At 46.2% G+C, this 288358-nt stretch overlaps 8 protein-coding genes across 18 annotated transcripts in view; 7 read left to right on the forward strand and 1 right to left on the reverse strand.

Moving 5' to 3' along the window:
* The first annotated feature begins 15041 nt into the window (after positions 1-15041).
* LOC125725519 (disks large-associated protein 4-like) lies at positions 15042-141254 on the forward strand. 5 transcript variants are annotated; one of them, XR_007387519.1, is made up of 14 exons: positions 15042-15354; positions 96385-96452; positions 113362-114558; positions 115159-115382; positions 117211-117300; positions 117798-117951; positions 119637-119880; positions 136032-136405; positions 136490-136578; positions 137273-137721; positions 138029-138120; positions 138532-138684; positions 139472-139750; positions 140363-141254. XR_007387519.1 is itself a non-coding variant. In XM_049002484.1 (13 exons), exons 3-13 carry the CDS (start codon positions 113413-113415, stop codon positions 139688-139690), a joined length of 3234 nt encoding a protein of 1077 aa, XP_048858441.1. In that variant the 5' UTR covers positions 15042-15354; positions 96385-96452; positions 113362-113412; the 3' UTR covers positions 139691-141254. The 5 variants fall into 5 exon arrangements, 4 of the variants coding, with proteins under 4 accessions (XP_048858441.1, XP_048858443.1, XP_048858444.1 ...); XM_049002484.1 differs by having other exon boundaries at positions 139472-141254; XM_049002486.1 differs by having other exon boundaries at positions 117214-117300; positions 139472-141254.
* Positions 141255-144725: 3471 nt separating this feature from the next.
* LOC125725520 (homeobox protein TGIF2-like) lies at positions 144726-154813 on the forward strand. Of its 4 annotated transcripts, none has more exons than XM_049002488.1 (3): positions 144726-145878; positions 151403-151656; positions 152616-154813. In XM_049002488.1, exons 1-3 carry the CDS (start codon positions 145767-145769, stop codon positions 153354-153356), a joined length of 1107 nt encoding a protein of 368 aa, XP_048858445.1. In that variant the 5' UTR covers positions 144726-145766; the 3' UTR covers positions 153357-154813. The 4 variants fall into 4 exon arrangements, with proteins under 4 accessions (XP_048858445.1, XP_048858447.1, XP_048858446.1 ...); XM_049002490.1 differs by lacking the exon at positions 144726-145878 and adding an exon at positions 149955-150210; XM_049002489.1 differs by lacking the exon at positions 144726-145878 and adding an exon at positions 150235-150434.
* Positions 154814-155889: 1076 nt separating this feature from the next.
* Positions 155890-160132, reverse strand: myl9b (myosin, light chain 9b, regulatory). Its single transcript, XM_049002483.1, has 4 exons — positions 159978-160132; positions 157752-157953; positions 156969-157130; positions 155890-156583 (listed from the first exon to the last, which is right to left on the reverse strand). Exons 2-4 carry the CDS (start codon positions 157933-157935, stop codon positions 156408-156410), a joined length of 522 nt encoding a protein of 173 aa, XP_048858440.1. The 5' UTR covers positions 157936-157953; positions 159978-160132; the 3' UTR covers positions 155890-156407.
* Positions 159005-175165, forward strand: LOC125725516 (phosphatidate phosphatase LPIN2-like). Of its 2 annotated transcripts, none has more exons than XM_049002480.1 (20): positions 159005-159129; positions 165407-165607; positions 165705-165800; positions 166144-166370; positions 166552-166656; positions 166856-166964; positions 167554-168130; positions 168798-168891; positions 169000-169184; positions 169284-169377; positions 169568-169637; positions 169747-169836; positions 170248-170321; positions 170568-170697; positions 171429-171577; positions 172081-172167; positions 172901-173053; positions 173147-173261; positions 173340-173443; positions 173524-175165. In XM_049002480.1, exons 2-20 carry the CDS (start codon positions 165416-165418, stop codon positions 173666-173668), a joined length of 2796 nt encoding a protein of 931 aa, XP_048858437.1. In that variant the 5' UTR covers positions 159005-159129; positions 165407-165415; the 3' UTR covers positions 173669-175165. The 2 variants fall into 2 exon arrangements, with proteins under 2 accessions (XP_048858437.1, XP_048858436.1); XM_049002479.1 differs by lacking the exon at positions 159005-159129 and adding an exon at positions 161153-161295.
* A 1085-nt stretch (positions 175166-176250) lies between these two features.
* On the forward strand, positions 176251-177886 carry LOC125725517 (uncharacterized). Its single transcript, XM_049002482.1, has 2 exons — positions 176251-176587; positions 176988-177886. The coding sequence occupies exons 1-2, from the start codon at positions 176279-176281 to the stop codon at positions 177540-177542; spliced, it is 864 nt and encodes a 287-aa protein (XP_048858439.1). The 5' UTR covers positions 176251-176278; the 3' UTR covers positions 177543-177886.
* A 2029-nt stretch (positions 177887-179915) lies between these two features.
* On the forward strand, positions 179916-186647 carry LOC125725529 (transmembrane protein adipocyte-associated 1 homolog). Of its 2 annotated transcripts, XM_049002503.1 has the most exons (11): positions 179916-180119; positions 180745-180960; positions 181503-181635; positions 182051-182137; positions 183215-183287; positions 183593-183672; positions 184132-184242; positions 184371-184431; positions 184661-184763; positions 184975-185055; positions 185297-186647. In XM_049002503.1, exons 2-11 carry the CDS (start codon positions 180788-180790, stop codon positions 185529-185531), a joined length of 1137 nt encoding a protein of 378 aa, XP_048858460.1. In that variant the 5' UTR covers positions 179916-180119; positions 180745-180787; the 3' UTR covers positions 185532-186647. The 2 variants fall into 2 exon arrangements, with proteins under 2 accessions (XP_048858460.1, XP_048858459.1); XM_049002502.1 differs by having other exon boundaries at positions 179916-180960.
* A 1769-nt stretch (positions 186648-188416) lies between these two features.
* On the forward strand, positions 188417-241623 carry LOC125725528 (MICOS complex subunit mic25a-like). 2 transcript variants are annotated; one of them, XM_049002499.1, is made up of 9 exons: positions 188417-188634; positions 189641-189719; positions 189930-189981; positions 190846-190990; positions 207715-207735; positions 208242-208325; positions 214600-214670; positions 226142-226277; positions 241246-241623. In XM_049002499.1, exons 1-9 carry the CDS (start codon positions 188551-188553, stop codon positions 241267-241269), a joined length of 696 nt encoding a protein of 231 aa, XP_048858456.1. In that variant the 5' UTR covers positions 188417-188550; the 3' UTR covers positions 241270-241623. The 2 variants fall into 2 exon arrangements, with proteins under 2 accessions (XP_048858456.1, XP_048858458.1); XM_049002501.1 differs by lacking the exon at positions 207715-207735 and having other exon boundaries at positions 188419-188634.
* A 45372-nt stretch (positions 241624-286995) lies between these two features.
* LOC125725484 (plexin-A1-like) overlaps positions 286996-288358 on the forward strand; it is a 137402-nt gene continuing 136039 nt past the window's right edge. The window contains 1 exon segment of the mRNA XM_049002420.1: positions 286996-287180. The gene's annotated coding sequence lies outside the window, so the exon portion shown is untranslated.

Raw genomic sequence — 288358 nt, forward strand, 5'->3', positions numbered from 1 at the left:
GCAGTTTTGCGAATGGGAAATGATGCAATCAAAGGCAATTAAAGCTTTTTGGGGGTAAATGGAAGGAAATTAACAGAAAATGGCCTTAGCTTGCACTGTAAGTTGTTGACTATTTTCCAAAAATGAGAAGTGGTGCTTTGAACTTTTCAGTGCAAACTTTGTCCTTTGTGCTTAGTAAGCGGTCCTGAAAATTCGGGTTCCATATGCATGCAGATTTCCACACATACCGTACCTGTCAAAAATTTGAGTACACCTGCTTGACGCTATATTATCTCTGCTTTACATCGTATTCACTTCGCTCTTATCAAGAGTGGAAATCTGTCTAGTGAGTCAAAATTCTAAATATTTAGGTCCGTCTGCTGTATGCTTCTGAGACAGTGAGGGTGAATGCATCAGTTTTGCGTGTATGGTTCCTACGGTCAAGCATGATGGAAGAAATGTCTTCGCCTGGGGTGACTTTGCTCATGCCACAATTGGTTTACAGTTGGTTTACAAAAGCTGTGGCAACCAACATGACTCTCATAGCATACTTGAAAAGCATGCTATTCCATCAGGATTATGTCTGATTGGACAGTCATTCAGCAAGATAATGATCCACAACAAAATTGCGCAAAAGCTATCTGGGTAAGAAGGAAGATTTAAACCAATTAAACGACCGGCCCGGCTTCCAGACATCAGTCCCATAGAACTTGTACCCATGGGAATAAAGAGTGAACAGAAAGCAGCCCATGAACACCGTGGATATTTTTGTAAATGTTGTACAGTAGAAGACATGTTGCGTGATAACCAAACCAAAAGTTTTCTGTTTGTGAAGTTTGTGACTATTTCGAGGAATTTAATTTGTATAGAGACAGTTTTCAATTTTCTTGTACATTGCTGTGGTGAACTTTACGCATTGTTTTGTATATTATAATGCTCTTTTTACATTCAAGCCTTGTGCTCCAGTAGAGGAGAGATGTGTAAGCACTTGGAGAGGTTGAACAGAAGTCACACAGCAGTGCTGTGGATAAGCTGGAAAGGTCAGTGATGGCAGGTTCAGTTTGGATGGAAGGTGACCTGGACCAGCAATTAAGGTTACAGTCCTGTCAGGTGGTGTTGGACACAGATGAAATAGTTTGTGTAGTGCAAATATGCAGAACTGATGGAAGAAAGTATGACTGTCATTGATGGCACTAATGTTATTTAGTGTGACGGTGAGCTTCTGAAGTAATGAGCCAACTGGGGCATGGAAGAAATTTCATTCATTCCACAGGGCAGTTGGTGGTCTATCACCCAGTCAGAGATGTAGGCGTGAAATGCAGGAATCCAGGACGATATTTGAGAGGAAAATTAGAGATGCATGTTATCAGCATCACAGGATGCAGGGAGTCAGGGGTGTAGTACAGGGAAGAGAGGGGCGAGGCCATCACTGATCTCTGTGGGACTGCAATAGAAAGGATCTGAGGCTCGGAGAGAGTCTTGTCAGGCTAGAGGGGCAACACTCGCACCACAATAGTACAATTGCTTTGATTCTTAGCTTCACTGGGGACATGAGGAGGACCTCACAGCGTGTAACGTTGAAAGTTATGGAAGGGTCCAGTAGGATAAGAACCATGCAGAGGCAGGCCGTTCTGTCTGAATGGATCTCCTCAGGAACAGCATGTAAGGAGTGTTCAGCTGAGTGTCCTCGTCCTTGAGCTGGATGAGTTTTGGTACTTTGCTCTAGGAAAGAATCTCAGATGGTTGAACACAGTGCAGTCTCTCTTAAAAGGCAACAGAATGCATCTATTTTTGTCAGCTTTGTTGCTGAGGAGCTGTCAATCCAAGCCGGCGTATAAATAAAAATGTATAAGTAGAGCATGTATAGATATAAATTACTCTGAGCATCAGCCTGTGTGGTCTTTAGAAATCGAAATGAATGAGGCGCCGTCTGCTTTGTTCAGCTCTGACATCTGCAGCACTTTGATTGATGCTTGGAGCGGTGGCGGGCCCCTGGGACGCATGCTCTTCATTAGCAGCCAAGTTCATTAGCAGGGCCTGCGCGCACGTGCTCCTGCGCATGCGCAGACACGACGCAGCCCGGGACGGGAGGCCACTCTGTGAGGATGAGCTTGGTGGAGGGTTTGGGGTCTGCCCTTCACTGTCCACAGGGGAGGGGAGCAGTAGGGTTTTTGGCAAGCAGAGCCCCACCATTCCCAGGTTCTGTATTTTCCCCCGTCTTCTGGATCGACATACTCTGACCCACTGTTCCTTATCATTTTCTGCCCATCCTCATTTATAAAGGTTTGATTTGTCACAATCGAGAGACTTTTATGATGTCACAGTAGAGGCACCAATCACTGGCGCACAGTGCACAGTCTACACAGGTCATTCCACACACAGTGTGACCTCCATAGACGCCCCTATGATTCCTAACAGCAGTCATACAGGATCAAAAAGATCAACCCATGTGTCTGAGATTTTTCTGTAATTCGGCAACGATCACATTTTGTCCAATACTTTTTTTTTTGTCATTCTGGATACACAACAAATTCAATATGAATTGATTGACTCAGAATCCATACAGGTTTAAACACAAATTATACAAGTGATGTTGCTCACCAGGTTAATGTCAACCCAACACGCATCCACGGCTCCATATTATCAGCTTAAGTAGCGGCTCAGGATAACACAGTCGCCGTGGGTCATCATTCCGGGTGTTGCACCCTCCCGCGGCCAATCAAGGGAGCAGACGGCGCTCTCAGAGATTAGAGGGGAAAAAAACGGACTGTCGAGCCAATGAACTGACGTCAGAGGGCAAAATCCCCCGTTGCTGGTACCCTGGGAGGAGGGGGGGGGGGGGCAGTGAGAGCAGAACATGCTACTAACATTGGTTGAAAACAAATGGGGTGGCAGTGTGTGGCTCTGTGGGTTGGGGCTCATGATCAGTGGTTCACATTTTTTCCTTGACATAGTGATGTCACCATTTTGGCCCTTAGTGTCCCTGGAGCAATTGGGATTATCTCATCTATCTGATCATCTGTACATCGCTTTGGACAAAACCATTGGCTAAATGTATGGAAGTAGCCATAGTCTCCTCTTCTCCCTTGCTCACAGTCAGTTGGGTTTTGGCTTGCTGCACTCCGCAGCCCCCTTGTCAGTGAAGTATGAATGATCTAATAACGCATCCCGAAGGCTCAGGCATTTAAAAACAAAAAAGACTCCATTTGAAACCGAGGAAAATACAGTTTAAGTACTGAAAAAGGTCGTGAGAACCTGCTGGGTTCATCCCTGGCCTGTCTCGCCGTTCCTATCCAAGCCGCTGGCTTCGGGAAGCGAAAGGGCAGGAACTTGGACTGATGAGGCGTCGCTGCTACAGTGACTGACTCAGTTAGGCGATTATGCTTTCTGCCATCCTCTTGAACACCGGCGCAGTGAAACCCTCGCAGCTGCCAGACCGCTTTCCTCCCAGGTCGGCCAGCAGAGCAGTGACAGTCATGTCCCAGGTCCTCGACACTCAGTTGATTATTTGCTCGTGTGGCTGACATGCTGCCCAGAGCGGATTACACTTCGACCCCTTTACTGGGTCAGGCTTTTATTCCCTGAGCAACATGGGATGAGTGTCTTGCCCAGACAGGGGTGTTAGAGGGGCATGGATACCCTGACAGATTCAGGGGGCCCAGCACTTGACAAGGGACCTTGTGAAAATATACAATTATATGTAATATTGGGACCCAAGGTGACATTTTGTAAGGGGGATCAAATTTTCTAAGTACGCCACTATGCCCACAGAGCTGTGACTGAAGGTCTTGGAGAGACTTGAACCAGCAACCTACAGGTTATGAGGGCACCTTAACCGGCATGTTTCCCCCTTCACATGAGGGTACTGACAGATAAACATATATTATTACATTATATTGTTGGCTGGTCTGACTGTTTTTCTAGGTGTCTTTCTGCATAGCGTCCCTTCTGGGCCTTAGCTTCAAGCTCAGTATGTTTTCACCGAGGCTGATGTTAGCATCGATCTCTCGCGCTCAACTTTTCAGGGCTGATTTATTTTGGGGTAACGTCGCCCATAAATGCAGTAATCTCATTATCTTCTGCAAACAAATTGTGGGGCTGGGTGAGGTCACCATGGAGGATCGTACAATGGGGAACAAAATCATAACCAAGCACCAGTGCCTTGCAGAGACTTTATGTGGGGCAGGTGCTCAAAGCCTTTGACACATACATTAAAGGGGCACTCTGTACCTTTAAATAGAGGCGCTTTAAATAGTTTGGGCAAAGGGGGCGGGTGCCTGGGCTCCCCACCCCCCAGCGCCCGCACGTGCCAAGTACCAAATGTGTAAGCAAAAGCAGATTACTATAATGTGTATCTAGTGTGCAATAGAGTAAGACAGACAGATTCTGCATATATATATATATAATGAGAGAGTGTTGAACCCAGATTAGACTGCCTTTAGACGATGGTGCCATTTTTTTATTTATAGAGTAATAGCCTCATCATTTTGTGAGATGGAGGAAGGCGTGGGTGTTCTGGGGGTGGGGAAAAGCCGGGGGGTACGGCTCTTTGCTCACGTACGGGCAGTTACTGTGTATTAGCTGTGTTAAGCAGTCTTTTATTTCCCCAGTATGTCTCTGGTCTGTTTAGTCCCTTTGTGAGACTGAAATGGCTACATGCGCTTCCGCTCAGCCAGTCTGTTGCATCACAAAAGTTCTAGTAATCCCTCCTCCCCCATCATCCTGTGTTATGTGGATCTATTTACCGTCCTGGAGGAAGCAGATCTAAGTGGTTTGCCCGGTGTCCTTCAATAACGTGCCATGGATCCCCATGTTTGAAGGCTTCAGCATCAAGAGTTGACTGTAACAAATCATTAGATCGCCATCCTGGGCTGGTCTTGCGCTTTGGATACCTTCTAAGGTTCTTTGAGCTGCTTTCCGGCTGAGCGGCAAATGCTCTGGGCACATTCTCTATAAAAAAAATAAAAAAAATTCCTGGGGATGAAGTGAGTCTAGTTGTTTTTATGTACAAAATCTGACAGATGTAGTAGAAACACAGACAGAAAGACATCAGTGGGAGTTTAATATTAAACTGTTGTAAGATGGACAACAAATCAATTCCTGAAAGCGTGAAAAATGAAATAATGTGTCAGTAATTAGGACAAATGTGAAATGCTTTGTTTACTTTCTTTAAATGTACATAAAATTTAATGCATTAATCAAACCTTCTGGAGGAATTTGCTCTGAGCTGAAGGAATTAAATGTGCTGAACCTTTTTATATGGTACCAGTACATCATTTTATGCTATTTGCAATAGATATGAAAATGAAAGGAAATCGCTACTGAACGTACTTGTGTAGATGGTTATTCCTGTTAATATACTTTTAATTGCCTGTGAAATGTTACTTCAAGTAGTGTTACATCTGGCCCAGATGAGTAGACACCCTCACTTAGCTTCCCCATCTGGAACAGTGCTATATATGTTATTTTTCCATTTAGCAGATGACCAAATTAATGTTAAGTTATAAAAGCAGGGTCAGATCGTGTCCCTGCAGAAATTGGGGTTAAGGGCATTGCTCAAAGTCCCATTTCTGACATCGTTGTACCAGCCACAGTTACTAATCCAACAACCTTCTGGTCATAGGCACAGAATCCTAACCCACAGAGCCACACATCACCCAGAGTTGTCTCTGGATTCCTCCAGAGTCCACCCCAAAGAGAGTCCACCCCACTCCAGAGTCCACCCCAAAGAGAGTCTTCTCCAGATTACTGCAAGGTAGCGAGAGAGACTTCACCAGTCACTGTTTACTGAACACCTAACACCCACCTGCGTAAAAGCTTGTTAATGTGCTTCATAATTTACAGTGGCGCTGTCATGCTGTTATTAAGAAATGTGTTATTTGGATCAGATGTTTAGCATGCCTCTCTTTCCTACGCAAAGCTCAGCAGGAACACTGGCTTCTGCATTTGCAGTGCAATTACGTTTCACTTAATAAAACTTCATTATGTGCATGAGGCTCTGTTATAATATTCATACCCTCTATAAATTTCATAGGGAAACTAAACTGGCATGCAGGCCATGATGTAATGTTGACATTCATATTTATGCATGTGCCAGACTTGTAGGGATTTAGCAGGGGTGACAACACCGCCACCTCTCTACCACCTCTCTGCAATCTCCATCATTGCAGTGTCACCCCTTCTGAAGCTGGCCTTACTGTCTGTAAAATGTGTGAGGCTATGCAGCTAAGTCAGTCTCATTTTGTACGTTTTATTATGGACAATGAACTCCTTGGTTCACTGGCACATCTCTCTGGACAAAAGCCTCCACCAAATAAATAGATAATTATGAACTGTAAAGAGAGATGAAAAGATGGGGAAAATATGTGTGTTCAGTCTTAAGATCACTTAAGCGATTCTGGACTAGCCTCTTGTGTATAAATTTTTCATTAAGTAATTGTGCTTGTGTGAGAGAAGACCAATCAGAAGCCCCCTTGCTCTTTAACGAAATGCCTTGTGCGGGAGAAGACCAATCAGAAGGCCCCTTGCTCTTTAACGAAATGCCTTGTGTGGGAGAAGACCAATCAGAAATCCCCTTGCTCTTTAACGAAATGCCTTGTGTGGGAGTAGACCAATCAGAAGGCCTCTTGCTTCTTAATGAAATGCCCCTTAATGGTGTCCAGTCTCCCCTTGTTCAAATCATTATACCAAATAGCAGTTCCTTGTTTTTTCAATTACACGAGGTACTGATGATGCTACCCACATCCGAGAAATTAGTTCAAATAAACCTTGTTTTAGAAGTTTACTTTAGAAAGCCAAACTTACTTACAAGAAGGAAAATTCTTCACCTTAAAAAGTTAAAATGTTCATTATTAAAAAAAAACACCTTCCTTGCATTAATTTTTTTTTTTTTTTGATCATCCTGGATAAATTTGAACAAGGCATTGAAAAAAAGTTAATTAATTTAAAAACAAGCCTGCCTGCGCTGTTTCACAGTGATGCACTCTCTCCCAGCAGCTGAAATCAGGCTGAAATACAAATGACTGCATAAAGAGCTTTTATGCTGCTGGAAAATAGTGGAATAATGGTGTAAAATCCCAATTAAGCCACATTTAACACACCAGGAGAAACAGCTGATTGTATTTCAGGCACTGGTGACTCTCAGTGGGTCCAATTTATGTCAAATGCAGTCGAATCTCTGATTTTAGGGGCTTCATGACACCTTTTGAGTTGGACTCTGCATCTGACACTGAAAGAGGAAATGCATGTCAAGTAGGATAGGAGTTTTCGCAGTAGGGTGACCTTATTTGTTCTCTGGAAATGGACTTCATGTGGACATCTCTTCATTATTACACCATAATGTACAAATAATTAATGTCTTCTCGGCATCCTGTCCTTGAGAAGCGATGCAATCAGCAGCGCGTGGGGCTGCACTGGAGACGCTAGCAGAAAGCGCAGCCCAACGGACTGAAAGCAATCTCATTCGGGAAACTATACCGTCAGCAAATGTGCTGTAATACAGCTTTGTTAGAAAAACGTGAAACAGGCAAAAAGTGATGTAGCATTAACCTTCAAAATGTTGTCTTACCTTATCAGTGAGTTGCTACAGTAATGCTAACATATAGCACTGTGACTTGACACCTCTAGGGTTGTGGGTTCAATCCCTCGGTCTGTGAGCAGGAACTTTGCATGTCCTCTTAACCCAGGTGTATTGATGTCTCTGAATTACCCTGCAGTGTATATGTGTTTGGGTCCTGGTACCCAGTCCTTGGTGTCCCCTTCCTCGGGCCATATGCTTCGTGCAATAGGCTCCAGGTTCATCTTAGCATAGCCTGTTTTGAAATACGGATGAATGGAACTTCTAAGTCATGCTATATGTTTCCTTCCAAAATGCAAATATTGCACATGCATGTGAAATACTGAGTTGCCAGTAAACATTTTTGCATAACCAAAATCCACTGTAGTACTTGAAGCCGATTGGAATCTTTCCGTTGCCGTTATCAAGATATGTGCGTTCCGTATAAATAAGGGACATTTCCTCATTTTAAAAAGTGTCCGTCTGTCTCTTCTCTTCCTTCTAATTGAATGAAACAATAATCATGACGCACTGAGGTGCAGTAATTGGCCACCCAAAAGCGGAGCTCGGCTGCCGTTTGCTGTGCTGCTAAGTGGCACCGAGCTGCCATTTGACCGCAGTAAAACAGCAGCACTGTGAGAAAACGGAAAAGGTCAACGACAGTCACATGTTCCCGGGTAATGAAGTGGGTTGGTGTCCATGCTCCTCTTTTAGCCATAATTGGTCGGCAATTATTTGGAGAATCGATATTGGCGAACTCAGGATGTGCCTGAGTGGCAGACAGCCAATCAGGAGGCCGGTTTTATCTTCTTTTTTAAATAATGTGTCATTCTCAGAATAGTAATAGTACAGGACAAATTCTGACATATGTCTTCAAGGTGCAACATGTCAGCCATGCAAAAGAAGAAAATAAAAAATGCAGTTTTGCAAGGAGGAATGCATGATCTAACACACAATGAACATGACATCCGATTGTCACGTGAAATCACTGTCTCATATTTTTGGCAGGGCCACTGAACAGGCACTCACGATCCTTTCATTATCAGCCAGATGGTCGTCATTCGGACCTGAACCACGTAAAGTATGACATTACAATTAGTTAATGGCCTCAGGGAAAAAGCAGAGGGGTTTATCTGTTCAAAAAATCAAAAGAATCCTGCAGTAATCTGCTTTAAAACCGTAGCTAATCCTGCACTGGCCTGACTTTGGGTAGCAGTGGTGGAATTTTTATAAATGACAAATTCTTTTAAAAGTGTCCAATCATCTGGCTTCCGAGCCAGGAGACAGTTCATTGGGTCCCTACATAACACCTGGCCCCCTGAATCCTCATGGTCACAAATCACCTCATCCCACCTTGCTGAGTGCTTTACCTCACCCTTTATTATCATTTCAGGTTTATCATGCCTGATTTTACTGATTTGGCTGCGTGGGAAGTCCCCCGCCCTCATTTTAACACGCCCTGCCAGGGATGCAGCTGCTAACAGAGACGGTTGAAATGTAACGAGCCTGAAACCCGATGGAGATACTGAAGCAAATACCTACTGTAGTTCTGGCAGACGTGAGTTTAGCAGTAAGCGTGAAAAAGTGGGCCATCACTCCCAGTAGAAAAAGACATCCAGATTATAAACACGGACAGTACAGGTATTGCTGCGCAGAGGAGAGTCCCAGGCTTGCAGTCCAGTTTCATGTTCAGAGGGCATGAGGGGCTCGGAGAGGCTGATGGGAGGGGGGGGGTGGCCATGCTGAGAGGTTTCCCCCATGAGATGCACAAGGTCACAGAGGTGGATCTGGAATTCTAGAACACCTCACCTGGACAGTGATGCCGACAGCCCCTCTAAACTGCAGTCCTGCAGAAAACACTGACATTAAACATAAGCTGGACTATTCCAAAGTATCTTAAGACTATTGCAGGTCCAGGGTTACCACTCCAGGCTTTACGGAGAGACCTGGTAAAGGGCTTTTTGGAGGCCGATTTGTACACATAACACACAACGTTGAGTGGGCTGTCTTTAGTGGCTCAGGCTGCTAAACCTCTTTGCCGGCCATCCGAAGGTTGCTGGTTTAGCCTTGTGGGTCCTTGAGCGAGGCTCTTAACCCCCGGCATCCTGGATGCCACAACAGGTGGCTGCCCTTTGCGGCCAGCTTGCTCTCAATTCGGGGGACATGTAAAAGGAATTGCCCCATGTGGATCAAGAATAATAATAATTATTAGTTGCAGTGCTACCATGAGCTGCTTCATCCATGGAATGGTTGTCGGGCCCTGCTGTCCCCCCTGCATGTTCACACACTTTTTCAATCTCCAACTCTCTACTTCAACTTCCCATGCTAACACTCTCGGTGTCATATCAACTCTCTGAGTGTCAGTGAAGAATGACAAACTTCTTCTGTTTGTCCTGCTTTTTAATTCCATTCCCTGATCCCACTCCAAATATGGCCGTTCTTTGTCTAGGCTTATCATCCCTGAGAATCACAGATTACTCAGATTTATAGTTTAATTATCAGGCGTTTGATTGGCCCTTGTAAAACGGCTTTAGGCTTTGGTCTCTCAGTTCATTGATCCCTATTGAGTTTTCCTTTCATCCTGAATACTCTCCCCTTTGTTTATGTGCGTAATGAAAAAAGGTAAAGGGTAATAGGAAATAAACTCTAAAATATTAGATTTAAAAGAAATGGAAAGGACAGACAATATCTGAAAATTGCCGTATTATGCAACAGCAATAAAGATTGATAGTTTTCTTACCTTCTTTTGTGATTTGCCTGTTATTAACCATAGTGCTTCTTCTGGCATGACGCGTACATTTCTGAATAATATAAATATGTCAGAAACCGGAGAGAAATGTCTGTCCGCTTCTTGACATTGGTAATTGAACATTGCTTGCATTTTCACCCCGCATCACGCCGTTCCAGTCATCAGCTCCAGCTGTGGAAATCCGAAACACAAGTGTTTCACAGAAAAAAAGGACCATAGTCATCGTGGGTCCCACGAGGAAGATGGGGGCAGGTTTGCTTTTTAAATGACCTTAGGCTGCACAACGTTGTCAGAGATCCCAGCCGTATATCGACCCTGTAAAACCGCGGCCTGTAAATGAATGACTTTTATCCAAATAGACTTTCATTATTACCCATTTATGAAGCTGGATCGGTCCATATTAAATACTTTAGGCTTTTGTGCCCCTCCTACAGTGTCTGGGATATAAATCCGTGACCTTCACACCATGCTACCTAGGGCCCACAAACTCCACAATGCTTACTAAAATAGGTCCTTTATATGAAGAAAAATGGGATGTTGATTGGCTGGAAGGGGTCCTGAGGAGACGGTATCAGGCAGCACGGTGGGCAGCCCGTGCACAAATGTCATCACAGCGGTGGATCCAGTGAATTCAATGACATAACAAACAAAATGTCTTCTTACTTAATTTGATTTAAGGTAAGCAGAAGTTGTGTTGGACATTAAATACTCTCTAGACGTTTCCAGATGAGTTACACACTGCGGTTAAACATAAAAGAATCCGCAGGAATTCAGTAAGCGCTTTGGGGGCGTTTCTTTGGCTGTGAAGTCTGTCGCCTTTACTTCTGTAAGAAGTTGTTCCAGTCCTGCAGGCCTTAGATGATGACATGCTCAGACAAGGACGTGAGAAGGTAGCACTGGTGGCCAGGTGGCCCCGTTCATGGGCTTTGCTCTCATGCGCTGTCAGTTTCTTCGCTGCAGTTTGTAAAGTTAACTAAAAGGGAAGTACTGGGAGAGCTATGTGTCTCAGACAGTCGGAGATGCTCCTGTCCTGTCCTCCAAGTAAGTGTTTTAGGTTTCTCTCCGTAAGCAGCTAGTCTACAGGAGACGGCTGTGTGATGGATGATGGGTGACGGAGTGTGTCTCTGCTTCAGCACCGGACAGCTCCCTCCAGGTCTTCCAGCACCAGGTCATTGTTGCTCTTTAGCACGAGTGTCATGAGATTTCTGACAGGCTTTAACAGGCTTTACTGTATTATTAGGGATATTACTGGTAGCAAATATTTTTTTCAACTAAAATTTCTTCAAGGCTTGCAAGATTAATTGCACTTCAGTGTTAATCGCTGTCAGTGTCATTTTGACTGTAGTGCCGTTAAACTACATTTTCTTTTATAAATTCACTGCTTGGCCAGACCCTGTCTCTATCTCTTGCAGGTCACCTCAGGCTAAGCTTGATATACTGTCTTGTGACCTCCATCGATTACTGATTTCAGGAGTCTTCATTTATTAAAAATATCGATTACCTTTGCTCTAGTGTCTAGTCTTCATTTATCTCTTAATACAACTTGTCTCAAAATTTGTCTTGTTTTTTTTTTTGTCGTTATCGTCGCTGTGCCTGTAGCGAATGAGACGGCATCAAGCGAGGCAGCTCTGAAAAGTGCATTAAACTGACTTTTTAATGGCGTTTTCAAAAGAGATGCTTTCTGCGTCACTCATATGAAAACTGACTGACACTTTACCAAATGTGGAGTTGGGTTCCAAGCAGCACTCACGATGGGGCTGTCATGTAAGCACAGAATAATTTAACCCCCCATGCTAAGACAGGAGCAGATTTTGTTTTGCTGTAGCAAGACTCTGACCAGCAGCAGGACAAACAGCTCACACAGCATGTCCGTTAGTATTATTATTATTAATCAGAGGTGGAAAGTTCAGGTCCAGAGAGTACAAATCCAGACCAAGGTTTGGTTACTACCAACCAGCTGAGTATAAAGATTCACAGTAACAAGGTCTGAACTGTCTGGTCGAAACAAAACTTTGGTCTGGATTTGTTCTTTCTCGACCTGAACCTGAATGAGTGTGTGCGTGTGTGTGTGTGTGTGTGTGTGTGTGTGTGTGTGTGTGCACCTTGATGTGTCATGGTGGCTGAATGGGTAGCATGGCAGCCTGATAATTCCAAGGCTAAGAGTTCAAATATTGCCTGAATATTGCTTGTGTGAAGTTTGCACAATTTCCCAATGTTTGCTCTTATATTCCAAACCAATTGCCTCCCCCATTCTTCAAACAGACTACGGATTATTACCTGATTTTCTCAATACTCCAGTGTGATGTATAAATCCCCAGACCTTTTCGTCTTACTATCTCAGGCTGTGATTCATACACATGTCTTTGTCCGTTGTCCAGTGATCAGAATAGATCACTATCATTTCTTCCTTGCTTGATGTGCCATGAATGGTAGTTAACTTGCTCACATACGGCAAGAATCCACAGGGTCACAAATTCAGCATTGTCCTCCTTAATTTCCAGCAAATTCTTCAGGTAAACTTCCCAAACACATTTAGTGGTATCAGTCCATTTCTGGTTTTTATCTCATTTGCACTTCAACCAGATGAACTACTGGTTTCCATCTACAGAAAACAATGCAAACTACACATGCAGGGCAGGAATGGAATTCAAACCAACAGCCCTCAACATACAAAGTACGAATGCTACCCACTAAGCCACAGTATTAAACCACCTACAGGTCATCTGAAAGCTGCTTGTCTTGTTGTCCTTTTCTATGCCTCGCACAGGTCATGAGAAGGGCATTACTTTCCCCCAGCTGTGCAATCACTGGAACATAAATGCACACAGGAACATTATGTTTATTTAATTAGCCGATGCTTTTATCCAAAGCGACGTACAATGGAGAATTAGAGAGCAGTGACACCCAGTGTCCCGGAGCAACTCGGGCTGTGGACCCCGCCTAAGGGGCTAGCGGTGACAACGCTCTGCCAGTTATGGGATTTGAACCGCTGCCCTTCTGATCAGAGGCAAAAGAGTCCAAACCCTCAGAGCCACATCCACAGAGCACCAATGCATGTGAGCCGCTCATCCAGCGTTGCACAGCGGCATCATTAATTTCATGTTAATCAAATAAGCCTTCCCACAACATACAGCAGGGGGTTCTGGGAAGAGGTCTGCGCCTCCTTAGACATCCATCGCTGATGCCCATGTGAAGCTGAGCAGAGAGCTGTTCTTGCCCTGATTCCGAGATCCGATTCCACTTCAGTCAGGCTGCAGGCAAGAACCAGTTCTAAAGGATCAGTTCTTGTGCAGGCAAGAACTCTATCTGCTAAAGACACTCCAAATAAGAATGTAGAAACACAAGAAAGTTACACACGAGGGGGTCATCCGGCCCGGCAAGCTCGCTTGGAAGTTGGAAATTAAACTAATAATTTAAAGTTGGCAGGATCTTGTCAAGTTCAGATTTGAAGGAATCTAGGGTCTTAGCTTGCACTTCGAAACACAGGATGAAGTACAGCAAGTCATCCGTAACTGAAAAAAATAATTAAAATAAGACTCAGTAACTTGAAAAATAAAAATATCCTACCAGTAAAAATAAGATGCTTTTTTATTTTTTTTTCAGAAACAAACAAAAGGACACGTCAATGAATGCAATGATAAGCAGATTTATGTGATGCGCTAATGTGCTCTGTAATAATGGTAAACAAAGGATCATCATGTCTGAAAACGTCACGCTATTATTGTGAAACCAAGTCTTTTCCACACGTGTGTCCTTGGAGGAACTGAAAAATCAAAGAAGCAATCTGTGACCTCCAAGATGGAGAGTCACTGGGTCATGAAAATGACCCCCCCCCCCCCCCCCCCCCCCCATAGACACTCACACACACACAGAAAAAGTACACGATGTCTTGTAGTAAAAATGTATCACATAGATATTTCGGATAATCCGCATATAGAGACAATAGCTGCCCTACTCTCAAGTGACTTTACATAATTTATGCATGAGAACATCAAAGATTTGAATCTTGCTAAGTTTGGAGGAAGAAGCTTAACATAATAAAGCATGTCCAATAACGGTTTGCACCAAAATAAAAACTGCGTAAAGTTTAAAACAAAATTCGCATATCAGTTTTTTGGGTAATGGGTTCTTAAACGTGTAGAGTTATACTTTTAACTCATTTTAATTCATTTAACTTGTGCAATGTTGCTTCGGTCGTTGACTGTAATCTATATGCCACTGCATTTTAAACAAAGTTTTGAACAATCATAAGACAGTTCTGAATGAAAAAGAGGATTTAAATTTCACAAACAAGGCATAAAATGGAAGGGGTTCAAGGAATGCAAGCTGCTGGTAATTTTCTCATTTGCAACCCCTGAAACAAACAAACATTTTCGCATAATAAACCGAGGCAGAGACGGTTCAATGCAGCTGAACCCCTGCCCATGTATTAATATTAAAACTACCGTAAGCACTTGGATAATCTTATTTAATGCACCAATTTATATAGCATATAACGGCTGAAACATTTTAACAAGTATTTAACTATTTTAATTACATTTCTACACTTTAATGACAAAGGCTATACGCTTAAAATTAATAATTAAGTACCTCCTAAGAGGTTTTGAGTATCTCGCAATTAGCCGTGTGTCATTAATATAACGAATGCCATGTCTTTTTCACTCTCCCTCCCGTTCTCCTTCACGGTTTCTCTCTCCCTCTCTCCCCCAATCACTCTCTCCCCCTATCAAGCGGCCGCTCGGCGCTGCCGCATCACTGGGCGCCTCGCAGACTTCGCTGTCCTGACTGCAAACGGGAATGAAGCGCTCGGCGATGGGGCTCCGTACGGGAAGGGGCGCTCGTATCCCCTATTTTGGTCTCTGACAGAAAAGAAAGAAAGAAATAAAAGAAAGAAAAGAGCAACATCGAGTCACTGTTAGTTTCATCCGAAACGATGGGCTTTTGACACTTATTGCCGACATCTGAAAACATATATATTTATATTGCCGGGACACCGTCGCCAATGAGGGCAGGATAGTAGGAAGAGCAGTTGTGATCCCAAGCAGCCATCAAAATACCTAAGGAACAAAAGGTAGGCTGTGTGTTTCCTGTTGCTTGAGATTTCATATTTGCGCGCTTTTCTGTGCAGAACAGCCTGTTTTAATGAGACTGGGATATTCTGCTCGAATTTCTGGGCGAATGAACTGCAAGCGTATCCGCGTTTGGTGCGACTCCGCCGGGGCTTTTCGGTCCGCAGCAGCCGCGAGTGTGATAACGCTGGTAGCGCTGGAGCGTCACTGGGACCGAATGCAGTTAAGGAAGCGCTTTGCTCCTTTCCGCGTCCCCGTCTCCTTCTGTGCTTCTTATAGTTTATGTGGTTGGCATTCACAAAGCGCACTGTGAAATAAGCCTTTTTGCGTTTCAGGATGCATCCTTTAGGCATTAGGAATTGGGACAAGTGGGATGTTTACGCTGAACACTGTGGTATTTAAATATTTACTCATTGCATTCATATACAAGGAAAAACACCCCGTCTACTGTATCTCTGATGTATCCGTGTGTGAAGAGAGAAGTGAAGCGACGGTCCTTGTGCCGTTCAGCGAAGACCATTAACGTCAAATTTCTGTTTTCTGTGGGGCAAGAGCGCAGAAAACAAGAAGTATATATGCATGTACTGGAACCTCATTTACGACTCATTACGCCCGGATTAGCCCAAAGGTCCCTTCCCGTGCTTCCACTTACATCATCCTGGTATAAGGTAATACTGAAGGGTAAAGGCGACTTTCAGATTATAATCCATTTGTAAAACAAAAAAATCAGGACTCGGCAGAGAGGAAAGTTATTTACCGCAGGGACAGAGTGTGAGCCAAGATGTTCGCTCAGCCCGTTAACTTTTGCCTCGTTTTCGGTCCATTTTTTAGGTATTATTGGGGGAAATCCATCTTCCTGCCTGAACTAGACGTATCCGAAACTGAAGTAAATGGTTTTTGATGATTTGCCGGCGAAACATCTTTTACACGTTTCAGGCTCGCTATCCCTCAAGGAGACGCATTTGTAATGAATTAATCCCGTTTAGAAGAGGTTTCCTACACTGAAAATATCAAAGTCCAAATAGCCGTTGTAAACCACTGTTTTTTGACCGGTTTGTTGTGTAGGACAGTAGGTTCCGTGCAAATAATCGTGTGTGGTTTAATAATAAACAGTGTTTATTATTATTATTATTATTATTATTATTATTATTGTATTATTTTAGCAGGTAAAAGCTTGTGGCTCACCGATAGAAATGGGAGCAGTGTTCACTGGGGACCACGACACTGTGTTCTGGAGATCATTTAAAATAGACCACAGAACTCATTTTCCCTGGTCCGCTGAAGGGCTTGCAGCCCCTGTCCCAGAAAGTTTGCGTGCTGGCTAGGATTGTGAGTTCAAGCTACCGCCCTTAAATCTGCCATCAGAGAGAGCTTCAGCAATTAAAATCCTCTTTCAGCCCTGGGAGGTCTGATGATTCATTCTCAGTCTGAAACAGATTTGAGGATCACAAAACTGATGAGTGTTGTGACACTTTGGAACTTCCTGACAAGCAAGTAGAGAAGGAAAGAGAGAGAGGGAGATGGATAGAGGGTGTGAGAGAGAAAGGGAGAGAAAGTCCTACTAAATAGAGTGCTAAATAGAGACTGCTAATCAGTAATAAATCAATAGTCTTTTACAGGAATGTTTATACTAATTAAACTCAGTTATCGGCTATCCTGTTACATTTGTGCTTTTCAAAAGCTTACGATCATCCTTTTTCCGTGCACCCCCCCCCCCACTATGATTGCGCCTGAAAGTACTAGGTCACACTATGTCCCAGCCCCCCATGTCTGCATGACGTCAAATTAGCAGTGGTTTCAGTGTCTCCCTGTAGACACGCAGCTTTTTAAAATGACCTCAATACAATATTGCCTAAATGTTGCAGTGGCCCCGATGTTCCCTTCCAGCAAGAAGCCTCTGCAGATTAAATAAAGTGCAAATGCGCAATAGCCCGCAGAATGAATGCGAAGCTGCTCTGAAATGACATCGCATTTTTTTTGTTGGCGGCAGTAGCACATAACGGCTGCGTTTGTGATTAGGCTTTTGCATTACTGCCTGGCGATCCCATCTTTTATGTGTTACTATCCCCATGTCTGCTTGTATTATTCCACCCAAAAGGCCCAAAAGTGGGTTCCTTGATCTTTTTGCCGTTTGTGGCATGGGCAGAAAGCTGAAGATGCAGAGGACGTACGTTATACAATATGTATGCCAAACATTGTATTAAATATCTGCCGTTTTTGAGCTGTATATCTGAGCGGTGAGATCATCGCGATGGCATTGTTTCACCTCGTCATGCCAGCCCATCCGTGGGGGTGGCACCTGTCCACACCTGCGGGCGTTTCTTTCTGCCCCCTCTGTCCGGAGTGGCCTGATTCCGCAAATACTCTCTCTCTCTCTCTCTCTCTCTCTCTCTCTCTCTCTCTCTCTCTCTCTCTCTCTCTCTCTCTCTCTCTCTCTCTCTCTCTCTCTCTCCAGAAAACTGGTCAGCTTTGTGCTTTGATCCAAAAGTGCAATTAAAAAAAGCACTGTCCGCCATCCAGAAATAGTGCTGTGGGTTTAACATTTATTGTCCTGAGTGGTGGAAGTGAACATCACATTTGTACTGATGTTCTGGAATTCTTTATTGATACAAATGTGTTTACATACAGGATTATGACTGGGAAATCACCCACAGGTTTCCTTTAAAAAAATATGATCGTTCGTAGTACAGTATACCTCATTCTAAGTAAATAAGTTTTTTTCTATAGAGAAAAATGTATGCCAGTCATTAATATAAGCATTGTGTAATTTCTTCTCATAACACTGGATACATATACAAAATTAAAGTACTAGTTAAAAAACATAGTGACTGCAAATACATTAAACTAGAAAGCAGATAAGGAAAACAGTAGTTCCTCTAAGGTTCCTTTCTATTATAGAAAATAAAATGATGTAATATTAATATCAGCCCATTGCTTCCGGGATAGGCTCCGGACCCCCCGCGACCCAGTAGGATAAGTGGTTTGGAAAATGGATGGATAATATCGGCCTGGTGGTTATGGTTTTAGAACTAGTCTTATCGTCCTGTTTTTTCTTCCATTAATTTTAATAGGAAAGTATAAATGTTTGCAGATTTATTGTAAGTGTCCAATGAATTCTGAGCCAGCAGATGGTTTAGCGGCTAAAGGAAAAGATTTATGGCGATGCAGTCAGACAAAGCCATCAGGTGTTCATCTCCTGGGGGAAAGTTGTTTGAGAAACGTTTAGTAGCTGGATGAGATTAATACAATGGAAAACTGCCCAAACCGATCACACGCACTGTAAGTCAGTTCTTTGTAAGTAACGTAATGTTTGTGAGGATCTCATAGATATATTTTGTATCGTGCCATTAATTTAAGTGCCTTGTGGCTTTTAACTCTGTAAAAGACAGGAAATAAAAGCACTAAAAATAACTGTGAGAGCTTTGTCATCCAGAAGATGCAAGTGCTTTTAAATCGTTCGCCTCAGAAAGAGCATCACTGGAAGGGTTTTCTGTTTACAGCAGAGTGCTGCAATGAATAAGCAAAAATGCCACGATTACCCCGGTCCTCCATCCAAAAAAGCAGGATGTGCAGCACAGATAGTCCATATGGAGTTTCAGTAAGAGAACATTTAGCAAGTTCCAAAAACTGAGCCAGGATGGACTCAAATGTAACGAAAACAAAATAAACTTCATTCAGCTTTTTAAAACCTCTCCTAAAACTTGCGTTTAAACTTTTCCAAGTTGCGTTTAAAGTTTTCCAATTATATTTCAATTTGATTGTATAAGGAACGTATTTTATGTAAGTTCTGTACCACAATCCCATGTTTACATACTTTCTGTATTGCAAAAATTTTTTAAAACTCTTTTCCCATCAGGTGTCACAAAAATGTTATGTTTTTAGTATAACAGGATCTCTATTCTTGAATGAATATTTACACAATGTGTGACAAAAATGCTTGTTGACAAATCCAACACAACCGTTCCTTACAGGGCCTGGAGTCCAACAGAACTTTCATTACTTATCCTACTGTAGCTACACGCCTGTATTTAGCTTGTTATATTGTCTGAGGTAACAAGTTATCTAAGTGCATATTGAATGAAATAAAATTTGCTCGGCAGTGAAAATTTGCAGTGTGTTGGAGCAAAGTAGAGGGTGTTTGGAAGCAATGGCCCAGTTCTCGCGGCTTTACATGTTCCTTGACTCGCCTTCCCGTTTCATCCCATGGTTGTCAAAGTTGGCCCATTCCATCCATGTCCCGTAGGACTGTTCGCAGTCGGGCAAAACCAGATTTTTTTCCATAGCGCAAATTGTCCCCTATGGTTTCCTGTCTGATTATACCAGATGATTCCACTGAGGTCTTGGTGCACAGCCCCAATTTTGGATTCGCAGAGCATCATAAAGCAGAGAAAAATACTGATGATGCAAGAGACAAATGACTTGTGTTTTGGGGATGTGTGTAGAAGAAACTGTATCCATTGCAGAGGTGGAAAGTTCAGGTTAAGAAAGTACAAATCCAGACCAAGGTTGTTGTTTCAACCAACCAGTTGAGTATAAAGAGTCGCAGTTACAGAGACTCAACTGGTTGGTTGAAACAAAACCTTGGTCTGGATTTGTACTTTCTGGACAATTGGCATCGATTGGCAAGTGTTTTTGCATGAGATGTACAAGGAAAACAAACTGTATAATGTAGATGGTGCCAGGCGTGGTGCCGTGTTAACTGGGACTGTGTTTATCACCACTGCAGAACATGGCAGCTACACTGTCAACCAGCACATCTCCAACATTTGAAATACACCTGGGTGCCCCCTTGTCATACAAAACATCACATGACACAAACAAGACATCACCGCAGTAGGGGCGCGTTAACAAATGCGGCTTCTCTGTCGCATGCATAGACGCTATAAATCGAACGATCTAATTGCCGTTTGAAGGAATCAGATGTATCAGTGGTATCGCTACATCAAAATGGGCTATTCTGAAGGCCAAGCTCTCAGTCGTTATAAGTGAGCATAGTCAACCGTGCATACACCGGGGAATAATTACACACTCGTATAAAGCCAGTGGTTAACAGACACCATGCACTTTTGCCATCTTCCATTATTACTCTATAATAACATTTCATACAGATCCAACCCTATTGTAAATACATTCAGTATGAGAAATGTTAAACACAGATCGATGTAATGCTAATGTCGACTTCAAGTCAAATAACTTTTGCCGTTGTAGCATAGTAGTGTACAAGTAGACAAACGCAAGATCACTTGACATTATACAGGTAATGGCTGCCATATTTAGCAGTTAATAGGAATAATATTTTTTATGCAACGTAACCATGGATTTTTGTGTGCAAGCGATGTTGTCTGCCATGGCTTCCTGAGAAGTATTTAGCATGGTGGATCACTCAGAGCTGCACTTAGAGGCCTAAGCATTTCTGTCCGTTCTGGGCACGACCCAAGCAAGGAGTCCTGGACGCTGAAACAGGTTTCCCATCCAAGATGAGAGCAAACCTCTGCCTAAAATCTCTTTCCCTTGCAAGGTGCTCTGTTTATTCACTTGTTGCCATGGTGAGTCAATCAGGGTAATAACGAAGTTTTGATGTAAATTTGGGAGTTGTTCTTTTAGAGTTACCGTGGCGACACCTAGTCCGAGTGTCCTAAGGGGTGACTGGGATTTGGTGAACTGTGTAGGTGTCGGGGCAGGGGGCAGGGGGCAGGGGGATGTCACACCTGAAATGTAATCCATCGCTCTTCCTGCCTTCGGAAATATACATTCTTTGTAGGATCCATACCTTGGATGCACCAGGAAGCCAAAAAAACACAAATCCGGATATAACTCGTTATGAAATGGAAATTAGCACTAATGGGTGATGGTTCAGAATATAGCGAGCATGAAGAACAACAGAATGATCCAATTCCGGACTAATTTACTATTTATGGCCTTAATGAGGCTTGCGAGGCTGAGTGCTGTCACTCTCTCCCGACGCGAAGCAGCGAAGTCACCAAGGAAGAGCAGCTTGTAACCGGCCCAAACCGGAGGCTGTAGAGTAACCCAGTAAGATGAGGCATGATGACAGGGAGGTGCAAATTCCATGGTTGTGAAGGACAGGATTTATCTGGGTTACAAGGGGGCTACAGAAGCAAAAGAAACAGAAGAGAAGGAGGAACAAATCATGTACATAGGATTGTCCCTCCCTAGCCTGCCATGTACCGCGGTTCCCCGCATGGTTGTATCTCCATGGGTGTTGAAGGCCAATTTCTCCATAACTAGGCAGGAGGCATTTTGAGCCAAGACATACACCTCAGGTGGATCTCTGCTCATGAGATCTCTCATCACGTGTCAGTAGAGGACCCAGGGATAAACTCCTCCTTCATTCTTCCCTGGAGGGGTCAGCTCGCTTCTCCGCGATCAGCGAACACCAGAAATGGGGCGGGAGCGATCCATCCAGAGCAGAGCGCGGAACGGTCATGTCGTGGCCCACGTGAGAGTGGCGCTAAGCTTTGGGGGCAGGGTACGGGCCTGTTGGGAGGGGAGGGGGTGACCATCGCCTGCCTGCTGGCCGCCTGGACCAAGCAGACATCTGCCGCGGCCATCTGAGGCTGCCGGCCGTGTCTGCAGCCTGGCCAGGCTGGATGCCCCCCCCCCCCCCCCCCGTTCCCAGGCCCCCACCTCCGGGCCACCAGAATTCACCATTTCCTGTCCCAACTATTGCCTCATCAACACACTGCCATTACCCACCATCTCTGGATAAACTAAGAGGCGTTTAATTGCTATTATAACAAGGGGAAGAATGCTGATGTTCTCTCATGAGTGTCTGAAATCTGAGCCAGTCACCCAGAGACTGCGTTTATGTCCATTTTACATGCTTCTCCGTGGTCAGGTCTGTCTCTCTCTGTCTGTGATTCCTGTCCTGGATGCCTTCTCCTCATGAATGCCATGATTACCTCATCCTCCATCAAAAAAAGGAAGTACCCATGACATAAACAGTGCATAAAATCATTCATTTGATGTTTCAGTAAGAGGACATATAGCAAGTTCCAAAACGTGAGCCAAGAACGACTCAATTACAAAACGTCACTTAACTTTTTTGTTGCCTCTGCTAAGAAATACTTCTTGAGTTACATTTCAGTGGATTGTATGAGGAAAGTATGTTATGTAAGACTTCGAGTTCTGTGCCGCAGTCTCATTTTTTCAATTTGATATGATAGATATCATATTTATATCATTACAATGCAAATAACCACTTTAAACTGGATTTTTAGTCTCTTCGGGTAAAAATGTTAAATCTTTTCCCATCTAGTGCCACATTTGAATAAAATTAGTCTTTGATCAATAGAGTACCTAAATGTTAAGTAGATGCTCCTTTTTTAAGCAAAAATGTGGCATCTTCAGTATCACAGAACCTTGATTCCTGCATGAATATTTACTATCTACATTTAGTAATTCCTGTCTTGTGTTTCTCTTCCATACCCCAAAAAATATCCCATTGAACAAAACTAATCATCTGCCAAATGCTGGAAGCCATTTTACAGGCACCATCTTGCCCTTTGTCGGTACATTGCAGCGGCCTGCTTTATAAATGGACACCCCCTCGGGTTGATATAAGGTCACCGTCAAAAGCCTACAGTCGTTTAGGGTGAAATCCAGACATATTTTGTGAGCGGGTGACAGTCATAAATCAAACCGATGGTAAGGCTGAACTTGTTTTAATATAGGTAAACAGTTAACAAAAAGGTGCATTAACTTGAAGGTTAAACCTGGTTTTGAGGTGTCAGTTCAGCCCCTGTTTATGTTTTTCAGACGTGAGATGGTGAAATGAGATGTTTAAGGAAGAAGGCATGGGCTGCAAATTGGTTTTCTGGCTAGCCACCATCATCTGTGGTAATGTTGTAAGCTGGTTAACTCTCTTGGGAATTCCCCCCAACACCACCCACATGCATGTTGGGAAGAATTCCCCAGTCCTTCGAGCCCTCCTCCCAGCATCATATATCACATTTCCCCTCCATGCTGCGAGCAATACCCCCCACACTAGGGTTGTGCTTCCCCTGGGGCTGCAGGCCCACTGGATCACGTCCCACCTCAGCTCTTTACCATGTAATGGAAGTCATTATTTGAATATCAAGTCACATGTCTGGAGCTGCAGTGGATAATTGAAAGAATTCTCCACAGTCTGACAGAACTGAACAGCCCTCAATTACAATTATATCCCACTGTCCGAGCCCTTGTTCCTGTAACGCACTCTTCACTCACAAGCCCCGGTATTTAATATTTTGTTTGACGGTGATTTTTGCCACATCCGTGGAGATAACTGATGGAACGGTTGCCGTTTAGCAAACACCTGAAGCAGATGAGATGCTGCACTGGTTCACTGGGTTGACTGTGCAGGGTTACAGTGTTATGGGTAACAACTAAACAATTAGACATTTTTCGTCATTGATGATGAGTGTCTTTTGGACCATCGGGAATTTGCAGATTAGATGCTATACTGTCGGCTGAAAAGCACTGAAGAATGAACAGCGTGAAGCATTTCATATACCAGGCAGCCTAAACGCACACGGAGAAAAATGTTTTGTGCAAAGTACACAGACCGCAATGTCACAAGGTTAAGTGAGTCTTTTAAGCATGTCCAGTGGCCTTTATATGTATTTACAGAAACGGGATCGGAACTTACCGATTTACAGGAAACGCATATGTCAGCAGTCTGGACAGAACATGATAATTCCTCCTGTAGCATAATTTCTATAATGTCAGCTAATGGTTTCCAAATTTAGCAAGAGACAGGAACAATATTGTTAATGTCTCCCCTCCACATCTGTGCAATCTTAAATTTTATATCAGTGGTCTTCGACTAATTATTATTTGTGTTTTATTACTGATTAATCTTACTTTGTGATTGGTTGTGATTAAGTATTGTTCATAATGATCTCACAGCACTCTGTGATAAACCATTATTCATTATATTCAACATAAGTATAGCATTGTTAGTAGACCCTAGATCATTCTCTTTAAATGAGGTTGCGGTTTGGGAAGTGCTGCTTGCGAGCAGATGACTGAGATGTGTGAGATGTTTGTGCTAAGGGTCACTACAACCTATTCTGCTGCTCCATTCTGCTCCTGATCCTAGATTATGGCTCTTCAGCCTTGATGTCTGGCTGAGATTTAGACTGTGGGGAGTCTGAGGGTGAGATCTGAGAAACCTCTTTGTGGCATTTAACAAGGTCGCTCGCGTCTGCAAACATCCACGCAGGTTCTGGGAGCAGGAGAACACCTCGTGACCATGTGTGTGTAAACCTTCCATATTTGGTTATAGCACAATATATGTCAATGTCTTTGGTTCGGAGTATAATATCACATGATGGACATAAGGAATGAATAATGTGTATGGCGGGGTGGGGGGGGATTAGACCTCCCTGTGTCCCTTTTTTTGTATTTTAAACTGATGGTTTATCTTTTGATTCTTTCAAGATACTGACCTACAATATTAAATACGTCAGCAAGGCTTTACATTAGCTGCACCTTCATAATTGCTTTATAATGCATTCATAGAGCTGCATGTAAGCATACCTTAAAATACTAACTTACCTTAACAACTTTAATATGCATTAATAACATTATTGGATTATAATGTCTGTTATTAATGTATATTACAGCTGTCATATCTTGTTCATTGAAATAATTATGACTGCAATGCTTTATGTTAAGGTATACTTACATGCTTAATGGGGCTTGTAAGGCATTACGACAGTGCACTGAATGTTCTATGAATGCTGCCTCTCAGTTGTGATGTTACTTCCATGTGTCACATCCAGGGACGGATTATGGGTTGTGTGGACCCCTGGGCAAAACGTTCGCGAGGGCCCCCCCCCCCCCAGCACCACCACCACAACCACCACAATTCAAGGTCCCTTGGCAGTCATACGCCCTCCCTATAGGGTCAGGGGCCCTTGTAGGCAGAGGATCAAAGAATGTAGGCCCTCTAAAATAGACAAACGAAAATACATTGTTGATAAGCGTTGCAAATTGTTTTGGGCTAGGGGCCCCACGGGCCCCCTGCACCCCAAGGGCCCCTGTGCAGCAGCCCCGCTGGCCCGGTCCGTAATCCATCCCTGGGCATATCAGTTCTTGGGCTCAGCATCTGCACGGCACAAAGTCAGAAGAGCATAAGGGCGGCCAGATAGCGTGGTAGGACGGTGCGAGGTTTGGCCTCTGACTGCAGAACATCCCACTGGGGGGGGGGGGGGGGATGTGGCAGCCAATAATTGGAATGCAATGATTATAAAGGAAGGAATGGGTTAGAGCAGGTACTGAATGCACACAGCATAAAACAGATCCTTGACAGCTAAACCTGGAAGGGGGGGGTCACATCCATTAATTCATCATTATCCAGGGTACAGATGCCTGAAGTCTGTTCCAGGACATTTAGGGCACAAGGAAGGAGGACATCCTGGACATGATATCAATCCATCACAGGACTCACTAATGCACGCAGCCAGGGGCGCCGCTAAGGGGGGGAAAGTTGGGACAATTCTAAGGGCACACGCCCTTTAGGGGCCCCCAGAGATCTGAATGGGTGTGGTAGGGGGGCCCAACCTCATATTTTGTCATAGGGCCCAAAATTGCTAGCGGCGCCCCTGCACGCAGCTGCATGTTTTAAGGCTGTGTGGAGAAATTGGGGGCACCCAGCGTAAAATACTGCAACCACTGAAATGTTAACATGTTGTTGGATGTTTTTCTGGTGCCATGAATTGTTCTCGAAAATAATTCAGCACACAACCCAGTATCAGTAGACAAACATGCCGTCATATACGCTGCTTTTGAATTTATGCATAGGTGCTGCATTGAAGTGCTGAACACCGATAATGGCTTTTTGCAAACTGCCAGCTTCATTTGGGATTCTGCAGTTCCGCATCTTTCAGCGTTGCAGCCTAATCCCATATTCCGATTAAAAATAAATAAATAAAAAATTAAGAATGCCTTCTTTTTTTAATTTCAGTCTCGTTGTAATCTGTGTTTGGGGAGCCCAGAATGTTCTTTGCTAGAAAGTTCATAGGAGGGAGTCTGTTGCTCGTCTGTGGAGGTGACCTAGTTCAGGGAGTGATAGGACGAGTTTGAAAGCCAACGGAGTCATTAAAGCTACTGCGAAACTGCCCTGTCTGTGTGTGCATGTACTTTAATGACATTCAGTCACTATCCTCACACATTTATTCAAGACAGTGCACCATTTATACAGATTTTTGCCGCTACACAGTTGAATGGTTTAGATTAAAGAACAATGTTCAAATGTAGAGTAGAATCAACCAAGGACTTAACTTTCCTTGTCTTTGCTCTTCCTCTGTAGAGACTAGATATTTCCTGGGCCGATGACAGCTAATGCCAGGGCTGCGGTGCATGAAAAAAACTGCCTTTAGTTATTTTCATTGTTCTTGGCCTTGTCAGTGATTTGGACGCAGTATGACATCCTGTTGGAGACATTTTGTGGTCAGTGATTTGGCAGCATATTGAAATCCCACCCAAAGCATCATTTCCCAGCATCACTTAACAACAACACAAGCAGAAATATGCAAATTAATTACTGAGTATGCAGAAGCTGGACAAGGACTTTCACGTCGAGTGTTGGTTCCTGCACAGGCTCTGTTCCTCGCTGATGGTGCCTGCACAGGCTCCGTTCCTCGCTGATGGTGCCTGCACAGGCTCTGTCCTCGCTGATGGTTCCTGCACAGGCTCCGTTCCTTGCTGATGGTTCCGGCACAGGCTCTGTCTTCGCTGATGGTGCCTGCACAGGCTCTGTCCTCGCTGATGGTTCCTGCACAGGCTCTGTCCTCGCTGATGGTTCCTGCACAGGCTCTGTCCTCGCTGATGGTTCCTGCACAGGCTCCGTTCCTCGTTGACCTTCTGCCGCTTCCATGTTCTGAAGTCTTGGCCCTGTTTTATCTCTGTCGGCCACTCGATTTGTCTCACAGCTGGGATGCATTTATTTGGAGGTCTGCTGCAGTGAACGATACAACAAAGTATTTGGGGTTTACCTCCCGCATGCAAGCTGACCATTGTTCCCAAGACTGTAAATGAGAGAGCATCAATGTGCTTTGTCTGGATCCTAGTCTCATTTACCAGCCTGACCCTAAACCTTTCAAAAGGCACTTGAATAAATTTTTGCTCATGACCATTTTTAATGCAAACTGCCCAATGCCAAGAAATGATGGAAAATGGGACTGAAAGCACTGGTCCAAATATAAACTATAAAACGTTTGTTCTGTATATTTAGGTTAGTAAAGGCTGTCCTCCCTAGATCCCAGTATAGGATAAGCGGTATGGAAGATGGATGGATTACACACTAGCAAGAGTTTGCTAGTTTGGATCTCTGAGAGGGGCTCTGCGGTTGTACCTTTGAATGATCTAATCAATCTGGACTACTTCAGTGTTCATTAGTACAAGTATAGCAACTGTAGACATGGAATCCCATTTTGAGGCTGTATCCTGGTTCATAAAGGATCCCAGTGTAGCGATTAAACAGAATACTGCTGCTTCTTGTCCCTGGAGATCCTTTGTGATGTTGTATTGAGCAAGAAATTTACCTTCAATCAAGTCGAGTGTCCAGCTGTATAAATGATAGAAATCACAAGGCACTTCAGGTAAGTGTCAGCAAACCTTGGCTAACGGACCGGTCTGTCGAGCTTTTTATGCTATAATATCACACGTGTGAATCCCCAAGTTATGAATGACTAAGTCTGTCTTTATGTCGAATTTGTAGGTAAGTTGGAAAAAAAAAATAATACCGTACATAATAATTACAAGTATACAGTAATAATAAATGGATCTACATACGGTACAGTATTCTACATACAGTACAGTATTCTATCTTGGGCAGAAGATCTCCCGTAGCCTCGCAATGTTTTCTTGAATGTCCCAAAGCAGTGTGTGCGTTCGTTATTATGGACCATTGTATCTGACCTGAATTTTCTATGTAATAGGCTTTATGGCTGTCAGTTTGTAAGGGTGGGCTGTCTGTAAGTTGGACGCTCATAACCTGGGGATACCTGCATAATGAGTCAGATCTGCTGGTAATACAAGTCCGATACAGGCGGCAGCATCCAGTCATCTGAAGCCCGATCGTATCCAGCCGAGAGGAGTCCGTCACTGCAGGGAGAACTCGGCAGGGGTGCCTCCACTTCGACCGCAGCCGCACTTCCCCCGGAGGCCCTGCCCTCCTGATCGCTGATCTGGTGAATGGAGGGGAGGTGAAACAAGATGCTCAGAGGCGGGATGGAGGTGTTTCTGCCCCCTGGATCCATTTATCCTTAGAGGAGTCGGGAAGATCATTTCAGGATCTTTGAGCCAGCTGATGTTATAAGACAAATATACCAATAAATCTGGCAAGTAAAATTAGTTTCTTTATCCTGCTTCTTTTTTTTTATCTGACTGTTTTAATCTAAGCGGAACGTTCTTATTTTTTTGGGAGGAATACCGTACGCACACTTTTCAGTTCCGTCTGCTGCTAATGGCATGTGGAACATGTGCGATTTTGCTGATAAAATGTGACATTTTTCAGCCAGAAATAATGGGTTATCACTGCTCGCAGTTTAATAAAGCAGTAGCGAGCCGCCGACGAGGAAAACAAAGCGAAGGAAGGGCTGGACAAATCGCAGCCCTGGGCACAGCCGTGGAGGAGACCAGGAAGCCCAAGACACCCTTTGGGGTAAGAAGGGGAGCGTCGTCTTCCCTGGCATGGTTAATGACACTGGATTCCCCACATGCAATTTTTTGCTCTAGGAATGTTTACTGAATGTTACTAAGGTTATTAAGGTATGGAAACGTTCAAAGTGTCCAGTTTGCCTGATGCTCCCAGAACGTTATCTCACTATACTGCAACTAAGAGTAATAATATAAAAACCAATGAAGGTCATGGTAGGGCAGCAGGTACCACTCTCACTTTACACCTCAAAGGTCCAAGGTGAGATGGAACATCTGCAGTATACACATATAGCATTTTTATAAAGTAATATTTTATTTTTACGTTAAAAGGATATGCAGGTAATATTACTGGGCTGACATTGACAGAAAATTTGGTCAAATGTGGAAATAATGTTCCATCAATGTTGCAGTAAGAGCGTTTTCTGCCAGCTTTGAGAAGACCTTCGCATATCGCTGGGTAAAGTTTGGGAATGTTCCCTGTTAGCCGGGTAGTGTATGAAAGAGATCTTTCATATGCTCCTCACGTACAAACTCCTGGGTTACATACCCTCACGTCCCTTCTGTGTTTATACACGGATGCAGTTGCCATAGCAATGAATTTAAAGGGCAGTAGTTCACCTTTAAGTTACATCCTTAGCCACGCCCCCACAAATGTGCATTTCGACGACGTTGTTGACTTCCACGCAACCACAATGGCAAAAGGCTGAGCAGGAAATGGCGTGAACAAAGCCGTCCGTCACAAATCGCCTGGCTTAAAACACACGTCGCTGGCCGGTTGATTGTACCCACTAGTTTTGGACAATATAAGATGCCACTGGGTTGTTTATTCGCTCAGCCACAACCAGTACCAGGACCAGCTAACAGCATACAAATATATAAATAATCAATAAACGGATCAGCGACATTAGGTGTGCAAAATATACAAGCTCCTTTAGGTTTTATTAAGCTCCTCTGCCCATGTTACCTGTAGGATTTATTAGGCTCCTCTGACCATGTTACCTGTAGGATTTATTAGGCTCCTCTGCCCATGTTACCTGTAGGTTTTATTAAGCTCCTCTGCCCATGTTACCTGTAGGTTTTATTAAGCTCCTCTGCCCATGTTACCTGTAGGATTTATTAGGCTCCTCTGCCCATGTTACCTGTAGGTTTTATTAAGCTCCTCTGCCCATGTTACCTGTAGGTTAATATTAGGCTCCTCTGCCCATGTTACCTGTAGGTTTTATTAGACTCTTCTGCCCATGTTACCTGTAGGTTTTATTAGGCTCCTCGGCCCATGTTACCTGTAGGTTAATATTAGGCTCCTCTGCCCATGTTACCTGTAGGTTTTATTAGACTCCTCTGCCCATGTTACCAGGCTGATCACTCGTATTGGCTGATGGCCCACATGACGCAGCCAGTGTATGGCATGGGCACCACATTAACACGTCGCTTCCAAGAGTCATGACTTGATGTGGAAACAACGCCTGGCTGGATCTTCCAAGCTACGACACCGCTAATAAAACACTACACCCTCCCCCAAGCAGCATTGCTGTCCTTGTGGTCAATCTGCAATGGCCTTTTGCATCTGCTAAGGCTGGTGCACTCCGTGGTTTCCTGGGGGTGGGTATGAAGGAGACTTATTCTGCGATTTTGCCTCACACAGCCTGTGGTATATTCAGGTTGTCGTAGTGCCCCTGGCTTTGATTTTTTTCAGCCTTGGAATCTCCAGTCAGAAAGGCTCATCGTTAGTCTCGAATGAGAAAGGTCACATGTATATGTCTGTACCCCCCCCCCCCCCCCCCGTATTCAGCTTCATTTGGTTTCTCCCAAAAGGGCTGCTTCATGGGAACACTACCAAAAACACAACAAGGGTGCAGGAAGAATATCTTTTTCATTTCATATTCATCATTCATTCAATGTTTTGGGTAAAAACATACAGGTGCAAACAGCTTGCAAAATAAAATATACAAGGCACTTCCTGAAACGCTATTTTGTGTGGTATTTTACCGTTGATGCTAACCGTTAGCATTTCAGCCTGTCGATTAATAAATGTCAGTATAAAACAGCGGAAATGTCAGGTAATTCAGTCCTCACACACGTATGTTATCCCACTTTAATGTGTAATTATTGCATTACACAAAAATAACTGTTTTGACATAGTTTAATTTAAAATTATTATAAAAGATTATGATGATGATGATGATTATTATTATCATTATTATTATTATTAGAGTCAATCTATTATTGTCAGGTTTTTTTATGACATTTTCAGCTTATATACAATGTGCAGTCGGCCCATGATTAAGTAGGTCCATTAAATTCCGAGGGGCCTCTCCGTCACGTAAAATATCCATGTGACATTAGGGGCCATTTTTAAGCACAGGCCGCTACAGTTCATTTCATTATTCTTGAGAGAAGCATGTTTGTAATTAGCAATTTATTTAAAAGGTGGACTAAACAGATGGGCAGTCTTGGAGGGCATAGTCAGACGTGAAGATTACGCAAAACAGTCTTTTTGTTCATGAGCGTGATGCAGCAGGGTCTCGCTGCCTCAAACGACCTGGCGTTTCGTTTTTGGGGTGAAGTGAGAAATAATTCGACCTTGCAAACATGCATGCGTCCCTGAGCATGAAATTTCGGGCAGAGCCTTCCCTTGATCCCCTAACCATCTGTCCAAACATTTCATACTCCTCGCGTAATTTTATTAAGCGAGAGACAGCTGCTCGTAACTCTGCCGACATCCGTCCGGAACCGCGGCCCTTCATGTAGCCTTGGAGGGGACGGGAGTTGACTCTGCTGTGCGACACAAGCCACTCTGCTTGAGTTTACCCCCATGACTTGGTGCCTTGAGCGTTTACCATCTATTTCGGTTATGTGCTTCATCTCGACGACACAGGGCATCAAATCTGCAGCCCGTAAAGGAGTGTCAAAAACTAGGAAGCGTTCAAAGAAGTGCGACTGTGCTACGGCGGACGGTCGGAACTGCAGAGTACTTCACAAACAAAAAGCATATGCAAATTCAAAGTTTCTAAAGGGGAGGGGTCAAACGGTTATGTCATTTTTGTAGTAAAATCGTTATGTTGTGTGTGTCACCATATTTAAAAAAAATATTTTTAAAACCTGAGGACTGTTCATTCTCGTTTTCTCTCTCTCTCTCTCTCTCTCTCTCTCTCTCTCTCTCTCACACACACACACACACACACACACACACACACACACACACACACACACACACACACACACACACACACACACAATCTTCCTCCCCTTGTCTCTCGACTTAACTACCAGGCTAGGCCTCACAGAAAATGGCCCGGGGTTTTAGCGGATTTATAATCCCAGCTATGTGGTAAGAAGGAAAGAAAGGTTTGCCCTGATTTTAAGACATTGTGACATCACTTTGCTTTGCCTGGAACCCGCCGTGTCTTGGCGGGATCCTGCTGTCGCTCGCTGCTTGGAGGGAGCCCTTATCCCTGTTCTTTCTCACTGAAAACCTGCATGAAACGTCTCTGTTTGAAGATGTGATGCAGCCTCTCCCCTGAACTCCCAGGGGGTCTTTCCAGTGTCTGCATACCTAGCATTCATCCCCAGCCTTTTTATACTTCAAAAGTCAGACAAAATTACAAAAGACTATAAATTCTGTTTCACTGATGTTTCTCTATATAGTTAGGGTTATGTATTTGACAGAGCTCTAACAAACACAATGCCAGCCATCAGAGTTCGGAACCAATCATTATTCTTATTGCATTGCATTGCATTGTTTTTGAACCAGTGGCATCAATTGTCTGAGTAGGTGAGGCATGGTGTTGTTCTTTTACGGTTATAGGGCTTGTAGTAGCGCATCTGCTGAGAGGAGACGCATCTCCCCTTTCGGCCAAAGCTGTTGATTTCCCATTAACCATTAGGAAATAGGCGTCTGGCAACCAGGTGAGGAGATGCAGCGAGGGTGGGATGCAGTGGAAATCTGACGCGAGGCCGAAATCCAGTTTGAAGGGTGTCATTGTGCCTTGGCGTGGTTTGACCAGACTAGTTTTGTCAGAAGCCCCAAGCAATTCGACTGGGACAATTTAATCATCTCTGTCTTGTACTTGGGCAGCAAAACTCTGCAGAAGAGATGAAAATGTATGATAGTCAGTGTATTCGCTTCTCCTTCATCTATGTGATACAAATAGCTACAACTTTCCACCAAAGCCTTGAAGCATTTACTTAAGAAGCACCCCGACCCGCTTAAGAAAAGCTACTGCTTTTATAACTGTCTTTGCTCAATAATATTTCAGGTGGTTTTAATGAAGTGGAAGGATTTACTGTCCACATATTGTTTTAGTTGATGCTTTTTGTTTCATCATGATTTATTTTCTTTCTAATTCACCCATCTTCTTTGGGCCGATTTCAGTAACCACCGAATCCCCGACGATTTGTCACGTAAACAAGAAGGGCTGAGATAGGGAAGATATAGGACGTGCTATCAGCAAAGCCTCTAACAGTTAATAGTTTTGCGTCTCAAAGCTTGCGATTTAATTTTCACACTCGGTTACACCCACTTTAAGCTGTCACACTTCCCTGCATCTTCTGGCTGTCAGACATGAAGCCAGTGATCAGCAAAGACTGACAGGCAAGAGAGACAATCCTCACTGTACGACTGGGCCGTAATCTGACCACAGCAATATGGGGTTTCTGCACAGCATCACTTTGGTCAAGTCATTTGCATAATGCAATTTAAATTCGCCATGCCTCTATCAGGGGAGGGTGCGCAGCATGTCAGCTTGTTCTTGCAGTATGTCTTTTTGTTTCCTCTCAGGGACCCTGCATCTCAAAAATTCCTGACAGGAACAAAATATATTTTTGTAACTTGAAAAACAAAACTGACAACATTCTGTTATCTGGGACCAGATACTAGGCTTTGTATTGTGATCTTGGTTTCTGGAATTTAATATAGAAAAAGTTAAAAACTGCACTTTGATGACGTTTGATCCCGTCATGTTTATGTTTGCTAACAATTTTTTTTGTAAAAATAAAATAAAGAAAAAAAAAAAATCTTTTTTTAAAAAAAAAGCTAAATGACAAAATTGTTTCACTTCATGAACTCCATCATTAGGTGATGATTTATTTTTCTGGCATTTCACAGGAGTTTTTATAATAATAGTGTATAATCGCAGTTGTAATGGATGCACGGGGATTGCATGGGCTCTGTGATTTATCCTCTCTTTGCCAACGAATGACTTGATTGATGCATCTTAATCTGTCTGTTCAAATTAACATTTTTTCCATTTTCCCGTCACAATCAGATAGGATACAACAGCTGAAAAGTCAGATAATACCGTCCTCAGCAGACATAAGCTTAGGGAATACTCTGGAGTACAACAAAGAATTGCGAACGTTATTATTTAGACAGTTATCTCTCTATTAAGCTCATACTCTTTATAAAGGGGGCATGTTGTTCTGTGATTTTAGGCCAACTGGTCAGCAAACTGGATTCGCAAGAAGGTTTGTTCTATTCAGGACCGAGGGTTGCGATTTGAATAATAATGTCCGTTAATCGACAGCACAGTTCACGTGAATAATGCATGCTAATAGCTAACTGCATCCAGATTTCAAAATCTAATCGGTAATTAGCTTCAGCATTAAAGTGATCTTGAGAGAGCTACATTTGCATTGAGCTTTTGGAAAATTACTGAAGGACGCATCCTCAAAACCTGGGGACTAAGTTACTAAACCAGTAGTATCTTTGATTGTGGTACTTACCCTTCCAGAACATTCTTAGGTTATGTCAAAGCAAATGTGTGAATAAAGTTGCAAGTGTCTTCAGAAATACGTGCCGGCTGAATATAATTGTAGGTTTTAAGGGCAGGAAAGTGGCAAGAGGCATTGAGACGAGATGTTTTTCAACAATTCACTCATCAGTGTGGTTGTTTCCTTCTACCCTTGGTGACCAAGCAGCCCTTATGAGTAATTTAATGGTTAGAGAAACTGCAAAACTGGGACCCACAGCATAACGAGGATTACCCTGTCCTCCTACACATATGACTAGTGTGAAGGTCTTTTTATGTTTTGCAGATCATTCATGTACGGGTGTAGCCCTCAAGGACAAGGGTTAAACCTCCCACTAACAGAATCTTGGTGCGTTATCTGAGCAGTCACCTCAGATCTCATCGATTTCAATGCACGTCTACCGTATGTGGGCATTGATTTAAATCAACGCGTCATATGTGATCGCAAAAGGCTTTTCTGTGTTCCATTTGCTCAAATAATTTCTAGTTTATAGATAGGCTGAAGCTCTATGCGACTCTGCGGGACATAATTCCACGCCTGTGATCGAAAGGTCGCCAGTTCAAATTTTGTGGCTGGCAGATTGATGCCATTGTTGGGCCCTTGAGCGAGGCCCTTAACCCCAGTTGCTCCAGGGACATTGTCTGACCCTGTGATCCTCACTTGTTTGTCACTATGGACAAAGCATCTGCTAAATAAGTACATGTAAACCTGGTCAGTGTGCTATTTCCATCATGACTCTAAGATGTCCCCTGCCTTGTAGTAGGTTATTGTATATTGCAATTACCATCACCGGCTTAAAGCTAATAAGTGTATTTTATAGTGCGCTGGGACCTACATATGTACTGTATTTCTTTTTTTTTTCTTTTCTTTTTTTTCCTTTTTTCTTTTTTTTTTTCCTTTCTTTCCCTTTTTCTTCTTACTTTGGTTCATGAACGATCAGCCTTTGAGCTGAGTTGGAATACTTTTGGGTTATTACTTGACATTTTATATGACGTATAGTGCAAATACTAAAATTTTATTATTGTTAAGTAAGTTAAAAAAATACAAAGTGAAATTTTCAGGCACCAAAACTAATGGTTCCTTAGAACATGTAACTCCATCAGTCATAATGTGCTTTTGATTGGCTCCGGGTCTTGTAGCACAGCCAGTGCAGATGTTGCCATTGGAGAGATTTAGCGCCGCTGTTTAGCATCAACCAGAAGCTCTAACATTACTGATGATTCCCAAGTTGTCTTAGGAGATCTCTCAGACAAAATAGATAGATAAAAAGGCACAAAAAAAATCAGATCTGCCCGTGGTGATGTACACATGTGTACACCTCTGGAAGAAATTAAGAGATGGCTCGATTTAAAAAAATAAATAAAAATCTGAATTTCTTAATCCTGATTTAATGCTGGGCGTGGTGCGGTGGTGCACTGGTTAGCGCCACCAACTCCCAGCGAGAAGGTCCTGGGTTTGGTCCTGGGTTTGGTCCCAGGTCCTTTTCGTGTGGAGCTCGCACGCTTCACCAGGGACTCTGGTTCCCTCCCACAGTCCAAACGCATTCGGGATAGGCTGATTGGTGAATGGTCTAAATTAGCCCTGTATTTGTGTGCTGGCGATTTCCCAGGGTTGGTTCCCGCCTGTGCCCGTTGTTCCTGGGATAGGCTCCGGTCCTCCCCATGACCCCGGTTGGGATTAAGCAGTTCTAGAAAGTGTCTGGATGGATGGATTTAATCCTGGTTCTACCTGCAGGAGGCTACACTGAGCAGCAAGTTGCTTCCAAGTTAAAAATTTCTACGGCAGCAGTACACAAGAATAAAGTGAAGCAGGAGACACTGGCAATAACCAAAAACCTGCCAGGCAGAGGGCAGAAGCAACTTTCTAATGGCAGAGATGACAGTCAACTTACCCAGCAGTGCCTCATAAATCGGAGGAGGACACCAAGGGATCTTCAAGAAGAATGGGAAGCATTAAGTGGTGTGAAGTGCACTGCTAGAACAGTTTGTGTCAAGCTCCTAGAAGCAGGACTAAAGTCCCATAAAGCAAGGAAGAAGCCCTTCATTAATGAGAAACAGAAGAAGTTTGCAAAAAAAATACCCATAAACTAAGAAATTAGTGAAACTGAAAACTTTGCTGTGGTCTCTTAATTTTTTCCAGAGCTGTGTAGTGCATTGATACGCAGGATTCCTATCTTTCTTAAGCATATGGTTGTTTAACATACTATAAAAACATAACTTGTTTGACAACTTATTAATTGCTTTATAAACGGGAAAAAAACTTTAATCGAACAGCCGCAACTTGTATAACTCGTATAAAAACTCTGGCTTAACATGTTAAGAATAACACACCTCAAGAGTAAACATGTCAGCAGCATCTTAAAGTGAAGATGCTGCAGCGACCGTTGTCATTTACTGTAGTTTCTGCCGCGTTCGCCGGTTATCCTGCCCATTTTGACTCCCCCCGCCAGCTACCGGAGGGCCTCGCAAACACTTCACTCCTGCAATTTATACCGTTATTTTCTGGCAAACTTCTACCGTAAATTTCTTCAGTGTGTAACACATCAGCTCTATAAATCCACCATGCACGGTTCTATCTAAAATACACAAGGAGCATGGCCCTGAAACACTGTTATCTGAATCGGATGGAGATGCGCCCGGCTGCGCGTTTATTCAAAATCGCTATTCATACAATGCCGTCTTTGATCCCGGCGCAGAAAAAAAAAAAAATGTAGGCTTCTCTATTTCAAGGAGATGTCATAAAAATAGGCCACTGGATAACCTAATTGCCAGTGAGGCAGCTGTCATTTGAAGTGGGACTCGGAATGGGAAGGAGAGCGTGCAGATGACAGGAAAAGACTGCGCGGCCTCGCTCTCCACTCAAAGAGAGCGTTTATGCGGCAGCCCCAGCCTCGTACTTTATATAGGCAGTCCTGACCGAAATAGCACTTCTGTAGTTCACGAGATCTCCCCGGGGTTGTCCGGCAAGGTTACCTTATGCCATTATTTCCCCTGTTATGCTGCTCTGATTTGAACATGATGATTTTTTTAAGGAGGAAATAAGGTGGTGGTCCACTGCCTGCTACTGCTGCAGTTTCCCCTGGAGCTACAAATAAACCCGAGAGGAAACCGGATCGCATACAGCTGAAATCTAAATAGCTTTTTCATTGTCAAAGATCTATCCAACTATCGATCCAGCCATTCATCTATCCTTTGTAACCTCCTATCCAAAACAGGCCAGCAGCAAGTGTGGAGATGCCCTCAACATGATCTACAGATCAGTGCATCCATAGATCAGCATATATCCATCTATACTTTTATTATGATGCTATTTATTCTCTTACCAAAAAGTCTGATTGAAAGCAGCTAATATGTTATGCAGATTCATTCATCTTACCTGTACTGAGCCATGAGAGAGAATGCAAGCAAGTGACATTGAACCAATCATCAATGGCAACGATCTTTTGCACAAGCAATGGCCCCCGTATGGAAAATCTCTCTCACAAGGCCGGCACGTCAGATGAAATATATTCGTCATTTCGTTCAAAGCTCTCCGTGCCAGCAGAGCATTGGCAAGGACCCTCGTGTTCCACTTCCGTTGAGGGTAAATGAACCATATTTCAACCAAAGAACGAGACAGTGGGAACAGCAAAGGGTTCTGGGATCGCACCCGTCTGTAGCTGTTATGCAACGATGGTGCCGTCTAAGGGATGATGGAAAACTTCTAGGCATTCAAAGGGAAAACTCGGAATGATGCCTCGGATAATCACGGCGCACTCAACGCCAACTAGCTACTGATGTGTTTTCTCAGCAAAGTAAAAGTGCAGCACTTCCCCACAATTCTGGATACAGAAGCGAGGCTGTCTATCCCCAAGGTCTTCGCAAAGGAAAACGGCAGCATTTTTGTCTGTTTTTCAGCTGGCTGTTCAGTAACAAACATCGACGGTAACCTGAACGTAACTGGTGACCGTCAAGTCATCGCCGCGATACGTTCTGACGTATTGTGTTGTTTGTACGCCGTTCGTACTTTCAGTTTGTCTTTCCAGTGCATTGTTTTTTTTTACCTCCTTTAAAAATGAATTCTCCTCTGGGGCTGATCCGGACAAGCGAGGATCTCAAACCAGGGGCCACACGAGGAGACGTCAGTCATATTGATGGCCGACGCATTAGTTGGAGCCGTGAACAGCTAATTAAATAATCCCTTAACAGTTATCGGCTTGGAGTGGCCACTAGGCAGGGAGACTGAGATATTAGTGCTTTTGTGAATCTCCTCTGGAGATCTGAATTCTGCAGCATGGCCAGATCCCCCTGCAGTTAGTTTTATTTTATTACTCTTATATATCGTAAGCATTTGCTTCTTGGCTGAGACACTACCAATTATATATAACATTTGTTATTCTGGGGTAATGTGGCATCTCAGTGGTTAGAGGGAAAACAAATGAGTTTCTCACCCAGTAAAGTAGAACCAGAGAGTGCATGCAGCAAAATGAAATGTACCAGTACCGTCAGTTTGATTGGGAGTGAAAATAAGGTCAAGATATATAACCGCAGGTGCATCTCATCCCCCAAGGCGTCGTTCTAGGTTAGCACAGATTCAGCACCTATTTCTTCAGCCAAAAACAGGATCAGCTGAGTTCAGCCCCGGGGAGCCGGACTGACTTTCATTTAAAAAAAAATGCGCCAGACATGAAAGGGGGAGCAGCGCAGCAAAGCGCTCGTCGAGGTACACCGAAGGTCACCTGCCAATATTCAGCGGTACGCTCGCTCGTTTGTTCTCCGCCTCCCGCTCGCCCTTGATTTGACCTTGCCTTCTCCCCCGACAGCCGGATTTCCTCCAACTCTATGGTGTAATGCCTCACAAATCACCTCAGCACGCTGCGACACTGTAACGGATAATCGCGGTGATCGGATGCCTGCATTTAAATATGAATACAGTTAGGGCGCGGTAAGTGTCACAGCAGTTGTCTTGAGCTGCGCCGACAGGATACACTCACATAAAACTGTACCAGTATAATGCAACACCGAGTGATGAGGATATTCCTTCACGTCACCTGTGCCTTGTGCCTTGTTAGCCACCATATAAATCCAGCTTCTGTATTTTCTCGCAGGATCTCAAACCCTGACACCTGGTCCTGTTCCTCATTGTTGCTCTTTCCCTGACTCAACATATGGTTCCACCCAGCTCCTCCCCACAGGCAAATCAGTACCCAGTTCCTCCTTCTCATCCCCATATCACTTGATCCCGATCGCCATCCTACACAGAGCGATCTGTCCATGTTCCACAGCCGCTTATCCAGTAAAGGGTCACAGTGCTCGCAAGGCAGGGATTCCAGACGATTCTCGTCGTTTTGGAGACTGCAGCAGTTTCCCGAAATGAGGGCATGGCACAAGGCACCATCAGTCACCTTATACTGTACATGCCGGCCTGTTAACACGCTCAGCTGCATATCCACAAAAAGGCCAGGAAAAGAGGTGCATGATGTTTCCTACTTTACCACACTGCCTTGATTTTTAGGTCACGTCTCTAATATACTGGCGAGTACAAAATACCATTTGCTGTCAGACTGTAAAACAGACTTTATTTGGGGCTTAAATGCAAATTAGAAAAAAAGTGATGAATGGGATTGCTGGGAAGCTACTGTTGTACCTTTAAGTGTGATGCTTAAATCAGTGTTTAAAGGACAGGCCTTTTTTTCAATGAGTGTTTTTTTCCTGTTAATGCGACTGTGTCAGCATGACTGAGACAGAAATGCCAAACTGTGTACATCAGGGCTCGTGTTCCTCGTGTCCAAGGCTGGCAGAGAGGCAGGCGGGCGCCATGACGACCCCCGCCATTCAGCACCGCTGCGTCGTCGGGAGGCCTGACTCGGCGTCAAGATTGTTCGCTCATCAGTGCTACTCGCCAGAATGTGCTACTCGAGAGAAAAACCATCGATGGTCAAAAGAGGCAGGCTGGTTTAAAACTGACCCGTCAATCATATCTCTCTGATTATGAAGAGCCCCGCTTTCATTTTGTTAGAATAACGCTTCCCCAGAGTTAATCGGATAGTTACACGTATTTGGCATGTTAACATCTCAGACCACGTTCTTTGTGTGTTTTCCTGGGGCTCTGCTGGTGAGGAGGCTGATGTATATCTATCCAAACATGGTTGAGGAAGGATAAGATATTTCCTGGGAGGCCTGAGAGGCTTTAGAGCAGAGCTGAAAATCCTGGATTTTATCAGCTGTGAATTCTATAGTGTTTTCATGATATTGTGATACAAGATATGTTCAGTCAGGGACACTCAGTACCTTACAATCCATGGATCTAGAACTTCACAGTGTCCCCTCAGTCTATTGACAGCCCTTACCACGAAAAAAATCAATGCATATTAGGTTTGGAGGGGAATGTACGGCATTTTCTCAGTGAAAGTATATTTCTTGTTTATTGAATCTATCAAACACTGAGACTAATGTAGTTATGTACTTACGGTTTGTTTTGGGGTTTATTTTCATAGCATATTTCCGTTCCCTTCGACACAGTACTCACACATCGCTCACATATCGACAGGGTGAGCCATTTTGCCTGTCAACAGCCATAGGCAGGAAACTATGAAGTCCCAAACAAGTTTTATGTCTCCGTCACCGTGCCCCAGAGAGCCGCAATCTGCTGCTAAATCGAGTGCGCATTAAGTAGGTTGTGTTCTCACAGGCAACTACGGGACGCACCACTAGCCGATTTCTCAGGGACGCCATTTTAGGTAGCAGCCACCGCATATTCAGGGGGGCGGGAATACGTCCAAACCAGGAGACTGCATTTCTGCCTTATTTTGGTGGAAACCTATAGATTCTTTTACTAGGGTGACCAGATTATCAGATGTCAGGGGGGAAACTTTGAGCTAATCATGCATGACTCATTATTATGAAACAGCTGGTTGAGACATTCAATCAAGGAAACCAGTCAAAGCACATAAAGAACTGAACTCTTTATACCAGCACAGGAGCCTTTCAGTTTTAAAGTAGTTTTTAAAACCTGAAGTAGCTCAAAGTGTCCATCCTGACATGAATTATCTGGTCATCCTACTTTTACATCCGCAACAATAAAGCTTGGGCTTTACAGCACAACAGGGCTCTAAACATCTAGATCCCGGTGCAAAGGGGTCCCTGCTTTGGGTATGTGGAACACAGAGTGCTATACATCTGTAACACTAGATCTTGGGCTTTAGAACACAACAGGGTATCCATCCCGGTACAAAGGGGTCCCTGCTTTGGGTATGTGGAACACAGAGTGCTCTACGTCTGTAACACTAGATCTTGGGCTTTAGAACACAACAGGGTATCCATCCCGGTGCAAAGGGGTCCCTGCTTTGGGTATGTGGAACACAGAGTGCTCTACATCTGTAACACTAGATCTTGGGCTTTAGAAGACAACAGGGTATCCATCCCGGTGCAAAGGGGTCCCTGCTTTGGGTATGTGGAACACAGAGTGCCCTACATCTGTAACACTAGATCTTGGGCTTTAGAACACAACAGGGTATCCATCCCGGTGCAAAGGGGTCCCTGCTTTGGGTATGTGGAACACAGAGTGCTCTACATCTGTAACACTAGATCTTGGGCTTTAGAACACAACAGGGTATCCATCCCGGTACAAAGGGGTCCCTGCTTTGGGTATGTGGAACACTATTGATTAGGTTTAGGGCACAACATGACATCCATCAGGTATAAAACAGTTTTTAATTAGCTGTCCCTGATCTAAGTGCTCCTGCTAACTGCTAATGCTACGTAATTCACTTATTAAAAAGAATAATAACAATCATCTTTGCTGCCCCCAGAACGCTATTATGTGGTATTACGGTTATGGTTATTCGTTTCCCATGGACACTTCATGCTTTCCAGCCACCTCAGATGCGTGTTAGAGCTTGTCCAGAACAATCCATCTGTAAATACATCCACAATACACACCACACATGCTTCCTCATGCCATCCTTTATCATTACCGCCTGTATAACCAATTAAGATATTGCCTGTGTGTGGCCCAGATTTAAACTACATTTCAGGCGTAACTGCAGAATAAGTCATTAAAAAGTACACAGCCGGTCCTCTGTAAAAAAAATGATCACCTCAAAATGGAAATATTTACTTTTCCGCTCGACATTTGATTTAATAATCCAAAACATATGCATAGCAAATCCACCTTAGTGAGTCAAATCCAGTTTGTGTAATACCTTTCTGCATTATTTTCCAAATTCATCATTCTCTTATCTCAGCATGTAATATTCCACATTATAGTGCTGATTGAATACACTGTGCTCTTTCACATTTTACCAAACTATATAAGACAATCAGGCATAGAAATTGGATGGATGGGTGTGTAATTCAAATGAATGTCCTTCCTCTAGCAATAAGCTATAATGTAACTTAGTGTATATATTGACTGACATGGTTCCTGGTTTCAAGAAATTGAGAGTGAAATTAATTTCTCTGGTAGTGATTTTATGACTTAGCATTAAGTTAAATTAATTGCTGCTGTTTATGTGACTATTTAGAAATTTCTCGGGTGAGTGATTAAGTTGTTATGGACAAATGCTGTAAAACCAAATAATAATAATGACAATAATAGCAAAAGAATTGCGTCAGAGGTAGGGGGGCGATGCGGCATATGGTTCTGGGTTTGAATCTCACCTCCTGCTTTGTGTGACAGTCTGCGTGCCCTCCTGTGTTTTCCAGGATTCCTTCTCTAGTCCTAAGAACATGGCCTTGGCTGAACTGGTGTCTCTAAATTTGCGTGTGTGTGTGTGTGTGTGTGTGTGTGCGCACCTTGAAATACTGGGATCCCATCTAGGGTGTCCTCTGGCTTGAGCCCTGTTCTTCTTGGGATGGGCTCCAGGCTCCCCTGACCCTGCACTGGATAAACTCTTTGAGAAGATGTTATAGAGGAGGAACACAAGACCTTTGATATGGTTTTCCATCAGCTTCAAATTCCGCGCCTTTCTCCGGAGTTCAAACAACTGAAAATGTGCTTTTCACCTAAAGTTGACTATATCACTGATAAAAGTGATCTCCTGGGTCCATCACCTGTGCCGTGCATCAAGGCTACTGCCAGGTTGTCTGAAAAGAAAACGGCAACTGTATGAAATGAAAGTACTCAGTGATGAACCAGCCAGCTCAGACACAGTGCCATGTTGAAGGATTGCTGGTTGACAACCTCATCATCTCAGAAAGACACACATTAATGCTGCGTACCTTGCACCAGCTTCTAAAGCAGCTAAAGGTTTTTGCCGGTTCATATAACTAGATATTTTTATTGGGACCAATTCAGATTGAGTACCTTGTTCAAGGCTACTACAGCGGGCTCTGACCTTTAGGGGCTCAGTCTGCGTCATTGACTGCTAACTGAAAAATTGGTCCTTTTAGCGTAAGAAAAAAACTGTATTAAGGTTAAATATGTTTATTTAAAAAGCCCCCTTGGCTTTGAAGACATTCTACCTGACATTTAGTAAGATCTGCATGTCCAGTGGCTCAGAGAGGGGCAGAGCTGCCCTACACTTGCAGCGATGGGGTTCAGATTTGCTTGCCTCAATATGTGTTGGACTGGCAGCCCGTCCTTGTGCTGCATGCTGCGTTTGCGTTTGAAGATGGATAGATGTATCTACCAAATCATTCGCACTGAAGTTAATTGCAGTAAATGTTTCTTTGACCTGTAATTGCTCCTGTTCAGTTATGTGTGTATTATGTGAAACACCTACTGGCCACTTTATTATGTACACCTGTTCAATTATTCGTTGAAGCAAATATCTAATCAACCAATCATATGTCAGCTGCACAGTGTATAAAATCATGCAGATACAGATCGGGAGCTTCTGTTAAAGGTCACGTCAAACACCAGAATGGAGAAAAAAGGTGAATTATGTGACTTGGAACATGGCTGTTGGTGCCAGATGGGCTGGTCTGAGTGTTTCAGAAACTGTTGATCTACTGGGATTTTCACGCACAAGCATCTCAATGGTTTACATAGGATGGGCTGAAAAAGATCAAGCGTCCAATGACCAGCGGTTCGTCAGGTGAAGACCCCCTTTTGCTGGCAGATGTCAGAGAATAATGGTCAGACTACTTCAGGCTGATAGAAAGGCAACAGTAACTCAAATACCCGCTTGTTACAACCAAGGAATTCCGAAGAGAAAATCATCTCCGTATGTTAACATACAAGATATCGAAACTCGAAGCAGATGGGCTACAGCAGCAGAAAACCACACCGGGTGCCACTCCTGTCAACTGTGAACAGGAAACACAGTGTGAACAGGAGTCTACAGTGGGCAAGGGCTTAAGAAAACTGGACAATGGAAGATTGGGTGAATGTTGTCTGGTCAAATGAGTCTCCGTTTCTGCTGAACTTGGTGTAAACAACATGACAGCATGGATCCATCCTGCCTTGTATCAATGATTCAGACTGCTTGCAGTGGTGTAATGGTGTGGGAGATATTTTTCTTGGCATGTTTTGGGCCCCTTAGTATTAATTGAGCATTGCCTAAATGCCACAGCTTGCCCAAGTATTGTGGTCGATCGTGTCCATCTCTTTATGCCCATAGTGTACCCAGCTTCTAAAGGCTACTTTTCCAGCTGGATAACACTCCATCTCTCAAAGCGCAAATAATCTCAGCCTGGTTTCTTGAACATGACAATGAGTTCAGTAAACTCAGCCTCCACAGTCACCAGATTGCAGTCCAATAGAGCACGTACGGGATGTGGTGGAGATTCGTATCATGAAGGTGCAGTAAAATGAATCTTCGGCGACTGCGTGATCCTGTCATGTCAGCATGGACCATAGTGGCCAGTGATTGTATACTGTGAACTGAAAAAGCATAACAAATCTAACCGCTGTATGCTTTTACTATCCAGTCAGTGGCCCCAAGAATTATCACAGTCCTCCTCTTATCTTACAATGGGCTTGTACATTAAACCATTGAACTGCACACAGATATAGACGAAAGAGGAGGCAAACATACTGTAACATATGGCAGCACACAATGCTGTCATTTTTTAAACCCACTTTTTAACTGACCACAGGAACTGAGAAGTTGCCGCTTGTTAATCGTAACCTTGTGGAGTCAGTACTTGTCCCAGTGCTTGCGTTTAGCCTCTGCCCCCGATCGTCCTAAATGAGAAATTAAACATTAAACCATTATACCTTGGTTATCATTTATTGTGGTTATCTGACAAGCTAATCACTCTCTTTGTGGAAGTGCCAAATGGTAGCAACGGCAGCGTTAGGAATGCTTTCAAAATTAAAAGACAAAAGAGAATCAATCAAAAGCACGACTTTGTTTGTAATACAGGAAGGTAATTAGCATCCGTTATCTGTCTCCCAAAGGAAGAATTTGAAGGTGTTTGGCTCTGTGGAATAATAACCAAGAATGGACGGATCTCATTTTTGTCGAGTCGCACCGTTAGGTCCCAGTGTCGTGCCTTCATCAGTCTGTTCTCTCCAACAGGAATGCTCTCCGCCGTCTCCATGACGATCGCTGGGGGCTCAGCTGCTCTCCCAAGGTCACCCCTGCAGAGCAGAGCCTCCCCACTCCTCTTAAAGGAGAACTCCACCCAAAAATGAGATTAAGTTCGTCTCGCTCATCACCTGCCAATTCCCTGTGAATTGGGCGTAAATTACACTGCCGTTCACCTTGAGCAATGCCTTTGACTTTATGTCACCCTGGGGTGTAACCAACGTGTCCTTCTGGGCTCATTGATCGTACGGAAAATATGGGTGTTGCACATTTGGGGATAAATTCATGTGTTAAATTTTTGTATTTAGCTTTTAATGTTTCAAATGTGTTATTGATCCTCTTCAATACCGGCATCTTCCAAAGCCTCACTTCTGAGAATTTACATTTAAAGAAGGTTTCCTGTCTTCTTATTGGTTTCCCATAACCATCAGTTTCAGATAAACAGGTGGCTTTATGTCCAAGTGCAGAAGCTGAAACAGTGGGGTGAAACCGACGACTACCAACCTTAATTCATGCGCTAGGTAGCAAAACCCATGCTCACAACCACAAAGTCTCTGAACATTTAATAAACACTGTGGGGTCACGATTTCTATGACAGCAGACCTGAGAAACACGCTAAATCATGGTTAAATTTCAGTGGAATTCCCCTGTCAAATTACCAAATCTCACCAGCGCTTAGCAAGGCAAAGATGTAATCGGGGCTTTATGAAAGATGCACACCCTTGTATTTACAAAAATATTATTGGGAAAATGTCTCCAATATGAATAGTTTCTGAACATTTTATTTACTGAGAAAAATAAACTACAGTTAGTTAATGACTAGGCTTCAGAATAGAATAGTTATCTACTGGAAAGTAATTAATTAATATCATACCATCCAACCATCAATCTTCAATACAGCACATATCCTAGTCAGAGACTTGGATCCTAGTCCAGGTGATACAGGCCTCAAGGCAGGGGGACGCCCAGGACTGGATGCCAGGCCGTTACAGGGCATGTGCACACAAACACAATCACACATAGAATGTACTCTAGAGATGCCAGTTGACCTATCTACATGTCTGTCAATTAAGAGAACCCAGAATACTCATAGGAAGCCCACATGACATGGGAGATCACACACACGCACACATGTTTGTAATTATATATTTGTGGGGACTCTCCATTCATTTCTATGGGGAAAACTCTAATCCCAACATGACAACCTTAACCCCCACTCAGCCCTAACCTTAACCATAAGTAACCCAACAGAATCCGAGACTTTTAGTTTTTGAATTACATTCACAGATCTTTGTAGGGACCTGAAAAATGGTTCCCACAATGTCAAAATTACAGGTTTTTATCACATTGTGGGGTACATTTGGTCCCCACAATGTAATATAAATGTAATCCACACACACACCTCATCATACAGAGCAAGGCAGTGTTTGATACCCTGACTTTGAAGGTGTTTGGCAATGGTGTATAATTATTCTTAACTAATTACTGTTAATGAATGGATCAGGTTCCATTGATACTATTTTCCATGACAAATATGGGATTGTTTATTGCACTTGAATTGACTCTTTCACCATATCATGACAACATGTGAAAATAAGACACCATGTTCCACTTGACTGACGGTAGCTTATAAAATCCTTCGTAGAAGGTTCCTTTACAATGACGTGGACCCCCACACTGCTCAGTGTTTGCAGTTACTCTAGTGAATCAATACTAACTCTGTTCTCTATGCCGGGCAAACTGCAGTCTGACATAAATGTTTATTGCCCTTGTTTTCTGGCTCTTTACTAACACTGTGCTTTAGCTTCTCTGCCATCTATATCAAAGTCTGAGTTTGCAAGTTGTCCTGTTGTCTGCTTGGATTTCCTTTAGGTACAAACCTGCAGTCCAATGACAATGAATTTAAGGTGAACTGCTTATTAATAAACACAGAGAGTGTGTGTTCTGGAGTCCTGCCTTGGGTGTATTGAGCAAAAATGGTGGATGGATGGATGCACGGATATGCTAAAGCCGTGATTGCCCATTGATTGCCCATTGATTGCCTATTGATTGCCCATTGTTCCAAAGCCACTTTTAGGAATCAATGGGATGGCTTCAGGAAGGTGTCCAGTCCTGAGTTTCCACGTCAGATTGATGAAGTAGCGATGAAGTATTGCATTTGGCATGAGTGGAGGTCTCACAGCAAGGTCGATTGGCAATCCACTTTAGATACCTACATTGTGCTCCTGAGAGAGAGGCCAGTGAAATCTGACGACCAACAGAATGAAGATGTTAAGGGACCCCTTTAACTTGCCATGTGCTCAGGACTGCATGAAATTACATGGGACATTAAAAAAACAGAAGGAGGCAGATGTGTATTTGGTCGAATGCTTGTTAAACTTTCAATAATGTTTTGTTTGCACCTGGATACATGGGGATAATGCTCCATTCTGCGACATGAATCTGCAGCATGTCCTCATCTGCTTATGACCTTATGAGTGTTTACTTTAGTCTTTTTGTCATGTTTTATTCATCAACATTGTCTTTGAGCGGACCTGCACCCACCCCAAACCCTCAGCTTATCAACATCAAGGCCAGAGGCACTTAGACAAGAGCAACATTTACATAGCTCTTATTAATAAAGTGTCCTGTATTACTTTTAATTAATTTTTTATAATGACAGTTATTTTGCATTAGCAATTATTGAATAAATGAATGGAATTTGGGCAGAAAAACACCTATTCCAGGCTGTTTATAAAAGGGTACCCCTGTGATTTCACTGGAAACTTGAATTATTGATATGCTCGCTGGCTTTTACTGAGAAATCAAACAGAGAGATTATAATTCTGTGCGTAACCTTGAAAAATGGCATCTTATTACCAGACAATATTCTAGCTTTAATCGCATTTTCAGTTTTGCGTCTTGGCTGGGTGAAATTCTGTCTGTTACCAATGCCTTAAATTTGTGGTCTTTAAATTAACTTGTGAATCTTGCCGTTATCCAGCAGGTGAGAAATACTTTGCATTTTTTACTTTTTTTTTGTCAGAAGTGTTGCTGAGTGTTAAATTTATATGAACGTAAATCCCTAATTTAGTCGGCTTTTTCTCTAGCGTGACTGTATGGCTCTTTTTTTGACATCAAGAGTTTAATTCCCTCCAAGGCTACCCAGCTGAGTAGTGTGTGGCAGTCAATTTCCTTTTCACTTGTTTTATCCATCCATCCATCCATCCATCCATCCATTTTCCAACCTGCTTATCCTTCTGGGTCGCGGGGGGTCCGGAGCCTATCCCAGAAGCAATGGGCACGAGGCAGGGAACAACCCAGGATGGGGGGCCAGCCCATCGCAGGGCACACTCACACACCATTCACACACACACACACGCACATCTATGGGCAATTTAGTAACTCCAATTAGCCTCAGCATGTCTTTGGACTGTGGGGGGAACCTGGAGGAAATCCCACGACGACATGGGGAGAACATGCAAACTCCACACACATGTAACCCAGGCGGAGACTCGAACCCGGGTTTTATCCAAGTGTTAAAATATCGAATGTCATGTACACCTTGTTTGGTTATGACAGTGTAACAGTTTACAGTTATGAGCCCCAGGCTTTGTGTCTGTGTGCTTCAAACACCCAAAGACGGGCGTCTAGCGCACTCAGAGGCACGCGGCAGAGTTAGCTACAGTACATCTGCTAGCGTGACTTCAGGTGCAACCTTTGCTTTGCGCTGAGTCTTACATTTGCGTAGTTTTTTTCTTTGTTTTGTGAATGTGGGCAGTTTTGGTTGCCGATGCTGAAATAGTAAATATGGTTTGAGACTATTGTGTAATGTTTTTGAACCAGCCCAGAGATACCGAGAAGTCTCAGATGATGACAGATTAATAGTCCACCGAACACAGCTTCAAACCGCGATGCCCAATCCTGCACCACCTTGTCACTCCCTCCACGACCTGCAGTCCATTGTTTTTATATATATATATGTATATATTCCCCTTTGTCCTGAATCCAAATCTTTTGTCTTCGTTCTGCTGCTGCTTTCACTTCCATTCTCGTATCTATATATAGTCCCTTCCCATCTGGTGGAAGTCTTACAGCGGGACTCCAAGTCTGTTAGTTACGCGCTGTTATACTTTGGTCAGCTGATTCATCCAGATGAACTTTTCTCCAGCAGCAGTTTAAGACTTTTGCTGCAGAAAGGACCATTGAAAAGTTTCTTTGCGGTATAATTAAGTGGCCTCTGCTTTAGGTCAGTCAGACAGGTGCAGCCAGACCTCCGAGCCCATCGGCCTGAGGCCTCACCTTGTCCTGCGTGACACGCACGCCTCAGCCCATCCGCTTCCCGCTCATTTCCAGCTCACTTTCACAGCCTTTTGGCTCCCCGTCCCACTGCATCACTGTGTGCTGACCCCCCCCCCCCCCCCTTTCTATTAGCCATAGAAGTCTTCTGTTAATTTCTGTTAGTGTCCTTGCATGCCGCTCACTGGGACGTGACATCAAAGTGTCCACCTTCAGAGCCCAAGGCATGCGGGCGGGGCGAGCCCGCACGGGCGTAACCGTGGAAACCGGCCGTCGCTTATGCAAGCGCCGAACAGGGAGGTTAATGAATGTGGCAGATAGCAGGGCGGTATCTGCAGGAGGGGATTCTACGAGGGACGGTGTTGAAAAAGGGCTCTGCAAACAGCCCCCGCCGCCGTGGGAAGGAGGCCGGCAGTTAAATGGCTGCTTCGATCTGAAGCACGGCACTAGAGATGCTTGTTGTCCCCACCGTTAACGTCCCTCCCGGGCCGAGCTTCAAGGTTGTCGGTCTGATGGAGTTTCCGTCTCAGAGGCCACAGGCGGTTTATTTCAGCCTCTGCTTGTATGCTTTGCAAGATTTTTTTTTAATTCTATCCGTAGCAAAGAAAAAAAAATTAATCGATCCGCCCGCTACTTGTCAAAGTGCAGCTGTGTGTCATAACCTGGATTCAATGGAGTAGGAGAGGGTTTGATATTTGGCACAACTTAATAATAAGAAAAGGAAAGGTCGTTTTATAGGAGGGGATGAATGGAGCCAAATTAAATATTGGGGGGGTACTCGTTTCCCCCATCCCCTTGGATCTTATGCCCCTGCCTGGACCCACACATGGCTCACCTCAGTGAGGTACATACTGCTCTGGAGGCCTGCTCCAGGACCGGCATGTTAGTCTCCTCCATACTGCTCTGGAGGCCTGCTCCAGGACCGGCATGACAGTCTCCTCCATACTGCTCTGGAGGCCTGTTCCAGGACCGGCATGACAGTCTCCTCCATACTGCTCTGGAGGCCTGCTCCAGGACCGGCATGACAGTCTCCTCATTACTGCTCTGGAGGCCTGCTCCAGGACCGGCATGGCAGTCTCCTCCATACTGCTCTGGAGGCCTGCTCCAGGACCGGCATGACAGTCTCCTCCATACTGCTCTGGAGGCCTGTTCCAGGACCGGCATGACAGTCTCCTCCATACTGCTCTGGAGGCCTGCTCCAGGACCGGCATGGCAGTCTCCTCCATACTGCTCTGGAGGCCTGCTCCAGGACCGGCATGACAGTCTCCTCCAAACTGCTCTGGAGGCCTGCTCCAGGACCGGCATGACAGTCTCCTCCATACTGCTCTGGAGGCCTGCTCCAGGACCGGCATGACAGTCTCCTCCATACTGCTCTGGAGGCCTGTTCCAGGACCGGCATGACAGTCTCCTCCATACTGCTCTGGAGGCCTGCTCCAGGACCGGCATGACAGTCTCCTCCATACTGCTCTGGAGGCCTGCTCCAGGACCGGTATGACAGTCTCCTCATTACTGCTCTGGAGGCCTGCTCCAGGACCGGCATGACAGTCTCCTCATTACTGCTCTGGATGCCTGCTCCAGGACCGGCATGACAGTCTCCTCCATACTGCTCGGGGGCCTCATTAAGTAGGCTCTGCATAATGCCTGTCTATCATGTCAGTTGCAAATTCTTCATCATCATCATCATCTTATATCAGGTGTTTTTACAAAGAAAAAAGGACATCAGAACAATGGTTATTAATGTTACCAAAAACAGCAGCCATACCGCCTGCAGTTCGGACTAGGTAACCCAGCCTGACCAGTACCTAAATGGGAGACCAACTAGGAAAGCTGGGTTGCTGCTGGAGGTGTCGCTGGGGCCGACTGGTTAGCCCGTCCTGTGATCTGTGTGAATCCCAGGGCTGTGATGGGGAGGGTAAGCTGTAAAAATGGTGCTGTTCTTCAGATGCAATGTAAAACTGAGGTCCTGACTCTCTGAAGGCCTTAAAGATCCCTGGGCTTTCAAAGGAGTAGAGTACCCTGATGTATTAGCTAAAATTACCCACTGTGGCCTTATCAAACCCGGCCTCCTAATCATCCCCCATATCTAACTGGTGAATTCTCTCCTGCCTCTTCGTCACCTCAGCTGCTGTGTGATGAGTGTGCTATTATTGTCCAGAATTATACTTATGTTTCATTGTTTAATCTTTTGCTGGGTTAAATTTAACGGTGACAGCATTTACATGGAACAGTAAAATGCTGAAAAACAGAGCCAGTCCTCATAAAGGTCAGGCTGATAAAAACAAAGATTCCCGTCATGCTGTCCTGTCACCCGCCAGTTAGACCATGTGAATTTACTTTAAATGACTGTTCCTGAAGTGTGTTAAGCCCATGTCAGTAACTCTCTGTGGAGCAAGAAGACCAGCTGTGCTAATAGATCTCTTAAATGTCATTATGACAGGAACCGCATCCCAGTTCACGGCAGTTATGTCAGGTGTCTCTACAACAGTATTTAAACACACCAACTATCCCTGGCTGATTTTAAACGACATACTGTATAGGTCTCACTAAAACACGACTATACACAACTATTGAAATTTTAAATTTGCCTTTTGCTCATGTTTCTTGTGTATAAACATTTTAAATTCCCCTAATACAAAATTTCCCATAATTCCCCTGTTCTTCCTTTCACTGGTGTTTTTAAAGAACTTATAATCGTATCACCCTATCAACTGCACACTGGTCAATAGTCATGTGACGTCTGAAGACATTTAGATGGACCAGAGAATATTAAAGTCTGTTTTGGTAAAAATTTTTGCAGTGACATTTTCAACTTATGCAATTCTTTTACTGTGTAATGCATTCATTCGTTTAAATAAAAAAAATATATACATTTTACTGATCATAGGGTCCAGGTCCAGAGGGTTTGAATACTTTCTATGTACGCTGTATTTACTGTGGTAAATTAGGGGTCTATGTGGTTAAACCAAGCTTGTATTAAGTGCTTAAGGACCGAAACCTGACAGCTTCAGGAAGTTCTTAGCTACTTGTCAACGGCTGATGCCTCCCCTAGCTGGAGGCCCACTTCCTGGGTGCTTATCCCCGTCGCTGCCGCAGCCCAGAGAGCGGCACCCCTCTGCCTTCTGCCAGTGTGCATCTGCTGATGGTTTTACAGTCAGAGAAATGTCCTTTCATGGCATTTATAGCTCTTGCATGCCAAAGAACGAAGGTCTCACAATCTATTATTTACTTAAAATTGTATTTGCTTTTTGTTAGTCAGCATAAGCATGTAGCTATAAAGTATAGATTCTGTGATTCTTATTTACTGATAAACCGGAACCCACGGTCTACAAAAAGAGGGGCCGTTCTCTTGTGACTGTAGCTCAGTTTGAAATGACGCTGTTGAAACGCGCCTCAGTCGGTCCTTTCGAGCCACGCGACGCGTACCCAGTTCCTTCTTCCTGCCCGACTATGTGGGCTTCTTCGCTTCCTTACGCCTTGCTGCCGCTGTGATATATGTGGCTGCCTCTCCGTACAGCGGGAGGCAGTGACTGGCTCAGACTGATGAGAAGCTGATTCACCCCTGACTCGCTTCATGGTTGGAAGCGTTACTCTGTGTCCTTGCTCAGATTACAATGCACAGAGGGAAAGTAGGAGGTCATGTGACAGGACACTGCTGTCTGCACTGGCCATAAGCTTTAGGGGGGAAACAGTTTAGTATATGAGGACATATACTGTCAACCTCATGCCTTATTCCTCATGCCTTATTATTTCTGCTGCACATCAATTTACTCTCTCATTCAAAGTTTGGATTATTATATTTATCGTACTGAAAGCAATGCTTGTTTTTTACTATTGCTTAATGTAAATTGCTTAATTCTGTATAGTCCGTATGCCATGTGAACGCTCCATCGTTCCAATTCCATTTCACATTTATTTCTATTCTGCTCCATCTTGCTCTTATTAAAGCTCATCTCTTTATATATAGTACTGTCCTTTCCTTTACAGTGGGACTGAGGGATTTTCCCCTAAGAGGGATCAATACAGATTTCAGTATCAATCAATAGTTTCATAAATCTATATCAGTCATATATCAACCTGATGGTTTAAAAGCAAAGTATTTTTAAAGAGGCTTTGCCTAGATGTGCTAAAGCCACTGAATGCGTCCAGATCCATCCAGGGTTAAGCATCTAGACACAGCAAACAAGGTCCCATGTATCCCATAATGAGCACTCCACTGCCCTCTGTTTCACAGGTTAGCTGGAGCAGGTTGGCCGAGACCTCCCTCATCACGCCCATCATTAATTGCTCACACAGGCAGTCTCTCTCTCTGTCTATTTAAGCTCTGTCTGCTAAATGCATCCCTTATTAGTCTTAGGTTTGCCCGTACAGGATGGCCAACTCTGTTCAGCTGGCTGGTTGGCTTTAGATCTTCAATTTGAGACGAGTCTGCACATACATTTATATGTATTTAACAGTTGTATTACCTTGTAAATAGTCTGCAGGGTTTGCAAATTACCCCAATGCTGTTGATGTAGCTAACTTTGAGTGTCATGCCAGATGGGTGACAGCTGAAAACTCAGGTCATACACGGTTTTGAGTTCTGCCTGGACTGGTTCTGGCTTTGACCTGCAGAAATGTTTTCCAGTTTCTGAACTAGCTTAGTATCCCGGATCCTGTTTGCTGCTTCAGTTCTCAGTCCTGTCCCGACTTGGCACTTGAGTCCACCTCAGCAGTCTTGTTTTTATACTTGGCAAGCGGCAGCAGCCTCAGTACTCAGAGACCAACCTAAGGAAAAGTCAGACAGTAGAAGACCTAGCAGGGCGTGTGTACACAGTCTTGGGTGTCTCTGTTTGCCAGTGTCAGTGTTCTTTACTTTGAACTTTAACAACATTTTAAAATTCTGTTCTGTGACTGACGTAGTTGCAAAATACACCAAGAAGCATGATTCTGCAGCCCGTCAATGCTTCTCCATGTCAGGGTTACCAGAAGCAAGGGGCATAGTATGCATGAGATAGCTGCCCATCACAGGGAACACACTAACAAAAGGAGGCTGTATAGACACCAGATGACCCCCTGGCTCTTTTTGGACTGCGAGAGGACACTACATAGCCAGGGAGAATCCACAAAAGACACAAGAAATGAATACCAGCCGTCATGTCCCATCAGCCTTAGAGATGTGAGGCCAGTATGTCACCCGAATGTTTTTTTTAGCTCCCATTTAATGTTCGCAGTGTCTTGTGTCAGTCATGACCTTTGTCTTGCCCTTTGACCTGCCCCAGTCCTCTCTAATTGGTTCATGAGCTGCTTTTCCCCAGACAACAGTCTCAAAAAAAACTCCCTCCGTGTCTTTGCGAGTGAAACAAAACTCTAAAGGAAACATGAAATATCAAGAAGAGTTTAGAAAATAAGGCACTCATTTTTATTTTTGTGTTTCCACAAAGAAATGTAGGTTTTCAGACATTGCTTATCCTTTAACTTCTGTCAAAGGAGTAGAAAACTAATCAAATTGGAGTAAAGGTACCTTATTAATCTGTATGAAAGTATTTTAATTCCTCCTATACCAATCTAGAATCAAACATAACTGTGAATGAAGTATGGTTTGCCCACCAAACTAATATACCTTCCAAACAACTGCTGCACAGCCGGTGACGGTTTATTTAGAATGAGTAAGAAAGAAGATTGAACCTTAAAAATTCCTTAAAACCTTATTAAGTGTACATGCATCCCATGGGTGAGGCGTTATTACAACTCAAATATAAACTCTAATTAGCAAATGTGAGAAGATTATTAAAGTACACAAGCAGCTCTGTTTTCTGGGTTAAGAAGTGTGCTAACAGAATGAAGTAGGCTGTTTTCTGTCCTCTACTTTCTTAGTTTGGATCCAAGGTAAATTTTTAAGGGACTATTGCTGATCATCTTAAATAATGATCTTAAATAAAAATAATTTTATTGCATTAAATTGTTTGTTTAGAGCATCTGTAAGCATAAAACCTAAAATTACTTAAGTATGTTATTCCTTTTCCCGAAAGGGTTTAAGTTCAGCCCCGTCTCACACACAATTAAATTAACCGGTGCTGAAGAGGCTTCTTTGTCATTGGCCCGACCTGCAGCACGACCCAGTAAAAGTCCTGCAGGTGCACACATGGAGAGATCCGTCTGCAGAATATGTGTCCTGCCCTCAGAGGACAGTGCAGGTGATTTTACAGCCTCCATTTGTATGATTTCATGTTGAGAAGGATTAATCTGGATGGCTTGGTGGACTATCAAAGTGAACAGTCTCATTCTCTGCTAAACTGACCTAAATGTTAATAGGAAGTCCCACATGATCTCTTATTTCTTGTTTTCCGGTCTGGGCTTTATATGGGATTTGATCTTGTTTTACGCACTATGCAGTCATTATCTATCATCCTATCCTGTTCTCAGCTGTAAATTCTTATATTGAAACCATGTCATGTGCTTCCTAAAGGTCTTTTTTTTCTCCCACATTCCTACTGATATTTTTCACAAAATCAGAATGATTTGTTATGTTTCCAGTTAGTATCTGCTAAAGAATCATCTTCCTGTGAGGCAGGTTCCCCAGTAGTACCAATCTCATTAATAAATGCAGTGCATGGTGGGGAAGGGTCTTTTATAGCAGTCGGAAGGTTCCAGATTCTCTGGTGCTTGGGATCACCGTGGCTGTCAATCATAGCCTGGTTCAATCTATTGGGAATAGATAAGGTGTCCACTGGGGCTTAATAAAGTTTAAATCAGTGCGTGATTGATAGCACACCATGAACTGTGGGTTTCAAAGCTGTTTTTACCATCAGTATCGACTCTGATAGGAAGTCCATCCCACTCTGGGTCAGAAATCCCAATCCGTTCCACCCCAAGAGACCCCCAGTCTCTCTCCCTGTTAACTTCACGGCGTCTATTAACAGGCGTTCATCTGCCGAGTGCCGGTTAAAGACAAATCTCTGATTTCCTTTACTGACTTGTAATTCTGTCCTCGTCACCCCCGGTCTCTGTCCTGTGGTGTGGGCTGCAGTTTTACTTAATTTTCAGCATTCAGGGGAATTTTCCACGTTGACCTTGGCAGTCCCATTAACTGCTTTTAAGAGGAAGCAGTCATTTGCAGCTCATTAACAGGTTAAATATTTGGCAGAACCATACCACCCACCCGTCATGCCCCCGAAATGTTCACAGTTCCCTGGCTTCCAGAAGTAATTTTGCCATGGAAAAAAAAACAAGCAAACAAGCACCTCGCCTCAGAGGTGGAGGAAGAGAGAAAGGGGACGATGTCGGGGCTGTTTTTGGCCGGGGTGGGGGCGCGGCGGGACGGGTGGGGGGACGGTACCACCAGCCTCCTCAGGAAGCGCACCAGGCACTGCCAGGGACCGACAGGGGAGGACGGGCACGGGGGGCCGGAGCACTGCAATCCGCTGACAGATGGGCACTGAGCGCCAGCGGACAGCTCTCTTCCCAGGCCTCACAGAACCAACGAACGAGTAAATAAATGATGAACGACACCTATTGTCACTAAAGCGAACGAGGGCAGCCGTGTCAAACGATGTGGGGCAGGGCGGCTTTAGAGGCGGTCATGTTGGCAATGTCGCTCACGGGCTGAAATATCGAACAATCACAGGTGCCCATAAAAAGCACAGAAGAGCCTGGCAATACTATTCCTGCATTTAAAAACTGGGTTGTTAGATCTCAAGGGTGATATATATATATATATATATATGTGTGTGTGTGTGTGTGTGTGTGTGTGTGTGTGTGTGTGTGTTTTTTTTTTTTTTGTGGAACTGATTAATAGCTCTAACAGTGTACAGCTTGATAGGTTTAAGGTGCTTGCAATACCAGATACGCAGAAGTAAACAGCAATGTAAAATGAATCGCTGCTATTGTTTTAGAAGATGCTGACTCATCTTCCCAGAAGATAAGGCAAAAAATAAATAAATAAATAAACACGAGTATTGTTTATTGCTGATTGACTTGATTCCTTTTTTGTGTTATAATACATATGCATAGTGCATGGAGACACATAGACATGCAAACTGATGCTGATTCCCTTGATCATGTGACCATGAATAGTCAGGGATGGTCTTGACGTCCGTCGGCACTCTTGCTGCACGCCTGAAGAAACAAAAATATGGTTCTTGAGCTGTAGTAATGGGCCTCTGAGATTAGAGTAATAAATACTGTTTATCAGAGTTTCATATGTTCCACATTTTCCTGTTTTTTTTCTGCTTATAACACACTGCATACATCTGCACCAGACAATAACTGATTTTCACATTTTGTCCTCTTGTCTTTCAAAAAAAAAATAAAAATCAAAACATTTCCTCTGCATTTTATTAGGTTACAATAATCATCTTGGTCTGGGTGCAGTGAGACGTGACTGAGCAATCAAACCGAAGCGCTGATATGTTTATTTCCAGAGATCGTCTAAATTAATAAGCCTCTGCTTTGAAGAAAAGCGCGTTATTCTATTAAGAAAACCAGTTTCTGTTTATTAAGTTCAATTACGTGCCTTGTTGGGGGTTTCATAAAGATTTGTTCCCTAAGTCACGATCAGGCTCCCGTGTTTATCAGGTCGTGCAGATTTTTATTTTTTGGATTTAAAATGAAACCCCAGTGAGGATGTTCCCAGCGCCGCTTCACGGGGACAGTTAATCACCGTTATTCTTTATGGCATTGATACGCTTTATTTTCTCTTTAAATGTGTCAGTCCTGTTACAAACCTGAAGTTCACATTAAATCTGGGTAAATATTAGTGTTATCTGATCCCTTCCCAGTCATAAAAATGAACATACATGTTTGCTGATTGTTTTAATAGCAAAGGTGCTACAGAAGGTGCCCCCCTTTTGGGACTTGAACCAGCAACCCTCTCGTCACACTGTAGTGTTTGTAGCGCCACCTGCTGCCGGCCGATATGTTCTGTCTTAGTTGTGCTGTTTTTTACGGTCTCCGACTGAAAACCCTCATGCAGGCTGCGTCTGCGTCAATTTGTGTCAGTTGTATGTATCAGTCCGGTAGCTACATACTGAGGTCACCGTTTGGCTCAGAGACCGCGAACACTGCGAGGACCAGCCCAGTATGTGGCCCAGTTCCACTCAGTGCAGCACCTGAGACAGCAAACCGGGTCACACTGGAAGCTGTGTCACTGCCACACTACTTAGAAGCTTTCGAACGTCACATGCCATTAAGCACGACACAGATGGGAATCTTCATCACCAGTTAGTGTGTGATTTAATTAAAAAGCCACTTGCTCCACTCCACATCCAAACCTTGTACTGATTTTTTTTGTCAGTTGTTTTTGGGGACGATGTTTCGGTCTGAACATCGAATGCAGTCACAGCCCATCCTGGTTCCACTCGATATATTTTCATGGAAGCCTTCAATTTGCCATGAGGTGATCTTGCTTTAATGCCCCGTAATCAATCACATGACTGCCACACCGCCCCCCCCCCCCCCCCCCCCGGCAGATGCGTGGGTCACCACCACACTTTGGCAGAAATACTACTGGATGGTACTGCGGTAGACTCAAAATTTCTCTTTATCTATAAATTAAGAATGATCTGGGTGCTCTTTTTCATCTCAACACGGCTGGCTTTTTCAGAGAGGGTCTGCAGTGATGAATCTCATGAATAACACAGAAGGTCACCTGACAATCCAGTGCAGGAAGACCCAGGGATGGGTGACAAGCAGTCTGCCTGTATGCCTTTTCCTTTCTGGTGATTGCTGGCTTGTATTTCATCGGCCCCAGGATGCTGATTCGTTCCCTGCCACTCTATCCCAAGGCGCATACATGCACACACATGCTCAGGGCAATTTAGTGATGCCAGTTGGTGTGAATGTCTGAGGACTGCAGAGTAACCCACATGATACAGGGTGAACGCAAACAAATCAGAGCTAGGATTCATACCCTCTTCCCTGGAGGTATGGGGTAATAACCCTGCTCAGCATGCTGCCACACCACCCTGTAAATCATGCTGAAATTTATAAGTACACAGAAAACCACTAGAAATCCTGTGTAGCACCAGATTGTTTTAAAGCAGGCAGTTTGAGTTGATCTGTCTGGAGAATAAGTCAGTTTGAAGAACCTGGAGACTTGACACAAAGTGGAATGGATCCACTAGGTGTCTCCCTTCCTATTGAGCTGCCTAGTGGGAGGGTAGAAGGTGTGGAATTGTAGCTTTACCTGTTGTCATGTCATCTGAGCTAATCTTACACACCTGTTCACTTCACTGCAGGCCGACACACTTTTGTAAGTATGTTCGACAATTATGATTAAATCGACATTTCATGTTTTTAATTTCTTCGCATTCCGTTGCATTTCTGCCTCAACGTCGGCTTGTGTTTTGAGGCCGTAAAACCTTCAGCTTTCTTGACTGCCTTAGGTGAATAGTATTCTAATAGCACTTTTCTCAAACCACACCATTGCCAGTACAAAACACTAACTCAACAGATTAGCCGACCAAAATGTTTGAACAAAGACGAAGGACCAGCTTGGTGTGTGGGGACGTGGATGACGTTTCAGGTTCTAGTTAAAACAAGCAAAGGCATAGAAGAGCTTCCGTACGAAGACGCAATAAATGACACAACGTCAGATCAGCCCACACATCACTACACTCATCGTACAATCAGAATATGATTTCTCATCTCAAGAATATTAGCCACCAGCACATTCGTAATAAACACTGTGTGACTATATCTTCCTTTTAGGTAGGAAATCTACCAGCTTACCGTTTACTGGACTGGATATTGAAGCAGTTCCCTTTAAGTGCCTTGCTGAAAGAGAACTCTGAGGGGTTAGTTTTAGGACTTAAGTACTAACCCTCAGCTAAGGAGGATCTTGTCTTCAGTGGCTTCTGTGTCTGGGTTGTGAAAACAGAAATATGTCTTTACCTGGGAGCAAAATAAACCCTAGTGGCAAGAATGTGAAATTGATTTTGGGCACATGGAGGATGTGGATGAGTGGACCTCCATTCTTTTTGGATGTGTACAATCACACAGCTTCTTGTCATACAGCTATAGATCAAGACCTTGAATTGGCTTCACTCTTCAGGCAGTCGGCACAAACCAATGAACACACATAAGTATAATCATTTTTAAAAAAAGCCACAGCAGTTATAAAGAGATGAATACATGGGATACGAATAAACACATTAAACACTCCAGTCAAAGTGACATTGTGCGCTTTCCTCAACGGACCCTAAAAAGTACAATCGTGCTTTCACCTCATTACCCATTATTAATAACAAGAGCGTATAAGATGATATACGAGTGTGAGGATTCACGTCCTGCCGCTTGTAGCCTGCTGCTGGGAACAGGTTACGTTTTAGGGAAAAGCAGGACATCAGTTTCCACTAGCCACTGAAAATTACTCCCAATGGACAGGTTCAGGCATTGTTAAGGATGTTAAAAATGAAACTGACATAACAAAGACCCATCAAAGAAGCCCTGTCAGGTATCCACCTCAGGAACAGAGACATTTTGAAAATCTTTAGCAGGGCACAAGGGCAAATGGCATCCCAGTCCCACGGGAATCAGAACGTTACGTAAGTAACAGAAAAGGACGCTTAAAATTTTGTTATAACAAAAGACTGCAGGAGGCATAGTGGGCTTATAGCCTGTCCTTCTTTGTCATTTATTTTCATTATTCTATTATTATTATTGTCTATACAGATGTGAGGTCTTGTTGCGGATTGAATGCGTACATTTCCAGAAAGAAGCCCACCATCTCATGGGGACAATTGGGAAATGTGTTGCAGGCCCAGGAGAGGGCCGGGTGGGAGAAGCTGCGTGTCACGGGGGCCTGGTTGTAGTACTTTTGTCCCAGGCCCAGGAATAATGTAACAGGCCTGTCCGTAAGTGTGTGTGACTGTGTGCCCGGTGAGTGATTGGAATATTTCCCAATGTAATCCCTGCCTAGTACCTTTTGCTGCCCAGGATAGTCTTCAGGCTTGTACAATGTAATCCCTGCCTAGTACCTTTTGCTGCCCAGGATAGTCTTCAGGCTCAATGTATTGACCCTGTATTGGAAGAAGTGGTTAAGGAAAATGAATGGAAGTTTGGATGATTATCTACAGAAAAGACAGAAAAGACTCACTAAACTTAATCTGATGAAGATAAGGATTAAATTACTTGGTAGGTGAACGAAGTCTGGAACTGCAGAGCTCGACAGTGGGCCAGAGGTCATGGAGAGAAGCCGCTTTACGTCAATTTCTATGCGGATCATAATGTTTTTTACAAATGTGTGTCATAGCGTGAGGGTGCTGATTGAGGCTGGTGGCATTCTGTGGGGCTTTACTAAATGCCGCAGTGAATAATGTCTTACAGCGAAATAAATAATGCGAGCGCAACCGCACCTGGTGAGTCCGCTGTTCGAAGCATGTTTTACAGGGCAGTGAAAGCTAAAGGTAGAGGAACATTCCAGAATTTTTCTAGCAAGCTTTTTGCTTGATTCGTCCAGCAAGCACTGCAAGAATTCCCTTCGTAACTGGTCTCTGGAATTATTGAGATGAGCCGAAAATTATGACAATCCATGGGCCAGAAGCATTTCTGCCAGGATATTAACAACGTATGAGGTAGCAAAACCCTGCAGGCACGTCGGGACCCACAGGCTGCTTCTGACTGGTGTTACCTGGTCAGGATGCCTTCATCATCCTCTACATCCAGGCGCGAAAGCTCAACTACGGTGACGTTCACGTCCAATGTATGTCCACCTCGCCAACCCAGCTGATTAATCAGTTTATCACTGACCGCGGACACAATGCTGCTATCGAGCATTAATCTCAATTTTCTGCACCAAAAGCCACATCTTCACCACACACCTCTCCTGTCCTCAGTATACCTCACCCCAGCCTGTCTCTTCCTCGTCTCCGCTGGGAATAATTTGCTTCCATCCCTCGTCCTTGTTGTGCTGACCTCTGACCTTTCACCCCACGGCATGTATCTCAGCTCCTGTCCTCATCCCGCTGACACTCGTGTGTCTCCAGGCTTTGAGTTGGTGGGTTTTATTCACAGAAGAAGCACCAACACCAGATGCTGTGGTGGGGGGGGGGGGGGCAAAAACCCTTTACACTGGCTTACTTTGTTCTTTTACTTTTTTTCCGGGCCAGAGAAGCTTTGAACATATTTAAACATGATCTTCACAAAAGAATACAGATGCAAGTTGTTTGCTTTGTTCTCTTGATTTAATACACGTGAGGTGCTGCTTTTTGCATACCATTAGATCAATAGCCGTGTCTCTCTAAAAGGAAGGATTCCCATGAGGTTCGACACACTAGTAAGGCCTCCGTTCCCTGGGTGAGATCTCAGTGAGGGTCACCCAGGGGATCGGCATACTGCTCTTACTATTCCACTAGCAAAGGCACTTACTAGAAGGCACCAGAAGTGGACAAACAGGACTGCAGGATATTTGCGATCAAGAAAAATTATCCTAGATCATTTACTTTTGGTATGCAGTCCGTTTAACTGAGAAGATAGACGGATGAATGGATGGATAGAATCATTTTCACCCAAACGGATGACATTGAGATTTCCCAGCATCAAATGACAAAAAGAGAGAGACCCCTGTAAATAAAGATACACCTTTTACGAACATTTAATACAAAACTATGTACCATCACAACTATTTTAGGGGCTTCGAAGTGGCTGAGGCAGTAAAACAGGTCTCCTCTAGCAAGATGCTCGGAGGTGCCGCTTTCGCTGTTGGCAGAGGACGTTCTGCCGTGGAGAGCCTAAGTGCCCCCAAGTTTGAAGTCCGCAGAGCGGCTCCCTGGCCGCCCCACAGGCCTGCGGGCACTGCCAGGCTCCCAAGGGCCGCCGCTGAAGGGCACGCGGCTCTGCCAGGGGAGACAGACTGTACCCTGTGACCCACAGGCTGCCAGCAGAGCAGTCCGCGTCAGCTGGGTAGGGAGGAGATTTGAGGATCGCACACCTTGCTTCCAGGCACCCCTCTGGCCAGACAGTGTGCTGAAGGCAGCCCCGAGGCTGTGTGTCAATGCGGCCGTGAGTGTCGCATTCTCCAGGAGATGCATTCCCGGAATATGGACACGGAATTATCAGCCGTTTGCTGAAAGAGAACCAGAGCCAGGGCTTAGGGGCCCTTCACATGGGAGAGGGCTGACCTGAGGCAGCATTAAGGGAAATGGACGGTCATTGCCAGCCTCACGCTGTGTCACCATGGCATCATGTTGCCGTGGAGTCGTGTCACCGTGGTACCGTGTCGCCGTGGTACCGTGTCGCCGTGGTACCATGTTGAAATGCCTCTTTCTTCGCTAGCTAATGCTTCCTTTAACTTTAAAAACAGCATAGAGTTATGAACTGTAATAGTGACCCTAACATTAAATCTCAAATATTATGTCATTTAGAGCGTCAACGTTGCCAAATTTTTAGAAAATCCGGACAGATGGATGTAAAAGGAGTAAGAGAATCGCCCAGCTTCATGAAACTTTGTGGTGTGTTTACGACCTGATCCGCGACGACTCTGAGCCTCTCTCTCGTTGTGGGATACATGTTGTGCTTCCATCTGCCTAGACCTTTAAAGACAAGGAAGGAGCCACAGTCGGCCAGGCTGTCCTCCGCGTAGGGGGACAGGTGAAGATCAGACCTTTAAAGATGAAGTCAGATGTTGAACCTTCTGCTTTGCTTCAGAGTCTGACACAGTCGTGTATCATTAGGACTGACCATCCATACGCATCTGAAGTCCCTTTCTTGTAAAATGTTCAGTTTGCACCCATTTACTGCCACAGCGCAGGCTGTAACGTTCCTGGACATTAGCATCCCTGGATCAGCAGATTACGCCTCTGTGCCTGTGATCGAAAGGTTACTGGTTTAAATTGGTAAAATAAGCAAAATAGGCATGATTCATTGGGCCCTTGAGCGAGGCCTTTGCATTCACCCCCCGCCACCCCCACCAACCCCGTACCGCCCCATCATTTCATGCACATTTCAGTAAAACCCAAACTATGATGTTGCAGTCATCACTGCTTTGGCTGTGGGTGATTTTCCACAAAGAAGTTTCACGGTTACAAATGGACCAGTGTTGCACTGAAAAAAGACGTTCAGATCTTCTTCTGAATTTTCTGGCTTCCCCGCCTGAGTTACAGCTCATGTCAGTGCCGTCCCGGTTTTGTCTGTTTCCCGGCTTCACCAGGCCTCGTTTGAAATTGGGCACAGCTGGTGCTGACACCGCTGATGAGAACAGGCCGGACGGAAGGGCACCTGTCCCACACTCAGAGGACAGGACGGGAACATAAGATGGGAACAGAGAGGGACAGGGGGAAGGACGGGGGAGAGGTGTCACCTGCTGTAGCCGGAGCCGCCGGCTGAGTCTGACGACCTGTTTGTTAGCTGTGAGCCCCATTTTTTTCTCCTTTTTTCACAGAAACACTGGATCACATCTGTTCTGCAGTGCTACAGTTTTCCAGGAATAGTCTCTGTTTTAATCAAAGGTGTAGCAACATTGTTTTTGGTTTTACGTTGCATTTTATGCTTCATTCATTTTATAAACATAACATTATTTCAAAATGGCAAGAAGAGGTAGAATGATGGTGGAATGGGAACCAGAACTACCAAACAGTTAGAAACGGGAACCTTAGCCCAGAGTCCTACGTCCCAGTGCTTACGGAGCAAGCGGAACAGCACTGGTGAAAAGCAGCAGCGTCTTAGTGAACAGCCCATTATCTCAGACCTGAACCAGGCCTGTCCTCACACCTGCGCAGTTTACATGTTCTTCCTCGTGCATTTCCTTCTCCTCTTCCTCATTTTACTTTTCGGGATCTTCCTTCAGCCACAGACCAGGCTCCCGGCATCCGTCACTTCAGCTTTTCCTTCTTCAATCCCCGTTTTGGAGAATAAGTTTACATCGGCCACATTTCTCAAGTATGTTTTCTATCAGAAGACTCACCAGGGAGAGGTAGAGAGTGAAAGTCATTTTGGACTTTTATGTCTTGTAAGTGCACCATTCTTTAACAGGGAATCACACCAAGGATGAAATGTATTCATCCTGTGTTCCTTCTTAACACGTCCCCGGGGGGGGGGGGATATTTGCCCCATGGCTGACAGATGGTTAGTTTCATTCATTTAATTGAAAATCTGTGCCTTTGATTGGAACCGCAGCCTTTAAAAACCAGCCAGCCATCAGGTGAATTGACTTGCCGACATGAGGAATATTCCAGCTCATACTCATCAGTGAACATGCTGTATGATGACACAGCAGGCAGCTGCCCCTCTGCACCTGTGGCTTCCGCATCTGCGTATTCAACCAACTGTGGATCAAAAATATTTGGGGAAAATAATCCAGAAAGTTCCAAAAAGCAAAACATTTGCCATGCACTGAGCATCACCCTGGATTCACGCAAATTAAGTGATGTGTAAGTAGAGAGAGAGTGAATTTATATTTTCTTTATTATAACTATATTTTCTACATGTGTATGTTGGTTGTATCTGTATTGAACATGTACAGACTTGGCATTCCTTAGCAGTGAGTAGCTCAGCAGACTGAGCCTCTGTGCTTGTGATCGGATGGTTGCTAGTTGTCTGGGCAGAATAGTCATGTCTGAGGGCCCCTGAGTGAGGCCCTTAACATGCAGCTCCATGGACGCTACTGCGGCATTTTATATACAGAACTTCTGCAACTGCAGATTTGGTTTGCAGAGGGGGACCTGAGACCGATTCCCCGTAAATACAGAGAGTTGTTTCAAATATTCTAATCAGCAAGTACATGTATATGGTATGTTGAAACCACATGACGTCATTGCCTTACTATCGGGCTTATGCTGTAAACTTTATGCATTACACAGAGGGTTTATTAGAGGGAAATCGCAAGGCTCACTATGTTTCATGATTCCAGAGCCCACAAGGTGGAACTCACCCGTTATAATCCAAGCTCACAATTGCTGTTAATGACTGCAGAACGAACAAACACTACATCGCAGCCATCAAGTAGTATTCTACCAGGCTATTTGGGTAACACATGGCACACATACCCCCCCCCCCCACCCATGTCCCCTGCCCTCCACACGTACAATATGCATGGTGAAATAGAATTTTGGATATATATATATATCTAAACTCTGTTGCATCACACACCCAGGGTTGGGGTTTAGAATTACGGCTCTACTCTGTGTGTCCTGCCCATGTTACCTGGGATTCCTTTAGGATCTCTAGTTTCATCCAGCAGTCAGAAAGCGTGCATTAAGTCTCTGTGAGTTACCGACAGAGTATGACCGTGTGAGTGTGATGGACTGGCATCCCCACTGGGATCTATGCTAACTTTTGCTGCCTGGAATAGACTCCCAGTGACCCCGAACAGGATCAAAGGTTAGAAAATGGGTGGACATACAAAGAGTTTGTTTAGACCAACAGTAGGAGTTTATTTACACGCTTGGGAAAATACCAGCATTTACTGCATGTTTAATGTTTTCCATGTATTTCACCATACCCCACTGGGTACAGGCGCTGGTGTGGATGAATGAATGGTGCCCCTGTTAGCAGGCGACTGCTCCCAGCAACCACAGCACCTTCCATGTGGGAGTCATACGTCCCAACAGGGTCCGTCTTTAGTGATGTGTCACAGTTACAGGCCCTGCTTTACTGGTAATGAACCTTGTTAAGAAGTAGATTTAGCAGTCGATTAAATATTGTCTGCCCTTAAGCTCTGACCTTAGTTCATACTTATTTTTTTCCCAGCATGCATTGCTGGTGCTGGATCGAATTGCTGGAGCACATTAGCTGGTCCTCCATGTCAATGACTTCATGTCATGTGATGTCACGTGCTGCTCCGAGTCTGTGTCATTTTCTCTCTAGTGCCGAGGCCTATTTTTCCATTCGGGTCACCATCGTTTCATCTGGAATATTACAGATACATTCGCATCCGGTAGGGCTCTGTTTCCAGCACGGTCCCAAACATTGATGTTTTGGATCGGAGATTGGCTTATGAGGAAATGATTCATGGGTCCACCTGAGGGTGTGACAGGACTCCCCTGTCATTATCGGGGGCAGCCGGCAGGATGTACGATGTGCTGTACTCTGCGGGATCCGCAGGAAAACATTTTTCTGTGTGTTGTTTTTTTTTGTAATATCTGTACTGGTACATGTCAGGCTGAATAATTCACTGTTCTGTGTCCGTCCAGCCAATCAAATCAAAGACCGAAAAAGGGGAACACTGTGGATTGTACTAATCACAACCTTTATTTTCCTCTGTGAATTCGTGTTATTCTGCAAAAAATATTGAAGCTGGCGTGAGAATATACATCCTGCTAAAAAAAAGGTGTAACCTTTCATAAACACATGATGCCATGAGACATAACTGAGCCAAATGTAACAATTTCTATGTTGTCTAACACCTTTCCATCTGTAATTTGACCACTGATAGAGCACATAAATATTTGCTGAAACACTGTTTTGTTGGTGGGACTTATAATCATTTACAGGATGTTCATGGGAAGGGGCTTCATGATAATGAGCAGGTTTCCTGGCAAAATATTGTCTTTTTCTTGGCTGAACAGGATCCAGGACAGGGTGAGCCTAGAATAATATACAGAAAGGGAGGTCTGAGCTGAAGTGACAAGGAAAGGAAAACACAAAGGAATGGAGTATCAGGACTAAATGATCATATAGGGGGTGATTACAGGTCTTTGAAGTGGCATCCCGGCTATTCAGGCTTACTGGGTTGGCAAAACAAAACAGGAGACATCAATTTATATTTAAGAATGAGTGAGTGCTGGAGTGCATCATCGTGATGGCGGGGATTGGTGAAGGAGGAACGAATCACGTAGAGGCTCCGGGTTTCGTTTAACATAAAAAATAAACGTAAAATATGGGGTCCGAGATATAAGCAGGGAGCAACATAGGGAACAACAATATTACAGACAGGGAGGAACACAAGAAAACTGCAAACTAAAAGGGAAAAACCAACAAGACTACAACTGGGAAACACTCAGGTACACAGAGAAACAGCCACACAGGGAAACTGCCATAATGAGCCAACAAGGAATAGAAGAAGAACAGGTGCTTAAATACAAAGGGCAGGTGTGGACCATAAGTAAACCAACCAATCAGGACAGGCATGGAACAACAAGAAGTAGGTGGAATAAGTTACAGTTAATAAACACAGCAACTAGGAAACCTTAACAAACACTGAGTGTCAACAACACTAGGAAAGACTAGGAACATAAGTCTAAGCGGGACAAATTTTTTAAAAGCATGAGCAGAGCAAACCTAAAACAAGGACACAACGCAAAGACAATAAGAGGTGCAAAGGAAAATAGTAAATCGATACGTATTAAATAACAGGTGAGGCTGGCCTCTGAGCAGCCTTGCACGTGTGACTGGCGGAGTGCAGCATCTGAGCTGCTCATTCAACCCATTGAGCTACTCAGTGCCCCAGGTACCAGGGAAGCACACTAGGGGCTGAAGGGCTACAAGACAGAGAGGCAGGAAGCAGGATGACCAGCAACACCTGCTGGCCAAAAAGGGACAAGACACGTAAGAGAGGGTCGGGTGGATGACAGTCATTACAAATAACCCCATTAAGCTGACTCTTAGCGCTAATATGGCCAGTGGCCACACCTCCCTCTCATACTGTTTAGGGTGCATTCAGACACAATCGCACACATGCAGCAGTTACAGTGATCATGAATGCAAGCACAAAATAAACAGGTGTACACCTTTGCAGCCATGTTAGCATCTTTATTCTGTTATTTAGTTGCAGATTATCTGGTCTCTGGCCTTGCAGTTGCAGGTCACGGAGTCTGTTTAATTTTCTTGTGCCTACTGTGCCAAAGTGCATTGTGGGAAGCATGCCACCGCGATGGGTACTGATGTTACTCCGGGTTCAGCAGCAGCAAAGCTGGAGTTGCTGTATCTTTTGTGTGTCTTATTCTCGGTGTGGCTCTTTCTCATGGATTTGCACCAGATATCCGGTGCTGCTTTGACCTTTAAAAAGAAAAGCCTCGATAGTGAAAATATTCAGGTGGATGTTGGAGAGGAGAATGAAGGTAACCCCAGTGAGGTTAAGCCCCGGGGTGGAAGGGAAACAAACCTAAATGACAGCAGACCCGGCCCCCACCTCTGAGGTCTCGCATGCTCGGTGCTACGTGACTTTCCCCTGACCGCTTCACAGTATTTGCCTCTGGCATCTTCAGGAGCGTCGGAACATGACTCAGCAGTCAGGGGGCCGCAGACCCTTCTACTCTGTTCCAAAGATTTAGCAGCACTTCAGGAGATGAGCACTGTGACTCTCACGTAAATGGGTCAGGATGTGACACAGATGTGATCTGCAGCTTGGTGAGCCGACGTGCAGCAGAGTCTCGGATGCTGTACCCCAGGAAAGGCTCCTGAAACGGGAATTTTGGCTTCATTGTGGGGGGGGGGGGCACTGTCTAGTTGTCCTTACATGTGAGTCAACTTTCCTGTTCTTTACTTAATCTCTGTTGTCCCACAATTTTGCATGTAAGTGTCCCCTGACCCATATAGGTCCCGAGACCCTGATGCCCAATCCAGCCCTTTTGGGATCTAACTTTTATTTTTAATACTTATTTCCATTCCTCCTTTCTTATGCCGAAACACCGTCCTCCCAGTAGCTCATGTCCCCTCATCTCCATTTCCACCCACAAAATCAAATCCCAGTGTCTCCCTCGCATCCTATCGTCACATGGTTCAGAGGTACCTGAAAATCTGGGTCTTGGTCGGTCTCCACTTAGGACCCTGTAGCTGAAAAGCGGACTGAGGTCAGGTCAGAGCTGGAGTACCACTAAGAGCAAGGAAATGGCCTTTTATATTCTTTGACTGTATTAGAAGTATCTGACAGCTCTCCCCCTAAAACCACAGATAGATAAAAAATACTCTTCATTTGAGCTTGAGGCAGGACCTTCTCGATCCGGATCAGACTGGAGCAAACTGTGCCCCGCCCCACATGCACCGGTTCATGTTGCATAACAATAGCAAGCGTGCGATCGGTACATATGGGAGATGTGCATTGTCCCTCACTGTAGCACCACAGCATTTCCAGTTAGCCTCTCATTTGGGCCCCACAGCGTCCCCACTAAACACTGCTTGCCATCTCCCACCGACAGGATGGCATTTGCAGATGCCCCCCCAAAAGGTCGAAGGTAGCATGTGGCACGCTCTGTATCCCTGGTGCCAGTGTCAGATTCAATCTGGGTCGTACCACAGTGGCGCCCTCCCTCCACAGATTCTATCTGGGTCGTACCACAGTGCTATTCCCCCATCAGAGTCTATTTGGGACATACCACAGTGCAGGCCCCCCCCCCCGGACCGATCCTCCCAGAGGCTCGTTACTGACGCACTATGCACATCTGAGTGCTCGAGTGAATGTGTGTGCAGCGCTGGGGGGGCGGGGGACAAGCATTAATTATACAGAGTGTAGCGCGATCTGCTCATACCCCCGACACCCTTTTCAGTTCCCTTTCCTCCAGATGACTTTTCACTCATGGGGACATTGTCCTCGGTAAACATATCAAAGCATGCTAGACATCTCATCCAACTGTCATGTTAATTTATGCTAAACGCCGCCGGCTTCATGACATCACCATTGTGATTCTCCTATCTAGCAATGTCTACGTGACACTGGCGCTGTGATGCCAAATCCCCATGGCCGCCTCTGCGGGGTCCGGCTGGCAGCAGCCCCGGATGTGGTCCCGCAGACTCTGGGCCCTGCTGTGAGTCTGTGTCAGTCTCCGAAGCCAAAAGAGAGGCTGGCTAACGGACCCAACAGCTGCACTGCTAACAACAGCCGCCGAGTGAACTAGTGCGGCAGCAGATCATGCAGACAGATGTTTTGTGAAATGCTCTCAAACTGTTCCAGACTCATGGGAGTTCTATTTGCATAAAGATGTTCTGAAGGCAGCAGGAACAATGATTGGTTCAGAGGGATAACCAATGAGATTGTAGTGAAGTTGGGTCCAAGCAAATAAGAGGAGGTTAGACATCTGTTTGGATGGCCCCGCCTCCCCTAGTTAATTGGACCCACCTCCTCTACATTCTGATTGGTTATCCCTCTGAACCAATCATTGTTCAGAACATTTTTGTGTAGTAAAACTCCCATGAGCCTGTTTCAGATGCCGTTATATAAAAAAGCCGGCGGGAAACCTTTTGCCTGGTACATTATTATGACACTTATGAAACCCGGGATAAAAACGTTTTATTTGATCAAAGTCCGGTTTCCTTCTCTGGAGACACTAACATTTCTCACGAATGTTTCTATTGACATAATCTTGGCAATAATTTTTGCACAAGATTTAGGGGCATGCAGCATGAAAGAGTCCTGGCGTTGCATAATTAGAGTATGACTCATCGCTGTAATTGCCCATGGCACAGAGCTTGTTTGGAGGGCTATCGTCATAAGAAACAGTAGCTTGGACCTGCGCGTTACGCCAGAATAGCCCGACCTTATTTGACTTCCATGTGTTGGTGTGGACAGAGGTTGTGACCTGGCAACAAGCAGGCAACAGACACTCCAGGTTGAGGGGATACGGTCCAGGCTAAAACTTAACATTCTCTAGTTTGTCGGGTGCCTCTGTCTGCCGCGGGGTTGTAACGCTTCATCGGCCGGTGCCATTGATTTTTTTTCAAGGCTGAACCTATTAAAAGATCAGAAGTAATGTAGCGGTGCATAACAAAGGATTCTGTACATTTACTGTATAAAAATCAGTGCCTTGGGCATAGTTGTGCTTTGTTAAAAATATTATGCGTCGATTCGTATTGAGGGTATAAACCACCAGTCAAATGTTTTGCACACCATAGATTTTATCACTTTTCAATTTATTTCATGAACCGCAGATTTTCTGTTCTTGTTAAGCGTTGGAAAGTTGAGTGAACAACTATAAATGAAAATATAAGTCAAATCAATTTCATTTATGACATGGAAAGAGTATGTAACAGTGCATGTCTGACATCCTGTTAACTGGCTGTGTGATGATGGCATAGTCAGATTCTCGGCTGTCCTTTAAATACACTAGTTAACTGTTTCGTCCCATGAGACAGAGCAGTATTTAATGTCCCTTGTAGAAATGAATGCCTCAAATGTTCTCTGCTGTTATAACTGCTAGGGGGGGTCACTTTGATTCATCATGATGACATTTTCTTGCTAATAAAGGTACTAAAATTGTGAACATTCTGTAAATTTATTTGTTAGCAAAGTTAAGTGTTTTTTTAATAAATGTTAAGTGGGTAACATGCATATGTAGAAAATCTCAGTATGTGCAGATACTTTTGATTGGTAGTGTATGTATATACTTTTGCATTGATTTGCCACTGAGTTTGTGTAAAGCCCCTATTCCACTCAACCATTCGCACATGGTATGGTCCTGGTCGAGCTTCAGCAGTTACCGGTAGGCCAGACTAACACAGAGAGGGGGAGGGTTTTTCCCAAAACCTACCCCTGTTAAGAGGATCAAGAACAAACTGCATGTACTGGGAGGGGCTGAGCTCTCATGGAGGGAACCTCCTAATTCTGACAGCAGTGACAGCATGACTCTCGCCGTGACGAGACACCTGCGGCAAGGACATGAGCTTTCGGATTCGCCCCCCCCCCCTTATCCCGGCGATTATCGACAGGACACGCTGCCACAGTAACGCGCAGTACCCCTAGGAGTCGGGCTGTGAATAGGATGGCACTGAAGCGGCACGCCACCCTTAAATAACACGCTGGATTGGGAGCGGGCGGTTTAATGCCTACGGGGGGGCAGCCAACGCCTCATTCAGCGAAGCATGTGTGTCTATAAAACGATGATCCCATAATTCCATGACAAAACGCATAACTTAACAGACTGAGTAAAATTCCTCCCGCAAGGTCCGTGCACTCAGTCCTTTGTGCAAGTCATTCTGGCTGAATTGCCCTGCATCCGATTCATTTTACTGGATAGATGAAATCCTTCCAGAATCATCCTTCATGGTCAGCAAACCAGAAGGATCCTGTTTGGCTTGATCCCTTTTACTTTACACCATTATACATCTTTTATTGATTCAGGTTTCTACTAATTATTATTATTATTATTATTGTTGTTGTTGTTGTTATTTTTTTTGTTATTATTATTTTTTGAAACATTACAGGCAAACATGTGAGTATGAGAGTAAAAATATAAGACTTTTTTTATAGGAAAAATCAATGTGGAGCAACTTAAGTTAGTAAGAAAGTTTTCCGGTTGTCTTTGGGATGCAATTAATACCACACCTATCAGTTAAGGCTGCCTTTCTTTTATAGACCCTTGAAAATGAATTACATAAACATCGCCACCCAATCCACCAACCCCCAGTCCCCCCTATACCCCTGTCTCCCCTATACTCCTGTCCCCCTTATACCCCTGTCTCCCCTATACTCCTGTCCCCCTTATACCCCTGTCCCCCCATACTCCTGTCCCCCCTATACTCCTGTCCCCCCTATACTCCTGTCCCCCCTATTCTCCTGCCCCCCTATACTCCTGTCCCCCCTATTCTACTGCCCCCCTATACTCCTGTCCCCCCATTCTCCTACCCCCCCATACTCCTGTCCCCCCTATTCTCCTGCCCCCCTATACTCCTGCCCCCCTTATATTCCTGCCCCCCCATGCTCCTGTCCCCCTTATACCCCTGTCCCCCCTATTCTCCTGCCCCCCTATACTCCTGCCCCCCTATACTCCTGCCCCCTTATACCCCTGTCCCCCCTATTCTCCTGCCCCCCTATACTCCTGTCCCCCTTATACCCCTGTCCCCCCTATTCTCCTGCCCCCCTATACTCCTGCCCCCCTATACTCCTGCCCCCTTATACCCCTGTCCCCCCTATTCTCCTGCCCCCCTATACTCCTGTCCCCCTTATACTCCTGTCCCCCCTATTCTCTTGCCCCCTATACTCCTGTCCTCCCTATTCTCCTGTCCCCTTATACCCCTGTCCCCCCTATTCTCCTGCCCCCCTATACTCCTGTCCCCCCTATACTCCTGTCCCCCCTATTCTCTTGCCCCCTATACTCCTGTCCTCCCTATTCTCCTGTCCCCCTATACTCCTGTCCCCCCTATGCCCCTGTCCCCCCTATACTCCTGTCCCCCCTATGCCCCTGTCCCCCCTATACTCCTGTCCCCCCTACACCCCTGTTCCTCCCATACCCCAGCCTAGATCCTCTCTGCTGTGCCACTTGCTGCTCCTCGCCAGGCCCCTGACAGTCCCCCTAGCGGGGAGCAGTTAACAGCCCTAATTGAGATGAATATCCAAAGCCTATTGCCGGCTCTCCATGCCAGCCGGCCGGCCTTCCTGCCAGGCCAGGCCATCATTAATAAAGGCTAGTCTGCTGCTACAGTTTCTGCAAAGCGGCTTGTTCTAAGAACCGCCCTCTGCTGACGGCCTGCGTTGGAGCGACTCTGCGTTGTACTATCGATGTCTGGCTTCCTTTACATCGCCACCAGAGAGAGTATTCCGGTACTAACACAGACAGTGCCCACATATGCTGAGACAGAGACAAAAGTTTCTGTACTCTGTGGGAATTCCATGCATGTCTAGATGCCTTCTGCGCCTGAATAAAATATTGAACGAGACCTCATAATGAAGGTGTATTTCAGGGAGACATGTGAGACTCAGCTCTGCAGCAGCAGCACAAGAGACTCATTCACATCCGCAAAACAGTGGCTACACTGTGAGGTGTACGGAGCAGAGGCTCCGGCTTGTGCGTGTGTGTGATGTGGGAGCCGGCGGGGGGGCATATCAATGGCACGGCTGGATTTGGGCAAGACTTTGTGTTTCCATGGAAATAGATCACCAGTGCCGAGACCACAGGGTCCTCAGTAAATAAAAGCCAGCTGGCCCCGATTGGCTTAATTGACACATGAGGGTTTAAAATAGGATCAGCTGGGCACAAGGGGAAGAAATGTTTGGTTATGGAGGGACACAAAAGGCTTTCTCGCCAGACTAGGGTAAAAGGAGCACGAATGATTGTAACCAGAGGCACAAAGGCACAAGGGTCAGGCAGAGCGGATTTAGCCTGACGATCGTAATCTCTCCTCTCTCCCTCACACTCCCCTTTTCCTTCCAGTTTTCTGAAAGCATCAACAATTGTTTGTATCCTTACGGCCATGAGAATGCAATAAGTGCACCAGGCCCTGTATTGGCACTGAAAACCAGCCCTGACTTCAGGCAGATGCATGTCCCAGGACGCCAGAAATCACAGACTAGGTGATGCTGGGTGTCTTTTTGGCTCTTCAAAGTACTCCTACGATGACATAAATTAAGGATGGCTGAGCCCCACCTACACACGGCCTGGGAGGTACCAATGACGTTTGTCTTTATGCGTGCAGTAGACCGAGTAGCTCCCCTCTAATTCCATTACCCAGAGTTCAGGCACTGCAGTCCCCCCCATGTGAAAATAATCCAGTTCAGCTTCGAACTTTGCTCTCCTCTCCTAAGATAAGTATCTCCTACCTTCACTATATATATATTGGTTCCTATTTCCAAGACTGGTTTATTACTCCTCGGGGGCCAAAATGCTCCTACTGTCTAACAGTGCTCACTAATTACTTTATAGATATTACTTGAGTCTAATTAAAATGTATAAATGTTGGACAAAATCTATATCTCATGAGAAGCTGAACTACATTCTCTGATCTATATCATGATGGTTTAAAGATGTTTTAAAGACGCGCGTCTAGTACAGTTTATCTTCTCATTATAATGATCGACACAGAAGGCAGGTAGTAACAGCGAAGTGATTAATGACGTATTCTGTGCAGTGATGCATTTGCATTTAAATGCGGCTTAGATGCACTTAATTCAAATGGCTCCCTGTATAGCTGTTGGGTGCCTCCCCTTGGTTCCAGCGCTGGAGTCACTGATAGCAGCAGGAATTACCAGGCCGCCCTGATGCCTCATACCGTTTGCTTTTGCTGTCTCCCTTTACATCATCGCGGCAGCCTCCAGCTGTTCGCTTTCACGCTGCTTTCCATACCTGTCAGAATTTGTGAGAATTCCCACGGAAGTTCTTTGCTAATTCCATGCCTTTCTAGGAACACAGAAACGATACTGCCATTGGGTCTGGTGGTATAAGAGACTATGAAATAATTGCATTCACACACCAGTTACAGGGTGTTCCCCATAATCCACTGGAAAGAGAAATTAAGCTGATTCTAGCCATATCTGTCATTTTATACATCATTCCTGTAAGGCTCCTCCTGACTCAGCTGACATCAGGACAAATGTAAACACCGATGGAAAGATGCTTGTCAAACTGTCTCTATCTGGGACAGCGGACAGAACCATTGGCACTGGGCTCAAAGCGGGACTGTCATTCACGGAACATAGAGTCCTTATCGGGGGGATGGGGGCAGCACCTAGACTGACAGCGCCCCCTAGGGGAATGCCAAGAAGACAGCAGCCTTTACATAAGGGCCAGAGAAGGGGGGTTGAGGACTGATAAGGATGAGGCTTGTTGGCAGCAGACAGGAAAAGCATCGGGGTTTGTGAGATTCGAGGTTTATATCAGGTTATTATTGCCAGAACAAAAAGACGTAAAGCACCGATTTCCAGTCCAGTTGCTGATGTCAGCCAAATAAATGCAGTTATTGTCTGTCACTGGGGATGATAAGAACAAATCGCTTGTGCTTTTTGTTTTGCCATCCGGCTAAAGGGAGATTCTCTCAGTCAGATTTAAAAATACCACAGGGATTTACAAGCCTACAGGCAGCCGCTTTTGTTAAGCAATTGTTAGATCATTAAGTTTATAAATGCATGGTATTTATGCAGGACTTACACCAACAAGTGCAATTTTTTTCTCATATGAATAGAAAAGTTACTGCTTTGAACAAAAGATAATCTGTTTTCCACAACCATTTACCCGGCGCAGGGTTGCGGTGGGCCTGAAGCCCATCGCAGGAAGTACAGGGTAGGGGGACACCGGAAACGCTGTGTCACCAGTCCGCCTAGCTTTGTGCTTTCAGACTGAAGAAGGACCCACAAGTCGGATACTGGCTGCAGAGTGCAGGGGTGTCCAGGAGTCGGGTACTGGCTGTAGGGTGCAGGGGTGTCCAGGAGTCGGGTACTAGCTGCAGAGTGCAGGGGTGTCCAGGAGTCGGGTACTAGCTGCAGAGTGCAGGGGTGTCCAGGAGTCGGGTACTGGCTGTAGGGTACAGGTGGGCGGGGCCCAGGAGTCAGGTACTGGCTGTAGGGTGCAGGTGTGCGGGGCCCAGGAGTCGGGTATTGGCTGTAGGGTACAGGTGTGGGGGGCCCAGGAGTCGGGTACTGGCTGTAGGGTACAGGTGTGCGGGGCCCAGGAGTCAGGTACTGGCTGTAGGGTACAGGTGGGCGGGGCCCAGGAGTCAGGTACTGGCTGTAGGGTACAGGTGTGCGGGGCCCAGTAGTCGGGTACTGGCTGTAGGGTGCAGGTGGGCGGGGCCCAGGAGTCAGGTACTGGCTGTAGGGTACAGGTGTGGGGGGCCCAGGAGTCAGGTACTGGCTGTAGGGTGCAGGTGTGGGGGGCCCAGGAGTCAGGTACTGGCTGTAGGGTACAGGTGTGGGGGGCCCAGGAGTCGGGTACTGGCTGTAGGGTGCAGGTGTGCGGGGCCCAGGAGTCGGGTACTGGCTGTAGGGTACAGGTGTGCAGGGCCCAGGAGTCGGGTACTGGCTGTAGGGTACAGGTGTGGGGGGCCCAGGAGTCGGGTATTGGCTGTAGGGTGCAGGTGTGGGGGGGCCCAGGAGTCAGGTACTGGCTGTAGGGTACAGGTGTGGGGGGCCCAGGAGTCGGGTACTGGCTGTAGGGTGCAGGTGGGCGGGGCCCAGGAGTCGGGTACTGGCTGTAGGGTGCAGGTGTGCGGGGCCCAGGAGTCAGGTACTGGCTGTAGGGTACAGGTGTGCGGGGCCCAGGAGTCGGGTATTGGCTGTAGGGTGCAGGTGTGCGGGGCCCAGGAGTCAGGTACTGGCTGTAGGGTGCAGGTGTGCGGGGCCCAGGAGTCAGGTACTGGCTGTAGGGTACAGGTGTGCGGGGCCCAGTAGTCGGGTACTGGCTGTAGGGTGCAGGTGTGGGGGGCCCAGGAGTTGGGTGCTGGCTGTAGGGTGCAGGTGTGCGGGGCCCAGGAGTCAGGTACTGGCTGTAGGGTACAGGTGTGCGGGGCCCAGTAGTCGGGTACTGGCTGTAGGGTGCAGGTGTGGGGGGCCCAGGAGTTGGGTGCTGGCTGTAGGGTGCAGGTGTGCGGGGCCCAGGAGTCAGGTACTGGCTGTAGGGTGCAGGTGTGGGGGGCCCAGGAGTCGGGTACTGGCTATAGGGTACAGGTGTGCGGGGCCCAGTAGTCGGGTACTGGCTGTAGGGTGCAGGTGTGCGGGGCCCAGGAGTCGGGTACTGGCTGTAGGGTGCAGGTGTGCGGGGCCCAGGAGTCGGGTACTGGCTATAGGGTGCAGGTGTGCGGGGCCCAGGAGTCAGGTACTGGCTGTAGGGTGCAGGTGTGGGGGGCCCAGGAGTTGGGTGCTGGCTGTAGGGTGCAGGTGGGCGGGGCCCAGGAGTCGGGTACTGGCTGTAGGGTGCAGGTGTGGGGGGCCCAGGAGTCAGGTACTGGCTGTAGGGTGCAGGTGTGGGGGGCCCAGGAGTCAGGTACTGGCTGTAGGGTGCAGGTGTGGGGGGCCCAGGAGTTGGGTGCTGGCTGTAGGGTGCAGGTGGGCGGGGCCCAGGAGTCAGGTACTGGCTGTAGGGTGCAGGTGTGGGGGGCCCAGGAGTTGGGTGCTGGCTGTAGGGTGCAGGTGGGCGGGGCCCAGGAGTCGGGTATTGGCTGTAGGGTGCAGGTGTGGGGGGCCCAGGAGTCGGGTATTGGCTGTAGGGTGCAGGTGTGGGGGGCCCAGGAGTCAGGTACTGGCTGTAGGGTGCAGGTGTGGGGGGCCCAGGAGTCGGGTACTGGCTGTAGGGTGCAGGTGTGGGGGGCCCAGGAGTCAGGTACTGGCTGTAGGGTGCAGGTGGGCGGGGCCCAGGAGTCAGGTACTGGCTGTAGGGTGCAGGTGTGGGGGGCCCAGGAGTCAGGTACTGGCTGTAGGGTGCAGGTGTGGGGGGCCCAGGAGTTGGGTGCTGGCTGTAGGGTACAGGTGTGCGGGGCCCAGGAGTCGGGTATTGGCTATAGGGTGCAGGTGTGCGGGGCCCAGGAGTCGGGTACTGGCTGTAGGGTGCAGGTGGGCGGGGCCCAGGAGTCGGGTACTGGCTGTAGGGTGCAGGTGTGCGGGGCCCAGGAGTCAGGTACTGGCTGTAGGGTACAGGTGTGCGGGGCCCAGGAGTCGGGTATTGGCTGTAGGGTGCAGGTGTGCGGGGCCCAGGAGTCGGGTACTGGCTGTAGGGTGCAGGTGGGCGGGGCCCAGGAGTCGGGTACTGGCTGTAGGGTGCAGGTGGGCGGGGCCCAGGAGTCGGGTACTGGCTGTAGGGTGCAGGTGGGCGGGGCCCAGGAGTCGGGTACTGGCTGTAGGGTGCAGGTGGGCGGGGCCCAGGAGTCGGGTACTGGCTGTAGGGTGCAGGTGTGCGGGGCCCAGGAGTCAGGTACTGGCTGTAGGGTACAGGTGTGCGGGGCCCAGGAGTCGGGTACTGGCTGTAGGGTGCAGGTGGGCGGGGCCCAGGAGTCGGGTACTGGCTGTAGGGTGCAGGTGTGCGGGGCCCAGGAGTCGGGTACTGGCTGTAGGGTGCAGGTGTGCGGGGCCCAGGAGTCGGGTATTGGCTGTAGGGTACAGGTGTGCGGGGCCCAGGAGTCGGGTACTGGCTGTAGGGTGCAGGTGGGCGGGGCCCAGGAGTCGGGTATTGGCTGTAGGGTGCAGGTGTGCGGGGCCCAGGAGTCGGGTACTGGCTGTAGGGTACAGGTGTGCGGGGCCCAGGAGTCGGGTATTGGCTGTAGGGTGCAGGTGTGCGGGGCCCAGGAGTCGGGTATTGGCTGTAGGGTGCAGGTGTGCGGGGCCCAGGAGTCGGGTACTGGCTGTAGGGTGCAGGTGGGCGGGGCCCAGGAGTCGGGTACTGGCTGTAGGGTGCAGGTGGGCGGGGCCCAGGAGTCGGGTATTGGCTGTAGGGTGCAGGTGTGCGGGGCCCAGGAGTCGGGTACTGGCTGTAGGGTACAGGTGTGCGGGGCCCAGGAGTCGGGTATTGGCTGTAGGGTGCAGGTGTGCGGGGCCCAGGAGTCGGGTACTGGCTGTAGGGTGCAGGTGTGCGGGGCCCAGGAGTCGGGTATTGGCTGTAGGGTGCAGGTGTGCGGGGCCCAGGAGTCAGGTGCTGGCTATAGGGTACAGGTGTGCGGGGCCCAGGAGTCAGGTACTGGCTGTAGGGTGCAGGTATGGGGGGCCCAGTAGTCGGGTACTGGCTGTAGGGTGCAGGTGTGGGGGGCCCAGGAGTCGGGTACTGGCTGTAGGGTGCAGGTGTGCGGGGCCCAGGAGTCAGGTACTGGCTGTAGGGTACAGGTGTGCGGGGCCCAGGAGTCGGGTACTGGCTGTAGGGTGCAGGTCTGTGGGGCCCAGGAGTCGGGTACTGGCTGTAGGGTGCAGGTGTGCGGGGCCCAGGAGTCGGGTATTGGCTATAGGGTACAGGTGTGCGGGGCCCAGGAGTCAGGTACTGGCTGTAGGGTGCAGGTGTGGGGGGCCCAGGAGTCGGGTATTGGCTGTAGGGTACAGGTGTGCGGGGCCCAGGAGTCAGGTACTGGCTGTAGGGTGCAGGTGTGCGGGGCCCAGGAGTCAGGTACTGGCTATAGGGTGCAGGTGTGGGGGGCCCAGGAGTCGGGTATTGGCTATAGGGTACAGGTGTGCGGGGCCCAGGAGTCGGGTACTGGCTGTAGGGTGCAGGTGGGCGTGGCCTAGGAGTCGGGTATTGGCTGTAGGGTGCAGGTTTGCAGGGCCCAGAAGTTGGGTACTGGCTGTAGGGTGCAAGTGGGCGTGGCCTAGGAGTCGGGTATTGGCTGTAGGGTGCAGGTTTGCAGGGCCCAGAAGTTGGGTACTGGCTGTAGGGTGCAAGTGGGCGTGGCCTAGGAGTCGGGTATTGGCTGTAGGGTGCAGGTTTGCAGGGCCCAGAAGTTGGGTACTGGCTGTAGGGTGCAGGTGTGGGGGGCCCAGGAGTCAGGTACTGACTGCAGAGTGCAGGTGTGGGGAGCCCAGGAGTCAGGTACTGACTGCAGAGTGCAGGTGTGGGGAGCCCAGGAGTCAGGTACTGACTGCAGAGTGCAGGTGTGGGGGGCCGAGGAGTCAGGTACTGACTGCAGAGTGCAGGTGTGGGGAGCCCAGGAGTCAGGTACTGACTGCAGAGTGCAGGTGTGGGGGGCCGAGGAGTCAGGTACTGACTGCAGAGTGCAGGTGTGGGGGGCCGAGGAGTCAGGTACTGACTGCAGAGTGCAGGTGTGGGGAGCCCAGGAGTCAGGTACTGACTGCAGAGTGCAGGTGTGGGGGGCCGAGGAGTCAGGTACTGACTGCAGAGTGCAGGTGTGGGGGGCCCAGGAGTCAGGTACTGACTGCAGAGTGCAGGTGTGGGGAGCCCAGGAGTCAGGTACTGACTGCAGAGTGCAGGTGTGGGGGGCCGAGGAGTCAGGTACTGACTGCAGAGTGCAGGTGTGGGGGGCCCAGGAGTCAGGTACTGACTGCAGAGTGCAGGTGTGGGGAGCCCAGGAGTCAGGTACTGACTGCAGAGTGCAGGTGTGGGGGGCCGAGGAGTCAGGTACTGACTGCAGAGTGCAGGTGTGGGGGGCCCAGGAGTCAGGTACTGACTGCAGAGTGCAGGTGTGGGGAGCCCAGGAGTCAGGTACTGACTGCAGAGTGCAGGTGTGGGGGGCCGAGGAGTCAGGTACTGACTGCAGAGTGCAGGTGTGGGGGGCCGAGGAGTCAGGTACTGACTGCAGAGTGCAGGTGTGGGGGGCCGAGGAGTCAGGTACTGACTGCAGAGTGCAGGTGTGGGGGGCCCAGGAGTCAGGTACTGACTGCAGAGTGCAGGTGTGGGGAGCCCAGGAGTCAGGTACTGACTGCAGAGTGCAGGTGTGGGGGGCCGAGGAGTCAGGTACTGACTGCAGAGTGCAGGTGTGGGGGGCCGAGGAGTCAGGTACTGACTGCAGAGTGCAGGTGTGCGGGGCCCAGGAGTCAGGTACTGACTGCAGAGTGCAGGTGTGGGGGACCCAGGAGTCAGGTACTGACTACTTTTCTAATCATTTTGCAATATGACCATGTGACTGGAACCAGTAGATGGATGGATATTTTGTTTTGTTCTATGTACATCAGGCAGTAGTGCAGTCTAATGATGCACGATCTCTTCCTATGTTATTATTTCCCCATTTGAACTTGACCCTTGTGAACCCAGTACCTTGTTTCTTTTTTGTGACACTGACCCAACCGGATCTCAGTTTGACCCTAAGAGGGGAAAACATTTGTAAATAATCTCACTCACCCTCACTGCCAAGTCATTGTGTCATCAAGTGGCTCTCACATGTGGGTGTTGTGCAAATGAGCCTAAATTGCTCTTATGGCATCAAAAATAACTTCAGCTGAGCTGCCAAAATGAAAAGCTTTACTCCCCTGTAAAGGGTTCTAGTGAATTCTAGAGAATGATGAATCAATGAAAGAGGGAGAACATCAGTACTGTGTCTCTGAGGTTGTAAATATCAAGGTGAAAACTTGCCCCAGAAATCACAGGTACATTGAATACTGACACACACTAACAGATCTCTGACAAATAAATTCTATGAGTGGCTCTGTGATAATATTGTTTCTGCTTGTGCTCTAGATTTGAGGAGGCAATTGAATTGATGATTTGCCTTGGTGACCTTGGCAATCCCTTTGACACATGCAGAGTGCCTGTTAGTAATGGAAGTTATTTGACATTTGGTATTCCTGGCGGGCTTTTATTCGGTGCATACAGCTTTGTGTGATTATATCTGCTGCCAACAGCGTGGCTTAGTGGACGGTATGATCATAACCGTCACGTCTCCGATCACTTAACATCGGCAGCTCTCTGCGGCGACTGAACATTTAACACGGAGTCTCCCTGATGTGTTCCACCACAGCTCGAGCTTGCGAATCGAGTCTGCCGGCGTGCCCAGTAGCGGAGATGACAGACTTGCCAGGCATCCTCCCAGAGCAAAGGAAAAGCAGTACTGAGCTTTTTGGTTTTTCTTTCTTTCTTCTTTGCTTCTCCCATCCCACCAGACAGAACATACGAGGGTGTGCTTTGCTCACATAGTGCCCAGTAGGATCTAAAACATGAATCCCTGTAGCGCCTGGGATGGGTGTCTTGCTGTGTTGAAATGAGATTGACAGAAGAACTCACTGTCTATTTACCCTGTATCTCAGTAATGTTTTCTCCTGTCATTTAAAAAAAAAAAAAAACGTATTTATCTATCCATTCATCTTTCTAATTTCCCAGAATCCTATGCAAGGTCATGATGTGCCTGGAGAATAACCCAGGAAGCAAAGGGCAGGAGCACTTCCTGCTTGGGATGTTAGTTAAATTCTGACAAAAGTATATTTGTTTTGTGCGAGTAATATTTAGGATATCGCCCAAGAAAACAAGACAGAGCTTGAAGCAGGAGCGCTATGTCACACAGCCCCTTTGTTAATGAGCAGGAACCTGTCAACTTCCTATGATTCTTATGTCATGTTTGTCTCACAGAACATGGACTGGGGACTCTAATTGAGTTACAGGAGTATAACCAGGGACTTGCTGTGCAACCGTTGTTTGTGTTTTGCTGGAAGCCATTTCAGTCACGTGGTTTTTTGTCTTTCACGTGATCAGCTTTCAAACAGAATCTGTGGATGTGCCCCCCCCCGCTTATTTTCATGCGTTTGTCTCAAACCCGGTTTAAACATCTTTGACTCTGTCCTTCCCATGATACCAAACCAGCAGACAAGGCCAACCAGAGGTTTGGAGAGATACTTTCTGTTTATGGATGCAACACACTGTCCCTTATGGAAGCATTCATCTATAAACCTCAATGGAAAAAAAAACAATTAAAATACTAAGTATTTTGATATGAGCCATTTTTATTAGCATTTGATTGGGAGGCCGTCCTCCTCTTGCAGGCCTCATTTACCCTCAAGCTGACTGTTTTCGTCATACAGAGTTTCGTGAAACTCCTCTCGCCGTGTCGGACTATAAGTATCCACATCAAGAGAATATATTCCTTTTACAGATAACAGATAAAAAATGTCTTTATACGTCTCTTCAACCCAGGCCAATTTGGCTGCCTCTGGCAGATGTTACACATCTGGCCCAGTTTCGTCAGAGATCCCTGCTTTCCTGGGATTTGAACTTGAGCCTTATCACTTGCTCTGATGGTATCTGGGCAAATCAAGACGCAATCAGGGTAACTCTTCAGGCCTGGAGCATCCGACCTTGACATCCTACGCAAAGCCTTTTCCACTATTTTTGTGCTAATACATACTGGCATATTGTGAATTCCACATTTCTTGCCATTTTACACGACTTGGATGCTAGCAGACTTCCTCTTCACTTTCCATCATTACAGCACTTTTATCTAGAGACTGAAGTGTTTATAATGTCATGTTAAGGTTAACGACTTGTGGTTTTGGTATTTCCTAGAATTATAGACATTAAAGGCAAAAATGCCACAGTATTTAGCGAGGTTTTTCTCTTTACTATGAAGTCGCAATTGTTCATTTTTCCAAATGCTGCCCTTTGCAGTCACAATAAACATCCAGAAGTGTTCCAAAATTAACCCAGAAGGCAGAATGACCCATTGGTGTTCATATCCGCCCTTGGAGAAGCTGAATCGGTCTGTTCAGTCTGGGAAGGAATCCCCACAGAACGTTACTGCAATCAGTGGACATGACCAGGCCAGGAAAATGATGCTGGCTGAGATTGTTTTCTTGCAGGCTCTATAAATCCGGATGTCTTAAATCAGTCAGCATAGTGGGTTACTTTAAAACATCACCTACGGTGCCCCAAAATACTAGACTTTCATGCCAGCAAACATCCAAGAGACATAGAAATTGGAGGATAGAACTGGGGAAGATAATGGATAAAAACAAGTTAGCAACCTGAGCAAACACACAAAAAGCCGTTTTGCTCTCACAGAAAATGGACAATTCTAGAACCCCAAGATCCAGGACATTGTTCCCTCACACAAAAAGAAAATGACTTTATATTTTCCTAAAGTGGCTCATCCCGGAACCTCAACCCTTTGTGAAAACATCTGCAATTGCCCCACATCTCACAACTGCATTCACTGAAGATCATGGTGATGTTAAAAGCTGAGTCCTTCATTATAAACTGCACACATCTCTGCGTATAATGTCTTTACGGTCATATTAGCAGTTTATGTCTCTTACATAATTTTTTTTTTTAGAATAATCATTGTTGCCAGACACTTTGTCTTCTGAGTTCCCCGTTGCGTCGTCTGACATCATGTGCTCTTTAGTGCTTTGGAGTCTCGCCTAGAACAAGTCTATTCTGGGGGGTGGGGGGGGGGGGGGGGACATGATGCCCTAAAAATGTCAGGCAGAGTGAGAGAACTAGTTCAGGATTTAGAGTGATCATCTCGCTCCTGTTGTGTGTGTTCTTGCCATCTGGTGCAACCTCACTTTCATTGTTTGAGTAGTATGGCTCAATAGACGCAGTAGACCAGGGGTGCCCAACTCCAGTCCTGGGGGGGGTCGGAGCCCTGCACATTTTTGGGTTTCCCCTCATTTAACACACCTGATTCAGCTCCTTGTGCTAATTATCACACGGTTCCTGAGCTGAATGATTTATGTTGGAACAGGGAAAGAACTAAGCTACACGGGGCTCCGGCCCCCCAGGACTGGAGTTGGGCACCCCTGCAGTAGACTGATTAAAGAATACTGACACCCCGTGCTCTTCATCTACAAAAACATCACCTTGGCGAATCATCGTGTGCAAAGGAGAAGGACGCCCAAGCTATGGAGCAGTCTGTGGCTTTTTGTCAATGCGACATTGACATCCCTAACTGAACACTCAATAATAAATGTAATCACTTGTAAAGGTCATGTTTATCTTTTTGTCTTACTAAAACATACATATGGATTGTATGGAATTCCGTACAACTGGATCGTTTTGTTGTTCCATGAAAAGCGGACATTTTGGACATGTGTCTTGTGCTGTTGAATTAGGAACAACTGGAAACACTTTATGACCCACTGTAACAGCTCATTATGCAAACTCAGTAATTAACATGATAAAAAACTGTCAGCTAGAGCCTTTTTAAAATGAGTGACAAACTAACACCCTATTAGGGGAGAAACACATACAAAAATGTAACATTCCAAATGCAGGAAGCCAGGGTGCAGCATGCAGTACAGCATTTGTTTTCGTCTGCTTCGCCATCCATCCATCTTCTGTCCACTTATCCTGTCAGGGGGCCTGGAGCCTATTCCAGGCAGCATAGGGCATAAGGCTGGGGTCCACCCTGGATGACATCCAGTACATCACAGGACACCTTAAAGTTGAGAAATTTTAAAGGTTTGTGTGTATGTGTGTTTGTGTGTATATGTATATATATATATATATATATATATATATATATATATATATATATATATATACATATATATATATATATATATATATATATATATATATATATATATATATATATATATATGCACAAGCACATGTAAAATGTCCAACATATTAAATGAGGAAAATGCTGCAATCACAACATGAGATAAAACTTGAATGATCCCGGGGGGCAAATTCTTTGTTGCATACAGCAGTGAGGCACATACATGTAATGCAAAACAAAAGGGCAAAGACTCAACAAAATAGACACACATTCATTTGCCATCGCAGTTCAGAGCAGACAGAGGTTTTACGGTGGCGGCAAATGACACTGAGGCTCTTTTAAAGGGGAAAACACATTTTGTTATTATAGTCCTTAAAAGGACTAACACAGGCACTGAACCAACCATGCAATGGAAACACAAGGACTTCTGACGCCGAGCTGTAAGGCATACATACGGTGGGTAATTTATACAACGCTAATGACGAAGGTCGGCCAGGGTTTACATAAGACACAGGCGAACGCAGGTGTGACAATGGGAATACAGCAAATACTAAGAATGACAAGTACAAACAGCGCCCTGTATCTGGTGTGCGAGCATGCTGGGATATGCAAATCCTGCTGGTGTTATAACATACTGCTACACCCAGCAGGCCTAGGCCAGGGAGAGGTGGACAGGAAGCAAGACAGCGCCTCATCGAAGAAGAGGGTCTTTTATCAACAGCCTTTAAAAAAAACTCAACACAATAAGACAGACAATCACAACAACTCCTCCCCCCTTTCACTACACCTGGCCACACAAAGCCCGCAGTGCCGGCTCCTGTCACGGTGGGTACATAACTCACTATGCTAACATTCGCAAACACAACATCAGCACCACACATGACATTACATGTGGGGGAACACGCAGCAGACGGAACAAGGCACATTAACAGCAACGTGCACATGGGCCATTCACAACACATACGGCAGAAAGCATGTTGGGAAACATGCAAATTAGCTCCCGCTAGCGAGGCGTCATTCACTGAGGCTTACAATATTATATCCCTAACTAAGCATTCCTGAGAAAATGAGCGTATTGAAATAGTCCTAAACAGTATCTCAAAAGCTGAATTAATCACGTCTAGAATATTCACACCTATAACTGCAGTTTTATTACTCATTATATTGTTCAATCTGTCTAAATCTCTCACTATGAGTGCTAATGATGAAAAGAACACATTAATTAATAGAGTGAGGAGTGCTCTAATGTAGCTTCCCTGATTTCTCCTGTCCATGAACGTTTCAGAGGTCTCTCTTAAAGCCTGATTATAAGGTTTGTCACCTCACTGCGTTGGAGATATATCCGCCATTACTACACATCAGAAGGTTACCTCTCCCTGAGACTGAGGGAAGGAGATGATCGAAAAGCCAGGCGATCGCTGGGCTTGTTGCGACCGAATCCTAGCTATCTACATTAGACTTCTACAGACTTCCAAAATATATCATAGACCTGGAAATATAGCAAAATATAAATGTTAATATCAAGACTCAAAAGGTCTTTATTATCGACACATCCATGTACAAGTATACAGTGCTTGAAACACTTCTTCTCTTGGCCCCCCTATAATGCTACAAAAAATAGAAATACAGTAAATTAATGTATGACATCATCAACACAGTATAATACAATACAACACAGTATAAATAAGGTACAAAACTATGTTTGATGTGCATGTGTGCAGTGTAGTGTAAATGTGCAGTGTAGTGAAAATAGAACAATGTGCAAATGTAATTATCTGCTGGGGTACTGGCAGTCTTTGGGGTTACCCATCTGCTTTGTATTGGTTTAGCCTGTACAGTGTGGATGTCAATATACATTTTAAAAACTGGAAGAAGCAAGATTTTTTTTATTCCGTGTGTGTGTGTGTGTGTGTGTGTGTGTGTATGCAGTGCTCACAGAAAGCCTTGGAACATTTGCTTAATTCAGTAAAAATATTGCAAATGTATTGGTTTTATGACAAAACTGTTACTTTATACATTTGTGCTAATATTACATTAGAAACAACTAGTACTGTTAAGTAAAACATTCTTTTCAAGTAGTAATAAATTGTATCCAAATTATAGTTCTAAAAGAGCTGTTCTGAGTTTTAAAAGTCTCAATGGGTGCTTTTTAATTAGTAACACCTTTGCAATAACATAAAACACCAAACATTTGTGTTTAGTGTCCCTTTGGGAGCCAGTGAGTACAATTGCAATTAGTAGTAAAATGGCAAGAACAGAACTAAATGAGTTAGTCAAAAAAACCCATAAATTCCTGTAACTGGGATTTGTAGCTGCTTCTCCTGGAGCCTATCCTGCAGTGTACGTGTGCAAGGCAGGGAACAACCCAGGATGGGGAGCCAGCCCAACCCAGGGCACACTCACACACCATTCACTCACACACACACCTACGGGTACAAGGCAGGGAACAACCCAGGATGGGGAGCCAGCCCAACCCAGGGCACACTCACACACCATTCACTCACACACACACCTACGGGTACAAGGCAGGGAACAACCCAGGATGGGGAGCCAGCCCATCACAGGGCACACTCACACACCATTCACTTACACACACACACCTACGGGTACAAGGCAGGGAACAACCCAGGATGGGGCGCCAGCCCATCACAGGGCACACTCACACACCATTCACTCACACACACACACCTACGGGTACAAGGCAGGGAACAACCCAGGATGGGGAGCCAGCCCATCACAGGGCACACTCACACACCATTCACTTACACACACACACCTACGGGTACAAGGCAGGGAACAACCCAGGATGGGGAGCCAGCCCACCGCAGGGCACACTCACACACCATTCACTCACACACACACACCTACGGGTACAAGGCAGGGAACAACCCAGGATGGGGAGCCAGCCCACCGCAGGGCACACTCACACACCATTCACTTACACACACACACCTACGGGTACAAGGCAGGGAACAACCCAGGATGGGGAGCCAGCCCACCGCAGGGCACACTCACACACCATTCACTCACACACACACACCTACGGGTACAAGGCAGGGAACAACCCAGGATGGGGCGCCAGCCCATCACAGGGCACACTCACACACCATTCACTCACACACACACACCTACGGGTACAAGGCAGGGAACAACCCAGGATGGGGAGCCAGCCCATCACAGGGCACACTCACACACCATTCACTCACACACACACACCTACAGGTACAAGGCAGGGAACAACCCAGGATGGGGCGCCAACCCATCACAGGGCACACTCACACACCATTCACTCACACACACACACCTACGGGTACAAGGCAGGGAACAACCCAGGATGGGGCGCCAGCCCATGGCAGGGCACACTCACACACCATTCACTCACACACCATTCACACCTATGGGTAACTTAGAAACTCCAACTCACCATGCCACATTTTTTGGGTGTGGGGGGGAAATTGGCGTACCCAGAGGGAACCCCACGAAGACAGAAAGAACATGCAAACTCCTTGAAGAACATGCAGCCTTGGCAGAAAATCAAACCCTGGGCCCAGAGGTGTTAGGCAATAATGCTAACAACTGCGTCACCGTGTATTGGTTTTATAATGCTACCCATCAGTAAAAATCATGACACAATAAAAAGAAAATGTCTGTGCAGATATGATAACTTTGCTTGTCAATGGAGTTTTGCTATGAAACCAGTAAACCTGCAACATCTTTAGAGAATTAAGCAAACGTTCCAAGACTTTTGGTGTATATACGTAACATCTGGATGTGTTTGAAATAGTAAAAGAAGAAACATTCAAAAACTAATGTATCGCTGAATTTTCCATTGAAAGGCATTTATGGAACGTGCACCCTGAATAGTAAAATTTCAGTCCCATGATCAGTGGTAATTATTGTGGGTCATATCATTCAGTGGGGTGGTATGGTGGCGCAGTGGTTAGCACTGTTACCTCACGCCTCTAATACCTGGCTTTGAGTTTCTGCCATCGCTCTGTGTGTGGAGATGGGCATGTTCTTCCCGTGACGTCATGGGGTTTTTTTGTCCAGGTTCTCTGGCTTCCCCCCACAGTCCAAAAACATGCTGAGATCAATCGGAGTTACTAAATTGCCCGTAGGTGGTTCTGGACTCCCCGCGACCCAGAATAGGACAAATGGTTATAAAAGATGGATGGATGGATGGATGGATGGATGGATGGATTTGCTTGGTTATTTTACCTCAAACAGCCTCATGCAAACCAGTCATTACAAAGACTGCAAAGTTTAATCACCACTTACAAAAACAATCCATTGCTTTCCAATGTGTTTCTAGTCACAGTTAAATGAATAGAATCATACATTGCCATTGCAATAATAGGCGAAATCCCGGAGGTGTTTACAGCAGGAACGCCTTTCAGTTCTAACACTTACCATGACTCCAGATGGACATCAGAACTCAAAAAGTATGTGTCCCTTATCAGCCTCTTTGCTACACTGATTTCTTTCACGTCACAAACACATTCATTTAAGAAATGTCTACATTAGTCCAACTTAGCCTGTATGAGACCTTAGGGCAACGTAAAGAATAAAAAAACTAATAAAATATCATTAAGAAATAAAAGATCAGAATTCATATAAATCAGCAGTACAGTGGCTGGGGAGATGGTTGTCTAGCTTGAAGATTGAGGAGAGGTTCTGCTGTAGTTTACACAGATTGTCATATTTTACTCAAATTGCTCTGGGGTAATACCCAGCTCTGTAAATTTGTAAGCTGATATATTTAAATTTGTCAGCCAAGCATCTAACCTTAACCCATGGGAACAGTTTCTAAAATGGCTGTTTTTAAATGGGGTTATTGCATTCGAGTCACAGTACGGCCTGGGAATCAAAGGTCCCGTGTCCTGTGAAGTTTACCCGTGTCACTCTGCCCAATCATTCTGCGTTCTGTGACTCATCTCCGCTTATAACTTGATTACTGTTTACAGAGCGCACTGTACGTTAGCTGCTTCCCCAGTGCATTTTCTGTAATAAGGTGCTAGGTGTCAGTGTTTAAGCCTCACTCAAGATTTAATTGAGAGGTGCCCACAGAATGCACCAGACTGTTCCGGAAAATGTGCAGTCAGTGCCTGCTTTCAGACCCTGTGAGATCTCACTTTAGAATAGAATAGTGATACTTTATTCCTCGCCTATCTTGCTCAGTTTGAGGCCCACAGACACATATGCAGGTGAGACAAGCTTGGGAGGCACGAGATGTCAGACAAAACAAAGTGAAAACACATCCAGGTCATGCAAAAAAGCTTCTTTTTTTTGAGAAAAATCATTCGTTTAGAGAAATGAGGTATGTGTTTACGGTGGGTCAATACATTTTCAGCGCAGAAAGAAACACAGAAGATGGTGATGAACTGGCAGGTGAATGAAGGAGTGAGACAAACTGGTGTCAGACAGACTTTCCACAAAACCTGCTAATAAGGACCAATTGGCAGGTATTACAAGGGTCACCTTTGATAAGCAGGTACTTGCTGAGTCTCGGCACTTTGCCCTCTGCTGCTTTCTGGGGTTGTGTTCTCCTTGCTTAGTCATGTGGAACGTGGGTCAGACATGTGTACCTGTGCCCAGAAGGTTGTGGGGTTGAGTGATCACATCAACACTGGGCCCTAGAGCACGGCCCTTAAGCCCAACTGTATCAGGGAAGCTACGTACCGGCTGCTTCCTGTGCTCGGGCCACAAAACTTACTCTCATTCACAGGAACGTGGGCGCCTGTGTCCTTATCCTAGTGGAAAATGAAGTTTCTTTCTTCTTAAATTTGTGCAGAATATAACAAGTAGTGGAATTTGCCTTTTTATAGATCCCAGTACTAACTTCCTGCCAAGTGGTGACATGGCTAAATATACATGGAGTTGTATTATCCTTTTCATTCAGTTACTTCACAGCCCCCCCCCCACACACACACACAAGCACTGTAGCTTTAAGAGTACACTCCACCTACCCTCCCCCCACCCTAGTCTTCTCAGAATGACACTAAACAGGCTGAAAACTGACAAGGGTAACCATGTATGATGGGGGTGATACAGCAGGGATTTTTAGGTGCTTATCCTGTATGGTAATGAAGTTCTACAGCATGATGAACAAGGAAAGGCGACGTGCATCATAATTAGCCTTTAGTAATTAGCTGGCAAGGGAGGGGGAGGCACCATTCGCCCTAGCATGGAGGGTCAGGTGATCAGCATTGTCAAGGTTAATTTGGATGTGACCCCTGTTTCCTGTGTGTTTGTTTCACCCAAACCAGAGGACCGGCTTCAGTCCAGAGGCTGCCCCCCCCCCCCCCAGTAAATACCAATAACTGTTTCACCTCCAAAATAGCTGCATCATTTTAAACCAACCCAGCTTTTCTTTTTGATTTGCATTGTAGTTGTACCACTCTCACTCTGAGCCCATGTATCCCCAAAAAGGCAGAATTTACAACAAATCGTTTTGCTGTCAAACTCTCCCCTGTTCTGTCCCCCACTCCGTCCACCATGACGCTCTCACAGCTGTCGGGGAGATGAAATTGGGCTTGTGTGAACCGCTGCCAGTCTCCAGTGTGTGTAATTATCATCACGATAACCCACAAGCATGTGTGGTGATGTATCATCATCATCAGCATTCATCAGGGCCCTCTCAGCTCCGCCCACACCGGGCCGAATCTCAGCGAAGTCAATCTTTTCTGCTTTTGGGGACTCGACCGGCTTCCTGAGGTTCATTCAGCATTTGGGTGGAAATTTACAGGCAGAAATAATCTGGAGACGTGCCTCCTGGATTGGGTAGACTGTCGAAATAGTCTAATTCAGTAACAGCATATATGAAAACTGACATCTGCTTCAGTTACATCAACTATATTTTATGTAACTGCAACAGTATTTTATGTAACGAATGTTCTTTGGCAGGGTGACCACAGTGGGCAGTGCTGTTACTTGCTATCTACAGGGCTGGGGGTTCATGTCCCAATCTTAGGTTTTACTGTACAAAGATGTGCCATTAGGTGGGCTGGGGGGGCTGCCTGCCTTGTGATGGACCAGCAGGTCAGTATTAATTGTGCCCTACGCCACCAGGGAAAGGCTGCAGACCACGGCCATGACCTTGTGTTGGAACGGTGGTTAGAGAATGGTACATGCTCTGTGGATTGGCCGTTGTAACACAATCCATGTTTCTGACAGTTAATTAAACTGAACACATGTATTCCTTATTAATAATGTAAAATATTCTTGGATATAGTATGTAATTGATAAAGTACAGGGCAGATGGAATCCCACAGTGTGTGGTGTTTTCATTCCACATAAGCTTTTGAATATGCCCCTGGGTCATCGGCTTTTTCCGGACATTTTTTACTGAAGGCCCATCAGCCGCCATAAATACAGGCCCTCGGCTGACACGTCTGCTTTCCCAGCATGCTCTGCCACGGCAGAGCTTTGGCCAGCCCTAACCAATGAAGCTGAACCCCCTGCTAACTCAAGAGCCACGATCACCGCTTCCGGTGCATGACTGAAGTCCGTCTTGGGAGTCGAGGGGTTACAAAGAGGATTTTTAATATAAATCAGGTGCGTTTTGCGAGCGACCTGAAGTGAGGCACACTGAGTGCTAGCGGCGACCACAGCTTGTTACACGTTACAGGTCAGTGAGCACAATTTGATTTGAGAAACACTCTCGAGCAGCTCTCCCTTACCTCCTCCCTCAGTCCTTGGCAAGCCACCCCCACCCGCCTGCCTGAGAGAGCAGCCTCATCTTATTCATACAGACAGGCATCCTAGTCTAATACATAAGCGTGCCTGTGGTTTACCTGAGAGACCCTGCAGCATCATAGGCACAAGGCAGGGGACTGAGCGCCAGTCAGCTGAAATCGTACAGCCCCGTCTGGCTTGTATTTTCAAACGGGAGGCAAAATTTGAAACATTTATGAGGACGACTGTACGTTCCTCTTGGCCTGTTTGGGTTCTGCAAACCTCTTGCTTGGTTTCGTTCCGCTGCGATGAAACAGAATTGGGACATTTGTGTTTTGTGTAACTTGATTGCTTTAGGGGCAAGCTCCGATTTTCAGGGAGAGAGGAGAGAGACACGAACACAATAGTTGTGCTTTTTTGAAGTTTTCAAAACTACCCTAAAAAAATTTAAATCAAAAGGCATTAATTATTTTCCCAGTTTTTTTGTGTTATTGAGAGAAGTCAAAGTCACTTCTTGTGCATTAGCATGAATTACCATTGGGGAATTAACATCCATTATTCATCGCCCATCAGCAGAACTTGCTTAAGTAACTTTAGATTCAAAGTTCAGAGCTGGTTTACATGTCTAACTTTATCAGGAAGGGCAGGGACTCGAGCCATTTAAGCAGAGAGGCAAGCAGCATGTTTATTTGCATCTCCCTGCATTCCAGCCCTCGTCTGAATGCCGCGCTTTGCATGACACATAGAACATTAGCCATTCATGTGTCCGTGGAATTCATTTCTGTCTCTGCTATTCTGACAGGAAAGGAAGCCACGAAGGATCTTCCCTGGTCATTGTCTACAAGGGATGTCAAAGAAAGTGCCGCCAAAGTGAGTTGCCCTGATTTTGTTAAATGTCCATTCGTTTGAGGTACTTACGGGATTGTGTCCCAGGGAAGAATGCAGGGAGCAAGAAGGGGTAATCAAGCAACTGCAATAGTGTATCGAGATCCAGGTCCCTTGATAAAGTGAAATGGTAATTGGTAGAGAAGGGTGTGTGTGTGTGTGTGTGTGTGTGTGTGTGTGTGATCATCCCATGGTGACCGGGGTGCTGTATCGAACCCACACGTTAAGGAGCAGAACCGCTCATGGCATGCTGAGTCCGCTGTGGCAGTGATGTCACCACAGGGAGCCCAGGCCTGTTGCTGATTGGTTCCCTATCCTGGGGGCGGAGGACATTTGTGTGGCGATTGTGTGATTATCTTTCTCAGACAGTCACACCGATTGCATTAGTTCTGGCCCGTTCCATTGCCAGTGCTAAAAAAAAAAGAAATCTTCATTTAATTACAATGTGAAATTAATAAAAGGAATAACATGTAAAACTTTAATGATTATGTAAACACTGCAAATGGATCTAGTGTGACAAGGAGCAGATTACAAAAAAAAAATAAGTGGCACCTTCATTTGTCCTCGATGAGCAGATGAGTTTGAAACACAATAAATATTAAATAAGGGCGACAAGGCATTAACACATATGAGGTGTTGAGCTTAGCTAATTACCTGTCTTTGTGATGCCTGCACCTGCAGTTTAAGGGTCACGACCTTGTAGGGGCCTCCTCGCGCGGTGTTATGTAGCGGGTCTCTGCCTTAAATGGGCCTGGCTAGGAAATCATGTGAAATTCTCCAACTCATTTTTTTTTTAGAACACAGAGTGATTTTCTTTCTTTCCCCATATCCGTTTGAATTATTTCTCGTTAAGTTACTATTGAAGCAACTTACAGGAGGAACGGAGACTTCAGAAGGAGACATGAGGAAACAGGGAGAGAAAGTAGAGGAGTACAGTAGGAGACAAAGTAGAGGAGTACAGTAGGAGACAAAGTAGAGGAGTACAGTAAGAGACAAAGTAGAGGAGTACAGTAAGAGACAAAGTAGCGGAATACAGTAGGAGACAAAGTAGAGGAGTACAATAGGAGACAAAGTAGAGGAGTACAGTAGGAGACAAAGTAGAGGAGTACAGTAAGAGACAAAGTAGAGGAGTACAGTAAGAGACAAAGTAGAGGAGTACAATAGGAGACAAAGTAGAGGAGTACAGTAAGAGACAAAGTAGAGGAGTACAATAGGAGACAAAGTAGAGGAGTACAATAGGAGACAAAGTAGAGGAGTACAATAGGAGACAAAGTAGAGGAGTACAGTAAGAGACAAAGTAGAGGAGTACAATAGGAGACAAAGTAGAGGAGTACTGTGACCTTCTTTCCAGGTGCCTTGATATACTTCAAGTGGAGACACTTGGGTCTTTTCCAGTATCATGCATGGATGTGTTTTTAGAAGCAACCTTGTTTCGGTAAGATTTCGAGGTGGTTTCTTACAGGGAATTTACCGGAGCGGAAAAACCAGCAAAGTTCCAGGACTTTCACTTTTACTGCTCCAGAGAAACAGTTTGTTCAGAGGCTCTGTAAGAGGAAGTCCAGAGATGAGGAAAATACACTGAGCCGTCATGATCTTATTAAACCTGACAGTGTGAGAGTTTGGATAATAAGGTCATTACTTTATTCATTTGTATTTAAATGCTGTTCGTCTTTTATAAATTGCACAAGTTCCGTAAATATTAGAACGTAAACATTAAGTAAATAGTGAGAACATCACCCAGTGAGATCTGGATTTCAGCATTTCCTGGACAGACTATAAAGGTAATTAATTACCCTAATGGTATTCAGCTCATCAGTTCATCACCTATGTCCTAAATGATGTGTTTTGTCCGATTATGGGCTGTGGAATACATTTACCTCACTCATGTCCCATCCAGAACATTTACAAATAGATAAAATGGCAAACATTAGACCAAGCCCCAGCAAAGTGTGTAGGTGAAGTAACGTAGTTTAGGGATAAGGTTAGGATTGCAGTGAATATCTTCTCCTTTGTGGAGCATACAGGTGTAATGGTCTTTATTTAAAGTGTAGTAGAAATTCTGATATATTTGTGTTTTAGGGAATGCTAATCCAAGGTCTGTATGTATGGATTTTGTATGTTCTCTCTGTGCTGTGAGAGTTTCCTACTTATACTCTCGGCTTCTCCTGCAGTCCAGTGACATGCAGTCAGTGTTACTGGTATCTCTAAATTGCCTGTCGTGTTGGGATGGGATGTGCGGGTGTGTGTGCATTTTGCCTCATCCTGCCCAGGACACCCTTCAGGTCGCCCCTTGACTAACCTATCGGGGATAAGATGACGATGGACGGATGCTTGTGAGATCTGACACAAAACTGCACTGTCCAGTCTGTACAGTAACTGTAACACTCGGCACTTTTTCCCCCCAACACATAACTGTAACTGTAATTTCAGCAACTGTAACACGAGGAGAGCAGCAGACTGGAGGTGATTATGTAGGCAGTGACTAGCGAGGATACAGTGTAGATACAGCTGTCAGGAATTAGCGTGGGACTCCTGGGAGGAGGCATCACAGCAGCTGGCAGAAATAAATGTGGGCCCATCGGGACCCCCAGAGGAAGGAGCCCCAGTAGTGCTCCTACTACTGGCTAAAGGAGCTAATGGGTATGGGCAACATTGGTCATTAAGGCCGATACAGCTTTTTTTTGAGGACCAGGTCTTTGCTATTCCACAAGTATATTGGGATATTTGCTGTCCAGAGTGATCCCAGTACGTACAGGTGAGGGTTAGGGTTGGGGTTGGGGTCAGAGTACTGGGTCCTGCCATTTATCTGGCATCGCTGGATCTGTTGAGGATCTTGCTAAAGGCAACAAAAGACATACTACTATTCTGCGGCGGATGGGATTTGAACCAGCAAACTTCTGGTTATATATGCAGTGACCTAACCCACTAAGCCGCATGCTGTCCCCAACTGGCTGGTGCCGGAAGGAGTGTAGCAGGGAAAACCACACACGTTTGAAACACAAGGCGCATATTTCATTACACTTGGCAAGGAAATGGGCCTGCTTTGCTTCAAATGTAGCATGTGGGCTTTGCGGGTTTGACGAAAGCTTGTTCAGGATTAGGCCTGGCCCGGTTTTACCGTGCACTCTGAAACTTTGATAAAAGCCCCTGAACCGGTCTCTGAACTCTGCAATGACAGAACTTTGAGTTCATTTCTGGAGGGCTTCCAGTAGAGTCCCTGGCGGAACCGACGCCTCTCAGAACTACAGGTGGCAGGATCATCAGAGGATCTCTGTTGATTAAAATTACAGCTATTCGCTTGTAAGATGGATGGCAGAGAGATACTGGATGAGGCAGCAAAGAGGAGGCCTTCAATATTTCACGATAATGTAAAGAAAAAAAAGAAAACACTTCTGGATCAGTGCTGTTGAGCTTTAAAAATATTCTTCAACCTCTTTTGTTTGGAGACAGGATATGATTAGCCTGTATGCTTCCAAAGACACGTTTGTGATGAATAAAAATCTTTACTAAATTTTCTAAAACTCAAATCACTTTCTTTTACTTACCTGTCACATGACCCTCTTTGTTGGTTGACATCAGTGGTTTACTACAGTGATTCCCTACCTGGTCCTCAAAAAACGTCAAAAACATGGTCCGTCTGGGGTCCCCGCGGACTGTGTTGGGAATCACTGGCTTAGCTAACCTGTATTAATGTGATAGAAGAACTTCCTCTTCGTCTCGCCACATTGTGCCTGTCAGACCTAAATGCCAGCTGGCTTCGGCTCTGAGGGTCCAAACCGCGCCCCCCCTACTGAGATAGGGTAGCTGAATCCCCCGCCCCCTCCTTACATCGGGCTGATCTTTAGCTGGAAGTAGAAGAGAAGCTTCTACAACAAAGAGCCTTCAGAGAAACTAGCGCTCATGGAATATGTTGTGCTTTTCAAGTACATTTCGGATTCTCTGTCATGGAGTTGGATCTCTATTTGGCATTGGGAGAAAACATACTTCAGTGTAAAAAAACTTTCTTAAAGTTCTCAGGATACTTTTAATAACTACAGCCAACATGACCGTTGTGACTCTTCTTCACGATAGCATGCATTGTAGGCAAGGAACCCAACTCTGGCTCCAAGGTTCTCACCCAGGATTTCACCCAGCTGGCCCATCGTGTCCTTATCGGAGAAGCCAAGATGAGCTGAGCATCATTAATTATCGGCCGCCCAGCACCATGACCTTGCTGTAACCTCCACCCCGGCCGTCTTTCTGCCTGCACATTTTAATTTGATGTAAAGCCCCCCAACGAGTTTCACAAATTCCACAGTCACTTTTCAGATATTTGTGAAAAATTAAATGGAAATATTTCGAAACATATATATACGTTTGTTTTTTTTTCATTATTTTGTCTGCCCCCCCTGTGCTGATTGGGGTCTAGACAGGTGCCTTGTTTGCCTATTGCCTATGTTTGAATTCTGCTCTGGCCAACACATACACAGACACACACACACACACACACACACACACACACACACACACACAAACAGCTCCTTTGCCCTGTGGCCCACTAAGGACGATATGGGGATGCAGCTTCTCAGAGCCACGGTTCAGGCAGAAGGCACAGGCAAGGCAGCTCACAACCACGGCCCCTGTAGCATCGTTAGCGGCTGGTCGAGTGCGTGCGGGCAGCCCAGGCGACCCCTGCGCCGTCCCGATGGAGGCCGGGCTGCCGCGGGACTGTCAGCGCTGACTGCGAGCTCCACGGGGCTGCGCAGTCAGGGGGCGTCGCGCGCATCTGTTCCCAAGGCGGCCGACGCTGTCACACCGGGCACATCGCGGCCAAGAGCACGAGGAAGCCCCCGCAATGGGAAAGGTGACGATCGAGGAGGACGGGGGGGGGGAGCGAGGAATGGCCGGGAGGTCAGCTCAAGGTCATTCTCCTGAAGCTGCGACTGGGGAGCAGATGCTATCCGAGGTTTAGACAGCAGCCTGAGAAGGATCACAAGTCTTGGCTGTGCAGAAGCTGGTATTGAGTTTGCTAACAAGCCCCCTCCGCCTCAAACCGTCTGCTCGCCCAAAACACAAAAACAACACATAAGACTCATGGAGCTAGACTGACTGGGGAGGGTGGGGGATAATTTCCTCCCAGATAGGTCTGGTCTGTTAAACCAGTGCTTCTCAACCTAGTCCTCTGGGACTCCCAGTTGGTCCACGTTTTTGCTCCTTCCCAGCTTTAGAGAGGAACTAAAAACTGGGAACTGCCTAGGGATCCCTGTGGATCTGGAATACTGTGTTAGAATAGGCCCAGCTGTGCAAGATGGTTATTTGGTTGGAGTAACTGATATGTTATAAAGGAAGGTGTTTTGTGTTGGATCAGTTCAGGTTTAACACCTCACTCAGGGCTGTAACAGCAGGGCTCCTGTGCTTCAGAATGTACGTCCTTCACCGCTGGGCCACCTGCTGGCCCATGTTTCATGCACCTTTTGTATGTCATTGGGATCTTTCACAGCCACAGACATATGCACCTGCTGGTGTGTTTAAGTGCTGACTTACAGACTTCACAAGGGAGAAAAAACGACATATTCTGTGCAGTGAGACTGCAGCCAGGATCTTGCTGATATTTGCAGGAGCCATTTTTCTGCACTTATCGGAGGCTAAATCGATTCATCGACTGAAACCAAAAATTCTGGTTTGCTCCTCTTCAAAAATGATCAAAGGGAACCTAACTATCTGCTTTTAGTGCTTTCGCATGGTTTGAAGAAAATCTGGAGATTTTTCCAAAGCTTCCTCGTTAGAAGCACGTTTTTGTTAAAGCCTGAGTTACAGAAGGAACCTTATGTCATAAAGCCATGCTGCATTGCTTTGAAGGAAGCATTATGTAAAATAATTTGACGTTGGTTATAATGTTACATTTTCATAGTGAGTATGGGAGGCACTGGTGTCCCGGCCTTACAGCGTTACTGGGCGCTGCTGTGGCTTGCGGGTTCTCCCTGTATTACATGTTGTTTTCTCCAGATACTCTGCTCTCCTCCTGCAGTCAAAAGACATGCTGTTGGACTGACTTCTGTCCCTAAAACGCCTATAATGCATGACTGAGATGCCTGGGATAGACCCCAGAACCCCATGTGATGGGTGAGATGGAAGTCCTGCATACATATATACAGTACTGTGCAAAAGTCTTAGGCAGGCAAAGAAAATTATGTTTAAATTGTCCTTGTGTTGGTGTAAAACTATGATATTATGCCTGTCAAAGTGTGTCAGCTTAGCCACTTCAGAACCTCTGCTAAAATCATCCTAGTATTTGCAGCGACCGTCCAGTGCAGCCATGTATTTTTTGACTTGACCACTAGCACATCTCACACAGCTAGTCAATCTGTCACTGACTTTTTAAACCAATGTATTTAATTATTTTATTGAGCTGTTGGTGAAATTTAACAAAATCATGGAACGGCTGAGGTGCCCCTGAGGAGAAGTTTGGGAACTGAAGCGGTGTTCATCTAGACATCCAACTAGATATCAGTAACTTTTTAGAAAACAGAAGAAATTATTACTAGTTTTTATTGCGTTACTCTTAATTTGCACATGTTCTGATGTTAAATTGCGTTATTTGTTCTAAGCCAAAGTACACTTGCTACCCAGATAAACAGCTTTAAACATTTCTTTTGACTACTCAAGACTTTTGCACAGTACTGTATATATATATATATATATATATATATATATATACACACACACACATATAAAGACATGAATATTCACACACACACACACATATATACACTCTTTTTTCCATGATTTAGTCTGGGTCCCTTGTGTTCATTGGGCTCTGTTTCATTTTTTAAGGTGTAAAAGCTTTTTTTGTTTACAGAGTCGACACAGACACCATTCCTGACCTCTGATGTTTTTTAAACCACGTGGTTATGTTTACATTCATTAAAGTATATAGTGTTCAAGACCCAAGAGCTACAAATGAGTGAGTGAAATGCACAGGATGGGTAGGAGACATCAGAAGGTGTCTGAGAAATACTGACTGTTTGACCAGGGCAGCGGACTGAGCTGAGGATGGTTCAGATGTAAGCTGGACTGACTGCACCTTTAGTTAATGAAATATGAATGTGACCGTCCTGTCACGCTGAAGGAGTGATGGATATCATATCCGAGTCACGTGTTGGTGTCTCGCAGAAAATGGGATTTTTAAAGAAGGTTCACTTCCTGTATTTAACGTTTAAAGGCGAAGCTGTGTGACGTGTGAGTGGCAGGGAGGATTTCAGCTGGAGACTGTCAGGATGTCGAGGACATGTCAGGCCTGCACGTTGTACTTCTCTGATTTCCCTCTGGTGATACACCTGTGTTTTCACTTTATAGGTAAATGACCCGCCTGTCCAGCATTTGTCGCTGCTGGTGTCCATGGCTTAACGGATTCCTTTATTGTCTTCCTCTGCCCCTTTGCCAAGCCAGGCTCCTAATTTATGCCTCTTGTATTTGTTCCATATCTTGTTCATTAAACCCCATGTACTTGCACCTGGATCCCTGCCTGACAATATCGTTCCGCATGACTTTCATTTACAGAAATGGTCCAACTGTTGTGTAAAAACCCATTTCGTATATTTGTGTAATTACATATTTGTAATAATATAGTGGAATGGGTTGGCATGAAGTATATATTTGTATTTATTTAGACGAACTGCCAGGACTAAATCTGACCGTTATATGTGTTACGCTTAAGGGTCTATTTTATACAAAACTGCCATAAATAAGAGTTTGTGACTATTTGTGGAAAAAAAAATCTTGCTTTACCATAAGATACCATAAGAAAAGTTGATCTTTTGCCATTGAAAGATCTGCCCTGTTGACACAGGAGTCATGGAAGATGTTCGTGCAACAGGAACGTGAGCAGCTGAACCACTTTTCAGCTTTTCTCTGTAACGTAAAATCTGAAAACGCTTTAAAAAAATCAGAAATAGTGAGAAATAGTGAGTCCTACTACCAGGCCAGTCACTTGAAAGGAAATATGTTGTGTGCACAGGAAAGCCTACAGGCACAGGGGGCGGAAGGTGTGTTTGTGTGTGGGGGGGGGGGGACACTGAGAATGACAAACTGGGGCATGAGTGTGATGTGAGCATGACGTGAGTGTGATGTGAGCGTGGTGTAAGTGTGGTGTGACGTGAGTGTGACGTGAGTGCGGCGTGAGTGTGATATGAGCATGACATGAGTGTGAGGAGGTAGCTTGGCCAGAGGAACATGAGTGTGAGTGTCCATTCCGTGCAAGATAGCCTGCCTTCCACTGAGCCGCATTTCCAAAACTTCCTACCTTTCTATACTCCCCTCTCTCTCTTTGAGTCTCCCATCCTCCGATTTCCCTCCGCTCTACAAACCCCAAACACACAAGGGCCACACGCAGGTGCTCCATCAAGTGGGAGATGCAAACTAACACAGGAATACCCACGGGAACCCTAACCGCCCCCCCAGAGGATGAATATGGGCCGTCGACAATGCTCAGTGCAGATGTGCAGTGTGCTTTCCATACATCCCTTTGGCGCTGAAGGAGCCTGGGCTTGTCGACCGTGGTGCTGTATTCGCAGTCATGGCCACGAGGCTGAAAGCTTAAGGTGTGTCTGTCAGTATCATGCCTTGTCGTTTTTTGCTCTCCAAGCTCTTTGCATGATGCTGATGCAAGTCACCCTTAAAAACCGTGGGCTCAGATTAAACTTGCACACATGGGCCACACATTTACGCCTTTGCTGTTGGTTCTCCCTCCTACACCTGGCAGACACACACGATGAAAAATGAATGAGCAGAACGGCAAGCAGCTGGGCTGGTGAAGGTGAAAACAAACATGTACGGCAGAGAGAGGGATCACGGCGAGGACAGCAAGCAAAAGAACAATTAAATAAGACCCTCTAAAAGTAGTTTAATGGTTTAATCGCCCGTCATGCCCCTTGGCCTCGCTGGGACTCCAGCCACCATGATAATAGCTCTTCGTCTTGATGCTTAACCTTTACACTTTTGTTGTGCCCTCACTTGGAGGCCGTAATGCATATTCTAAAGAGCAGCCCAGGAGGGGTCCGTAATTATTGTATTAGTGATTTAATACCAGGCCCTTGCTAAGCCTTGTCCGCAGCCAGCTGTAAAAGTGCGGCTGAATGGGGCACAATCAGCAGCAGTGAGCAGGGGGGGCCCAGGTCCCTCAAAGCTCCGCCTCCTTTAGTACACGCCCCCGCCACCCCCTTCCCCCCTCGCTGCCATGCATGCCACATGCAAACATACTGTCTGGCATTGCAGCAGCTGGAAATAACAGAGGGTCACTCGATTAAAAGAACCTCGTCCCCCCCCCACAGGTGTTGTGACTGTGTCACCCTGTCGCCGAACGGATATGTAAATAAAAGGTGTGATTGATAAAAGAGCAGGAATCTGTCCAGGAACTAATGAAGTAAAGTCAATGTTATCATAAAAGGTATTTTGCTAGCTAAATAATGGCAGCCCAAGCTACATGTCTGTGGGATCTGGACAGTTAGAGCATCTCACACAGAAGCTAAAATAAAGATTATAAAGCTAACTGGCCAGATACTGTGTACTATTAGTGTGAGCTATATTTAGATACATTAAATTACAATTTAAACATTAATAACTGAATTTTAAGAAATAGATCATAAATTAACCTATGACCAGTTCTGATAAAAGGTGGATAAAAATGCTTATTATTTTATATACCGCAATATTTCTTGTTTTTCATTTGCCTATTAATAGTACAGTAGATGGTAGCTCAAGACTATACAAGCTCATACTATGCAAATGGGATTAAAACTTTCCAAAGCTCAGAGGAAAATCGCTAGATAATATTAAAAAACCTAATTTGAGGACAAAGAAAATTGTGCTTGTCCCTGTTCCTTTCCCTGTCCCTGTTCCAGTCCCTGTTTCTATCCCTGTTCCTGTCCCTCTCCCTGTTCCTATCCCTGTTCCTATTCCTATCCCTGTCCCTGTTCCTATCCCTCTCCCTGTCCCTATCCCTCTCCCTGTTCCTATCCCTGTCCCTGTTTCTATCCCTGTCCCTGTTCCAGTCCCTGTTCCTATCCTTGTTCCTGACCCTGTTCCCGAGCCTGTCCCTGCATCTGTTCCTGTCCCTGTATCTGTTCCTGTCCGTGTTCCTGACGCTGTTGCTGTCCCTGAACCTGTTCCGGTTCCTGTCTCTGTTCCTGTCTCTGTTCCTGTTCCTGTTCCTGTCCCTGTATCTGTTCCTGTCCGTGTTCCTGACCCTGTTGCTGTCCCTGAACCTGTCCCTGTATCTGTTCCTGTCCGTGTTCCTGACCCTGTTCCTGTCCCTGTTCCTGTTCCTGTCCCTGGCACTAAATGTCTGTTAACTTTCAATGTATTTGCTTCTTTCTCTTTTATTTTTTACTTTTTGGTCTTCGGATATTGTTAAACGAGGTAAGTGTGTGTATGTGTGTTCGTGTGTGTGTGTGTGTGGGGGGGGGGGGGTCATCCATCACAGCAGATGAAAAGCCGCAATTTTCACAGCTCTGAAAATAGGGCAGAGCTGTGCGGCGGGGGCCCAGGAGGACGGAAATGAGGGCAAGGTTAGCAGGGGCTACGGGCCCGGGCTGCGAGCCGGCATCCGCCGCTTTCCACCCTCATCATCCGCTCAGTCTCCCCCCCCCCCCCAAACAACCCTCCTGTGACACCTCAGAATAGTGACACACTCATTCTACAACTATCCCACCCCTGGTGTCATTGTACAGGAAACAAAAAGCAAAACGGCGTGACCTTTAACTGGACCCCTTTTCCAGGCTCCCGCTTATCAGCACAGGCTGTCATTTAGCTGCCTGTGTACAGGGTGGCTCTGTGCGGAGATTCACGGGGCCTGGCAGCTTCTGTACAGCACTGAAAGGCTGCCCTGCATTCAGCCTCCAGCCTCCTGCCATCAGACACTACAGCGCCTCCCCCCCAATGTCACGCCGAGCCATAACATGCCAGGAAAGCATCCCCTCTCAAAGTCTAGTGCTAGCTTTTTTTAATTGCACATGAGCCGTCCTTTAATTTATTTTTAGTTATATAATTTATTTCTTCAATGTTCATTTTCAGGATATTCTGTTTGTTTTTACTGTGTACTTTTTAAAATATTTCTTGGCTCAGTTTGCCTCTTTCTCACTACGTCTCTGCGCATTGTGCTGTTGTCCACGATACATTTGCTTATGCCCTGCGATGGGTTGGTGCCCCATCATCGGTTATTCCCTGCCTTGCGCCCATAGCTTCCAGAATAGGCTCTGGACCCCTGCATCTCAGCATAAGAGAAATGTGTATTGAAAATGTATGGACATATACTCTCTGGCCACTTTATTAAGTACATCTTACTAGTACTGGTTTGGATCCCCTTTTTATCTTTCAGAACAGCTTTAATTCTTTGTGACATAGATTTAACAAGGTTCTTGAAACATCCCTGAAAGACTTTGGTCCATGCTGACATGATGACAGATCTGTCTGCTGCACCTTCATGATCTGAATCTCCATGACATCCCGAACATGCTCTATTGGACTGAGATCTGGTGCCTGTGGAGGCCGTATGAGTGTAGCGAACACATTGTCATGTTTAAGGAACCAGTCTGAGATGATGTGAGCTTTGTCACATGGCGTGTTATCCTGCTGGAAAAGTAGGCATTAGAAGCTGGGTGCACTATGGTCATAAACGGATGGACATGGTCAACAGCGATACTCAGTCAGACCAATGTCAGACCAATCAATCAGATGTCTTGGTCCCACCTCCTCTAGTTGCTTAGACCTAACTACTTTTTGAACCAGTCATCTTTCCTTTTGCCCTCAGAACATTTTTGAGTAAATAAACTCCCAAAAATGACATGAGTGGCATCCGATATAGATTTATGCTGCTGTAGCCCTTCAGCTTCAAGGTTCAACGTGTTGTGGATCCAGAAATGACCCATGTCTGCATGATTTTATACACCGTGCTGCTGTAATATGATTGGTTGATTAGATATTCGCTTCTAAGAGCAGTTGAATAGGTATACCTGATAAAATGGCCAGTGACTGTGTGTTTGTTTGTGTGACTTTACTGACCTTGTATGCATAAGAATTTCCCCATGGGATCAATAACGTTTTATCTTATCTAATCAACCGCATAATGAAAGTTAATCATAAGAGAAACAGAGTGGGCATTTAGTGGTGAAGGACAAAGGACGCAAAGTGAAGGCAGTCCTGGGGGAGGGGGCTGTTCCACCTTATCCACGGCTCTTAAATTGCTTCTGTAAAAGGGGTAGCCCATATATAAATGGGTGAAGCTCTAGAAGTTGCCTTTGATTACTGTCATTAGAGTGCCCCCCCCCTCCAGTTTTAACGATTTAACTGAACTGAATACTGTCATGTGACTGGAGAATTCCAGCTGAATTCTGCTTTCTTTGACCACCACCCCCCTCCCCCAACTGGGTCCCCATCTATTATTGCTGTCCTCCCAGTTCGGGTGCTGCTATCATTCCCACTAACAATATGCCCAGTGACTCGTGGACACATAACAGACGTGTATACCCCCGCACCCCTATCCCTTCCCCACGCACAAGAAATCTCAACTTCAACCACGGGATATATAATAAATAGGAAACGAAAATAAGCAGAGAGGTGATATTTCAACTTTCCTGCAGACTTCATGCGTCTCCATTACGTTTCCGAATCACAAAATGCCTGGAGGGTGGGGGCTTTATTTTCACCCTGCCATCGTATGTGTTATTTCTGTCTGTTACCTTCCGTGACACATACTGCTTTGAATGCTGTGACTGTAGTCATTTAACACGTCTAAGGTGGCATTTAGGAGTCCATGTAATTATGCAAACAATATTTACATGATTTTAAAAATCAATGTGCAATATAAATTCTGCTTCAAATATAAATGCATCCTCTTTTTAAAGACAAGGACTTCACCGGATTTATAAATCATAGCATACGAGTATAAATATTGACATTTTAACTAATAAGAGGGAAAGCTACTCGGTTTGGCTCATGACGCCCCCTTGTGGCAGTTCGGAGACAGTGCGAATCCCTTCCTCGCGGCCAGCCCCGCTCTCGCGGCAGCATGTGGGGTCAATGGCAGCCGCGCAGGCGAGCCAGGCGCTCCGGAGCTGCCCTGACAGATGGCTTCTCCCCTGCTCACGACGGCCCTCAAGAGCGCAGCGTGAGGCGTAGCGGCGCAGACGCTGCTTCCGCGGAGAGACGAGTATTTGCTCAGCGTTGAGCCTTTAACAAACGGCTGCCAAATAAATATTTAGAGAAGCTGTGGGGGGCGTGCCTACACGCCTAAGACCCGTACCCTCCATTCCCCGGCTCAGCCTCTCACCTGACAGCTGAGCGCCCTGCGCTTGTGTCTGCGGCAGCGGCGCCCTGAGAAGCTGTCCTACTCTCCCGACGTCTCCGCCGGGGGGCGCCATCTGCCCCGCACACTAGCACGTGTGTCGCCCGGTGCCAGACATTACGCCAGACGCGTTCAGAGCCGAGAACTGTTCTTGTTTAGGTTTTTTGTTTATTCGTTTGTTTGTTTTGTGGCAGCTGTTAAAGTCGTAATAACTGTAAATAAAACAAATGCCGAGACAAAAGCGTTGCGAGACCTAATCGATCGAGTCACCGATTCAGCTCAGCGCCGACACTTTCCCTGAGCCGCTGGATTGAACAGTGGGTGACAAGGCCTTAACAGAGAAGACAAATTCCGGGTCATTATTAGGAAAAGCTTCTTGCAAAGTGCCTTTTCTCATCAAACAAATCTTCCGCGAGCTTTATGACATTAAACATTTTTATGTGGCCATTAAACGGTGCGGCTCAAATTAGCATGAGCCTTTGGCGGTGCAGGGAGATAGCATCTAAGAGAGCCACGGTTAATGGCATCTAATGAGCGCTGGTGCAGGGATGAAAAATAGCAATCAGACGCTGTTTAATGCAATTGGACTGATATTCTTCCAGAGCCACATACAGAAGATTGAGATGAGAAAGTGGATTGTTTCATTAGATTCACTTCAGCAGCCTCTAATAGATCCTTCGCCTAAAGGCGGATTTGTAAGTAGACTGATCAGCTGTAACATGGGCTGTTTACCTCATTACCGATACTCTAAGGTGTTTTTTTTTTAGTTCATTGATTCTATTGGGGTCCAGCATCCCACTCAGGCTTTTCCGCTGGCCTTGCACCCTGTGCTTCCTTGGGTAGGCTTCAGCTTAATGAACCCTGTAATGAATAAGCTGTTGGGAGACGGATCAATAGATAGATGATTGTATGGCGTGTTTTCTCGGCCTGGTCGATTGTTCTTTACCAGCTCATGCTGCTTCTCAGCTGGACTGCCTTCCTGCGGAAACATCACTCCTGCAATTCTTGCCAGGTTCAGTGACCAATAGCAGTAAAGGGACTTTTCTGTACTGCATTTCTGGTTCATAGACACACGCTTGTGTTTTCCATTACCACATACCTGTCGCCAATGACAACGTGAAACCCCCCCCCCCCCCCCCCCCCCCTCCCCGCCGGCCCAGCTGTGCGAATGGTCACATGGGCCCCCATGCTGGACAATCCCGTGGACAGTAGCTTCCAGAGTCAGCATCTCCAGCAGCAGCTTTACGGAGTGACAGATGGGTCCGGTGGGACAGCAGGCCAGCGACACGAACTCTCGGTGTGTCACCACAGCAAGAGACCTGGTACAAAGTAAAAGTAATTAGCTACCAACGCTCTGGTCCTTACTGGAGTTAGCCAAATATCCAGTACCGTAACGAAATATCTGCCTCCTTCCTAATTCCCTCTATTTTTGTTTATAACACTGAAATTAGTATAATACATAGGACAACCTGAGGAAACACAGCACACCGTTTGTAAATAATTATTTGATTCATTGACTGTCATATCCTGCACACCCGACCCTCTCATCTCTCCCCAAAGTGGCCCTGTTGAGCCCCCCCTGTCGCTTGTTACCCCTCGTTAGTCCTTGTATTTAAGTACCTGTTTGTTTTGTCAGCTCCAGTCGGTCATTGATGGTGCTCCTCTTCTCAGCCTGTGGCCTTCCTCGTACACTCAGAAAAAAAGGTAAAAATTTGTACCTTTGCTTGTCGCTGAGGCTGTACCCTTAGCTGCAAATAATAGTACCTTTTAAAGTGCAGAAATGGATGCGATGGTACATTAATGCTGTTTGTGCCTTTGGGATGTTCCTCAGAGACCTTTTCTGTACCTTAAAGGGTACAGTTACAAGGGTCAAGGATCACTACATGTCCGTTATAGTCCCTGCGCCAGGGACAAGCAAAGGTACAAATTTTTGCCCTGTAGTAGTCCTCTTGTTCAGATCCTTCATCATGTTATTTCATTTTATTTTTCTGAAACCCCTTTTTGGTTCATCAGAAATGTCTGCCCTTGAGTCTCAAAAGGCATGACATGGACAGACACTGACCGTTTAACATTTGTTAACATCTAAAAGATTTTAAATAAACATGCATTACTAATATGTCATAAGTGCATAAAACAGTCCAAATACAAATAATACAGGAGGGGGCTAAAATCAATCAGAGAGATACAGGTCATGAAGGGATCTATGATTGTGTGTGTGTGTGTGTGTGTGTGTGTGTGTGTGTGTGTGTGTGTGTGTGTGTGTGTGTGTGTGTGTGTGTGTGTGTGTGTGTGTGTGTGTGTGTGTGGGATGAGGGTACAGTGGTTAGCACTGTGGCCTCACACCTCTGGGACCCGGGTTCGAGCCTCCGCCTGGGTCACATGTCTGCGGAGTTTGCATGTTCTCCCCATGTCGTCGTGGGGTTTCCTCCGGGTACTCCGGTTTCCCCCCACAGTCCAAAAAACATGCTGAGGCTAATTGGAGTTACGAAATTGCCCGTATGTGTGAATGGTGTGTGAGTGTGCCCTGCGATGGGCTGGCCCCCCATCCTGGGTTGTTCCCTGCCTCGTGCCCATTGCTTCCGGGATAGGCTCCGGACCCCCCGCGACCCAGTAGGATAAGCGGTCTGGAAAATGGATGGATATATATATATATATGATCATAGTCATGTGAACAAGTCCTCCCTCATGCAGGAAATGTATTCCAATTATTAAATGATATGAAGCAAATCCTTCGCATTACCACAGGTGGTTTGTACTGAAAATTCTTCTATTAGATAACGGGTAAATCACACTGTTTAATTATCAAAGTTGACCTATTTATTCCCACATCTGCAGTGTTTTTTTTTGGGAGGGGGGGATACAGAAATGTAGATCTGCAAGTTAGATTTTGTGAGCTGAGATAATCTTTAAGACTCACAATGCCATCTTGTAACCCTTTCCCTGTTATTTATTCTTTAAAGCTCATTGAGAATGAAAAGGCAGCTTATAGTGAAATACCAGGTTACAGGAATTCCATAAACAGAACATGTTCATATATATGCATGTGGATGAGTGTGCCCTGTGATGGACTACCCCCCCCTCTCCCCCCACCCTGCATTATGCCCTATTTTGTGCCTGTTCTTTCCGGGATAGGCTTTGGATCCCTGTGACCCTATATACAGTAAAATCCCGTTATAACGGACTACAAGGAATCCTGGAAAAACAGTCCGTTATGTCCAAAGTCTGTTATGTCCAGAGTTGCTGTATGTCCAGAACACAACTACAGGAAACTATAGCCGATGCTTTTTCTGCATGTTCTTAAAGGTGCACGGCTGGGACCAGTGGACCTCATCCGTTATAGACAATATTGCGTTATAAGCGAGTCCGTTATAACGGGATTATACTGTAGTGGTAAGGAAGATGAAGAAGATGAACACATTCATACATGGTTTGCATATTTATTAACGGCACTGAGTATTTACTCATGTTTTTGAAGGAGTGTATGTGTGTGTGACCCCCACAAGGCTGTTGTCTGTGTGTTTGTGTGTGTGCGTGAGTTTCTGTGGTGTCCTCATACTCTCCTCTTCTTTTATACAGGAGTACCACCCCTCAGGGCTGTAGCCAGTCCCCACCTGAGATGATCTGAAGATGACCTCAGGTGCCATGAAGGGGTTAGGAGCCAACCGCAGCCGGCACCTGTCCGAATCCTGCGACCTGTCAGACTGTTCCCCGGGACCCCTGTACTCGACCGGCACACTCCCCCGAAGCCCCTACCTTCTGAGTCCCACCATGGACCACTACGGCACTATGGATCCCCACCATTTTGTCTCCCCCAACCCTGGCACCCTTCCACCTGAATGCCTTTTGCCCCTGAGTAACCAGATTTCGAACAGCAGCACCTTCCCCCGAATCCACTACAACTCCCACTTCGACCAGGCTGACTTCTCACCCGTGTCCATGCCAGCCGGGGACAGCATCGGGGGCATCGGGACGGGCACCCTGGGTGGCCCCATGTCTATGGGCATGAGCCCCACCATCACCAGTAGCTCGGCCGTCATATCGCCGAGCGGGAAGATGAACCGGCTGCCTGCCAACCTGCTGGACCAGTTTGAGAAGCAGCTGCCCGCCCACCGTGACGGTTTCAGCACCCTGCAGTTCCACCGCAGCGGCGCATCCAAGCAGCGCGGCGACAGTCCCGGCCGCATACGCTACCTGGTCAACTCGGTGCAGAAGCTCTTCGCCAAGTCCCAGTCCCTGGAGGTTTCTGGAAAAGGTCACACCAACGGGCGCTTCTCCGCAGGCTCCGGAGGCTCAGCCGGGGACAGCAAGCATGCGCGCCGCAGCAAAAGCAAAGAGCGCCCCCCGAAGGCCGAGCCCCCCAAGCGCCGACCGCGGTCCAACATGTCTGGCTACTGGAGCTCCGATGACCTGGACAGTGACACTAGTAACTACCGCAGCCCCATGATGAGCTTGGACCAGTCCACGGTGGACGGCCAAGCCTCCAAGTACTTCATGAACTCCTACAACACCATCGACAAGCACACACTCAAGGGCTCCAAGAGCAACAACAACCTCAAGAACCAGGCGTGCCTGGCGATATCTGCTCCTGGGGGTGGCCCCCCCCGGGCCATCAGCTCTGGGCTGGATGCCGACTTCCTGAAGGGCGGCTCTTGGTCCACCTTGACCCTCAGCCAGGCTCGGCAGATGTGTCAGAGGGGCTCGGCCACCATCGACAGAGCAATGCTGACCAAGTCCAAGTCCTGCACCCAAGACCTGACCTGCCACTATTTGCAGGTACAGGAATGAGTATGACAGAAGATGAGCCACTTTACCCAGACTAAACTAGGGATAAATTATCATATTTATGTCCTTTCGGTTTGTTATGCGATATATGTAGTGAACACCAGGGGGCAGAATGCCCCAAATCCCCAGTCGATGTCTCAGATCTAGCTATCTATGTACAAGTCTAACAATCTGGACCAGCAAGGTTTCCCTACTTGATATAAATCATGCGTAAATTTAAAACATCACTTCTCACAACGCCATTTCTCAGTCTTATCCCTTCATCTGTGCAACTTAATAGTATTTGTGTTTTGTATAATTTAAGATACATATATCCCACATATATCCCACAACTCTGACTAGGAATAGATGGATGAATGGATGGACATTCTACATATTTAGACCTAAAACAGACTCGTAACACTGTTTTCACAGTATTCTGATGGTGTGATTATTCTAGCTGATAATAAACATTCCCGTTTCAGTAAAACCGTTGCTATTTTCCCAGCTAAGTAGTAATGCATGTAGGCTGAATGATGGATATTTAGGGAATAGTGCTGGTGTAAATGCTGAGCAGGGTCAGCTCACAGATGCATCATTGCGCCTCCCCAGGTCCCTCCTGAGGACTGGAACAGCACCTTGGGCAGAGGCAGCAGCTCCGGTGAGATCCCCTGCCGGCGGATGCGCAGCGGCAGCTACGTGAAGGCCATGGGGGACCTGGAAGACAGCGACGACTCTGAGAGCAGTCCCAAGCCCTCACCCAAGATGGCAGCCCGCCGGCAGAGCTACCTGAAGGCTACGCAGCACTCGCTCAGCGACCAGCTGCCCTCCCGCAAGTAAGTCTCTGCTGTTGCTTCCACTGTCCACTGGGGAGCGTCTACATAGACAAATGGAGGCTGAGAATCACAGGAACGGCACAGTGGTCGGGTTAGGACACATGGGGAAGTCGTCATGGCAACAGCCATCAACGTTCCGGTCAGCAAGACGTCCTCTAGAGCCTGTGGACACTCTCTCATGCACTGGGCTCTACATGTGCGTGGTCACGCAGTGCAGTCGGTACATTCTACACACCTTGACACCTTTTCGCTCATGGGACTTTTACTGGATGAATGAAAAATGATTGGTTCAGAGAGATAACCAATCAGATTGTACAGGAGGTGGGCCCAAGTGACTAGCATGGGCGGGACCAACCAATCAGATGTCTTAGTCCCACCTCCACTGGTTGCTTATAGTCTGAGTGGTTATCTCTCCAACTTCTTCATACAGGTGAAGCATAGATTATATGGAAAAGCTGTCTGGGTCATTCATTAATACATGTGTTAGAGATCTGCTCTACAGGACAGATAACATCAGGTTATCAGTGTTGGGGTGGTTTAGTGGTTAGCACTGCTGAACCCACGGGGACCAAAGTTTGAGTCTGCTCCATGGCTCCATGTGTGTGGGGCTTACGTGTTCTCCCCATGTCGTGAAGGGGTGTGCTCCAATTTCCCCCCACAGTCCAAAAAACATGCTAATTGATCTTCCCAGAATTCCCCATAAATGTGCAGGTGTGAGTGAATGGTGTGTGAGTGTGCCCTGCGATGGGTTGGCGCCCCATCCTGGGTTGTTCCCTACCTTGCGCCCGTAGCTTCCAGAGTAGATTTACAACCCTAACTAGGGCAAACATGGATGAATTGGGTCAGTGTTGTTCCCACAAAGGGTACCAACATATATTGCTTCTTAGAAAGCAGAAGAAAGCAAAAATATTTTGTTTGTAAGATTCTGTCCAATTTATGAGGTATGGCATAAGGTAAAACATTGTTAAATCAATAGTTCAAGAGAACCATGTTGTAGGGGTTATAGAACATATATGACTCTAAACGCCACATACATGAGAAGTAACTAAAAATATTAGGTAAGTATTGTATTGCATTTTCTGAATAAATTGCTTTTTAAGCAAGTTACTACATCGGAAATGATGTGTTTTACATTTCAGTCGAATGAATTATTACTATACATACTGCTACATTTAATTCTTATGGTCCCAATTCTGACATCGCTGCTGTTTAAAATCCACAGGCATCCAAATTTCACTGTTATATCTGCTTATTGTCATCCTGGGATTTAAACTAGAATTAGAACAGATTTCACTCAAATGATTAGTGAAAAGTCTCGCTTTCTGCACAGTGCAAATACTGTAGAATATAACGGAAAAAGCCATAAATAGTGCTACATGAACGCGAATGCGTTGTACAGGTAGTTATAAAGCAATATCTAGTGCATGAGAAAATCTCTAATATAACACATAAGAAGCAAGTGTGCGCGCGGAACACGTTTTTTTTTTTTTTTTAAGTCCGAGCTGCAGACAAGTTGTCCTTTTTCCGTGTCAGTTCATCAAGTTGACACTAGGTGGCAGCCTTTTAACAAACTCACTCCAGTGACCCCCTACTTATTTTACATGGAACTAGTGCTTGTTTTAGCTCATAACCCTTACTTTGTATGGGCAAATATTTGCATTTCTGTTATAGGTTTACACTATATTCCATAGATAAAGAAATGTAGAAGTTGTAAGGTAGTGGAGTAAACCGTACTAAGACACGGAGTTCTTAATGACTACATATTTGGAGTAGAGGTGATTGTGACCCTAACCCTCCTCACCCTCTTCCTCGTGACCTCTGTCACCAGCAGAGCTTGGGGCTGCACAATGCTGCATGGGGATCTAGAGCCAATGTGGTCTCCAATGCAAAGTGTGTCCTCTCTACATCAGCTGGGCAGGTCAGTTCAGTTGGGGGAGAGGGAGGTGACTGTCGGGGGTGGGGGGTGGGGGCACAGAGTGCCAAGTCGCCGGGCCAGCGCTGCGCCATGTGCGTCTGTACCTCAGCTCCTTCACCTGCCTATCCCGCCACCCCCACATCAAAGCGCCACATCTTCCTGGTCACTCCGTGCCGTGCCACGATGGCCATCTCTTATTCGGCGTGTCACGGGACGACAAACGCCAGAGGGGGACATTCTGCTTCATCTTGCCGTTGACCGCGGTGTGGCACCGCAGGAAATTGTGGGCCCCCCCCCTCGTGGACCACGTCTCCTGCCACCATTTCACCGCGACACCTAGCGGAAACTCTCACGCCTGCTTTCACATGCTTGTCCTCTTCTGCTTGCCACCAGGGTCCATCTAGGCTTGGGGGGGGGACAATAAAAAACAGAAATGTCCCTGAGGGAAGAGATTCAGCCCTTGTCCTCTGTTTTTACCAACCCCCCCCCCCCCCCCGCAGCTGTCTTCCTTCTCTGAGGGAGCTTTCCACCAACCGCAGCCTGGACAACCTGGACTGCTTCGGAGGGCCTACCGGCTCGCCCTTTTTGCAGTGGGACGATGAAGACTTCAGTCGGACCTGCAGCACACTGGGGAAGAGCAGCTGCCACAGCCAGGTCAGTGGGATCCCAGGCCAGGCTGGGGCCCAGGCTCCCAGGAAGAAGGGCTCCCCCGGTTCTCCAAGCCACAGCAGGCTAGTGGCTGAGACCGAATTCTCCACGGCCTTAAAAGGTAGCCGCTGCCATTTCAGCACGTGGGGAGATCTCTGTAACAGTGGACATGCACGTCATTCCGTGCGATCGGTCTCATAAAGGACCAGCTGAAGAGGAAGGAAACGTGGCTCCCTCGAAAACTGCGCCCGCTAATAGCTACTCCGCCTCGTTGTAAAATCGTCACACCCACGATCGCCAAAATTCACACCGGGCGTAGGCAGTGGGTAGGCCGCCATTTGAGGCTCCTTGAAGGTTTGGGGGTTGCATATGCCTCGCTGACTCACAGAGAGCTTCCAGATGTTTGTGGTGGGACCTGGGGATTAATAATCACCAAAGCTTACAATTAGAGATGCCAGGAAAATATTTGCACATGTCATTTTGAGAAAAAAAAAATTTAACGCTGGGACGTTTATTATGGTCTGATGTGGAGAATTCTGCTTTTTATCTAACTTGTGTCAATATGCATGGAGGGTTATTTTTTAGCTACATGCTAGAGAAATCACCAACTTTCGTATTATCATATGTACCGACTGTGCGGTCCAGCATTTTAAATTATTTGTCATGACACCTGGCTTGGTGACAAAACACTTCCCTCCACACACCTTCTTATAATCATCCATCTCTACATGGTGGGGGGTCTTGCCAGAGGACTATATCAAGGAGGTATAGCTTTCCCCATTGGGGTTTGTTGATTCCGATAAACAATTATCAGCAGCTGTAGCAGTAGAACTAAGCAAAGGATGCTATGGTAGCAGCTCATGGGAGTTTTACTTCCACAAAAATGTTTGAGGGCAGAATCAGCTGTCTTGGTCCTGCCTCCTCTAGTTGCTTAGACCCACCTCCTCTACAGTCTGATTCGTTGTCTCTCTGGACCAATCATTTTTCGTTCTGCACTCAGATGATTTTTGTGCAAGTAAAACTCTCACGAGCCTGCTAGCAGAGGAAGAACAGTAGAAAAGGGAGCAAGCCAGTCCCATGGGCCAGGCCAGTAACTGCTAACACCCTGGATCTGCAGGGTGGAAGGAGAGCTCATTCACTTAGTGACGTAAATAAAAATGCATATTATAAATAAAATTAATAAATGCAAGCAAGCTCTTAAAGATGCCTGCAAGGAAGAAGCCAGACACATAGGTGGTCGCTTAAAGATGAGCACAGACATCTCTAAGGGGATTTTTCTCTGGGGATTGCTTCTGTTGCCAGCTATTGCGTTAAAGCGCATTAATAAATGCACCGGTATGTTCAAATCAACTGCAGCCAGTCAGATATATGATTAATCTCTTCTTGATGGTGTGTGTGCTCTTTGTGTGATTTAGTTTCTTAAAAGAGGGGAATAAAGTCAAATTATGGAGGTGACTGATGGTGATGGCCATTCTTCTGTCATGTTTATATAGTTACCTTGCTATGGCTGGGTTAGTTGTAGCCGAAATATTGCTGTTTATACAGAGGGAAATTAACAACGTCTACGTTATGGACTGGATTAAATCCCTTTGATTTGATCACACCCTCATGACTGCTGGTGGACTTGGCTAAGGGAAAAGTCACGTGCTCCCCTCCCACCCAGCATCCTTAGGACTTGCCTGCCCTTTCAGGTTCGGGAATTGGAGGTAAGCCACCGATATGAGGAGACCTGCTCCGAGTCGGTCTTCGGCGAGTCCGACTCCCAGGCCGTCGAGGCTCTGGACCTCCCGCTGCCCCCCTCCTTCCGGTCACGCAGCCATAGCTACCTGCGTGCCATCCAGGCAGGCTGCTCACAGGACGACGACACCGCCTCGCTGGACTCCGACTCACCCCCACCTACTGCCACTACCGTCCGCACCTACAGTACAAGCACCAGTGAGTACCACTTTGCCTTTTGGACCTCGTCCTAGGGCTTGGCGCCAAGAGTGGCTAATCGCAGCCTGACTTACTGATCCTAAGGAATGATCCAAGTCCTATATTAGCACTGTGGTTAAATGACCTTTCGGCTGGAAAGCGGCTTTATAGACGGATACGGATGTTATTCTGAGGGAGACTTTTCAAGACTCGCATGAGGGGAAGATTTAAAAACATCTAGCAACCTTCTCCTGAAATATTATTTACTGTGGAATATTTCATTAGGTCTTCATGGCCTTTTTCATTTTTGCAAATTCTGCAAGATATTGCAAAATATTCCAATTGATTTTTCTCATACTACAGCTCCCTGTTACTGTCTTCATCATTTAGGTTCTGGGTCCTTATTCCTTGAGTTTTTCCTAAAGTGATTTGAATTTACGGTAAAAGCATTTGGTTTTGATGAAAACGCTTTGTTTTTTTTTATGATGCTTAGCTTATTTAGGCTAAAAGGTTTCAACCAAAAAACTAGCCAAACATTCTTGAGGGGGAAAAGAGCAACATCGGCAAAAAAAAAAAAACTGGCGTAACAAACACTCCTGCACACTTCTGCTGTTGAACGAGGATGGAAAAGCAAATGTAGATTAAGTAGCACCAAGCAAGCCTTCAGCTCAGCTCTCTACAGATGTTGCGCATCCAATGGCAGCTATGCGGTACAGTTCATTGGTGTAGCCTGTGTGGGATCCAGAATTATGAAGGATCCATCATCTTGTCCAAATGCTGTTTACCCCTTGTGTGGTTAAATCGCACAGCGTCATTGAACAGCCAGCACTTCCTGTCCATGTTCCATCAGAGCACCTAGAACAGGTCTTTGCGGCAGTAGTTATACCTTGGGCTCTCATTTCTGCTGGCATCAAAACGGAACGTCTGCTCCAAGGCCGGCAGAGTCACATGGAGGCGGGGGCTGGACCGAAGCCAGGGGTCTCCTTCTGTGCGAACTGACATCCCTAGTATCCTTTCCCACTAGGTCACATGGCAGCAGACATCTTCTCAGCTATCGTTTTTGGAATGGTACTTTCTCCTAAAATAAAATTGTCCAGTTGTGCAGTTTCTATGTAGGCCAAAGAAAACCTCCCGTAAGAAGTGTCCAGCGCACTGCAGATGAAGTTAGATAAGGAAAATTTTTCCTGATTTTTTTTTTTTTTTACAGTAGCTGGACCAGTGAAGCATTTTAAACGTTTTTTTTTCTGGAAAATGAGAAACCTCTAGGGAACTTTACCCAAATGCTGAAGGAGCTTTTTCTGACTGTTAGACCAGTGATTGGGCTGCTAGGTCACGTTAGCCCAGGAGACGCTGGGCTCCTATGCACTTTCTAATATGTTCTAATTGGTTCCCACACACACACACACACACACACACAGACACAGACACAGACACACACACACACACACACACACACACACACACACACAAACAGGTTTGTAATTATATCTTCATTTCTATGGGGAAAACTCTAATCCCAACATGACGACCTTAACCCCCACCAAGCCCCAACCTTAACCATAAGTAACCCAACAACATGTGAGACTTGGTTTTTTGATTTTTGTGGAGACGTGAAAATGGTCCCAACAAAATCAGAATAACAGGTTTTTATTACATTGTGGGGAATAACAATGTAACATAAACATAATACACACACATAAAACACAAAGCTTATTTGATAGAAACATCAGTAATCTGCATTACATTTCTTCGATCAGTAGAATTTTCCTTGGAGCAGCAATGGTGAAATCCAGAGTGACGGACTCTTTTATCAGTCAACACAAGTTTTGCTTAATGTGTTGCTTTGAAAAAGTTTTCCAGGTATCCAGGAAAACCAAACTGCGTTTTTCTTCATGATGCTCACCTTTAGAATTGCCTTAATACATTTTATAATAATAATAATAATAATAATAATAATAATAATAATAATAATAATAAATGGAGTTTGGAAGGTGGATAAACTGCACAAACAAAAATATTGTGTAAGAATTATATAAGATAATTTGCTAAAACTGGTTTTAAGTCTGTTTTACTGGCAATTTGCGCTTATTTTAATATCAAACTAAAACATATATTGGACTCGAGCGTTTCTGGCTTCTACAAATCTACAATCTGACTTCGATGACAAAATCCTCCCTTAATAAGGAGAATGTGAAGCGCAGCAGACCACCAAGCACAATCCCGTCGGTGATAAGACCGTGGCAGGAGTGCTATGATTCTCTTAAAATGCAGAAAAGAGATAAAAATTACTATATTACTTTTTATGTGTTATGTAACTAAAAACAATAATTATCCAAATAATGCTTGTCCAGCTAGGACCAGATAACTGATTTGAAAATGGCAAAAACATGTTGGGCAATACTGTAACAGACGTAGCCTGAGACATAAAGGAATTTGGGAATTTATTAATTTTGACCATTTATTATCTGTAATCATTTACCGTTAGCTTAAACTACCTTCTGTCGGTTTTTCTGCGCAGAACATATTATTCTTACGCAGCGCTACTTTTGTGAGATGCAAGTAAGGATGTTGTCACTGGAAACAGATCCTCATTGAAATACCGATTAAATCTTTGACGTGAGAAATAAGCCGACTATCAAATTAGGCGGGGTGGAAATGCAGTGATACTGGGTGGTGGTTCCATTGAAGGTGTCGAGCGCTGCCTCACAAAGAGGGAAAGACAAAGACGAGATGCGCCCAATGAACGCAGGAACGGGCCGACATGAGCCAATCATATTCCGGTATATGTGCCTAACGTTCAACGTCAGCTTTTAAGGCGGGATTACGAAAAATATTATCCAATGAAATATGCTTACAGGTGTGATAGAAAGAACCTATATTCCAATTATAGTGGTCGCTGGGCGGGTTTTCTGAGGTACGGCCCAATCAGATCAATTGGAGGAGTTTCCAAATGGCCTCTTTCTTTCCGCGACGTGGAGCATTGAGTAGGAGAGAGTGCTTATGATTATTATATAAAAAAAACTGATCGAGAAGGGCAACTGATCGGCGCACAATTGGAACGTCAATAAAAGAGGGGAGAGAGGCACGTTTCTAGAAGTGTAGAAGATGTTGGAGTTGCAGATACGGCCATCGATCATCAGACGAGGAGGAGATAAATGCTGCATTTGGTAAATCCATGGCACTCTATTGCTTGTATTTCCCGGGACTCATAATGACCGAGTGACTTCTGTTGTTGCTTTGGGATTTCGTTCTGGTCGGTGCGAGGAGCGTCGTGTAAAATGGTTACGGTTCTTCCTTCTCGCTCACCAGGTTGCCAGTTCGGTTAGACTTTCATTTGTGAAGTCTCCATCCATGCTTGCCTTCCAGCTTCACAATCCAGTGAACTAACGGTGCATGTGCAGTGATTTCTTTTGTGTTTTCTCGTTCATTTTATTTGTGTTAATGTTTAACCTGAGAAAGTGGAACATACCTGCCTAGCTTTTGAGAGTCCCCGCAGGTACGGCGTGTCTCATCAGCAGCCGTTTCATATGTTTCTCCTGTCTTACCTGTCTTTTGTTATCCCGTGCTTTACGTTCTGGTTATAAAATGCAACGCGAGTAATACTTCAAACTTAAAAACACTAAGAGTTGTGTAATTAAATAACTGAAGTAGTCAGGAAGCGTGACAACTCGCTTTCCCCTTCCTGGCTGCGGTGGAGATGTGCTTTTTTTGTAAGCCTATTGTCACAACAGCCACATTTTTACAGTAAGACTGCCATAGAGATTGTAAAAAGATCCCGTATCATTGAAACATAATCTCCATGTGTCCGGGATCGCGAACACCAGGAACTGGTTTTAAATACCTCAGCCATCTGAGAGATTTAATTCCCTAACCTTGGCAGTTGCAAAAAAACATGAAGGAAAAGGGTGAAGTCGTATATATGCTGCTGTAATGGAGGTTCACGTGCTAGACGGCTAACCCCACTGGTGAATAAATTCAGTAATTCCATTTTGAATTTTTAACAGATCAGGTGCTATATAAAACAGGAGTCAGTAAACCCGGCATTTTCAGGAACAGCGTTACGTACGCCTCGGTCAAACTGCAGGTCTTTTTCCCCAATAGGAGATGACAGTAGTAGCAAAAGTGGTGTAATTTTAAGCATGCGCTGACAGCCGCAGTGAGGCGCTCTGAGCTGCCTGCCCGTGACCACGCCCCTTTCGTATCGCCACGCCCCCTCCAGCTTCGACAAAGTTCATTTTCCCTTAACCACGCCCTTTCATATCGCCGCGCCCCTCCAGCTTGTTTCACGTCGCCACGCCTCCTCCTCCTCCCAACGGGCCTCTGCACAGTTCTGGCGTTTCGAACCGGGTTCGGTCTCCTGTTTCTTGACCGTCCTAAAGCTCAGTGATATGTTCTGTTAAACTGCCGCCTTCATATCGGTACGGGTCGGCTGGGTTCAGAGAACAGTCTGAAGAGTTGTTTAGGCGTAATTCTCCACCTTCCCCCCCCGGATGCGGTGTCGACCGGCAACAGGCAAATGCGACTCTTCCACTTTATTTCGAAGAAAAAGAGCTCCGTTTCGAGGACTTTAATGGTATGTAGTATTTTTATAGAGACTCATCTGTCTTGTTCTCTATTTTATTTCGCCCCCCATTTAATGTCCCGACTTAACGGCTGTTAACAGTATAACACAGGCGTGTCAGTTGTTAAACGTGCTGTAAAATACCAGTCGTTGGCTTTTCTCTTGCTGTCTGGCGCGTTTACTCTCAGTTGGGTCCTTATTAGGTAGCCCAGCGCGTGTGCGTTACGAATTCAGGTAGGAAATGATTACATCGGCACGCCGCAGTCATGCACAAACCATCCCAGCAACTCCCCGATTGCTGAAACTCTGCTCACATTTCCCATGAATCGTTGTTTTTGCGGTGGCACTGTGTATCGTGTGTAATGTCCTTGTCTTCAGCAGAGCTTGTTTGCTTGCTGATAACTTTATACCTGCTTGCTTTGCTTGCTGATAACTTTGATAACCACCCCCTTCGTTTCTTCTGTCCAGGAAGTTGCTTTTGTTTTTTTTTTGTTTGTTTTTTGTCACGATACCCGGCGTTTTAGCATTTACGTGGTTTTATAGGGTACTCTGTCTAACCTTTATCACCTTGTGTGTCGCACTCTGATAGTCTAGTCAAGTGAGTAGATTTAAACCTCTTGCTTATATTGCCTATTAAGATGGTTTTTTTCTGTATTTAGTGAATCCTTATATTCTCACTTTGACTTTGTTTGGGTTCTATGGTGCCAGAACAACCAACCAACCAGAGGTTTTAATCATATGTAGTTTATTCCCTTTCATCCTTTGGGTTTAGTTTCTTGGTTATTTTTCCATAACATACCAGTCAGAATAGAATAAGTAACTCTATGTCTCAGTGTTTACAGGAGAATATATTAAATGACTGAAATGTATTATTCTGTATATTCCTAGAAAAATACCTTTTTCCTGTGTTTGGCTAGCATCTTCTGGTAACCGAGAGGTCAGATTTTAAATCGGCTCTTCCTCCTGCCTACTTGGCACTGTTCCTGAGATGTCCCATATTCCCATAGTGGTTTCATTGAGAATTTTATTTGCTGTACAGAGCTGTATGATACTGATTGTATGTTTAACATGTTTCAGGGTGGTTAACTTGGTCAGTTCAGTTTCCATTCTCTGTGCTTGGTGGTACCTGGATGGCTTATCTGCCTCACGTTAAGGTTCATGCAGCGAAGCTGTGGCCAGATTTAGGTGTCGTCTTATGAAATAGTCTGTTCATTTACACAGTCAGTGGGAAAAGATTCATTTTGACAGTTGTGCATTGATTGTGGAATATATGCAATTAAGAAGAAGGCAACCTGTGTATTAACAGTGCCACTTGGGGAAACCCAGGTAGGATGCTGCCGTAGAGTGATCCTCTGAGATTCCTCACCAATCCTCAGTTCCATGTTTGGCTATCATGTAATATTTTCTTGCTTTATCGCAACCATGGTATTGAACAGTTTACATAAGCTGATCTGTTCAATTGTACCTTACACGCTGACCGCATGGTTTTTGAAAGTCATGGTCTGTGCGTATAGATTTATCCAGTAACGTGTCTTGGGTGATGACAATATTAAGCAATGATGGCTATTTTTAGCTTTGCACCTCCCCCTCACCCCCTCGTCTCGTCTTGTTGTACTTTGTGATCAATCCTCAGTGGTGTTCTTGTTTTATGTGCATATGTTCCTTATTAATAATTAAGCTGTTTCCTGACATTTACGCTATATTGCTCCCCTCTTGGTGGAATTGATAATTCAGGGTTTTGGCTCATAATTCATAGTTCTGCTTTCATTTCCCTCCTTCTAGTGCCCACCAAAAATGCTTTGAGAGAATTCATGTTGTGATCATACTTTCCAAATCTTCCATCTATGACTATTCTTTTCTGACTGCCCTTAATGCTGAGCTGGGGTTGGGACAGCGTGCATTGGGTTTTGTTAGTGGACGGTGTGCTGGTTCAGCGGTGACTGTCACATATGCTAATCTAAGCTCCGCAAAGTTTGTAAGGTCACATACGTACCGTTTCGTTTTCGAGGCCTTTATACTCCGATTCAGAGCTGCAGCCGAAGCAACGCCTTGGCAACTCAGGCATGTGCGCCTCCTGTCCTGGCAACAGAGGGTGTGTCCTGGGAGACTCTCGGGGGGAGGCTTTAGGTTAGGGCTGAGCTTGCAAGACCATGGGAGATCTAAGCCACCCGTGTGAAGCGTTGCGGGGGCTTGCAGAGGGTGTGAGAAAGGGAGGAGTGAGTTCTGATTAGTCTATAACGTCTGCTTTGTTCTGCGTGGCTCCTAGAGCAGAGGTGGACAGCTCAGTTCATGGGGAGCCGTAGCTCAGGCAGGTTCGCGGTCCGGTTTCTCTTGTAATCGCCTCTAATATCTGGGTGTTAGGTGAATTTTTCGGCCGTCGGTCAGGTGCTGTTTTGAGGAGGCCACCCTGATACTTTGCGGGGCCGGCTAGCCAGAGGTTCCTCTGAGCTGTCAATAACGGATTGCAGGAGGGACTCGTTCTGTAGCCAAGGAGGTTCACTGATGTGTGTAAATGGATGAATAGGTCTATTGAGCATATAATATTTTTGCGTCTGGCTTATTGATCTTTAGGTTTTCCTTGGGGGGTGAGAGAGAGATTAGAAATGACATGGGAGGCATTTACCTAAAAGCTTATTCTCTCAGGCGTGATATTTAGGATACAGCATTCAGCCAAACAGGGAAGGAACACTGTTATGTGTAAACATTACTGTCATTTGTTGTCGGCTGATGTGGGCTGTGTGGAAATGGATCCGAATCACTGTGGCTAGTCTCCTATGCATCCCGGCTCGTTCTGTAGGGATCGTGAAATCATTATCCTGCTTGGGCTTCACCTGCAGTTCAGTGACAGGCTTTCCAGTGTCACTGCCATAGCAACCTGTCTTGTGATACTCTGCTTACATACCAGGTCTGTTGGGGGGGGGGTGTTCTGTGTGCTTCTATGGTGTTCTCGTGACTCAAAGTGTGGCTTACACGTTGAACCTGTTGGTTGAAAGTCACTGTTGTAGCCAGCTAATCAGCTGCATGTGTCTTCTTAGATCATGATTGTTGTCTCTGGTAATTTTGTCCTATGGGAGGCACGTGGTTTGGGTGTAGCCTTCACTGATGGGTGATCTCTGCTGCCCTTTATGGCCCTTCCTTCCGTGGCCATGTTTGCTGCTGGGGATGGTGCCATGTGTAGGATGTCGTACGCCAAACGGGTACTTCCCTGTCAGGGCCTCCCCGCTGAGATCCTGTCGGTTGCCTTATTGGTCAATGCCCCTCCACATATCTTCAGGTCAGGGTTAATCTTCGCTGTAATAATTCACCTTCAGCGGTAATTACAGTTGTAGTATGTTCCCTTATTTTCTAATAAAATGCCACCTAGCTTTTCAACAGAGTGAGACTTATTACCTCCACCCCAGTTCCCCTCCGCCAGTTGGGGTCGTAAATATGAAACGGCAGGAGAATTGCAGCCAGCTCTCAGTGAATTGCATTTTATTGTAATTGGATACAAAACACACTGGGTCTTTGTAAGGCAGCAAGACCAAGTGGTCTGTGATGTCATATTTCATTTTAAATGTAATTTAGTCATATTCTTTGAATTAATCTTTTATCTCCCCGTCCTGCCAACAGCCACCAAGGCAAGATACTATCTGCTTCAGGAATATGAATGCTGAATTGTGCTTCTGCCTTGGTTTGGCATGCTGTGGTGACCCGGTGGCCTACCGAAATGTAACATCCTGTCCCTTTTGGGCCCTGGTGATGCAGCTGGTAGGCAAAGGATGTGCCACTGTGTTTGTAAGCTTTCCAGCTTCGGAGTAAGTGGGTAATCCGAGGAAGAGAGGCTTATTCAGCAACCGGTGAAAGGTTTGAAACACGAACCCTGACAGGGCACTTAATAGGACATCAGACCCTTTGCTTCTGAACAGATATGTGAGTCATCACTGATGATGTGTGCTGAACTCTCCTCCGTGCCTGCTTGGTTTTGTCCTACAGGTCTCACTGCCCAACAGGGACTGCTGTAGGACAAAAAAAAATGGGACAAACAGATACTTTGCAGTCATAACATCTTTCCCAGATGTCCCCTTTTCCAGGCCACTAGGTTAGAGTTGTCTGCTTCATTAAGTAGCCATGACAGAAGGTTAGATTTCCTGTGCCACAAATTCCTTCTGTGCATCAGAGAACAACACAAGATGATGCTTTATACTTCAGTAGACAGAGAAAAATCCCTTATATCCCCTAAGAATGTGGTTATAACTATTTAAAAAATTTTTTTTGGACCATGTGATATTTAGAGATGCACTGCTTGATCGCCCCACGGACCAGAATCAGCCAATTTTCAACGTGCTCGAGTCGGACCAGAGACTGGCTGGTCAGTCTCATGTATTTTCAAAACCAAGCCGGTCTGTTTTACGCATGTGTCACACGTCATACACACAGCGGCACAGGCAATAGCCTCACGGCCACGAGAACACTCAACGAATGCTAGCATGTGTAGATGTTCTTCACTGTGAGTGAAGATGACACAGAGCTTGCAATTCGTAATACATGTAAAGCCAAAGTAAACTGTGGGGGAACCACAACGAAAACACTGTCAATAATAGAGAATCCGAATTGGCAAAAATCTGCATTGACCAGTCACACTTGCAAAAAAAAAAAAAGGAAATTGGAATCGGCCTAGAAAATTGCAACTGGTGCATCTCTAGTAATATTTATTGGTACAGTAAAATCCTGGATTGCGAGCATAATTCGCTACGGAAACTGGCTCGTAATCCAAAGCACTCGTATATCAAAGCAAATTTTCCCAGTAGAAATAATTGAAACTCAGATGATTCGTTCCACAACCCAAAAATATTCCTATGAAAATGATGAATACAAAGTAAAAATACATAAAAGAAATTAGCCTGCACTTTGAAAAGAATCATGGATGGCGTGAGGCAGACGAAAGAGAGGAGAAGAGGAGGGTTATTTTGTAGGACGATTTTCACTATAACTAACGGAATCACTGCTATCTGTTGGCTCACTGGAATCTTTCTTTTTGTGCGACTTTAACAAGGATCCTATCCAGTGACAGCCGGTTTTGCCTCCTGTTCGATTTCGCGGAAATGTGGACATTGCATTGTCGTTAAACAGATTCATCACTCGCACTGATACACCCTTATTTGGGTGGAGCTTTTCTGCTAAATTTTGACTATGAGTGAGGCACACCAACTGAGACACCCGCATGGGAGACGATTACCCACAATCCCGCAGTGAGAGAGAAAAGAACCATCGGCTCAGTTGTGATTATGTGACGCTCGGCAGGCAAAGCGTATGCATAATACTCGTATTGCAAGACCTCGCTCATTTTATCAAGTTAAAATTTATTTAAAATTTTTGCTCCTCTTTTTTCATTTTTGCGGTCCTTTCTTTGATCAGAATAAAAAATACCAGTCACATTTTGGTGCCACTAAGGCAATCATTCCTCCTTCTTTTGTTTTGGCTCCTCTCAGTGGTGTCATAACAATTGTTCTCTTAAATGGGTGAGGGGGACCTCATTAGTGATGGTGATGCTGCAGCAGCTTACCAACCCAAGGGGAATATTTTAGCAACTGCATTTTGGACCGAGGCTCAAAACGCCTGTGTCAGGATGTGGGGCTATAGCACAGCTGCTGGGTGGAGCCTGAAAAGGAAGTGGAGCTTCCAGTTTCATTCAATCAAATGCTCATTAGCTGCCTCATTATCTTAAAATGTTCCTAATTTATTCCTGATAAATATCCATGTCAGCAGAACAAACACCCAGTAATACTACCCCCCCCCCCCCCCCCCCCCACCATCCTCTTGCAGAAAGCTGGCTATGTACAGTCATGTACACCCCCGCTTTCAGAGACTGCTTCCTCTTGAGTCCATAATCCATATTTAGCTTTTTTACCACCGCTGACATTTTTCAAGGAAGCCATGATTGTGTAAAATTGTTAGTGTGTGATGTGTTTTATTACTGGATGGGAATTATCCATAGTATCGTGGTGCTGTAGTGAGAAATTCTGGTCCGCTTTTGCATTCTGCGCCTTAATGATCAGGACTGATTGAGTGAACTTCTATTTGGCTTACATGCTGCCCCCGTGTTTCCTTTGCTCGGTGCTGCTGCTTGTGCATCCTCAGCCATGACAAGGTGTGAGCTTGGAGCTCGCTGCCAGGTCTGACAGCTGCTCCAGCAAGTGTGTGTGTGTGTGTGTGTGTGTGTGTGTGTGTGTGTGTGTGTGTGTGTGTGTGTGTGTGTGTGTGTGTGTGTGTGTGTGTGTGTGTGCGTGTGTGCGTGCGTGCGTGTGCGTGTGCGCGCGTGCGTGCGCGCTTCTACACCTTCCCAGTGTGCTGTTTCCTCGTGTGATACCCAGAGGGCTGTTGACGGAGCTTACCGTTCCAGTAATGTGGTTTGAGCCAACTACAAGAAGAGGTTCCGGCAAGGCCAGGAATGCTGTGTTTGCCGCATTCTCTCATGTCCTTCTCATTCTTCTGATTATTTTGATTGACATCAGTGTGATTTTAAGTCTGCTGTTGCCAAGGAAACTCTTTCCCCACTTCATTTAGCCTGTTTGGACATCCTCTTGTCATTATGAGAATTTGTAGCTGCCATGGGTCACAGCAGAAACCATTTGTAATCCAGTCAATGGCACATATGCTGCTGGTGGGATCAAACCACACCATTGTAACCCTGTAAAACTCTTGCCCTATGGTCAAAACACCCGTAATGGTTTGCCAACATGTTACCCCTAAGTTATTGTATAATTTACTGGTATCATTGGCCCTAACCATTCCAAGGTCAGTTATGAACAAGGAATAATGGATATAGATGTTTGTAAAGTTCTGAAGGGTTCTGTGCTTCTTCACCCTCAGCTAATGGATCCAATTTGCGTTTTTGTGTAGTTTAAGCTCTGTGTGTTTAGGGAGACCGTTTACATGATACTTTCTGGATCTGCATCCATTTTTTTTTTATCTTATTTATGGAGGTGTCACACCTACCATGCATTGATATGTTTTTTTATTAAGTGCCTGACTGACTCTTGTTTATTTTATGTCTGTCATACTGTTATCTGCTTTTTGTAGCCACGTGGACCTACAGTGCACACGACAGCTGGTGTGACGGCATGTCTAACAAGCTTCCTGAGATCAGTGCAGAGATTGCAGCTGGGGTTAGCTTTGGGGGGGGGGGGAGTTCTGTGGCCATGTGTGGTTTGCACACCTCTGATGTCACTAAAGGCTGATGATGACTGTTGTCATGATGGCCTCCTCTGCCTGCGAGGGATTTGTTACTAGAGGAGATGTTTTGCAGAACTTGCCAGCAGTGCCTGGCTGGTGGGGGTGGCAGGTTTCAGGAAAGAGTTCTGTTATGATGCCCGGCCTTCTGCTGATGAGGGGCACCAGGGCATATCATGTCTAGGAGCAAATGAAGCTGCTTTTCTGGTAACAAAACAATTGCGTTGTTCTGAGAATCCACACTGTAAGAGCTCTTTGTGGGTGTCACTCAGAATAATAAAGGTCTATTAGGAGGGTCCATGGACCTAAAAGGTCATTAAGAGGATGAGAAAGAAGCTCAAATTCCTGCATTTAGCGGGAACAATAACCTTTTTCAGGTTGAGGGTTTAAGCTCTACGGTGTCTGACCTTGAATGCCTACCACTACTGCTTTGCCTCATGATCAAAACTCCATGTTGAATTTCCATGTCTGTCTGGGAGAGTGCATTTTGTAGGTCGTAGTGTAGGGCGCGAAAATCTCTAACCCAAGTGTGTAGGCCTGTCGCGATAAACGGTAAATCAATTAATTGCACGATAATTAAAATGAGGTCAATTTTTTTTTCAGCGGCTATAATTTTCATTTGCACACTTGTTTGTTTTCCTCGTGTCTCTCTCTACCAAATGGGAATATCGGCTCTTTTTAGCAAACCGGCTCATTTGGCTCAGCTCACCAAGAAGAGCCGGCTCTTTCGGCTCCTAAACGGCTCTTTTTAAAAAAAACCCGCCCCTCGCTTCGTTTAACCTGATGCTGATTAGCGTGACCTGATTTGAGCTTGTTAAAAATAAGACACTGTCTCGTGAGCAGGCTTTTTCGGAAGACAATGTGTTCCGGCCACTGTCGTCCTTAATGTATAGGCAGCTCAAAAACCCGGACAATTCTATAAACATTAATAAAACGGCTCTTGAACAGGAGCCGGCTCCCATCGATCACTAAAGAGTCGGCTCAAAGAGCCGTCTTGTTCGCGAACGACACATCACTAGTAATGAGGCGTGAACTCTCGTGTCAGTGGGCTCTTTGCACGTCTGCTTCTGCGTTCATGGAAATGCGGCTCGCTCATTTCCGGTCTGTGAAAAATGGCATTGGTTTATACATGCTGTTTACAGGACTTGCCCAAACTTATGATCAACGACGTACATCGCTTTTGTAAATCCTTCTCCAAAGCACAGAGTAAATTAGAGAAGGGCTTTAAGATGTTTGCCTTGTCCATGGATACGAAAGGGAGTCTTATTCATTCAATTTTGTGGCTGGCGTTAGACTGAGACATGAAGAATTAAAAATCGGTTATGATGATCATCCGATTATAATTATCAATTTCGCCCAGGCAGACGTGTTCACTATAAGTGGTAAAGTAAAATGTGGCAATAAATTATATGAATATGATTATATGCAATAAATTATATTTCTTGCTTGGAATTTGCCAGACTAAAGTAGCTATGGATTTGCATACGGCCTGTTGAGGCACCTGCTTTTATTCATATGGAGTGTTTTGTGAATTAGGACCTTTGTAAACAAAAAGTGCTAACTGGCAGTTTTGCCTGTTTTCCCTGTCTGAGTCTAATGTTTAACATTTTAAGGGTGATTTTGTTTATAGAGACTTCATAATCCATTTAATTTATTGTTTTTGGTTGTTTTGTTTATTTTGGATATTAAAAATGTCTTCCAGTTCCAGTGTTCTTAAGAAATTAAAGTTTATTAATCGTTGAAAGGGTGGACTTGCATTAATATGCCATTATTATTACATCAGTTGAAAATGGTTTCACGACGGCAATGTTATCGTTTATCGCAATAATTCCTGGAACAATTAATCGTCCAGCAAAATTTATCGTGACAGGCCTACAAGTGTGTCGGTCCTTGAATTGGTCATTGTTTTGTTTGCCTGAGTCTTGTGTGCCTGGCTGTAATCTGTGTGTACTAAGTCGTGGTCACCACTGTTTGTAGTGACAGTGAATTGTCAACCAGTGGCATGTTGTGGGGGTGTTGTTATGGTTCATGCAGATGACCTCTATGTGATGTTGGACGGTTGAGATGCAGCCACGCAGCAGCTTCTCTTCTCAAGTGTGTTGCATCTGTTGAGGCTGTTTGTGAATCCGCCACATTCTGAGCGAGTGGCTGCTTTTTGTCTTCGGCCAGCCTTGTTCCCAGAAGCACGATCCAGCTCAATGCACACATCAGGCTCCACTCTGTCTATAGGTCCGACACGCTCGCAGTAGACCATGGGGTTTAGTGGGAACGCTGTTGATTTTTCAACACGGTTGACCAGTCAGATTAAATAAGTGCAGATGAAGACCTGACGAAATATCATAGTCAAGAAGTCTCGCTGATGGTGTGAGATAATGAAATATTCCTTATTTTGTACAATTTGCATAGTAAAAAATGTTCTTTGGAGTGGGCGAACATCAGAAGCAGATTGGGCCCCTCTGAGGGGCCCAATGTTGCCGCTCGTCCTATCGGGTTGTCCCTCGTGGCACCCACTGCCCATGGCTTTACCACCCTCTGGCATGCTAAGTAACTGTGGGCTAACCGTGCCTTTATTGCTTGATGTGGGAACTTTGTCAAGGCTTGTGGGGAAGTTAAAACTGCCCCACCCTGATTGAATGTTGTCCCGGGGGTAGACATGCAATGTGAAAAATAAACGGAATCTAATATACAAACAATGCCAGAGAAGATTATATTACGTTGTGCTGTTACACACGTCCTGACATTCCCTCTGTGTCACCGTCATGCTCTTTATCCTCCACTAAGTATTATGTTGTGTAGGTCAAGGTATTTTCAGATCTCTTATTGGCTTATCTAAGACAATCTAATGAATGTATTGCACGAAACATAAGGTGTGGCCCTATAGATGGATGTTTAGTTGCGTAAATTACAGCAGCTTGGATGGATTGTATGTGAAAGAACTTAGTGGAGATGAAACGGACAATGGGCACATTTTTTGATATATTCTATATAGATTTTTTAGGCAGTAGAGAATCCTGTTCTAATGGACTGTGTGTTAGTGAAGCAGAAATGATTCCATGTGTAGGCCTACTATTTTTGGCCTGGTCCCGTGGTGGTGTCTGCCACACGCTGTCCAGCCTACTGTAACGCCTTGTTAATTTCCTTCTGGCCCTTGTCCCCAAGCAGCATCCCTTAAAGCTTGTGCAGACTTGGCAGGGCAAAAAACAACGATCAAATGAAAGCCACATGGAGAGCGCGGCGAAATTCAACAAGCTCCTTGACTGTCCCGCAGGAAAGGGTGTGAAATGGGGCATGATTTGAGACCTGCCACCATAACATGTGCATGGCATCGTGTTTCTGGACAGTTCCACACCCTTGTCACTGAATCTGGGTTTCGGGTGCCGGCTCAGTCGTGTGTCTCTTCATAAATAAAGATGACAGAAATCAAAAGTTAATGGCTAATGGAGTACGTCTCGAGTACGGACCCCACAATGAACTCGGCGTCTGAACCCCGTTGTCCGCCTGTCCACAGCTGTTTTGCCGCCGCCGGCAAAAGTCTGTCATCGGCAGCACTTTGCTTCACTGGAGAACCTGGCTAGTCCCGTTTGGGCATTTCCCTGGGTGCCCTCGGGGACTCGGCATTGTGTGTCGGAGAAGCTCCAGCTCTCTCATTGACAATTGAGCACTAACACAGGAGGTGTGCTCCTCCCACCAGTAGATCTGTGGATAAAAGGGAACCTGGCTGCGCTGTGTTGGTAGGCAACCTGCCGCTGTGAAGTCTATGCAGGAAGTTAATCTGAGAGAGGCTATGCCCTTCTAGTGGGCACCTGTTCAGAGTTTGATACGCAGGTCAAACTGTAGCAGTAATTGTTCAGAATACAAAAAAAGATTGAAACAAGCGTAAAGTTATGCAAGACGCCTCCTAACCCTTGCATTTCTTGGAGATGCTTTCTTACGGCCTGTCCCTGCCCTTCCGGGCCACACCCACAACTCGACACACCCTCTCCCTATTGGTTAATGCACGCTCAGGAATTGGGCCACTGAAACGGGCATGCTTGTCTTGAAGCTTGCAGTAGTGGACAGATGATCTAAGCCTCCCATTATGGGTTGGGTGGAGTCCTGTGAATGTAAAACCTATTGTTTACATGTACAGCAAGCTTTTGTTACCCCTGCTCAGTTTTATGGTGACATGGGGAATCTTTTAAAGTATGTGTGCAACAGTTCTAAAGTGGTGTGTGTGTGTGAAACACACACACACAATATCCTATTGGTATTTTTGACCAAGTCAACATTTCCTATGAATTTGTCTATGATGCAATTTACACTATATCACTATTTAACTGTAGCAGGTGGGCCAAGCAGGTTTGCAGTCAGTCATCTCCTTGGCTGCGCTAACACCCCTCTCCCATGTGTTTTTCCGCAGTGTCCACATGTATAACCACTTGTAAGAAGGCAGCCCCGCCCCCAGTCCCTCCACGCACCACCTCCAAGCCCTTCGTCTCAGTGACGGTGCAGAGCAGCACCGAGTCAGCCCAGGACACCTACCTGGACAGCCAGGACCACAAGAGTGAAGCGAACAGCCAGTCGGGTCGGAGCAACTCCTCGGACAGTCTGAGCAGCGGCACGCGAGCCGGCGGCGCGCCCAAAGGCGCCCAAGTGCAGCTCCCGCTCGCCTCCTGCCGCGACGCCCGTTCACTCCGCAGCCCCCCCGAGGAGCCCAAGCATGTCGCCTTGACAGTTGACGAACCCCGAGCCAACCCCGTGCCTAGACGGAAGCTCTCATCAATCGGCATACAGGTAGGTTCGCGTTTATCATGCTGACCCATCTGACTGCTCGCATGCGCCTCCACGTTTCCGTGGTGACGTTTCCTCTGTTGCCAGGTGGACTGTGCCCTCCCAGCCCAGAGGGAGGAAACCCCCCCATTAAGCAAGTTCCAGTCTATTGGAGTACAAGTAGAGGATAGTTGGCAGTGAGTAAAATATATTTTTATTTCTATTTGCACATTTGTTAGTGTTCGTTAGTCCCACCTGTGCTTTGCCTGCATCCCAAAATGTACAGATCGGTGTGTTCTGCTGTATTGGCAGGTAACCCATATAACACAAATGCCAGTCCCAGGTTTTGTGGTGGTGGGGGGGGGGGGGTGTTGTCAAATCCATCCTGTTTTTTACAGCTATGTTTTGCAGGAGTCCATTGTTTCCCTCAAACCTATTTGCATTGGTTCTCGGAGATGTAAATTTACACGTCTCCTTCCCTTGTTGCCCTCAAACCAGTTTCAGATTTCTCTCCCTTTGAGCCTGACCTTGTGCTCAGTTGTAACACGACCTTTCTATCATCCGCGGGCCACGTGCCGAGTCGCCAGGGGCTGGAAAATGGCCCGTTTCACGACAAGGTCATCCAGAGGTTGTAAAATCCGCAGGTGGCTCACAGAGGAAGTCGTCGGCCCGCATCTGGGCCTCGTTAGCTTGTTAGATCAAGTCTCATTTGGTAGCAGGAACTGCAGGGTTAGCTGATCCTGTCCTATTTCTAGTGCAGTGTTTCCCAACCCAGTCCTCGGGGGAACCCCAGAGAGCCCATATTTTTGCTCCCTCCCAGCTCCCTGCCGGACAGTCCGCTGGGTTGGGAAACATCAGTCTAGTGTGCATTCCCTCTCCATCCATCCATAGGCTCAGCCGGTCCAGCAGCATGGCCTCCAAACCAGAGACAGACTCAGATACACAGGAGATCATCGTCCCCAAACCCGCCATCAAGAACCTGGTGAACAGTGCCTGCCAGTCCACGGACTCGCCGGGTCGGCACAAGCAGGCTGACGCAGACGGCGATGCAAGCGGGGCTCTGCGCCAGTTGTCCGGCCGCATCACCACGCAGAGCGGTTCCACTTCCTTCTCCGAGTCGCTGGACCCTGCACTGGACCCGTCCTCGTTACCGCCGCCCGATCCGTGGCTGGAGAGCGGGAACAACAGCTCCCCCGGTGGGCCGCCGCAGCCCAACGTGCCTGCATGCCGCCGTGACGGCCACTGGTTCCTCAAGCTCCTGCAGGCGGAGACGGCACGCATGGAGGGCTGGTGCCAGCAGATGGAGCAGGAGACCAAAGACCACCAGTTGTCAGAGGAGGGTAAGGACCCCAGAGTGGCCCGTCTTCATTCTGCATCCCTCACTTCAACACATCAGCTTTCCACCCCTCGTGGGCTGGCTGGCAGCCTCATTCTCAGCCCCTTTACAGCTCGGAGTGGTGGCAGTAGACAGAATGAAAGTCAATCAGCTTTGCTCCACACTTCCCAGTCCAGAAGATTTCTAGGGTCTTGCCCTACATTTAAGGATTGTGACTTTGGTTAATACCCCTGTGCGATCTGCACAGCTGAAGTTACAGGGGTAATTTCCCACCTCCTCCCCTTGGCTGACCCCCTTTTCTCCCTCCGCAGTCTTGGGGAAGATCCGCAGCGCAGTGGGCAGCGCCCAGCTACTCATGTCTCAGAAGTTCCAGCAGTTCCGAGGACTCTGCCAGCAGAACTTGGTGAGTAAGACTTCTGGGCACCCCGAGACCCTACAGCATGCAGACAGCCAGCATGTCACCCGGTGACCTCGCAGAAAAAAAGGGCAGTTCTGAAGCAGGCTCGACGTCGATTTCCAGAGGGTTACTGAACAAAACGATTGGGTGTGTCATGTCTGACCTAGTCTGACTAATCTAGCTATCTTTCAAGAACACTAGTTGTATGTTAATGTGAATCTCATGTGAAGTGAAATGGTGTATGAGCTCCCTCTAGTGTTGAGACAACATCTGACCTCTGAGAAGCATTTGATTCTTCCTAGGAAAGGGATGGGCTCTGTATGCTCAGTAACTTGGTACCATATTTTACCTTTTTATTTTTTTTTTACTATCACCATTTTGAACTTCGGCCTTGTATATTTTCTATGACCCGGACAGAACGTCAACGCCAACCCACGGCCTACTGCTCAGGACCTAGCCGGGTTCTGGGACCTGCTGCAGCTCTCCATAGAGGACATCAGCATGAAGTTTGACGAGCTCTACCACCTCAAGTCCAACGACTGGCAGCCGGCTGACTCTGCAGACAAGAAGGTACTGCATTAAAGGGGTGCTTGGCCTCGTGACTGCAGTCGGGGGGGCCCTTTATCGCCGCCCTAGTGAACTTGAATAGGAACATTCCTGCACTCATGTAATAGCCCTTTGCAGTCATTTACATCCTTAGTGAAAAGCGATGCTCTCTTCAGTCACAGTGGCAATGTCAGGATGGAAGCATGTCTGCAGTGGGTTTGAGAGAACATGTTTATGGCAAGATCCTTACAGTCTGGTGCTGCAGGATATTTCCACTGCTACAACCATGTGACATCAATGAACTGTAGTAATGAATAAAAAACAGACTCCTTTTCATTTTAGTGCCATGTGTTAAGTGGCAGTTTTTAACCTTTTAATATGAATGCTGTTTTACATTCATGAATATTTGTCAGCAATGTGCAGGGCTCGTGTGATTTGAGTGTTTTCTCTTGGTCCCTAAGTTCAGTGATTTAGAACAATAATTAATACCTCCATCTCCTATTAGTGTGTGCTGGTCAATTAAGCATGTTCAGGATTAAAAGGTACAAGGAACATCAGATGTACCACTACCCTATTTGAGTTGCATTTTATCCTTTTATATCAAAGTTAGGAAAAATGCCGTTTTGTTTATGTATCAACACTACCGGATTCATGTTATGTTAATGTAATCCTCTCAGGTTTAAAACGTAGTAAAGATATCATGTATTTTTTGTGAAATCCAAATAGGAATTGTAGTGTTGAGTTGCCTTCGCATTCTAGCTGTTTTTCATCATTTCCTGCTCTCTCTATGTCCTCCCTTGTCCTCTTACAGGAGGACAAGAAGCAGCCACCCCCCGTGCCAAAGAAGCCGGTGAAGGCCAGGCCGGCAACGGCGAAGGAGAAGGCCACGGACGCCGCAGACAAGCAGCGGCAGGAGGCCCGCAAGAGGTTGATGGCGGCCAAGCGGGCAGCCTCGGGCAGGCAGAACTCAGCCACGGAGAGCGCGGACAGTATCGAGATCTACGTCCCCGAGGCCCAGACACGGCTCTGAGGAGCGGCGGGGAGGCCCGGGTCCAGGCCCAGGTCCACCGCCTCGCCGAGGACACGGGGGGTAGGGCCGGTCCCTGGCGGCACAGAACGGGAAATTGAAATCACTTCTGGGAAATACGTGCACAAAAAACAAAATGTGTAAATAAACTCCTTTTACTTGGTTGCCACGAAGAAAAAAAAAAACCTCAAGACTTTGATATTATTATTATTATTATTATTATTATTGATGACGATAATGTTATATTGTTATCTTCTAATCTATATCAGACGGTCTTAAATATCATAATATCTTGCATAGGGGCTCTCCTCCCACATGGATGTTGACGTTCCTCTTTCCAGCTGCAACACCCCCCCCCCCACACACACACACACACACACTACTGCCACACAGATGGCAGTTGAATGCCACCCCACGCATCCCTTTACAATAGAATGTGTGCATCCTCATACACACACACACACACACACACAATATGGCCTATGCTCAGCTATGATCTTTGTCTTCCTGTAAGCAGTACCTGCCAGCTTCCGGGTGCCTCTGCTACAGGGGAGGGTGTAAAGCAGACCGACAGAACAGTAGGACCAATTGCAGATCAGACTGGGGGAGGGAATATATAGTGTGACATTACTTATCTGTATGCAGGAAAAATCTTTTTTTTTTTTTTTATTTCAGACTGACAGAGCTGTAGGACCAATCAGAGACCCCATCTGATGGACCTTGTCAGTATGTGGAAGGATTTAAGAAGCTGTAGAACCAATCAAATGGGCCAAAACAAACACTGCAACACGCTGTATTATTGTATGTACATCCAAACTGACAGCTGTAGGATGGCAGAAGGAGGAAAACCGCTGTGATCCTTTTTTAATTCACCCAATCAAGCTTCTAGCTTCTCACATCCTTTCAGCACAGTCTTTATCATTTTTGCATCTTGTTTTGCTGTATTCATCCCACTCTGCTGTCACAGTTGCAGGAATGGCGCCACACTCTTCATTTTCACATCCCGTGTCCTTCAGCTCTTCAGAGAGATGTGGCTCCTTCACAGCCACAACCCATTGGGATACGTTTAGTTTGTTTCGTGATGTGCCCGTCCCTATCATACGTGCATCGCAAACTCCGCCCTCATTAAAATCACTTCCATTACAGCTATGCTAGGGTCTGGCCAATGATTTTCTGATTGAAAGTTTGCCACGTTCCCATTGTTGCACTAGATGCGTTTCCAGCTGGAAACAAATGTAGATGCATTGCAACTGTGGAAGATGCTTATGTTTGTCTACTTTCGAAAATGTCAACCAGGAGTGCGTCTCCCAGCACTGCCTATGTTGATCCCTGGTTATACAAGGCCACCCATGTTCCAGACAGTTCCAGTGCATCAGCAACAAGGCAGTTCATTCACGTATGCCCCGGACTCTTGGTCATTTTCACAGGCCACAGTAGTGTCTGTGTGTGTACCACGTGCCATTCATTCCTCTCGGTTTTAATCACCAGAAAAGAATGGGACAACTAGGATAGATTTGGGTGCGAGTACCAGAATATGGACCAATAAATGAATTTTTTTTTTCTGTAATTGATGCATTTTTTTTTTTTATGTTTCAGAAGCTGTCTGTGTGTGAGTGAGACTTAACGTTTTGTCCTCGGTGATCAGAACAGGTTGTCCTCACGTAATATCCATGCAGTATGGTTTGTTAGCAGGCTGTGTAGCAGGAGCTGGTAGGGACCCGTGTATCTTGTGGAATCAGAGACCCCTGGACCCATTGTACACCATGTGTACGGTTGTTCAGCAATGGCGCGGTCAACCTAACCGCCTAACCGGCACTGGATCTACCGGTTGAGCCTCCTCCCCTAGTCGAGGGAGTTATTACCGTTGTAAATTAGGACATACTGTGATCATCCAGGACCAGAGTACAGAAGACATGCCCAAGCCCTCAAAGTAGTGGATATGCAGCCAGAACTACACATCATACTACCTGACAGACACCCAAGGATGAAGTGAACATCAGTATCAAGTGTCTGTGCATAAATTTCAACGTTGGCCAGACATTCCACTGTCCAAAGCTTCCACTAGCCTAGAAGGTTCTGACATTCCTCCAGCTGTGCGCGTGTTTATGTGTAACTTCCAGTGATCCCCTGGACTTGGCCACGAAAATGCATGACGCAGCCACTCAATCGTTTCCACTGGCAAGTCATGTGCAAATATTTTTGTAGCGGCTCCTCGGAAAAGCAGTTACGCTATGCTAGGATTCATCTGGAAAACGGCTACATCGACATGAAAACTATCCCTGTGTGTTTATAATGTCTTCATAAAGTCCGTCATTTTTATATTGTGTTTCTGCGTTTTAGAAACGGCGTTGTAGGTTTATCCTAATTGGCGCATTGCCGATGTGATAAGATTTGGAATGAAGTTGGCTCCCTCTGGTGGTGACTTTGCAGATGAATTTAAATTTCAACGCTGTCAGGTGGCTTTGTCTCTACATAACACGTCGGTTTTTCTTTTGAATGTGATCAGGTATTGCAGCAGTTATATGGTTTAGCCAAGAAAAAGAGGAGATATAGCTAATAGTTCTGATTTTTTTTAAATTATTTTTAGGGTCTCTTTAGGGGGTATAATCATCTAACTTTGGAACCTGTGCTGTAAAATTTCATATTTAGGCATCCCTCAGTTGCAAGCGCAGCATGCCTGGTTTTTGTAGACACGCGATTTGATTCTCGCCACATCTGCTTCATTGATAGTGGCGTCTAAATTACCCTGGGTTGCATTCTTTGATGTGTTGTCACAGTATGTTCTCACACACATACACTCTGCAGTCTGGGTTTTACAATATGTGTATATATAGTTTTCCTAAAATCACCCAAATAAATCCGGTTTATGTTTTAATGTGCAGTTCTGCCGAGCCATTTGCTTTTGTGTCTGTCTTTTCCCCCCCAACTGAAACATCATTGTGTTGCCAAAGTCTATTAGGAAGGTAGCATACCAGGGGAAGCTAATTGTTTCCAGCAATTTTACAGCACCAGTGCAGATACTGAATGGGCCTTCCTCTGGGTCACAGTTTACCCAGTAAATGCCATGACTGTAAATTTTGGCCACGAGCTGAAGGAATCACTGCACAGAAGTGCTTCCCTCTGGTGTGGTCCATTTCCCTTAGAAATGTTTTCTTCTGATTTTCCATCCAGAGACCACACAGCCATGCATGACTCCATGTTTGCATTCCATCTGACATGTATAACTGCCCCACCCGGAGCCTGTCCCTTTCACGTCGGCCCTTTTCGGTCACCTAGTGCTATTTGTCTTTTTTAATTCACAGGAATGCCATCCTGGAAATAATCCAGGATGTATTGTAGCAGGTCCCCGCAGCTCTTAAATTTTACATTTATGGGCCTATTATTAAACATAAACATTTACAGTGCTGGTTCATCCATTTGTTAAATGGCAGTACAGTAGTACCCTTTTGGGTTACAAATTCATGTACTCTGAAGCATGTGTCTTGGGCCTGTCTCTGTTATCTGCGCGAGCCAGGGTCAGCTGCCTCTCTCCACTTAAGCTAGAAGCACTCTTGGTTACAGTCTCTTCATCTCTTGTATTCCCTGGCCTTTGGTGAATACCTGTGGTTTTAGCATCAGGCCACTACAGACACTTTTTGGTATGTGAGCCAATAACTCAAAAACCATTTGACTGATCTTTTTCTAACTTTGCTGAGGCATATTGGGGGAGGGGCAGAATTTAACTGATTAAATTTTGACATCGATCGTCACAAACTGAGGTGATGCTGTTGAGTGGCAGCAAAGGGAAGGGTGAAAACGGATGCCGTCTGACACTGAATGTGAAGTCAAAACGTACCCGAGTCCTATTACTGCTTCACAAACACATCATATGGATGAAGATCTACACGTGGTTTCATTTTCAGACAAAATGCCGTTAAAGTACCAGTGTTATGTGGCAGCTGTAGAAGACACTTGGTCTTGTGAATACGGGAACTCGATTGTATGAATCCCTTTTTAACTTTGCAGGTACAGTTTAGGAATGACAAACTGGAAGTGATCAAGCAGCGATGATTAAAAAAAAAAAAGGGAGGGGGTTTACTTTCAGACATTTAATCCTGTTAGTGTGATAACTCAAAGAACTGGACAAATCTTTGAACCTTTGCAGACATGTTGTACAGTTGATAGAGCATTGTGCTAACAACCAACAGTTCGAGGGCACACAAAAATTCTAACTCTTCTAACTCTCTAAGCCTTTTTGGATGAAAATCCCAGTTAAATATAAATGTACATCGTATGTATGAAAGGGAGAAAAGTTATTTTGAGATGGCGTTTCTAGGGCTGATACATTTGTACTGAGACACAAAAAATGGTACTTCATATATGGGTAGTAATATTTTATGTTTTCGGTAATGCTTTGTCATCACATTTTCTTTTAACACTATAACCAAGTAGAAGTTTCTCCAGGGTTCCTCCAAGTATGTAAGCATTAACTGAGCAAATGTCCCCACTGCAAACTTTCATTACATTACTAGTCATAACATTTCAGTTATGAAAACAGACATTGTGCCTCTTTTACGCATTTAACTATTACACGAGTAACCACCTAATATGGGGAAAGATTCTGCAAATTGTAGTATAAGTGGAATGTACACTAAAGTATACTTTCAGACCTATATATCACGACAAGGACTCACAACATTCAAGTAAAAGCACATTAACTTAAACATTTCCAGGTGATCCATCCAATACTTCTAGAAATTGCCCAAATTGGTGAGTATGACATGAGTAGGGCTTAGATAGCTAACCCAAATGACGGCAATGTCCGGAGAGTATAAAGCTCTCGTTTCCGACAGCAACAAATCAGAAGGTAACAGCAATGCAGCTCTTAGAAATATCACGTTTTCTTGTCAAGTACGTAACTACAAAGGACATGTTTCATGCATCATAGCCAGCGTACATTAATTACTCCATGTGTTGTGGGTTTCTTGTGACAAAGTGCCCATTGTGAAAATTACCATAAATACGTAATGACCGAGTCCAAAGTCACATGCTTGTCTGGGGGTGTGTCTCCTATACCTTTTTAGGTCAGGAGACAGGATCTGGGAAAGAAGGGAAAAAAATTACAATATTTATAACCCGTATTGTAACACTAGCACCATTTAAAATGTTAGTTTAAATTTATAATACTGAGCAATACTTGGTTTGTTAAATTGTTGTAAATGTATGTAGATCACAGGTAATTTCTCGCTAACGACTTTGTGTTAGATGAATCCAAATAGTTCATGTCCGGTGACGTGCCAGCTCCTCGGTTCTACGCAAGGCTTATTACGACCGGGCTGTGGTCAGTGTTGCCAGTTCCAGCAAAAATCTCCAGCCTAAGCTCTGCTTAAAATCCGCCCAACGGAAACTGAAAATAGGCCAATATTTGAAATCGCAGTATACTGTATCTCAAATAAACCAGTACTTTGCATGATGATAACATTCAAATGCTTAACGTTTTAAAGACCTCAGTTATACACAATGATGTCACGTAGACGTTGAGTTGCCAACTTTGGGCAGCTGGATGGAGTGAGATTTTCGCGACGAGTCTGCACACGCATCTACATGTATGTAAGAGTTTCATTACCTTGTAAATAGTCTGTAAAGTTTGCAAAGTACCCCAACGCTTCTGATGTGCCAAATTGTAGGTCTATAAGGGAATAATATAGATAGTACCTGCGTGAGAGTCTGAAAGCGTCAGTGTCACGCCAGATATGGATTTAGCAGCCCTGCTTTCCGTGTGCGTCTGTCTGACTTTGGGTGGCTAGTGAGTCAGTATTGCTCAGCATTAGGAGTCACTTGTAGTCATAACTTATTTTCCCCCTTACAGACCGCTGCGGCAGAACATTATAAAAGCAGCCCAAAGACTCGCAACCCGCGACCTCCTAACATTTACCCGCCACTGTATTTTCTAAGTAGCCCGATTTGGCGGGAAAAAACGCGGACCTGGCAACTCTGCTTGTGGTATACTGGTCACGTGACGGCGGGCGCGAGCAACTCTGTGCGTGAACGTGGCCGCGAGGGAACGTCGGGGGCTCTGGCTGAGAGCTTATCGTGACGCATGAGCGTTACGGGAAAGGCGACTGCTTCGGGTGCATGGGATCGTGGTACACGGGCTGATCGGTATCCCTGCACCTCACACCTGCAATCCTCGCTTGCCATCCTGGGTAATTGTAAGTGTGTTCTGGGGTACAGAGGAGTGCATGTTAATGTGTGCTGTTGCTGCGTTTCAGTGGGTATAACATTCGGTAACAGACTCTGATCAGGTGCCCGCCCTTATTGACACGTTTAATGCAAATTGGGCAGTGAATCTGGTTCCTTTTGGGACGATGTAAATGTTGTGAGTGTTGTGTCCGGCCAAAACCTATGTGTCGCTGTAGGCAAGCTTCACCGACGGCGCCATTAGTCTGAGGCGACGTAAAATTGGCTTGCTAAGTGGGCGCCCCCTCAGGAGACTAGGCCGCCTATGTTGCCTGCTTCACTGGCACTATGCCTTCAGTTGAGGCTTGTGCAAAGGATGAGTGACTTATGCGGACAGCGTCACTCGCCGCATCCAAACTTATTTTATATATTTCTGAGCTTTTTTTCAGTCCTGAAATTCAGCCATCCATCTATATACATTCATACTATTGTTTCGTTTACATTAAACAAAACACACTACATATCTTATTATTAAGTGGTCGGATTTTGCTTGCAAATATTATCGAGGCTCTCTACAAGTTGTCCATATATTTTCCCCCTTTAAGCTATTCGCTGGTATTCAGGGACACGGGGATCCGGAGCGCATCCCGGAAGCTGTGGACGCAGGGCAGGGAATAACCATTGTACGTTTTCTATTCCATAATTCCCCTTTTCCATCCTGCATAGAGGTAGTATTGAATTTTCATTGTGTTTAAATCTCATTTAATTGTGTATTGGCAACAACTTCTTTTAACTGTTTAGAAAGAAAGGGCTATAGATCGTGCAGAGTCAAATAATTGGAGGTATTTTTTTCTGGAGACAGAACAACTTTATGGATTCTTTGATTTAACACGGCAGTATATTAGTGACAGTTGACGTGAGGGGACGTCCTCCGCAATGACTATTTGTCTACACCATCTCTTGTGTTTTTCCCTTTTATAATTTATTTACCAATAAGTAATACTTAAGGCACAACACGATTTCTTCTTAAGTTGTTCTGTTGACCAGCAGCATATTTTACAACCTAGCATTTGTTTGGTATCTAAAATATTATACAGATTAGACAATGTCAAGCATTACTGTTTAGTTCAAATATCCTAAAGGAAGCACAATATCTTAAGGTTGACCAGTTATCATGACTGTCAGTGAAACATCATGGCATTCAAGAAGCTACAATTGTGATCAGAATACAATCTGATGTGTGAACGCCTGAATGTGATTTGTTCTGTCTTTTTGAATTTCTGTCTGGCAAAGTAAATAAGGTTTTGACTATTAAACTGCAATGCCACTGAAGATTTATGTATACACCATGAGTTTGGTAGCTGACCACAAAAAACTAGTGAATTTTGGAAAGTGTTCTGTGAAAAATTCATTGTCGTATACATGCCTGCTGCGCTGGATGAACCACAGCCTATATAACAAAATCACTCAAATGGACAGCATCCCATATTTGACCTCCCACTTCCCAAGGCGTTTATAAGGTACCTCCATCTCGGTAAACCGCTGTTATTTGGGCCTGTTGTTTTCTCAGTTTGGGGTAATATTGTTTGTGTAACTAAATGGGAATGAAATCTATAACTGTCTTCAAGGTGAGTACGCAGTCAGATAATTAACTGATGAACCATGACTAACATTACTGAAATTAAGTTTAACCACACTTTTAAACGATTACTAGGTTAGTGTGGCCAAAGTTTAGAATGACATTAAGTACTTCAGGGAAACACCTCAAATAAACACTTAGATATATTTCACATGCAGCGAAAAAATACATCAATTGTAAGTAACGCTATGCGATTCAGGAAAGACTGATATTGGCCTCAGTCTGAACACCACAAAGATCAGGAGGGTTTTCATAGCTGACGGGGGCTGAACTTGCCAGCATCCACACAATAAAGATTTGTCATTTGCATAACAATTAAACAGTCATTGAAATTCACTGACCTAATTAACATGGGGAGAGGATTTTATTCAGATATCAGACTCAACAAGTCCAGATGAATACTTCACACTAAAGAACCTCACTGTGTTTAGTGATCAAACTATTTGTACTCAAAGTTTTAAAGTTACCCCAATATAGAGGACCCCATGTCTTATTTTGCCAGCCCACCTCGTGGACCTGTAAGAAATGAATTTCATTTTTTATTTTTTTTATTTTAGGAATAGCAACTACAAAACATAAATGAAACACAGACAATACTAATTGTGTTTTCCCCGTCCGCTGTACAGCATATCAAACTTCATTTCTTAGCTCTTAGATCTGCAGGTTTGATTAAAAATGTACTTAGTAGTGTTGTACTGACCTATTCGGTCAATTATACGTTTTCTTGAACCCAGACCTACGTGCATTAGAGCGTCTCTGGATGATAAACACAGTTTTGTTTCTACATACCTGACACTTCATAGACTTCGCGTGAAATTATAGGTGCACCTGGTTTAAAACGTTACATTTAACACGATGAGCAAACTAGTGTTGATATACTGAGTAATGTGTATATACAATCGATTTTAATTATCTGCTTCCGCGTCTGTTTTCTAGTGTTTAAAATGGCAATAAAGAAAACGACCCCAGAATATATGCAGTACTACTACCTGTGATATTAATGCAAGTGACATTAAAATATGTACCTTTGTAACAAACTGGAACTAAACTTTTTGGAAGGTAAATGGTATTTTTATGTTCTTTTTCCTTCGGTTTTTCTCGTACTTATTTCTGTGCGGGTGGGGGTGGGGGGGGGGGGGAGCAAACCAGGGAAAAGGGCTCTAAAACAACGGAAATGCTTTTTAAACAAATGTTTTTTTAATGAATGTCAACAGAACCTTAACGCAAACATACAGGGATGGAAGAATGTCGGGGAGTAAAATACTGTGGTAATGCGGACATTACGAAATGTTTTATTTCTGATATCTATGTAATATGGGTTAAAGTCACGCTGTTACTCTGGAAATGTATTTTGTCATTTGGATGAAGCTGGTTGCCTGACAAACTGTTATAACTGTTAATGGGTGTGTAAGGGATGTACTTGTGTCCCAAAACGTGGCACTTTGACCTGTAGACAACATAATACTGTTGTCAGTGAGCAGGGAGGAGGGAGATGGAGGGTGGAGACTGGAGGACCATTGTGATCCTTCTGATCCATGTACTTCATCCCCCACTTGCTTTCATGACAGCGGGCAAAAGAATTAAGTTTAGATTTAATTTACTCTGTAGGAAAGGGCACATTTGTCCTAACTATGAAAAGTATCTCTCAATAAAATTTGTGAAATATATATATATACACGTATTTTGTATCTTATGTTATATCTTGGGCACTGGTGAGCTTTATACACACGATTGACGGTAACAGGTATCTGTTCACTAAACCCAACCGTATGCGTATACGGTGCGTTTTGTAATAAGCTTTAAAAATGCAAAAGTAACAAGAGTGATGAAAATAGGCCCACGTTTCTTTCTGCACGTCGGTAACACTTACCAGATCATCAAACTGAACTGTTCCATGCCTTACGTTTTAACAATATATTATAATACAATGAGTGGTAGTTTAGGGATTATAACTGAATGAATGTCAACCCAGAGGAAGTGTCCCATTTGAATGAAAAATGGGCCGTTTAAAGAGAATCCTTCACTATCATTAGCATGTGAAACACCGAGCCGAATATTTTCAGGTAAACAGATCGTTGTAGTTGTACTGTGGGTGATCACCATTTAAACTTACTACACACGTACTAAATAACATATGCACTGTATACTGTTGAATACGAACAGTTACTTAGTTCATTAACGACTTTGATTTTGTTGTAGTCTAGTATCATCATATAGGAAACCGGTTTACTCCATTGGTAGACAGGTGTATTTTACGCTAAATCCAAGATTATTCTGGAGGTGTTATAAACTTTTAAGATTTTCAAGCCTCGGCGTAACGCCTCCAGACAAAACGTGCATTCTTGGCTTTCGAAAGCTACGTTTTCGCTGTCACTCAATCTATTATACAGGGGGTTGCGTGGATCATTTCAATGGCCGTGATTGGACCACGCAGACACAGTGGGCGGTATCATTGTGAGCCCCACCATCTGATTGGTAGAGCGGAAGATGGGGCGGACCACTGCGTGCAGGTAGACACTGCCGAGGGACAATTGATAAAAACGGGGGATTTCGTTTTAAAGGGAAACATTGCTGGGATACATTGTATCCGTTAAGGTTACCGGCGTTCTAGTTGAAATAAGTGTTTGATAGTTTCGGCGGTTTGGAATAGTGATTTTTTCGCTCTGAAGGTGCGTATTTCGCGAAGATTTTCGGCCACCCCTAAGAATGAAAACATTGAAAAGAGGTAAGTTGAATTTTCCTGGCGTGCACCCCCCCCCCACCACCACTCACAGAGACTGTTTTCCGGCCACGACGGGGTGGATTATGGAGAAGTTCGGGGGGTTAGAGTGCTTTTGTTTGCGTGGATAAAAGAGTAAAATGCGTGCGGCTGAATTTGGTGGGACAGTTATGCTGGGAAGGACTAAAGCATGGTGTCCATCTGGCGGAACGCAGGAAAAACAGTGCTGGGTGAGGAGGCCTGTGTCCGGAGGGAGGGATCTTTTGTATTAGCCAGTCAACCAGATGGTGGCTGAACCTTAACTATGGACATTTTTGGAAGTCAGGAGGGTTGTTAAGAAAGCGCAGGGGCTCACTTTACACCGCCATGCGTGTATCTCACGACCGTTTCACTTCCTCGTTTCTGCTTGTAACAATTTAAATGCACTCGGTGGGATATTAACCCTTATGGGGAAGGGGAATTCCAGCGCTTGACATGCTGGAGGAGCGAAGCGGGAATGGTCCCCCAGCCCGTCTGGCACGCTGGAAGACTCGGGCTCTGCGACAAATGGGCGAGCGCCCCCCCCCCCCCCCCGAGCATCCTGATTAATTGCCATTATTAATTAGCGGCGAGCGGTGTGAAGACTTTGTCACCGATCAGTAAGAAACGTATCGATAATAGTTCTGTGGGTTTGAACGACATGTGCGGTTAATCGTTTATGCTACGCGGTGATCGGTCTCGGTCTCCTGGTGCATGACAGTGATGCGCTGCCGACGTGTCGTGCCGATCGGCGCCTTTATGCTGCTGGCAAGGGAACGTTTTTACTGGCGGGCCTTGAGAGTCTGAAGTGCGGCAGATTTACTGGTGCTGCAGGAGTCGCATTGTGTGTGTGTGTGTGTGTGTGTGGCCAAGTTAAGGGACTTGCATTGTCCGCCGCGTCTCCCTTTTGTCAGAGAAGTGTCGAGGAATTCACACATGCTGGAGATCTGATTGCCAGGAGGGGGGAGGATTGCATGTTCACCATCAATCCCCGAAGTCCCTACTAAGTTGATGTCCCTCTGTACGTTTTGCATTTAATATGTTGCGCTTTAACGATGTCTCCAGTTCGAATGGATTTACGGTTCTAACTGGGATAAACATGCAGCTGAATGTTGTTGCTTTTTTTTTTTTTTTGCAAATTTTGCATAAATCGATGGGACCTGTCCCATGTTTTCTCCAGCCTTGCATCCGGAGCGCACCCGGGGACCCGAGCTCTCCGTGCTGTCAGACAGCGACCCGTGCGAGGATGACGGGGGCGAGGGCGTCCCGCTGGATCTTTCGGGCGGTTCGGGGAAGCGCCGTCGCCGCGGGAATCTCCCAAAGGAAGCAGTGCAGGTCCTGCGGAGCTGGCTGTACGAGCACCGCTTCAACGCCTATCCATCCGAACAGGAAAAGCTCAGCCTCTCGGGGCAGACCAGCCTCTCTGTGTTACAGGTAACTGCCTAGCTTTCACAGTCTCGTTACTGGTATTAAATTAATAATCTAGACTTATTCAGTTTTGAGCTCGACCGGGGGTCTCCTTTCCAAAGTGGCTTGATTGCCCATTCGCCTAGCGTCTAATTGTAATGCACGATAAATTACTGTTATTTTAAGTCCTTATCTGGTTATTTCCCCAAAGTGACCCCTTTTACCCGTTGATTCAGTTGCCTTATTTTTATTGGAGCATCGTGGGTGATGATGTTCGTTATTTACCCAGACAAAGCAGTTGCATGAACCAAATTGCACCCTGTCTAGCACTTGACTCATGACTCCGTATACCGAGATGAATGATTAAAAATCAGTCCAGTGATTACTTGTATTATACTATTTTCCCATAATTGCCGTTTAAATGACAAAATTGTTGTCCTCAAAGCAGAGGACTGGAATGCAGTTGGAAATAAATACAACGGTTCCGCCATCTAGAATCACAAATTCGTTGTAATTCAGTTTTTGTAAATTGCGCTTTCCAGAACTTTTTCATTAATGTCCAGGGTTACTGTTGAGTTATGTTTAGGAAATAGGAATAAATACTATTTTAGATCCCAATACATGTACGAAGGTGATCGTTTACTTTTTGCTTAAAGGAATTTCCTGCACATGGCTCAGTCTGGTTTCCGTTGCACTGACAGGCATGTTTCCTGTGGCCCGCTGGAATATCAGGACTATTTGTCTTCTCTTTCTGACATTTTTGTACCGTGATGTCATTACAGCTGGTGACCTGCAGTCATACCAAAATTGCAGTTGTGCGGCGCTGCCACTAGAGGGAGTTGTATCGACACGGCTATTGAGTTCAGCGGCTATTGGCTCTGCTCGTTTTGTGTATTATAACAGGCTGCTTCATTTAGATGTCTTCTAAATATTTAATTTTGCCTAAATCACGAAAAGTGACTCTGCGGTCTGTTCTGCCCCTGTAGATCTGTAACTGGTTCATCAATGCCCGACGGAGACTTCTCCCAGACCTGCTGAGGAAAGACGGCAAAGACCCCAATCACTTCACCATTTCCCGGCGTGCGGCCAAACCACCGGCCGACACGGACGGCGCACTCCCCCCCCTCCCCACCCCCCGCGCCTCTGTTATACGCTCCACGCCGTTGCTGGACCTTAACCTGTTGGGCAGCACTGCGACTGCCATCCTGACAAGTGCCAGCTTCTCCTTGACTCCCTCCCTGGGCTTTCCGTGCAGGAACATCCCCCCTACCCTGTTGCGGGCAGGAGATGGGGGCGTGGCCAAAGGGGCGGGGCGGGCTGGTGGATATGGCACGTCAAGCCCGACGCTCAACACGCCGCCCCCCACACCCCCAGAGTCATGTAGCCAGGACTTCAGTGACTTGAGGCTGCTGGTGGATGCGGCTCTACAGCGGGCAGCGGAGCAGGAGCTCCAGCGGGGCAGTTCGGGACAGGGAGACGCGGACTCTGAGGAGGCGCTGAGCATGGACAAGGGCACACCCGGAGCACCCATCTCCGCGGACGTGGATGATCAGAAGCTCCCGGGGTGGGATTCTCCCATGACTGGTACCACGCATGGTTTGCCGACGGAGGAGATGGACAGCCCCTCCCCTGACGGGAGTGTGTGGGGGGTGCTGTGCGGAGAGGGCAGGCTGACCACATGGGGCCCTCGGACCGCCCTCTGCACCGTGCGGGAGGTGGTTAACTGATGAGGCCGCGAAACACACGGGGGAAGTAGTGTTGGGTCAAGGCAGTTCTCATGTTTGAGGCCCCCGCTTCACTCACGACGCGGGGGGGGGGCAGGCCGAGTTTGCTCATTTCGCCAAAGTGGTATGACAAGTGTAGCATGATTTTTATAGGTGCTTTGATTTTTTTAATGAGTTGGAATTTTCTTTTGGTTTTCGTTTTTTTTTTGTAAAATATGGAGGTTTGATGGGAAGGGACCATGTCAAGCACATTTCATTGGTATTATCTATTTAATACCTTGAGATCCTGACCGCATTTAGAAGATGGATGTCTTATTATTTTACAATGGGAAGCTTATAAATGCACAGAGCTAGATGGGTTCAGACTGTTTCATTGCCTTTCAGTGCTGCCAGTAGTAGATGAATGGATTGTGACTTTCTATAGGCAACCTATGTACGCACTTTAAAATGGAGCCTACTAAATGTTCTAGTTTCAGTGAGACTCTGCTGTGAGCGGCTCATTGGCCTGTCTGCTGGGAGACCAGGAAGGAGGGGTGCTGTGTCTGTGTTGTGGCTCCTCGGTCCCGCTGCCAGATTCCTTCAGGAATGCCAGGCATTTGAAAGCGGACCAACTGGACTGATCACTGTGTCATTAGAGCATTTCCAAAGTCCTCAGATGGGGTTAAGATGGTCTAAACTATCCGTGGACTGTTCACATTTCAAAAGCGGGGACTCTTTGCTTTATTTGATCCTGAGGGAGGAGTTTGGACTGTCAAACTTTTTTATTTTTTCTAAATTTGTTTTAGAAGGTTGTAATTTTGCAGCCTCTTTTCCCCTCAACAACTCTACAGTTTCCATGAAACAAAACGTTTTCCTGGGTGGAACGACCCCAAAAATTGCTGCTCATTTGTTACATGCCCAGAATTTGTTACTCTAGGTTCATTCAGTACAATTAAACAGTTATGTAAAGCAGTATTTCAGCTTTAAATTGCGCGTTAAACTAATGTATTGTAACAATCTAATTCTACCTGTTTTTGAAACTGCAGTTTATCAGCTCAGTCGTGTGACTAGGATCGGTCAGAAAGTTTTGCCTAGAATGTGATGTTCAAAGTAAGTTGGACGGCAGCCTATCACACTATCTTATCCTGACACTGAAAATGTATACTGCTAATACTGTAGGGGCATTTTCAGATTATCTGAATGTGAGACTATAGATGCAAATGTGAAGTATTGCATTGTTGTTGTTTCCTCTTAAACGCCGTTGCAGCACAATGGGAATATAGGTCGTCTTTGCGCTCTGATGTGTTTAAGCATCTCATCTCGCGTTCGGCAGATCGTGCCTTTCTGGAATAATTGGGTGGGGTGCCACTTCATGGGCCGCAGTATTCAGGAAACAAACCTCTTCAAGCTATCAATCTGTAGTCTTAAACTTTGAAACTTTTTTGTATGTGCATTTTGGAGAATAAAAGGCTAATTTCCTACACTTGTTTCAAATGAATTTATGTAGGGGCGTGTATGGTTTCAGATGCATTTCTAAGTGTTCCCTTTAAAGGGGAGTTTACTTAAGTCATCATGAACGTCACGCTTGCAGATGGAGTATGATAATCTATAGGTTCTACTGTATAAGGCAGGGGTGGCCAATCTTCCAGAAAGGGCCGCTGTGTGTGCAGGTTTTTGCTGCAGCTCCTTAATTAGATTACTGATTAGAGGACTGATTTGGCTGAAGTGTCTTCACACCTGGGTTTGTACAGCTGACCTGAAGGTTATCCCAAAGACCTGCATACACACCGGTCCTTTGTGGGTAAGATTGGCCACTCCTGGTATAAGGGGACTGAACATGGGCTGTCACACTGCTGCACTTTCTGGCTGGGGCTGTCGAGTTGCGTTCCATTTGTCACCCTTCCACTAGGGGGTGCCACACTGCAGCCTGTGAGGGCTGCAGTTTGCACACGTTTGTTTATGCTAAATTCACCTGCATTGATTTACCTGTTTGAACAAAACTACAACATCATCAAACTCTATACTGATATGGTAGTACCAGAGGTGGAAAGTTCAGGTCCGGAAGGTACAAATCCAGACCAAGGTTTTGTTTCAACCAAACGCATGAAGTGTCACATTCACAGAGTACTTGGCTGGTTGGTTGAAACAAAACCTTGGTCTGGATTTGTACCTTCCGGACCTGAACTTTCCACCTCTGGTACCGCCATATCAGTATACTTTTATACCCCTACTTTTATTGAATTTTTGGGTATTTATGGCCTTCTAAGGACCCCCCCCCCCCCCCAACCAATGTGTTTTGGGTAAAAGTAATTTCCATTGTCTGTCGTTCAGTTTAGAGCCCAAAGCAAAAAGATAAGGATAGGCCTGTTTTCCTCCTATTATGCCAGTTATTCCTATTACTGCTTGTACAAACCACAAGATATGGCAGCGATTGTTAAAGCCTTTATCAGCTTCATGTACACCTTCCTCTGAGTGATGAAATTTGGTCACGGTTCTTCGGTTAGAACTGCGATAAGAGTGGAATGCGTCACGTATCGCAGAATAACCTCAAATCACATAAGGGAATATTTTTATTATTCCAACAGAGAATACAAACGGTAAACGACAGCAGACGGCGTGCATCTCTAAGGTAAGGGACCAGTCTTCGTGTCTCAGGTCTTCCTTTAGCCCTTGAATGGCCCAAATTATCTGTTTGGTGGAATGTGAAAAGCCCTTAATCTGCAGATCTTGATGACCTGCCTTAAAGCTGATTTTAGATCCACACTTTGGGTTTGCGATTTTCATGGTGGTTACACATCTTGCACAAGCCGGTAGTGATAAAAGTTGAAACGTGCACCTTGAACTGCGTTTGGGTATTCAAGTCATTTTGGGAGAATGGTGATGGACTTGTGTCAAGGTTTGGTGGTGAGACCTACTATGGATGCTGGGTGATTAAGCCAGCACGTTTGGGGGAAGCCCACTTTTTACTTGATGACAACTTCCTGTTTATTTTGGCATTGAAAGTATAAGTGCAAATGCGGAAGAGTATTGCAGTGAGCGACAGAGGTCATCGGTGGAAGATGAAAAAGCCAGTCTCTAAATATCATCCTTGTCCTTGGCGCCGTGCTTAAGGATGCGGGTGAACTCGGAGTAGTTGAAGTTGCCTTTCTTGTCGATGGGAGCCTCGCGGAACAGCTCGTCCACCTCCTCGTCAGTGAAGCGGTCACCCATGGTAGTCAGGAGCTCCCTCAGATGATCTTCATGGATCACCCCTGTAATAAATCACCATTGTGCTTTCAGAATCGGAAATCCACATACCAAATAAGCTGGGTCTGCGTCCAATTACCGGAGTAAATAACCAGGACATGGATAACAATTACTAACTATAGAACCATTCGCCCGCTTGTTACTGTAGATTGTTTTAGAAAGACACACCCGGATAATTTACAAAATAAAATGCGCTGAAGGGAGATTCAGGCTAAACAGAAATTAACAGCAGTTTGTGAGCTGCTGCTGATTAATAATGAGCTAGAGATTTTTTATGTTTTATAGAAACCATGGGAACATTTTAACAGTCATGCAGTATACATTGCCTGCAGATTCTGTGATACTGGGTATTGTTATAGCTGGTCTGGATAAGGCTGAAACCCATCATACCAGACCCCTCCTCGTCAAAGCAGGCGAAGGCATTGCGGATCACATCCTCGGGGTCTGTCCCGTTGAGGCGCTCCCCGAACATGGTGAGGAACATGGTGAAGTTGATTGGACCTGGTGCCTCGCTCATCATGCCTTCCAGGTACTCATCCGATGGGTTCTTACCTGGGACACACACAGTGACGGCGGCTCAATCTCGTTTCCTTTTACAAGCGTGATGTAGAAACGTGTCTTCATTGTCAATGCGTGGTGGAGTGACTGTGCCCATTAATCACCTCCTGTCTTAACCCACATTCCATTGTTTAATGGTTGCCTTGGGATAAAATGAGTCAGAGATCAACAGTGTACAACAACCACTTGACTGACTTTGGGTTTCGATGGATTTTTTTCTTCTTCTTCAATTAGTACGTTTTAGAATGTTCTGGAAATATTGTGCAAATTTTCTTTCGTAATTCTTTCTCAGTTCTTTTACTATGCCTGCATATTATCATGAACAAGCTTCCCAAAACATAATGTGCCTTGTTCATCCGCCTTTCAAGAGGCTGGATTTGGAATGTTTTTACAGCAGGCCTATTCAAATCGCGGTCCTCAAGGGCCGAGTCCTACTGATTTCCCAGCTCCCCTTTACCTGTGAGCCAGGTGTGAAGCCTCTGTGGCCAATCAGAATCAGTAATTATTAAACTAACTACCTGGGAGAACTGAAAACAAGGCCTGGATTTGGAGTCGAGGGCCATAATGGATTCGGAATCACAGCCCATTATACTCCCAAGCTTTCTACTGACATACCAAGAGATGCCAGCATGTCATGGAGGTCCTCTTTGTCAATGAAACCGTCACGATTTTGGTCGATCATGTTGAAAGCTTCTTTGAACTCCTGGATCTGGGACTGGTCAAACATGGCAAATACGTTTGAAGTGGCCCTTTGCGGGCGCTTCTTTGTGGTCTTCCCCTTGGTGCGTTTGCTGGACATCTTGGTGGCTGGATGGACCTGCGGCAAAAGGAAAGCAACAGGCGTAAAGGGCCAGTGGATGAGAAAATGTGTATGCAAGATGAACAAAGAACCTCTGAAGGCCACAAACAAGGACTTAGAACTAAATGGTGACCATGATGAGTAGAATACCCCAAATCAGCCCCATGCGACTTGTGCATATTCTTCCTGCATGAAAATTTTCGTTGAGGTTTTTACAAAGCATTGCTTTTAGAAGCCAAAGGTCATTTTAACAGGAAGAGAGCATTTTTTAACAGAAATACCATAATTGTTCATCTATACTAGATGTTCTACTGTTCACTCAATACAGTTGGTTTCTACATTAAAGCACAATTCCTGAATATTAATCATAGCTATAAATTTTATCTGTATTAAATAATGTTAAGTAAATAATATAAATGCAAGAATAATTTGACAAAATCAAATGTGTGACTTGATTGCAAGAGACTGCAGAATGTCAATATCGGTAAAAAAAAAATCTAGCATTCTGTAAAAAAATGAATTCTGTCATATTATAACCAGGGACCACCTTTGGAATGTGGGTATGGTGATGACTGCCTTTTCCAGACTTCAGTCCAGATACGGGCTGATAAAACTACAATGCTCTATACACGACGCTGTGCAGAGCAGACATCAGGACGTCCTCTAGTAACCCTTCCAACTCCTGATCCTCATTTTCCTTATCTGCCTACAGGAGCAAATCGCCCCTCCTTTCTTCTGCACGGATAAGTGAAACAAATTGACGGCGATGATGAAAATAAATGACAACCACGTCTGCCTTATGACCGTCTCTCACCTGTGTGCATCCAGAATGCTGGTGTTTCACCACCACGTGCAAATCTGGCAGCAGAGATGTCATTTCACACTCTCTTTTTACACAATAGGGCAATTATGATTGAATCGATCACTAGCAGAAGAATTCCATTCACTCCCATCGCGTGTTATGTGAAAGAGGTGTTGTTTACACTTAATTGAAGTTTGTTCATTCTCTCAGAATCTCAGTTTAACGCCGGGTGAATGGTAACATGCAGCCCATCCCAGAACACACAGGGCACGCCCTCAATGAGAAGGCAATGCGTCACACGGCACATACACTGAGGGAGCTTCAGAGACGCCAGTCCACCTGGTCCACTGCCTCAGATTGTGCAAGGAAACCCACAGAAACACAGAGTGAGGGTAGGAAGCCGATCCATAACCCTTTTGGTGTGAGGTTACCGTGCCACTCTTCATTAAATAATTACTGACTTCATTCATTACTATAGGGCATTGGTTAAATTCTCTGCAAGACTAAATGTTCTCTCAATTAACAGTTAATGTTCAAACAACTGAAACAGTAAATGGTTTGATTAACTTTATAATCCTAATTCTAATTAAAAGTTCCCTGAAGAGAAATTAACTAACTTTTCATCCTGAGGGTTTTTAACAAAAGGCGCCTTATAAAATGACTACTTTTAAACACCTTGAACAAACCATATTAAAAAAAAACGGAAAAACGCACATAATACACCTACGTTCTTACATAGAAATTGTTCATTCAAAATTTACAAATGGCATAAATATGGTACAATCGTGGTGTTCTGTGTGTTGAATGACTGCTTTTAGCTAGGTTTCTGGTATTGCTTAAGTTCATGTGGCAATATGTATGTTCCAAATTGCCTCCGTGAATTACATCCCTCAATTCCCTCACTTGCACAGATATAAGTGTCTGGGTCCCTCCCAGTTCCCCGCAGGGACAGACAGCTGTAGTGTCAACAGAATGCGAAGTCAGTGCAACTTGACAGATATTGAGTGCAGCGAGAGAGAAAATAATGGCTTAGTTTTAATCTAGTCTAATTAGTGGCAAAGCTTGTAGACCACCGAACTGTGTGGAGATGGAGGATCACATCGTAAGAGTATGCAAAGCATACCTGTCTTGAACGGTTATAGTGTCATAATTAATTCTGCATTGTTTTTAAACGGACATATAGCAAAATAAAACAGCACAAACTTCACTGTAGATGACAAAAGAATAATACAGCGCTCACCTTGAGTTCCTTAGAGGAATTATATTAGGATTCAAATGCTTCTGTCTAGTCGTGCTTCCCAAGGAGAGAGACCGTTAGCTTAAAGTTTGTTTAAAGCATCAGCCCTGAACAGCGCACCTCCATCCTCCCTCCCGGCCAATGACAGGCCGCCGTGCAGCCAAGGAAGCCCCGCCCACAGCCGCGAGTTACCCATATAAGGCAAAAGAATGTGCTGGGTGCGCTCTGTCTGCACTGCTGTGGATTTCAGGATATTTGGGAGTTGCTTAGAATTTACAGGAACCGAGATAAGACTGCCTTATTTAGAGAGAAAAAGCAGTGTGTACTTCTGTGGGCCTGTATCTGGAGCGACAGGAGGTAGAGAGCTGCACTCTCCGGCTGGCCAGGGGCTTAATAAGGCAGTGAATTCTCCCATGACTGTCTCCTCATTGTACTTCTTTGGGATGCCATCGCTGCAACTTGGTTTTTATTGCTGTGCTACTGCTTTTTACTTCACTTGCATGTAAAGCCTTTATGAAAATATGTTTTCATTATATGCAAACGCGTTTATTCTTATTGAGTGGACGAGCTGAGAAGTTTACTTTTTTCGCATTAAATTCACATGGTATTATGCAATATAATCATAGCAATTTTTATTACAGAAACAAGCTATGCTGTAATCACCAAACAAGGGAATGCCGTCGTAGTGGTGATAAATTATTCCCCTCATTGTTTTACACAAAAATTAAAAAGTTTCTCGTCTGTAAAGTGCATTGTTTGCAACACCGTCACACGCACAGCATTAATGGGTTTGACACCAATAAAAACCTGGTCACTGGGCTTATAGAATACAAATGTGCACATTTCAGTTACTGGCACTAAAACGTATCAGTTCCATGCTCAAGCAGAAACTCAGATCCACCGCGATGAGAGGTCCTTTACATATAATATTAATTATACAATCCAAGCATAAGACAATGGTTTATGCAGCGACCGACAAGCACTGCACAGTTCTATGATGTCGGAGACCAGTTCGCCGCAAGACACAAAGGAGCGCCTTTCGAATAAGTCTACTTACTTTCCACATAAACAAAAGAAACACTGACGTAGTTCTTAGAGTGAGTAATAGCGTCACGACCGGAAATAGGGAGCTACCTCTAGGGGGCGCTCTCTCGCAGTCACAGCTGACCCAGAGTCAGTACCCCCATTTTGTACCTACTAATCTAAGCCGTGGTCAGTAGTGCGAAATCTGATTCCAGTTCAGATTGTAAAGCTTCTGAAAAAGTTACCGGCGCCACATTGATCATCGTCCACGGTGATGCCCCTTTAACCAATCGATAAAGTAAGTGAATTTATGCTTTAACTTTTTAGTTTCAACGTAGAAAAACTGGTTTTAGCATCATTGGGATTAGTATTACATTAGTTAGTTAACAAGCTCGTTTCGGCGGTATTTTGGTGTGACTTTAACTGCAGTAGTTGTGTACAGCGTTGTTGACAGCTGAACTGTAATTGTTAGCCACTTAGCTTAGCAGCCTGGGCTAATAATTTCATCCACTGAGCGACAGACACACAGAAACACAAAGAAGAACGGCGACAGCGCACGGCACGAATTAAACACGGGCACGATAAAACACAGCAACTACTGGCACCTAGAAAGAACAGAAAACTACAAAGTATAACAGCGCATCTCACTACGATACACACACAAAGGATAGAAAAAGGGTTACAGCTCATGCTTGACGTTGTTGCATTAGTCAGGCAGTCATGGAATAGCAGCCGTCTTGGTCGCCAAAAAGAAAGGTTTCGTGAAATTCGCTTTGTTATTCAGCTTCATAACCCAGTTGTGTATTGAATTTACTTCAAAATTAGACTTTATTTGCACAGTGTCAAAAATAATATTGTCACATGATTGTGTGTGTGTCATCAATTGGTATAAATAGAACCTGTCTGTAAGTTGACAGATCGTTTTTTCACACGCAAAAAATTAGTACTTCATTCCATATAAAAACGAATGTGGGCATTTCCATGTGATTCGCGTTACATTTTTTGGTCTGTTTTCAAGTTATTGATTTGTGTACCTCCCACACATATACATATTTATACACCATTTCTTGCATGCATGTGTAAATTGGCAATGGGTGTGAAATGACACAAACAAAAAGTAAGACAAGTCTTTAGTCTTTTAATTACTTGTAATTACAGTGTGACTCGCGTTACACGAAAAGGAAAGGGCAAAAAAACTAAGCCAACATTTAAAAAAAGTCTCCTATGAGGGCTTTACAAATTAGATATTTTGAATAAATTGGACAGTAGCTTCAGTTTTCATAGACATCATGTCCATGAAGGTGCGTGTTCAGACGTAATACTAGGATAGCCATAAGTACCCAGGCACACCCGAGGGCAGGACAGGGTTTGTCCAGCAGGAACATGTATCCCTGCCCCCGGGACACTGCCTGTAAAACCACAGTCCCATCTGTACATCCACTGCCTACACAGTACGAAGTTTGCAGGCTTTTTAAGTTATAAGCTAAATGTTATATTGCAGTCATTATAATGACTGATGTGTGAAAAAAATTAGCGGTAAAAAGTACCGCAAGGACAACTAGAATACAAATGGGAAAAAAAACTGCTTTCTGTTACAAATCCTTTTCAAAATGTCACCAATACGAAAATAAAACACTTGAAATTTCCTGTCGAAGGAAATGTGAGCAATCGGAATTCATTTTCTAAAATGATATATCGTTCCTAAATCCTCTTTATCACTTGCCATCAGTGATGCTGTAAATGGCACGTGTCATGTTGATATTTTTTTGCTTGTCTGAAAAATTCCAAAACCTTCCAGTTATTTCTGGTCGAATTCTACCCTGGCAGGTTTGGTTCAGATAGTCAGGTCCCAGAGGAGAGCCATCCAGTGTTTACAATCTGGTTGAGAGGAGCTTGGCCATTTGAGGGTTGACCTGTGCTGCACCACTCGGTGTGGAATTCATCTGTGTGTGCAAGCTTGTGTCCTCTTTGTTGAAAGGTCTGTCTGGGTTGTACTCATATGACAGACCCTTGAACCGCACGTGTATAAGCTGCAGCACTGCAGAATGGTGGAGAATGCTGTGGGGTCTGGGTGGGCCAGCAGGAAGCAGACTATAAGAGAGAGGCTATGTGACAGGGTGCAAAAATGTTGTGGAGAAGAGACACTGACTAATCAATTAGGTGAAGGTGGGGGGGGGGGCTGCTAACGGGCAGTGAAAGAGGAATAGAAGCAGGTGATGTGGGCAGTTTTGGTGTCCAGTGGCAGCTGGGAGTCCAGGGAACGATACCTTGCAGAAATGGGGTACCTCCCCCACTTTCTAAGGGTAAGCAGTTAGGAGTATTTGTTTAAATATCCATCCATCTATTTCCTGTACCCGCTTATTCTATTGAGGGTTGTGGGAGGTTTGGGGCCTGTCCCGAAGGCTATGGGCACAAGGCAGCGACCAACCCAGGATGGGGTGCCAACTCATTGCAGTTGTCGAATTATATTTGTCTTTGTAGTGCACAGGAGATCTTGGCTTATGGAGGCATATATACAGAAAGTCTTGGGATGCTTTCTTAATTCTGTAAAAATGTTGCGATAAGAAAAGTCCATTGACAAACAGCATATAGCATATCTACACGTCTTCCACATGCAGACATTTCCTTTTTATTAAGTATTAGAATATTTTGACTGGCTAATTCAGATCTATTCTTGCTGCTTTGCTGTTGATTGCAGTTGTAGTTACTGGCTCCCAATGAGAAATGATACACGAATATTTGGTGTTTTATGTTATTGCAAAGGTGTTATTAATTAAAAAGCACCCAATGAGACTGCTCGTGAATTAAGTGATTAATTTTATTACAAAGCCAATAAATCAGTAATATTTTTACTGAATTAAGCAAGTGTCCAAAGAGTTTCTATGAGCACTGTACATTCGCTACACGTAACTGTTTCTTTGTTAAGTTCTGTTATGTGGTCTGTTATACTCCACTGGTCCACTGTCTGATAGGAAGGTGCATTGCAAGTTGAGGGTCTGGAAGTGTCACACTGATTTAATGCTCTTTTGGGAAGCTGACTAAAACTTACATTTGAGAATACATTTTCATAATCGAATTTAAACTTAAATTAAACATTTCATTTTCGACAGACTGAAGAACCTTTACCCGATACATTTTAAATGTAATTGGCAACATTTTGAAAAGCACATTTTTTTTAAATGGTTGTTTTTTTTTTCACTGGAGGATAAATCGTTACATTTTTATTTTCAGTTACTCTCAGTTTGCTGCAGACATGTACTGCCAACAAGGTTTTTGAATCTTACCATCACTCATGATTATTATTGATTACAGAAATTTTGGTGTCGTATAAGGTTTTCCACAAAACATACTAGCATTTACAGTAGCTCTTTTTATTTTATTATCAGGAATTGGCATCAAACAGCTTTAATGAAATATTGGTAGTTCCATTTCTGGTGAGAAGTTAGCCTGGCATCAATGACTGAGCATTTCTTCATATTTGTAGTATAAATACTCCAATTAAACTTGATATAATTAGCATTATGAGATTCAGCTGAATTATTTCATTTGACACTGAGGACTCACTGCAAGGCACTTTGTAGAATAAATCTAAAGAGGAAGTCAGAATGAATAGGTTCTAGCCCTGGTAGGACCATTGTGTACCTGAACTTGGACTTTGGTCTCTTAATGGTGACAGATTTACTCATTATAATAATATTACCAAACATTTATCACATTTCCCTAGGTTTTCTTTGGGGGATGTGCTGTTATTTTGAAATGACAGGATGACCTTAGTACATGTTACTGACATAATTAGGACTCCATGTTGATTTTGATGCTGAACTTCAGATAAAAAAAAATGTACATTGTCCTATAGCCGCCACTTCTGAGTGACTTTTAACCTTTGGAGTTGAGGAGTCTGGCTCGCAGGAAGTAACTGGCCACCGAGAAACTCCACGACAGCCGCGGGAGTCACGGCCATATGTCTTTTATCTATTCTACAGCTAATCTTGTACAACCATTTGTCTTGTTATGTTCTGTTTGGTTAATTTGCTGACATGTATTTATGAGTCTTTCCATTTCAAGTGGTAGTTTTCCACTTTTTTGTTTGTTTGCTTGTTTTTCCTTTGAATAGGGGTAGGTAGTGTTAGCTGCGTACCTTTGCTGGTTTTTGTGTACGTCTCTTTGGGGTAAGTATTACTAAGCAGTGCATTTAATTAGCCAGACACATACCTGTATTATTCTCCAGAGTGTTTTCAGTATTGATGATGCATGTGCTTTTGTGGGGGATGGTATTGTTACCATAACAACATCATGGGCCTCATGTAGACTTTTTAGGTCATCACTTGGCGTGGGTTCGTTTTCGGGTCGGGGCCATCCTGTATTGCACTCCGTCGAGTGACGTCTGCCCTTCACTCTGTCCTCTGCAGACAGAGACCATGAACTACGTGGGCCAGCTGGCAGAGACTGTGTTCGTGACAGTGAAGGAGCTGTACAAGGGTCTGAACCCAGCCACGCTCACAGGGGGTATCGATGTCATCGTGGTGCGGCAGCCCGACGGCTCACTGCAGTGCTCCCCCTTCCACGTGCGCTTTGGCAAGCTGGGGGTGCTGCGCTCCAGGGAGAAGGTGGTGAGTGGAGGTCACCGTTTATGGGCCGGAGGAGGATTAGGGTCAGGGGTTGGGGGGTGGGGCACGCATTCATTCTCAGCCCCTCTCTGTCTTGTAGGTGGATATTGAGATCAATGGCGAGCCAGTGGAGCTGCACATGAAGCTTGGCGACAATGGAGAGGCCTTCTTCGTGGAGGAGAGCGAGGACCTGGAGGTGAGTGTTGCGCAGTCAGAGGTCATCTTGGTGGAGGAGAGCGAGGATCCGTTTTTTACATTTACCTTTTCAGGTAGTATTCTCTTTCATCGTCTATGTTGCTGGTATACATATTTTCTCATTATTAATTACAATGTTTTTGAAATTGTTAGCAGAGGTTAATAGGGGTGCCATTATTTAGTAGACTGTCAGTATTCATCGGCAAGTCTTTGAAAGCTATTGGACAGCCGCCATTTTCTCACTGTAGCTAAAGTGTCATATGCGAGTCATTTCACTGAATGCAAAGGGTGATGGGTAACAGAGAGGTGACAGCGGTGACATGCTCAGGCCGGCTCGTCCACAGGAGAGGCTCCCGGCACACCTGTGCACCTCCCCCATCCCCATGGTAGACGTAGAGGACCACGAGGCCCCCGATTCGCCACCCTGCCCCGGATCCCGCAAGAAGAAGCGGCGGCGGCGGCGGGCGCGCTCCGATGCCCACCGGGAGGAGGCTAGCTCGTCCTCCGACGAGAGGGAGCCTGCGGAGGCAGAGGGACACAAAGATGAAGCTCATCTCGCCATTCTCTCCAGGTGTGCCTCCACCCGCCAGGAAGCTAACCCTTAGCCGTTAGCTGCCATGTGGGACGCCACCAATGGCAAGGCGCCGGGTAGCATGAATAAAGGAAACGCTGCGTGATGCTAATGCTAAAGCTAGCCAACGCTCCATTATTCCGTGTTCCCCATGTAAATCCACTTATTTTGGTTTGAGCAGCAAATCTGTGTACTACTCGCTGTCGGAGGAACCGCAGGATGTGATGGGGAACAGCCAGTCGCGAGAGCTCTATCCCTACTCCGATGGGGAGTGTGCGCCTGAGAGGTGAGGCCTTCCTTCTTGCCCCGAAGTAGAACTAGCATGGCCATCCTGGTTCATATACATTCAGTTGTTGATATAGTTGGAGCAATGGGGCCCTACTGGGACTCAAACCCGTGACCTTTTAGCTACTAGGGTGCATTGTAAATCTGTGCTATGTGCCAACTCATTCATTTCCCATTGTGATGTCATCACTCCCTTCCAGTGTGTTCTACAACCGGGCCTCGTCCCCCAAGAGTGACTCAGAGCTGCTAATGAAGTCCATCGAGTCCTCAGGACCCCAGATGCAGTGGAACTGGGGGGCCTTCCCAAAGGTCAGGGGCTGCAAGCATACAGACTTCTGGGAGAATTGTATCACGCTTAATTTCGTGTGTGTTGTCTAGCGCTGGCCATTCAAAATTAAGATATTGGTGCAACATGGTTGATATGGAAATAATATATATATTTAAACTATATGGCCAAAAGTATCCAGACACTGCAATTAACGAATAAGAGGAATTTTCTGTTTAATCCGCACCCACTGTTAACGCAGGTGTATAATTAAGCACACAGTTATATAGTCAGTTATATAGGAGAGGTTACTGACTTTCCCCTTGCCAAACAGAAGTAATTGTGAGAGGACAAAACATCTGGGAACAAGTTCAGTTGTGAAGTGGTCAGCCACATAAACTCAATGAAAGGGACCTGATCACCCAATATAAATTCAATCCTGAATGGCAGCAAATCCCACCAGCAATGTTCCAACATGAAATGGAAACTTGTGCCAGAAAAGTAGAGGCTATTAAAGTATCAATGAACTGAAGTATGTTTCGGACGTGTCCCTGAGTTTCCTCACCGTGACCAGGTGGTGGTGCTGTTTCTCAGCGTGGTCCCCAGCGGTAATGGCCCACTCTGCGTTTCCAGGTGTGCGTCAGTGACAGGCCGGCGCAGGAGGTGCAGCACACATCCGCCATCCCGCTCTCGGAGAACACGCACTTCCGCACCATCCGCCGGCAAGATTCCTTTGATGCAGACCCTGACCTCCAGGAGAGCTGTGTGACCATCTTGAGGCCTGAGCCCCGGCCGGGTGGGATGTGGAGAGCGGAGGACTCCCCACCTCCCTTCACCACACCTGTTAGCACCAGCCTGCCGCCATCTGAGTACGACCCCCCTGGGACCTGGGGCTCAGAGCTGGGGACCGGAGGCCTGCAGGTGGTGGAGCTTCCCGACCCACCACCAGATGGAGGTGGTGGTGTGCCTCAAGACGACCTGCAGGGGGCGGCAGAGGGAAAGGCCTGTGGCCAGTTGGATGCTAGCTGTCTCGCCTGCGTGGTGGTGAGGGGGGAGGACATACCAACGACTGCGACCGAGAGCTCCCCCAATGGTCAGGTGACCGGGATGGTTCTGGTGAAGGAGGGGGCCGAAGAGGGCGGTACTTGTGAAAATCAGAGCGGCTTCCTGGAGACGCCCACTAAGGAGGACACACAGGAGAAGAAGAGAAGTAGGGGCAGCTCAGCTGTGCTTCCCTGCCCTCCCCACCGGCCCTGTCAGCGCTGCACTCACACCTAGCTTTTACTTTTCATACTTTTTCTTCTTACCCTTTTATCATTGTATAATCAACCATTTCGTTTTCATGTATTGCCACACAAGTGCATTGAGACCAACCGCCCTGACAGGAGCCATATGAAAATAAATTGAACTTATAGCATTGAGCTGAACTTATTACAAAACATCATTTTCTAGTCATTAAAAGTGAAACTCCATCATAGTGTAAGATACTGCTTCAAGTCCACAGTACTCCTGGGGGGGGCCCTAGGCAAAACAATGCATGGGGCCCTCCAACTCCCCCTCCCCTGGCATGATACAGTTTATTAGCTCTATTTTACTGTGAAGTGCAAATTAATAACAACAGAGAATTTAACAAACACATGACCTTTATATTCACTTTGGTGATAAACGGAACACATAAATAAAGCAGATTTGTCATTGCGATATACTATATAATCCGCCGCCCTCGGGGGCCCCCCTCCCAGCTGGGGGCCCCCGGCCATCGCCTGCCCTGCCTGTCCTGTCGCTGCGCCTCTGATTATGAGTAATGGTTTTTTAAATGTTGGACTGATAGATGAAAATATGTACTATAACAACTGCACTGAACCTTCTTCCCATAGGTAAGCGGAGTCAGCACCTGGGTCCGGCAGATATCTACCTGGACGACCTGTCCAAACTTGACCCTGAGAAGGCATCTCTTTACTTCCCTAAAAGGTGCTCAGTCCTGCTTTGTGGGCCAGGTCTGAGTGTCAGGATTGGAAATGGAATTGTTTTTAATAAGTATTATTATTATTTTATTTTATTTTTTTACTTTTTTGACAGCGATATGGATATCAGCAGTCGGGGGGTGGAGTCAGGCTCCCAGTCCGGAAACCAGTCCCCCCAGTCGGTGGGCAGCGGGGCGATGGACAGTGGCACAGATTATTTATCGGACTCCACCGGGGACCTGTGTGACGTCACCTTGTCCCTCTGCGGCAGGGTGGTAGACACGAGCCATATCGACAAAGGTAAAGGACCAGGGGGGGTTTGGGAGTGGCCGGACGCCCCCCGCCGTTTGCTGTGAACTCTGCTGTTGATGTTCCTCTTTGGGCCAATCCCCGTTTCAGCGAAATTCATGGAACACATCGTAAGCTTTCAGGATCTGGCCGAAAACCCAGGGATCATCGACGACCCCAATCTCGTCATCTGCGTCAACTCAAAGTCAGTCTGGGCTGGGAGGGGAGGAGACAGATCGGCACAGCATATATTAATTATGAATCATTTTCTATTCCTGGAGTTGAATTAATGGAATTTCATAAAAATAGCCCTTTTTAATTCTAATGATGCTGTCTCCTGAGTTGCAAGCTATATCTCACCTCCACCAGTTATGAACCAGTGCTTCCCATTTCAGGTACTACAACTGGGCTGTAGCCGCTCCAATGATCCTGTCAATGCAGGCCTTCCAGAAGAATTTGCCCAAGGTACTTCATCAGCCCGGGCAAAGGCAGAACACCTAACTGTGTCCCACCTAAACCGGTACTAGAACCTGAAAATAAAGCCAGTGAGGGCTGCCTTCCTCTTCCTCTACAGGCCACCGTAGATCAGCTGGTGAAGCAGAAGATGCCCAAGAGGTCCGGCCGGTGGTGGTTCTGGAGGCGCAAAGACATGGACAGCAATCAGGTCCAGCTTTCTAGCTGCACGATCCTGCAGTCTTTCTTCTTTGAATGACCTTGAATGAGCATGTTAGAGATGGTCATTGACAGGCTGAAACCATTAGGCTGTGACCAGACACATTTATCATCAATTAGGTAAAATTTGGTCCTAGATCTAGACATAAAATAAGCTTTTTTTTCCATATCACACAAAAATTGTTCAGGACAGTATATTCAGTGGTAGAAGCACATGACATATGCCGTTCTTAAACATTCTTTAAAATTTGCGTTCTGTAGTTTTGTAAGGGGTTTGGGGGGTAATTCATCAGCAGTGCTGGCTAATTCTGCATGTTTTAGTGCAGGGCTTTGTATTATGATATGCTATTGTTAAGGCGAGGCAAATCTGAGTATGCTTCACAGAAGACCTTTACCATCCCAGGCAGAGTCCCAGCAAGGTGGGGAAGGAGCTGGATTGGAGGTCTTTGAACCATGTGCTGGTCCTTCTGCCATGAAGTACGGAACACATTCTCTGTGCTGACACCAAACCAGCTGCTTCAAATAAAGCCCAACATACCTGTTTAAAATATAATTTTTCATTTGCTATTATATTTGGCACATTTAGCAGCCACTACAGTACAATGTAACCACTGTGATTATTTTTGATTTTAGAGATGGTAACTCCAAAACATGCTTTTGGTAATTCAGATCTGCACATTGGATTAAGCTCACATAACCGATTTGGTTTGTCCCTCTCCCCAGGGGCGGGACTTTCAGTGATGACGATGACCTCGGGCAGATGAGAGAGGACAGACTGACGGAGACTCAGTCCACCACACACTGTATCGCTCAGATGTACCGCAAGTCGCTGCGTCTTTCCACCGAGCAGATAGTGAGCACCTGCCCTTTGAACTGGCCCACACACCTCCTGACTGTCATACCAGCCAAATCACACAGACCTGAAACGACTCACGTTGCCCATATTAGCTCACGTTAGCTCACATTAGTAACTTACTTTGTGATATTTTTATATTTAGCAGACACTTTTGTCCAAAGCAACATACACGTGAAAGAAATAGCACATTACAAACATACGTTTGTCAAGGACTCGACTAAGCATAAGTGCAGCTGGGCTGAGCTTCCAATGAATGGCCAGGTACAGGAGTAAGCAGTATTTGAGCATAAGCTACACAACAACTTCTAGCAAAGCAAGAAACTAATAAGACTAATCAAGGACCAGAAGGTGCAACATGAGAACATTCAGGGAATGTGAAGCGACATCAGACTAGTAGAGGAGTTCATGGAACAGATGACTCTTGAGGTGTTTCTTGAAGGTGGAGGGAGCTTCAAACAATGTTGGTTTGCTAACTGAATGGGCCGTGATGGGACATAGGTCTCGAGGAGCCTTTTGATGGAGATCAGCCACCAGCCATGCTTCTCCCTCTCATGCGAGCACCAATAGGGAGCCAGAGAAGAGAGATTAAGAGGGATCTGACCTGAGATGTCCTCTATATCATTTTTGTGTCCCTCTCAAAAGTAGTTCCCATGCATATAGCTGACCTTGTTTCTTCTAGTGAGCTTTTCTCCCACTATATACGTTTGCTTTCTTTCCTTCAATCTCAGGAGCGTTTGAATCTGCGGGAGGGAGCCAACCAAGTCGTGTTCAGTGTAACCACACAGTACCAGGGCACGTGTCGCTGCGAGGCTGCTATCTACCTGTGGAGCTGGGACGACAAGGTCATCATCTCAGACATTGATGGCACCATCACAAAGTGAGTTTGTGGATGGTTACCATGGGATGCTTGAACCCCATACGGCTTGCGGAACAGCGCTGAGTGGAATGAATCACGACAGGGGTGTATCTGAGGTGTAATTCAATATTAAAAACAAAGTAGACCATTGCATTTTGGAGATGCCACAACTTAAGCGCACTGTTCATAATTTAAAATTAATGTATAAATTTTATGGGAAATATTAAAATACACAAACAAGCTATATTATCTGTCTTAATCTATATTAGATTATTAGATCATAGCCTTTTCAATTCTTATTAGCCAATATGGTCACTTCCTACTCCCAATAGGATTTACAGTAGAAACTTCATGCAGTTAGAAGTTACAGTTATGCTCAGTGGCTCATTAATGCAAACAGCCTACCTCTGCTAACAGCAGCTTAATATATGAAATGTGCAGATAAACCAGCAGCATGCTGTCATTTTTCATGCAGAGCAGCAGCTGTCTGACGCGGGCGGATGTGCTTCACTCTGTCTTCACAGGTCTGACGCCCTTGGGCACATTCTGCCGCAGCTGGGGAAGGACTGGACTCACCACGGCATCGCGAAACTCTACCACAAAATCCACCAGTAAGTTCAAGTCCGACATGCATGCATTAACATGAGAATTACCTTTTTTAGGCTGCATGCCCTTAGACTTACTGGCATCCTTTCCCTCTATGCAATTGCTGACCCTTTATGCGTTTGCATGCTGATCTTTAAAGGAGGAAAGACACTTTCAATGCAATTCAGTTTATTTTAGTATAGCGCCTTTCAGTACAGAGTCGCCCCAAGGCTGTACATGGGTGTGTTGTGATACATTAGAACATGAATAATGCAAAAACAGGGGAAAGGAAAGACAAGGAAATTAAAGAAATAAAGCCAGAGAGTAGGGAGACAAAAACCTCTGGGGGTCCAAGGTCGGCTGGCTGTCCAACCCCCCAGGTATACTAACATTATAGGAAAATATCCTTTTACTGTTTTGATCCTTATCCCACGGGGATGACATATGCAGGTCTACCTGGCCTTTAGTAGCCTGTGCTGATAGAATTTAGGATTGTTGACACACCACGGCACACAGTGCATAACAACGAAATGTGTTTTTTGCATTTAACCCATATGTGACAATGTGACATGGCAGCTAATTCAGCTCCCGGGAAGTAGTGCTTGGGGGCGGTACCTTGCGGGTCGGGGATTCGAACCTGCAATCTCTCAATTACAAGTGCGCTTCCCTAACCATCAAGCCACCACTGCCCACTAAGAGTCAGGCTCAGTGCCCTGCTTAGTGCAGTGTCCACTACTGCATGACCTATCTTTCCGTCAGGAACGGCTACAAGTTCCTGTACTGCTCAGCGCGTGCCATTGGCATGGCAGACATCACAAAGGGCTACCTACACTGGGTCAACGACAAGGGGACGGTCCTGCCCAAAGGGCCCGTCCTGCTCGCTCCCAGCAGCCTCTTCTCTGCATTGCACAGGTAACCTTCTATGCCATCATCGCCCCCTACAGGGGGAGAGGTTATTTAACTAGCTCTAAGGGTAATATGGGATGCCTTTGTGGTTTCCCGCAGGGAGGTGATTGAAAAGAAGCCAGAGGTGTTCAAGGTTGCCTGCCTCAGCGACATCCGTGACCTCTTCAGCCCGCAGAAGCAGCCTTTCTATGCAGCCTTCGGAAACAGGACCAATGTAAGATATTTCTGGACCATTGTCTATCAGGTGTACTTAATATTCTGTAGCATTCATGCTTTTTGCCGCCTTCTGCAGGATGCTTATGCTTATAAGCAGGTGGGCGTGCCAGAGATGAGAATCTTCACCGTCAATCCCAAAGGAGAACTCATCCAGGAGAAAACTAAGGGAAACAAATTATCGTGAGTAGCTTGTCCTCGGCGTCTGGCATGGAAGTGTTAGTGCCGCCGTGTGACAGGCTGCGCCTTTGTCTCTCTGTCAGGTACTCCCGGCTGAGTGAGCTGGTGGAGCATGTGTTCCCCCTGGTGGCGAGGGGCAGGGCCTCCTCGCTGGACTGCCCGGACTACAGCCACTTCACCTTTTGGAGGGAGCTCCTCCCACCGCTGGACCTCTCACAGCTGGCATAGGCCCCCCTGTGCCTGATGGCTCTCACTCTCTCGCCTCATATTAGAATTACTATTAGAATGACCTTAATTGATCCCAAAGGGAAATTCCTCTCTGTAGCTCTGAAAATATGGCTTAGCAGTGATCCTGCCTGGTGCCAATGGAACTTCCCAAGGACAGGCGACCAAGTCCATTCATGCAATTCTGCACAGTGATGCTGTAACAGACCAAAGACGCAGTGTGTGGATCAAACGTCCAACCTTCCTGACAAGCTGGGCGTTTTTTTTTTTTTTTTGATTGTTTGCTTTTTAGCACTTGATATTATCCATGTGCAAAAATTTTGCAAAGGGATATTGCTAATGTCCATATACTGTAATACTACCTGTGTCTTGCAGCCATGGTAAACGATGCAGGGCCTCCGTTTGCACAAAGTTCATTGAACCCAGAGTTAGTCCTGATCTGTGTGCCATTGCTCAAGCCGCACATCTATAGTTCAGAACCAGGCCATGTCAGGACCGAACTGACCTGCTGACTATAGTGTCCTGCAAATGGAATAAATGCCAAGTGTATGTTCCAGCACCCAGACAATATGCATATTTTTATTTTGAAATGTAAACTTAGGTTTTTCACAAGAATCTCCTATGTACATTTTTGCATTTCTTGCATAAATATATAACTGCATGTCTGCTATACAGCAAACCACTAGAATAATTCTTTGACATTTAATAATGTATCACAACATGTCTGAAAGGACCAAATGTTTACAGCTGGGCTAATATATGCATCCTGCAGAGGTCTCCTTTATAAGCTGAACTTTCTTCCTGGAGTAACTGGACCTGAAGTGCCATTTTATTTATGTCTAGGTTTGGGATTGTTTGTGTTTGTTTTTTTTATTCCCACTGTTAAAGCCAGTTTCATTCATTTCATAGATTTCATTTCACTTTTGTAGGGTTGAATTTTATTCCAACCATGATGTATGTATTTGCATAAGATAAAGTTTTTCAGATAGCTGCTTCTCAAGCCTAGGATTAAAAAAACTCTAATCTTCATTACTTCAGGTGGAATCTATGCATCTGGAGTAAAATAAAGACGGAGCAATCAAAATAATGGTTAAAAGGGCAATATATTACATTTATATAGAGAGGAGGAATTTTTCCTCATTTAATAATCATTAGTTGTCATTATTTGAATATGCTTCAACTTCCATTTCAGTGCAATGCAAACTTGACAATTACTTGCAATTATAAGAATCACAGTTAAGTGTCTGTTCTCTGTCTTGTGATACTTTGTACTTGTAATTAACAATGCCTTTTGTTGCCTTTAACCCCCAAGATTTGCCAGAGTGAACCTTTCTGTTGTAGCAGCAGTGCAGTAAGATGCTGAAGGGCCTGGAGAGGAGCTTTGCTGGGGCTGGCAGATATGGGCCCACCAGCACTTCGAGGGTGGATGTCAGACTGCTGTAATTCCATCTGATATAAATCTGTGTTGGGGGAAATAAAGTCATTGAAGAGCCTGTTAAATGCTCTCATTTAAGTGAGTGGTTTTGTTCTAAGGCAGATGTTTTTAATGGGCTGATTTATGTTATTTATGTTAAATGTAGGTTTGCAGGGGGCGGCATGGTGGTGCAGTGGTTAGCACTATTACCTCACACCTCTGGCACCCGGGTTCGATTCTCCGCCTGTGTCGCATGTGTGTGGAGTTTGCATGTTCTCCCCATGTCGTCGTGGGGTTTCCTCCGGGTACTCCGGTTTCCCCCCACAGTCCAAAAACATGCTGAGGCTAATTGGAGTTACTAAATCGCCTGTAGGAGTGCATGTGTGAGTGTGCCCTGTGATGGGCTGGCCCCCCCATCCTGGGTTGTTCCCTGCCTCGTGCCCATTGCTTCTCGGATAGGCTCCGGACCCCCCGCAACCCAGTAGGATAAGCGGTTTGGAAAATGGATGGATGGATGTAGGATTGCAGGCAGGGCTGGTCGAAGCCTCTGTGGTGCCCAACAGTGTATGTATTTGATTACATTAACTTATCAACTTTGAAATCTCAGATGGAGAATAATACAGGGTCGGTAACGTTTCTGATATGACAGTCGTGCTTTCAGACTCACACGAAAATCTTACGGCAAAGCTATATTATTCCGTTACAAACATAAAATTAGCAACATCAAAAGTGTTGGGGCAGTTTGCAAATCCTACAGACTACTTACAAGGTAATAAAACTGTTCCATAAATAAAAGTTATATATATGTATATAAATGGGTGTGCAGGCTTGCCTGGAATTGAAAATCTCTTGTCAGCCGGCTGACCAAAGTTGCCAACCCTAATAATATGAGCCAATATTTTTAATAGAATTGAATTTGTATTCTGGATATAAATAACATCATATGCGATTAAATGACAATGGTGCGTTTATAAGAACCGATTGTCTGACAGCCTACTTAACTTACAATGTCACTGCTAAACTTAATTGCTACACATTTTCTCACTCCCCTGATGACGTAGCTGTGCATCTTTGGGCACCGAGACTAGTTTAGTAATGTGCAAAGACTTGATGCATTATTGGGGTTTTCCATTAGGTGGCAGCATCCTTTTTCTCAGAGCCGGGATCCACAACTAAAAGGTAGAAGAAGAATAGTCATTATGGGTGATTTGGATGAGCGGCTGTGTGAGGCGGTGCGAAGGAACCCGCACATATATAACGCGTCTTTGAAAGAGCACAGGGATATTTTCCTGTGCGGGAATTCATGGAAGCAAATTGCCCAAACATTGGGTAAAGATGAAAGTTACTGTAGGGTGAGGTGGAAATATCTGAGAGACAGATATGTGAAAGCAAAACGGAAAACCGCTGGAAGGAGAGGCAACAAAAGCTCACCTATCCTAGCCATGCTGAGCTGGCTTTCAAGTTACGTTAGTCACAGGGATTCGGACTCCAACGTGGCCAGTGATATGGTAAGTAGCGAATTGCACTAACACAGATTAATTCGCTGTGTGACAGTATTGAACTAGCTAGTTGTTTATAAGGGGCAACTCTAGCAGCTAAACCAAAAACTTATCTGAACAGAATATTTGTGTTGCACCTTATTGTCGCAAATTTCCCCACTGTGGGATCAGTCCTATCTTATCGGCTCCGACTTAACAAACAAACGATGCGAATATCGGCTAATTTGAGTGCGGAATGATTGATTGCAATAAAATATGTTTTGCACGTCGTACGTTTGGATATTGGAGTCAGTTTCTTGAAGCAAGGAAACATCTACTTTTTAGGTAGTGTTCTGGGGACAGCATTGCTTTTCGGCATGTTACCTGGTGTCTGCACATTACGTAATGCATCCTGATATCGACGTTTCAGATGGAGGGCAGCAGTGAAGCTGTGACACAAGCAGGCCCGCCGCGGAAAAATCCCAGGGCCGCTACGAAATTATTTCAGCTGGGCCCCCACGACGTGCAACCCCTCCCCCCTGGGCCTCCACCTGGGTCAGGTCCCGGAACAACTTCCCCAGTTGTCCCCCGGAAACGGCAGCCCCAAACACTGGAGTCGGAGTGCCTCACCTCGGGACCCTCTGTCACTGACATGGAGCAGGAGACGTTTTCAGAAAATCTATGCCTGCCACCACGATCCCCATCTCCATCGGAAATGTCAGACCAGAGCTCACTTGAATCTCCATTTCACCACTGCCAGAGATCAGGAAAAAGGAAAGAATGTCAAACGTCTTTGACTGAAGCAGTGATGTTGCGTCTGCAGAAAATCGATGAAGAAGGTGGCTGTGAGGAGCTGTCCTTTGGGCGATACATCGGTCAGACACTTCTAAAAATGGACCAAAAAACAAGATCCTGTGTGAAATTTGAAATCAGTCGGGTGCTGCATAAGTGGGAGATGGAGCCACACCGTGACGAAGTTGTCTGACACCTGCTGAATTGGACACAATGCATATGAGTAAATCTAGTGAACTCTAATTTTTACAATTATTTTGTAGATGGGCTCAAATTATACAATTCATAGGGGTGCACCATATTGGGTGGAAAACAGCTTTGTGATATTTCACATTTTTATCGTGACTATTGCAATATTTATTACAAAAAATGAAAGTGTACCCAAAATAACACACAGCCGAATAGAACCTGTATTGTCTGCCAATAGAATTTCTCGGATAATTTGTTGTAGTGAGCTGTGCTGCTGCAAAGCAGTGCCAACAAATCCCTTGTTTTCACTACATATCTATGGAATCCAATATATTTTCATACAATGGTCTTTTGGTGACTAGTACTTGTTCACTTTTCTCTTCACATTTTTCTTACATTTCTCATACTGTCTCTGATTGAAACAGAAATGATGAAAATTATTATGCTTGGGGTGGAGAGTGTGTGCAGGGCTTGTGTGACTGGTGGTCCTTGCCCCGTGACAACTGCATGATGTGGATATCAAAATCCACAATTTACATACAGTGACCACCTAATCCATCTTTGGGGGGGGAGACACTATGAGCCAGGACAGGTTTTGTAAACTACCATTTCAATGAAAAAGACCTGGATTTCACTTAAACACTGAGTTCTTGCTGTGTGCTGATTGGTCAGTCTCCCATAATCATGCCTGTGTCACTAATGTTAATGTGAAACAGCTGGATGAGTCTCTCAATCAAGGAAACAAACCAGTAAAAGCACAAGAAGAACTGAACTAATTAGCTAAACACAGGAGCCTTTTAGAATTAGAGTATCTTGTAAAACCTGAAGTAGCTCATGTCTCTCCTGACATGGATTAGAGAGTCACAGTAAGCCGACATTATGCAGGCCTAGTTAAACTGCTGATTTTACTTCTGTGGTAGTTAGTTTCATCATTTATTTCTGTAAACGTATTAAACCAAATCCACAACCAGTGTTACGGAGATGAGGAAAAAATTACAACTCATAAAATTGAGGACAAAATATAGACCGATACCTTACCATATAAAATTGTTTATTTTGCATTACATGTAATAAAAGTTGATAGATTCAGTGGGCTAAGCCTCTGTGTCTGTGATCAGGTCTCCAGTTCAAGCCCAGCTTCAGCATACCTGTGGATCCCTGAGGCCCTTGACCCCCAGCTCCCTGAGTGCTACTACATGTGGCTGCCCTTCATGGCCAGTTTGCTCTCACCTATAGCAAGGAAGATGAGGGAGGTATAAAGTATTTCCCCACAGGGATCAATTACTCCATCTTAATACTTTCATGGTATTTGGAGAAACTTGCTAAAAAATAATCATTGAATCAGAGCAACAAATAATTATGATACGACTAAAAAGTTAGTCATGTCAATTGCTCTACATTTTTTTCCCCCACAAAGTTTGCGAGAATGACCCACGTTCAATGTACTTTTGTCTGCAATTTCTTAAGTTTATTTGTTCATTGTGTTACATTAAATTTGTTTAACTTTAAAGTTGTTCCTAAATGATAAGCAACTTTACGAGCCTGCTTTTGTTTTTTTTTGTTGTTGTTGCATTACATCATCTTGTATAGGTTAAATGTACAATGATTAACACGTACACACAGGGAGTTCATGATTACCTGGAGAGGGAAGGGAGAATTCACCTCCCTCTTGCCACTGTACTAATACTTGTGGAGTCTGAAAGAGGGTCTTTGCTGAGTGTTACCTGCAATTTCCCGACAGTAGACAGCCGCGTCGGATCCTCCATTCAGCCTCCATTCCACTTAATGAGTCCATTTGAAGTTGAGATTGACAAAGTGAATACCGTTTTAGGTTTGTGTGATTGATCAAATAAATGAGTCTCGGCATTTTACAGGTTTGTTCCGAGAGTTTAGTGTTTTAGCAACTCAGAAAACGTAATACGACTTGGTGTACGGCCAGAACAGGCCCTCTTTAATAAATTTCCAGTTCCTTTATGGTTATGTTACATTCTAGCATTACAAATAGCCCAATATCAATATTACGTTTTTTACGATTTTACGATTTTACGTTTTAAAACACCTGATTTGTGTTATTCGAGGAAACGAAGCACTACGAATCCCACAATGCACCATCAAGCAAACATCCAAAATGAAACGGGAACTAACATCGCAGGCTTCTAACAACGCAATTCGCTGGGATGTCAAACATCAATATTCATCCTATTATTGTACATTCGTAAGGAAAACCTAAAACCAATGTATTTTACCAAATAAAAATGAAAACGTTTGGAAGGGTGCTCCCAGCGTTTTTGTCACCTCGTTTCCGAGACTCCTGAAAAGCGGGACGCGCGTTTCCAAAAAAGGAGTGGGGGCGGAGCCTGGGCGGGGCCTGGGGGCGGCCGCTGTCAGCTGACGGGGAAAATTCGCGAGCTAACGCTATTAGCTGCTTTCTTTTTTGTTTTTCCAACTTTGTCCTTCGTTAACAATAGTAACAGCAACGCAGGATTCCTGTTCAGCTGTCTTTTTAGTACAGTAGCTTTGGATATTCAGTCAAGGGATCTACATATTACTTTTTTTCGTTTATGTAGTGAAACTTCATTTAGTAAGTATCAGCTCGAATACATAGCGTATTATTGGGTTGTGTATTAACATCTGATCTGACTAGATATTGGATCCCATTGCATATCGCTGTATATTTGTGTGTATTTATAATTCATATATATTATTCATATGGTGCTTTGGGTCACTTTGCTCTATTTAGGTTTCTTTAAAGATAATGAATGTATCGTTACACTCCGATGATCTAAGAATATTTATGAAGTGGGTGTTTAGTGTCATAATCATGGGGTCACTGTGTTATTCCTGTAAGGGGTTTGAAAGTAATTCAACATTTCGTCACTGGCTACTCGAAGTAGGTTAATAACGCTGCAGGCTTTTGTTAATGAAGCGGGCTTTAATTCTGATGGCAATCGGCGACGGGAGGGACTCCGCGCCAGCGCGCGGGTGACGTTTGGTGGCGCACGTGGTGCCATTTGAGGGGCTGGCATGCGCACCCGCCAGTCTGGATGTATATGGAGGGAAAAGGGACAGTTCCTTAGCGATGGTGCATTAAATGAATCACCGCGATGGGTATAATCAGTGGAAATGTTTACGGAGAAAAGAAGCGGGCGGTGTGTGAAGTACGCGGCAGAGTAATCGCTCATTTTGGACTCCGCTCTTCCTGCCAGGGGGGTCTGAAGCGGGGAGGGGGGGGGGGGATAGCGCCGCAGGATGCCGGGGGCCGCCGACGCGGCTGTGACTCTGGCGCTGAGCCTCCGCACTACGGCGGCAGCGGCGATGGAGAACGACTCCGTTAGTCCCGTTTGGGGGATGAACGGCGGAGACAACGGCACCAAGACGCACAAGTGTCTGCAGCTCCTTTACAGAGACATCGGCGACTCCTGGTATGTAGGGACGTTCCCCTTTTTTCTAACATCCAAATCAGTAAGACTTGGCTATAATATCAATTACACCACCTCCGCGTCCTTGCTTTGAGTCATTTTCACATTATATTCTTTATTAGCATAATCAGTTTGCATAATATTTTCTCTCAAATCAAGGATACAATTAAAACGAAAGGCCGTATAAATTTACTTTGGTTGCGCCTGGGCTGCTACTCTTTTATTATACTTTCATTTTCCATGTTCATCCTGCAGCTGCCTGAACGGAGGCTTTCGAATCTGAAAGCGATAAAAGCTTTTGCTGGAATTGGGTTCGCCTTGTTGACATGGTTCAATTCACACTGTCAGCTCTAGGATTTCCCCCGTACATATCAGTGTTATTTATGGGATTAGATTGGTGGTGGTCCCGAGAGGTTTTTGCTGAGCCAGTGGCGAGCTTTGACCTTACCTCTACCTTACATGTGTGTCAGTAACTCTGAAAAGGTGTATCAGATAAGTGTCATGTGGTACTGCAGGCTATTGTAGCATCATCGTTCTCCCGCCAGGGTGCGTTTCTGGGATTTACTGCTCCTGGTGCCCAACGTGGCATTCTTTGGGTTCTTGCTGTGGAAACTGCCATCAGCTCGAGCCAAGATCCGCCTCACCCCAAGCCCAATCTTCATCACCTTCTACATACTGGTGAGGAGGCGCTTATTCGCATTTATCTGACACGTTCAGTCACTGACAAAAGCAACTGGTGGCTTTAATTGTGGAGTTTTCAGTGTGGTTACCTAGTGCATGCGGTGTAAAGCAGTGGATGGTCTAGACCAAGGAAACCATCAGCATAACAGTCTCTGTCATGCATATGTGTAATACTGCATGTATGCGCAGGTGTTTATTTTGCATTGATATCGTCTGTCTGTGCGAATGGATGGTAGGTCAAATTTAGCAAGCAGCATCGGAAATGCAAGCGAGTATTTCTCAGCTGCCTGTCTGTGAATGTTTAGGCGGATAACAAGGAAATTCGCCTCGATTTGTTGTGTTTAAAAACGTGCTCCACTCACTCCTGCTTCGCTCAGTGGTTTTGAGCGGGTACCGTGACCATGTTCTGCAGGTATTTGTCGTTGCTGCGGTCGGGATTACCCGCGCCGTCGTTTCCATGACGGTCAGCGCCTCCAGCGCCGCTACCATTATCGACAAGGTAAGACGAGACATCTCCAATCAGGAGCATCGCCCTGATGTGAGTTGTGTTTTTTGGGAACTTTCCAGATTCTTGTTTTTGTTCTTTCTTTTGTGTTTTGTATTTCTCATGAACACACGGCTGCCTGATTTCCTTGAATGATTGTTGTGCAAGATTTGTTGCTGTAAAATGACTCATGCATGAAGGACAACAGTCAGTATGCAAAATCTCCCATGATTTTACGCCAAATGTTTTTCTGATTTTCCCGTCCTTGAAGACAACTGTGTTCTTTGTCACATAGGGATTATATGTCGGCCTTCCCCAGTCTTAAGCCTAGTTATAGTTGAAGTTGTACATTTCCATATCTACTACATTTGTCGGTGTATGTAGGCAGTCATGTTCAGCTGGTGCAGAAAGTAGTGATATTCCACCAGACCAGCAGAGGGCAGATGTTGTCTTCTTGGTCTGAATGAAGCTTACGTGTGAATTCATGCTGTCCTTGTGCTTTTTCAGTGGGATGATATGTATGTGCAGGTTCTTTTGCGCCTCTTCACACAGCTACTCCTGAAAAGCATCCGTAATTACGACTAGTCTTCTTTCACTTTTCCATCTTGGACCTCAGCTCTGTGAAAGTTAGTGCTGCCACCTACTGGAAACACCTAGTCATGCATTATCAACTCCTTGCACATGCACAGGAGATGTGCAAAAATTCCACTGTGCCCCAAATCTGGGCTGCATGCTTACAGTCCCTGCAAACAATCATGATTGATTGGGGGTGGTATGTGGCATAGCAGGCTAAGCCTCTGTGACCAGAAGGTTGCTGGTTTGAGCCCCAGCCTTGGCAGAATAGGCACATGTCCATGGGCGCTTGAGCAAGGCCCTTAACCCCCAGCTCCAGGCATCCTGCATGCTGACTGTCCCTCACTGTGACCCCCAACCATGGTCTCACCTGCATGTGTGTCTGCGTGTCTTATGGAGGGCTCCTCGGGGATTACTAATCTCCTTGGGGATTAGTAAAGTTTCACTATACTATTGTCTTGATTCGCCAACACAGCCCGGGGTGTAGATGTGTGACTGGCCGGTGTGTCATCCCTTCAGGTGCTGTGGGAGATTACGCGCTTCTTTCTGCTGGCCATCGAGTTGAGTGTCATTATACTGGGGCTGGCTTTCGGTAGGACTGTCATAAAGCACATTTTGTACATTTGTCATTTTGTAGGAAATCCCTTTATCTCTCAGAAAAAAAAAATACGTATATGCAAATGTTAGGTAAAAATGTGTAATGTCTCTGGAATACATGTGAATTACCATTGTGTTTCATTTTTGTATCGATAGTTATTGCAGTACTGGTCAGGTGACACACTCATTAAACATAAGCAGTACTTCGTTAATGTATCACATCCTTTGTACCTTGACATCTGCATTTATATTTGGGTTTTATCGTCTTTTTTTTGCATTTTGTCTCCCTCTTGCTCCAAGGTCACCTTGAAAGCAAGCTGAGCATCAAGCGTGTTCTGGCGATCACAACAGTGCTGTCTCTGGGATATTCCATCACACAGGTCAGGGGCTTTCGTCCTGGTGATGATAGTGGGTCTGCAGCTTGTGATTTGCCCTGTAGAGGAAAAACTAGCAATCTGTTAGTGAATCGATTTTATTAGCAGTTTAATTGGACGATCCCTTATGGATTTTGAAAATGCGGGCATTTGCATGTTTGAAGTGTCGCCTGCAGATCTGTTGTAATTGATGTCAGTGAAGATTCTAGGTGGTTTTCAGGCTCTAATGTCACCATTTGGCTAGTAGCAGGGATCTTTGCAAACTGCTGATAATATGCTGATAGCTGGATGAATTTCGGTTGTGTTATTTTGGTTTATGTTTCACTATATAGAAACAAACGAAATCTAAATACATTTTGGCTGGTACTGAATGTCCAAGGTAGATTCGGGACTAACTGGCACGTGATGCATTTGTGACCCACTGATGCTGAGAGAGTGACCTGCTTGTGTCGTGCTTCCATCCAGGGGACCCTGGAGATCCTCTACCCTGACAGGCACCTTTCGGCAGAGGACTTTAACATCTATGGCCATGGGGGACGTCTTTTTTGGCTGACTAGCTCCTGCTTCTTCTTCTTGGTAAGTCGGGCGTATTTTTCACGCTTAATCAGGAACACAACCTTCTATGGAATCCAAAACCAGCTGCTGGAAGAATCACATTGAATGAAGTTTTTTCGATGTTTAATTTTTCTTCCTCTGAATTTAAGGTTTACTCCTTCATAGTCATCCTTCCTAAGACTCCTGTGAGAGACAGGATTTTCCTACCATGTGAGTGTAAATAGTTATTTTTTTCATTATTAGTAAGCGCCCAACACAAAAGGTACTGATTTTCTTCGTGGTACAGCTTCAGAAAATGACCAAGAGAACTTGTTACTGTTACCTAGAGAACTTGTTGCTCCTGTTGTATAGGCAGTTTGATCAGTTTAGATCAGTAGAAAGACTGTCTGTCTTTCTTGCATAGCATGCCAAATTTCAATGCACAGTGTTTTATCTACAGCCAAGAAGACCTTCTACGTATACGCTGCCATCCTGTCCCTGCTAAATTTGGTACAGGGGATCGGTAGTGCTCTCCTGTGTGCAGACATCATTGAGGGACTCTGGTCAGTTTTTCATCCTTTTTTAATTAGGCTCACATTTGATAATACGTTAAACCCAGGATTCGTACTTGGTTGGACGTAATTTGACCATGCACACTCTGTGCTGATTTTGGTAGGCCCAAGGCTGTGAGTTTTTTTTTTTGCCTTGGCTCCTCCTCACACTGCAATTTGGTTGATTATATTTGTGCTGACTCCTGGGTTTGTTTCCTTGCAGCTGTGTTGATGTGACCACATTCCTCTACTTCTCTGCCTTTGCACCACTCATCTACGTCACATTCCTTAAAGGCTTTTTTGGGTATGCAGTTTTCTTGCTTGCACATTACTTTGCCAGGAGTTAATTGGACTTGAGTATGCGTTTGTACCAGTAGGATGGCTCAGATGATTATTAGGCAGTTATCTACAATATTCCACATGCTACTTGGCTGTGAAGGATAATATTTCATTGCAGTTTGAGTTCCTGGTAGTATCTTTGAGATCATTTGTGTCATTTAAAAATACATCTGTCACCAGCAATGACTGTTTGTCTGTATTTGCAGCTCGGAGCCAAAGATCCTCTTCTCCTACAGATCCCAGGTAGACGAGCCAGAGGACACGGATGTACACTTGCCCCCCACCTACGCCGTGGGCAGGAAGGACCTCCATCCCGACTTCTACTCCAGCACACGCATCGACAGCTCCTCTGCGTACCTGGATGATGTTGTGTCAGGGCCTTATCCCGTGGGCAGCATCAACAGCGTGGACAGTGACCGTTGGAGGGCCTTCAACTCCTAAGAGGGGCTGGCTGAGGGAGCGATACCGTTTCTGCCAGCACAGTCACTCATAGATGGAGGGAAGGGAGCAGCAGTCTGAAGCTGGGGAGCTTGGGCCCCATGAGAATCGGCCTTGTGTTTTATTCCGAAGATGCATTTGAGCTGAACAATCCTCAGCCACCTTAAGCGTTGCCCCATTAAAATTATTTTAAGGAAATCGACTGGAAAAATAATGTGAAAATTAACGTCAATGTTCAGCTGGGACTCTTAGCTATCTGACCGTAGCTTTGCATGATATCTGTGAATCATTTGTTCTCCGTGACCGTTTCTATACTTCAGCTCTGGTCCTGGAACGTATTACATCCGAGATTTGATCAGCCCTCCTGTGCTTTTATAGGAAGGCTTTGGGGAAACTGTGAGACAGGTGGCCTTTGAATACCCTGCGCTGTGTGGATTCCAGAATGTTCCTTTACATTCCTACATGTTGTAGGGTCCCCGCGTGAGGCCTTTGTGCAAATAAGATTTGACTCTTGGCCTTGCAGAGGAGATGGAGACAATGGCTCCTTTGGACCTCAGCATTGAGCTAAATCAGTGATTCCTGAATTTCCAAGACCGTTTAAGATGATTATTCTTAGTTATGGTCCTGGAGGTGAATGTCTATAAGATTTTGTTGCAGCCTGGTGCTCAACCACTTGATGCAAAGTAACTGCCTTTCAATTATTTACCTTTCTGAACCTGCTTTATTAATATTTCACACTTGATCAACTTCAATGTGCTTGTTGAGTCGCTAAGTATAATGAGAGCCGCAGAGCTCCCTGGGCCCCTGCCTTTGGGGTTTGTGACCAAAGGCTGTGCTCACGTTGCCAAAATCAGGTCTTGTAGTACTTTTTGCACCATTGGAGCCTCTCATTGTTTTCATATTCCCCAAGTTCCTACATTTTAATTTCAGATTTACTAATTCTGCATTACCACAGATATGCTGAGTAATCGGACATACATGAAAGAGACATTGATGGCAATCAAAGAGGAACCGAGACCCGCGGTCTCTCTGCTTTATGGGGGTGGGGGTGTATTTTCTGTACATGTGTGGCGTGTGTATTTTATTTTTTAAATTAAAGAAAATATTTTGCACACAAAAGCTGAGTCCTCTGATTTTTGCTTCGCGAGTTTAAATGAGACACAAGTTGTTAGTTCAACAGTTTTTACAGAATGTGACGTTTCTACGTAAAGATATGTTTCCTGGTATATATAGTAGCAAACTAGCCTTATCCTCTGGTAAAACAATGACTTTGATTTTAAAATTGCAGCTATTCCTCTGCTCACAGATTTGGCCCTGTGTCTGCTTGCATGACCTCTGTGATAATTCCCTTCTGTTTGTTGGAACCTGATCTGTCCATTTCCTTTGGCCACCTGCCTGCATGCTTTTCAGAACAATTCTTTTAAATCCTATGATTAGTAGCAAGGGGGCAGACCGGCAATGGGAAGGCACATGGCTCCGTCGTGTTGAGTCCTTTGTCCAAACAAACACCTAGTTGCAGTAGGTGGTGAGGTGATGCTTCTCTACTCACTAATTCTGGGGCCTGCAGGCATTTGGCTTGTATACGGATTTAATTAATAACTGTTTTTGTGAGTGAGCTAATTCGGCAACCTCCCAGAGTCCTGAGGTTGTTGGAGGTCTAATGAGATGTGGAATTATTGTCTGAACCAGGATGCAGAGTCCTAATATAAGCACAAAGCAACTAAACAAAAACTCCCAGTAAGTCCAAAGCTCAACACAGAGATTGTCAGTCACAGCCACCAGCGAAGATAATAATTGTTTTAATGAATTATTTGCTTCAGGTGCCACTTCCTGCCAGAACAAAAAAAAGAGGTTTCCTGTGTGGAGGAAATAATCGCATAATGTGTTTATCAGTCTTACTGTAATAGTTTATGCTGTGTGTTGTGTTGACTGGGTTCATTGTCTGTCACTTTTGCCCTGTCCTTGCTCTGCAGCATAGAACAGACCCTTAGACATGTTTAAATAGTGGTGATTTTGAATGCATTACCCAAAGACAAATAGTAAAATATAGTCTGACTGTGATAAATGATTGTACAATACGTTAGTTAACAGGTTTCAAGTTAAATGTGCTGTTTATTCAGTATTCAACATTGATGTCAATGTTAATTGATGTAGTCATTTATCATAAGCTAAATTATTATTTCCGAATTTTTAAATAATTTTAATAGATAGATGATCTTGGGTGGTTAGTACTGTTGCCTCACACCTCTGGGACCCGGGTTCGAGTCTCCGCCTGGGTCACGTGTGTGGAGTTTGCATGTTCTCCCCGTGTCGTTGTAGGGTTTCCTCCGGGTACTCCGGTTTCCCCCCACAGTCCAAAAACATGCTAAGGCTAACTGGAGTTGCTAAATTGTCCATAGGAGTGCATGTGTGAGTGACTGGTGTGTGAGTGTGCCCTGCGATGGGCTGCCCCCTCATCCTGGGTAGATCCCTGCCTCGTGCCCATTGCTTCCGGGAGAGGCTCCGGCCGCCCCGCGACCCAGTACGATAAGCAGTTTGGATGGATATATGATCTCATAGGCTTCCGAAAAGAGTTTTACTATTATTTGCTGTTGAATTTAATGTAAACTGAGGCCCTCTAGTGGGTCATGTGTTGCTGCAGTTTTATTTATCTGATACACGTTGTAGATGTTCGAATATTTAATTAATAAATTAATTTCCACCGCTTTGTTCTGTGGCAATAAAATATTTAGTAAGTTTTATTTATGGTTTAAGTTTGAAACTTTATTTAAAAAGTATTTTTTTAAAACAGAAAATCGAGAGTTCGGGATAAAACAAGGACAACAAGTCCCAACATCCATTGCGACCTCGTAAGGACCATCATAAAACGCAATTGGCGTTTCGTTGCTAATCCTCCAATGGCAGTTCAGAATACTGCCATGTCCAAGACAGTGACCTTTCTAAGAGTCCGCTATAAGAAATTCTGATCTAGATAAACCCAATTTCGCCGGTCTCCTTTAACATTAAAGCACCGGCGGCAAATATGGGGGCCGGTGAGAGCTCGACCCGGAGAGTGTCCTTCGGTCTGGACGAGGAGGATCGGGTCAGAATCCTGAACGGAGTCAAGGTAATGACATCTGTCATGCCCAAGCCGTTGTGAGCAGCGCGAATGGTACACGGCACCGGGGGTAGGGGAACATGCACGTTTACCACCATGCGATGTAGCCGTATAGCTAACTGGGAATGGAAAACATAGTTCCTTTTGACAAAATGTTTCATATGACCGAACCAACTCGCCTGACCATGATGGTAGAATCGCAGGGTCCCGGCGATTTTCGGAGAGTGGGTCCGGAACGGCAGTACTTACAGCTGTACGGGTTCATTACATCTCGCTGCGGGGTTAAATGGAGCCGAAAGCAGCGACATTTCCAGCATGGGGTGTGCAGGGCAGGGCAAGGCAGGGCAGGGCAAGGCAGGGCAGGGCAGGGCAGGGCAGGGCAGGGCAAGGCAGGGCAGGGCTCCGCGTGTGCTGGTCTTAGAAGAGTCACCCACAGTAGCAATGGTAATATTGCACGACGATTAAAAACAAGCGAAAGAAACTAGAAACTCCACAAGTTCCCCAAAGAAAACGAACGTTTCACTCCCCATTTTATTTAAGGGAAATCCCATAAATCCTTTAACCATTTTGAAGGTCTTTGTGAGTGTTTGATGGTTGCCTGTCAGGATTAAAGCATCCAGGATCGTATTAGTATTTTAAAAAATAATTTAAAGAAGAATCGTATATGGGCTGCACTGTTCTCGTTTCTGTCCTGTACAGCACGTTCAGTTCTCATCAGGTGTCCCCCTGGACAACATCCTGTTAGACATGAACAGGAAAAAACGACCCCAAATGTCTCCAACCCTTTATTTTGTTTACCCCCTATTTAAGAGCAGCAGATATCCGATTTATAATGAAGTGTAAGTCTGTTTTAATGATTTGGACTGGCATCACCACATTGTACTGCAGTAAAAGATTAATCTGTGGGCTTAATCTAGATTAATCTACAGGTTCGAGTCCTCGGCACTGGGAACTGAGACAGAGAGCTCCTTGTGAGTGGACAGCATGATTTATATTAACATGTGTCCCATCTCAGCTCTCGGAGGATGTTCTGCAGCGGATGCGGGATGCAGCCCAGAGACCAGCCGCCTCTGACAGCCGCTCGGAGGATGCCGGTAGTCTGCACCGTCTTGTCGACACCTGAACCATCAATCCAGTCCGGTTACATTGGCTAATCAAAAAGGGGGGAAAATATGGCATGATTTAATATTGAAAAGCAATATAATATTGGGGCAAACTAATGTTGGGGTTGGTGTAATTGTGAATCATGCGTATCGCAGCCCTACCAGAGCTGGAGGTCTTTCCTGATAAGACTGCCTTTGCAGGTAAAAGGTCAGGGCCCAGCCCCTTCGAGATGCAAGATGAGCTGCGCAGGAGGTATGTGTCTAACCACGTTTATTTGATGAGCTGGGGACAGGGATGTTTCATTGGAACAAGGTTCAGCTTGTTTTATAGAACTTAATTGCATCCTTTTAAAGTAACCACTGTGAAACCTGAAGAACCTTGGTGGGGGATTAGCGGCACCTTGCGGTGGGTCTTGGAATCGTTGGGAAAAAGATTACGTCAGTGTTTCTCGACCCGGGGTCCGAGGGGGCCGCGATGTGTGCTGTTTTTTATACTTTTCTGTAAACAAGCAGTTTCCTCGAGGCTTTGAAAGGAGACTAAATTCGTTCAGCTGGTATAACAATTAGTCAAGGCTTCGTTTCTCTGGGATACTGTAGAAAAGTAAACGTTGGGAACTCTCAAGTTCCAGAACCAAGGGTTTCTGTGCTGAATACTAACACAGGACTATCGAACTCTGTGACATTCTCAAATAATTCAATGCATACACAAAGTTTCCATGATGTAATTCGCTTTCAATCTGTTAATTTTGACCAATGGAATCATCTGAAAATGGAAAGATAAAGGCGTAACACATTCCCAGTACAGGCAGAAATACTAGCATTCTATTTCTAAATATTACTCATGAAAGCCCCATACATTCCAGGTATTTGGTTTACCCCCCATCCAGTGCTGCTATTTCAGCTAACAAAGGGCTTAATGAGAAGTTAAATTTGTCCAATTATGTAAATGTGTGGTGGAATGAGAGCGGCAGCTGGGGTTACAGGAAGGCTGACCTGCTGCAGCATCGCTGGCCTTTGTAGTGATTGAAACAATCGTGAGAGAACCTGCGCCCGTCGGGCTGCTCGCCTGTCCGTCCGTCCGTCCGTCCGTCTCCCCAGCCTGTGCCTTGCTGTGCAGGTATGATCGGGAACGTGCCCTGGTCCAGGAGGAGCTGGCCCGCGTGGCCCGGCGGGAGCAGGAGGCCGGCCGTGAGGAGCAGAGCGCGGCCGTGCTGCGGGAGCGTGCCCGGGCCCGCGAGGAGGCAGAGAGGACCCAGCAGCTGGTGAGTTTGCCCTCTGAGCCGCATAGCAGAGCTGTGTCATTCAGCCAGAGTGCTAAAGATCTCCATGTTCCTGTGCTGAGCCCAAGCTAATATGCAGGAGTGCCGAAGGGGTGGGGGACGCGATATATATAATATAATATATACACACACGCACACATGCATACACACACATATAGCTTTAGAGATGTGGTGGGGAGCTCGGACATTTGGGAGGGGTTCGAAGTAAAGCCACTACCCCCCCTCCATCGAAAAATGCCACTTGAGGTTCTTCGGGTATCTATCTAGGGTGTGTCCTGGACGGCTCCCTGGGATGGTGTTTCAGGCATGTCCCGTCAATAGGAGACCCCGGGCCGAAGTAGAACACAACCCCCCCCCCCCCCACAGATTCTCTATAGGGTTTAAATCCAGAGATTTTTCAGGCCAGTCAAATATCTTTATTTTCTTCTTGCTGATGAAACTCACCATTTTCGACGTGTGTCACAGGGCTAGACTATGCTGAAAGGTGACTGACCCATCAGGAAATGCAACAATGAAACTTCCTACATATGATGACGTGACCTCAGGCCATTGAATAAGTGTCTAATGAAGGCATGTTGTTGGTTTTCTGGAATGAAACTGAAAATTAGATTGTAAAAAAAAAAAAAAAAATCACTGCTTGTTTCAATTAATTCGCACAATGGCACATATAAAATTGGTGAGTATTTGCATTACTTATTTAAATCCAGAGTTTGATTATGATTTAGAGAGTGAATCAAACAGCACACAGTAAAACTGACAGAGTTCATGAAAACGATACAAAGATAAAGGGTTTTTTCTCTCTTTTTAATAATGTGCAGAGGAAGCAATCAGGAAGGTGAATGTAAAATGTTGGCAAGCAAACACAGCTGCTGTGGTTTGTTTGCCGGGGCCAGTGGGCCCCAAGCTTGTAGTATTGTTGTTGTATCTTGTCTATATCTTCCTGCTGGTTGGTTGTGTGATGGGCTTTATACTGCTGAGTTACTGTTTGTGTATCTGGTGTGTGGTGGGCGGAGGATCTATTATCCACTGAATCGAGGTCCTTGCAGCTAAGTCAAGGACGGGTGTGATATTAGCGACAGCTACTCTGACTGTCCCCTAATTTTAGTGTTTAAATGCCAGGTTGATTTGTGTAATTAATATAAATAATGAAGATAACCCAATTAGGGTTTTAGACTTGATGAAACAGCAGGCTGTTCTTCACTTAACATCTTGCCTTTGCCACCTACTTTCCTAAAGGACCCCCCACCCCACCCCGTGATTTGACCAGTGTTGCAATGCTGGCAATATGAGGCTCCCAGTCCCGCTGTGGGTGGGATACACTGGGCACACTGAGGTACTGCCAGATTTACCTGAAAAATTCAGAAGTTACACCAGTTAATAGTCGACAGCAGGAGTGCATTGATAACAAATCGCTTTTACCCTTTAAAGGTTAAAATACGTGGTGTTTTCTTGTCATAACAGCACACAAACACGTAAAATAACTACGCGTTTTCGCTGTGACAAGACATTTCTGTGCTTATTGCTTTATATGCCAAATGCGTATTTGTTTACCACTTATGTTAATCCCTGATTATAAGTTATAATTACATTCTTCTAAGAATCAGCGGAGCTTCCACCAGTAACAGAGTTTCTTGCTGCATTGATATCAGAGTAGGCCCTCTGCCCACGGATGTTGCATTATTTCTCTCAGGATAGTTTAATGTCTATGTGAAGCCATTCAACAGCCGCCGTAAGTGGTTGCGGTCACTATGAACCCAGTACAGTTTTTTTTACCGGTGAGCTGAATTTAAATTAAATGAAACTTTGCTTCAGGCTTTGCAGCAAATGCATCTCCTGGTCACTAGAATGGCCTAGTTGCTATGCCAGCTTTGAAATAACCTTAAACAGTTTAAATGGATGAGTTCCATTGACATGAAATAACTAGTTATCTAGTCTGTCTCCTCAATTTAACTCGTAAATTACTCAACAACAATAGTGAAACATACAAAATGGTCTGTCTGCTTTTTTTTTGCCGGTTCTGCCCCCTTGCCAAGCTTCTTAGTCACCAAACTTTGCAACTTTCTAAATGGTGGTGTTGGAGAGAACCGAAATGTGGGCGTTGGCACTCGTACTCGGTCTTAGAAAAATCGTATTGGTGTATCTGTAATCGACAGTGCAACTCGAAGCGTAAAAGGAACGTCACTGCAGATTTATGTAAGGGGGCGGGGCTAAGCTTTCACTAGGGGTGTCTAATCTTAATGAAAATAACACATTATTTAGACTGAGAACATTTATTTGGGGGCGGGGCTAATGCTTTTTTTCTGTTGCCAATGTTGCACAGTATAGACAGGCTTTCACTGTTTACCGCAGGTAGGACTTGCATCTTACTTGGGTAATACCCTAGAATGAGATTTCTTGTAAATGTAAAATAAGTTGAATCTTAAGTTCATCTTTAAGGTAATTTTTGTCTACTACTCGCTTTTTCTTGAGTCTTGAGGATTGATTTTTACCTTACTAATCTGTAGGGTAAAGAGAGTATGCTTCCTCATATAATTGATGTTTTTTTTGAACTTATGCCACTGAAATAAAGGATTTGGTATATTCCCAAATGAAAATTTCTGATCAAAGATGTCTGTCTCTCTCTAGACTTCTCTGAAAAAACACTTTCTTCCATTTTCTTTTAGTCCAGCCGTATTAAGTTGAGTTTTCTTGTACCTGGTTAAGTCAAAAGGTCCCGTCTGGTCTCCAAAATAATATCATGTTAGGAGAAAATATCTTGCCCTCTTGAGAATTTCCGTCCACTGAAGACTTCTTCAGTCTGAACTGCTCTTCTGCGTATAAAAGTGAAATTACGACCTGAGTGTGTCCTCGGCATGCAGATACTGCCTTGTGTCTCTGCACGGCGCCCTATTCCAGTGGCTGGCTGGAGAGATTCTGCAGCACCTTATCTCTGCTCCGACACGCGTCTGGCCGTTAATAGAAATTTGCAGGAGAGGTGCGTGAATGGCATGTGTTTCGGGGCTGAGGGTGCTGTCGCAGAGTTGTAATTGCAGTTTGGCCCCTCCGGGGGCTCTCTCACCATAGCTAAGACCCTTATAATGGGGGTATAACTAATCTCGCTAGCAGCGGTGGTTGCACCCTGTGTTCCCGCGGCCGTTTCCCACATATGCACTCGTTTCCCCTAAACGTGGCGCGAATTACCTCCGACGGTAAAGTTCAGAGAGCCGAAGTGTGATTCGGATGTTTTCATTTTGCAGGCTAGTTTCTTATTAGTGGACTGAAATTGAGCGGTTGATGGTTTCTGAAGAGTGATCTCGCAATGAATCAAAAAGAAGACTGGAGTGTGTGGGGGAATGAAGCGAGATGATAGTGGTGGGCAGCGGATAGTTTTCAGTGAGTAGCGACTCTGAATGTTTCATCAAGGGTTTGAAAGGAGGGAGATTTCAGTGAGGAGTGGCACCAAATGATGGCTCATCCAGAGTCTGGATGCAGAAATATTTCAGTTCTGAGTAGAATGGAGAGACTGACGAATGGAAATGCGGGTCGCCCTACTTCGGCCTGGATTTGTGAACACCATGAAGTATGCAGATGAGCTGTATCGGTCAGTCTCCGCAAAGTAAGAGCTGGTTTGCTCAGCTTTCCCATTTGAAGTGCCTGGACCAAACGTTTTGTTTCTTCCACGTTTGAGATGTGACCCTGGAGCATGGTTGAAGTTCGCTTCTGGAGGCCAAAAGCGGAGGGCGATTCGCGCAGCCCTGCTGCTAACAGACGGGCCGTTCTGAGGCCCTTTGACGGACCGCGGCTGTGAAACACTCCGTAATGGGATCTGCATATGAGCTCCGGGATGAGAAGGAATTAGCTGTCGGGTGCCCAGGTGAGATTCTGGAGCGGGAAGTCCTGTCAAGAGGCTAGATAAATGTGCTGAGCCTTGCCCCCCTGTCCCGTCACTGACAGTAACCTATTCTGATCACCCCTCCCCCCTCCAATCTGCCCACAGAGCCGCGAAACCGAAAACCGAAACGGGAATAAATTGGTAATATGAGTGATTCCGACAGCCTCGCTACGGCACTTGAATACTAACCCAAATGGTACGCGGTCCTGATGGGGGCGATTTTTGAGAGCAAGATGGAGCTCCTGTCTTGCACAAGTGGCAACAGACAAATGTCTCGCTTTCAGGGAAGCCGGCAGCGTGTAGAAACGGACACTCGTTTTGAGAAATTTAGCCCACGCGGGTGGTCCTGGTGCCGGCACTGGCAGATCGGGCGATCTCGTAAAATGCCACAGCTGTACGACGGTATTCGGCTGTTACTCCATGAGAATGATGTGGGATATTTGATTGTGTCTCCCCCCCCCCTCCATTTTTGATTGATGGACAGTGTTTCTGATGAGTACATTTCCTTCGATTTATTTAGCTAAACTCATGACTTGTTTGTTAATAAACTGAATGTTAAGGCAGTTATTCGGCACTTGGCTGCTGAGCTAACTCTCACTCCAATGAACCTCATGAAATCTCATGATCTGAAATAACGGAAGCTCTATGAATAGAGCTTGGATTCCCCCATTTCCAGTCCAGACCAAGGTGACACAGACTGTGCCCACTTCCCTAATCAACAGAGCAGCTGTGATGCTATAACCAGCATCCAGCTAATAAAATCCAGCTAACAACTTGCAGAGCTGAATAGAACCTCCTCAGTTCTTGGTCTGGATCCAGTGGAACAGCCAAGGGTGTTTTCTCCAACTCTGCTAACCTCTAAGGCAATGAACTGGACCACTGGGAACCTGCTCAGGTCTGGGACTCCAACCTGGGCTGAGACCAGGGGAATGGCGGGACATGGGGGGTGGGTAGTGGTTCTTCACTTCACGAACCAAGGCTAAACCCAATTCACCGCAAACCTAATACCGAGGCAGGAATTCCGCTGCCCTGGGAACAAGATGCCAAGACAACATGCCCGCAAACCGGGATGAGGAACCCTGCTGCACAGGAGACGCAGAGCTGCAGCAGACGAAAGCAGCCTGAAACCCAGAAACAACGAGTCTGGCAGAACCGAGCCACGCAGAGAACCTTGCGCTCTGTGAGCACAGTGAGACAAAGCCCCCTGCCTCCAGCTCGGAGTGGCATTGCATAGACCCTCATCAATCCCATAATCACTACAGTAGCAGTTCAGGTGTGACGATCTCACCGGTGTGTTGTGCTTTCATGTATTATGATTTATTTGCAGCCCCGGCTTGTCATCTGTTTGCAAACTCTTGCTAAAATAGTGAAGTTACCCTGGTGCTTTTTCAATCTCCTCAGCAAAAAAAAAAAAACAAACGAACAAAAGCTGGTGTGGTCATTAGCTGACGTGGCTAATTTGCCGGCATTATCGCTGGTGTCCCACTCGCGCTGCTCACATTCATTCTGCTGATGTATCAGATCGGGCCCCCGTCCTGATTCTTCTGTGCGCTGCTGTGGTTAATTGAGCGTTTTCTCCCTTGTTCTGTGTCTTGGCACGTTGTTTGGGGTGGGGGTGTGGCTGCTGCCGATGTTCCTCGCTTTATATATGTATTTGTATTTCTCTGTTTGTTTATTACGCGACGGCCGGGTAATTTGAAATGCTTAGGGGCGCGTTTTGCTCTAGACTCCAGGCAGCGTGGGGGCGAGCGACGCCCCTCTCCACGCGCGTGTGGGACTGCAGCCTTTGATGCAGATTTTATAAATAATTTAAGTCGAAGGGCAGAAATAGACGCCGGGATTCAGCCAATACAGTAATTTACTTGTCAGCTCGGAGCCAAAAGCGTTAGATGCTGCGGAAGACGCTCAAGCCAGCATCTGATATTAATGGAAGAACTCTTCGCCCCCCCTCCCCGCACCCCCCCCCGGGTAAGCTCTCTGTCTCCTGCTGTCATTCCTTTCACGCATTCTCTTTTAATCTGCCTTCTCTGGACTGCCCCCCCCGCCGGTGCTTCCTCTCTTTCACAGGTGATTACATTAATGGTGGCACCATCAAAGAGACTCCCTCTCTGAGATTTCGTCAGCGCCTTCACAGCTTGTCAGAGGGATAGGGGATGAAGTGAGATTTGGGGAAGACTGCTCCTGCCATGTCTGTACCCCCCCCCCCCCATTCCCCACTCTCTGTGTCACTCTCTGTCTTTCTCACTCACTGTCTGTCTGTCTCGGTCTCTCTCTCTCTCTCTCTCTCACTCACACGCACACACGCATTACCTGGCTGTCCATCTATCTCTTGCTCTCTTTCTGTTTGTCCTTCTCCGTCTCTCTCCCTCTCTCTCCCTCTCTCACTGCCTGTCCCTGCACCTCTCTCACTCATTACCTGTTTGTCCATCTGTCTCTCTTGCTCTTTCTATCTGTCTTTCTCTCTGTCTGTTTCTCCTCTCTCTCTCACTGCCTGCCTTTCCATCTTTCTCTTGCTGCCTGTCTGTCCATTTCGTTCTCTTGCTCTCATCTGTCTGTCCTTCTATCTGTCTCCCTCTCTGCCTCTTTCTGAATCACCGCGCCTCTCTCTCTCTCTCTCTCTCTCTCTCTCTCACTGTCCTCTTAGTTTGCTTACCTTGTCACCCCTTTGCAGTGTTTTTAAGCCACATGCCCCCCCCCCCCCCCATTTCCTCTTCCTTTACTCCCGGATTCCCAGCACTGCTGCTGCTGTTGCATCACATGAGAACTAGACAGGTCCTACGGCCACCAACCCGCCACTGTTTGCAAATCTCTTCATCACCATCCGTGTGTAATGGACGGCTGTCAGTTGCCTTTCAGTATTGGGTCTCTCTAAAAGCAATTTCAGAAGCAGCCAAAGTAAATCTGAAGTTACACAAATTGACCCTGATGTGTTTATCAATTATTTTAAACCTAACTCCTGGTCATTTTTTTTGCTTTAATTTAAAAGGCAAATGAGCTCTTTGAAATAAATTTGCATAGCATGTACACTCAAAGCAATCACTGCAGATGGAATGGGGTATGGGGGCGGTGTGTAGCCCAGCAGTTTGTGGCTCTGTGCCAGTAACTGGAAGGTTGTGTGTTTAAATCCCATGGCCAGCAGAGTAATCATATCACTGGATCAGTTGCTCCAGAGGCTTGGCTCTGCTTTGAAATCCTCAGTTGTATGTCTCTTTGAATAAAGAACTAAAATGTAAATTTAATGTCAGTCACAGCATTGAAAGTAAAGTGACAGCACTACTCATATAACGTTGACTCTCCCTGCTGGCCCCTGGAGGATGGGCTCCCCCTTTGAGTTTGGTTTCTCCCAAGGTTTCTACCTTCTAGGGAATTTCTCCTTGCCACTGTCGCCTCTGGCTTTACTCACTGGGGGCTTTGGGTGCGGATGCTGTACAGCACTTTGAGACAATGTAATGTTGTGAAGAAGTGCTATACAAATAAAATCGAATTGAATTGACTGCGAGGGGTTGGTGCCCCATCCCTCTGGGATAGGCTCCGGACCCCCCCCCCCCCCCCCCCAAGACCCTGAACTGGGTAAGCGTTTCAGAAACTGGATGGAAGGATGAATGAATTGAATTGAATTGAATGTCAACAGCTGCGCTTTGGACACCTTCCTACAAGCAATAGTTGTTAACGCATAGTTTTAAAATTTAATTTCCCAACAGCTGTCTTAGCTGCCAAGTGCTTAATTGGCTTTGCAGAGATCTTGCTAAATGTTTATTCGCTCTGGACTAGTGTAATGTGGGTGGTGGTGGTGGTGGGGGGGGGGTTAATGTGTTACAGCCGCAGTAGGAAATTTACTGCTTAAACACTGATACTTAAGTGATAACATGAAGTATTTTGTGGATTACTAAGGGGGGAGGGCAGGGAATTTGGCTTACAAACCCCGCAAACAAAGATGTGCCGTTTCGCGAAGTTGTGGACAATTGAATTGCGTGTTACGGTATGACATTGTCAGCTTCAGTTGTGGATAATGGAATTACATGCTGTAGTTATGGAAAATGGAATTACTATGCAAAAGAGAATTATAGTAGTCTGTCCATCGTTCCCCATTTTCTAATAAATTGCTTGCTGAAGCTGACGTTTTTGGTTTTTTTTGGAGAAAAAAAAAAGTTAGAGATGGAATTTTATCTTCACCGTGTAAAGGAAGGGGAAACCATTTGCAAGTAGAAGTATTAAATGGCAGTGATACCCTAGGTACCCGACTGCAGTCTTAGTCTGATCTCCAGGTCAGCACTAGCCAAGTACTGTGTTCTGAAATCAAATTTGTTATACTCCAGTTAAGAAGAAGGGGGGGGGGAAGGAGCTCACCTCATTGTCCTCAGTTTCCCATGAATCTTTGGTGCTATGGAAAGACAGAGAGTGGGTGAGGAAGATGGTGAAATGGCTCCTGGGAATTGTGTGACATGACTAAATACCTGTGATCTGCCTTCTAAGTCATTTATATTGCTTCTTAGGCAAATATAATTGCCATCGGTTTTAAATTTATGATGACGGTTTGCATTATTAGGGCCATTTGGTGAACATTTCTCACTGTTTGATCAGAAACCATGAAAAGAAGGAATCAATAGTTAAAGTGACCTCAGTTCAGTGTCTGCTAGCCGATAGATGTTTCTGGTGAACATTTGCTGGCCAACTTTGTCTTTAATCAGCGTTTTTATTCTCAGGATAAAGACTTGGTTCCTCCAGATTGTTCTTTTGACTGTACTGGTTGTTTAGAACATTAGTTGTATGAAACTGGCTCTCCAGTTTGGTGGCCGCGCACGTTCGCAGGCAGGAGTACGGCCACTTGCACGTCACACGGAGCTGCTCACTGGATACAGCTACCAGTCGGTCTGCTGGTCTTTCTTTGGGATGAATGATGATGGCGGACTGGTCTCCAGCATGTACACAGGAGGTCATTTCAAATCCGTTTCTAAATGTGTCAGAGGCTTGCGGACGTTTCTGTGGTGAGGCAGTTCTGAGCTCTCAGTGACGAACATGCATGTTCTGCCCCTGCGGCTGACAGGTCGGGGGTATTAACCCCCTGGCTCCGTTACATTTGCTGCTCCACCCAAATGATGTACCTGGTCAGGACTGGAGCCTATCCCAGGCGTCTGGGGGCAAGGCAGAGCTCCGTATTGGGTGGTGTACTAGTACTACTCAGGCAAGGGCTTATACAGGGGTGGGACCAGAGGGGCACAGCCATGTTCCCTGCTGGCCGGGCGTCCGGTCCCGTCCGGGTCGTACCCCAGCCCGAGTAGGTGTATCTGAACAGGGTAATCTGCAAACTGTATTATATTCTGGACCTCCTGACCGGATTTGGGGAGCCCTAGGTTGATAAATGGATGTACTCGGGGGGGGGGGGGGGGGGGGGGGGGGGGGGGGGGGGCGTGTCTTCGTCCCCCCACCCCTCCGTATTGTGTGTGGTACTGAACTCCATTTGCTGCCGCTTGAAGTAGTATATCTCTACTGGCTAGATGTGACTGTCGTCGTGCTGAACATGGATTTAAGCTTATGTCAGTTTGAGGGCCATGTTCTTATGATCGGAAGGTCACTGGTTCATGTCTTATGGTCAGCAGAGTGTTTTCACCATTGGGCTCTTAACCCCCAGTTGGTCTGGTGGCTGCCTGACTCTGCTTTCTCCATTGTACATCACTTTGGATAAAGGTATCCTGTAAATAAATATGTAAACGTATAAATTAGGGTAGTCATGCTGTGAGTGAATTATTGGTAGTTTTACTCTGCAAACTGCAAAACAACTAAAACTAAAATCTGTGTGTTTCCATAGGATAATTTCAATGAATATTTCAGCACCCTCAGTTCGTCATTTAGCTAACCCGTGTCATATTGTTAATGCTTCAAATGCTGCAGTCCCTCCTTTTTGCCTCCACTAGATGGCAGCAGAGGTTCGAAATGGCAGGGTCCTGGAACTGGAGCAGGTCCCCGCTGTGTGAAATCACCAGCCCGTGCATTGTTGCATCCTTGCTGTGGCACAGTTACCAAGTGGACTGAGCGAAGTGTGGCGTGCTAGAATGGCGAAATGTACTATCTGTGATGTACCGGCGAATCTGAGTTTTGAGGCTGAGGTGCCGGTCTGCTGTGAATCAGCACTAGTTTCCTGCCAGCTGTGCTCCCCCCCCCCCCCCCCCCCATGGGATGCTGCACCTCCCTCATTCATGCCCTGCAGCGACCGGCGCTCAATTATGTTGGCTGATCCTTCTGAGCTCATATCCAGCTGGTCCCTGGGAGTTCCTAATGACCTCAGAGATCATTCTAAGCCTATTACTACCTACCTGTGAGATCATAAGTACATACAAAACCTGTGAGCACATGGCGATGTTCGTGACGTGCTTAGTTATGCTCGTAAGACGTATCGTTTTGAGGTTGTAACTGTTCCAGTGATCTTATCGCGACTGCTCCTGAGAGGTCACATCTACATGCGATGCCTGTGAGCTTGTAGAACTGTCGCTGTGTTTAATCCCTTTTCCCTTAATACCCATGAGGTCATAAATATTCATGATGGCTCTGAGTTTACTGATTGGTCGCCGGGTTCATTAATAAACATGTGCTCCCTGTGAGGTCACTAATACACCGCTTTACTTGTGAGCTCACTGAAGTGCCTCTGTGAGATCATAAATGCGCAAGATACCTGTGCTCTTGGAGGTAATGAATACAGTGGTCCTTCTGAAGCCATAACTGCCCCAGTGGTTCTTTTGATCTCATAGCCAAGTACACAAAGTAACTACTCGTGCTTTTAAGTGTGTTGGGCTGTTTTGCCTCGAGTGAAATACAGGCCTCCGGTCTACCGGAGCTCCTTATAGGAGAAGTCTATTTATATAGGAAACAAACAGTTTTCTGGTAACATACACTCTGGGACCTTTTTATTGCGTATACCTAGCTAGTGACTTATGCCTGCAAAACCGCTTCAAGGGTAAACAAGTTGTGCATTCAGAGGCGGCTTTCTGTACACTACTGCTGTACTGGTCTGTTCTTTTTGCACTGGTATACTTCCTGTTAGTTTTAACGAGTCCGGCCATTCCCCCCTGACCTACCTCATTAGCTGGGTGTTTTCCGCCACAGAACGGCTGCTGATTGGATTCCCATGCATCGCAATTCTCTGTAAACTATACACACTTAAGTGCATGGAAATAACAGCAGTTTTGTTGTCCTGATGCTTAGCGGAACAGTAAGCGGACGTCTTGACCCTGTGCGCAGGGTGTATGCGTGTAACTGTAGCCAATCAAAGAAGAGAATCAGACTGTCTGCATTAACAAACCACTGGGTGTATATTGCAATTGTGTGGAAGTAATCAATATACCATTCGTCAGTCTGTCTTCTGATTGCTTCCTGTGATCAGGGGGTGTCGCATTTTACTGAAGGATTTTTAAATGCAGAACCTTAAAAATGAATAAATGCTGTAAAATATATTATGCCGAAATTGTTTATAATTTGCTCTGCATTCTCACTTGGGGGGTCAGATTGGACATTTTGCTGTGTGTCGTTTTCAGCCATTTCTGTTGAGTTGGTCACGGACATAACGGCCGGGCATAGATTGCTGCAGCATAAAGCCAGTTGACTGCGTTGACGCCCTGAAGCTCAGGGAGGCGTAAAGCTTCGCTAATGGCTGGCAGGTCGACCGCTGACCGGAGAGACACTCATGTGGCTTCTAAGCAAAGAGTCTTTAGATGCCGGCCCCGCTAAAGGTCAGCTAAAGGTCAGCCACGCTTAAATGAGTACCACCGAATTAATAACTCAAACACAGCATTAGGACGTTTAGTGAGGAAATGGTATAAATTTTACCTCTAACGAACCGCCAGTGTGTTTTTTTTTACTTTAGCCATCAAGTACGACTCGGTGGGTCCAAAGCCGTTCACTTCATAGCATTTGCTCATTAATTTTCCCTTAATTATTTGGCCCATAAGTATTTAAGGTCAATGTTTGACGAATTCTCATTACAAATTGCCAGTTTCCCCACATCCTCCGTTTTCATTTTTAAAAGCTTTTCTTATTTCTATGAACAGTATATTGTTGTTCTTATTGTGCCACTGTGAAAAATCTGAGAAAATTGAAACTTTTTAAAGTTTGTTGGCTAACTTCTTTTCTTCCGCAAATATGTGTGTTTTGCAGCTTGTTCTTTAAAGGTGAAGATGATTTAACCTGTAATATTTATTGTCGGTGTGAATTCTTATTACCGAATTTTGTCTGGGGGGGAAATAGGGTTCACATTTTTCCTTCTTGGCAACCAGTCGACTGTGGATTTGTCAGGGTGCCCGGGGCTATGAACAAACGCCTCAAATAAACAAAAGGCCCAGTCTGACTCTGGGTGGGAAGGTTCAGCGCTGAGCAGTGGCTTCCAGGTAATTGTTATAGGTAGAAGATTCCAGAAGCCGCTGCGGGTGGCATTTACTCTGTGCTCTTTATGATGTTTACTGTAATCGCTGCCTGTCTTAACCCAAGAGGAAACCTTGAAGTTTCCGATGAGTTGAACCGACGGCCACCGGTGGTGCGCAGCATTCCCAGCCATCAAAGGCTTTGCGATCCCATCCCTCCCATATCAGCCAAAAAGCCAGACTGGTTAACCTGTGATCAGGCAAAGGATGATGAGAGGGAATGAGGCCGCTCAGATTCACTGTGTTTTTCTCCATCCATCCATCCATCCATCCAGCCTCCGCCTGCTTCTTCCTGCTCAGGGTCACAGGGGACCTGGATCCCAGGCGGGGGTATGCAAGGCCATCTGTATTAATGGATGAACCATTAATCCCACCCTCTTCCTCATTTCTCCTTGGTATGTCACCAAAGACAAATATGGCCCCCCAGCGGCAGCCTGGATTACAGGCTAAATCCCTCATTGGCTTATGATTGACAGCATGCAAGTGTTGAGCGACGCCAAACCGACTGTCCTCCTGGCACATGGCCGGTGACACCAGTGATATGCGTGTTTCTCTATTTACTGTACAAGTTCTACAGCCTGATGTACCATCTAGCTTTTTTTTTCTTTTTCTATGTTTTACTTCTTCAGGCACCATTTTTACCCAAAGTGACATGGGGTCGGACAGCTCCATGAGCATTTAGGGTTAAGGGCCTTGCTCAGAGGCCCAAAGGTAAAGCCGATCTTGGGATTTGAACCAGCAACCTTCTGATTATGAGCACAGTATCCTAACCAACTGAGGCACAACGTCCCCCCCCCCGAGATCAATCTCAGTTAAAGTAACTGTATTGGTCGAATATGAGCCTACGGTTGGCCACGCAAGTGGTTGGTGGTCCTCCGCACAGGAGGGGGCGCTGTACTAACTCTAGCCTCGCCCTGCTGGTGATCAGGGAGCCGCTGTAGGACCAAGTGTACCTTCACGCAAGCTTCCGGAGTTGACAGAGAGGCCGTTTTCTGGGAACTGAACTGGGCCGATTAATGAGTAGATCCATTCATTTCAAGCACAAGCCTTTAATGGATTTCTGTACATCATCCCTCCCACCTCAAACTTTGTCTCAAAGCTGCACATAAGCAGACACCCTCGGTTTTTATGTCTGATTTGCATAATATTTAGTTTACATAATTGATTTCCGGGGAAGAGCTCTCCCCGTAGCTCGACGCGCAAAGGTTGCATGTTATCCGTTTAGCTCCTCGCTAAGCTGCCGCCTCTCTGCTCTCTCACTTTGATTGGGGTTTAATTTTCCAGCATTTTCCCTGGTCTCTGCCCGGCACTCTAAGTATATAAAGCGCTAAGGATCACCGGACGCAGGCTTGCTAAGGCGGGGGGCTTTACTTTGTGGTTTAACCTGCGCGATCCCTGGATTTGTGTGGGTGCGTGGGTGTGTGTTGTACACAAGTCTCGACCCTTGCTGTCTGTTGATCCATTTTTTGGCCTCTCTGCGCTGCCGAGGGGGTCCGATTTATCAGAGAGGACAAGGCATACTTGTAATCAAAGGAAGTGCCTCTCTGCCCTGCAATTATTTGCATTGACATTAGGGGGCGCCATTGTGCGGGAGAGACCATGAGGGGCGAGTGGAACTTGGGTTCGAGCGGAGGTGCGGGATGGGGAAAACGCGGCACAGGCACACGCGCGCCAAATGGTTTCTGACACAGAGATGGTGGGATTGGTGTGGAAAAAGCTGGAACGTTTTCCACGGAACGCGGAACGTCTGGGGGAGGCGGGCCTAGGGCTGGGGTAATGGACGCGCTTAATGAGGCGTACATGAGAGTCCGGGCTGAGCGCGCTGCTCCCCCGGCAGCAGCGCGTCACCGCGCATGGATCCCAGCACTCGCAGCTAACGGCCATTTTATTTGGGGCCCCCCCTTTGTGTTTGGAAATGGCTCTAATTTTATGGCGCCCGGGCACTGGTTTTGGAATCGCTGCGATGCCCCCCCACCCCCCACCCCCCACGGCCGCGGGAAGGAGGACGCGGTTAACGGAGCGTAGATCGGCCGCCGAGTGTAAATGGCAGAAGTCTCCAGCTAGGCGGGAACGGGCCAGTTAAACAGATGGCGCTGGGTGTAACGGCGTCACGCCGCCCGCCCCCCAAACGGCGCACTCCGCGCCCGTGCAGCCCCCCCACCTGCTTATTTTACCAACCGTGCCCGCTTCATCACATGGGAGCTCATTCCCGTTTGTGACTCAGAGGCTTCTGGGTAAAGACAGATTTAGAAGGAAGTCAGTGTCTGAAACCTGAGGTCCAAATTGCCACATTAAATCCGGCGTCACCTAAACCGCCTGCACCCTGACTTTGGCGAAGATGCTTTTTTTCGATGCCACGATGAAATCCGTCTTGCACACTGCTTATCCGGTCGCGATGGGTCTGAAGCAGGGGACAACCCTGGGTGGGACGCCGGTCTGTCACAGATCACACCGTCAGACATTATACAGACACCAGGCCTGGGTGGGGGATCCAACCGCGTAGCCCTGGAGCTGTGAGGCTACCACAGCGCCCCCATTAGGAAGTGTTTTTGAAAACATTTGCATAACGTATGTAAATATTTGCATTCGTCCATATAGTATGTGGTGCGTAGACTGATATTTTCTGGAGGAATTTGCGGCTTCACATATTTTAGTTGCTGGGGGGAGGGGGGGGGCGTGGTCTCCGGTGTCTTGTTAATCTGTGTGCTAGTTGCTTTTCTCACACCGTTGCAGTTTTTCAGCACCGCAGCTGTTATTGGCCACAATTTACCGAACGTGGAATTGACACAGTCTGGCAGGCGAGATTCAAGGGGTGAGCGGATACCTTCGCAGCCGCTTTCGGTCTCCTCCGTCCCGTTCACAGCTGTGCCTTCAACCGAGCCGCAAACCGGCGAGGAATCGAGGAGCGGGAGCTAATTAGCAGAGACGGTGTCACCGATGCGGGATAGACGAGCCTCTCGGTTTCAGGTGACTGAGCGATTTTGCTGCCTCGGCGCTCGGAGGCCGGAAATCAGCATTTACTTCGGCTGACTCGGAGACGTGTGGGTCACGTGATCTGACACTGCAGCTGGTGTGAAGTCACGGCTTGTCATGCACAAATGTGGTGTGTGAGCACGTATCAGCAGGTAGAGACTGAAAATTGGCCCAGGTTAGATTTAATAATTCAGAATGCTTTATTGTGATATCAAATAAAGACACAAGCACAAAACATTTTTGAGTCATTATGGTTTCTCAGACAAAACCTGGTAATCAGTGGATTCTGAAATTATGACTATTGGGGTCCCCTCTGACCTTATGAATGGGGACCTTCCCTTCACTTCCATGGCAGTTTCTCCATTGGTTATACGGAATCTCCTGAAAAGCTGAGACTGGTATGGCTTCTGTGTGAAAACTGAGGGTGAAATTGACCAGTACTTTTGGTCAATTTCACTGCCGTTTTTGAACGGGATAATGGCATCAGTTGGCAAAGAGACTAAAGAATATCCTTCGAAGGAAAAAAAAAAAAGATTTAAATGTGATGTTTCTGGACGAATGACTTGAATCTGAAGCATTTTGGGCCAGTTTTTTTTGTTTTACTTTGCGCCAATCAGTGCGCTTATCTAGCGTCAGGGAGGGGCTGCGGCCTCGAAGGGCTGGACCAAAGTCAGCTGATCAGTGCATTCCGTCACTTCACCTCTGCTCATTATGGATCCTTTAAGATTAGGTTCTGCTTTTCCCCGGAACTTGCACCCAGATCCTGGCCGCCCTCTCCCGGCGGTAACCCCTCCCCTGACTCGCTGTCTCTGTTGTTCTCCTGCATCTTTAAATTTTTCGTTCCTCATCACCATTCCTCTTCTCTTCTGATATAAGGTTCCCGTTCCATCCAGCCGCCCCCAGCACGTGGTCCTGCTTGCCATCACTCTTGGGTCAGACCTCACACAGTGACCACGCTTTGGGTCGCTCTTATTTCTGTTTGGTCAGATCCCTGCTATTTAAAGTGGTTCCAGGGTCTCTCTGACGCCTTAGATTGTTCCGGGGTCAGATGTTCCCTGTTCGCCATTGAACTCAACCAGCTTTGAAAACCAAAATAAGATCCCCCACTCCCCTTGCTTCCCTCGCGTGGAGCTCATTTGCGAATCGTCCGACTGATTTTATCCGACATCTGAGTGGGGCATAATGAAGACGGCGGTGGCTGTGGTGGGGGCGTTCTGCTTGGTGAACGGGTCCTCGTGAGATTGAATTATGGCTTGCAATTTATAAACAAAAAGAGGAACAGGAGTCCGGTGTCTGTTTAATGATGAGGAATGGCGGTCCACTCTTACTTAACCCTGTTATTTTATCATCAGCAAATCACAGGCTGCATCGGGAGCCAGATTCCATGAATCACTTTTTAATGCTGCCTTGTCCCCCCCCCCCTGCCCCCCCCTTCTCTTCTGCTTCTCCTCCAGCCCGCAGAACTGGACGCTTGGGTGAGCAGAGCCCGCTTGCTGTTAATCTTACTTTCTGTTCTTTATTCAAATGTCATGTTTTCGTTGTGCATTAACAAAAGGAGGGGGGGGGCGCACGCATGCATACAGGCGGCGTCACCATCGACACGCTCTAAAGGTATTCATCTAGAAAATTGCATATCATCTGCGTGCTGATTGAAGTTATTCTTCCTGCATGCAGACAGTGGCTGGAGTAGATGATGATTGCATTGTGTATAATTTGCCCCCCCCGCCTTTAAAGCCCACCTCCCCCGTCAGCCCTCTCTGCAGCTCCGTTACATCTCGCAGGGTATGGGGTGTGCTTCTTCTCAGCCGCTCACGTGTATGTGAACATGTGTTCAGATAGATATTATGTTTTACAGGAATTTACAGCATCCATCCATCCATCCATCCACCCACCAAAGCCACATGACCCATGAGCAGCCGGCGTCCGGGCGTCTGCTTGGCCCCTTGCTGACGTTCCACTGTTCCCCCTCTTCTCCTGGCAGGCTAAAGAGCTGGCGCATAAGGAGGCGGAGCTGAAGGAGCTGACGGCCTTTTACAAGGAGCAGCTGACAGCGCTGGAGAGGAAGGTGCAGAGGTCCTCAGGGGACGCCGACCCTCCCCATGCATCACAGGGCCGGCATGACGCAGGCCAACCACATGCAATGAGAGAGTATATTGGTCAGCAGGTGGCGCAGTGGTTAAGGATGCGGGATCGCATACTTAAGATGATCTTCTACAAGGGGTTGTACTGTTGTACCCTTAAGCAAAGTACTTGGCCGATATGAATGGGTAGAAATTTGAATGTTACTTTAGGATGAAAACAACAGCAAAGGCAGGTAAATGAAAATGAGGTCTTTGCGTGGGCATGGGGACAGTTTGACCTGGGAGTTGACAAGCGACACTCGGCTCCTGGATACGACGGTACATATCTGTAGACTTTGCCCCCCCCCCCCCCCCCCCCCGCATGAGATGGGATGGGTCACTCTCGAAATGTGGAGAGGGTTTGTCCCTCCCCCCTGGTTTCACCTTTTGCCGACCGGCTGAGCCCTTCACGGTCCCCAAAATCGCATTAGCGTCAGTAGGCACTTCCTGTAGCGCTGGGGGGGGAGCGTGGTAAAAAGCCAACTGCCCCCCCCCCCCCCCTTTACACAGTTAGCCTCGTACACCCAGTCATCCTCAGCGAGATGCCGTACTTTCATATAACTGTCACACTGTTTCATGTGGACACACAGGCAGCAGTCGCTAAGGCCCCTGTTGATGTCACCGTTCACCACCCAGTATAGTTACTAATTTAACTTGTTCTAAGGGTGCACTGCATGATTACTCCAGTAACCTGACTGCATATCATTTGCACTGATTTATAAAAAGTGAGAAGCTTTCTGTGGTGTCACCAGTATGATTTCGCAACCGCAAGTGAGGTCTGGCAGTGAAAAGACTGCGTGTCTGTGAGTGTGTGTGTCTGAATCTGTGGGCAGGTGTTTGTGTCTGTTGCCGTCTGTAGGTGTGGCAGTGACTCTGCGATGGTTTATTTCAGTGTTTCTATCCAGATGGTGTGAGGAACCTGCCCCTCAGTGTCACAGACGCGTGAAACACTCTGTCAGTCTGACTAGACCCTGAACTGCTGCAGTTTCTTCTTAATTTGCTGACTTTCGGTAGGGTTGCATGAACGGTATCTGGGGAGGATCTCCGCTGGCAGCTCGAGTGGAGACGATGTAGCAGCATTTCAGACATTACAAAATGTCTGAAAATCGCCAGCATGCTGCTTATCGGCGGCCCTGCTGGAGGCGGTTAATGTGTAAGTGAACGTTTCACATGTCGTGGAAAATGGACCCGGCGTATGGAGAGTAATCAAGCAGGATCCCCTCTCCGTACCAGGAGGCCCTGTTTCCATCCAGCTGACTGAAGGTGAATGTGGCAAACTGGAGACGCTGGTTGGCCTCCCGTTTCAGAGATGCATAGTATTTGATTTTCCTGAGAATCACTGAGCCATGAGTGATTATTCCAACAAATAATTCCAATAAAACATCAAAACTTGGATATCTGCTTATTTTCCTCTCCGTTAGATCTTACCACCCCTTACTTGTTTATCATACATAAGTAACCGAGTTAGGGTGAGCAGATAATCCATGTGGAGGGGGGACGACACTATGGGCCAGGACAGGGTTTGTAAACTACCAAAGACCTGGGTTTCACTTAAGCACTGAGTTCTTGCTGTGTGCTGATTGGTCCGTCTCCTATAATCATACATGTGTCATTAATATTAATGTTTCAAACAAAAGAAATAAACCAGTAAAAGCACAAGACGAACTGAACCATATAGCCAAGCATAGGAGCCTTTCAAGTTTAAAGTAGTTTGTACATTGTATCCCCTGTGACGTGGATTAGGTGGTTACCCTAAAGCAGGCTGACCTATAAGCGTGCTTCTGTGTATCTGTATTCTCTAGTATCAAAGTGGACAGTCAGGCAGGTGCCCTGAGAAGGACTTGTGGACTCGCATCTTGGGTTAATTTTTGAGCTTTGAGGACGACATCAGTTCCCCGGTGGAGTAGATTTAACATTTCCAAGCTACATTTACATGCTGGCTTCTGTCTTTTAAGGTTTAATTTAGTTGAGGGAATGGGCGAAAGAGAGAATTAGTGGCACGACGTCCGAAAGCGATCCAGGGAAGATCTCCAAAGGAGCAGGACGCCATTAGTGTGATTTACAGCAGCCACCGAGCTGTGAACTCGCTGGTAGGGTCACTGAGGGCAGTACCAGCGCGGTGAGCATCACGGCTATCGGATCGCTGGTTTAGGAGTGAAGCCCCCCACTGAGATCAGAGCCATAATGCCGCTGGTTAGTTTCCAGGTCGATGGATCATTCAGTCTCATCACAAACTGGAAGTTCTTTGCCTGAGAGCATCTCACAATCTAAAACAATTTTATTTTTTTAATGCAGGTCATAACCACGGAGTCTGTGATCTTAACAGGGTTATGCATAAAGATCTGCGCATTTAATTCAATATCAGTGCTGTGACTTTGCAGAGATCAGATTCTGAAACTTTCCGTTCCAACTTGGCAAAAATATATTCTAGTTTTAAGTTATAATACATCAAACATAAATAGACTGTTTAGAAGAACATAACGGGGAAAAAGATGTTTGCATAGCTAATGCAAGATATACAGCAGCTAATTAGAATCAGGGCTTTTATAGATGTCACGATTTAATTTGATGAAACGCATCTTAAATAGTGCACGGTCCCCGCTGTCATTAACGCCTGTCTTTCTAGACTGCAGTAAGTGCCTTTTTTCCTTAATGAACGATAAATTGATAATAAAAACGATAAATAACTGGGTAAATGCACAGACAGGAAGTAAATTGACGGCTAAATACAGAGAAGCCGCATATGTCTGTTTTCTTGTTATCGTGCCGGGGTAATAACTGTGGCTTACATTTAATTTATTAGTATCTTGTATCTTGTCTCTTTCTGTACTAGATGACTTTCAGGCATGAAAAATGAACGCGGGCTTGTTACCGCTGCACCGTGGCGCATTAGCTGTGGTGTGACGCTGGGGATAAAGGCACCGCCGCAGAGGAGCCTCAGTTATGCGTTTACCTCAGCGGGACGGCTGCAGTTCGGAGGGGCGGCCGGCACACCGCCTGTCCGTTTCCGTTTGTCTGAGAGGGCCGCTGGAGGGAGGGAGTTGGCCTGTGTTCGCTGGTCTTACGCGGACATCGTGCGGTTCGGAGGGGCGGCCGGCACACCGCCTGTCCGTTTCCGTTTGTCTGAGAGGGCCGCTGGAGGGAGGGAGTTGGCCTGTGTTCGCTGGTCTTGCGCGGACATCGTGCGGGAGGAGGGTGCCATAGCAACTGGCCGTCTTTCGGCACTGCAGGCAGATGCGCCGGGCCGTACCATGTGGCCAGAGGAGTAGGGGGGCTTCGGGAGTGGGGCCAGCCACAGACCGGAGCTGATGGGCACGCCCCCCCCTGCACCCCCCCCCACTCGTGAGCTGGGCAGGCTCCGTCTCTGTGGCTTGGTGCTGGTAGGCTGGCACATGGCCTGGTACAGGCCAGCGCAGGGACCCTTGGCAAGCAGCAGAAGTGTACAGGACTTAGCAGGCTGTCTGATTGCACTCCCACCCCCCCCACCACCACCTTAGTGGGGTGGTTGGCTCAGGGACACAAGAAGGAGGTTGGGTCGCCTTTCATATCTTCCGCTGAGTCGCTCTGACTCCCCCCGCGCCCCCCCACCATCTCCAGCCTGAGCTGAAACCTCACCCCAGGCCCTGTGAGGGGTGCGATGACATTTCGGTCATCTTCATCGTCATGGGACCTTCAAAGGGCTGCGAGACGCGATCCGGCTTCCCGGCATCCGGCTTCAGCTGGTCCGACACCCCCGAGCAGCAAAGGAGGCTCCGTATGACAGATAGGAGATAAAAAACACGCTTCTGGTTTTGTGAGCCTTCAGACAGGCGTCGCCGCGTCGTCCTGCTGAACGGTAACTCTGATAAAACCAAGCAATTAAACGGCAGCCGCAAGAAGACGTCCACAGCAACGTTTTCTTAATTTAAAAAGTTAAAGCTGCAACTCATTTTGATTAAATGCAAGTTTTTGTCACTATTCTTTGAGTAGTTTTTTTTTTCTTTTGCTTTGTTTGTTTATCAGTTTTTGTCTAGAATTCATTAATTTTTCTGGCACTGAATCAGACGCCTTGCCCGACTTCAGGCCCCTCGACTTCAGGCCCCCCAGTACCCCATGGCCTGCCGCTTCTAGCCCTCCGGTAGGGAGTCGCGTCTCGGCAAAGTCAGGAGGCAGGCTCAAGTTATGAGCCCTGTACTGGGTCATTAAAAACCATTAACATTTAAAAAGCAATTATTTTAATTATCCCTTAAGAGACCGCTCAGAATAGAGCAGCTCTCTATAAGCCGTGCTTTCACATATTTCCCCACTTTTTTTAAAGAAAAGGGTGAGGGAGGACGATTTAATTTGTCCCCGTAATAGATTAAGGATCACCGTGAATGCAAATGGAAAACGAGTCCCTCGGCTTGGCCCCGGAGCCGCTCCTGGAAGCGGGCCAAACTGCATGAACTGGGAAAACCGCGACGGTGGAAATGGATGTTATTCTGGAGGCTTCCTCGCTCTGTCCCATCAGTCGGCCCTCGTCCGCTTCAATTACCCTCTTTCGGCGGGAGAGCATAAATTAATAAAAAAATAATTAGCGGGACCTCCGCGGTGGGCGGCTGGCGGTCATGTCAGCTTGGGACTGGGATGTCGCAGTCGTGAGCTTGCAGGGGCTCCAAGAGAATTGGGAGCAAGGTTTTGGAGCTTTTCATTTTTTTTTTTGTAAGTCATTTTTGTGAATAGCCCTCGCTCTCAGAGAGGGGGGAGTCTCCAAGCCCCATCCATATCTTTGGTGGGTCCTGCCCTGTCCTGCATGCTTCTCAAAATCGGCAACTGGGACGGTTTTGGACCTGACGCACAGAAAAACGTTACCTGTGCCTGTCTAGTGAACAGGACATCCTGGGTTTGAATTCCAGCGGTGCCTTGAATAAATCGTGAAATCCCCGCGGCTGTGAGTCTTGCCCTTGTTCCATTGAAGACGGTCATATAGAGAACAGAAGCGCTCAGAAGTAAATCTGTTGCTCCAGGTGACGCTCGCACTCGCAAGCTGGGCGTGGCTCCCCCAGACAGCACAAGTGTCACGCGCTGACCGATTGTACCGAAGAAGCCGCCGTCTCCAGGCCTGTAGCTGCTCCAGTTGCATGTTGCGTTTTTTTTGCAGCACATGTCCTGACATCAAGCTGAGAAGGTCTGAGAAGGTTTTAGAGGGTGGAGTTGGAGAGGAGACACGCCCTCTCTGTAAGACCCCACACACAGCAGCCTAGACTGCGCACTCCCGTTCTGTCCCCCCGTGACGTGCGAGGCCGTGTGTTTTTCCTGACACGCCAGGCGAGCAGTGGGGGCAGCTGCGACCTCCCGTCCCAGAGCTCATTCCCTTCAGCGCTCCCCCTCGGAGCCGGCGTGGCATTTAGCGTCTGGAGACGCGTGTGAGAGGCCCCCGCTTACAGCTGTTGTTAAACACCTGTCACCGCCACCCGTTAAACTCGAGCACGCTCTCCTTTTCCATTAAACGCCGGCCTGGCCGCCACGCTGGCTAGAATTATCGCGTGGCTCCATAAATTACTTAATCTGGGCCGTGAGGGTCGCTTTGAGAGCGGAGCCAATCATTTCTCCTCAAGTGTAATTTTCCTGAAGAGCTCCAGGGGTTGTTGTCTGTCAAGCATCACCGGTACCTCCACCTAGCTGTTGTCATTTAAAATTAATTTGTAACCGGATTGACATTTAGTTCTCGGGTCAAAAATTGATGCACACTTCACAAGGAACCTCCCGGAACTTTTTTTTGTGGCTTTTCTAAGTGGGCAGTAATTAGACACACATGCAGGACTGATTAGCTCACAAACCACTTTTTTCCTGCATATTTTTATATCCCTGCTTGAGAGAGGATCTGCATGATCCGAAGGGATTATCGCTGTTAAAGGCACCTAGGGTGCATCAGAAGCCAGGTGTCCTTAATATGACACCGTCTGTCATGTGACAAATGGAGGTCTGATTCAAGATCATCTACTTCATTCGACTTGAGAGAAATAGTTTGACTTCTTGTGCTGTCTGTTTCTTACTTCTGTCTTGTCCATTGCTGCGATGCAGCACTGAAACAAACGTAAGCGTGCTTCTGGAGTGAAGCTGAAGCTAACGCTGAGGCCTCCATTAGCACGTCAACCGTTGCACTTGTGTACATTAAATCTCTGATTTAAATCTCTCTGGGCTTCAGTTATCCTACCTTCACCGTGTTGTCTGCCTGTCTGTCTGTTGTTCTTTCTTCAGAACCTAGAGTACTACCAGATGACGTCTGAGCAGTACCAGGAGGCCGCCAGCAAGGCCGAGTCCCACATAAGGTGAGCAGCGAAACGCTTCTGGACATGCTGACGATGTCTTGTGCGGGATTTATAAGAATCTGCATATATATATATTTTTTTTTTTATGAATTAAATGTACCAAGTTGCAGTGAGTAATACTTGCGATTCTTGCAGCATTATATTTGCCCTGTCCAAAGACACAGGCTTGTTCACATTTATTTCGTGCAAACGGTCCACTGTTATATAAGGACATAAAGGTGCCCGGCCGTTACCCCCGAGAGGATGGTGCTTAACCTGAAATACGCAAGTAAAATGTCCAGGTTTATACTTTACTTAGGGTGGAGAAATAGCATTGTTTTACTCTGGCAGTACAGTGTCTTTCAATTTTCTGTGTGTGTGTGTGTGTGTGTGTGTGTGTGCGCGGCCCTGCAATGGACTGGCATGCCTCCCAGAGTGTCCCCTGCTTGCTGGGAGGGGCTCCATGCTCACGCCACACTGTACTGGATAAGCTTATGGAAGACGGATGATTTGTTTAGTCTTTCAGAGTTTTAAGTATAAAATATCTGTTTGAATAAGAATGTAGCAGGAAGTAGGTTAATGCCTATGAGAGCTGAAGCGTCAGTCTCTCACCCCAAAGGACTCAGATCCCTGAAGAAAATGTGTGGGCTTTTTTTTCTCTTCATGGGGAGACTCCCCTGGCCTCGCAGTGCATGGCGTGGGAGTTTTCCCCGTCGCTGGTGCCCCTGGCCGCGCACGGTGCGCCCTTCTGACCCCGGCGTCTCACATCAGTGTGTTCCTGTCACCGGTCGCAGGAGATGCACAGGATGCCCCCCGGAGGGGGCCTGGACCAGCCGAATGGGTTATTTTTGTTTTCCTGTATTGTTTTCCTCCCATGGGGATTTATCAGGATGCGGCCGTGTGACAGGCGCTGGCATTCGGGCCCTGTGGTGCCCGGCCTTGCTGGAGCCGTGTAATTAATGCAGATTGTTTTAGGCAGTGGCAGGACAGGCTCTGCGTATGCTCACCCCATGGCGTGTAATTTCCCCCACACCCTGGCTCCCCCTCGCCCGCGATCTCCCCGAACTTTCTATCCCGGTAAATTAAATTTGACTCAATGGTGCATTCATTTATAGGGTAATAACTTGCACGGATAGCAATCTCCACCACCATTTATATATTTTTTTTTCCCCCCTCCTCCGTGAAATGTAGTTATCTCTGACGAGGTAGCAAGTACCCTAAAAAAAATACAAAATTCCCTGAGCCCCATCCTGTAATGTAATAGTCGTTGAAATGGCGAGCGTTTAATTAATTGATGTATAAGAATAGATTTATTTTAGCCGATCCTGTCCTCTAGGTGCAGCTAGCAAAATTGTCCATTGTTGACTTTGCAGTTTTCACTTGTAACATGAGAAAGGTAATGGATCTGCGCACGGCTTCTTAATGGGCTTTACACGAGCCGTTTTAGCAGCTGAATAATCGATTGTTGTAAGGCGATAGGGGGGGATGGCATCCTTCCGCCCCCGACGCGCCCCCTCCGTTTTAATATTCTGCCAGATAAGCAGCGTAAATAAAATCGAGGTATTGTACCTCTGTAAGTTTGAGGCTAGTCTAAAATCTCTTATCAATTTCAATGATCTGGCCTCTTCACCTGGTTCTGTTTTGCTGGATTCATTCTTGGCTCCAGGCATCCGCTAGGTGAACCTTCATCTTGGTTCCAGACTGAGGGAGCGTGTCATGGCAAATAGATGCACCCCTCCGATGGCAGTGTATCTGCCAATATGTAGTTAATAAGAGTGACCTCCTTGTGCTCAGCCTGCTTTTTAAGGACTGTGTTCACAGCGTAAGAGAGAAATACTAATAATTATGTTTGTATTGTGTTTGTTTGTTTGGGGGTTCTTTAGAACCATGTGGGGGGGTGGGTTGTCTGGTGATTTCCCTTAGTTTTCATCTTGTCTCTGGTTCACATACAGAACTACAATGCCTCTCATCTGCTGGTGGCCTTAACTAACAATCGAGAACAACAAACAGCAGGTCTGCTGGGACCTGGCAGAAACGTGGATCCCCAAGGACTAGCTTGAGAAACATTGGTTTATTGTCAGGTCGCGGGACTGAACTCGCCAGCGAGCGTGTACGCTAACCTGGGCGCGACTTCCTTCGCCCGCGCTGCGGAATCTCCTGTCATCCCCAGAGCCGCCCAGCTGACCCTTTTTAACCCCGGAGGCACCAGAGGGTCCCATCCGCGTCAGCTAGCTGTCTCCCATAGGCCCGAGGCTCTGCGCTTAGCGACAGGAGGGATCCCGCGAACCCAGCGCCGCCTCGCAGCTTTGCTTCCCGTCGCTTCACATTTACTGCTTCAGTGAAAGAGAAATTTTCTACCTGGTTTTGCTTGATTTATTTTTCAGGTATATGAAATGCCCCCTCCGCACCGTTGCATTTCTGTCGCATTACAGTGCGCTTCGTTCCGCAGCGGCTGCTCCTCACCGAGTAAGCACTCGGTTTATTGACGCGGTAGAAGCCGAGGCCTCCTGCAGCTCCCTTGCCACCTCTCCGTGGCGCCGCGAGCTGCGCCGCCTCCCTCCCCGTCAGCTAGGTGACAGCTCCGAGTGTTCCGCACTGTCACCGCGGCGACGGGGAGCCGGAACCCGGGGCCCGGCTCGCCGAGCTCCCCGCTGGCCCTCTTCACCTCTCTTTGCGCTCGCAAGTGCGTCGCTCTTCGCTCGCTTGTACATTCGTTCCGCGGACAGGAATGGGCTGAAATTGCTTTCGAACCTCAAACCGTTTTCCTCGCTAAGGAACTTTCCACCCTTCTGACACAGTGAGCACACAAAGGGGGCTTTTCTGCAGTATAGCATTTTTTTTGTTTCAGTTTTCATTGAATGAAAACAGTGGATGAGATATCGGTCGAGATTTGTTATGAAAAATTGCCGAACGCCAGAACATATTTTCACGCTGGTCCCTGCTGAGTTTCCCTGATTCTCTGCCTGTCCACAGCAAGGTGTTGTGGGCACTAACATTTAGGACTGAGCATTCAGGCAAGACCCCTTGTTATTATATCCCCGCAAGGACAGATCTGAGGGAGGCGGATTGCCTCTCTCTCTCGGGGGAAACGGATATTAGATCAGTGCGCTAATTATGTGTCCATGTCTGATAGTAATCTGGTTCTTTTAATCAGGCCATTCAGAGATCCAAAGATAAGTCTAATGGAAAACTGCACAAAAAAAAATCCTTATTTGCAATAAAAAATGTAGAACATCGATTAAAAAAAAAAATTAAAATTATTGATGGTAGATTTCACAAATGATGGTATGGAATGGGAAACACTAGCTGAGTAGGACAGGTTTTGCACATGTGCCTTCTGTGTTGCTCGTAGACAGGAGCTTTAATACATTGCCCAGGGTGGCCCTGCCCACTAGCCCAGAGTTAAAATGCTGGATAAGACCAGAATGGGCAGAGGTCCTTATTGCATTTATGTCAGCGGGACCAAGGGCTTAAACACTCAGGTAATTCCCCAACAGCCAGACACTCTAGTCCATTTAACACCATAAGATCAAGGCCATAAACTGCGCTACCAGCTCCTGTCTAAACAGAAAGCGGGACTATTGCCCTGTACTGAGGAATTGAAACGGCAGAGAGCTGAATATGAGCAGCATCTTAATCGCATGTGTACGTGCACGTATCAAGGTGATAAAGGTGTTTAAAAACGGTCAGTAACATTCTCCAGCATTGACCCTTTTTCATTACTAACTGCTGCAGATAAGTGCTTGTAAGGTTTCGCTTGGATAATTTATATTAGCAGACTACTGAGTTGAAATAATGTTGTTCCAACACTTTTTTTTTGTTGGCACCAAACACATTGGCAGGAACTTTAACGTGGGATGCCAGAAGGCCCTACTTGGGCCGGCGTTGGCTCGGATTTCATTTCGGGCTCCCTGTGCCACCCCCTTGGGTCAGGGCTGTGGCCTTTCAGACTGGACACCCCTGCCTCCTTGAAGGGTGACTCAGCATCCCCTCCAGCCACAGTGGACAGAGTGACGCCCCCGTTAAGAAGGAGGGGGCCCGGTGCTTATGTCCAACTGCCATCACGACCAAGAGGAATATTGTGCATATTTTTAACATTACGGCCGGGCCGTGACACGATACTGGGTGAGCTGTTACTGAAAATGGATGCAGCATTCGGATGATGTGTAAGGTTAAGAGCAGCGCAAAAGGCAAGTATGGCCGCGCTTGAGGGGTCAATTCCCGTAGGGGGTTCTCGCCTTCTTTGTGTGGGATTCTGCTTTGTGTCCCGATTTACTTGAATTAATATCTTTCAATTGGCCACGGAGTGTGATTGTGAGTGTATGCGCCTTGCAGCAGACTGGCATCCTATCCTGGGTGTCCCATTGCTTGTACCCACTCAATTCTGGGATAGGCTCCAGGTTCACCGTGACCCTGTAAAGCATAATTAGCATAGAAGCCTAAGCTAATAGCATTTTTTTTTTTTTGAGAGTGATAATGAAAGGAGGTTTAAAATATTTCTATTCCAATATTGTTAACTCTTGTTAATCTCTTCCATCTCTTATAGTGTTTATATTAGCAAAGGATAGGAATACCCATGGGGGCAAAATACATTCTCCGTCTCTTAATTAGAACCTTATACCAGATAATCTAAAATCGCCCAGCATTATCTAAGTATAAAAATGAATTAGGCTGTTAAATGCCTTGGGTAGTTCTCTGAAAATTGTTTGTAAATTAAATTTTTGTTCTTAATCGCTTCCATACGCTGGTTAAGTGGTGTAGAGCTTAACCCCATTTGAAGGTGCCACGGAGACCATGAAGACTAGGAGGGGCAGTCAGGCTCACGCTGAGGAGGTCCTTCAAGATCAGTGATGGGCAGGACGTCTCCGGTCAGAGGCTGTCATGCCGCAGGGAGCCTCTTCAGAGTGCCATGGCCGTCCGTGCTGGTGCACTCCTGCGTGTGCAGGTCTGAAAAGGGCTCAGACGGGGGGGGCTCATGGAGCAGCTCTTCGACTCTTTGGGAGATGCAGAAGTGCTGCTTCTGCGCTCCTCAGAAAAATGGCGGTTAAGTCACTCGTACTCAAGGCTGATGAGACTTTCATTTTTATCTCCACTCCATTCACTTATCCTCCTGAGTGAATTTCACTTGAAAGTGAGGGAAGAGAGACCTTTGCTGAGAGCAAGTGCTTCGGCCCCCGATTGGGCCGCACGCACCACCTGCCTATTCAGAATCCAGCCGTGATTGGTTCTTGGCTCAGTGAATTACATCCAAGGATTCTCCAGACCGGGCCTCCTCCGCTCCACAGGAAGTAATCAGAAGTTGACCTTTGCTGTGGCCTCAGGCTAACCGGGGTTTCTCTGTGACCTCGGGGTTTCTCTGTGACCTCGCCATTTCTCACTGGCTGATGCTTTCAGCCCTCTTTAAATCCCCCTGGCTTGGAAGTCCCGTCGCACAAAATATCTCATTGTAGTTAATGTTAATCTGTTGACCCTTACTAATCCCAGTTAATTTGTTCTTTTGCTCCTCTGAAGCTTAGTCGTCCCAGGCCTGTTAAGCCGCAAACAGCTTGTTAACGTGAAACATTCCTTATGTAGCGTCACAGAGGGCAGATCTTTTCCCATCAGGCAGACTTCAGAAGGTTCAGAAATTCTCAGGTTAGGGGTGAAAAATATACCCGTTTGCCCAGTTCTCCCCTTAACCAACATAAAGCGTGACCGTGAAGACCCTCCTGTTAATCTGAGCGTCGTCGCGTAACGGCGGTGTGTCAGGCTATGTCCTGCTACTGCCGCTTACCCTTACAAGTGACTCTAAGCATATTTACGTGCTTGAATTTGTTTTAGTGATGGGGAGATAAAAAATGAAACTTCGAACAGCCACTTTCGGCGGGATTACCGTCGGCCATCTGTCACCGGTTCCGCCTGATGGAAACCAATGAAGGGACCAGCAGGAAATGGATCAAATCAGCCGCTGACTGACAGAACGCCACCCGCTGTGCTTTCCGAAGCCTCATTGGTCCCGTGACTAATCCGCAGCTCCCAGCACGCGTGAGGCGGCGTCGCATGCCGCAGCGAGATGCGTGGAAGAGCGTCTCTCATCACGACGTCGCTGGAGAACCGCGGGGGGAATGAAGTCAGCTGTTATTCCATCCCGTTCCGGGTTCGGCGCTCTGCAGTTAGCGGATGTGCTGACAGACCCATCACCAGCCCCTCCTCTCCCGCCCCCAGCCTCCGGGAGGTGAGATTGGTCCCTGCACATGGCTGCCCCAGCTTGGCCCGACAAGGAAGGACAACCTCCCACTACTGTGGCTGGATCTGTTGCGCCTCATGTTAAACTGTGGTGTTAGGAGCCGACACCCAGCGTCCGGGAATGCTGCACCGGACGGGCGAGGATCTTGCCGAAGGCACATGGCAGGTACATCGAAACTGTCTCCCGCGCCATGGGCAGAACAGACAATGCCAGCCATGAAATTCATTCTAGCACTTAGTGTGCTGCGAGGCTTCCTGTCAGGATGGGAGGGCGTGTGTTTAAGTTTGTCTTTAAACAGTTCTCAAGGAATAATGTAATAGGGTACAGGGTAGGGTAAGGCGGGAGAGTAAAGGCTCTGCTACACTGGGTATAAGCTCAGACCTGCTAGGTAACGTGGACATGATGACTATTCTGGTCCAATCCACAGTCCTGGGTTGTGGACCTGGTGCATTATCCTCCCTCCCTCTCTCTCTCTTGCAGTCTCCTCTCCTTCCTCTCATCTCTCAGAGGTGGCAAATGCACCTCTGCCCATTCGGCGGTGCTGCTGACAAGTCTGCTCAGTGAATTGCGACAGTGCCCTCCCGGTGTCCGCGTTGTTTCGGAAGATTTCCGCAGTGTTTCGGAAGCGCTTGTCGACATCGGAAATAAAGATGAGGCCCGACCTTCGGGACCCTCTGGTCTGATTTTTTGGGGGGGGGGGGGGGGGTAGTCAGAGCACAGTATGAGAGGATTTGACAGTGTGAGTGGCACAAGTGTGCCCCTCCCCCACCAACGTCAACCTCGGTGCCCGCACTCAAGTTCGACCCCTGGTGGTGGACCCCCCCCCCCCCCCCCCTTCCGTCACTGCAAACCGCAGCTGACAACAGGAGCCAATTAGGGAGCCTACCGTTTTGTTTTTTCACTCCCCAAACAAAAGCATTCATTATACGAGACACCGACTGTCCGGGACATGTGAGGCCCACATCCATCACTGGCAGAGCAGACGGCAGGGCTTGCCTTGCCGCGGTAACGGCGCCCGCCACTCCTCTCTGCGCGGGCGGCAGGTGCCGGCCAGGCCTGCCGTAATAACTCTTGTGGGGAGCATTAGCTGACGCGCTGAACCGTGCAATAAGTTATCCGGAGTTTTCCTGTAGGCTTAACTTTTCTCTCTCTCTCTCCCCCCCCCCCCCCCCAATGTAATACATCACAGCTGAGCGGTTTCTGGGTTCCTCTCGCAAGGCCCTTCGTAGCGCATGTCAGCATGTCCAGCGGAGTAGCGGGCCGTCGGGCCCGTCCGGACTCCCGTCAGTGCAGGGTTCTGTTGAGTAATTGGGCTTTGCTGGGCAGCCGGTCGAACCAGCCTCAACCTTCCTTAAGAGTTTTGATTTGGTGCATTGGTGTAATAAGAGCCTAAGAAGAAAGCAGTGTTTCTTTGTTTTGTTTAATACAATAACGTGGTTCCACTTAATAATTATGTTAAATTGTTTAATGATGCAAATTATGCAGTTTTTGAACAATTAGCACATTGAATAGTTTGTTAATCCTAATTCCCTTTCATACTGATTTACACAAGTGAGGGACAGTGAAATTAGATAAAATATCTTTTTATTCCTAAAATGTGTATGTTCTAATATTATGCATTTGGAGACTTAAGTAGTAGATGCAGGGTCTGGGTCATGCTGGGAGAGATGTTTACAACATAAGTGAGAATAGACCAACTGGTGCCCTGGAAAGTGTCAGGGTTATAAATGGGGAAAAACCTTTTTGTGAATTTAAAGGAGGAATAAAAAAGCTTTGCACGGCAGGCCAGGGTGCTGGCTGAAACTATCGGTGTTACAAGCTCATCGGCACCATATAACATCTCACCGTTCCGTTGTCTGTTAAATACGGTGATTGTGCGACATTTATATTTCGTTTACGCTTGACGAAAACGGTTTTCGCTCCGGCGCGGTTTGATAAACCGTCAGTCTGGCTGGTTTCTAAATCGAAATCATTTGGCGCCTTAATTCGGATGCGAGAAGAATTGCGTGGCTGCGTAACCTCAGTTTTTACACTGTTACCTGCCCGGCCGCGGATCGGCAGCCCACCTGGATCTGTGCTTAGTGTGTAGATGTGATTTAATATTATTTCATTAATTTCCCCATCGCTTTTCCTGTCTTGTAACTGACGAACCGAGCCTCGCTCCGCTTCCTGGATCTGCTGAACAGATGCGAAGGCGGCGCGTCGGCCAGCTTAAAGGGAACTAAACAAACCCAACTGCCTTTGTCTTCTCCTCAGAATTATGCATTTATTCATTTCTTTATAGTTTTATCTCCTATTAAAAGTAACGCGCATATCTGCGTTAATCTATGCGGCGTTGCGCTGTTATATTTACTTGGCGGTGCATACCAGGAACCGGCATCACAGCGACTTATATATATATATATATTATTTCTTTCCACAAAGTTAATTTGTAACGGGGCTCAGCTAATGTTTTTAATAAGACCTCACCTCCAATTTGGCTCAAAGAAGCGCAGTGCAGCGGCGAACCAATTTTCTGCTTCACACTCCGTTATTAAAGCGCCTTTCCTATCGGGTGTCTCATCCTCTCATCTGCCTTAAATGAAAAGCGAGTTTCTCATCCGCCTGTGTGAAGAATGCTCCCGCTTTATTCATTTACTGCCGGGTTAATTAAACGCAATAGGCTTCCTCATTTGATCAAAAAATGTGTTGATCTAAGTGCGTCTCCCGTCCCTTTTTTCATACCATTCGCTTTAGCAAGATAACGAAAAAGAAACGAAACGATACAAGACTTTATTGAAAGGGCCGGAAGTCTTGAATCGCTTTAATTAAAGCGGCCGCTGCTGCACGCAATAAAAAATGAAACTGTTGCATTTAATTACTTCACGTTCAATTAATTTTGATGAGGAGCGAAATTGCCAGCTAAGTTGTGAGGTCACCTGGGCGGGTGGGCAGTCCTGAGATATTCAGGTATTTGCAGTTTGGGCAATATAAATAAATAAAACCTTTTTTCCAGAGTCCACAATGTTTGTAATGCAACATCTCTACGAACATTGTGGACTCTGGAAAAAAGGTTTTATTTATTTAGTAGATGCTTTGAGAAATCATGGTTAGCCAGTCCTTGGTGCAATAAGGGGTTAAGAGCCTCGACTCAAGGAACCGACAATGAAATCATTGCTGATAGTGGGATTTGAACCAGTGACCTTCCAATCAGAGGCACAGCACCCTCACGTGTGAAGTACCCACTACCTCATGCACATTTCTGCCTGTTTTGAGCACCATCTGCATCTGAGAGCTCCAGAGAAGGTGTTCACTCTAGGACTGGAACAGAGAGATGCGCGTGTGCCTTATCTCAGGGAATTCGCTGTTTGCATGGGGCAGAAAAATTAATACAAAGTGGCTGCAAGGGGCATGAGCTGATAGCGGTGCTTAGAAACCTTCGTTAAATAGCAGCCCAGGTACATTGAGCTGGCTGCCTTATGAGGCGTCGCCGAGGTACTTTGGAGCCACCCAGAGCGGGCTGGAGGGCCCGATACGTCCGCGTGTCGGCTTAACGGGCCGAGGCTGACACCCGTGCCGAAAGGTTGCCAAGGTTACGCTCAGCCTGTGCACTGAGTTATTCATCATCATACATCACCGTCTGGCTGCTGTATTAATGAATATTTTCTCTTCCGTTAGTTCAGTGTAACGCATCTGGCCGCTTCCGCATTCCCCCGTAATTCAGCTGAGGGCCTGGGGAGGGCGTTTGACCAGGCAGGACATACATAATCGCTCGGTTTACAGGGTTCGAAGGCCAGGAATTATGGGTCCGGCTCAGGTGGCTCTTTTGGCCTTCTGCCATGGTGCTGCTGCAAAAGTGGATGTGTTTCCTATTTAGGTGTGTAATGTAGCATAAATTACTAAGTTGGGGGGGAGGGGGGGTAAAAGCTGCCACTTGCTAATGACAACCCGCTCGGCGACAGAGGCATCTGACAAGTGACCCGGTGCTGGGGCCGTTTGGTAACCAGCGAGTTGAAGACGACGTTCATAATTTTCATGGGACAAATGGCGGTAATTAACACCGCAATAAATATCTGACCAGAAACGGGCACGGCAGCCTTTGTCACGGCTGTGAGACTTGGACCTTTGGCGTTGGGATAGCGGAGAGCTAAAACCTGCCACAAAGCCTTTGACCCATGCGTTTTGCCTCATTAACCTAAGTGCCATCTTGCATGAGTATGTGATTCAATAAAAAAAAAACAGGCAGGAGCGACTTGGGTGAGGGTGGGGTAACACTGCTGCCACAGGTTTAGGCAAATGTGCAGTTTTAAATTGATGACACTTCCTGAATCAGCGGGGTGAAGGACCCGCACTCAAGACCTGCAGTGGGTGGGACTTACTGGTTTAAGCCAATGAGAACACAGCAGCTAAGCGTTTCTGAAGTAGCATAACTCCATGCATTGCGCTGCTCTTGTTTGTGGTTCCCTGATTGGGGGGGGGGGTGCGCAGTGTGCGCTGACTGCTACGTGATCGCCCCCTAGGGCCACCCCCCAGGCCAGCGAGTGAGCAGCCAGCTGTCTGCATTCGGACATGCATGCGGTGACTCCCGCCATCGCGCTGAAAATTCTGATGACAAAGCAGCCGATACTGAAGCTCCCAGGCAGGGTCTGGGCACCGAGCTTATGAGTGATCTGAAGGACATTGTGCTGAACACACTGGGCCAAATGTAATCATTTGTTTTAAAGCCACACTTCAAATTATGGGACTGGCAGAATTATCCAGCACTAGTTTAATGGTAAATTATAGGTAGAGCCAAATATTTGGGCACCTAAATATTTGCCATTATCGGTAATTTACCATTAAACTAGAGCTGGTATCCAAATCAAGTTTCATGAAAATATATTTACAGCTGGATTTTTAAATGGAGGTCGAACACCTTGTTCCAGAGATTGCTAGAGCCTGGCCCTTTCTGGAATCCTCTGATCTTAACCACTGCACCATCCGATGGTGCTGACGGATCGTGCTCGCAGGACTGGGTGTCATCTGAATTTGTAATTGTGTATGTACGCTGTACGCTCTGTTCTTTCGGTGAAGCACTGAGATGATGTACGAAATGGAGCCTTGTCAAAAGACTGGCGGCAGTAAGTCATGTGGTTGTCTTTTTTGGGTAGTCACTGGTGAAGCATCTGGGTGTGTGCCATCAGTAGTGCCCCCCCACCCCCAAAGAAGCAGTAAATGGATCTCTCTGCGGCACAGAGGTGTGTACTGACCTGCGACCGGCCCGTCTGTACCCCCTCTCCCCCCCCAGGCCCAGGAGCACGGCACCAGTCTGCAGCAGCCTGCAAGCCCAGATCCTCGACTGTTACCGGGACAACAGAGAGCAGACTCTGAGCTGCTCCGGTCTGGCCAAGGAGTACATGCTGTGTGTCAACGCTGCCAAGAAGGTAGGGACTCCCTCGGGACCAGGGACACCCAGGGATGGCTGAAAGGGGCGTTTTATGGGAATACTGTGTGTGTAGGGGGGCGGGGCATTCAGGGCCCTTTAAAGATGACCACACTGTCCATCTTTGCCATCTGCTGATGAAGGTGAATCTGCAGCGATGATTCTCTCTTCATCTGAGGTGACTGGCTGTCGGCTTTGACCGCAAGCCACTGTGAAATGGTGAAGTTCCCAGTGAGCCATTCTGTTTTTTTCCCCCCGCACTTACTGTTTATCGAGGAATTACTTGCCATTTTCCGGGCGTATGCTGTGTGTAAAGACAAGCTGTTGCGATGTATATGCCTTGTTAAAAATACCCACTCGTTTAAACGATAACATTTAAAGTAATGCTTACGATTTGGTTCAGCTAGTCTGGGATCGCTTCACTGCACTGAAGTGCCGCGCTTGTAATAAAAAGCACCACTGGGGGGGGGGGGGGTCGTCATGTTTAAAAGCACAATACCAAAAAAAAATGTAAATTTAATTTAGAAATAAGGGATCCGTTAGCTTTGATGTTGTGGAGTGCAGGACGGAGCCAGCAGCGGCTTTTATTAAGAACAGAAGCCTACCCTCCGCTCTCCACCCCCTACCCTCCCGTAAACCTGACCCAGCTGTCTGTGGAGCGGAACTGAAGGGGGGAACGGGAGCCCTCCACTCCACTCCACCCCCGCCCCACCTCGCCGCGTCCTCTCTGGATAAAGAGCTGACTCAGAGCGAGCCGATCCATCTCTGTCTCATCTCAGACTCCCGAGTCCATTAAAGGTATCGTCTCGTCTGGCTCGGCCGTCAATAGCGCTCAGCGTGTCCCGAATCCCACTCCGGGCTGCCAGCGCCCCACTTTGATACCCATAACCCCTGTTAAGTTAAGGCGTCACACCGCATTCCGAAAAATTAACACATATCGGCATTGTCACCTGGAAGGCGCAAACGCTTTAACAAGGTCCATAAGAGGAGCGTCAGGTGTGGAGGAGTGGAGAAAGGAGACCCCCCCCCCCCCCCCCCAAGTCTGGGTGCCTGCTGGTACGACAAAGGCATGACAAAGCTGTGAGCGTCAATTCGGAAATCCCTGGTGCTTAATAGTACTCGTAATAATAATGAAAAGCATTTTCATCAGAGGAGGCTGTAGTGGGCGCCGTCTCCGACATGACAGGGAAGGATGTGAGGCTCGTTGCTGCTTTACTGACACTCCCTGGATCACCACGGTAATAATAACGATAAAAATACAGCCACAAAGATAACTGTCTGGCGGAGCGAAATCTTCTGGGTATGGAGTCTAAAGTAAACGAGTCTATGAAGTTATTTGAGTTGCTTGAGTGGATGGAGGCCTGATTCGCGCGGAAATGTCTAGAGGAAAGCTGACAAATGGGCTGTCCGCCTCTGGCGGGACAGGAGATCGCAGGAGTGACTGAACGTGTGTTATTTGGTGCATCTTACGTGGGTGTGTTTGTAACCCTAGAGAATATGTTCAAAGACTGACACATTCGCTGTGCTATAATGCTGTTATTCTTTGTCATTGTTATTATCTCCGTTATAAAGCAACAATAAGCAAGAAAAAAGCAGATACAGGTGCGGCAGGATATTATAAATGGACTTCAGTCGGTAACATAGCGTCTAGTCAAGCGTGACTTGGCCAGTGTTGCTAAGCAAACTCCAGCACGGTGCAGAGCGCAGGCCAAGGCTGCTCTCTGAGCTACGGCGTGTGACTGGCCCACGGTCTGGCTGGATCGACCCTCTATCTGCAGCCGCTTTGGTGGGAATGATCATCTCTCACGCTCTACAGTCCGCAGGGAGCTAAGAGGGTCACGTCCACAGCCGTACAGTAAATCAGAACCAAGGGAGGCGGCCTGACTCCCGGTGGGAGGGATTTACCACAGTGGAGGCGGGGTCTCCTGGTGCCGCCGCCTTTCCCAGCTCTGATGATTGGGTGACCTTTCCACAACTTTGGTGAAGGGGCGTGTCCTTTGTCTGAAAAGGGGAGCTTCCAGATAGACCCCTTCAGAGTGTCTGTAAAAGGTTGCGGGGGTGGGAGTAGTGTCCCATTGTTCCGCTCGTCAGGTGGCTGACGTTTTCCGCAGTTCTGTAGGGCCCCTTTGTTCTGCCCGGTCCCTCCCGTCTGCCTGCAGCTGGTCAGTTGACCTGGCCGTATACGTTCCTGACCTTCCTGTCACTGAGGTCGCGCCCCTCTCATTGTCATGCGCGCGAGGCTCGATTATCGTCCAGCCCGTCCCCGTCATTCTCCCGCCTGACGCCTGGCCCTGAGGTCCTTCGGTTAGATCCTGTCACCGTCTGGTCCTCCTGACAGCCGCACCCTTAACCGCTCTGCCACCTGCTGTTGGAATGCCCCACTTTCTGCGTCAGAATAATGAAGTGATGTTGTATATGGTGGCATGGTACAGGCAGCCTAGGCAGTTTCAGAGAGGTGATGAAAGTCTGAGCAATGTGTGCGTGTGTGTGTGTGTGTGTGTGCGTGTGCGTGTGTGTGTGTGTGCGTGTGTGTGTGTGCGTGTGCGTGCGCGTGCACACAGGTGTGGCTGTCTCTGAAAACTACAACCGCATACATTTTTATTAGTTCAGCTGTGGTATTATTATTATTAATAATAATAATAATAATAATCATTATTGGTCCTTGATAATGATGAAATGATATAGATTTCTATTTGTTTGTTTACAAACTGCATCTAATTTACAGAAAGATTATATTCAATATTGTTATAATGTACGGATAGTTACACCATTCTATCCATGTTACATAGTTAATATACCATATTTATATCCTGCTGCTACATTCCTGCTGCTATATATCATGTTCACTCTGTTCATGTATATGCTGTGTGTTTGCCCCCCCCGGTCATGTGTTAATCTGCACTTTACCCCTGTAGTTGTATGCTGTGTTGCACCGTGGTGCCTGTTGGAATGGGAATGACGTCTCGTACTTGTGTATGGGTGGCATGGCAATGAATTCCAGGTTGACTTGCCTGCTATAAAAAAAACAAAAAACATTTTTGGCAGGTAAATCATCTTCCCTCCAATCAGAGAAGGCATTTCGGCCCATCTAGTCATCATGAATTATGGCAGACGAGAATATTTCTATAATAATAATTTTAAAAAATCCTTTTCCTGTGATTCATCTCTGGAAAGTGGATGTTTCCCTGGACGTTTCTGTTGCGGCTTTGAAGGAGTCTTTCAAAGCTCTTTAATTCGGAATGGGCACTCCATTCCTCTGCCTGTGATGGAGGATGATGCACTGTGTCGCCGCTGTAATTTAATGGGATTTGCAGCCTCTCCCTGTGTCGCCTCGCGCTCTGGCTCGCTGGTATATTTGCATTCCGGCTGCTTGGCGTGAGCTTGACCGCACTGTGGTCTCTCAGCACGCCTGCAGATTGCAGCGCTCGGCATCGCCGCGTCGTGATGCCAGGGTCCCCCGCAGAGGCCTGACAGAATCACCGCGGCCTCGGTCCCTGTAACACGGGAGGTAAAAGGGGACGAGCTGCATGTTTTTTTGGACAACGGTACGATGGAGTCTGGATGTTTTTGGTGCCGCCACTGAGGCGGAGATGCCTTTTGTGAGGCTGCTGAAGGTGGGGTGGGGTGTGGGGTAAATCGCGTTTAAAACTTACCCCCCAGCCTGCCTTTTTCTCCCTGTAACATTCTATGGCCGTCACTGCGATGGTGCCTCTTTGTTCCAGAACAATCACAAAGCAGTTGAGAGGGGTAATGGTGTGGACATAACCCTGGCCCTCGCAGTGGGCTGCCGGTTCGGCACATTGTTGGAGGCTGTTTTTGGTTGGAGGTGATTTCAAGGTTCGTGCTGTGGCTGTTGAGTGTCATATCCCTCCATTTGCACTAGTTCAAAGCCATTAACTTGACTGGCGTTTTTTCCGAATTTGGTCTTTGATTCACTAGAATGCAGCAAGCAATATAAAAAAAATCTCTCCGTCATATAGGATGTGAGAGTATTTCTGTTTATTGAACTTTACCAAGCCAATAAACGGGGACCAGAACTCGTGAGCTGTCTTCCCCTGCTTGACCTTTAACCCCTAGGCAAACCCTTGGATTGCTGGAATGTCGTCACGGCGATGGGGGCGGTTTTAGAGATATCGAGAGCAACTGACAGAATGCAGAAACTTGCCGCAGAGCAGCACAGGGGATTGGGCCACCGAAGGAGTGCGTACATCCTGGGGAACAGAGGTGAATGCATGCTGAATCACGAAAGAGAGAAACGCAGTTCCCACACTGGCTTGAAAACGCAGTGTGCTCCTTGAAGGAGAGAAGTACATAGAGTATCTCAGGGAACAGTTCAGGTTTATGAGAGGGGGGTAGACGAGCCCATATCCTGAAGTTCTCTGAGCCCACACCCCTTTTGGCGTTCAGGGCCCCATATCACTTGCAGTTCTGGCATTCAGGGCCCGTGCCACTTGCAATTCTGACCTCCCATGCATGTCAGAAAAACTGCATTTCACATTTTAATTTGTCACTGCAGTCAGAGGAACAGAAACAGTCACTCCGGGTTCTAAGGATCTGACAGAGACATTCCCTACATAGTGAATAATAATCTGTATTTTTATTAAAAGGTTATTTTGGCATGCACATTTTGCTCTAGCTGAAGAATGAGTTCATCTTCATGTGATTAGGCCCCTAGTGAATTGATATATATCATGACCTATAAGTTTATGAACCTGGCCATTTGAAAGACCAGGAATCTTCGTAGTACTTACAAATTATAAGGAAGCAAAAAGATTGTGTAAAAAAAAAAAAAATGTTTTTCTGCTGTATTACATATTTCGAAATGTACTTCCCCAGCGATGCCCGAATCTTGAGAGAGACTGTAGATAGCCCACGTTCTATCTTTGTTTGGAAATATGAGCTCAAATTTATGATCTCATGGTTGTCCATGGATTATTTAGGGTATGATCTTATGCTCCCCTCCCTTGTTATTCCGAAAATAATCCCAAGCCATTGACCTGACCTGACCAGGCCTTTATTATTTATGTTCCATCGTGGAGCGTTTGGGAAAGGGGCTGGCGAGCTGTGATTCGTGGCTGTTCACTAGCCAGCGTCCCCTGGGTGGTTGCTGCAGGCCTGCTCAGCGTTGGGCAAATGTTTAGGGTTACTGTGCTTGTAGGGTGGGGGTGACGAGCTGACACCCGTCCAGCACAAATCTGTGTTGGATGCCGGCATTTTCCACACACATTTGTACATCTCACCAGTGGTTGGTGGCGGGGGGGGAGTACATGTTGGGGAAGGGCCATGTAGATGTGTGGATCGTGGTGTCTGTGAGCGATTCGATGCATCTGTCACGGTCGGTGGTGTAGAACGCTGCAGAAGAGGTGAGGGGAGGGAAAAGCCCCTCAGGGGGCGGGGGAGCTGATTTCTGACTGATTTCAACAAATTGACCAATCACCGTGAGGGAAGGTCTCTGAGATTCTTGTCATTCTGCTCTAGCTCAGAGGTGCCTAAATCTTTCCTTTTCTTTTTTTAGTTGCTCATCTAAGTAATTTGCTGAAGGGTCCAACAGCAAAGCCTCTCCTGAGACTCAAGCTGACAGCCATCGAGAACATTACCTTAACCAGTACTCCCCCTGCTGCCCCAGCGATGAAAGCTCCCGCTAATGTATTTAGCCTATGCAAAACCACCACATAAAAATTCATAGAGAATGCTGACTTCTCCTGTTTAGTGTTGAAACTGTGCAGCTAATCCTAGTTGAGAGGTGAAACTTCTTGCCCTGAAGCAGGCTGTTTGGTTCGATTTGATCCACAAAGTTGGCCCATCCTTAATGTGACTCTGTATTTCCTGGTTTCCATCCCTGGATTGGCCCCATCATGCTCCAGGCTTTTCCAGGTGTGAATGAGCATAGCCCCCGTTCTCTGCACAATTTACCCTTCATCAGTACCACACAAAAGTCTCTTTTCTGGTTGGTGGGATCCTTGATACCCAATGTGGTATCAAACCACGTGTCTCGATGGTAAACCTTCCCAATGGGGTCCATCAGCCGGAGACACGATATATCCAGGAGCTCTGGACCTGCTCCTGCTGAGGAGCTTCCGCCATGCTGTGTTTGAAAAGGCGCCCCCCCCCCATGTGCTGCAGATAATGGCAGGTGGGGATATCAAGTGAGGGTTTAACGATTTTACTCTCAGTGGACAAGAACTAGAAATGGGGCGGCTGCAGTGAATAGCACCGCAGTGGAGACCTTCCTGAGTCTCTCTCTGTTTCTTCACCTGCACACTGCAAAAGACTTTACTGAGGCTGCACCTGACACAAACCTGGATTCATTAGACCTGACATACAGTTTCAGGCAGTTAAATAAAATGTTTGTCGGTGTACAGCCAGACCTCGGACATTCGCAACGTCAGGTCCCAGAACCCGTCGCGAATGAGGAGGATTCGTGGATGTTTGGTTGTCACTAAAAATGGTAATATGTGCTTATTTCTATAGTTTAAACCCTAAATATGACCCCAGTCATGCTCCCAAAACATTTTAATTTCATTTAAAAGTTAGTTTAAATACATTACCTTTAAAAAAAACAAATGTTTGATGTAAAAATAGAGTACAGTATCGCCTAACGGATATTTGTTACACTAGCACATTTACAGTACAGTATACTAATGTTACCCCTACTAATTCATAGAACACGGAATTGGCTGCCATTTTGTTTTGCATTCACGGTAAGGTAAAACGAGTAAATGAACGGGACTGTAAACTTATTGAGAGAAGTCATATACGTAACCAACGTACAATTCAAAAAAATACGTAAAGGAACCGTACTGTACGTACAGGGTGCAGGTATTCAATCAATTAAAAATTACGTAAACACATACCGAAATTTGTACAAATACTATGTGTGCGCTAACCATGAAAAAGAGAGAGAACAAAAATAGATGCACACATGAAAAATATTTAATAAAAAACAGTAGTATCGGTACTCACCAATGATGAATATTTATTTAAGATAATGACAGTTATGAATTAGCTGTGCAGTATGGTGAAAATATGGGAATGACTGCATAGCGTACATGAGGAGTTACAGCTCCTCAATCTCCCTCTTAAGGTGGGGTTCGTGGGAGCATTTGGGTTTGAATTTACATTAACATGTACTTACCAATACAAAATAATAAATTAACTATTTTCTAATATTTATGTAAACATTAGCTTTCCAAAGGGAATAAACTTTGCGAATGGGATTTGCATCTTGTAAAGTTAAGGTACAGTATGTACATAAAAAGCAATGTTTCCATAAGACAGCCAGGTTTTGTAAGGGAGTTTTTAACTGATTTGTATTGTATGTCTTCAGCTTCCCCCCAAAACACAGTAGAATCTTCATTAACTAATGTTCTTACCAATTTTACACTTAAAGGCATGAAAACTGATAAATTACTACGAAAATGAAGCATAAACACTTCTGTAGATTTCGCAGATGCGCGGGAAAAAAAACGTGGATGCAAATAAGTTTGGTTCCAGTGAAAAATTAGCGGATCTGTGAATCCGCGAATCACAAAGCGCGAATGCATGACGGCTCACTGTATTACTCTAAGTATGCGTTTGCTCATAAAAAAAAAATCACAATTTAACTTTAAAACACGTTTAAATTTACAGAAAAAGAATTTCTTCCTTTCCCTAAAAAGTTCCCAAACCTCTTCTCAGGGGCACCTCAGCCATTCCATGTGAAATTTCTCTATCATAATGAACTTAAATAATTAAATATCTCAATGAGGTATTGATGAGCCAAACAAGGTGGGATAGTGGTTGAGTAAAAAATGAATGCATGTATGTTAGATGTTTAGTCTAGGGTGACTTCAGGAGAGGTTTTAAAATGACTGAGCTGACAAACTTCGTCAGACATAATATAGTTTTACACCAAAATAAAAATTTGCTTAAAGAAAATTAAGCAATCATTTTTTTGACTGCCTATGCAATCCTGGACTCTTTAGACCTGACTTGCACCTGAACTATTTAGTCTGGTATACCTGAATTCTTTATACCCGACACACCTGCCCGGGGCCCTTTATACCTGACACACCTGCCCGGGGCCCTTTATACCCGACACACCTACCCGGGGCCCTTTATACCCGACACACCTACCCGGGGCCCTTTATACCCGGCACACCTGCCCAGGGCCCTTTATACCCGGCACACCTGCCCGGGGCCCTTTATACCCGACACACCTACCCGGGGCCCTTTATACCCGACACACCTGCACGGGGCCCTTTATACCCGACACACCTGCCCGGGGTCCTTTATCCCCGATGTGTACCTGGATGGTACAGATTGACCTCATCGCCCGACTTTCCAAGTTAAGCATATTCCTGACACCTGCAATGCACACTTACTGTTCGTTCTGTTGTTTTACTAGCAGCCATGTTTATCCAAAGTAATTGTTATCCTTTTATACTGGAATGCTGAGGTAATGAAGTGCAGTGATTCTAAGGGGCTGTTTGCTGCATCCATTAAATATGCATGATGTGGCCAACCACTGGGTTGCATGGTCCACTTACACACAGCAGTCAGTCAGGAAGGACTGGCCTTGGTCACATTTGGTCACAGGCCGGTAGTCACTGGAATCTGAGTCTTTATGGAAATCAGTCCCAGGTGGTGCAGTGGTTTAGCCATGTTGTTTTGCGCTGCTGTGTTTCCTAACATTTGCATTGCTGGCTTTTGTGAACATTTGTGAATCTGGGTAATTGGTCAAAATGTATTTGGCTGCATGCCTCCTATTCTCGTTTTAAATGACATTGCCCTGTTTATAATTAATGATGTGTGGAAGTAACAGATCTCAGCCCATTGTAATGAATTGTGTGGTCTGTTTCATGCTGGGTTCCTTAAATGGGCCTTTTAGGAGGTGCTCTGTCCTTGGTACTGAAATGGCATAAATACCAGAAAGAATGACAATCCAGAGAAAGCATGGATCCGGCTAACATTTTAATAACAAAGGGGGGTGCAAGACACAAAGGACAAAGAAAGAACATCATTGCATTCAGGCTGCCGCAACGTTAAGTGACTCCGATTACGTGATATTTGAGAATTTTACAAAAAAGGACTATTCTCCCGCCTTGTAAGTATTTGGTTCGTTAATGAGCAGGAAAGTTCCGGCTATGATTTGGCGCATCCAGACCAGATTGTGTTTCGTGGCTCAGCTTTGCTGCAGAAAACGATGAACTTCGCAAAGTTGAGGAACGTCCCGAAAGAGGCATATTAACCGAATTAACCGGAGCTGTCGTCAGCATTTCTCTGTGTGAGTCCCTGTAAAGTACAGATCGGACACATCGACATAAAGAAACACCACAACAGCCAAAGTATGAATCCACACAGCTGAAGGCAGGGCCCAGGAATTCAGATGCAGTGTACAGATGCAACACAAGTAGCTATAAGACATTTTCCGGTTTGACACCCGTAAAAAGAGTCACTGAGCAGCAGAATGTGATGGTGGCGTTGGGTTAAAAAGTCAGCGGACCTCTGGTCTGTGTGATGGGTGACCTGCAGTGACCATCTCAGATGTTGTGCAGCTATGAATAATGACATGAGAAGCAGGGGAAACAGTCGGCGATTGTTTGGTGTGACACTCTTCTTTTTCCTACTTGGTACCACAGTGGATTTCTTATTAAAGCAGTGATGACCATCACTGGGATATTATCCACAGCCGTTTAAGGGGCCAGTAATTACTCATTCGATTAGATTTGTAATGACAGCATGCTGTGGTGGATGGAGTGCTAACACGTCAGTATTCAGCCAGCAGGATCCTTCCATCAACGCACTGACAGCTCCACACTAATGAAAAGACTGCAGTAATATGTATATAAAATATTTCTGCCGTGTGAGTGGGGAGTACCTGGGCAAATGGAGCCTGCGGTGTTTCGCTGGGATTGCTGGCGTGGTAGATTAGAGTGGATTTCACTGCTGAGCGGTCTTGTTCAATTTTGCGTTGTGTGTTTTTATGACCTGACACCGCTAATGCACTTTTTCACACCCAAGGCAGTGCCGCATCGGCCTCGTCCTCACAACGAAACGCTGATCTGTGGATTCGGCAGAGAGGAAGTCGTGCTTTTTAAGTGGGCTTCCACCATGTCGCCGGCGAGGGTCCCACGTGCCGAACTCCCCATCCTCCCGTGCCGAGTCAGGTGGCAGTGTCCCCGTAAAGCGAAGGGGACAAAGCCGCCCAGTGTGTTTACCGGCGAGATGCTCGGCTCGGGACCCAACGGCGCGTCACTCAGAGGAAGTGTGGCGGCACGCCGGGCCGGAGCGCGCCAACGATTTCCTGTCCGCCACTGCTGCCCAAGCACATCGCTTTTAATGGAGTTCTGCCCGCAGATTCGCGATCCATATTTCACTTCTCGGTTAAGTAGCTGTCCGTTTGACGCTTTAAAGATTCCCCCCCCCCCCCCCCCCATTTCTTTTCCTCCCCGTTTGTCTCCAATTTGCACCCGCCGTATTAAACGCTCTATTCTCCCCACTCACCGCTCTGACATCGACTCGCCACGTCAGGTAATTGTGTCTAACGGCTGCTCTCTGTTCCTGGATGTGGCTCAGCTCACACCCTCCCCCTTTACCTGCCATGCCGCCCCCCCCCCCCCCCCCCCCTCCCCCAGCGCACTCCATCGACTGCCTTCTGCAAGGTGCATTTTCAGTAATCCAGCGATTGTGCTGCAGCATTAAGTGAATGCACCCTCCTCTTTAAGTTAAAGCCCCATATTTTTTTCCTGATCCTAGACTAAAGTTAGAAAATAGGAGTGTGACGTGTGCGATATTCCAAACTGTGCAATGTCTTTGTTACATTTCAGGTACTTTTCATGATTAATATATTTTGGTGCCTGCGATGGGCTGGTGCCCCATCCTGGGTTCTTCCATGTCTTGTGCATATAGCCTCATGGATAGGCTTCCTGTAACCCTGTAGAGGCAAGTGGATAAAGAGGATGGATGGATGGATGGATGATGGCTATGGATTTAAATATGGATGGATGTTTTGGTGTTTATGGGTTTTAATAGGTGTGTGTCCTCTGTTTAGGGCGTCATTGCGGACACATGCTGCTCCCTATCCACATCTCTGTCTCTGCTCCCTCGAGGCTTGGGCTCAGGCTCTGCTGGAACTCTCATCCAGACCCTGGGCAATAAATGCCTCCATCCTCCGTAGTGGGGGGATGATGCCCCTGGGCGGTGTCCTCTGTAGCCACGGTTCTTGTCAGGTTCTTGCCTTGGCCTCTCGAGGCACACACCCTGCCCCATGGACCTTTTGTTGCCCGGTCTTCACCCGGAGGACAGATTCCTGTATCCATCAGGTGGCGCCGTCATCGCCTAGTCGAGGCGGAGCGGTTGCAGCCTTCCCTCTCAGCGCCTCGTTGGCAGGGCGGCTCTCAGACGGCTGGTCTTTCGGTACCGGGCCGCCCTAATCCTCCGTCTCCTGCAGGCCCCTGGCCCTGCAGGTCGCTCCTGGCCCGCGGCCCATTGCGTCTCCTCAAAGTCACCCTGCCTCCTAATTCCTTCATCGTTCATTCTCTCACCTTGAAGAGGGCCGCCGCGATGCCAACTCCCAGCGCCGTAGCCGAAGCGGCCGCACGCATGTTAATCGCGCCGCCGCTTTCCGGGGGGGGGGGGGGGGGTGGCCTTTTACACAACCAACCGCACCTCACGTTTTCTCTCGGATGTGCGTCTGTGTGGTGTGTGTTTTTCCCTCCTCTACAATGCTGTATTCCAAAAGGAAGGGTATTGAAATGATTAATATGGAAGAAATGTCCTGTTTTTTCTCATTTCTTATTTAGCAACACCGGGGGCTAGGCTTGTTAGTGTTTATGCAGCTGTTTAGACAGATATGGTGTTGGTGTGTGTGCGTGTGTGTGTGTGTACGTGTGTGTGTGTGACCATATAGGCCGCTAATGAACAGGGAGTCCTTGGTTGACGGGCCTGTCAGCTCTGCTCTCCATTGACGGCAGAGTAATTGGAAGTTTGCCGCCGGGCCTTGATAAAATATTTATTTCATTTGTGCAGACAGCCAGTATAGCCTGTAACGGGGCCTTGGTTGCCGCAGCAACCGCACTCTCTCCTGTCAGACTGCTGGTCTGCGAGACGTCCAGAGGTCCAGCACGGCCCTCGATGGGCCCATCCGGCACGCAGGAGCACACGGGCTGGGCCGTGGCGTAGGGCGGGCGAGTGTGAGGCGCATGGTGGGCCTGAGTCGGCAGCTGCCAGTGCTGGGTGTGCAGTGAGGGGACTGAGAGTGTGGGGGGGGCATCTCCGTGTACGACTCTACGAGTCTCACGAGTCTGTGTGTGTGTGTGTGTGTGTGTGTGTGTGTGTGTGTGCGTGTGTGTGTGTGCGTGTGCATGTGTGTGAGTGTCTATCGTGTAAATTCCATGTGCAGTATGACTCTCACGTATTCAGGTGAACTATGTAGCTTTACACACCCCACTGCGGGGGGGGGTAGAGTCGGCCTGCTCGCTAGGGATCCTCCCAGTGCCATGCTGAGTCGGTAGATCAGAGCTGTTCCAGATCTTTCTGTAGCATCCACCCCCCCACTACAGCGTTACAGTGAATGAGCAGCTCTGGTACAGGGGGTGGCTGGGGAGGGGAGGGAGGGATGCCCTGTGTGCAGCATCCTCGTGGGACCATGCCGCTATTCCCCTCAATAAATAGTGTGTGCGGGGTGGGGGACTTGGTCTGTCAGATGTCTTAACCACATCGTGATCCTCAGTGAGCCAAGGCCCTCCACTGGGTGCCAGATAGAGATACGAAGCGATCGAGCTCCGTGTCTGAGCTGATGCAGGCTCTTTGTCCTCCACACAGTGTGGGGGCGCCGAAACGCTCGTTAAGCCTGCAGATGGGCGCCTCCAGCTGATTCCTCCTCCATGCCGGAGGTCAGTGATGCTGCCCGGATTCTCTCCTAGAACAAACAGGCACAGTGCTGTATGCTGTATGCCAGTAGAAAGGTGGACAGGCAGTACAGGTTAAGTCTCCTCCCCAGAGGTACAACGGTATGATGTATCACGGGGGCATGACCTTCTGGGTAGAAGTCTAATCCCTTACCTGTTATCTGCTACTTGTGGATGACTCTGTTCCCCTGCAGCTCTGGGACAGGGGTGCTATTTGTTAGCATGTCAGCCACACCTGTTCGGCAGGCGCGCTAATGTGATACCGACTTCCGATTGGCTCTGAAGTTCACAGGAGGCCCCGCCTCCATAATGAGCCTTTTTCCACTGCGGCAATTCACTCCTCACTGTTATAGAAAAGTTCTGAAATATGGCCCACAGGATTGTTCTTTGATGCTGGGGGGGGAGGGGGGGGTATGATGATGAAAAAGACCCTGAAAGAAAATATGAGCTTGCTAACAATGCCGTTAACGCTCTGCTCGGTCCGTCGCCCGGTAACATCAGCTGGTGACGTGCTGCTGTTTTTTGACACGTGCTCCATTATAACCTTTGTCTAATTGGTCATTTAAGAGGCAGCTGGAAAGCCTTCCATAAAACATTTTATTCATCTCCTCAGGTCCGCAGTCGCTGTCCCCACTGGGCCAGTGGCGCCGGATCGATTTTCTCAAACAGCCGCGCTGAGTCTGCTGTGGCATCGACCTTGTTTCGGCTGAATATCAGCGCAGCCGTGGCGTGTGTGTGTGTGTGTGGCCCTTCCCACAAAGGTGTTTCTGTTAAACACACCGTTAGGGTGTGGTGTTGAGGCCTGTCACGATAGGAGGACTGTTGGTCATAAGCTACAGGTCCGCTTGATCTGAGCTCTGGAGTCAGGGTGGGCCTTCAGAAGTGCAGACTGTGAGGACGTTCTATAAATAATAATAATAGTAATAATAACAATAATAATAATTTTACTTTTATGTATCACCTTTCACAAACCAAAGGTCATTTTACAAGGAGAAGAAAATAATCAAGCGATACAGGGAGAGAAATGTTCATTAAACAGGAAAGTTCTGAGCTTTTCCATGCGCACGTGCATGACGTGTCACTGGAACAGCTGACAGAATACAATGGAGATTCATCCCCAGAGGGGCTGTCTTGTTGCCAGTCCCGTCTTGCTCTTCATGAGACGCTGGTCCGGCCGGCTTCCTGCACCCCTGGAACGAATTGGGTCGCACTGCCTTGTCAGCCCTGGGATTCAAACTGATGACCTTCCGATCCGAATCCTAAGCTGCTGAGCCAGACGCCGCCCCCCGATGGTGTTGTGGTGAATGTGCATGTGTTAGGTCAACCACCGGTGGGTTGAATTCGACTTAAAATTAATAAAATGAAGTATTTATGTTAGTGTAAGAAGTGGGTAGCGAGGATCCTGGTCCATGGCAAAGCCAGGTAAGAAACACACCCAGTCCTGCCCCTCGTTAGCAGTCAAATAAGACACAGTTGTTTGTTTTTTTTTCCCCCAAAAATGCGACCGAATCTTGGTTCCTGACCCCCCACCTCCTCCTCATCGGCTGGTTAATCCCACCTCCGCTCCTGTCTCCAAATAAAGTCTGCATTCCCCCCTCCCTATGCCGCTCGGAGCAAGTTTCACAATTAATTTTAATCCAATCCCATTAACCTCTAATCCAGACCCGAATATTCCCATCGGTTCCTGAGCCGCGCGGCAGTGACACAGTCCTTATTTACAGAAATGCCCCCCTCCAGAACATGTGGCTTTATCTCCGACCCGGAGTCGTGTGCCACAAACTCTAAATGCAATTATAACTTTAATGTTCCCCCTGCAGTTTTTTTTCCTTTCATATTTTTTTGCACCATATTTCTTGCCGCTGACTTGTTTCCCAAAAGCTGCTTTTGTCACCATCGTTCGGTTCGCCTTGGGCACCAATCGGGATCAGCGTTTTTTTTTTTTTTTTTTTTTTTTTTTGTGGAGATTGTTGTGACCGTCGAGGCAGAAAGCAGCCCGGTGGTGATGGCTCCTCTCTAGCCAGGGGCACCAAGATAATGACTCTTCTGCTTTCTCTCCCTGCCTCTTTTTTTCCCCCCCAGAACCTGCTGGCGAATCGCGGATGAAGCTGAGAGCTCAGGCCTCGTCTGTGTCCCCAGAGCCGGCGGCGGCCTCTCGTCACGGCCGGAAGCCGTGCTGCCGAAAGCATGCCTTCTCTCACCGTGGGGTTTTTTTGACACTGGATTGTATTATCATGATTTATTTTAAATCTGCTCTGCTCCATCGATCAGGCTTTAATAAATCCCTCCAGTCCTTAAGAAAGCGGGCTGAAGACGGTTCTTTTTTCTTTCCTTTTTTTTGTGGTTATCGTCATTGGTGTGTGAGGCCTGAATTTTATTAGCCGACTCAGGAATGCTGGACACATCACCCCTATGGATCGTGTATATTTGCGATATAATTAAACTATAGTTGTAAGAAAACACCGTGCAATTATCTGGATTTCTGTGTGAATGGCTCCCGAAATGTGATCTGATCTTAGTCATAATAATATGTAAATCTAACGAATGCACAGCATTTTATATTGCCCTGTCCTTATTGAACAAATGGTTTAAACTCTTAAGATCATTGATGGAAAGCTTATATGAGCATCTAGGGTGATTGCCTCTTGAAAAGAGGGTAATTGGAGTCAGGTGTTCCAATCAGTTCAGGTGTGAGTTCTGCTTGTCTGGCAGCATATAATACCAGGCGATGTTGGTAACCTCCTCTACAAAGCAGCTGCCTGTAATGTTTTCTATGGCTTAATTTTAGGGGTTTTAGAAATAGAAGAATTATTAAAGCTCAAGGGAGATTGAAAAGGTCAAACCGCAGTCTGGTACATCAAGTCGAAAAGCCATTTAGCAATACTGGGGACTTGTTCCTAACAGCAAGATTTCTTGCTTAGCTGGATAACTTGTCAGATTTAAAGTACCCCGGTTTAAATGGCCTTTGTCTTCCGTCAATTACATTTAGCATAGGCCAACTTAAATCCAACAAGTTATCCATCTAAACAATAAATCCTGCTTTCTGAAACAAACCCCAGTTCTAGCCAGGATCATTATTAGCCATCGTTAGCAGTATCAGTTGATAGCAGTATCAGTTGATATAAATGGTAATAAGCTATAAAACTACAGCTTTCATTTCTGTTAATGAAGGGTGCAGCCTTCTTGAATTCTGAGGTCTGGGTTGCAGAGGTTCTGGCTTCAAGCAGCGTTCCGTTTGCAATTTCCAACGAGGACCTAGGAAGTTTAACTTGATGTACTTAAAGCTGTAAACATGTTCATTGTGTTTAGCTAAAAACAAGATGCAGTGTAGCCGCACCAAAACCACAGCCGTGAAGCACAGTGGGGGGAATTTAGTGGTGTGAGGTTCTGTTACTGCCTCAGGGTCTGGAAGGCTTACAATCATCAATGGACCGATGAATCCCAAGTCGTATCAAGCGAAATCCTACAGCAGAATGTCAGGCCGTCCGTCTGTGATCCAAAGCTCGAAAGAAGTTTGACCGAAAATGCAGGAGCAAAACTCAACATCAGAGAAACTCATGAGAAATTCCGGGCTTTAGAATGGCCGAGAGAGAGAGAGTCCTGACCTCAGACCCCGTAGAAAAGCTGTCTGATCAGAAGCAAGCGTCTCAAGGAAGACCTTCAGAAAAATATGCATGAAACAGTTTTGTGTAGACGAATATCGTTTCCAGTAGCATTACGAGCCAAATCAGCAGCTAAATATAAGGATTCATATACTTCACTGTTTTTTTCCCAATACAGACAAACTTTTCCTCACGAAGGTATGTGGATCACTTAGAGATTGTGGCCATATTTCATCCTGCTGTTTCCCAAGATTGGAGTTGTACAATTAGAGAGTGAACTGGGTCCAAAAGACCCAAATGCCATTTGTTCTTCATACGCGTCTTGTAGGACAGGATAACGGCGTTGTGCGCGCCGTCCTTCGTGTGGCCGCCCGTGGCACAGCGCGTTTATTTATTCCTCACGCCTGCTGTTGTATGACAAATTTTCAATGTTTGTTTAACTGCTGTGGGGACCCACCTTTTAACCTTCTCCTGCCCTGAGTCGTTCTCCTCCAGGTGTTTTCATATTACTGTCTCAGGAGAGCTGAGGACAATCTCGGATGACGTGGACTAGGAGTACCTGCTCTCCATTTTAAGCAGGAATGACTTGTACCTCTACCCCTTCAGTATACAGGACTTTTCCACTGACAGGATAAAGAACCAGCCTTTTGAACTGCGTATGGTACAGGTGAGCGCAGTATTTAGGTGAACGTGCCCATGTAGTACACACTTCCCATAAATTCCTTCAGGCTTACTTGGAAAGGCTCATAGACGTGGATACTGCTTCATTAAGCCATGATTAGTTTCTGTATTTGTCAGAATGCTTGGAAGGGCCTAGTCCCGTTTAACAAATACACATTTAAGCAGTCGCAGTTACTCCTCCAGTCTACAGGAGGCATTCACAGCATTGGCAGGATTGTGATCACATTCATCCAGACAGGTGGCACTAAGGCAGGGCCAGAATTAATTTTAGGGTAATCACCCCTTTTGGAGAATATTGTCCATTACATCTGGGATCCTGTTCCACCCCCACCTTGAATTACGCCCTATAAGTTATTTTATTTTTTATCAGTTTCACAAAGGGCCTGTCAAATGAATAAGGAGGCAGGTAATCATTTCAGGTGGCAGAGAGCGGAGTCACTGTTTAGGATCTGCCAGAGCAGAGTGGAAAACATGATTAACACATGACCTCTGCCTCAAATTCATTAGTCCTAATGAGGAGAGGCTTCGTGGAGCCGGGAGCTGCAGAGCGATGGCAGCGGCCCTGCAGCATGGAGCAGACGTCTGGGCGTGTGTCACTGGGGGCCTCGCAATCCCTCCTTCAACCCTGGGGAGGCGTTAACTGGGGCGTAAGGCACCAACCAGGCAGGAGGAAGCTAACGGTAGCAAGTTGCTAATCAGCCATCGAGGCCCTCGGCAGCCTTATGGAATTTAGTTCAAAGTAAATTCAAAATAAAATACAGATTTTCAGGTTTTTTTTTTTTTTTTAAACAAAAATAATGTACAATTTCAGTAAATAGTTAGAAGCTTTAAAGAATATCGTCGGCACAATCTATCCAAAACATACATTCTAATACACACGTTCCCCAGGATGTGATGGGGTTAAGTTCCGATTAACTTATTGCAAGGCAAAGATATCGTAAGGAAAATATGCATTTTAATTCTGTACACTAACAATAAGCTTGTTTGAAATGTGTCTGGAGTTTGAAATGTATTAATCTGTCAGGCCCCCTGTGACCCAGAAGGATAAGCGGTTTGGAAAATGGATGGATGGATAGATAATCTGTCAGGTGTGTCCCTCGTTTATTTCTTTTAATGGAAATTTTTGGTTCTTCTTATATGGAATGGCTCTGAGTTTCTGTGCCAATGATGTCGTTGTGATGGCTGGGGAGAGACCACGCCCCCGACTAAGACGATTGGGCTATGCGCACCACAAGGCTGACTGCTCGGTGCCTGCAATGCTCACGTGGTTCCTGTTCTACTGCCAGAATGTGGAGGGACAAAAAAAAAGGCAGAGGAGAAAAGCAGAACGACTTACCTTTATTACACAAGCAGGGCGGCACGCGGACCTGAGGACAGGGCAAAGAGAGACAACAGAAGGTAGGAAGGAAGGGAGGAAGTGGTAAGGTCAGTTCCGCACCCTTTGCATGGAGGAACGCCAGCCCAATAGGAGAACCAAGGCCAGGAAAAGCTCCTCAGGCATTAGTCCAGCTGATGGAGCGATAGCACAGAAAGTGGAGGTCTGCTTCTCAGGTGCGTTTCTGTCCACTGCTCCCAGAGGACCCTCCCACCCTCATCTCTGTGTCCTATATTGCTTTCGCCCACGGAAGAAGGGTCAGGCGATCTTGTTTTTTTTTCTAGACTGCCGTGAAATGGTGGCACGTCTACGGCAACCGGAAACCGGTGATATTCGGGCCACGGTGGGGGCTGGCCAGCTGAGATTCGGTGAGCTGCAATTAAATCGGGGTACGGACGTTTTTTTTTTTCCATTAGGTCTTTAATACAAACACCCCCCTGTAGGTATCCTGCCATTTTGAAAGGAGGCCCCCTTGAGCAAACAGCAGGGGGCTATGCTGCTTTATTAAAAGTGTGGAGGACTCTTCTGAGGCTCTGGAAGTCAGAAGGAGGCAGGAATATTTTGTGAGCACAGGGCTCTGTAGGTAAGGTTGCTCTACCCAGGTGACATTTCTCCTCAAATACCGCGCGCTATTCAGCCGCTGCTGTCACTTATTGCTTTTGCCACAAGAGGTAAGGAGAGGGAATCATTAAACAGACCATGGAGGGACCCCCTTTCCCAGCTGATGCCCTGCTTCTTGCACTCCTTCGCCCAGCATGTTCCTGTCTGGCAGCTTGGAGCTCCTCCGACCGTATGAAGGCTGAGACCGGTGGACTGAGAGCAGGTGATACTCTTCTGCTGGCCGCTGCCTCGTTTGGGTCAGAAAATGAAAGATCCGCACCGTGAGTGTGTGTGCTTTGGCCATCCCTGCACCTAATAGATGGATTGTACCCTAGCGAGCGGCATGTCTGCATATATATGGGGTGTTTCTGAATACCAAGGGTGCGAAGATGGTACCTTGCTAACTTGCCTCCCAAGAATGAACTTGTGTTGCAATGAATCGTGGTTATATATTACATTGTGGGGACCAGATATTACCACAGTGTGATAAAATCCTGTTATTTTCATATTGTGGGCACAATCGTTTCAGTCCCCATAAGGGGCAACTCAGTGTTATAAAAATCTGGGACTGTAATAAAAACCAGAAATTACAAAAGTCTTGAATTTTGTTTGGTTACATAATATACAGCTCTGGGGAAAAATCTGCATTTTTAAATCTTGGTTTAATCATTATTCTGCTAGATGGTAACGCTGGTTGCTTCCAGGCTCAAGATTCCTAAACCAGGTGAAGCAGGAGACACTGTGGACCAAAAACCAGCCAGGTAAAGGGCAGAAGCGACTCTCTAATACCAGAGATGGCTGCCATCTTATCCGGCAGTGCCTCATAAATTGGAGGATGACATCAAGTGACCTTCAAAAGGAATGGGAAACATTAAGTGCAGGCGTGAAGTGCACTGCTAGGACAGTTCGTATCAGGCTCCTAGAAGCAGAACTGAAGTCCCATAAAGCAAGGAAGTAGCCCTTCATTCATGAGAAAGAGAGAAGAACCAGGCTACAATTTGTAAAAAATATATGTTTATTGCGCATAACCTTAAATTGAGGAATGAGTGAAACTGACAATTTTGCTGTGTTTTGCATAGATTTTCACATATATCTTTGAAAGATGTAAGATGAAAGATGAAGAAGCACATTATGTTATACAAAACAAAAGATGTGGAACACTAAGGCAGTGTTAAAAACGTAAAATTGTCTCTAGATCTTGGATTCCTCAGAATAGCCGCCATTTGCTTAGATAGCAGCTTTGCGAACAAAAGGCATTGAGCTAAACACGCTTCAGCAAGAAATCACCTCCCAGGTCGTCCCAGCTCTCACGCGGCGATTGCCTGAGATGTGATGTTTCTGGAGTGTTTCGATTTGACTTTTCTGTCCCGTTCAAGTTTTACGGGACTGATGTGTGGAGATCGGGCTGGCTGGGTCATTAGCTTGAGCTGTCCTTCACCTTCCGTCTTAGCCAGACAGTTCTTGCACAATTTTGAGGCATGTTTTGGGTCATTAGCTTGCTGAAGTACCGCTTGATCGGCCATAATCCTGATGGAGTAACATGCCTTTGGAGCTACTACAGTCAAGCTGGACGAGATTGACGCGGATATTGTGAAGAGACACCGATAACAACACCTTGACTGCATTGTTGACGGGAGAGCCACACATACAGAACTCATGTACTCACCTTCTCTCTGTCTTATATGTATACTGTGGTTGGACCCAAATATTTCAGAGTTTGCCAACTTCCATTCGTCCATCCGTCCTGCAGCTGAGGAATCAGAATTCACTTTTTTGGCCAGGTTCAGCCGTACATAATAGAATTATGTTTTGGCAATATTGGTGCTTATATCCGCAGGTAACGTAGAAGAACAAAAAACGTAACGAAACATAACGAGTTAACAAACAAAACAAAACAGACAAGTGCGCACCGAAAGTCTAGGCGAACGTGCATGGTGTCATGTTGAAACAAGGCTTGTCCTGGGAAGAGTTGGGGATGGATCTGGAGCGCATTTCAGGCATCAAGGGACACATGAAGGGATGGGATGGGATGCCAGGGTGCATGCTACGGGCAAGTTAGGGATGCCAGCTACCCAAGCTGCATGTCTTTGGGCTGCGAGAGAATACCAGAGCACCCAGAATAAAGCTGCGTGATGAGAGGAGAGCATGCAAGCTCCACACTCACTCACCCTTAAGGTGTGAGGCAGCCACGCTTCCCAGCGAACCATCACACTGCCCCAAAACGATCTTTCACTCCTGTTAATATGTACGTATGCAGTTTAAAACATACGTATGGGTGTGCTCGAGCAGATGTACTCAAACTTCACACAAACGTATTAAAATTGATTAATCATCCTCTGCGAGAAAAAACGTATAGTTTTATGGTTTTGTCTTTCTTCTGTGTAAATCTTTTATTGAAATTCAGATGAGATTGTAGCCCAGTGAGGTAGGGGGTGGGATTTGCATTACATGGCTGTAGTCTGCATCCGTTTCTACAAGGGCACACTGGAGACGGAGCCGCTGTCCTCCTGGGGGGCTTCTCTCTGACAAGCCGGGGGTGGAGGGCGTCTCCACTGTGTCAATTCATGACTGAGACACTCTAATCATGTCTGTGGCTTTAATGTTTAATGACGGAAGATTTGAATGTTAATTCGCTCACCTGTTGTGCTTCATTTAGTACTGAGGGACAAAAAAGGAAGATTAAAAACAAGAAAAAAATTAAAATCTTTGGGATTTAATGGCCAGGTAGTCTTTGCACTAAAATTCTCATTCCAAGAGAATGTCCTGTAAGATATTTTGTTAGTTCCCCAATTTTTGTGTCCATCAGAGTCATAGAGCACACAGTCCATTGTCTTTAATGTTGGACTTTGCTACAGAAAACGTGAAATGAAAAGGAAAGTTGAGGGTCCTTCGGTTTTCTGCTTCCAATGTTTTTTATGAAAGAGCGGAAGAAAACGAAGAGAGAAATCCGGCGGCCTCCTGGAGGTCTCCATGGCAACGGCTCTCGCGAAGTGGATGAATAGGAGAGCTGGAAGGGTTCAGGTTAGAAAATTACGCCGTGCATTTAGATGTGTCTGTATTGATCTCACATCAGGTCAGATTAGCTTAGGAACGCTGGGACACGAGTGCCAAGGACCTCCTTTGAAACTCCAATGCATTTTTACAGTTGCTAATGCTTCCTTGGCAGAAATTTAGCTCCTTGCTGACTGACTCTGTACTGGGTAAGCAGTAGGATGGATGGATGGATGAGAAGTAGCTATCGCCACACTCGGTGACTATGCTGATTACATGATGTCATTGGCCATATTTTACTATATCTTTTGAAAACTCAATACAGAAATGTATGCGCAGGAGCCAAATTGATGAAAATGAAATATGAGTATTGCATTGCATCTATCCGACACGTTTAACCAAAGCAGTTTACAGTAGTGGGAAAGGTTGCATATTATATGTACACTCTGGCATTTGAACCCATGGCCGTTGTTAGCATAATGCCCAACTTGTTGAGCTACAGGAGCTGTTCAATTGATCCCAGACTGGCATCAAAACTATGTTAACAGAGTCGACTCTTGTCATTAATCTGAACCAATGCATCTAATAAGGAAGACGGATGCTGGACTAGCAACCGGTGCACATGCACGTGTCGCCGAGCGTGCCGAACTCACCGTTTGCTTTTCTGTTGCGATCTGATAAGCGCAGGGCTGCCGTGAACGTTGCCCAGTCCGCATCCTGCACAGGAGCGTGTGCGTGATCCAAATGTAATAAAGTGCGATATCTAAGTAAGCCGGCTTCAAGAGGCACAGCTACTCTGGATGCAGCCCCGCTCCCTTCTGCACTGTGGGGTCAAAGGGCACCCCCCCTCCTCTTAGCTCACCGCCGGCCAAAATGATAAATCGGCGAGATGTCTTGGTGGAATGTCTCGAGAGTCGAGATAATGTCAGAGATACAGGGGACGCTCAGTCACTGCAGAATGCATTACCCAAAGCACCTCTTTGAAAAACTTCCCGTCTGCTCTGTTATCTCCGAAAGCTGGGGAAATCCAGGAGAATGAGCAGAAAGGGTGGCGGGGGATTAGCCCCCATTTTAAATGACCCCGCTGGTCTTCACAGGCGCCATTAGGAAGGACCCAGCTGTCTGGGAGCCTCGCGGAGCGTGCAAGTCCAATGTTGGCCCCTCACCTTGACTGTTGCTCATTTACATGAAGTGCTTGATTAAGGAATCAGATTGGGGGGGGGTGTATCTCTGTGCTGTTGCATGATGGGAGTCCGGCTACATGGGACAAAGCATATATTGTAATATACAACCAGCTTAATGAGTCCACATGCAAGAAGCAAACCAGGCTGGACCGCAAAGCGGATCAGAAGTTGTTAAGAAGGGTTCAGAACGCGGACAGATGTGCTCACAGAGAAAACATGGCTACCTCTTTCTGACTTTAAATTAAACAAACAAGGGAGGTTAAGGCATTAAAGTGGCTTTGCTACAGGCGCACGTCGGAGCGCAGGCCTTCTGGGACAGGCGGCGGGCTTGATGGCTCGACTAATAATCTGCGTTTAGCTGGCGTTCAGGAGCAGGTGGAGAGGGAAGGTGGAGAACTCCGGTCAGCACCGCCAGATCTCCGCAGGCCTGCCTGGAGCACAAATGCTGCCACACCGAGTTTTTGCTGCCAGTTTGTGGCTTAAGCAGTTCTAAACGACACCGGCCCGCAATCGTCCACCTCCCCCGCCCCCCCCAAACGCTCGCGAGGCCTCATTAGCGCTGTGTGCCCTGCTTACGACGGCCGTGCCTTTCCGTCCTGCTGGCTCAGCTAATTTCATTCCCTGGGATTGAATTTGTGTTGGTCCGGACCGGAACTGGCCGGAGCACTAATGAGATTAGCCTCAGCTTGTCCTCATTTGGGTCCTGGAGGTGCGCGGAAGGCTTAAGCAAAGCACTCGTACGGGCGGAGCGAGAGCGGCCATCCCGCCAAGTAACCCTCTCTTATTGTTAGTGACTTAACATGGCGATGAATCTATTAACGCTGGTTAAAACACAAACATTGTGCACTTACTTGCCTTTTACTTAGCTTTGAGTTGACAAAATTATTGACTAAAGCAATGTGCCAACAGACCATCTTTGATCCAGCACAGGCTTGCGAGGGCTTGGGGCACATATGACACGACGCAGGGCCTCTGGGTGGGATGCTGGTCCATTGTACGACATACCCACGCACACAGTGCCATGCGATAGGCGCATTAGAGATGCCAGTTCGCTTATCTGCATGTCTTTGGACCGTGGAAGGAAAGCTAAGTATTCAGAGAAGACCCACAAAACCACAGACACACACACACACAGACACCTGTACACATCTTTGTGGGGACCGTCCATTCATTTCTATGGGCGCATCCTAACAATGACAACCTTAACCCTTACCCACTTTAAGTAACTAAACAAAATACAAGCCCCTTGGAATTCTTAGTTTTGATTGCATTCTTTATAAAAATGAGTTTGCCATTGTGAGGACTGAAAAAAAAATGGTTCCACAAGGTCAGATTTTTATCACATTGAGGGGACCCCTCCCTACACACGCACACACAGCCAGGGGCAAGATTTGAACCTTCAGCCCTGGAGATGTTAGGCTGTAGCGCCGCCCACTGAGGCACTGGGCCCTATGCAATATTAATAATACATTTAATAATACATAATACGAAAAATACATTTCTGAGATAGTACATGCAGTTGAATAATAAGTATTTTTGTTGGATGTTGATTATATTTTTCCTGCTCACTTGGTTTTGTTTGAACTGAAGTGTAAACTCACTGAAATAGTTTTTCGTGTTAAAACAATCTGTGGATGTACTCTTGAAGAAGGAATGTTACTTCAAATTACTGAGACATTTAAGCTGCTTTGGGAGAAATATAGCTGAATACGGGGAAGTACCACAAATAATACCGTAAATCATCATAAATATTTTATTTTTGGTGAACTCATAAAGTTACTTAACTCTCAGTGACTTACTGTAAGCGTTTGTAAAACAAGACAACTCAGCATTACACAGGACGACAGCCAGACCACTCAGTTAGGCTTCCAGAAGGTTCCTCCACCATTCAGTTGTCAAACCTCCAGCAATTTAGCATCTAATGAAACGGTAAAGATCTGGAGTATATGTATCTCCCTATCGAAGTCCCTGCTGGCAGTAAGTGTCACAAGCTGATCTCATTTAGATCTTTATTCTGTTCCGATGACATTTTGTCCATTTCTCTTGTGTGGAGTTTTTTTGTGCCTTGTTCAGATATGTGCTCTTTGACCTTTGCGTTTTTCAGATTATCCGACGGTGATGGAAACCCAAACACAAAAGCCTGCCCTAGAGAAACAGTATTTATTTTTCTGGGTGCGATTTCCTTTTTAGGGACAGGATAAAACAATCTCGGATCACAAATTGGATATAACCCTGTTTGATTTTCTTCAGCCCCCACCTAAGTTCCACCCCCCGGACGGCCCCGGATTTCTGTAAGCCCCCTCCGCCGGGTTCTGCCCGCCTCAAGCTGCCGTCGTGCCGCGGCCGGCGGCCACAGGGTTCCTCACCCAGCCTCCTCCTGGGATAATCTGGCTTCCGGCGTGGCGTGGATGTGGGAGCGCAGCCCAGGAAGCCGCTTCTGCGTCTCCCTTATGACATAATGCTTCCAGTTAACGGCCCCCACCAGCCGCTAATATTATTAAGGCGGAATAACAGGGATTCTAAGCGGCCAGGACCCCCTTATTCGTGCATTGGTGGGACTTTATGAGCGTGCTAAATCCCCCCCCCCCCAGTAGTAGCTGGGATTTAATACTGTTATCGCGTTTTCTTCTTTTTCTTTGTACCTCACTGTCCTTTTCACCCCCCCCCAGTATTCAGCTGTTGAGCGCCTTGTATCCGTACCATTTTTATCTGCGCGTTTCCCATCCCCATCTCACCCCACCATACTCAACCCAGTCTGCGATTTTCTGTGCTGTGAGAGCTCCGTCCAATTATCTACATCAATTAATAGAGGAGTATTTAAAGGCTTTGTATCTATACCATGTATATGTCTGGCACCTCGTCAGAAAAAATGGTTCCCTTTCAAAGTTTTTGGGAAATTTTGAGAGTGGTTCAGGCTCCTAATTTTACTGTCTTATTTTACTATGTGGCTATGTGCCTGCGTAATATGACAATGTAATATGCGAATATGTCTACCTGTGTCGAGGCCTGTGGTTAAACAAGATGTGACGTGACAGACCACTGGGAATCCGCCACCCGCCAGCAGGGGGCGATCAGCACCATGCAGGCTGGCGGTGGCTCTTGTTTCCTGGCAGTAGGCTGTGAGGAGTGAGAACAGGAGGCGACCAGGGAAGGGTGAGGGAGAAAAGGACTGTGCCAGTAAATGGCACCTGCCTTCTGTGTCCCTGTGAATAGGCGGTTTGGCGGGCGGCCGCCCTGAAGGGACTGCTGGTTCCTGGGCCCATCCATTTGGGGGAAATGGTGCCCCCCTAGCTCCTTTGTCACCACCCTCCTAAATAAACCTCACTCCTCTAGGGGTGTTTGCTGCCCCCCCCCCCCCCCCCGGGCCGCCCCGCCCGACCGTGCTTTCCTTCTGAAAGCTGCATCTCGTCCATCCTTCGAGCACGTGGCAGTTCACCTGCTACACATCGCAAGGTCCTTCGTAAAAAAAAAAAAAAAAAAAAACTTAATCTGTATTTGCGAAAAACATCCCGTGAAATTCCCGCCACCCAGACTCTCCTACGCGGCGGCGGCTGCGGTGAATTTCGCGATAGTTAATAAGAGATATACTAATCTTGGGCAAGCAGGAGGAAAAGGACAAGGATTTTCTCTCATAATTAACCCTCCCCCCATTTGCCCCAGCTGCCTTTCATCTCCAGCCAACTGTTGCATAGCAACCTTGAGTTGTCCCATAATAGTCCATGTTCTGTAGTCTTATCAGCATTCTTATTAACACAGCGCATGCCCTCAGCAGCCTTATCAAAAATCTTATTGAAACCTGTGGTTCACTGAGTCCTATTGGCTCGTCCCCAGGCCTCCGGAATGTAAAAGAGGAAAATCACTGGCTCTGAGCTCCCAAACTATATCGTGCTGCATGTTTATGGGCGGTGGTGGTGGCTGTGAGTGAGGATTTCAAAGGTAGTTTACATGAAACTTCAGTCAGGTGGTTTAGCTGGAGAATCCGCGTGGATTTACTCGACCCTGGTTCTCCTTCTGTGTGTCACACCGTACCTTAAGCTGTAAGAGTAGCATTTATTCCCGGGCAGTGGAAGGAGACACGCTACTCAGTCAGGTCTTGAATCATTACTGTCTGTCTGTCACATTCTTCCACTAAATTCTTGCACTGATGCTTTTGTGTTTTTTCCAGTTATTATGTGCAGTCGTGGGGCGGCATGGTGGTGCAGTGGTTAGCACTGTTGCCTCACACTTCTGGGACCCGGGTTCGAGTCTCTGCCTGGGTCACATGTGTGTGGAGTTGGCATGTTCTCCCCATGTCGTCGTGGGGTTTCCTCCGGGTACTCCGGTTTCCCCCCACAGTCCAAAGACATGCTGAGGCTAATTGGAGTTGCTAAATTGCCCATAGGTGTGCATGTGTGAGTGACTGGTGTGTGAATGTGCCCTGCGATGGGCTGGCCCCCCATCCTGGGTTGTTCCCTTCCTCATGCCCATAGCTTCCGGGATAGGCTCCGGACCCCCCGTGACCCAGTAGGATAAGCGGTTTGGAAAATGGATGGATGGATGAGCAGTCGTGTACAGTTGAAGCTGTGGTTTCATGGTGATGATTCGCATAGTCCAGTTTTTCCCAATCCAGTCCTTGCGGACCTGCAGAGGGTCCAAGTTTTGAGGGAGCAAAAATGTGGACTGACTGTGGGTCCCCGAGGACTGTGCTGGGAAACACTAACCTGAAACAGGACCGGACTGGGAGACACTGGCCTAGTCGACTGAAAGGTACCATAAAACTCAACAGACTGTGGGGTGGCAGCTTTGCTGGATTTGCTGGTTTTAAGGAAAGGAGGAAATGCAGAATATGGAGGAGTAGCCTAACAGTTGGGAATTGTTGAAAGGGGGGTATCTATTTTACATTACATGGAGCCCTGAGCCCCATGGCTCATAGGATTCCTGTAACATTTTGCTGTGAACATGAGCCCCCCCCAAACAAACTGTGGGTTGTGAGTCAATGTGACCAGGAGAAGTGCAGCCCTGAAGGACCTGCTCATGACCAGCGTGGTGACTCCAGGACACTGGCATTACCTCAAGCAGGCAAAGTTCAGGACCTAGCAAGGATCTAGACTTGGTTTACACACTGATAGGGACCAAATCAGTCCGAAATCCCTGCCCCTTTAAAGACACGGTAATCCCACAGTATTTATAGGTACATGTCCCTACGTTCCATATCTAAATCTACACTCCTGACTTAAGTGAGAGTTCAGTTTTTACTAGCTGTCATGTATCAGCGCATTTCCAAAACAACCGATGTTCTTTTAAATGAAAAATGTAATACTTAAGGAAAATGCAAATCCAGCATTTTCACATTTTTTTGTCGCTTGGTACATTTCATAAAATTTCCCTTTCTACACATTCCTTTATTCAGTTTACGCTTATGGTTTATACTGAAATTAGATCCTGATTTACGATGAAATTCGATCCGTTAAAATAGGTTAATGGCAATGTGAGTCTTTGTAGACGGATGTTTTCGACTGGGAGGCAAAGCTGCTCGCAATGGACCTTTGACACTTGTCAGTATGGGCGTAAAATTATGGGGGAGGGTGGTTGTAACCCCTTTAATAATCATAACCCGTCAACACAACCCCCTGGACCCCCTTAAATAGGTGGAGACCACAACCACCCCAATACTCAACCCAAAGTTAAGCCCTTATTGTCAGAACAGTGGAGGATGTGAAAAAGCCCAGGAACATATCAGCTGTTGAGAAGAAGAGGCAGCAGGTCTGCTGGATCCAGTGATCTTTCATGAAGCCACTCACCTACCAAGCAGTCTTCTGCAAAGTGCCCTGCACAGCCACAGAACATCTCCTGTAAACGCAGAAGATACCGAGTGGAAGCCTTCCTTCTGACAAGCAGCACGATTCTGACTAATTTCCAATTACCGCTCATCAGTTCAGCCTAATTATTCTTCGGCTCTCACCATCCAACACTTAATTCATATTGGCTAATGCTATGACTAATTAAGCGCGTATTCATTCTAAAGGAAGTGTGAATTTATCAAACCCAGCAAGCCGTGCTTCAAGGACCGACATCGACGAGGAGCCTCCTACCCCAGAAATCCTCCTCGCTACAACCGTGACACCTGAGATTTTTCAACTTCATGTATAGCAGCCATTTTTCAATAAAAAACAGCTGCTAGTTTATTTGCTGTTAAAGTTACCTGAAATTACAGAGCTCATCTGATCAGCGTGAAGGACCTTCTACGAACATGTGTTACTTTCTTCAAAGGGGAAATGGTTTGGCAGACAGCAACAAAATATTAATATTACACTTTAAGTAAGTAGCTGAAACTTTAATTCAAAGCAACTTAATTTTTTTCCCACCAATGTATATAGCTGCATTTTTCACTAGAGTGATTCAGATTAAATCCTTTTCTCAAAGCTCAAATCCCCTCGTGAAGACATGTAACATGATAACATTCAGCTCCATGGCCTGCTACTGGCTCTTCATACCCTCCTGAAGCTCCTCTTGGAATTTACCATCCCCTATTTTGCTATTTTCTGGCTTCTTCGGGAAGTCAGGCCTGCAGAACTGAGCTGCCCAGCTGGGAGAATAAAATGTCTTTGCAAATAGTCTGGCTTATCAGTAACAAGCAGCACTTGCGGGCTCCTTCCTGATTGGTTCCCACATGGAAGTGTACCAATATAAGGGCCAATCGGATGTCAAAAATAGCAAAGGGGGTGAGGTGTGGTGGTCAGCGGGCAGCGTAAATATTGAAACCAAAATATTGCCAGGTCAGGACAACACTGAGGAGAACGCTGCCCAGGGGCGTGAACTTCTGAGCAAACTGGTAATCATGTTTAACTCCACCATTGCTTTCGCACAGAGTGACCAGGCAATAGAAAAGAAGCTGAATTTAAATTAAAATGAGTTGCCGCCTTGTTGACAGGATATATTTATTGTTAATTAATGTGCCGGGCTGGGGAAGGGGAGCGGTGTCAGGCGGCCTGTGCCCTTCTGCCAGGCATCTGCCGTTGACGGCGATTATCCGGCCGCGGTGCAGGCGGGGCCAGCTGGGGCTGCTGACAGGCCGGGCGTCACACGGCAATGGCGTTTGCGAGGAATGCGGGGCTCTGCATGCGGCGTGAGGACGGCCACACTGGAGCTGCATTTTATAAGCTGGAGTCTCAGCGTTCCGACCCGTGCATCGTCCGTTACTGCTTATCCAGTGCAGGGTGCAGGGGGGGGGGAGTGGGGAAGGCGGAGGGCACAAGGCAGGGGACACCACGGGCAGGATGGCAATCCATCACGGGGCACACGCACACTCACGTGCACACTGTCAGCGTCTTAGAGGCCATCCAGCTACCGTCCTGTGCAAAGTGCACATGAATGTTACTGCTGCTGCAGTAATCAATATGTAAAGGAACAGAGATGATTAAAACCTCTATTAAAAGATATTCTTTACAAATCAACTTCATCCATCCATCCATCCATCTGCCAATCGTTTGTCTTGGTCACGGTCATGGGGATGGATCAACTAATTGAATTGTAGAAACTGCCTTCAAATACGGCAGAGATTTTCAGCAGAGTTGCACTTAAAATGCATATTTATTTCCATCCAGCAGAAATGAATATGAATCAAGGCGAATCATCACTGTCGTTTTTAATTTTTTCTTAGTCACTGCTCAAACAACAAAGCCTTCCAATTTTTGTATCTCAGGGCACACTGAAAAGAGAGCATCACTTACAGAATTAATTGAAAACTGAAATGAAGACGACAGGAATCTCTTCCATTCCACAAACCCCCACACCAGCATTATTCCCGAAGGGCCTCTTCCAAAACTCTGTGTACCTTCCCGGGCAGAATAGTGGCATTTCACAGCATCCAGAACAGAAGACTGTGCTACTTTTCGGTGAAACTTTTATTTACAGGCCTTTCATGCATAATCAATAATAAACTAATTTCCAGACGTAAATCTCAGAAATTAAAAATCAATGTCATTCTAAATAGAAGCTCTGCTGTGCCCCTTTTCTCCAACAGATGGCAGTGTCGTATCCATATTCCGCTAACGTGGACCACTCCTTTCCTCCGTGGTGATTTTCTGGCATTTGGCCTGTTCACAGCATAACCCTGCTAGCTGCTCCTTACATCGCTAAACCGCGATGCCTCCATGTTTTTCCCCTCTGTGTGATGCAAGTATGTAATCGGTGCATTTAGTCTTGGTTCTACGCTGCTAATCCACAGGTTTAAGATGTGGTAACACTTGTATCAAACAATGGGACCAGACTATTCATGTGCAGTTATAATATGGAACAATACATATTTATGGGATTTTTTGATTGGAATCGATATGCAGTGTGTGCTGTAAGCTTTATGATGTGAATCACACCGTTTATGTAATTTTTAATTTAAAATGATGTGTTTTTAAACACCTCTATCTCTTTCTAGTGATGCTCTTAGTCCTCCTGTGAGGTTTTAGCAGAGTGCGTCTAGTGATGCCCTTAGTCCTCCTGTGAGGTTTTAGCAGAGTGCGTCTAGTGATGCGCTTAGTCCTCCTGTGAGGTTTTAGCAGAGTGCGTCTAGTGATGCCCTTAGTCCTCCTGTGAGGTTTTAGCAGAGTGCGTCTAGTGATGCCCTTAGTCCTCCTGTGAGGTTTTATCAGAGTGTCTAGTGATGCCCTTAGTCCTCCTGTGAGGTTTTATCAGAGTGTGTCTAGTGATGCCCTTAGTCCTCCTGTGAGGTTTTAGCAGAGTGCATCTAGTGATGCCCTTAGTCCTCCTGTGAGGTTTTAACATAGTGTGGTGCTGAGCGCAGTCTTTGGACTCTTTGCACTGAAAATGTCCTGTGCACAGATGCCGGATGCCAAGCTCTTTTCACCTGGGATCAAATTCTCCCCTCTTTTTTATTAATGATATGCAGAGACCAGATAATGCCCCCCACCCCCCTCCAGAAAGACACCCCCCACCATTATTTGTGCTAATTTACGGGAAGCTGGAAAAGGCTCATTCTGTAAAACGCTCGTTACCCATCCAGTGTGTAATAAGCGCTTCAGAGGACGGCGATAACAAATCATCGGGATGCGCGGAGAGTCCGCCTGCGGATGAGGAGCCCCGTTGCCAGGCTGCTGCCCGCGTCTGCTCACACAGAGGGAACCTCATCCCTCACAGTCTCCGGGGCTGCTGGCCGCGTCTTAGGCGGCAGTGTTCGTTAAATCTACCCGTCTGTCCATTTTCCGCTCGGCTAATCTGGTCCGGGGGTCTTTGCTTTTCTCGCTTACTGGAGCTCATTGGTATTCCTGCGCAGGAACCGGCGCTCATTAGTCTCACGCTCTGCCTTTAAAAATGCAGCAAAAAAAATAAATCAGAGACGGTGACGCAATGATCTGCTTAATTGCGAAATGCGCCCCCCCCGTTGGCCCTAATGTACTTACTGGCGGTAATGACCGCTCGTACACCTGCTCACATCCCTCGGCTTATGGGGACCGAAGCTGATTCGGTGACCGTGGGCTACCACTATTTCTTAGTGCCACTTGTTAAGAGCTACTTGTTGGATCCTCCCCTCTTTCTGTTTTTTTTCGTTCCCCCGCACAATACGTGTCAAAGGCTGGAGAGAGTAATGTGACTTCAAGTGGCTTAATCTATCAGACTGTCACAAGATTTGTCTGTGGATGTGCAGTCTGCCCATTTTTTTCTTTCCTTTTTCTAAGCCCCCACATTCAACTTGCTTTTTTTTTTCAGAAGGGATCTTCACGCTTGGATTCTTTTACACTTGGCTTATCCCAGAAATTCATTCGCTGGAATTCCATTGTTAATAAGCTTACCGGGGCAGAGGGTGAGATGCCCCGGCCAATTTTCGTATGAGAAACAGTGGCCGTGGTCGCTTGCTAACCGCTAATCCCTTTTAAACAACAGAACAATGGCTTCATTATATCTCGGGAGCCTGGACAAACAGCGCCAACAGCCACCCACACGCGCCCACTGCCTCCCTCCCTCCATCCCTCGCTCCCTCCATCCCTCCATCCCTCGCTCACTTGCACGCTGGCCCTTGTGCGTGGACATGTCGCTAATACCAGCGCACCACGACGTTAAGCCGCCAAATTAGCCGCTTAAATCGGTGCGTTATCGATGTGGGGCTGTGCAGAAGGAGTGAATTGAAAAATGAGCTAAGTAGACCTTTGGCGCATTCGTCCCAGTTTGAGTCACTCTGTGGAGGGCGGAGACTGAGACAGGATGAGGGTCCCGTGACTGTGGGGACAACGTAGACCTGGGGTGGGCAACCTCATCCGCAAAGGGCCAGTGCATATGCAGGTTTTTGGGGTAACCGTTAGGTCAGCTGTTCAAATAGAAGTGTGATGACTCCTCAGTCAATCAGTCCTCTAAGTAATCATCTAATTAGGGATTAGAGTCTGCAGACACACCGGCCCTTTCTGGATAAGATTGTCCACCCCGGATGTAGACGCTGCCTTGATGTGACCACCAGTCGTCCAAGCTTCTTTGCCGCTCCATGTTCACCGCTTCCACTCTTGGTGGCTTTTGGTTTTCTTCTAGAATGAAATCTTAGGCTTATTTGGCTTCACCCACAAAGGTTCTTGATCTTTTAGATATTTGGACACTGGCTTGAAAAGCTGTGGGTAATCCAGTGGTTCTCAGTCCTGTTCCTGACGCCCCCAGTGTCAGAATGTTTACATTCCAGCCCACACTGCCCGAATAAGGACGTTACGAGCATGAGTAAGGTATGGTTGAAATGAAAACATTCTGGCATGGGTGGGGAGGGGGTGCCAGGGACAGGATTGAGAACCACTGTGGCTAACCCCACCTCGAGCGGTCTGGACTTAACCGATCATGTAACCTTCGAAGGCCCGAGAAGGCCGAGCCGCACCGACACTCGCCCTCGCAGGACCCCCTTGCTTACTTTACCTAGATGAAAGAGAGTCTCCATTAAAACCCATTTCCACCTTCACTGGTGTGTCCATTGCCATGGAAACCAGCTCATGGAGATGCCTGGGGTGCCCCCCCCCTCAACTCCACTGTCATACACATCTCGCTATGAGGAACGGTGGGGGGGGGGGGAGCCCCACTTGGAACGCCTCTACAAGGGAGAGGAGTCCTCGGGGAAACTGGGAGCAGCGACAGTGGGCTGGACAGGAACCTGTGGAGCAGAGAAGTGGGAGTCAGTCTGGATGTCAAGTGTATTTAGCACGGAGGTAAGAAGCCTGGCTCCCAGTGGACGATCACTGTTAAACAGATTTCAACTCACCCAGGAGGGTTTCACATGTTAATGACAATTAGTTGAAGTATTATTATGGTCATTATTAAGTTACTAATGCTTTTGTCCACCGTGGTTTTCCCACAGGTGGCCATTTCACTAGAGACTCTTTCACAGGAATCATTTACATGCACGTCGCTCTGGCTGCCACCTGTAACGTGGCATATTTACATATGCATACATAAAACAGCAAAACACTGCCAGACATGTACCTGCAGACGTTTCGATATGAATTTCATGGATCTCGGTGTGACGCTCAGACACGTTAGCCAAACACCGCTAGACAGACTCCATCCGTTTGCCTGTGGCGTTGCTGCTGACGGCCCCCAGAGCTGAGGACTGTGCTGCATCATATCTGTCTGTATCTGGCGCTGACTGTCTTGCACAATCCCCCCGACCCACATTTTGCCACCTCAGACCCTGCTGACTGGCCCCAGTCACACACACACACATAAAGGATTGTAATTATATCTTTGTGGGGACTCTCCATTCATTTCTATGGGGAAAACTCTAGTCCCAACATGACGCCCTTAACCCCTATCCAGCCCTAACCTTAACCATAAGTAACCGAACTAAATATGAGACTTTTGGCATTTTTTATTTTTTTGATCGCATTCACAGATCTTTGTGGGGACCGGAAATATGGTCCCCATAATGTAAAATTAACAGGTTTTTATTACATGTGGGAAACATTTGGTCACAGTGTAATATAAACCTAATACACAAACACAGACAGTACCTGCTTTGCTGCATGGTGGCCCCATTGTCTCCCTTGGCCATGTGGTGCCTATTGCCCCTTGACCCTAATCAACGCCCCACATCACCTTACAGTATATAAAGATAATGTGACTCCAAGTAGCATCCTATATGAACACCTGTCTGAGTCTGTCTGAGTAGCTGTGTGAGTGTATGTGTGTGTGTGTCTGAGTAGCTGTGTGAGTGTATGTGTGTGTGTGTCTGAGTAGCTGTGTGAGTGTATGTGTGTGTGTGTCTGAGTAGCTGTGTGTGTATATATATGTGTCTGAGTTGCTGTGTGTGTGTCTGGGTAGCCGTGTGTGTGTATGTATGTGTCTGAGTAGCTGTGTGAGTGTATGTGTGTGTGTGTGTGTCTGAGTAGCCGTGTGAGTGTATGTGTGTGTGTGTGTGTCTGAGTAGCTATGTGTGTCTGAGTTGCTGTGTGTGTGTCTCAGTAGTTGTATGTGTGTATGTGTCTGAGTAGCTGTGTGTGTGTATGTGTGTATGTGTCTGAGTAGCTGTGTGTGTATATGTGTGTGTATGTGTGTATCTGAGTAGCTGTGTGTGTATATATATGTGTGTCTGAGTTGCTGTGTGTGTGTCTCAGTAGCTGTATGTGTGTATGTGTCTGAGTAGCTGTGTGTGTATATGTGTGTGTATGTGTGTATCTGAGTAGCTGTGTGTGTATATATATGTGTGTCTGAGTTGCTGTGTGTGTGTCTCAGTAGCTGTATGTGTGTATGTGTCTGAGTAGCTGTGTGTGTTTATGTGTGTGTGTGTCGGAGTAGCTGTGTGTGTATGTATGTGTCTGAGTAGCTGTGTGTGTGTATGTATGTGTCTGAGTAGCTGTGTGAGTGTATGTGTGTGTGTGTCGGAGTAGCTGTGTGTGTGTATGTATGTGTCTGAGTAGCTGTGTGTGTGTGTGTGTGTGTCTGAGTAGCTGTGTGTGTGTATGTGTGTGTTTGTGGGCAGCTGACTCAGTTTAAAGAGCTTGAGTGCCCGTCCGCCTCTCCTTGTCTGCCCCAGTGACCCCAGACTTCACTGAATGATCTACCTGACCAGCACTGGCTATAAATACGAAGCCTTAAATGGGAGGCATGAGCTCCACAGAGCCGGTGACAGCCCAGGCTAAATAATCCACCCCTGCATCTTGGCATGCACGCCATGGCAGACTCAGTGGCCGAATTATGCCCGTTTCGGCCAAGTGCGGACTTCTGACGCCATGGCTGCCATGTGCCGAGATGAGGGCCCAGGTTCTGCCAAGAGTCCCAGAGCATCCAATCTGCTTTACTGGTACGTCTAATGTTGGGGGTTTTCCCAGTTTTTCCTGCTTTGCTTCCTTCACTAGGAACACATTTTATTAAAACTTTTCATCCTCTCAGGATTGTTGTCAAAGGGATGTTAGCGTAAGTTTCATCACAATGTTGGCCTGTCTGTAGAGTTGGTCTAATGCTGTTCCTGACAGCTTGGGGGGCAGTGTGTGACCCAGTGGGTTAGGACGCTGCGCTCGTGATGGGAAGGTCATTGGTTCAAATCCCGGGTTTGGCAGCGTGAATTCACCCTTGGGCCCTTGAGCGAGGCCCTTAACCCCCAGTTGCTCCAGGAACTGGCTGGCCCTCTTTCTCAAAAAAAAAAAATACACACATGTCACTTTGGATCAAAGCATCTGCTAAGTAGCTTAAATGTAAATGATCAAGGTGGCTTTTGCTGTACAGTGTGATAGCTGTTAGACATCAGTATTCCCAGACTGAACATGGTAGGGTCTGAATGGAATGGCTGGGTCCTCCCAAGCATGTTTCCCAGCCTACCAGATAACCCACATTTTTGCACTGTGAACTACCTGGGTTCCCCAAGTACTGAATTGGGAAAGACTAGTCTAAGGTATCAAGACCACATTATGGCTGCGTAGCCTTGTTCTCCGATGGCTGTGCATTCAGGAGACAGGTACCTCTGCAGTCACCAGCCACCACAGCCCCTCCCGGGGGGGCTCCGGCACCCTCTCAAGATGAAAGAAGGTTCTGGCAGGTTTCCCGCAACAGGAAACTCCGTACAAAAAAATGCAGGTGTCCATCTCACCGGCCTCCCAGGGGCTCCGCGGGAATGACAGCCCCCTGTCCTGCTTGCAGCTTGGGTTCGGGTTTCTGCGCGCTTATGCCTCTCAGGACAGAAGAAGGTCACATTAAGCACATGTAGGAAGAAGATGCCTTAGGTGCACATTCTGTCCACATACTGTCTGTAATGATCCGGTCCAAGCTGGTGTGCCGCTGCAGCTCAGGGAAGCCGCAGTGTTTTGTGTGAAAGATCTTGCATAACCAATCTGAAAGTCGTACAAAAAAAGACTAAAATCATAGGCACTCAAAGAATTAAATGCTTTATCTAAAACATTCTTTTGTAAACGCCCATTTTTTCAGCATTATTCTTCATTTAAAATGACTCAGTTACACAACATAGATGGGCTTTAAAATGAATACCTGGCACAAGAAGATTTATTATTATCATTATTATTAACTGCCCAGTTACCTCTTTGACCCTGTTAGCTAGGTGCTAATTAGCGTGCAACTTAACTAGCTGGCTCTCAGCGCTGGCTATGCCTTTCCTGGAAAACACTGACTTGGGACACCTTGACCCCACTGTTCTCCAACTGGTCACATGTCCCTGGCAGCCGTGTCACTGGGATGATCTCAGACCGGCCGGCTTCACATTCGCTTCGACAAATGGTAGGTAATGAGAGGCGTCCGCGCAGTGGAATTTGACGCTTTCTCATTGGGGTTTTGCAGGATCTGAAACTCTTTACATAAGGCCCACACGGTATATCATTACGAAAGCTCGCACAGCTCCTGGCTGTCCCACCTCCTCGCCGCCCGCTGTTTCAATGACGCCGGAAGCAGCAGATGACTCACAGGCTCAAGCTTACCCTCATGTGACCTGGAACATTCCGGAGCACTGGCGCAGACTCTCCGTGAGTCAGCGTATGGCTGGTGGGTCCCATCAACAGAGACTCTGAGCCGGGGACTTTGGCAGTGGCTTTGGGAGCTATAGCCGCTGTGCGGCAAGGTCCATCTGTTCATCTGTGCCCCGGTTCTGGCCCGTTTCGCTTGATATCTGTCTCCTGGCTGCTGAACTTGGCACCGGCCTGCATTGGGCTTCATGTGGGTGACTCCGGGATTCGGCTAAATGCGTCGATGAAACGTCATCGTCACGCTTCCGGTCCCCCGCCACGCGGGTGGGCTGACCTCCTTGTGCCACTCGCTAGGGGAAACACGGCCTGGTGTGGTCCCCGTGACATCCCCTGATCCTAAGTGTTTGTTCTTCATAAGTTCCTGATGGTCTACAGTCACGCGCTTGCGAAGCTCCTCGGATGGGCGCCTTTCTTCCTGAGATCTGGGGACGTCACCTGTTAGCTCTCGGCTCCAGATGGCGCCGCTTTTGGTAGGTGGACTGGGACCGGCGTGTATCGCCTGCTGGAGAAGCCCCCGATGATGGGGGTGAGGAAGGTGCAGTCTAATTGCACGGCCTTCCGAAGTATCGTCAGCCGAGGCTGCATTAGTCAGGCTTCCCTCTGGTCGTTACGATTCAGCTTTGGCTAATTAATTACGGTCCTACCGGGGAACTCCCCTTCCCGCACTGCACCGGCACGCAGCAACGGCCTCCCCAGAACTTGAGCTAAGGCTGATTGTACCGTAGCCACTTCCTGCTTCACGGCCGTCACATGCAGCCCCTCCCCTGTGCTCTGCTCCACTTAAACTCGTTAGATCCGTACCCGATGTTATCCCCCGTAACTAAGCCGTTTCCATCCATATGCTCCTGTTCTACCTTTGCCATCTCTGCGAAATCGCCCCAGGACTTCTGGGTAGTCATCCTGGGGCCAAACTGCGTCCGGCACCCCCTTGGGGACGCTGCCTCCCATTCGTTGAGGGTGGGGTTTGCTGACAAAAATGTGTCACATGTCCGGGTGCTGTGATGCAACGCGCGACTGTTGCTCGTTAACGCGGTTCTGCCCTCGTGGCGAGCTCACGGCACAATGAGACGCGCGGCTCGCCGGTGACACCACTAAAGCCCATTAAAAAACATTCCCGTGGCTGCTTGACATCAGGCCGGGGCCATTCGTCTCGCCGTGACGAGTCCTGATGATTTTATCACCCAATTTTGCCTTATTCCACAGCTGACGGAACACCTGAATCAATCATCGTTCTGTCTTGCCTACCACAGTGTAGCCAAGTAACTGTAAGTCTTTAACCGGCTATACCGGCCTCCAAATGTCCAGGGACATCATTACCAAAATCCTATACTCTGACTCCATATGTACATCAGAATTGAGCTTTTTGCAATATGGATCTGGGGGCTATAAAATCCTTCTCCTTGGCACGCCCTAGATTGTGCTGTCTAGGTCACTTATCTCATGCAAGGATGTTATTATACCCCCCTCCCCCCCCCCTCACACACACACACACACACACACACACACAGCCCCAGGGCTGAGCTTGTCTCACAGACTCCATTCTCTCAACCAGGACACCGGATGTAATGACCGTCTCAAGGAAGTAATTATGGGATTAATTCATTCCCACAAATGTAGGCTCCTTGGCAGAATGCAGGTGGAAGCGAATCCTGCTCAAGGTCCCCTGGGTCTCTGCATCCCCTTAATCACCACAAAACTGTCCCCTTCAGAGAGCAGGGCTTCCGAAATTGCCTCTGGGAACGCTGGCTCACTTCGGCCTCGTTTCGTCTGAAATTGATTCTCCAAAAACAGTAACTTCAGAGGTGTTACGGAGGATGAGGAGATTACTGCGCGGAATAAACCAGTCGAAGCACAGTTTGACACAGTGCACCTTGACCTTCCTCGTGAAGATATCAGCCCCTGTGTAAGAAGCGTGTCGGAGCAGGCCGGCCGAGCGCTAATCTGTTAACCAATTGATTCAGCTGAAAATCCTCTCTGCTCTAGAGGTTTCGCATCTGTCAGAGGCTGTGACCATTGACCTTGTGGGAGGGGGCCTTCGGGCCAGATTATTTTGGGAGCGTGGCGAATCGACGTGTTTGCATTGACGTGTTCCTCTTCCCAGAATCCCCGGTGTCTGTCCGAATCTCAGCTGAAATAGGGGAGAACGTCAAATTAAGTATGACAGACGTCGCATCTAAAAGGCATCAGAGAACCTCCTACCAGTTCTTCTGGCTGCTGATGTCTTGTCAAGAAAACTGTTGACCTTAAATTCATGAGAAAAGGTAAAGAATAAAACAGGATTCAAAAAGAAGGAGAAACGCAGCCAGGTACAATCGCATAATATGTTTGCAGGCTTATCCCTGTATTACACTGTTTTTTACTGGAGAAACTTGAAGTTAAGGGGTGTCTGCACAGAACTTTAACAGAACAAACTTTCCACTGCAAGAAAAGTGAGGATAAAAATAAAAAAAAAACGACTTGGGCATGTTTAGCAGGCGTCGTTTCCCGTGTGCTGGGGCAGGGTATTTAGATTCAGAGTCCGGTTCCCCAGCTTCCTGCCGGTCTTTTCATCTTCTTCCCTTTTCATCCTCGACCCCGTGTCCCTGACAGACAGCAGAGGTGAGTTCAATAAGCAACCTTTCCGCTGAGGTGCTTGTGCCGGAGCGGCCGGGTAGGGGGAAAGGGGGGGATAAAGCCCGGAGCTACTTTAAAAGCAATCCAGCAGCTCTCCGTCTGGACTGGCCGTCGACGTGCCGCAGAAGCCCTCGCTAAACACGCTGTGGCTGCCGGCCTGCCGCTTTTCGCATTCCCAGCCGGTACGGTTTTGTCACAGCTATGATGAGGTTATGCGGTGAGGGGGGGGCAGCGAGACGGGTCAAGTGCATAAAGCTGTATATCTCAACAGGGATGCATCAAGTTAAGCCGCGAAAATATTGATATCGGAAAGATAGAGGCAGAAGAAATCTGTAATGTAAAAGCAATTTTTAGCCTCGGGGCACTAGAATAATGATACATAAAATGGGTGTCCCTCATTCACCATAGTAATCGTCTGTATATGGAGGCGTAGTGGCTCAGGGGGGTGTCACTGTTACCTCACACCTCCAAGGTTGGGGGGGTTTAAACCCTGCCGCTCCGCGTGTGTGAAGTTTACATGTTTTCCCTACATGTATTCATGCCAATTTCCACATGTAGTTCAAAGACACGCATTTGGTGTTTCTAAATCGCCAGTTGGCAGGTGTGTATGTGTGGCCTATAATTGACTGGCATCCAAGTCAAGGCGGGCTGTGCCATGTGACCTACGTTGCCTATAGATTGGGATGGATTCTGAGCTGTGATGTGATCCAATAATAGTTTAGCAGATGGACGATGGTGGATTGGATTGATTTTCTATATATAAGTAAATGCATGCTTAGAGGGTCATGCTTGAAAGTACCATTACAGACCAGGTTGGGAATTCTGAGCAGGGGGTTTGCGGACTGGACCCCCTTATAGCAGGACCTTCGGTGGGCTAAGGTGGGGCAGCGTCTGAATTTTTTGGTGCGTTAGTTAGGAAAAGTTGCCACTGGCCGAGAGCAATGATAGCCAGACACTTGGATTATCGTTAAGACACAGAACACACTCTCGTTTGAAACGCGAGGCGAAATCCCAAAATGAGGTGGATATTTTAAGTGAGCACGACATGCCAAGACTCCCTGGGGAACTGCACTAGCTGCTCCTCTTGGCTGGTCCAGGGGTGTGAAGAGCACGGGTTAGGGGGCCGCCGGGCAAAGCATTGCGGTCACTTGAATCGCCGCACAGATGTGTCAGCTGGCTGCCCCGACCTCCAGAGAAGACGCATCCTTTCTGCGGATGGAGGCTACCTGTATTCCTGCTTTAGCCAGTGTTCTTCTCTTAAAAGGCAAGGTTAGCACTAATTACTATTTAATGATTTAATAACAGCCCCGGGTAATCAGTATTCCCATGGAACAGCCCACTTTTCCTGCTTGGAGTGGTGTGTGCTTTGTTCAAGGCTGGGAATTCTGTCCACGGTGTGGCCGGGAGGTCGAACTCAATCCTGAGGTTGTGCACATGTCACACGCCTCAGCCACCACATCTGCACCCAAACAGTGGTTTATGGGAGAGCCCTGAAGTGCTTTTCCGCTTCCATCAAGCTCAAGCGGGCCGAGGTCCTCTGGCAGAGTACTGGATTGCATACCGCACTGGCTTTGCGTGGTTACACAATCAAATCAGTGTGTATGTATGTGGTTGTGTTATTATAAATAAAGGGACGTTCAGTGATTCCAACCGGGTATTAGCTAGTTATGAAAAGATTCAGGCATGGAGACGCAAACAGAGTGCAAACAGTGAAAGGGATTCATGCCTCTATCATCTGAAATGAAAAATTCTAGCCTTCAAAAGGAATGTATTTCATCACAGGGCATGAGGCCCGAGGATAGCTTGAACTGGATGTCAGTCCATCACAGGACATGAGGCAGGGGACACCTTACACCGGATGTCAGTGCATCACAGGGCATGAGGCAGAGTACACCTTACACTGGATGTCAGCCCATCACAGGACATGAGGCAGGGTACACCTTACGCCGGATGTCAGTCCATCACAGGGCATGAGGCAGGGTACACCTTACACCGGATGTCAGTCCATCACAGGACATGAGGCAGGGGACACCTTACGCCGGATGTCAGTCCATCACAGGGCATGAGGCAGGGGACACCTTACACCGGATGTCAGTCCATCACAGGGCATGAGGCAGGGTACACCTTACACCGGATGTCAGTCCATCACAGGGCATGAGGCAGGGTACCCCTTACGCCGGATGTCAGTCCATCACAGGGCATGAGGCAGGGTACCGCTTACGCCGGATGTCAGTCCATCACATGGCATGAGGCAAGGGACACCTTACGCCGGATGTCAGTCCATCACAGGACATGAGGCAGGGGACACCTTACGCCGGATGTCAGTCCATCACAGTGCATGAGGCAGGGTACACCTTACGCCGGATGTCAGTCCATCACAGGGCATGAGGCAGGGTACACCTCACGCCGGATGTCAGTCCATCACAGGGCATGAGGCAGGGGACACCTTACGCCGGATGTCAGTCCATCACAAGGCATGAGGCAGGGTACACCTTACGCCGGATGTCAGTCCATCACAGGGCATGAGGCAGGGGACACCTTACACCGGATGTCAGTTCATCACAGGACCTGAGGCAGGGGACACCTTATGCCGGATGTCAGTCCATCACAGGGCATGAGGCAGGATACACCTTACACCGGATGTCAGTCCATCACAGGGCATGAGGCAGGGGTCACCTTACACCGGATGTCAGTCCATCACAGGGCATGAGGCAGGGGACACCTTACACCGGATGTCTGTCCATCACAGGGCATGAGGCAGGGTACACCTTACGCCAGATGTCAGTCCATCACAGGGCATGAGGCAGGGGACACCTTACGCCGGATGTCAGTCCATCACAGGACATGAGGCAGGGGACACCTTACACCGGATGTCAGTTCATCACAGGACCTGAGGCAGGGGACACCTTATGCCGGATGTCAGTCCATCACAGGGCATGAGGCAGGATACACCTTACACCGGATGTCAGTCCATCACAGGGCATGAGGCAGGGGACACCTTACACCGGATGTCAGTCCATCACAGGGCATGAGGCAGGGGACACCTTACACCGGATGTCAGTTCATCACAGGACCTGAGGCAGGGGACACCTTACGCCGGATGTCAGTCCATCACAGGGCATGAGGCAGGGGACACTTCACGCCGGATGTCAGTCCATCACAGGACATGAGGCAGGGGACACCTTACACCGGATGTCAGTTCATCACAGGACCTGAGGCAGGGGACACCTTACGCCGGATGTCAGTCCATCACAGGGCATGAGGCAGGGTACACCTTACGCCGGATGTCAGTCCATCACAGGACATGAGGCAGGGGACACCTTACATCGGATGGCAGTCCATCACAGGACATGAGGCAGGGGACACCTTACGCCGGATGTCAGTCCATCACAGGGCATGAGGCAGGGGACACCTTACGCCGGATGTCAGTCCATCACAGGGCATGAGGCAGGGTACACCTTACGCCGGATGTCAGTCCATCACAGGACATGAGGCAGGGGATACCTTACATCGGATGGCAGTCCATCACAGGACATGAGGCAGGGGACACCTTACGCCGGATGTCAGTCCATCACAGGGCATGAGGCAGGGTACACCTTACACCGGATGTCAGTCCATCACAGGGCATGAGGCAGGGGACACCTTACGCCGGATGTCAGTCCATCACAGGGCATGAGGCAGGGTACACCTTACGCCGGATGTCAGTCCATCACAGGGCATGAGGCAGGGGACACCTTACGCCGGATGTCAGTCCATCACAGGGCATGAGGCAGGGGACACCTTACGCCGGATGTCAGTCCATCACAGGGTATGAGGCAGGGTACACCTTACGCCGGATGGCAGTCCATCACAGGGTATGAGGCAGGGTACACCTTACGCCGGATGTCAGTCCATCACAGGGCACACTCACAATCACACACTGGGCTATTTTGAGAAATCAGTTTCCCTAAACCACAGGGTTTTGAACTGCAGGAGGAAATGCAGAAGAAAAAAAACCCTCGTGATCACTGGGAGAGAAAACACTAAGTCAGAAACAGCACAAGGCAGAGCTGGAACAAAACTAATTACGAAAGATCCAGACACAGAGGAAGAGCAAATATTTTGTGAAGAAGATGTCTATTTTAAACGGCGCTAGTAGACATCCTGCCTGTCCCTACCTATTAGCTTCTTGCTTGGGATATGCAAGTGAAAAGCCTGCTCAGCGTAGCCTCCTAACCACAGCGCTCTAGGGGCTGGGATAGAAGCCGGCTGGAGACACCTGACTGTGTGTCTCTCACATTCCCTGAAGTCCAGGAGATGACTTTCTGGAACAAGCCCTCTTCTTGGTCAAGGTCCAAGAGGTATTTTTAAATATGTCTAACAATAAAACTAAGAGTCACTGAATGCATATATTACCTTAACTACATTACATAAAACGAACAGGAGGAAAAGGCAGCCTTGATAAAAATGAAAATAGTTAGAACTGGTTATAAATATAAATTGTGTGGTACCCTTCAGTGATCGTCTTTGGGCAGGGCACGAGGCAGGGGACACTGCGGAGGGGATGCCAGTCCATCACAGGGCTTACAATCACACACAATCACACGCTGAGCACCACTTAGACAGAACAATCCACTTACACTGCACGTCTTCCAATTCCATATTTTTTTCCATTTCCGCCAGCTTAATTGGGGTGACATGCAAGTCGTACTGCCAGAGCATTACAATAAATGTGTAAAAGTTTCAAAATGATAGTGTAATGTAAAACGGGCACATTATAAACGTGATATTACTGACGCATTCTTATATAATGCCCGTGAAAAATGGGCTTATGTTCCGGCTATCTGCGAGCCCGCTGTCGGTGTCCCCCCGCTCCCCAAGCCAGTGACAGGTACGTATGCATTACGCAACAGCACATTCCTCACCCAGAGGGACAGCCAGTTCCTCTGGCTCTTTGCTTTTCTCTGTTTCCACAGCTCCTGTCTCTGTGATAGCAGAGCCTGTCTTCCTGTGTTGCCTGGTCTGCAGGGTCTCTATCTGCAGATACAGCATCTGTCCCCTCTGTGTAGCCAGGACTGACTGTGCCTGCCTGTGCTCGTGGAGGAGCTGTGTTCATTGAGCCTGTCCCCTCTGTGTAGCCAGGACTGACTGTGCCTGCCTGTGCTCGTGGAGGACCTGTGTTCATTGAGCCTGTCCCCTCTGTGTAGCCAGGACTGACTGTGCCTGCCTGTGCCCGTGGAGGACCTGTGTTCATTGAGCCTGTCCTCTCTATGTAACCTTGTCTGCCTTTTGTAACCTCTCTGTATAATACCATCTGCCTATCTGCGGAGAACCTGTGAACAGTAAGTCTGTCCTCTATTTGTAGCCTAGGCTACCTGTGTCTGATTGTGTCCATAGAGGGCCTGTGATCATTTAACCTGTGCTTGGTCAGGATCTCTCTCTGGTGTGATTATGCCTTGTTGGTGTCTATTTCCTGTTTATTATCCAACAAGTTTATTGCCCTATAATCCTGATAGCTGTATATTTTATAGGGCTTTACCCAATGTTTTGTAATTGGTTAATATTGTTTCTAACTGTGAGACAATGATGACTAGCTCTTCTGTCCAGAGCTGTTGGGTTTTTAGGACTGTGAGTTACAGAGAGTCTGTGTGTTTCCACAGCACATGGATCGAGAATTCTCTCGCTTCATTCTGGTATGGGATGTTGGGATTTCTTAGGGCTGTGTTTCACTGTGTGTCTATGGGCCTTGACAGCATGTGCATCCAGAATTTTCCGGCTCCTCTCTGGACTGGAATGAGCAGCGGCTTTCTGCCTAATCCGGCACTGCATGTATTACTGACTCTTCTTCTTTACACAAACAGGATGTTTCTCCCTCTCTCTAAATTCAGTTTCAATTCAGTTCTACAAGCTATACTGGCAGAGTACAAGTACAGGTATTTCTGCCAAAAGCATTACAATTCAACTGTCAAAACTAACAACTATATAACACTAAAATGAAAAGTTACAAATGTGAAATTATTCTTATACATTCTGTTCACTCCCCATCTCTTGCCTGTCTCCTTCTTCTCTCCTCTTTCCTGCTCATTTCCCTTTCCATTTCTTCTCTCTCTTCTCTGTCTATTCTCTCTCCTTCTGCATTTTCCTTCCATTCCTTTTTTCTTTCCTGTTTCTCCATCTCTTTCCGCATCTCCCTGCTTCCTCTTTCCCTCTCTTCCCTCTCTTCTCTCAGTCTCTTTCTCCTTCTCAGTTTTCTTTTCTCTCTGTCTTGCTATCACCCTGCCACACTCCCCACAATAACAGTGCCCCCCCTCCCACCCAGCATCCAGAATTCCACTGTTTTATGGCCCTGACACAGACCCACATCAGAGAGTGGATAGTAAACACACAAGCAGAACTTTTTGTGAGTCCGTCATGTGATATTTAACACTTCTTTCCATTTGGAAAGGGCAGGCTTGTCAGATGCGTTTATTTTTGGACAGGACAGGTATTCTGCTGCTGGTGAAAAGAAACGACTTAATTAGAGCTATTTTTTTTTTTTACTGAAATTGGCCAGAATCTTGTTTACATTTTTTTTGTTTTGTTTAATTTGCTTGTTTTAAACACCCGTGATCCAAACAAAATACTCCAGATATGACGTGAATACATTTGCTCCCTGCAGGATCGGTTTTGAGAAAGATGAATTTCTGTAGTCCTGATGAGATCTTGAGCATCAGGGCGTGTTTATATCACAAGGTAATCGGGTTTCAGGACACAGGACGCTCCTTTTGGAAGTGACCGCAAATACGCCTTGTGTGGATTAGCCATAAAATCCTTAATGTGCTAGGAAAAAAAATCCCCCTTGGCAATATCTCAGCACAATACTGCATTCAAATATAAAATGCACAAGAACACGAAACACATGTTTGTTTCACATCAAATAAGCACTTTCCAGAGGGTTTGGCGTCTCGGCCAGGCTGAGATATTAACTTGGGAATTTTCCGCAAAAATGGCTTTTTCCACGAAGAGTCAGGAAATCAAGAACAAACATTTAGGAGAAGGTGCAGCGAGCGGCAGCGTGTTTTGAAGGAATCACACCCAGGTAGCCGAGCTACCTTGGAGCTACTCTGGACCATAACTGATTCATTAGCTTTTGCCTTTCTCTCTGGGCATTGCTGGGCATCCATTGAAGGCCCCCGCGTTAAGCTTAGGGTTTAAACGCCAACAGAAGCTACCCTCCTATCCCTCCCACCCCCCAGTCACAGTGTGAATAGGTCCAGCTGCTGCAGTCTGACCAATCAACTTGGGAGAGCTATGGCAGTGATGATCCCCACCACCCTCTATACTCACTGCACAACCCAATGCACACACCCTGTTTACATTCAGAGGTCCGACCCAGAGAGCCAGTCTGGTCTGCTTTGTGCGATAGTGGCCTTTAATAATAACACAGCCTCTGCGTTGGAATTGAATTTCATACTTGGATGGCTCGACACTGCATTCCCTTTCTGAATTCGAGAAGTGGAGCAGCCAACCTGAAGATTTCTGTGTCTGTGAGAGTGACTGTTTGATGCACCAGCAGTCCGCACACCAGGCCGGTATATACAGCCAACGTCTCTGCTGAATTAATCCTACTGTTACCTTTTTTTGTTGGGGTGGCGTGGGGGGGGGGGGGGGGGGGCTTTCATTTTCTTTGAAAGGCTCTGTTTTGATGCTGGGGAGGAATGAGAAAATTCTGTATCTTCCTTGCGGAATCCAAGCGGTCTTGATTTAACTTTATCTGTCTGGTGGTTTCTAAGGGGAGTTGAGGAGTTGCTGTTTTCAGTCTGACTCCTGAGCCAGACAAAGGCAGAAGGGCCCTTATTTGGGCGCGGACGTGGCAGTGGCTGATATGAAACCCTCAAAAACAGCCGACTTCCTGACTTACGTCGCGCTCAATGGAGAGTTTGTCAGACGGTTGACTTCTAATCTCAGGGGCTGCCGGTAAGCGCTTTTCCTTTCTGGAGAGGAGGCAGGGTGGAGATGTGGTTTAAGGTCTTCCCTCCTCAAAGCTGATGTGTGAGCATGCTGGATGTTAGCAAAGGTGCAGGTGTCCTCCCTGCCGTGCGAGAAACGTGCCCCATTGGGATCAGGCGGGACTTCGGCTCTCCTGAGAACGGAGTCTGTGCACCACCAGCTCACAAAAATACATCATATCAAACACTGAAAGACTGAAGGGTGACATTGATAAGATGGCGGAAAATGTGGAGGGAAACACAGAAAGCTAATGAGGGGCAATTCATGCCCAGCCAGACGCACTGCGGTCAGACTGGCCACCATCTTCTAGTGCCAATGTGCCAGGCAACCGTGCACTTTGATGCTACGCCTGGGGTGGCGCTCTAGAGCAAAGCTGCTGCTAAAAGACGCATTTATGTCATGTGTGGTAAAACGAACCTTGTACTATGTACTTACAGCACGTAAGGCAAGTTTATTATCATTGAGAAAAACATTTCCATAAACTAAAATATAATGAAAATTAAAATAAAAGAAACTGAGAGAACTATAAAAATTGCTTCTGAAACAAACTTAAATAAAATAAAAGGCAATATCAAATACTCCCCATCACCATTTTAAAACTATTTCGCTAAAGTTATGGTTTGTATATTTTTTGCCTGCTTGTGCAAAGCACTTTAACCATAAAAATAGCCAAAATAGCCTATGGCAGTACATCGTGACACTTTGTAGAAGCCAACAAACTCCTACAATTTTCCCTCTCTCCCTAGAAATAAAACCACTAAAGCCTAAAGTAAAATATATAGCAATTAAATAGATGTACATGTTCAAAATAAAAACTAATGAAAGCACTGATAATAACACCGACAAAGACGTACACGGGATGTTGTAGGTTAAATACATTTTATTTTTGTTCAAAGCCATCTGGGAGTCTTTATATTCACGTAGCGCGAAGTCAGATAAATGCCGCTATTTCCGGACCTTCTCAGTCATCCATTCTTCAGAGCCGCCATTTCTATTACCATTCTGATCACTGAGGGTCGAAAAGGTATTTATATACAATCATTGGTCTGACTACTTTCTAACTTCCCCTGGCCTAACCGGAATGATCGAGGTTCGCTTGCATCGCTAAAACCTTTGAGTATTGCCCAGCCTCTCGCGCGGCAGCCCTACGCCACGTCCAAGGCCGGCCCCTGTGACGAAAATTCCGCCACAATCACCACGTCCGGCATGTCTGCATGAAGTGCAAAACCAGCCCTAAGTCCCTCACTGAGCGGTACATAAGCTTCATCGTCCCAGACCCGCAGCTTTCAGTATGTAATTCAGCCCTTTACCCCTTCTGCCTGCTCTTCTGCAGCTCGTTTCATCTTCCATCTGAATGTGTCAAGGCCGAATGAAAACAAAGCTCATTAAGCGGGGAGAAAATACTCAGCTCTTCAGCTCTATTACAGCAAAGAGAAAAATGAACATGAAAGCATAGCTCTGAGCAGCAGGATGAGTCAGTGAGGGACTTTTACAGGAATGATAGCTAAGGATAATCTGCCTGCTAACTTCCAAGGAGCAGCAGAGACGAAGGGTGACAATGGGATCGGGAAAACCAGAGGTCATGATCCCATAACTGCCTTGAACGTGTCCTGGACGAAAAACCCGGACCAGAACATGAACTCCAGGACTGTGAGCCCCTCGGAGGGCACGAGAACGGCTTCCTGTGGCACATCTCTCTAGTGCACATCATTCTGTCCAACCCGAAACCTGACCAAAAACCAAAGAGATTCTCTCACCTTCACAGCTGCGTTGCTCAGTGGCAACAAAAAAGCTGTCAGTACTTTAGCGTTTCCAGTTTATAAAAAAAAGGAGAGAAATTCCTCACTGTTTGTGTATGCGCCCGCGTTAGATGCCAGGGATATCATTCGGAGCGTGACGTTTCAGACTGAGTGATCTGATCTCGGATCAGGTGACACGTGGAATTTTGGGCATGGTTGAGTGTCTTGGTATATCTCCTGTCTCTATCTCTCTGTTCATCTCTAAAAGCAAAAGGAAACTTGTGGTCATTTAAACATGGTTTTACATCGTACCAACGGTTACCTTTGCCTTTCTCAAAAGGCAGCTCAGCATGAGAGAGATGCCCCCCCGAGAGAGAGCCCCCGCCATTGCATTGCCAGGCTCCTTTTTTTTTTTTTATAAGCCGTGGGTGTTTGAGTTAAAAGACGACATTCAGATCTCCAGGCTCCCTCCGCTTTGTCAATGTGGCCTTGGCCTCCTCGCTCCCGCCCTGCCACGGAGATCGTGGAGATAGACGCGCAGCAGGGAGGGACAAAAAGGACTGGGGAGCGGAGCGCCGGAAAAGGTGGCTCATGAAAAAGGAAGGTTTAAAGAGAGCTGAAGTGGAAGAGCGTGAAGGGAAGATTGAGAGCGTGTAGGTGTGTGCGTGTGTGTTGTGGGGGGGGGGGGGGGGGATGAATCACACGCAAAGCCTGTTTGCCGGCTCATTGGGGAGCTGATGTGTCGAGAGCGGTGGATGGGGCGTTAATGAGGACGCTGTGTGAGACGTGGTCGGGGCGAGCTGAGGTGTGAGTAGGGGCATGGGGGTGGGGGGGGGGGGACATTAGCATGAGGTATGCGGTCTGGCCATGTTCACGCGGTGCGTTCATGTAAGGCAAATCTGGGCGCGCTTTTAAAGACAGCTACTCTCCAACAACTGACACGCATTTGTGATTTTATCACAGTCAGAGGCTCTGGCCGCCGGGATGCTTAACATCTCAGTGAAACTCCCCCTGCAATAAGGGCAACAGACAGAGTGATAGAGATAGAGACAAAGAGAGGGAGGTAGAGAGAGATAGAGAGAATGAGAGAGAGAGAGAGTCTCTAGGGCAGATGTTCACGCATCCAGTGCTGACAACAATCCTTCACTGGAGTCAGACTCCATTGTGGTTTCCAAACAGCACCTTCGGCGTGATTAAGCAATACGTTTCCATGTAGGGGGCGAGGGATCGATGCCCTAAATGTGATTTCTTAAGACTGGAGCACGGCTTGACACGTCTGCCCATTAACGAGTCAAAGGGAGGTGCCCTCACTCGACAAGAAGTCCTAAGACCTTTTAACTAATAACGGAAGCGATCCATAGCAATATCCCAGCCCCGTCTGTTTATTGAAGCCTTATTTAAGGAAAGGTTAAGCTATCGCCAGGAAGAAAGCAATAGCATCGTCTTCCGGGGCCCCCAGGCTGGCGATTCTGAGGCAGATAGTCTCTCGCAGGTTAATCTGACACGGGCAGGCAGGACGACGGCATTGCCTTCTTAATGTGACCGCTCTGGGTCAATGTTCACCGTCCATCACTGTTTGCTCTCACACTCCACAAAGTCAAGCTCTAAATATATCAACAGTGAGAGATGGCGACTCACAGATGACCCCTGTAGGCCGTTCTTCCGTAACTGTGTCATTGCGGACTACATTCTGCCATTCTGTCCTTCCTTCAGGGACAGATGTACAGGCTAATTCCCTCCCGTCATCCTTCCTTTATGTAGTGAGACCAGGATATAACGGTAAGCAGCTATACTGGTTTCGCTCCATCACCTGTCTGGATCGCTTTATAATGGAAGAGCTGATTCTCTTCCCGGGAATATGGCCCTGTCCTGTCAGGATCCCCAAGAGACCTAACCGCTCCTCAGTAACTCAACAGAAACTCTGTGTCTTCGTGTGCTTGACAGAGAGCTCTATGAGATAAACCACTTGGACCATTTTCATAGATCCATCACTCTAACTGGGGTGCATGAATTTTTGGGCAACCTCCTGGGACGCAGATGGTAAATACATGTTGCTGAGATCATCAGTGGGTTTGCCTCTTGTTCTTGAGGTCTAAGCTGGACAGCTTCCCTAAGCTAGGTACTTCGGTCTTTAGATTGGTGGACTGCTAATGCTGCAGGTTTGATCCACCCGACTTCCATAACTGCTTACGCAGTACAGTGTCACGGGGAATCTAGAGCCAGTGGCCGGATATGAGGCAGGGGACACCTTGAGTGGAATGCCAGTCCATTGCAGAGCACACACACGGTCGGAGTTATGTGCTATTTTCAATTCAGTTAAACCACATGTCCTTGGAATGCAAGAGGAAACCGAAGCACTCAAAGGAATCCCACGCAAACCTCCGCACACACCGAGCCGGGGGTGGGAATCGAACCCACATCCCTTGAGATGTGAGGCCACCAGGCCACCAGCAGAGTCATGTAGAGTTATAACAAAAATGTCTGCAATCCAGGAAAGCAGAGTCCCGTTAGTGCCCATGAATCAACCCCCCCCACCTCCGTGCACAGGGGAAGAATCCCTTGGTCTTGTTACCCCCACCACAGTGGTCGTGTGGCAGGCTCATGGTAAGGGATGGGGGGGTCGCCGTTTTCAGTGCTGCCCTTGGTCTGTTCTCGTGTTGTGTTTCTGCAGCGTAGTCAAAAATCTGATCCGTGTTTGGGGGCAGGTTGGCTGGCGGGCAAACCGGTCCTGTGCTGCGCTCCGGTGATTAATGTGTCAGAATCACACCGTTTTACACCATTTTAAACAGATGTGAACGTCTTTTATCCTTCGCCGGAAATGACTGCACCCATTCAGTTATGCATTGTGGTCTCCGAACAAAAACATTTCCTTCTCTGAACTGAAGTCAAGAAGCTTCAGAAAGAGAAACATGCGAGGAACAATATTAAAAGAAGGAAGTGAAGGGGAAGAGACAGTCAAGCTCACCAAAGCTAGTGGCAACTATACGGTAGCTTGTCCAGAGTTTATGTTAACTTTTGGTATAGAGTAACTGAGATCGTTTGCTTTTGTCTAGTCCATCATCCAACTGGTCCAACTGGAACCTATTAAATTCCTTAAGCAGGAGGTTTGATTTGGAGGCTCCAGCCAGTGTGTGTCTCTGGCCAGAAGTGAGTTTGACCTTGTGACAGGCAGTTTCACAAGTAATCCGAGAATCCGTAAGGAGAAAAAAAATGCTGAAAACATCCACTGCTAGGCAACAGGAGCCGGACCATTAGAGCAGCAGTAGCAGCAGGGAATGGAACTACTCATTAAATAATACCCCTATGGCATTATGGGAGAAAAAGACAGCACTGAAATGATCACAACATCCTTGTCTTCCTCCACAAATCTTTTGTATCTGAATGCCATAGGGATCAGGTACGTCTTATCAAGGTGACAGATTCATCTTGTTCAACCAGTTCTCCCTTCAAACTGCGATGGTGTTCGAGAGCTCCTGATTACTATCCAATTATCTCAGCAACTGCACCTTGCTTGCTTGTAATAAGGGTATTTATGGTGGTTGGTACGGCAACCAAGTCACCATTTGAAGACAAAGTGATTAAATAAACAGATAAGTGCCCTTGGAAAGCGCCAAACAAACCATATCAGACCAGCATTATGCTTGTATTCAGGTTCAAGTAAAGAGCTACTTTTTGTGTAAATAATAACATACACAGTGGGGGTTGAATTTTAATTATTGCTTGTAATTATTGCTTGATAAATTGCTGATTGAAAAGTGGGAGGAGCTAAGAGTGTCACGGGGGAGCTGAGACAGTGACGAGGGCTAAACTAAACTGCTTCACCTGCACCTCCCTACTGGTGATAAATAACTGGTTCTTGTTTTTACTCTTGGGCCCCAGGACACACAGTTAGTCCCTGAAGACGACGGGGGGGGGGGCACACAGTGCCTGTGATCAGAAAGTCACACATTTGAATCCTGTGGTCAGCAGAGTGATTTCTCCACTGGGCCCTGAGCAAGCCCCCTCCTTACTGCTCCAGGGACAGGCTGACTCGACATTCTCAATTGTAAGTGACTTTGGATAGAAGTGTTTGCTGAAAATAAATGTAGTGCGAGGTTGGACATGGGCTAAAAATCAGCCCTGGACTTTAGGAGCCAAGAATGGAGGGAGGGTCCCCATGACCATCCCACATATTAGAAAATGCCCAGTACACCACAAGCACCTGTGGTCCTTGCCCATCCCTGTGTCACACGCATGTGTCACGTGGTGAGGTGTTTGCGCACCTCCGGTTCCTCACCATCGCCAAATGGCACAGCAATGCTAATGCTAAATAACGCCGCATCCTCCCCTGCACAGCCGATGGTCTTTCTGTTAGCCTCACGCTATTCCCTTTCGGCCATTAGATCGTTTTAACTTTTCATGCTTGCTTGAATTAAAGCTGATTTTTTTTTTCCAGCTACGCCCGACTTTTAATTAGATTATATGTGATGGTTCATAGCTATGAAGCAGGCTAAGGTGAGCGCTAGTCTCTGACGGGGGAGAAAGTCGCACTCCAGAATCAGGACGACAGCACGCTCAGGGGCTGAATTTTTTGGGGGGGGGGGAGCTGATGTTCCTGATGCGGGTGCGCTGTAGCCATGGTGAGCCGAACTGCGAATGCCTATGGTGGCCTTAAACATGCATGAAATTGTTTTTCCAGCGTGAACGGTAAGCCCGCCAGGCCCCAAGGATTTCATAATATCAATATATAAAGACTGCCCTGGTTATATCATTTAAACTGTGGAAAACTTTGCAGTCAAATAGATCGGTATAGTGGGTAGGGGGAATCCTTGTTGGATAGGGCTGTGGCAGTATTAAATTGTACCGTGGCTGGATATGAGGCAGGGGACACTCTGAGTGGAATGCCGTGGTAAAATACTGGTAAAGCAAGGGTTACTGGACAGGAAAAATGCTGGTGGCTCATTCCTGGCACTAACAGTCGTGGCCTATAAGTCTTCAAGTCAGGCTTTTTGGTGTATGTGTGCGACACAATGAAAACTTCAGAAGATGTTATTCGTTAATAACATCCAAAACGTTAACTCCTTTAACGTTAGCGGACCGTCCTCGGTCAGGTGGTGAGGATGCAGCATCAGTCACACTGGATTGCCCTTAACATCAAAGGCTGTTTCACTGAAAGGGACGGCAGCACATCACAGAGGGCCACCAAAACAGGCCCGATGCTTGCTGGGAGGCGAGTGACCGTGCGACTGGGTATTAGGACACGCTTTGGCGGTTTGGCCCAGGCATGTGCTCTTTGGCTGACAGGTGGCAGCGAGCTGAGTGACATCATTACTGCTGTATGTTCTGTTCACTTTGCAGCTCTGAAAGCTTCTCCTGCTTTTCAGCCTTTGGACCCAGATGCACAATCTGAGCTTTGGGTTCTGTTCAGAGGGCAAAAACAACCTTGAAAATGTCTTAGAGATACCTGTACTTCAAAATGGACTTTACTTCTATTTTTTTTTTCTCCATCCCTCTAATTGGATGTCATCCAATTGTCATCCCATCCCTCTTCAAAGCACTTATCCTGGTCTGGGTCACTGGAGATCAAACATATATAATTGGTTAAAGATCTGAATGATTTGAAGCAACCGCTTCTCTGATACTGATCAGAAAGGAGGCTAGTAAAACACGGAATGCTAAAACGTTCTCCGCCAGGCTCCTCAGATTCTAACTGTGATGGGACGTCAAGGTAGTCACTTCTCCTGGAAGGTGTCTGCACTGGTCTCCATCCTAGCGGCTTCAGTAGCCCACAGTGTGGTGACCTGCCCTGACTGTCACCAGGTTTCCAGGCACGCGGTGACCAGGTGACATAGGACAGGTCTTTGTTGGGCTCATACTTTCTTCATACTAAAGTTTAGTTCTGTGTTTTGTATTTATTTTTCTTGCCAGAATCACATGAAGGATCTTCTAGTCTCAAGGAAAGACTCATCGCCTGATTACTTGCCAACTGGTGTGTTGATTTATGTCTGTATACATCTGAGCATGTGCGCGCGCGAGAGAAAGAGAGAGAGGGACTCAAGCATGGCGGTTCGATGGGTGAGCAGGATTGCAACAGATGGCTACGGCAGTGGGAGGCCACAGCTAACATAACAATATATAAACACACAAAGCGCAGAGTTACAGAGTACACGCACTGAGTGGGAAGAAAGCCAGTGTGGAATTCGGAAGATTTAAGGGTATTTAATCCGCATAATTACACCTTCCCAGTAACTCATCAACCAATCAATTAATCAAGGCGTTCATTCATCCCTCTGTGACTTAATTATTTATCTATTTAACTAAAGTATTCCTGCAAAGACATATCTGTTTTCAGTCTTTACAGTCAGATGGATGCTCACCCAGAAGCCCGGGACAGATAAATCCTCTTTTAAAGTCTACAACGCTCTCCTCAGGATTGTAATACACGCTTTTGACGTACGTCCTCTCTTGCTTTTCAAGGAGCGATGGACACCTTATATCTTCCCCTATTTGCCCATGAATAATTTCTCCCACCATCAGTTTCCAATGGACTGTGGCAATGCCATATTCTAAAACCATTCAGACTAGCCCTTCTCCACCTCCCTTCTCTCTCTTACTTTTCCTCTTTTATTTTCTCCCGCCTGTCCCCTCTTTTTTCTTCCCTCTCTCCGTCTCTCTCTCTTTCTCTGTCTCTCTATCACTCCCCCTCTTTCTCTGCTAAGCATGCAGGTGAGCTTAATAACCAAACAAACGCACCACTTTAACTGAGGCCTGAAAAACTTCCCCAGTGAGTAATTTGTGACGTTTTCTTTAATTTATTTTTTTGATTGCTGGGGTGCCTCTTTAGGGCTGCTATGCTGTTACGCCGGCCTCTCTGATCTGTCTGGGGATCGTGACGTGCCGCTTCCTTATGCTACGGGCTCATTTGTTAGGACCAAAGCGGCGCTGCGTCTTGCCTGGGACGGCTATGGAAGATTCCCGTCAGAGCAAAAGTCGGATCTATATGAGTTTATTTTTATTCAGATGAGCTGCAGCTCTGCCGAATGTGGCTGACTGTGGTGATGTCTATGAAAAAATCTGTCAGATCTGTAAAACTATCCAGAGGAATGCATTTTAATTTTCAAAAATAAAAACATATCTGTTCTACTTATTTTTTCATCACTACCTCATTTCATTCAGAATAAATAAATACATCCGATATACCAGAAATGGACCTTCAAAGGTCTCATGAGACAAAAAGCAAACAGCTTTCTGTGCCCAACTGCACATGTACTTAATCAGGATTTATTGACTTGTCGATTGAAAACGTCCCACAGGTTCAAAACGAAAGTCAAGCTAGTGGGTCTACTTCTTCTGATTTGACAATAAGACTTACTCAGATACTTTCAGAGGCTCTGCACGTCTTCTTGGCAAATGCATTGGCATAACTGGCATTAAGAAATCTCCGTATGGAAACATCGTCCAAACAAACACACAGGCCAACTAATCATTTTGCCAGGCGTGAAAGGGGCGTGTAAAGCTTGTCACAACAAGTGATTACTGAGATCCGTAAGTGAACTGAGTGATACACCTGCATTGGCCTCAGTGAGGTTGCCAGCAGGGGGCGTATGAGTCCAGGTGGGCTGACTGGGTGCCAGTATGGTTCACTAAAGCCTTTACAGCTGCAAACTGTTCTTCTGTGCCTTGTAACACTCAGCATCATGAGAGTGGTATGATACGATTGTAGCTGTTTGCTGGCCTGCGCTTATCATTGTAATACATCCATCCATTTTACATAACCACTTATACACAGCCTGGAGCCCAGCCCAGACAGCACAGGACACAAGGCTGGGGAACACCCAGGATGGGATGCCAGTCCATCGCAGGACTCACTCTCACAACTGTACAATAAGAGACAACCTAACCCAGGTAGAACAAGCGGTAGGGCTATTGCGTTTCTCATGAAAACTACCTTTTCTTGGAACTAAATTACGGAGTGGAGTGGAAGACTTGGACCAGCCAAAGCTATTAAGCAACTACAAATAAATATCATATAATATGACAGGACATTGTAAGTATACAGTAGTTGAATTATTATATTATATTATAGATTACTATTTGCATATATTTTATGATAATAGAACTATCAATATTGAAGCTATTTATTTAATTTTATTTAGCCTTATTTCATTATATTCTATCCCCGTTTATGTTCACTGGCAGCTGGCAAATCCCGTTTGTCTCGTGAGGGTTATAGCGGGGGATAGGTGTTACCATGGCAGGTAACGCGGGAGGAACCTTCTGACAGGGTTACAGGGATATTGAAGCACTGACGTGCCAGTTTCACAAGGCGGCGCGGCTTCGTTCAGACGTTCGTAGATGCATCACTAGGGTAATTGCTGTACGCTGCTCAAGCTCAAGGTGGAGCATTACATTGGAGTCTTAATGCAGCGAGGGAGGCGAGATAGAGAAGCAGCCGCTGGGAGGGGCACGCGTGAGAGATGGGAATTTGGGACAATTCTTAATGCTTAATGTTTTCCTAAACCCTTAAAGTGTCAGTTTTATTTTTCACACTCATGGTTGAAGTTAGCATTATTTTGAAGGACAAGTACATGATTTACCGGCATATTGAAAACGACACTTGGAAAATCATCTTTCTCGGATATTAACGTTCTTGATACCTTGCTGTGCAGAATCATTTTAATATGCTTGTGAAAATCACTACGGCTAGACACCATATATAAAACAGTAGGCCTATATATTAATGCCGAAAGTTAAGCTTATCAGAGAAGCTCGGTGTAGGGCGCTGTTGCCCTCATTCCCTGTCACCCAACACCCACATACTATTGTGCCCGAAGAGAGCCATCCGCGCGCATGGATCCCCTTACTGTTCGTCACTTAGCAACTTATCGGGTTTGCTTATCAAGGGCTTCTTTACAATACACGCCATTGCCAGTAAGCATAAACTGGGACGGAAGGGAACCACAGCTCAGCTGTCCTCCCACCGCCACTATATGGAGGCACTTGAACGTGAACGCAGTGCCCCCCGTAGCAATGCCGTCCCGCTTGGCCGGTGCTTTATGTCCATGTTTCATTTATCTCGGTGCCCCAAGTTCAGTCTTTTCATTTCTGCACGTACAATGCATATTAACGTAATGGCAATTTTAGACATTTCTTTGTAAAGAACATGACATTTTTCTCATTGCTTCTAATTAAACGCCGGTATTACCTGTTAACATCTTCACGCATGAACAACATATAAAAGGTATTCATCCACTTTTTCTGCGTTGTTCATTCATTGGCTTTAATGTATCCAGCCTTTGTCTTTGAGCATATATTTTCAGTCTGCACTTATTTAATCGAATTTTAAATGATCACCACATACCCGATCAGTATAAGCGGTCGGAAGATGGATGCACGGATAGATGGATTTTGAAACGATTATTCTAAATGGGTTGTCAGGTACATGCGGGCCTCCATACAGCCGCAACCTTAAAATTGCCCTTTTAAGTGATGAGCAGAGACTCCGCGGAGCGCATGAGTGCGTCCAGCCAGCAGTCAGTCAGTAATGCAGCGCAGACCGTAACCCCGCACACCACCTTTACATCCTGGAGTAAAAGCACATGTCCTTTATGTCCAGGTTATGACACTTCTTATGCGGTGCCTTACACTGATGCTGGGGGAAAAAAAAATCAGAATTCATTTAAAAAAAATCGGCCATTTGTAAAGCCATCTTAATTAAACCGGGCGATATTAAATCTCCTGTGAGTATAAATATTATGTATGCAATATATATATATATATATATATATATATATATATATATATATATATATATATATATATATATATATATATATATGCATAAATATGTGTGTGATAATGTAAAAACTTAATTTTACGAAGAATCGTTTTTTAAACCAGAAAAGTACCTCATAAGTCGGGGCATTACAACTATAGGCATATACAGTTTATTAATGTGCCTATACATTGAGTTATAAATTCAACATTCACGTTATCCATATAGCAGTAAAATAATTACACACTACCTAGAGCTGTGGGGTCGCACTGCAATAATATTCAATAGCATGATGCCGTTGCCCTTTTAAGCCGATCCGTCGCCTTTTTACGCAGGACCTCTCGGAGTATTTTCGGCAACGCCGCCTACAGGCGAAAGAGGGCAGTGCGGCGGCGCAGCGTTCGCCTCTCAGAGCGAGGCTGCCTGTGCATTGGAAGCCGGCAGCACGTAGCGCTCCCTTCACGTTGGAGGCTGGACGCCGACGGCAGCGGAGCTCAGAGAGGGTTCGCCGGCTACGGCACTGGGAATGTTTGCAAGTTTGGGAATTTATGTATGGATGCAAGGATATCTGACATAAGGACGTGATTCTGTAAGTATTATATGGATTCTTCTGCTGATCCTTAACGTTGTTTTGGTTTAGAATGTTATTTAAGTTGGTTTGGATTGGAAAATGTTCAGTTTCGGAATTGATGAAATTCCCCTATCTTGAAGCCTTGTTCTTTTTTTGCGTTTGTGACTTTTTGCTCTTCTCTTTTCGTGTAGCGATTTTTAAACTGTTAGGGGCTTCGGAATGTTTTGGGAACGGGCAGTACGTATGTGTATATTTTTATGTGGTTGTATGTGTGAGAATTTGTTTCGTGGGAGAATAATGAATCAAAGCAGCATTTAACCCGGAGCAGTAAACTTTGCATTCCGCGCTCATCGTGCCGCAGTTTGGTCCGGCGTCCGTGGTCTCCGCTTTTCCCTGAAAATGTTTGCGGGAGTTGGCGTTTCGGCAGCCGCCGGTCGCCTCGGTGCTGCGCGCAGGGTCTCTGCCTCCGCGGCTCCCAAGGAATGCGATCATTTCACTGCGGAAACCCGGAGAACCGCCGCCGATCCCGACTCGCTTATTTGCTTATTTATCCGCTTAGAGCTCATCTGTTTTCCTTAATCCGAAAATAAGACGCGGCAGCGATAGTTAACCAACATGAGGTTTATTTGCTTTAAAACAATCCCAGGCATGCCGCTGCCCCCAAACCCATTTATTTTGGGTATAGTTAAAAACAACAGGGTGTGTTTTTTTAACAGTTATCAGCGGTATTTAATATATTTGCACCTAAATGCAGTTTACGTGTGGATTAATCGAAAACTGCAGAGATGTCAGTGTTTTATGATTTGTAAAAGCACGATGGCATGCGGAGTCTGGCGTGTCCAAAGACTGAACACCCACTGCCCAAGTCGGCATCTTCCTCGGCTACACTGTCGGCTTCAGTGTTAACTCCTCGTTGCATTCCCATCGAAATGTTATAAACTATCGCAGAACAAACAGGATGCGGATTTGGACATGCCTGAAATCGGTGTTTTTATCCAATCGCCCCAGGTTAGGCTACAAACTATTTATTTTTATGTACCGGGGGTGTGACTGGTTTCTCACGGGACCTCTTGATCGTTTTGATTTTTACCCCCCAATCAATGACCTTATTACTCTATTATTATAGCCTTATTATAGCCAGCAGTGGCCGTAATTTTTTGAACCTGCTGTTAATCACTTGTCCGACTTAAGCAGTA

The sequence above is a fragment of the Brienomyrus brachyistius genome, unplaced genomic scaffold (assembly GCF_023856365.1).
Source record: "Brienomyrus brachyistius isolate T26 unplaced genomic scaffold, BBRACH_0.4 scaffold68, whole genome shotgun sequence".
Lineage (NCBI taxonomy): Eukaryota > Metazoa > Chordata > Actinopteri > Osteoglossiformes > Mormyridae > Brienomyrus > Brienomyrus brachyistius.

Coding starts and splice junctions, on each gene's coding strand:
- LOC125725519 (XM_049002484.1), top strand. CDS start 113,413: ATGACCTCAGGTGCCATGAAGGGGTTAGGAGCCAACCGCAGCCGGCAC. Junction 136,579..137,272: donor CAAGTAGAGGATAGTTGGCA/GTGAGTAAAATA, acceptor ATCCATCCATAG/GCTCAGCCGGTCCAGCAGCA. Junction 137,722..138,028: donor CCACCAGTTGTCAGAGGAGG/GTAAGGACCCCA, acceptor CTCCCTCCGCAG/TCTTGGGGAAGATCCGCAGC.
- LOC125725520 (XM_049002488.1), top strand. CDS start 145,767: ATGAGCGTTACGGGAAAGGCGACTGCTTCGGGTGCATGGGATCGTGGT. Junction 145,879..151,402: donor GCTTGCCATCCTGGGTAATT/GTAAGTGTGTTC, acceptor TGTTTTCTCCAG/CCTTGCATCCGGAGCGCACC. Junction 151,657..152,615: donor CCAGCCTCTCTGTGTTACAG/GTAACTGCCTAG, acceptor CTGCCCCTGTAG/ATCTGTAACTGGTTCATCAA.
- myl9b (XM_049002483.1), bottom strand. CDS start 157,935: ATGTCCAGCAAACGCACCAAGGGGAAGACCACAAAGAAGCGCCCGCAA. Junction 157,131..157,751: donor TGACATGCTGGCATCTCTTG/GTATGTCAGTAG, acceptor TGTGTGTCCCAG/GTAAGAACCCATCGGATGAG. Junction 156,584..156,968: donor CTTTGACGAGGAGGGGTCTG/GTATGATGGGTT, acceptor GATTTATTACAG/GGGTGATCCATGAAGATCAT.
- LOC125725516 (XM_049002480.1), top strand. CDS start 165,416: ATGAACTACGTGGGCCAGCTGGCAGAGACTGTGTTCGTGACAGTGAAG. Junction 169,185..169,283: donor CACGAGCCATATCGACAAAG/GTAAAGGACCAG, acceptor TCCCCGTTTCAG/CGAAATTCATGGAACACATC. Junction 171,578..172,080: donor ATTGATGGCACCATCACAAA/GTGAGTTTGTGG, acceptor CTGTCTTCACAG/GTCTGACGCCCTTGGGCACA.
- LOC125725517 (XM_049002482.1), top strand. CDS start 176,279: ATGGGTGATTTGGATGAGCGGCTGTGTGAGGCGGTGCGAAGGAACCCG. Junction 176,588..176,987: donor CCAACGTGGCCAGTGATATG/GTAAGTAGCGAA, acceptor TCGACGTTTCAG/ATGGAGGGCAGCAGTGAAGC.
- LOC125725529 (XM_049002502.1), top strand. CDS start 180,788: ATGCCGGGGGCCGCCGACGCGGCTGTGACTCTGGCGCTGAGCCTCCGC. Junction 181,636..182,050: donor TCATCACCTTCTACATACTG/GTGAGGAGGCGC, acceptor CATGTTCTGCAG/GTATTTGTCGTTGCTGCGGT. Junction 184,764..184,974: donor GACATCATTGAGGGACTCTG/GTCAGTTTTTCA, acceptor GTTTCCTTGCAG/CTGTGTTGATGTGACCACAT.
- LOC125725528 (XM_049002499.1), top strand. CDS start 188,551: ATGGGGGCCGGTGAGAGCTCGACCCGGAGAGTGTCCTTCGGTCTGGAC. Junction 190,991..207,714: donor CAGAGAGGACCCAGCAGCTG/GTGAGTTTGCCC, acceptor CTTCTCCTCCAG/CCCGCAGAACTGGACGCTTG. Junction 208,326..214,599: donor TGACAGCGCTGGAGAGGAAG/GTGCAGAGGTCC, acceptor TTCTTTCTTCAG/AACCTAGAGTACTACCAGAT.